This window comes from Anabrus simplex, chromosome 1, assembly GCF_040414725.1.
Source record: "Anabrus simplex isolate iqAnaSimp1 chromosome 1, ASM4041472v1, whole genome shotgun sequence".
Lineage (NCBI taxonomy): Eukaryota > Metazoa > Arthropoda > Insecta > Orthoptera > Tettigoniidae > Anabrus > Anabrus simplex.
The window spans coordinates 498,734,948-499,023,305 of record NC_090265.1 but is presented as its reverse complement, the minus strand read 5'-3'; the positions used below and the strand labels follow the sequence as shown (position 1 = coordinate 499,023,305).

Below are 288,358 nucleotides of genomic sequence, written 5' to 3'. Positions count from 1 at the left end.
CATGTATTTTATTCATCTTTGGCATAATACATATGCATTGCTAATTTCAGGTTCTCATATTTCTGTGGTTCATGGGGCATCAAACTGCAAGTTTCAGAGATGTTGCTGACAGACTTGATGTTACCATCAGCTCTTTACACGGGGAGCTCCAAAGAGTTGTTCTATTTTTTAGCAATCTATCTATCTATCTGCCTAAATAATCACCTGGCCTATAGAAGTTGATAAAAAGGGACAGTGAACTACATTGCAGAAAAAGAAAAAGAGAGTTTCTAGGTGTTATTGGGGCCATCGAAGGCTCTCACATAAAAATTGACAAACCAGGATTTTTTTTTTTTTTATTTTTTTTTTGCTAGTTGCTTTACGTTGCACCGACATAGATAGGTCTTATGGCGACGACGGGATAGGAAAGGCCTAGGAGTTGGAAGGAAGCGGCCGTGGCCTTAATTAAGGTACAGCCCAAGCATTTTCCTGGTGTAAAAACGGGAAACCACGGAAAACCATCTTCAGGGCTGCCGACAGTGGGATTCGAACCCACAATCTCCCGGATGCAAGCTCACAGCCGCGTGCCCCTGACCGCTCGACCAACTCGCCCGGTAACCAGGAAATGACCCGGATTCCTATATAAATAGGAAAGGTTTTTATTCTATACCTACAGTGTTCCATCCATGTTTAAGTGATGCTGTATTGGGAGAGAATGGCATCGACGTTAATGTAGAAAGGGCCTTGTCTCAACAGGAAATAGGCGACGTTGAGGACGATGACGATAGAGATGCTAAGATGCTAAGAGGATGACATTTGTCAATACATTAAGAATGTAGACATAATTCATTCTTTATCTCCTCATTACAGTAATCAAGTACCCGCCAAATAAATGATTCGTTTCTCCCGCTGTCACTAGATGACGCTGATTACGCACGGAATGATTCTATTTGCGTTCCAACACGCTACAATAACGAACCGGTTCTGAACGGTACTCAGTACGCGCTTGCGCATTCACAATTGTTGGTATCGGTTCTGAACGCGTTCCGAACTCGTTCCGAACTGTGTGTTGGAACAAACCTTAAGTAGCACGTTATTTTACAAGACCCTGCGTACCATTTACGAATATGAAAACAGAATGCTGATATCTTTAATGGTTAAGAAGTTATTTCCGTGTAACATGTTAGGTGAATAACGCTGTATATAATACTTCTAAAGAGCTCCCAAAATAAGGAATTAATATTCCGTGCATTGTCTACCTTCACGGTTGGCACAATTGGCACGTGTCATTGGCAGCACTGATGAGGTGGTGTGATGAGTATGTCGGCCTCGATGACCGCTGAAGACAATCATGGTTATTGGTGCATTTCCAATCGCCAAATTAGGAACCTTGCTTCTGAGACAAATAAGCAAACCCTTAGCAAATATGGTTAAAGAGAGAGCAAAGTCAAGTCCATTTTTTCGAACGTATATTTGCATGCCACCGGCTCAATGTAAGTGATTTGTCTAAAGCTGTACTTTTAGGTTATGTGCATCTAACTCAAAATGAAAATTAGTAGAATCTGTAATCATGTCCCATAGTTTTTTAAACAACCTTGAATAAAAATTTGTCTCTATTTTTAGTCGTGGCGCATCTTTGAAAATAAAAGTTTGTTTTTATTTTGGGTCAGAATACGAGCATTTGGTTCTATATTTTACAGTTTTCCTGTCCAAGACCCTTCTCTTTCTCGTTACGGCGGATATCATGTTCTTGTGGCAATTTAAATGTACATTAGATTAATGTAAACTGCTCTTTCGTATTCTAAATCTTGTTATTTTTCTTTTAGTTTACAATTGGTGTGAAGTGAAAGTTAAGATGTGGATAATGGATTTGGGCAAACCATCTGCTGTTCCAACCCTCAATGAAACAATGGCTATCGAACTTGGAGCCAATCTTCTGGGCGAAGGGATTATATTTGCCACTGCTGCTGCTGTGTTGTATTTGGAATATGCTCGTCAAGTACGGAAAGAAGCAGCGAAAGAACAGGCCCGCGTAGATGAAATAAATTCTTTAAATGGTACAATTAAAGATCTCTACTTCACAACCGAAAAACAGGACGCACAAATACGAGAACTGACACGAATGATACTGGATTTAGAAAGTCGTGTTGTCAGCAAGCCTTGGGTGCGAAAGAGCCCAATACAAAATGATAAGCCTCCTGAGAATCCACCACCTCCTGCTCCTGAGTTAAAGACATCAACATCTCCTTCGCCACCCAATCTTAAAGTTGTATCAAATCTTCATGATTCAAAATCTAGGACAAGTAATAGTGGATTTATATTGCAGGCTGTAGAGTATTTGCAAAAGGATGTGATACACTTGCGATAACATTGGTTTGGCCTATATTTGTAAAACCGTTGTTTGTCTATACACTGTAGACTTTAGAGCATAGTGCTAAGTGAGTGAGTACCAGATGATGGAATGTTGTTGCATTCCAAGATGTTATTTGATCAATACAATCATCATATGATAATTGCATGTTAACTGGCATAATGTTGTACGGTATGTAATACAAGAGAAGGTTCCTTGAATTGAACTGAACTTAAACATTGTTCTTGTGGTGGTTATAGGTATCAATTTCCATTAGCAGAAATTGTGCAGCATTGTATTGACCTCGGAAACAAGGAAGTAATACTACTAGCTGGGCACTGCACAACTACAGTGTTAGGCCTGTGTTGTTGTACTAGTTCTTACAATCTAATCAGTGTCAATGTAATCTTTGATATTTAAGACAACCTTTTACTTTTATTGATCACAGTCCATTTATATTTTTGCAGTTCACTAAAATAAGTTGAGTTTACTCGAGCATAGTGCAGTCTCTTCCATGAACAAAAGCCTTTAACCAAATATTTCAAGACAAATCTGTACATTAGGCCTACATAGCATCTGATGGGCTAGGATGAAATTCAGACTTGTTGTGTTTGATATACCTAGCCTAAGTGTTGAAAAAGAGCAGCTGATTGACTTTTGACTTTGAAATTCCTCACTTTGGGCCTTGAATTAAAAGGCTTTGCCACTTAAAACACTTAAATTTGATCCTTAGCTGATATTGTAATTTTAAAACGTAATGTTTACTTAAAGGATCACCCAGGATTTATAAAACCGTTATTCCAAGGAGCAACTTTCGCAGTGTTTACCCGTGTCTGGTGACATCATTTGATGTTACAGTGCATGTTCGGCTCCCTTTCTCAGGTGCCTACAGTGTTTTTAACTATCTGCGATGTGTATATTACAATTGTGGGTCCATGTGATGCCTAGAGTTTTCAGGCACTGAAGTGAAAATGCATGTGTGACAGCTGAAATTATAATAAACATTTTCTCTGTTCAAATAAAATGGATAGAATCTAATTCAATAACATGAATGATGCATGTAGTTAATAACTAATTGTGCTACATACTGGGCACTGTTATAACGATGGCAAGCTATATTTTGTGCAGAATGTGAATATATACAAGACCACACACTGCAAAAATTATATATCCAGTTGCAAACTATATAAAACTTAGCTATATAGTGAACATGTGACTGCTGGCTATTTTTCAAGAGAGAACCAAAGTAGTGCATGAGCAGAATGTGAATATAACCATGTGAACCATTTCATGCATCAATACTTCCAGTTTATTTTGTGATCTTAACATGGAAAATTTTAGAGACGAAGTGAAGTGTCATACATGTCTGTGGCAAATTCAACAATGATTACAAGGATCTTAAGAAGTATAATTCTTTCCTACATCCTCTTGAATGAGCTGCAAAATCTCATCAAACTGGATTGAAGTTAAGTGAAAGTATTGCTAGAATTTAATCTCATCATTTTGTAGATACTGGGATAAATGACAGAATTCTCAAAATTCTTCCTTAATGATGTTCATTTCATGAATTCATTTGTGCTTTTCTAGAACCAATAACAGTGCTGCATCTGTTCTCTTGGCCATCTATAGAAAAGTATTACCTAACAAACCAACATATTATAGTACCCATGGTGTGCGCATGTTCATACCTTATTGCTCGATACATAATTCAAGAAAAGATAGCGTTATATAGTATATTATATGGTCTGCAGTGGCCTTTATTGCAGAAGTTCTGAAAGTATGTAATAGTTGGTCCCTACAAGTTCCATGCAGTTTACAGTGATGTTGCTTTATCAAGAGTCATTTTATAACGTTAACATTGTTCAGAGATGACATATAAAGACTGTGACGTTGTTAGTGTTGTTATGAATGCTACTGAAGTTTCCAAAGTTTTATCAATATCATACATAGAAAGAATTATGTAGCATTGCTAGTTTCTGTTGCACTTTAAGCTGCTTCTATTTATAAATATCCAATTTACTGAAGTACAATTGAAGCTGAGGTTCACCTCAGTGACTTTACTTCTTGAAATGAAATTGTAATTGTTGCATTCTAGTAATCGATATACATCACATGGAAGCAGGAACAGTAAGAAATTAATTAATGTTTTCAGTTCTTCTATAGCACAACCAGTAGCTTCAGTGGTGGGTGAGTACTTTGTTACATCTCCATTATTTCCAAAGACATCAAACTTATCCCACAATATCCATCACTGCTGGGGATGTTCTTACAGTTGTACACAGGTATTCCCTCAAGTGCCCTGTAGAGCAAATGCATATATGTACTTTCTTCCAAGAGATTGAGGCTTAGCAATGAGAATTTAAAGAACAAATGGTAGATTATTTGAAATGCGCAAAGTTAGTAACTAAAATAAAAATTATGGAGAAAATTTAATTTTGAAAATTCGAAAGTATCATATTTAGTGATGATATCCACTTGATATGTCTATTTTTTTTAAACACAAAGCACAAAATAAAGTAATATCTTTTTCATTACAAACTTTGGTATCATGGCAGCTCCATGTTAAAAGAATGTCAAAAATGTTTGTGATTTTCGGAGGACTGGTGTTCTGTGAAGTAATCGTAATTTTACCGATTACTTGTTGGAAAAGTAGAGCCTCCGTGGCTTAGGCGGCAGCCTCTCACAGCTGGGTTCCGCGGTTCAAATCCTGGTTGCTCCATGTGATATTTGTGCTGGACAAAGTGGAGGCGCAACAGGTTTTTGTCCGGGTACTCCGGTTTTCCCTGTCATCTTTCATTCCAGCAACACTCTCCAGTATCATTTCATTTCAGTCAGTCATTAATCTATACCTCAGAGAAGTGCGACAGTTTTCGGCTTAGACCTAGAGTAAAATGGAACGTCAAAATTGACTAGCAGACAGCCAGATGGCATCAAATTGAAATGTCTGCACATGGTAGCTGAGGCCATACGATTATCATTATTGTTATTACAGAATAACATTCAGGTTACTATAACTGGTTCATTACTCTGAATCAATTTTGTAAAATTGTCTTATTTTGGGCCAGCCAGCAGAGCGATGTAGGGATAGCGTGCCTGCCTGTTACCCAGAGGTCCCTGGTTTGATTCCTAGCCAGGCCAGGGTTTTTTACCTGGATGTGAGAGCTGGTTCAAGGTCCACTCCTCCTCGCATGATTACAATTGAGGAGCCATCTGATGGTGAGATGGCGACCCCGGTCAAGAAGGCCAAGAATAATAGCCGAGAGGATTTGCCTTGCCAACCACACACCACCTCGTAATCTGCAGGCCTTCGGGATGAGCAGTGGTCGCTTGGTAGGCCAAGGCCCTTTGGGGCTGTTGTGCTATGGGGTTTGGTATGTATGTAAATGTAAAGAAGGAGTATACTTGTAAGGGAGAATCAGTTATCACCTGAGCAAGATGTGTTTGCACAATAAAAATTATATGTTGGGTTTGTTGTTGGAATGATTCTCTATGGGCATGTCTAGAGACATACAGTCTCAGTTGCAATGAAAATTTCAGTTGTTGCCTGTAACTGATTGAAAGTTCATGGTCTTGATGAATATTTTATAAAATCCTGTAAACTAGCTTAGTCAGCAAAGTTTATCTCCTTATTTCATAAGGTAGAGATTCAAATAATCTCCAATGTAAAAAAAACATATGACAATTGCTTTAATTCACGAGTGCAGTATAAGCAGTATTTTACCTTCGTACACAAGACACTACAACCTAGTGTGTTTCAACTCTTACCGTTCATTATTTAACATTTATAATATTCAAAAATATGGAGCCCATGTTAATAAATATCATATTTTTTTGTAATTTCACTGTTGAAAGGCAAAAGCATGTTGGCAGTCTGGTATAATTTTATGATGGTATAAGTGATTATAAATTCAAGAGGCAAAGTAATGAGATTATCAGCCTCAGGTATTAGTGTGTTGAAGTACAAAGAGTATGATATTTATATATTTATTTTTGAAATATATTAGAATGACTTGTTGTAATATTAACTTCAGTCCATGCAGTACATGGTGAAAAGCCATGAACAGAAATTTTTAGTTTAATAGAAATTTTTCTTTTCAAAAGTTCCACCACAGTTTGTATTGTGAATATTTTCACACAAACCTGTTACTTAAATATTCAACTTTCAAGATTGCTATACTATTCAGAAATATTCAAAAGTACGAGAACATTAGTACGTCAGTTTTCTAGGTACCATAACATTACATCTTGCTTATTACTGTAATGTTGTGTTCTTTTAGATTGGAAATAAAGTAACTTGAAAATTATTTGTAATAACCATTTTGGTTTATAGTAGCTTATTGGTGTTTCCAGAATATTAAAAATGAGGAATATTTATGCATGGCGCATAATGCTATTTAGATTGAATCTGGTTTTGATATTTTACATGGGTTTGCTCATAACACTTTGTAAATAATTGTACTGTAAATTATAAATGTATTGGATTTATTATATGCAATTAATAAAATAGTTACATTGTATTATATTATTCCTTAAAAAGTTATGTGCCTATTTTTCCCCTTGATCCTTATCTTTTAATCACAAGGTTACAAACCTGATCAAGCAAGAAAGCAAAAATACCTTGTATGTTAAAAAAAAAAATTTAAAAAAAAAAGAGGGGAGTACTGCTACCTCAAAAGAGGATGGCACATCTATAAACACTGTCAAATGTCAATTGTTAGAATAAGAACTACAGTAGAGAAGAGAGGGATTATCAAATACGCTGTGTTATCTTTACTTAAAGTAAATTTATTTCAGCCAGTGATTGGATAGAATAGTCAGTAAATCACATGTTATTGAAATTCAGCATTATTAGCACAGTTACACGTATACAAGATATATAAGCAATGTTTTCAAACCACTCAAGGTTACAGCAAAAACCTGTTTGGTTACAAGTAGATTATCAGAGAAGTGATTGATTGAATGCATCTAAAGAATTCTGGTGCCTTCATGTACAGTACGAGAAATAAGTAATGTCACACACGAATTGTCAGAGTCCTAGATAGTAGACACTGTGCATGCGCAAAGATGCAAACAGTTTACGCTGCACAGACAGGGATTAATTTTTGTTGTTGGAAGTCGACCATTGCCGTATCTCATTATTACATACATAAACCAAAGTGTAAAATATGAAGGTCTATTGTCACAACCAACGCTAAATAGATCACATCTCATCGAAAGTAACATCCAGTTTAAAAGGGAGATAATGACAAGTAATGCATGTATGGCTTCACGCTAAGTGTCCATTTGGCTCAGTGGCTGTATGCTTGCTCCTAATCCCCAAGGTCGACGGTTCGAACCATACTGTGATGGTATATACTGTATGTTGGTTTTTGCCCCCACACAACATTTCACTTGCACCGAGCGGAGTGGCCACGCATGTCAACATGCTGTGACTTTGGAGCTAAGCTCTGTACTTGGGAGATGCATGGGTTTGAACTCCACCATCAGCTGTCCTGAGAATGATTTTCTTTGGTTTCCCATTTCCACTTCCAGACAAATGCCAGGACAGTTCCAATTCATAGGCTACAGCCAATTCCTTCAACCTCCTTACCCAATTTTATTTACCGTCATTCATCTTCGTTGGATCCACATCTGAGGCTGATATCAGGAAGGGCATCTGGCCATAAAAACATGCCATATAAATCCATCCCACCTCATCCCCAACTCTACTTCAAGAAACAGGACTAAGGGCAGATGAACATAACATTTCACTAGCAGTCGTTCAATTTCACTACTACTGCCATGAAATCACTTTCTTGTTCCTCTTTTCACATGCAGTTGGATACAAGTTACGGGGATAATAAATCATATGGTCTCGGCTACTATGAGCACGCATTTTTATTTGATGCCATTTAGGTTACCTGTGCGTCAATTTCTAGATTCCGCTTTAATTCGCCAGATGGCAGAGTAAATTGGCTCTCTCTTTGCTAATATTACTTGAGTTTTTTTTTTTTTTTTAATAAATTTTGTAGGGTTAACACCAAATGTATCACCAGAGATCTTTTATGTGGTGATATGCGACATGGGGCATCAGTGGATTCTTGTCTGCCCTTCAAAAATCTGATTAATCTTGGCTGGGTTTGAACCTACTATCTTGATCCAGAGGCCGACGGTCTCCCACTGACCCACATAGGGATCAAATGTTTTAAAAAGTTGTACTCTTCATAGTCAGAAGGCCTTTGGGAAGGAGGCCATGGCAGAAGAGCATGGTGTGGACCGTGAAACCTCTGCATTCTGCCAGGGCCAGTCAATGTTTATCATGAGCCTGGTACCAGATATGACCCACACTATGTTTACTGGCATCAAAGATTGGGAGGCTTCGGTGTATGGTGTCAGTTGGGGTTAGATCTCTTGTGAATGCACTAATGTGTTAGGAGCACACCCACAACTGTTTAACCACCTATAAATATACTAATATTTAGGAGTGTTGCTTCCTTTTGCTCCAGAAAGTTATCCCCAAGAATTTGTTTTCCAGCAGGATAACCATCCATTGCACTTTTTTTACAATGAAGTGCCTGATAAAAAGGATTACTGTGATGGAGTAAATCATGTAATTATTTACCTTCAACCAAAGTCATTCAGGCATGATTTCAGAGAAAGTTTTAGATCGGCCTCCAAAGTGCCAGACCTGAATGTAATGGATGATATATGAGCAGAGTTAAAACGAAAGAGCCTCAACATCTATAGAGACGACCCACCAAGGAATGCAGACTAGTTGTGGGATGAAGTTCTCAGGGTCTTGGAAGATCTCGCCCAGGATGAGGGCTATTTCTGCAAATTGGTGGACCCCATGCCACAGAGAATCCAAAGAAACCGGAAAGCCCAGGGCATGTGGACAAAGATCCACACACCTGTTTGTTATACTTTGTTTCCCTTCCTCTTTATTTTGTGGAAAGAAGACAGGTTCATCTTCCAAATATTCATGTCCTTTTATATTACTTGCCTTTGTGCCATGGGCCAGGTAAGGTCTAAACTAGCCTATGGGTTGTTAGGAACAAATTCTTATCAACTTCTGTTCTATGCTATTACAAGGATGGCCATAAGACAGCAACCACATCACCTGTAATGGTATTAAACTTGTTAAAGGACTAACATCCTTCTATGTGAACTTCATTTCTTCAGGTGATCCTCTATCAAACCTTTCCAGGGAATTAATAACTTTTGAGTATGTATTAGTGTCTTCTGTCTCGCCTCCCTAAGGTAACACTTGTGACCCTTCAATCCCAGAACTATCATTCACAGGGCATTGATATTCTTTCATTTTCGCATCTTATGTCTCTGTCAGAGCTCTTCCTCTTCGATTCATGTTAAGAGGAGCTGATTGTTTTAATCTTAAAATAGCAATCACCACCATCTCTGTCAATACAACTAGAAGTGTGCATTTCAGTGCTGTTATATTAATGACAGCCACAGGTGCCCCTAATCGTAACCTAGATGCAGTCAAATAATATCGCTAATGGTTTAACTTGATACACTGTGTGTAATATTGGCTCTAAGCTATCCTCCATATATTGCGTAGTCAGTAATGACCTAAAGCAGTGATCTTGAAATGCATTTGTTTATCTCTGTAGTCAAAATCCTAGCTGACAGATGTGGATACCTTCCTCTAATTCTAAGACAAGTGCATAATTGATATGTGTTGTACAACATGCTCATTAATGTTTCTAAATAATCAACCTCCTTCAGTTTCACCAATAGAACTTCTTTTGAATTTTCTCGATATCTTTTACTCCAATAATCACTTTCTTAGTAAGCATCATTTCTTCGTTCTGAATCTCTTTATCCCAGCAGTCTGCCATTCCAATTCTGTCTAACACCTTGTTTACCCAGTAATCACCATAAAGATGTTTCATCTGATGATGGTATACTAAATTCAATATTTCCCTCATTAATCTCAGCCAATATTTTATTACCATTTTAGCTGTATTTGTTGGTTCTAATTCCACTATTCCAGTAATCACCATAAAGATGTTTCATCTGATGACGGTATAGGCTACTAAATTCAATATTTCCCTCATTAATCTCAGCCAATATTTTATTACCTTTTTAGCTGTATCTGTTTGTATACTTATATCTTCACATAGAATTCTAATTCCACTATTCCATACAAGTTAAATTATTAAACAAACAGTGTATTACACTGGGAAAGATAGCAAAATTATTCTGTATTATAAAAAAATCTGGCAAAAGAAAAGAGAAGAAAATGAGGACTAATATAAATAATAATGGGTAGAATACATGTTTGTCCTAGTATATAGCACACTGTTTAACATCTAGAAGAAAGAAGGAAAACTGTTAATGTAAACTGTTACAAATACTTATTATATTTAATCATAATGCCTAATGTAGTAATACACACTCTAAATGTAATAAGAATTATGTAAATGCAAGTATTTTAAAAAATGGATTTCGATAAACGAATACTCTCTTCAGTTTCAGGTGACTGGAAAATAGGAGATGGGAATATTCCAATTCTACTCTATTCTAGTCTATTCTTATTTCTGTTTCCCAGCTTCCAGAAGGGTGGACATCAACACTTGATAGATCATTAGTCTTGATTTGGGAAGTGATAAGAAGAAAGACAGATAAACACAGGAAAAGGGAAGATGAAGATGAATACAAGTGGTAGTAAGAGTACACTATCTCCCATAAGCCAACTGTGGACAAAGATATGGAATGTGTATGAAGAATATATGGAAGAAAATATGCTAGTATGCAAAGTAGGGTGTGCGTCCATTAACAGTAGATTTCTAATAATATAATTTGATTCTTCTAACTAGACATCAATAACGTAGTTTGTTGCTTAATGAATCAGTTCAACCTTGGTGAAGGAAATATATTTTTCTTGTTGTAATATCACAGCCCAACTTCTGTACAAGATGAGATAGTCACCATAGTACTAAACAATAGTTGTCAAATTCTGAATCACCATCTTTTAATCCACACCTCTAGGTGTTGTTAAAAATTTATATCATATTATTATATTTTAATACTGTAATTATAATTTTAATGTTAATTATTATTGCCATGTGGGTATACTGAGTCCTTTGGGGCTACCTCCATTGGAAGGCAGTTTTGAAAATAAAAAAATGAATAAAATATTTAATCAATGGAATCATCCAAAGGACTCAGTATGCCATGTGGGTATACTGAGTCCTTTGGGGCTACCTCCATTGGAAGGCAGTTTTTTTTTGAAAATAAAAAAATGAATAAAATATTTAATCAAAGGAATCATCCAGTTATGTCCGACTCGTTGGCTGAACGGTCAGCGTACTGGCCTTCGGTTCAGAGGGTCCCGGGTTCGATTCCCGGCCGGGTCGGGGATTTTAACCTTAATTGGTTAATTCCAGTGGCACGGGGGCTGGGTGTATGTGTTGTCTTCATCATCATTTCATCCTCATCACAACGCGCAGGTCGCCTACGGGTGTCAAATAGAAAGACCTGCACCTGGCGAGCTGAACCCGTCCTGGGATATCCCGGCACTAAAAGCCATACGACATTTCATTTCATCCAGTTATATAGGATTCATTAGAAACAGAAATCTAGACTAGTGACAGTACAGTATGGCCTTTAAATCCCAAGTAACGCCAATATTAACCTATCATAAAATGATGAGATCCATAGAATCTACACTAATGAATAAATTAAAATTGGTATTGATGAAAGTGGCAGGAAAATTCAATTCAATTTCCTAGTAAGTTCCTTTAATTTCTCCTTACTTCCACAACGATACCTACAGTAGCTCTATTTCTTTTTAATCTGCATTTCCTTCTTAATCTCTTTATTTCTCCATTACAATATAGTGGGTCTTTCCCATTCCTTACCACCTTTAAAGGTACATACTGTCTTCACACTCCTCAGCAATTGCTTTACACACATTCTGTAGGCTGTTTACATAGAATTTCAATTTTCTCATTCTTAACTTTTTTGGAGCTTACAAATTTCTCTTTTACCACTATACGGACTTCCCCTCCTGCCGTTCCCATCCTGTCACTCTGATAAACACGCTAGTTCTGTGAAAAAAATCCCCATCATAACACTGTTACGAATAAAACACCATCTGTTTTATTACTCTAATTTAATTCAGGACGACACACACACACAGAGTACTCTAAGGCAGTACACAGTCTTTCATTCCATATGCCATCTTCAGTCCAGTTATTCACTCGACACTGACGCAACAATGATGACAATTCCTTGTTCAGAGTCCAGTGGGACACTAGCAACAACAGGCCCAACCACCGAACCCCAACACACTGAGTCCAACTCTGACTCCAGTTTTGAATCCCACCTTGATTCTAACACTGACTGACTGTCCACGGCTAGCCTCCTTTTTTATAGCTTGGGTGATGCGCCCGGAAATATTCACTATGTGACTAGAGATAGAACATTCTCGTTGCACCTCCCAGAAACTCGTGGGGAAAGCAGTCAAAGAGAAAGGCTTGCTGGGAGCTCCCCGGTTGTGTGATTCACTACGCCCTTCCAGGAAGTACTGAAAGGGCTGGCACATAGCAATATAACTTCTCAGCTAAAATTCAACTCCTATCACAATATCTGGTGTTCTTTTACAGATATGATGTTCTAAATGTTATATTGTATGCTTTGACAGACTGGAAAAAATTATATTGTGCTTATAGATGAACATGATTTAACCCTTAACAATGGACGTACATTTTCAGTGACATCAACATGGACGTGAGGTCACAGAGACCGCATGAAAATTAATGTGACTACGGAAGGGATGGTTAATGAGAGAATTTGCTAGCTGTTTTCATTTGAACAATTACACTTTATTCAACCCAAAACCACAAGAACATTTTCCATTTGTTAATTTGTAGAACCCTCATACCTTCAGATTACAGTTGCAGCAATTTTCGTTACCGTACTCAGAATGCACTGTTCCATTTAAACACATATCCTTTATACTATCAACAAAAATGGACCCTAACTTTATTAAAGATGTTTGATAACCACTGCACTGAAAATTAACCACACATGAGACTGATCTCTTGTTAGGGTGGAAATTGCAAGCACTGAATTTGGCCCTCAATGTTACTCTCACTCAACACATTCAAAGCAGATCTTTCTTGTATACTCCAAGCATACTGGTTTTTCACATCTGTAGCACTTGTAATATGTTTTCCTCTTCTTTGCTGGTGGGCACAAACAACAAGTTATCAAATTTTTCAAGCTGCTCCTCGGCAATGTTGATACGCTCCTCAGGGATACTCATAATTGTAGAGATAGAGCCTCGATTATCTTTTAGGATCCTAGGATTTGATAATCTTCTTATCATGTGTGGCCTAGTGAGTTGAGCAGCAAGTTCTGGTCATTTGGGGGCTCTCACGATAGGACTGATGCAAAATATCCGCATTCACAGCTGCAATATCAACAATACGGAAGAAGACTGCCATTGGCCACCTTCTTGTTCTTCCACCTGTGCAGTAGTTGGCTGACATCTGATCCAAAGTATCTACTCCCGACTTCGTAGAATCATAAAACAGAATCATCTCTTCCTTCCCTGTGTCCGCATCAGTTGCTTTCCCATGGTGCATAGAGGATACTAACAAAACAGCTTTGTTTCTTTTCAGAACGTGTGAAAGAAGAGTTATGTCTTTCGTGAAGCCATACACAGAGGAACCGACCTTTCTCTGCTTGGAAGGCAAGAAGTTAGTTGGAATTTCCTTCTTGTTCTTCCTTACTGTCCTAACATAAGTGAGTCCCCTTTTCCTCAGCTCCTGAACAAGCTCTACTGAGGTGAACCAATTGTCAGCTGTTATATTCCTATTTGTGCCCTGTATTGGTTCCAATAAACAAAGAACTGCCTAAGTTGCTTCAAAAGTTTCCTATCTTCCCTTGAAAGACCTATTCCATCAGTGTCCTTCCCTGCATAAATATATGCATTGTACAAATAACCAATTTTCGCATCGGTTAGGCACATCAATTTCACTCCATATTTCTCAGGCTTGTTTGGAATATACATTCTGAACTTACACCGACCTCTGAAACCAGTTAGCATCTCGTCTACTGTTGCATTTGTGTCAATGGAGTAACATCTTTGAAAGTTCTGAATAAACATATTCAGAAGCTCAGATATGGGTGCAGTAGGATCTGCCTCTCTCCGCTGCATTCTGTCTTCAGGGTTGTCAAAACGCAGGCTGAACAGAAGAATGGAAAACTTCGTACCTGACATCACAACACAAAATATTTCACGGCTGGTACTGTAAGCTGCGAGGACTGAAGTGATGTCCTCTTTGTTAGATTTGAAAACCGCCGAATAAATAAGAAGGCCTAGAAAACCTTTCATTTCAACCACGTCAACATTTTGTAATTCTGGTTGGGTAGACTTTTGGTAATTACTTCTCATTGCACTGAGTTTCACATTTGTCCATCGCACTAGTAAATTCACCATTTCATCACTAAATATCAGTGTCCATGCCGTAACAGGATCCACACTGTTTCCAACTTGAGCTTAAGTTCGCAAACTGGGAAGGTGAATCAGAATATTGTGACAAGGGGTACGCACATTCTGTGGAGGTTCCGCAGACGACCATTTATATCTATTTCTACCATAAAAACACTTAGAATGTGAATCATCAGGCAGTAGCGCGGACCTTTCATCTCCTTCTGTCTCACTATCGGTATTGTGATCACTCTCTATTTCACTATCACCATCGTCCTCATCACTTATGTCTTCTTCAAACCACTCGGTAATTGTTCCTTCGTAATTTACATCACATGTTCAGATACTCATCAATGTACCTGCACGCTGACTCATTGCTGCACACAGCACTATCAGCTGAAGACTGCTTCAAACCATGGATGTGCGGCCACCCAGGCCATTATGAAACTCATCAGCTTCTTATCGCGGCTGCATGGTTATGTATGACATATAAGATAAGTACAGTGGAGAGGTCTTCTTAAAATAGAAAGGTACTGCAAGCAAATATACTGGAAGGACAATAAGCAAGGTGTGGCACGTGTTTATTTTTCCAACGCGGTCATGTTGACCGCACGTCCATATTTAAGGGTTAATTACCCATGTGTTGATTAATATAATCCTTCCCCAGTGAAACTGTGAGGTTAAGGAAAATATGAATATTTGACAAGCTGGACTGATGAGAAGAGAGTTAAATCTGTCAGGCTGAGTGGCTCAAACAATGGAATGCTGGCTTTCTGAGCCTGATTTGGTGGGTTTGATCCTAGCTCAGTCCAGTGGTATTTCAATTTGCTCAAATAGGCCTATACCTGTCAGCAGATTTACTGGCATTTAAAATATCCTCTGTGGGACAAACATTTTGCACCTCATCATCTCCAAAAACTGTTAAAAATAGTTAGTGGCATATAAAACTAGTAACATTATTAGAATTTAATCTATGTGAAAATAGTAGTATATGAAGATGTGGAGTTTCTCCTCATCTTTTTTGTTTTTTTCATGTTTGTCATTGTCTCTCCTTTCTGTTGATGCCAACATCATACAACATGGAATGCTAAATGGATCTTCAAAATTCCAACAACCTGTGCTGGATTTGAACCTGAAGGCTTGGGGTCTGGAGACCGATACTCTACCATTGATCTGATCCACAGAGGGAGCTTAGGTTTAGCTGCAAGGATGTTTAAACTGATCTACATTCTACATCACATATATCATTATGATTTCTAAAATATTTTATTTCCCATTATAATACATTTCTGTACTATTCAAAGTTCATGATCAAAGTAAATATACAAAGGCATAGTTCAACAACCATTCATAACATCAGTACCTATACTTGCTATATAAATGGTTTCCTAGTTACTGAGATATTATGCCTTAAGTGACAAACCTTCTTTCAGAAGCTTTTGAAGGGCTTGAATTCGTGATTCCAAATCAGACATCCCAAGTTTCAAATCTAGAAGACAAAAATATTTCATCATATTCCTGCATTTTCTACAATATTTAATAATATACATAAGAGGCAAATTTCCTCTGAACTCCTTGGCTGAAGATGGTGTAGAGTGCATACATAACGTATAATCACAAAAATTATTAACTTGTTACATACGGACATAATCAGATGGAAAATGCATACAAACAGCTGAAGTTTCAGTACTTTACATATACTAAATAATATACAGAACATATGAGTAAACAGACATTCTCAAAATTGAGCCAGTAAAGAAATTCTAGTGACGAAGGAATTCATAATATTTATCCAGCTGCAAAATCAATCACTACACAGTTCACCTGGATATTATTCATAGTTCTGTTGTTTTATCTTCTACATTTTTTATGCATTGCATTGCTCACATTTGTTTAATTTCATTATCTATGTAGATACTGATAGTAGCTGAAGAGACAAAATGGCTCATGGAGTGTATATTCAAAAAAGTTCCTATAAAAATATCTCAAAAATGAATTTCACATAGGGATATTTCAATTAAAAAAGTCCTGAGCATCTACTTTTTTATGTGGTACCATCTTGCAGTTAACTTTCAAATTTCTTCAAGCTGGCTGTATTAGGACTTCTGAGCAAAAATTATAATGATATTTTACTGAAGCCAAACATTTTCCGGTTTCCTGAGTAATTTCTTAAAAGTCTGTAAGAACATTTTGAGAGGGATTTTCATTTCTTAATTGGATCATATATTGATAATCAAGAATTCAAAGTTAGAGAGCAAGTTTTGCTCATTTCTTCATTTGAACAAACCACACTGACGTTGAATGAACTACTGTAGGAATGTTCTGCAGCAATGTATTTCATGATTACCTTGTCATAGTCGTAAGTCTAGAGGAGATTCCCAGTCTGTCAAGAAATTTAATTCATAATGCTCCCTTGCTTTAAGAAACTACTACAGTTCATATAAATATCACAACATACCATTACAAACTTTTAAAATACATACAAATGCAAATTACTATCTTGTTTCATATAATGGAAATGAAAATCCACAGCCTGTTTCCAGTTTTAACCAGGTCAAGAATGGAATGGAATGAATGAAGCCCTAAACTCAAAAAAAGAAAAGCATTGTAGGTAGTAAAGAAAAATAGAAACAGAATGTACCTGTACAGAATAAAAATTACTGGCACTGACCAGATTTTTTCAAAAAATTATTGAGTATGTCACATGATTATCATAGGGTGCTATCTAGCTGAGGCAATAAAGGTATGTCTGGTTCATCTGGAAGAACATGAATTTCATTCCCTGTCAAGAAGTCAAAATATTTAGTAACATGATTTCCACAACTAGAGAGGTATATCTGAGTTTCTTAAGTCTATACCAGAAATGTATACCAGGTTAATTTCTGGTGTGGGGGGGGAAGTGGCCAGACACATAATTAACCACTCTTATTGCACATAATGTCAACATTACAGATAGTTGAAGCCTTCTATACCTTTCATAGTTTTTACAGAGATGAATATACTTTGATGCATTCCACTGACCACATGTCACCTCATAATCTGCAGGACTTTGGGCTAGGCAGCTGTCACTTGGTAGGCCAAGGCTCCCAAGGCCTGCAGTATTATGGGGTTTGGTTTAGTTTCGTATTTTGCAGTAATGTGAAGTATTTCTGTTATTAGTGTACCAGGCAAGTAGTTTGCAGGCATTTTAGAAAACAGGGAGTGATCAGTGGTGGAGAGTAAATTGGATGAAAACCAATGTGGTTTCAGGCCAGAGAGGAGCTGTCAGGACCAGATATTTGGAATGAATCATGGAATTTAGAAAATGCTGTGTGAGGAAAAAACAGTTATGCTTGTTTTGCAGATCTAGAGAAGGCATATGACAGAATACCTAATGAAAAATTGATGGTCATAATGAGGGATTATGGAATGAGAGATAGGTTATTACAGGGAATCAAAGGCATTTGTGTTGAGTTGGACTACAGTGAGAATTGATAGCAGAATAAGTTGTCGGTTCAAAGTAGTACAGGGGTTAGATAAGGCAGTAATATTTCACCTTTACTGCTTGTGGTTTACATAGATCATTTACTGAAAGGTATAAAATGACAGGGAGGGGTATCACAAGGATGGCAATATACTGGATGTAAATGTAGTAAGCAGTTTGGCCTATCACGACTGGCAGATTGTGCTGATAGCTTACCGGTACAGTGTAATATCTTGAGACTTGGAAAAAGGTATTACAAGTATGATATGAAAATTAGTATAAATATGTCTGTTGAGAAGAAACCTAACAGGAACGGGTGATTCATTTTCAGTACTCAGGATCAATCAATCAATCAGTAATTGTTGATCTGCATTTAGGACTGTCGCCCAGGTAGCAGATTCCCTATTAGTAGTTTGCCTAGTTTTTTCTTTAATGATTTCAAAGAACTTGGAAATTTATCAAACATTTCCCTTGATAAATTATTCCATTCCCTAATTCCTCTTCTTATAAATGAATATTTGCTCCAATATGTCTTCTTGAATTCCAAATTTATCTTCATATTATGATTTATTCCTACCTTTGAAAGCTCCACTCAAGCTTATTCATCTAGTAATGTCATTCCACACAATTTCTCAACCGACAGCTCAGAACATCCCACTTCGTCAAGCAGTTCATCTCCATACTTACAAGTCTTCCCAGCCCAAAGTTGGCAATATTTTTCCAATACTAGTATAAAATGGTAGTATACTAAGTAAAATCAAATTAAGGTGTAGCAAAGCAAACACAGTGAGCTTACAAGGGCAATCAACAGTATTCCGTAAGAAAGAAGTGAGCACTAGGATAAAATTATCTTTATACTGACCTTTTTTCAGACCAACTTTGCTGTTCAAGAGTGAAAACTGGGTGGACACAGGATATCTTATGAATAAGTTGGAAGTAACAGAGATGAAGGTAGTGAGAATAATTGCTGGTGCAAACAAATGGAAAGAATGACAGGAGAGTACTCAAAATGAGGAGATTGAGGCCAAGTTATTAGAATTACTTGCTGGATGAAGCTGTGTATATAAATCAGCTTGGGTGGTGGGAGCATGTAAAGTGAATGGAGAATGGTTTATCTACAAGAATAATGGACTTAACCCATATGGTACCGAGCTTGATAGCTGCAGTCGCTTAAATGCGGCCAGTATCCAGTATTTGCTTGATGATGATGCTTGTTGTTTTAAGGGGCCTAACATCGAAGGTCATCGACCCTATCCAGTATTTGGGAGAGAGTGGGTTCGAACCCCACTGTCGGCAGCCCTGAAGATGGTTTTCCATGGTTTCCCATTTTCACACCAGGCAAATGCTGGAGCTGTACCTTAATTAAGGCCATGGTTGCTTCCTTGACACTTCTAGCCCTTTCCTGTCCCATCGTCGCCATAAGACCTATCTGTGTTGGTGCGACGTAAAGCAACTTGTAAAAAAAAAAATGTATAGTGAGGCTCGCTTCCTGTGACACGGCCAGAGTGAGCACGCTGGTGGGCACGCATCGTGTGAAGTGTGGAAAGTTTTTATTTGGAGATTTGATACTTTCTCTGTATGTTCCGAGAGGTGCTACCATCTGACAGAATTTGTTTCACCTTCATGCATCTAAGCAGTCTCATCTGGGAATCCCCTTGTTATCTGGTACATAGCTGCATAGTGTAAGAACAACTTATGTGGCGCTTGGCTATTGCTGGTGCGGAAAGCTCGGTCAGTGTGCTGCGTGGAGCATAGTGTTGCAAGTCTTGGTGTGAATATTTTCATCTCTCATAAGTAGTTTTGTTGGTATATAAATATATCTTGTGATTTATTGTTTTAATTCTACATGTAGCATTTCCTATTTCTTGTGAACATGTCCAAAAGAATTGTAGATCTTCCGAGTGATGATATATGGTATATTCTCAAACTTGGTGAGGAAGATAGTTGCAGTGATTTTAGTTTAGATAGCAATGGTGGAACTATCCTGCTTTTAGATGCTCCAAACACGAGTGCTTTCATCGGAGTAGGCCTTCTGCCTAGATGCCGCGGGCAGGTACCAAGTTCGAGCTCCACCTAGTGAATGGGATGTAAAGGGATGTAGGAGAGCCTGACTTCCAAACTTTGAAATAAAAGAGAACCGAACGAAATATTTGAGCCTTTCATTGATGATGAACTCTGCGTACTTATTGCAGAACAAACTAATCTGTATGCTTAGCAGTCAATACAAGCTAGTGTAGGAATGGATAAAATGAAAAGAAGTACAGAGAGGGATTGGGTTCCTACTAACAAGGAAGAAATAAAACTTTTATTTGGGATAATTTTTCATCAGGGTAAAATTCAAAATCCAAAGTTATCCTATTATTTTTCACAAAACAGGTTGTTTGCTACACCCGTGTTTGATGAGTACATGTCCGGAAAAAAAAATGTTTTTTTCCTTCTTCTGGAATTTTTACATTTCTCTGATAATGAGGCTTGCATTCAGCAAGTATCCCCAAAACTTTACAAAATGAAGCCAGTTTTAGACGTTCTTGTACAAAATTTAAAACTTTCTATTTGCCAGATGATCGTCTGTCAATTGGCAAAAGTTTACTCCTTTGGATAGGTTGGTTGGGATGGAAAATGTACATTCCAAAGAAGAAAGCTTGTTTCAGGACTGAATCTTTTAAATTATGTGAGGCCAAAACAGGATATGTACGGAATATCCTGTGGTACACAGGCAAGGAAACTGAGCTAGTAAATGAGGATTGTGGGGTAAATATTTCTCAGTATACCAAGACCTCTTGCTTTAGCTGAACCTCTTTCTAAATAAGGGGTACCTCATAGCTCTAGATAATTATTACAGTAGCCCGGGACTCTTCGATCAGCTCAATGAGTTTCAGACAAATGCTGTCGGTACTGTAAAATCCAACAGAAAAATCTTCCGAAGGACATGATGGGGATAAAGATGAAAAAATGGAAGATGGCTTTTGCCTATAAAAACAAGCTCCTGGCCTTGAAGTGGAATGACAAGAGAGATGTCTGCATGGTGAGTAGTATTCATGACACAGAAAAGCACGCTATACTAAACAAGAAAGGAGAAACCAATGAGAAGCTGGTCATATGTATTGAGTACAATAACTCAATGGGACGGGTGGACTTATTGGACCAATGTACCGTGCCATACAGTACAGCAAGGAAAGGAATGAAGAAGTATTACCACAAGATTTTTAGATACTTACTGGACATAACAATGTCAATGCTTTCGTGATATACTAGAAACATGGTGGCAAATTCACTCAGCTGGAGTTTTGTATTCAAATTGTGCAGACACTATTTCAGAGGTATGCGAATGCTACCCCTAATGCAGCCTTGCCAATTCGATCAGTGAGACTTGCTCCCGTTGATTTGTCAACTTGATTCTCAGGAAGACATTTCCCAGATTTCAATCCACCCTCAAAATCAAGACTGCTTGCGAATAAGAGATGCATTGTTTGCATGGCGAAAGACTAGCGGTGGGATACTCAGTAGTGTTGGCTACTGAATGCATGATTCGAAGCAGTGTATCAATTCATTGAAGTGTCCGAGTGAATCGATTCACAGGAATGGCGAGCTCACGGCACATGATTCAGCTTACTCCCAGCGGACAGTGCTGAGTGGCGCACTCACTGGACGTTGACGGGGAGCCGAGCTTCCGCTGCAGCGAGACAGTGAATCATGGCACATCGAAAGAATCGTGAACGAGTGCGGCTCAGTGAGACACAAGGTACACACGGCTCCTTATCGGCTCACTGGACACGCGGAGAGCCGAGCTTCCGCTGCAGCGAGACAGTGAATCATGGCACATCAAAAGAATCGTGAACGAGCGCGGCTCAGTGAGACACATGATACACATGGCTCCTTATCGGCTCACTGGACACACGGAGAGCCGAGCTTCCGCTGCAGCGAGACATACAGTGAGCCATGGCACACCGAAAGAATCGTGAACGAGCACGGCCCAGTGAGACACAAGATACGCACGGCTCCTTATCGGCTCACTGCAGCAAGACATACAGCGAGCCATGCTACACTGAAAGAATCGTATGCTATAATGGACTCTCGAGCTCAGCTCATTTGAAAATAATACCCATTTGCATTCACTGTCCTCTTCTTACAGGGAGTTTTAAATAATAGATGGATTTATTTGCATTAAAAAGGTAGTCACAACATAATTCTGAAGTAGCTAGTAAGTAGGTAGGCTATTAGGTTATACTATTTATTAGTTTAATGAATCTTAGTATTATAACTTAGTTGACATTTGACAATTAAACTCGACTCTAGCCTGCCCTATGACTAAGAGTCATGCTCATAACCTTTCAAAAGTACCTGTTTTATATTGGGAAGAACGGCTCAGTATTCTCTCAGTTCATATGTCACATCGTTGCACAAGACTTCAATCATATGTGGACAGACGCAATAACAGTATGTTGAATCAGAAAACCAGCGGGCTACTGTACATCTCGGGTAGCCTATACAAAATATGACGATTAAAAAATCCTCAGCTGATAGAAAAATACATATTTTCAAAAATGACTGAGCGAGTTGTCGTGCGGTTAATATCGCGTGGCTATGTGCTTGCATTCGGGGGATGGTGGGTTTGAATCCCACCGTCGGCAGCCGTTAAGATGGTTTTCCATAGTTTCCCCATTTTCACACCAGGAAATGCTGGGACTGTACCTTAATTCAGGCCATGGCTGCTACCTTCCTAATCCTAACCTTTCCCACCCTGCGTCGCCGGAAACCTTCGATGTATTAGAGTAACTAGCATTTTTTCTAAGAAAGGAGTTCATAGTATGAAGACCAGATGGAAGCCGCGAGCACTGAATGCTGTTGCTGCTGTCTTACCAGCACATACTACACAGATGCTGTAGGAGCGGTGACCAATGAGCCGTGAATCGGATCACTGTATCGATTCAGTAACGTGAACGAAATCAAATGAATCGATTCAGTAAAATGAATCGAATGTCCCATCACTAATACTCAGTATTGTTGTGTAATATGCAATGTCGCTTTGTGCCCGTCTCCTTGCTTCAGGCTTTACCATACAGCTGAAGTATAAGCATTGCATATATGCCAGTGTGTTTCAGGTTCTATGCTCATAGTGTACACTCGGTGACCGCTGTTCAATCTGGGTGCTGGCAGTTATCAGTGACCATCCTGAAAGTTTTTTCTGTATTTTTCTCTAGTCATTTAAGTGACTTCAACAGCTATCACGAACTATGGAAGTATTCAGAAAACAATGAGTGCTGAGTGAAACTTGTAGAATGGGCAGAACTGAACAATCTTAATTTGGTCTTCAATTCAAAAGAACGTAGGACCTTTTGCTCAGCAACATGGGATAAAGAATCTAATCCTGATTTGTGTTTTGTCAGTTACAATGAGAGGCGATGTCCAGTACACATTAATCACAAAGTAATAGGAAATTTTTCTGACAGTCAACACGAGCCAATAATAATGGAAATTGGTATCAAAATCCCCATTCTACAATCAATACCACTTGGTCGATGAAACTTCAGAAAAGCAAACTGGGGAGTGTTCTCTTCTAAGTTGAATAAATTATTTTAGTGGATTCCTTCAAAGCACTCAATTTAGGAGCAATCAAGATGTTGACAAAGAAGAGTATCCCCAGAGGCCACAGAAAGGAATATATTCCTGGCTGAAGTGTTAAGAGTGATGCCCTCTACAGTACCAACATAATGGTGACCCAGATATTGCTTACGAGCTCCTGTTCAGTATCAACGCCACTCGACGGAAAGGGTGGATTGAACAGTGGAAAATATTGACTTAACTCATTCCAGCAGAAAGGCCTGAGGTCTCCTCCATAAACTTCCAGAAAGCACATCATTATCCTTAAGTTACTCTTGACCAAATAACATCACACACTGTGGCAACTTCTCACGTGTCACTAAATAAGCATGCCACACATATAAGATGATAACTTCAACACTTGAAATCTAGAACATCACAAACAACGTGCTACTCTCAACCATTTACAACATAAGACATCTATATAGCTCTGAAGGATGTTAAACCCAATAAAGCCCCTAGTTGCAATGAAATTCATCCAGAATTTCTGATTCATTTTGGGGCAGAATACCAAAATATGGCTGGCAAAATTTTATACTGACCTTCTGTAAATTGGACAGATTCCACCAGAATTCAAAAGAATGAAAATAATCTCCATTTTAACACATTCACTGATAGACATTTCCTGAGCAACTTCTATGCATAATATTTTCCGGTATGGTGTGCCCTCTGTGGGGTGCACACAGTCAATCAAACACATATACCAGTGATGCCTTACCTCCTTTTCTTTTTTTACATAACAGACGGCAAAACAGCCCTACATCCAAACCCGTCAACATCCACGCATACCCAAGCCCTGTTTATTTTCCTTGGGCCCTCCCCATCCACTGTACCTTGCAATACATACCCATGGCCAGTTGGGAGTAATGATCGGTCTTTGAACGTTAATAGCTCAGCGTAGTAAGCAAAGCAAAAATTGTTAGTGTTATTTCAATTCCTACCCTTTGGAGTAGGTGGGCCGACAGCTGGATGTGCAGCTCTTTGGCTGTGGAAAAGGAAAGAATATTATATAAATTTTTAATTTGAGACTGTATGTTTGTACATATGTGATTGGAAGTTATATTGGTTTTCTACCGCAGGGACCACCGACACCCCCAAGAGGACCCCAGAATGAGCCCACACTACACCCACCATAGTTGTCCCCACTAGCCCCCCTGCTTACTCAAGTAAAATATATACATCTTATACATTATATATAAATAATGTCTTTTGCGCTCAATTAATAACTGCTGATCTGCATTTAGGACAGTCGGCCAGGTGGCAGATTCCCTATCTGTTGTTTCCTAGCCTTTTCTTAAATGACTGCAAAGAAATTGGAAATTTATTGAACATCTCCCTTGCTAAGTTATTCCAATCCCTGACTCTCCTTCCTATAAATGAATATTTGCCCCAATTTGTCCTCTTGAATTCCAACTTTATCTTCATATTGTGATCTTTCCTACTTTTAAACACACCACTCAAACTTATTTGACTACTGATGTCCTTCATATGTATTGAATCAGTGGTCTTATTAGATATTCTTGATATATGATCAACTTCAGTATGGAACAAATATGAGAATTGTAACTTAGTAGCCAACCAGGCAAAATACAAATTGATGATGCCCCTAATAGAGGGTGAAACATGTACCTCATAAGACTCTATAACAAGATTCTTGGTATGTATTGAATAGGTGGTCTTATTAAATATTCTTGTAATATTTTTGATATACATACCACTCACAAGTTGTCCATTTCATGACCGTATCGATGTTTAATCAAGAAGTAAGTATAAATAACCACCTAATCGATATTTTAGTAATGCCTCAGGCAAAATTTAATAAAATTAAAACTTACAGGACATGTTTCGACCACTTAGTGGTCCTCTTCAGCTGTATAAATAAGTTCTTTATTGGTTTCAATTCCTACCCTTTGGAGTAAGTTCTTTATTTATACAGCTGAAGAGGACCACTAAGTGGTCGAAACATGTCCTGTAAGTTTTAATTTTATTCAATTTTGCCTGAGGCATTAATAAAGTATCGATTAGGTGGTTATTTATACTTACTTCTTGATACATACCACTTAGCAAACAGCTCGTCTCCTTTCTCCCAAGTCTTCCCAGCCCAAACTTTGAAACATTTTTGTAATGCTACTCTTTGTCGGAAATCACCCAGAACAAATCGAGCTGCTTTCTTTGGATTTTTTCCCATTCTTGAATCAAGTAATCCTGGTAAGGGTCCCATACACTGGAACCATACTCTATTTCGGGTCTTACCAGAGACTTATATGCCCTCTCCTTTACATCCCTACTAAAACCCTTAAATACCCTCATAACCATGTGAAGAGATCTGTACCCTTTCTTTAAATAATATTTATGTGATTACCCCAATGAAGATCTATTCTTATATTAACACCTTGGTACTTACAATGATCCCCAAAAGGAACTTTCATCCCATCAATGCAGTAATTAAAACTAAGAGGACTTTTTCTATTTGTGAAATTCACAACCTGACTTTTAAACCCATTTATCACCATACCATTGCCTACTGTCCATCTCACAACATTATAGAGGTCATTTTGCAGTTGCTCACAATCTTGTAACTTATTTATTACTCTATACAGAATAACATCATCCACAAAAAGCCTTACCTCTGATTCCACTCCTTTACTCGTATCATTTATATATATATAAGAAAACATAAAGGTCCAATAATACTGCCTTGAGGAATTCCCCTCTTAGTGCACTGGCACTGCCAGTGGCTCCAGTTAGCTTACGCAGTAGCCTCCACGGTATGCACTGGCCATGCGTCTTGGTAGATCTGCTAAGTACCAACTGATGAGCCCAGCCTAGCACATGGGGGAAAAATGCTGGTAACCAGGAATGAGTTAGCTGGAAAATTTATAATGTCCAATAATGGACCATTTATATTGGTAGTATAAATTTACTCATTAGGAACAAATATTTCAGACTAGCAAATGTACCCGTGCTTCGCTACGGTATTCTACATTGTATACGGATATCGACGTAAATACTGTGCGTGCAGTAAATGAGATTGTTTATAAATTGCATGCCTCTTAGTGTTATCCGAGAAACAGCATGGGGAGGTCCCCATACGTTGTTTCCAATGTAAAGTGAGGGTTGCGGAGTTGTGATGATAACGGCAGGCTCACTTGCCTACTGCCATTCACAATCGAGTTGGCAAGTTTACATTATAATTGCAGGCCCCATTGCCTACTGCGCGGTCACAATCGATTTGGGGAGTTTTAGTTACAATGGCAGACCCATTTCCTACTTTCAGACAGATTACAGTTGAGGAGTTTTTATTATAATAGCAGGCAACTTCCCTACCACCAGTCAAAATTGAGTTGTGCAGTTATCATTATAATGACAGGCCCTTTATACTGCTGCCAGCCAGCTTACTGCCAGTCACACAGAATTAGTGAGTTTCCATGAAAATAGCAGGCCACTATGCCTAATGCTAGTTAAATTTTAGATTGGAACATTTGTTTATAATGGCGGGCATCCTGGCATAGAGCCAAACACAATAGGGTAGGGGACTTTCGAACAAAACTGCACGATCCCTTGCCTTCTGCAAGACAAATCGAGAAGTGAATTATTCATTAAAATGGTAGGCTCTCCTTACTAATGCCAGTTACACAGGAGTTGGAGAAGGACCCCATTCCTACTGCCAGCAGTCAAAGTCAGTGTAGGGAGTACTGATTACAATAGCAGACACACACTTTCTCGATCGCTACAAATCGACATCAACGAATATATATAGATGGACATACGAAAGTATATGCATGTTTACAATATTGCAGACCTTCATTTACAGATTAACTGCTGCTAAACGGTACGTCATATTGACAAAGGATTGTACCGTAAGGCGCAGTATTTAGCGATCTAAATGGCTGGTCCTATGATATTTTCTCACATCTCATCTATTCATGGGTCAGATTGAGTCAGAAATGTTGAATACATTGAAATTTGTGTAAGATTATCTTACATTGCATTACTTTTCGGATAATTATGTGACATAGCATTTGGCTCACATATGGGTACTGGGTGGGCCAATGTTCGTGTAGAGTTTGATCATACTATCTTTCCTGTAAGTGATTGAAAGTATGAATTATATAGGTGAAGAGTCCGAATTTACTTGAAATAGAGAAATAGAGACGAATCTAACGTATAAGCGATACAGATACGACAAAAAGTCATAAGACCAAGGTTGAAGATCACTCCTAATTCAACGAAGATTGTGCCATCCGTTATGTGATAGGACTTCCCGTTTATCCCACAAAATACCTCGAAACGAAGGTCTGCACCATCATTAAATTGCTTCCATATTTCGATATTCTTCGGGGATAAAAAATGAAAAAATTAAAGACCTGTGAAGTTTTTCGTTCGTTACAGGCTGAAACGTATAATTTTGCCAAATTTCAATTTTCTTGCTTGTCTGGCAGGTTATGCTGCAATCTGGATTTTGGGTGAGGGGGTAAAAATTATGACTTTCAGGAAATTAAACCAAAAAATATGCAGACGATCATTATTACCCTTCAAACGGGTATCTGTATTAAAATTTCACCAAAATAGTCAATGTACAGGCACACACACTCGTTACAATTTTATTTATATAGATAAATAAGGAATTTGCTCCATGTACAACATATTTTGGCTACATCCGCTGGACTTAACCTGCAAAACCAACCGTTCATGATATCTCACTTATTAATCCTCCTGTCGAAAAATTCATATGAGAACAAAAGTTTTAGAAATGGAATTCCATTAAGGATTGTAGATTTTGATTAATTTTGGATGTGCATATTTTGAGGAAGTGCAAAAATCATGGTTCCAGTTTCGGATAAACCCCCAGTAAATTTAGGTATTCAGAAATAATATTGGCCCATAAAACCTACACAAGGACAGGTGGATTCTAAATATCAAGTTTGGTAGAAATATATTCAGTAGTTTTCAAGTTATAAAAACTCATACAATCAAACCGACAAACAGACACCGAAGCTAAGAAATATGCAGATGGTCATTATTACAACTGAAACGGATAACTGTACGGAAATTCTGCCAAAACAGCCAATGTATAGACAGACTGTCATTGCGATTATATTTATATAAATGACAGAGAAGCATGGGCACATTTGAAAGTGCAAACCTTCATTTCGAGATTTACTGCTCCTAAACGGTACCAACAAACGGTTTTCACCCTTAGACGTCACTTTATTGCTCTACATGTTTGGTGTTAAAACATTTTCTCGTATCTCACATATTTATGGGTTCGATTGAGTTACGATATTTGAATGGGGTGAAATTTGGGTACATTTTCATCATTTTACATTATTTTTCACATACTTATGTGGAAGCTAGAATCATGAAATTGGGTTCGCACATAGCCATTGGTCGTGTCAATGTGCGTGCCAAATTCGATGACTCTGCCTTTCTTATAAGTGTGTCAAACTAAGTAATACACGTGTAAAAAGCACAAAATTTATGAACCATCGAAATATACAGCCAAATCTACCCTATAAGGGAGAGAGAGAGAGAGAGAGAGAGAGATACGACAAAATATCACAGGACCAAAGTTGTAGATCACTCGAAATTTAACGGAGATCATGCCATCCGTTTTGTGATAGGACTTACCGTTTAGCCGCGAAATACCTCGAAATGAAGGTCTGCACCATCATTAAATTGCCTATATTTCAATATTATTCGGCATAAAAAGTGAAATATTTGAAGATCTTGGAAGTTTTCCGTAGGTTACCGGCTAAAACGTATAAATTTGCTTAATTTCAATTTTTCAGCTCGTGTGGCAGATTGTGAGGCAATCTTGATTTTGGGTGAGGGGGGGTTAAATTTAGGATTTCCAGGGAACTATAGCTAAAAAATATGCAGGTGGTCATTATTACCCCTTAAACGGAAAGCTGTACGAAAATTTCGCCAAAATAGTTAATACACCGACACACGGTCGTTACGATATGATTTATCTGGATAGATAAGGAATCTGCTCCACGTATAACACCTTTTGGGATATGTCCGCTAGACTTAGCCTGAATACCGACCTTTCATGTTATCTCCCTTATTAATCCTCCCGCTGAAAAATGCACATGAGAAAAATAAATTAGAATTGGATTTCCAAACAGTTTGATTGATTTCCAGTCAGGTTGGTCTTGTAATTTATATATTGTGGGAGAGTAAAAATCACCATTTCGGTCCCCTATAAAACCCCAGTCCATTCCGGGAATTTGAAATGGTATAAACCTTAAAACCTACCCATGGAGGGGTGGATGCTAAATATAAAGTTTAGTTTAAATATCTCAGTGGTTTTAAATTTGTAAGAGATACACTTTACGCGCACCCGCTCTTGCATTAAGTCCGGTGGAACTTGTACCGAAAAACGGTCCGTTAATGATATCTCCGTTATTAATCCTGGTATAGAAATGATGCACATGAGAAAAAAAGGTTTAGAAATTAATTTCCATTAAGGCAGGTAGATTTCCATTAAGTTTGGTTGTGTATATTTTGAGGGAGTGCAAAATCACGGTTTCGGTTTCGTATAAACCCCCAATTAGTTCAGGGATTTAGAAAAATTATTTGCCCTAAAACCTACCCAAGGACAGGTGGATTCTAAATATGAAGTTTGGTGGAAATATATCCGGTAGTTTTCAAGTTATAGAAAGACAAACAGACCAACAGACAAACAAACAAACTAACTAACTAACTAACAGACACCAAGGAAACCTACCCTTGGACAGATGGATGCTATATATAAAGTTTGGTTCAAATATCTTCAGTAGTTTTCAAGTTGTAAGAAATACGCTTTACATGCACCCGCTCTTGCGTTAAGTCCGCTGGGATTTGTACCGAAAAACGGTCCGTTAATGATATCTCCCTTATTAAATCCTGTTATCGAAGTGATGCACACTTGAAAAAAAAGGTTTAGAAATTAATTTTCATTAAGGCACGTAGATTTCCATTATGTTCGGTTGTGTATACTTTGAGGGAGTGCAAAATCATGGTTTCGGTTTCGTAAAAATTCCCACTCATTTCAGGGATTTAGAAACGATGTTTGCACTAAAACCTACCCAAGGACAGGTGGATTCTAAATATGAAGTTTGGTGGAAATATATCCAGTAGTTTTCAAGTTATAGAAGGACAAACAGACAGACACCAAAGCTAAAAATGATGCAGATGGTCATTATTACACCTGAAACGGATAACTGTACGGAAATTTCACCAAAATAATCAATGTACAGACACACGGTCGTTACGATTTTATTTATATAGATTCCCTATGGGAATCAACATCTATATCATCTGATGGCCAAGCAGGCATCAATTTTTGATAAAGAGACAAAGTCTCTCATAGTGCATTGGATCTGCCGGTGGCTCCAATTAGACTTCGCAGTGGCCTCCACGGTTTGCACTGGCCATGTGTCTTGGTAGGTGTGCTAGGTACCAACTGATGAGCCCAGCCTAGCACACGGGGGTGAAATGCTGGCAACCAGGAATGAGTTAGCTGGAAAATTTATTATGTCCAATAACAGACCATTTATATTGGTATTATAAGTGGTATGTTCCGAGCTGTCAGCGGAGAGATGGCGTGGAATGATATTATTAGACGAATAAGTTTGAGTGGTGTCTTTAAAAGTAGGAAAGATCACAATATGAAGGTAGAGTTGGAATTCAAGAGGACAAATTGGGGCAAATATTCATTTATAGGAAGGGGAGTTTGGGATTGGAAAATCTTACCAAGGGAGATGTTCAATAAATTTTCAATCTCATTGTAATCATTTAAAAAAAGGCTAGGAAAACAACAAATGGGGAATCTGCCACCTGGGCGACTGCCCTAAATGCAGATCAGTATTGATTGATTGATTGATTGATTGATTGATTGATTGATTGATTGATTGATTGATTGATTGATCGATCGATTGATACCATTGCCTACTATCCATCTCACAACATTATCAAGGTCATTTTGAAGTTGCTCACAAACTTATTTACTATTCTCTACAGAATAACATCATCTACAAAAAGCCCTATCTCTGATTCCACTTCTTTACTCATATCATCTATATATATAAAATAAGAGTTTTGTCTGTACATTGCTCAGAATTTGAAAAGAATGGTATTTCTGTATCGGACATGTCCATAGTAACAAGGAAATGTACTTTTTACTTTTCCATAATTTCTGTCTGTCTGTCTGTCTGTCTGTCTGTCTGTCTGTCTGTCTGTCTGTCTGTCTGTCTGTCTGTCTGCCTGTCTGTCTGTCTGTCTGTCTGTCTGTCTGTCTGTCTGTCTGTCTGTCTGTCTGTCTGTCTGTCTGTCTGTCTGTACACGCATCACGAGAAAATGGCTGAAGATAATTTAATAAAAATCGGTTTGTAAAGTCGGGGGATGAACCGCTACAATCTAGGTTATAAATCATTTTATTCATGCTGAGTGAAATGGTAGTTTAGGGGAAGGCCTTAAATTTAATTATCGAATATTTATATTATTAGCAGTCCTATCGATAAATAATATATAACTAAAGTTATATAGAATTCAATTTCCAATCATTTATGTCTTATACATTTTTACCGTACCGGCTCTGATAACACAGATATTAATGAATTTGTATTTTTGTTGCTAAGTCCATATCAACGCCGAGCCACGAGAAAATTGGTTAACAGAATTTAATGAAAACCGCTATATAGAGTCGGGGAATAAGAAACTACAGTCTAAGCTGTAAAGAATTTTATTTTCCCGAGGTGAAATGATAGTTTAGGGGAAGGCGCCTGAAATTTAATTTTAAAATACCGGTACCTATGTTATTGGTGCTATCGAAAAGTACGATACTACATAACAAAAATTATAGACAATACAAATTCCGATCATTTATGTTTCATTCAGTTTTACTGTACCGACTATGATAAGAGTGGTATTTCAGAAGGCCTACAGTATCCAAAGCGCATAACACTGATCAACAATAACTTTACATTGACCATTGTTTGTTGTGATGTTCTTCGTGCCGCTCAACTCCGATAGATGGGATTACTACTGCGTACCGCGTATAACAGCCTGACTGAACATTGGCGGGAAATAGCTAGGAAGTTGGAAATCTTTCTTCTTTAACATGCCACTCCTCTGGTTCATACATTTTCTGATACTGCAGGTACGTAACACACTGGTTCATCATAGCATTCGAGCTATTCAATCCCTGCTCTGAGGCACTGATTGGAATGAGTAGTGTGCATATTTAATGGAATAATGCCAGAGGAGTGTTGATGGCAGTCTGCAACCTGGTTGTTCCAGCTCTGGAACTTTGGACTGTTAGATCGGTACTATAGTACTGTTCGTTGAAAGTGAGAAAGTGTGCGGTTTTTCATTTGATCGAGTATTTTATATGATAACATTGCTTTCAATCGCTACATTCCTACTGACGTTTTTGTAATGACCTATGTTGAATTCAGTTAGGAAAACCACCAAGTCAGTCTTTCTGAGAATCCCGTAGCGAAGCACGGGTACATCAGCTAGTTGATATATATAAAAGAAAACATAAAGGTCCAGTAATACTGCCTTAAGGAATTCCAATCCTAATTATTACATGGTCAGATAAAGATTCGCCTACTCTAATTCTCTGAGTTCTGTTTTCTAGGAATATAGCCACCCATTCAGTCACTCTTTTGTCTAGTCCAGTTGCACTCATTTTTGCCAATAGTCTCCCATGATCTACCATATCAAATACCTTAGATAGGTCAATCGCAATACAGTCCGTTTGACCTCCTGAATCTAGGATATCTGCTTATTTCTTGCTGGAATCCTACAAGCTGAGCTTCAGTGGAATAACCTTTCCTAAACCTGAACTGCCTTCTATTGAACCGGTTATTAATTTTGCAAATGTCTAATATAATCAGAAAGAATATTTTCCAAAGCTTACATGCAATGCAGGTCAAATTGACTGGCCTGTAATTTTCAGCTTTATGTCTATCACCCTTTCCTTCATACACAAAGCCTACTATAGCAACTCTCCATTCATTTAGTATATCTCCTTCATGGAAACAATAATCAAATAAGTACTTCAGATATGGTACTATATCCCAACCCATTGTCTTTAGTATATCCCCCGAAACCTTATCAAATTTGGCTGCTTTTCTAGTTTTCAACCTTTGTATGTTACTGTAAATGTCATTGTTATCATAGATAAGTTTTAGTACTTCTTTAGTGCTAGTCACCTCCTCTATCTGGACATTATCCTTATAACCAACAACCTTTACATACTGCTGACTGAACACTTCTGCCTTCTGATGATCCTCGCATACACACTCCCCTTGTTCATTAATGATTCCTGGAATGTCCTTCTTGGAACCTGTTTTTGCCTTAGAGTACCTATACATACCTTTCCATTATTCACTAAAATTTGTATGACTGCTAATTATGCTTGCCATCATGTTATCCTTAGCTGACTTCTTTGCTAGATTTAATTTCCTAGTAAATTCCTTCAATTTCTCCTTACTCCTACAGCCATTTCTAACTTTATTTCTTTCCAACCTGCACCTCCTTCTTGTCTCTTTACTGCTCTGTTATAATATAGTGGATCTTTACTATTCCTTACCACCTTTAAAGGTACAAACCTGTTTTCACATTCCTCAACAATTGCTTTAAACCCATCCCAGAGTATATTTACATTTTTATTTACCATTTTCCACCGATCATAGTTACTTTTTAAAAACTCCCTCATGCCTGTTTTATCAGCCATATAGGACTGCCTAATAGTCCTAATTTTAAGACCTTCCTTTCTATCACATTTATTTTTAACTACAACAAAAACAGCTTCGTGATCACTAATACCATATATTACTTCAGTTTCTGTATAGAGCTCATCTGGTTTCACCAGCACCACGTCCAGAATATTCTTCCCTCTAGTTGGTTCCATCACTTTCTGCATCAACTGCCCTTCCCATATTGACTTATTTGCCATTTGTTGGTCATGTTTCCTGTCGTTCGCATTACCTTCCGAATTGATATTTGGTAAATTGAGATCACCCACTCCAATCACATTCATTTCCATATAGTTTCCCCACATAGCTGATTATCTTATCAAATAATTTTGAATCAGCGTCAGCGCTACACTTTCCCGGTCTGTACACTCCAAAGACATTTTTTTTTTTGCTATTGGCTTTACGTCGCACCGACACAGATATGTCTTATGGCGAAGATGGGACAGGGAAGGGCTGGGAGTGAGAAGGAAGCAGCCGTGGCCTTAATTAAGGTACAGCCCCAGCATTTGCCTGGTGTGAAAATGGGAAACCACGGAAAACCATCTTCAGGGCTGCCAACAGTGGGGTTCGAACCCACTATCTCCTGAATACTGGATACTGGCCGCACTTAAGCGACTGCAGCTATCGAGCTTGGTCCAAAGACATTAAGTTGCCTATTATCTTTAGAGATGAGCCTTACACCTAGAATTTCATGTTTGTCAACTTTTTCTTAGCTTATAAATTGCCGGCCCCATGGTGGGGTAGCGTGCCTGCCTCTTACCCAGAGGCCCTGGGTTCGATTCCCGGCCAGGACAGAGATTTTTACCTGGACCTAAGGGCTGGTTTGAGGTCCACTCAGCCTACGTGATTAGAATTGAGGAGCTATCTGATGGTGAGATGGCGGCCCCGGTCTAGAAAGCCAAGAATAACGGCCAAGAGGATTTGTCGTGCTGACCACACGATACCTCGTAATTTGCAGGCCTTCGGGCTGAGCAGCGGTCACTTGGTAGGCCAAGGCCCTTCAAGGGCTGTAGTGCCATGGGGTTTGGTTTGGTTTGGTTTTAGCTTACAAATTCTTCTTTCACCAGAATGAATACACCATTCCTATCCTATCTCTACGATACACACTCCAGTTCCATGAGAATATTTCTGCATCCATTATATCATTTCTCAGCCATGATTCAACTCCTATTACAATACCTGGTAAGTATATATCTATTAAATTACTTAATTCTATATTGGTTCTACAGTTTAACACTAACATTTTTATGTCATCCCTACTTGACTTCAGATCCCTGTACCCTTATCACTGCCCCCTAAACCACCCCATATCCCTGAATGTACCTCCTTACAACCCTTCTAAACAAATTTCCTAACTTATATGTACCACTGCAGTTTAAGTGAAGGCCATCTGAGCGCAGATCCCTATCTCCTACCCACGCATTAGGATCTAGAAATCTCACTCCCAGTTTACCACATACCTACTCCATAGTCTCATGCTTCTTTGTAGCATGATGTAAACAAACAGACATAAACATAACCATAACATTATTTCTTTAACACTAGCAGTTTCAGTAATCTCACTTGTTTCTTTATAACATCTAATATGTACAGAAACAAATTAACTTTACAGAAAATTACATAAATTAATATGGAATCCTGATGTCAGTCATTGAAAGAAAAGTCTCTGGTGTTTCTTCTTGGCACAAATGATGTATGTACAAAATAATCAGCAAGCATACTAGTAAAAAAAAGAAACAGTTAAATAGAATCATATTCATGACTTATTTACAATAAATTATTCTGCGTACTTGCTGACATTACAAGTATTTACAAGATATTAAGTAAACAACTGTCAACAGCCATGACAAAGTCATTTAAAATGAAGTAAACTCATAAGTTTTACACTATATATAAACCTCATTGTTTGAGAAGCCTTTCTCATGGACAGTCAAGATTTTCTTCTGATGATGCAGAGCAAAGTTCTCTGCGAAACGTAAAGAATTTCTCCTTATTTTCTTGACACGGCATAAGCCCAAAAGCCTATATCATATCTATAAGTATGGGCCCTGAAAGCATCAATGGCAACAATAATGATATGGATAACAATGATAAAATAAGTATGGTATACCGAAGTTTGATCTTGTATAGTGAGAAAAACAGTGAGATAATATTAATGATATTAAAATTATTGCAATACTGAACTTGGTATAGTGGCTGACGAATCGGATTGTTGCACTAATTATATCACGGTAAAGGAGCAAGGAAGTTTACAGGTGCGGTAAATCAGGATGGCTGTAGTCAGCAAGGAGTGCGGATGTGCTGAGTGGAGCGCGGAGCAATGGGCAACACGTTGATACAAAACAGAATAGTGATTGGCAGCTGGAACTGTGTAAAGGGAAGTAGAAAGGAGACAAAAATGGAGCTGAAGGGCAAAAAAAGGAGGATGGTGGGTACTCTACTGGTGGCGGCGGTGGTGATGGTGCTGTTGATAATAGGAGGAGTGGAAGTTAATCCTGGTCAAGGTCCAGTGGGTTCCATTGGATGGCAAGAGTTCGAAGCGATAAGAGAGATGATAAGAGAGGCTTGTCAGACGGAGCAAATAAGAGAAATGTTTTGAGAGTTATCCGAGGAGTTTATGGACCTAAAGTTGAGTATTAAGGAAGATGTGAAGAAGATATTAGAAGAGGAGAGGTGTAATAAAGATGAGTTGGATCAGCTGAAACAGAAGGTAAGAAGTTTGGAGCGTGACCTGAGAGAAACGAAGAGATTAGTAGAGAGGGGTGAGCAAGAAAGTGTGAGAAAGAATATTTTCATATATGGTGTACAAGAATAGGGAAAAGAGACTAAAGTGGAACTAGTGTATAAAGTGGTGGAAGTGATGAATGAAGATCAACTTTAGTGAAGTTGATATAGATGATGTGCACCATGTGGGGAAAGTTAAGGGAAGGAGGCCCATCAGAGTGAAATTATTATCTACATTGATGGCTGACATTGTGATAAGGAATTCAAGCAATTTAAAAGGAGAGAAAGTGTGGATAAGAAGGGAGATGAGCAGGGAAGCCATTGAGAACATAATCCTGAACAGACATTTAAGGGAGGCAAAAAACAGGGCGTTAAAGCATATATTAGAGGGCAGCAATTGGTGGTTGGTGACAACAGATGGTCACTATATTGGGGGTGGGCCGGCTAAAGAAACTTGAAGAGAAACACCACCAGCAGCAGAGGGAGTAGCGATGAAGGGCACAAGGAGAAGTGGCAGTGACGAAGTGGAGAGTGATATTACGGAAGTTAGCAAAGTCCACATCATATCAGGTGCAGGAAGTAGAGAAATGCTGAACAGCAGTGTCAGCAACCAGACAGTCGGGAATGCAGAGACCTTGAAGAGCCAGCACAACACAGAGGTGGATGAAGCAAGTAATGTGTCACGAGTGGTGCTGAGTGAAATGAAAGTGGTGAATGAAGGTAATAAGAGTCAGGGTAATGATTCATCTTCACAGAGTAAAAGGAACGCAGAAAGTAAAATGAAGAGGAGACAGGTGCTAAATAAGGAAAGATCACTAAGTTTGAAAGATTTATGGGGAAAGAAAAAAAACATAGGTACGGAGAAAGGAAAAGGGGAGGAGAGAAAGGAAGAAAAAGAAGAGGAGAGAGATAGAGAAGACTTGCAAGGAAGAGTGACAAGGAGTAGGGGTGGAAGTGGAGAAGCACAGCAGCAAAGAGGGGAAGGGAATAAATAACTAGATATGACGATAGGGTTGTGGAATATTGAGGCATTGATGGGGAAGCTAGTGAACAAAGAAATTGAAAAATTAGTAAAGGAGTTTGAGATTATTGCCCTAGTGGAGACTTGGTTAGGGAAAGGGGTAGAAATTGAATGGAATGGGTATAGATTAGTCAATGTGATAAGGAAAAAATTGGGAAGATGGGAAGAAACCCTGGTGAGATAGCAGTTTTAATAAAAAATGAGATAGCAGGGAGGGTAGAGAGGATACAGAATGAGGTAGAAGAGGTGGTGTGGTTTAGAATTAAAATGGGAAGGGACGCAAAGGAGGCTATTTGTCTGGCTTTATTATATAATCATCCTAAGGATTCAGTTTATGCGAATACAAATTTTTTTAAAGAAATTGAAGAAATAAACAAAATTAAAGGCCTGTATATGGAAGATGGAATGATATTAATGGGGGATTGGAATGCAAGAGTGAGTAATAGGGTACCAGATTATGGGAGGGAAGATACCGAAGTGAGAGGGTATAGAAGAAGTTGTAAAGACAAAGGTATAAATAGCTATGGAGTAAGGTTGTTAAAGTTACGTGCCATAGAAGAATTATATAATTTAAACGGATATATGAAGGGAGACACTAGGGGGGAATTGACATTCATCACATCGAAGGGAGGAAGTGTAGTAGATATAGGAGTAAGTACGGAAACAGCGTTAAGTAAAATCATTTTTGAGGTGGCAGAATGCGGGACAACAGAACACATGCCCATTAAGATAAAACTGAGAAATGATGACAGTGAAGTGAAGAGAGGGATAGGAAAAAGGGTGAGGTATAAGGAGGGATGGAAGTATATCTGGAACGATACTACGAGTGAGAAATTGAGACTAGAGTTAAAAGAGAGGGGAGAAAATATAAGGGTAGAAATTGAAAGGGTGCTGGAAGGAGATGATATAGATAAAGTTTTAAAATTAATAGAACTCCCAGTATGGAAGGTGGGAAAGAAAATGAAGATAAGAGAAGAGAGGGACAAAAACAAGGCATGGGGTGGTTTGATGAAGACTGTAAGAGGAAACGAGAGGTTGTAATGACAGCTCTAGCAGAGTTTAAGAAGGGAGGGAAACAAGAAAGAAGGGAGGAATATTGCGAATTAAGAAGAGATTACAAGAAGTTACTGAATGAGAAAAAGAAATGCTGGAAGGAGGTGGAAGCTATAAATAAGATAAAGAGAACTAGGCCTACGGGGAAGGGAAAATGAGTGGGTAGGATATTTTAGAGGTCTTTTCGGAGGGAGAGGAGACTGGCATGGGGAAATGGGCAAGACTTATATTGTAAGAGAATTATAAGCAGGAGAACAGATACTAGATGAGGAGATAACGAGTCAGGAAGTAATTAGGGTGTTAAGCAAAGTAAAAACTAATGCAGCGGGTGGGGCGAATGGTATTACAAACAGGGTATGGAAGGAAGTAGGGGCAAATGAACCGATGTTGAAGGCGATGGTTAAATTTTTTTAATAAGATATGGGAAACAGCGAAATTTCCTAGCGAGTGGAGAAAAGGGGTATTATGTCCAATATATAATAAAGGGAGTCAAAGTGATCCTAATAATTATAGAGGAATAACACTCCTTGACTTGTTGTCGAAGGTATATACAGGAATTCTAGCCAATAGGATTAAAAATTGGGCAGAGAAGTATGGAAGGATATCAGAGTATCAAAATAGGTTTAGAAAAGAAAGAAACACGGTGGATGTGTGGATTTTGGATACCTTAATTACGAAGTATGTGAAGATAGCTGGGATGAGATTATATCTAGCAGCAATAGCTTTACAGAAAGCCTTTGATGCAGTGAATAGGGAGGCATTATTTACTAGATTAAGAGATATTGGGTTATTGAAGAAAATGAGGATGGCAATAGAAGGAATATATGAGAAAGTACTGGTGATGGTTAAATTACAGGGGAGTAGGTTGAGTGAGTGTATTGAGTCGAAGAGGGGTGTGAGACAAAGTTGTAAGCTGTCACCGATATTATTTTTACTCTTTATAAATAATATATTAGACAGACATGGAGGAGAGAGATGGCAATGTCCTTGGATAGGGAAACGGGAGATACCGGGCCTGCTATTTGGAGACGATTTATTGATCTTGGCACTAACAGCAAGTGGATTGCAAAGAGGGTTGGAAGAGGTTGTGGTATATACTAGAAGATGGCCACTTAGAGTAAATGTACGGAAGATGCAGATAATGGTATGCAGGAAAAGGAAAGCCAGGAAAGAAAATAAATTTTGGATAGTAGAGCAGGAAGAAATCAGTCCAGGAAAAAAATTGAGTATTTGGTGTAATAATTAGTAGTAATGGATCTTGGAAGGATCAGGGCAGAAGGGCCAAATATAAGGGAAGGGGGGCACTGGCAGCAGTGGGGGTATTAGAAAATAAATTCCCGGATATAAAGTATAAAATTCAGAGAATGATGTTCCAATCATTGGTTAAAGGGAAAATGTTATACAGGGTTGAAGTTTGGGGACTGGAGGAGGGTAGGAAGGAACTAAACCAAGTGGTGGAGAAATTTAGTAAGATTGTGATGGGGGTCCCAAACTGTACTGCAAATGTGGGGACTAGATTAGTATGTAAAGAATCGACAGAAATTACAATAGCTAAGAGGGTGATGAAGTATTGGATGAGATTGGAAGAAGGGAAGGGAGGGGATTTAATACAAGAGGTGTATAGGTTCCAGAAAAGTATGGAGAATGAAGGGTACTGGGTTAATAAGTGTAAAAATAAATTACAAAATTTAGAGTTAGGAGATCTAGGGTATGCGGGATGGGGAGAGAGGAAAGAATGGGTATGGAAAAGGGTAAAAGGGAGAATGGCAGATATAGAAAGACAGAGTTTAATAATGGAATGTAAGGAAAGAGACTCGCTATATCATTATTAAACAAATTGGTGGAAATAACGAACCCGAGAAACGAATTTGAGAGCAGAAGGGGTAAAAGAGGTTTATACTGGTGGATAATGGGAGTTCTGAAAAATAGGGGATGGGTAGGTCGTGAAAATTAGGATAGGTGTATTTTATGCGGGGAGGGATGGTCGGACCTGCATATATTTAACCAGTGTAGTGCGCTAGAAGAGATTAAAAAGAAAGTGTTGAATAAGAAAGAGAGAGAAAAAGTAGAAAAGGGTTATAATATGACATCATGTCTGTGTAGAGAGTGGGAAAGAGGATCTAATATATCAAAATATTCAAATGTGGTTAGAGCTAGATCTTTAAAGAAATTAAGAGAATAACAGGTAGAATGGTGTTTCAGAGAAATGGGAAGTAAGAGGTAGACAGGGGCGAATGCTGGTCATGAAAGTCAGGCTTGCTCTTACATTCGTGAAAGTTGATGGGGTGGGACATGCATAGTTCTAAATTAATAAAATTTATAAACCCAATAATCTCTAAATCACATGAACATTTTAATCATCGGTTACATGAACATACATTCAAACTGGTTACGTCACACCTTCAAGAATGGCCAAAAGAATAACAATCAGACACATTTTATAATTATTAACAAATCATGACAAGCCAGTGATTATATAATTTAAACAAGTAAGCGTCAAACTATGTACACAGAAAAATTGCAACTATTTATTAGATCTTCCTACTTGAACACAGACTCTACTCTGCGGCTTCTCTTTACAAAACCATCAATAACTTCATCATAGAAAGGGGACTGTAATCTAATTTTTGCAAGCAATCCTTTTTCAATCGACAACAAGCTAATGACGATAGTCTCTCCTGGCCTTGAGTCGATCTGCAATAATATGTATTAATGCGTCTCAGTGTTGAAAAAGATCGTTCTGCAGAGGATGTATAGATCTGAAGCTCTCAGACCAGAGCTTCCAACTACACATTACAAACGTGACAGCTTGCAACCGGCCTTGGAGAGAAGAAACCTGCGCGCGCATACATTTCTCGCTGTGTCGACAGCTTTGCTGAAGCTCCTAAGACACGAGCAAGCCTCGCTGGACTCACCAAGATATATGCAACATGCGATTTGTATAATGCAGATCTATTACAGATACGGTACATATTGTCATTTTTTAAAACTAGCCTGCTTTAGAAAAATATTGCGCTTGCACAGCAAGCGTAGCATGCTCGGAGAAATCGCCCCTGGAGGTAGACGAAATTGTTAGATTATATATAATGTAAATATAATAAGAAGAGATCTGTATTTACTGGAAAAGAATGTACTATAATAAGAAAATTGTAGATATTGGTAGAAGATTGTATTAAGAGAAGAATAGGGAATATGTAGATAGGGGTGAATAAGATGTTATCGAATGTGTTATGTACGGTGAATATAGTGACAATAAGAAGAGACTGTAGATATTTGCATTAAGAGACGAGTTGGTAATAGCTAGAGAAGGATGAGGATGATTTAGACAAAATAAGAAAATGGTAGATACTAGTACTAAGTAACGAGTTGGTAATAGTTAGATAGGGATGAGGATGAGTTGATAAATGTTTTATATTATTGATAATCTAGATACATTAAGAAGAAGCCTGTAAATATTAGTAAAAGACTCTATCAAGAGACGAGTAGATAATTGCTAGATAAGGGTGAGGTAGGAAAACCTTGTTATAAAGAAATTAGATAGGTGGAAGTAAGTTGAGAGAGGACCTGTAAAGAGATGGTATAATAACTGAGTTGGTAATGTAAAGAAATGTGCAATTTGTGAATGGTTTTTAGACTAAGAGATGCAAAATAAGATGGAAAAGCAGTGAGAAATAAAGAACTGTTGAATTGTTGGCAAGTTCGGTGTTGTTAAAAGTATGTAAATATTAACTCTAGGTCATAGTGGAAGAAAATGAGCAAACAGTGTGTAAACTGCACAGGATAAGTTACAAATAAGGTAGATAAAGGAAGCTGTAAATGAGAAAAAGAGATTGAAAGATATGGGATAGGGAGTGGGAGCTTTAAGAGGTGGAAGGGTGGGATGGGACTCACCCATCCAAGAGTGAAAAGAATAAGCATGTCAGCACGTGGTGGAATAGGAGAGTCAAAGATGGCTGCAGGCAATGTATAGAAAGGCAATTCGGATGAAGCAGGCAGGACAGTAGATAAGAGTGTGATGGGTCGCATGATGGATTGGTTTCCGCCTCTTGTGATTTGCCACGCAAAGGAAAGGAGGGAAGCACATTGCCAACTAAGTGTAGGTGGGGGCAGACATCTGACCCACGAGGTGTGGCTGGCCGTGGTATCACAGGTTGGACGGGCTGCTTCCTTACCAGGGCGATACTGCGACCAGCCAGTTTTTCTGTCAATTAGTTGTAGGTAGTAAAATAAATAGTTAGCACGTTGAAGTTAATGTAGGGGGTGCCCTAACATGTGGTTAGGATATCCGCCCATGTTAGAGGCAGTTCAGTAGATTTAGTGATGTACTTAAGTAGTTTTTATGTAGGGGGTGCCCTAACATGTGGTTAGGATATCTGCCCATGTCAGAGGCAGTTCAGTAGATTTAGTGATGTAGTTAAGTAGTTCTTATGTAGGGGGTGCCCTAACATGTGGTTAGGATATCCGTCCATGTTAGAGGCAGTTCAGTAGATTTAGTGATGTACTTAAGTAGTTTTTATGTAGGGGGTGCCCTAACATATGGTTAGGATATCCGCCCATGTTAGAGGCAGCTCAGTAGATTTAGTGATGTAGTTAAGTAGTTTTTAATAGGGGGTGCCCTAACATGTGGTTAGGATATCCGCCCGTGTTAGAGGCAGCTCAGTAGATTTAGTGAAGTAGTTAGTAGTTTTTAAAAGTGATATAGTAGATATTGTTTGTTTGCTTTTTTGTGTTTTTTGTATCGCTTTGTCCTAATTGCCCCCGATAGTGTAAACTAGGGTGGGCAATAAAGAGATGTTCTATGTTCTATGTTCTAAATAACATACCTCATCACTAAGTGGAGGTTATGCAACCTATTCCAGCAGTGGGATATAGTAGCTTCATTGGTAAAGACACTGTATATGGGCGATAGGGTATAAATTGCGGTGGTTCGAATCCACCCAGTGCTCACTACCTTTATTTTATTGCTGACTAGAATAACTAGTAAAATATCTTCACATTTTGGAATACATTAACAATATTAATGGAGAAGCTATCATAATTCCCTTATTTTGTTTCATTTTTCAGTACAGCATTATGTACAATAGCATTTGGTCCATTAATAGCTTAGGTAACAAGGTAAGCATGGAGAAAAAACATTTTTTTCTTTTAATTATTACCTACTTGCACTTAATCAGACATATTATTTTATGGTTTAATGCTCAAAATATGTTAGTTCCCTGTTACATCAAGCATAACATGAATAGTCTCATCTCTGATATCTATAATTGAAGGCAATTGACAGATAATGAGGATTGCTATATTTTAATAGAAGTATGTTGATTTATTGACAGAATAATCAGTGGAATAATAGCTCAGCCTGTAAAATGGATGGTATTCAATACTGTATTTGTAAGTTGAGATTTGAATCCAAGTATTGTAACTTTTTTGTGTGTTCAACGGTTTGGTATTACTAGCCATCACTTGAAGCTTTGTGGGAGTTGGCTAATTGACCCCTAAAGGAATAAGAAAATTCCATTGTGGTTGGTTAGTGGCTGATGATGATATTTCTACAGTAGCCAGAACTTACTGTATATTTTCACGAGGAATCCGAACCAATCCGTAAGCTCTTCTAGTAACTCATATAAAGGATTTTTGTGTCGATTACTGCTTAAGGCTACAAGGAATTGAATCCATGAAATGAACAATACATTGTTTACTCTCGGCAAACTCCTCCTAATTATAAAGGGCTCCTTGGGATTTTGGATGGAGTCAGGCCAGTTCTCCCTCATGATGCACTTTGCCTTAGCCCACTTGTTTTTAACTGTACTGATCCACAAAGAAGTCAATGTAAAAGATTGATTTTGTCCTGTTCGGTGAACCATCTCTGGACCATATTTCTCTTTCACATTCAATTAGATGAAGCTAAAAAATATGTAATGTTAGTTGCACTGTTTCACTCAAATACACAAAATTTGGCCATTACAGAAGATGGTTGTTCAAGGTGAGTACAACAGTACAAAAAAACAGTGCATGTGCAGAACATCAAGCAAGAATCTTATCCATTAACCATGTGACCCTAAGCAATTATAGGTCACTGGGGTGTAGTGTATTTTGCTACTCGAACAAACTAACCCGAATATCCACAAGCATTTATGAAAGGGTACTGATCCAATACTGAGCCTACTACAGATATCATTCTAACACACATACCTCACCAATAGTCCATTCACGAGCGAGTTATAGTGCTTTTTTAGAGGAGGGTCAAATGACAGCATCCAAGACAGGGGAACCCTATGGAGTTCCTTCCTGTCAGGACAGATAGAAGATGGATTCAGCAGTATCATGAAAAAGGAAATTCCAGTAGACACATTGGTAATGGATTGTGGCATATTTCAACACCAACCCAGAAGATAATGAGGTGGTGAACACATCATGTCAGAATCTATTCGTGAATGCAGTGTAATTAAAGCACAATACTGCTTTTCCTGGGTCTGCAGATACTGTTTGGCGATGACTCCATTCCACTGCTGGCTTGCAGTGTATAAGCATTCCCATTAAGCCGAAGCTCTTCGACGAACATCAGCTCAAGACTGGGAAAATGTTAATTTCTCAGACAAATCTTTGTTTTCCTCAGCAAATGATGGTCCAGTACAAGTATAAAGAATATTGGAGGCTCAATACGAGCCCCGGTATAACAAGAAATGTTCCTGCAGTGGTCGCATGTTTTTAAGAGCGTGGGGATGTATGTTCTCCTGTGAACTTAGAATGCTCGACAGGATACAAGGTTGGCTGGATGCAGCTCAAATACATTCACATTATGAGTGATATTATAGTGCAGCAACTGTATCCTGAGAGAGTAATTCACTTTCAACAGGACCAATCTCCCATACACACGTCAGAGATGTTCGATAAAAAGTGGGTGGGGGGAGAGGGGTGGTAGTAGCAAGCACTGAGTAGATTTGAACCACTACAATTTATACCCTATTGCCCATACACAGCACCTCTACCAACTAAACTACTCTGTCGGAGCAGGTTGCATAACCTCGATTTAGCAATGAGGTATACTCTGTATGCATTTGTTTCATGGCCAGTATTGTACAGGTTTACCCTGACTGGCGGGTCTCTAATGTGGTGGTTTCTTTGATTTTAGCTAACAGCCAAATTTTATGTGGTTGAGTGTACATAAACAGAAGCATCATCATGACTTGAGAATATCTATACCTGTAAACAATATACAGTAAGCTATTATTTTATGAGTCATGTTAGCCTGCTCATGGCCAGATGATGTGAATTATCAGAGTTGGACTGGAATATAATACCAAAGGGTCATGCACCTGTAGGTCATTCGGAAACATCATAAAAGACAGGCCATATCACAATAAGGCTGCTTGTTCTAAGCACTTTCAAATTTTCTCTTTACTTAGACTCACCATTATTCTTTAACATTCAAAACATAAACCTAACATCCATTCAAGAAATCTGTGAAGTATGGTCACACACATCACTCCAGAGAGGGCAAAGCTAGACAGCGTATTCTCCCTTTACTTTCTCCCAGTCCGTCTCAAGAAGGAAGCAGGTAAGTTAATATGGTTCTGAAGGTCCCACATACCATTTTGTGAAAAATGTAGATCAGCAGAACACATACCAAAACTCTGATGTGATGCACTTCGCTTCTATTAAACTACAGTTCTTTAAAAATATTATAATAAAAATCTTCTGGGCTATTATGGCATGGTCCACTCCTCTCATTCCTTCCACACGTTTCGACTACTGCAATCAACGCAATCGCCAGCGGGATACAGGAGAGAGTACCTACAAGACACCACAGAAGATGACTACTGCACCAGTAGTCAAAACATCGGGAAGGAATGAGAGGAGTGGACCACGGCATAATAGCCCAGAAGATTTTTATTATATTGACACTGGCCGTGAAAGTGTGAAAGCCTTCATACTTTGATTTTAAAATATTACTATTCAGCTTTTCTTTCCCGGTAAGAAACATGTTTCATTTTTACATTTTGACATGTTCTCTGCTTCAGGACCAATAGCTAAATGTCTAGCATCAGCATGTTTTTTCCCCTCTTCCACTCTATTCCTTTTGTGCTGACTACGGAGCAGCTATTTATGACGCTGCATGCACAGATAGCTTGTTTTCTCACTCTCACTTCAAAGATTGTATCTATGGAGATACATACATATTCATTATACACACACACACACACACACACACATATTCATTATACACTGTTGTGTCTTTCAGCATTCAGTCTGCAAAACTATGTGAATTTACTAAACACCTCCATAATTCTTTATTTGTAACTAGCTCTCTGGCCTTGTTTAGTTACATATTTCTCATCTTTAAATCATTAGAAACTGAGTCTACCCATCGTCATCTCGGTCTCCCTCTACTTCTCTTATCCTCCTTGACAGAGTCCTTTTTTTTCTTTCTAGGTAACCTATTCTCGTCACATGATCCCACCACCGAAGCCAGTTTATGGGTACCACTTCATCCATCAAGTTCCCTCCTGCCATTGATCCCACCTGTTTGTACCTGTGATCATTCTTGCTACTTTTATGTCTGTTCCTTCTAACTTATGAATAAGATTTTTGCAGCACCCAGATTCCATTCCTGTACAGAAAATTTTATATGCTGGATTTTAGTAGTTGGCTTCTTTCCAGACTCATAAGAAATATTATAAGGAGCAAAGAGTTAGAAGTACTTCATGTATGAAATATATCAGGCAATAGAGTGTACTATCCAAAAGCATGCATTCACAGACTCGTATACATTTATGGACTACAGTCACTGGGTTGGCTTGTCTCATCCAATCAGTACAGTAAAATTGCAAAGCATACACATAACCTTACTGCAAACTCACATTCTTATTTTATTTTACTTTTTTTGCTAGTGGCTTTACGTCACACCGACACAGATAGGTCCTATGGCGACAATTCTGAATTTCTTAGTTTTCTGGAAGTCTTCTGAAAACTTAGAGAAGTTTAATTTGAAAGTTCACAGCAAATTTGGACAACAAGGTTACAGCAAGTTTGATATCGAGATTAGTAATCATTTTATTGAATCTGAAAGCAAAGAAGAAAACTTTCCACTCAGACTGCTGTAGATATTAATGTGCTGTAGATATTATTTACAGTAAATATCCCCCCAAAAATATTTAGAATTTAATAAGTATTTTTGTTTCCTAAGATATGAAGAAACCATGAAGTCTTAAGCATTTTAATACATTTATACAGTATATTATAAATATTGGCTAATTATGTTTTGTCATAACTCATAATTACATTTTATGGTATTGTAAATCTTAAATTAGAATGAAATAAGTAGATTAAGAAAATGACATTTAACATCATACCTTTTATGGGTTGGGTAAAAGTTTTCATTTCATATGCGAACAGAATACAGCAGGCTTCCTACACGGTTATGCCATCTCTCAGGCCAAGGAGATTTGTGTTGGTGATGTGATGTATGGGGAAGGTGAGGTGGATGCAGCCATGGCCTATAAAGGAACTGTCCCAGCATTCACTTTAGAGCAGAAGAATGGAAACCCAAGGAAAAACTATTATCAGTACAGCTGACAGTTGGGACCAGCCCCTCCAACTCCTGAATGTAGAGCCACAAGGCTAGCCAAAACTAGCCACTGTGCCAAAATCTACTCTACTCAGTGTACCTTGTATTAGTTTTGAAAGATACTAGATTATCAGAATTTTGTCCTACAAATGGATTCTTTGATGTGCCAGTACATCTTCTATCAGAGATCTTTCAGTTGTCTAAACAAGTCTGCTGCATTTTAGAGCTTCTCATATGTATATTTGTATGGGTAAATATCCAGCAACTATATACTAAGATTGCAGTTCATGGTGAGTTACTGTTGTTATTTCATTTTTCATTTTCATGGCCTTTGGTCTTGTGTGCTTACTGTTTGAGTGAAATCTGTCTTATAAACTGTTTTATAGTAGTATTATTCCTAAATATATTTACAATTAATAGAAGTTAGGATTGGAAACAACACAATATTGAAAATACCTTGCCAGCATTTCCCTTGAATTGAGACTGGAAATCCTTTGAAAGAAGATTGGTAGTAGGAAAGAAATGGCTGACAGAAGGTTTGTAATAACTGTGGCACGTCAAAATTATATTTGCCCCCACTTGCCTTCTGAAGCCATGTGACCTCAATGCTCAGTAATTTAATGTAGAGGTGGGAACGGAGCGAGTAATAGCGATGAGTAATCCGGTTGTAGCGGTAGAGCGCACCACCGATCCCCTCCGCTTACAACTGCAAGTACTCGCGGAGGACCAGAGCACAGTGTGGCCACGACACGTGTTTAACAAGGGAAGACCATGACATTGAGATCACGGATCATCTTCAAATTTTGTACACTTTTAGTAGTCTACTAGGACAAGACAATGTGCAAATAGTAAGGCATACTATTAAGGTGTTTTCAAGAAAATCGCCAAGAGAATTTTCGTGTCGAATGTGTATCGGCTCGTTGCGGTCACGAGCACGAGCACGAGGTGGCGACGGTCGAGTGGTTAACGTTCAAGCTCCGTAATCGCTGGATCACTGGATCAAGTCTCACTTTTCACTTTTTGTTTTTCAACACTGGTCATATTCTTTCATATATATAGGAGGTCAGAGCATCCAGGTGCAAAGCAGTTCCGGGTACCTTACTCGATTTCACTGTTAGGTATGAGGGATTTCACAAATTACGACAGGCATACATTTTCAGGAATACTTTATGCATTGGGCCGTTTACTTGTTGATAATTATAAATGATATATTTTTTGTAGTCCACCTCTGTCATGGAGTGGTTAGTGTGATTGGCTGCCACCCCCAGATGCCCGGGTTTGATTCCTGGCTCTGCCACGAAATTTGAAAAGTGATACAAGGGCAGGAACGGGGTTTACATAGCCTCAGGAGGTCAACTGAGTAGATGGGGGTTCGATTCCCTCCTCAGCCATCCTCGAAGTGGTTTTCCGTAGATTCCCATTTCTTTCTCCTCCGGGTAAATGCCGTGATGTAGGCCCCTACCTAATGTAAGGCCACGGCCACTTCCTTCCCTCTTCCTTGCCTATCCCTTCCAATCTTCCCATCTCTCCACAAGGCTCCTGTTCAGCATAGCAGGTGAGGTCACCTGGGCGAGGTACTGGTCATCCTACCCAGTTGTATACCCGGCCCAAACTCTCGCGCTCCAGGACACCGCCCTTGAGGCAGTAGAGGTGGGATTCCTCGCTGAGTCCGAGGGGAAATCCGACCCTGGAAGGTAAACAGATTAAGAAAGAAAGAAAGAAAGAAAGATTTGTAATGATACACATTAGTAAAGAGCCAAATAACATTGAAAATACAATAAAACTCCATGCAAATATACCTTTTTTTCAGTATATTACCTTTGAATTGTAATGTATATGAAAGAATTTGACCAGTGTTGGAAAACAAAACGACAAGCGGGACTCGATCAAGCGAGCCAGCGATTACGGAGCTTGAACGCTAACCACTCGACCACCACCGTTTCGCGCTCATGATCGCAACGCACCGGTACATATTCGACGTGAAAACTTCTCTTGAGATTTTCTCGAGAACGCCTTAGTAGTACATCTTACTACTTGCACATTATCTTGTACTAATGGACTACTAAATGTGTACAAAGTTTGAAGATACTCCGTGATCCGAACGTCGTGGCCACCCCTTGTAAGAGTATTATGCCTATATTCAGTCTGTGTTTCTTAATTTGCGTCTATATTTCCTCTGCTTGTTGTGTTTTGTAGATAATGCAAAGCATAGTAGATAATAACTGTGGCATTAGTTTGATATTTAATCCCATTTTGAGATAGTATTCATGTTTTAGAAAATTTAAGGAATTGCATAAATTTTTACAGAAATTTGTACCATAAATGCCACGAAAATTGTCTGATGCATGGCAGTTCTTTGAAATTACTGGTGATAAAAATAAGCAAAATGCAAATTTTGCAGCCGCATTTCTGCGACGGGTTGTGGCATATCAAATTTGTGGGATTATATCAAGAGGCATCACAAGGATGAAATGAGCAGGTCGGCTTCTCCAGCAGAAAGCAACATTGCTGTATTCAGCAAAATGGTTATGTTGTGAGAAAAGGGCATTGAATTTACGATACCATACCAATAACACATTTAAACGTGCTGCCACATTACATTCACTCGGTAGTTTACTCGGTACTACCGGGTGATGACGTCACAACAACTGCTCCGCTCCGTCCCCACCACTAATTTAATGTGGAGGCCAAGAGCCACAAACAAACAGTATTCCCAGACATTAATTTCCTATTTCTTCACTAGATGGCAGAACTGGACTGGTGTGTCTGCTTGCTGCATCAGTCTGTTATACATTTTCAAATGTTTCAATTTTTGCAGGTTGGCAGAAATTCATGGAGTGTGATCATTTTGTTTTGGCACTCTGAGTATGCAGACAGAAATTATATTTGGAGATAGTTGTTGACAATACAAGGTAATGTAGCCATTTAATATTTAACATAATTACTTTAAATACTATTAAAAAGATACCTGTTATAATTTATAGCATAAGTATAAATAGTTTAGAGGGTATGAAGTAGTGATGGGATAATCAAATACAAAATAATCGCTTATTCAATTATTTCATTTTATTTGATCTTTTATTAAATTATTTTTCAATTATACATTTGAATGAATGAGGCAACTGAATAGTGAATGTTTTTGAAATCAAATGGAAAGTGATTATTTTAACATTAATTTTGCTCCAACCGAATGAATGATTCTGCTGAAACAATTGAGCTCGATTTGTTCTGGGTGATTTCCGACAAAAGAGTAACATTACAAAAATGTTGCAATGTTTGGGTTGGGAAGAACTGAGAGAAAGAAGAAGAGCTGCTTGACTAAGTGGTATGTTCCGAGCTGTCAGCGGAGAGATGGCGTGGAATGACATTAGTAGACGAATAAGTTTGAATGGCGTTTATAAAAGTAGGAAAGATCACAATATGAAGATAAAGTTGGAATTCAAGAGGACAAACTGGGGCAAATATTCATTTATAGGAAGGGGAGTTAGGGATTGGAATAACTTACCAAGGGAGATGTTCAATAAATTTCCAATTTCTTTGAAATCATTTAGGAAAAGGCTAGGAAAGCAACAGATAGGAGATCTGCCACCTGGGCGACTGCCCTAAATGCAGTATTGATTGATTGATTGACTGAATGAGACATTTGAATGAACAGTTTCTTAGAAATAATCAAATTATTAACGATTTGTCCCATTGTCAAGAAAATGATTGATAAATTAATTGACTGTTTGAGCTCAGTGATGTAATCGCTACCTCCTCACAAAGACGGACTGGGTTCGATGGCCGGTTATTGCATATTGGTGTTATTCGAAGTCCACGTAAAATACAACGATTCGTGGCTTGTAATCGCAAGATTGAAGGTCACGTAATACTGGAAACTAGGCTTTTTAACTCATTGAAATGGAGTCTTTAATCATTCTTCTCCCAGCTTCAGAATAGGTAAAGTTGAATTTGAACTTAAAAACAGCTCATAATACAGAATATCATTCCAAAATTATATTATCTTGTCGTTATAGCAACACACTACAAAATGTTACATAATATTAACATTTAAAAACACTTGTGTATGAAAACGATAGATGGTATTAATGAGAAAATAAAAATGACCGAAGAGCTACAACTGCTGGCCTATCCAAAAAATAAAACAAGGCACACACTTCTGTAAAAAGAATTTTAAAGCATAAAAAATACACTTTAAGAACTTGCAAATATAAACAAAAATACACTTGAATTTCATTCAACCATACTAAAGCTAGGGAACCAATTATTGCACCCAAAAAAAATAAACTGAATGTATATTTGTATATCAGAAAAAATAAACTATATATGAATACCACTGTACTAATACCTTCAGTATCAGAACATTAGCTTCACGTATTCCACAATAACATTCATGCACTGGAAACTTCAAAAAACCTCCAGCGGAATGAAACTTACAGTATGTTTATGATCGAAATATGAACATGTATAGTTATAAAAATCAATAAATGTGGCAAATATTTAGTATAAAAGTAACAAAAATATAGCACACGCACATGGAATAGAAACTTACAAAAACTACTGAAACGCACTACTTCTTAAACTTCTTAAAAACATTTGAAAATGAAATGGGGCCCTATCTAAGATGAAGTATAAGGCTGAATACAGCACAAACAGCCAGTCCCCGAGCCATAGGAATTAACTAATGAAAGTTAAAATCCCCGACCCGACCGGGAATCGAACCTGGGACCCCTTGGACCAAAGGCTAGCTAGCATGCTAACCATTTAACCATGGGCCCGGATGGCATAAAACTAAAGTAGGTACTGTATATTGCCTGATTTATAATTGGCAATGCTGGGGCCAAGTTCCTTTGTGTGGCCAGAAGATGGCATTTACCTAAAAAAAGGAACTTTAATTTACAGATATTATTAAGACAGTCAATACACTAATTTACTTCCAACATTCGGTAATATGTTTGGAAAACAAGGCGTATTTCTATTTTTCGTAAGAGTTCATCTATTCGCTTATTTAAATCGATTATCCATCCAACACACTGCAACTGAAAAGTTTTTTCATGACGCATCTGATTATTCTATGCGATACAACTGAATGATATTTGAAACTCATTTGATTATTTTATTTGATTATTTATTTGATTATTTAAATAATCTGATGGAAGTTATTCAATTATTAAAAGTATTCGATTATCCCATCACTAGTATGAAGGTATTTTTCATATGACTACAGTCTGGTAACCCTGGACACCAGTTCTGTTGGTAGCCACAGACTGTACTTTGTTATTTGTATTATAGGTTATTGTTCAACTTTGAAAATGTCATAATTTAAAAGACCAACTATCAAAAGAGGTCCCTGAAATGAAGTTTCAAGCAAGCCATACAAAAGAATTTGGGAGACACTATTTTTGTCAAGAAGCAGTTACATTTTTTCATGAACTGTAAAGTTCTCTACGTGATAAAATTGTAAAAATAAAATGCTGGAGCGGTGAATTTACAATTACATCAAAATTAGATAAGTGTATAAAACAATTTATTCGATAACGAATAAACACTTCCCTCATGAGGAGGCGCCCATGACAAGAAAGTATACAACATGCATTACATCCTTAGCTGTAGAGATGGAGTCTCATCATTGAAAAAGAGCTGTTAGTGGCTGACAAGACAATGAATGGGGGAAGCTTGAACTCTTCCTGGAATTTCTTGAACATCTTGGGAATTTCTCCCCTTGTTCTGATCAGCAGGCTTATTACAGTGATACTCTGAAGTCATAATTCTTGGCAGTAGAAGGGAAGAGTCGGTTCATATATTCTCTTCTTTTCCTCATCCACTTCACCTGGTTGGTTAAAGTATAATTCAAACCAAAGAGTAGGATCTATGATATATCCTTCAACTTTTGTCTCTGAAGGCTATGATATCCATCCTCTGCATACTTCTGTTCTCTGACAAGCAGTGGAATACTTCATGCACAATATAGCCTTTTTCTTGTAAACCATAAGCAATAATAGACTGTATTGTGTGATGTTGAGCAACATTCCAGGACATGAGAAAGGGCAGTGCTGACACCAGTTATTGTCCCGGGACCTGGCTGGCACAGAATGAACTGCTACCATAATGACTTTCATTTTTAAAGTGTCTCGTCGTTCACCACATAATTATCATTCATGGTGTGTTACCCAACTGTTCGTTGGAGGATTTTCCTAACAGTCTGCAAAACCTTTAGTGACACTTCATTTTACAGAGGTAAAGGGCAAGCTTTAGATGGTTCCAGTGATACTGACAACTGAATGGAACCTAAATCTGAATAGAATCAGTAGTATGATCGATGTGGATAGGTGAGGGCGGGTACCTGGTGCCTTAAAACTGGGTCCCTTGGCTAAGGTATGGTAACCCCAACAGAAGAGTCCCGGGTCTCCAGGTTGGGGGTTGTGCGAAGGGCTGGTAACTCTTTCACTTAAAAACTTACCTCACTCATAAATCTCAGATGAATAACCGGACTGATTCTATGATAATGACAAAGGCAAGCTCAAAGAACAAACAATTTGGAATTAGAGATACATTAAAGTTGGAAACTTGGAACGTGAAAGGCATAAAAGGCAAAGAAGAAGAACTGGATAGGGAGCTGGGTAGGAAAGAAATCAATGTTGCTCTAATTACCAAGACAAAAAAGAAATTACAAGGGACAAAAGAAATTGATAAATACACTGATTTATAGCGGAGTTACACAGAATAAAAGAGCTGCAACAGGGGTCACAATATTAATAAACAGGAAGTAGAAAAATAAAATAGAAAGCTACACCATTATAAATGAAAGGATTTTAGTGCTGAGGTTGAAGGTAGAGAGAGGGAAATTACCTTGGTAGCCATGTATGCTCCTGAAGAAAACAAAAAGGAAGAATCTGAACAGTTTTATGAAGTTCTTCAATCAGTGTGATATAACATATGTAAAAGTGACTTTGATATTCTGACTGGTGATCTCAATGCTCGAGTAGGGAACAAACCAATTGCAGAAATAGTGGGAAATAAAGGTGAACCAACTTTGAATGAAAATGGTAAATTATTGATAGAATTTGCATCCTATAATCAATTAAAAATTACTAACACCTTAAAGGTGAACCAACTTTGAATGAAAATGGTAAATTATTGATAGAATTTGTATCCTATAATCAATTAAAAATTACTAACACCTTCTTTGAGAAGAAAGATGCACAAATTTTCATGGACTGCAAGAGGACAGCAATCTATTATTGACTATATAATGGTCAATAAAAAGTTAGGCCCAGATGTAACAGATGTCAGAATATATAGAGGGAGTGATTTATTTAAAGATCATTATCTAGTAATTGCAAAAATCAGAATTCTTGCTAAATCGAGGAAAAGGCTGAATTGAAATATACAGAGAAATCAAGAAATCTATAAGGTATATTTACTACAGGATGATGGAATAAAATACTTATATCAAAATCAGCCGCAACAGTATTTAGTTCAGATTCCAACAAGTACTGATATTAACAAATAATGGGAAATCATTACCTCAGCAATTCAGAGGGCAGCAGATAAAGCCATTGGAAGGAAGAAGAATTTTTTTTTGGTAGTGGTTTTACGTCGCACCGACACAGATAGCTCTTATGGTGACGATGGGAGAGGAAAGGCCTAGGAGTTGGAAGGAATCGGCCGTGGCCGTGGCCAATAGGAAACCACGAGAAACCATCTTCAAGGCTGCCGACAGTGGGATTCGAACCCACTATCTCCCGGATGCAAGCTCACAACCGTGTGCCTCTAACCGCATGGCCAACTCACCCAGTAAGAAGAAATTTAGGAGAAAAACTGGGCTTAAAATATGGAACAAAGAAATTTCAGAAGTTGTCAAGCAAAAACAAATATTAAAATTGAAAATGATACAGCATTGCACCCCACAAAATAAGAAAGAATATAAAAACAGCAGGAACAAGGTCAAGTCACTAACAAGAAAACTCAAGCAAGAACCATGGGATAGGTTAATAAACTAAATAGAAGATGATTTCCATGGTAAGCAAGAGATGGCATATTTAATGAAGCACCTCAACAGTGATGAAAGAGAAACTGCCATTATAAATGTAATCAAAGAAGAATGATGGATACAATACTACAAAGAATTGTGGCATAACAGAGAGTATGGAGAGAGTCAGGAAGATCAAGATATAGATAATGACGTTGAAGGAATTGACCTAATATAGCAGAACTTAATACTGTTCTGAAATCCTCCAAAAATAGAAAAGCACCAGGGTCAGATAATATAAATATGGAGTTGTTCAAATATGGTGGGTTTATTAATTAATCTTTGTTGGAAAAGAAGAAATATACCCTGTACCGGGCGGTACACCTCTACGACGCAAGTTCAAATCTTGCGCCAATTGAAACTTCTCTACTGGAGAAACCCGGAACTTTAACAACTGAACTAACTCGGCTGTTTATCAGGAGATGTCACTGTGTATTTTTGATTTGCTTTTGTTTTTCAGTGATCAAGAAGGGTGGACATTCTCTAACAGATGTCTCTACCAAAAACTATGGTAATACACCCTGGTGCAATGGAATGAACTCTCTTGAAGAAATTTTGTATTCATAAGTTTTGTCTTTACTAAATTTTGTTCTGTCGTTGGTGGGTTGGCAATATTAAGTTTTCTTTCCGCCTGTTTTGAATTTAACCAATCCTAAACTTCTGTAATTAACTTCCCACCAATAAGGTGTTTCTTCATTGCCTTGTGTACAAGTTTCTGCTGTCAACCAATAAAAATTGAGTGGGTGTGTCTACTCATTCCTGAAAGGTTTTGAATTTTCCACGAGGGTATAAAAACTGCTGATTTTCTTGTCTCTGGGCCACTTCAGTAACATCTAGCTTAGTGTGTGGATATGTAGCAGGGGGCGGGAAGCGCCCCATTCTTCAGGCAGCAGCTCTTCATCAAGGTAATGGCCTCTTAACATCTTTATTTCTTGCTAGCTCAGCAGTTTAACTCCTGGGGAAGGTTCGAAACCTTTAATATGTAACCTATATCTTTAAATATGTAAGCCTTTTCAATCTTTGTAAATACTCCACTTCACTGGAACTGTAATTCGGGGATAGAGAGTGCTTGACCCTCTCGAGCTCCCCTTCATTTGAAATTGAGGTGACTACGTTTTCGTAACCGTTTCTTCTCTTTCTTAATGTATTAAAGTTTTCTCATACGAGTCACCTCCCTAGCTTGGGATTAGGCCCTGAATATCGGCCTAGAGCCACTTAGGCTTTAAAATGTAGATTCAGGAGTGCAAATTCACGCCTCCATCTTTTTTGTTTTGGGCCATTTAAATTAACCTAGTTTTTGCACACTAAGGCCCAGTAGATTGGGTACGAGATACCCCGGTTTCTTTATAATGCCTTGATGGCAGTTTGTGTAAAAGTCTGTTATTGCCTTTATAGGTTTGAAAGATCGAGAGCGGGTCAGCTCTTTATGGTGTTGTTGTAAAAGTGCCTTAGAGAGGCTTGAGATGTAAAGTTGGGAGCATGTGCTTCATGTAGTGAGGGGTTTTCTGCCCTTTGGTAATTTGTGGTTGTGAGCTGAGGGCTCAGGAATTGTAACTTGGGGCACGAAGCCCAGATCTTGTAAGAACCCGAAACTCGGGCTTTCCTTGTAAAACTACTCTGGTAGCTGATTTTGTTATTTCCCTTAGTGGAAACTGGTTAAATTTTCCTCTAATCTTGGACTTCTTGACCGTGTACCTGATTTAACTTGTTGTTATTTGTTGTACGCTCAAAAATTCTATGTCACCATTGTTAAGTTTTGAAAATATAACCTTTATTTAAATTTTACATCCATCTTTCAGACTTATACTTAGACCCATTCCAGCCCGCACCTTCTTTCACCTCTGACTTCCACGGATAACTCCGTAACATACCCGAAGAATGGAGGAAAGCTAAAATAATATCACTTTTCAAGAAAGTAAATCAAAGTTCTTGCAGTAACTATCGAGGAATAATTTTATTAAATGTTGGCTATAAAATATATGCCAAAATAATAAACAATAGACTTAAGATTATTGCTCACAATCTGTTACTGGAAGAACAATGTGGATTTAGAAAAGGCACATCCTGTACAAATAATATATTTAGCCTCAAACAGATACTGGAGAACAGAATTTAACTTGAATACTTATGTCACTTTTTTCGACTATGAAAAGGCTTTTGATAGGGCAGATAGAGAACAATAATGGAATATAATGGTAAAAAATGGATACCCTAAACATCTTATTCAAGTTATCCAAAATCTGTACAAAAGGACGAGAATTGTGTTAGATCTAGGATACAAACTAATGGAAGAAATATTAATTAATCAAGGTGTATGACAGGGATGCATCCTCTCTCCAACACTATTCAATATATATATAGATGAAGTAAGCAGAAAGTGGAAACAAACTGTGCACTCTGGAATAAAATTGAATACAGACACATACATAAATACTATGCCCTTTGCAGATGATCAATTTATCCTGCAGGATGATGAAGATAAACTCCAGAAATCAATACATCAGTTAAACACCGTTTGTAAAAGTTATAATCTTTAGCTAGCCAGAACGAAAACCAAAGTTATGGCAAGGTGAGGAAAGTATCCTATCAGAGCGAAGATAGCAATTGACAGTCAACCAGTAGAACAAGTCTCAAATTTTAAGTACCTTGGTTGTGAAAGATCTTTTAATGATGATGATGATGAGGTAAAGAACAAGCTTCATCGATTTTAACATATGTATGGGACAATTCGCCGAACACTGAAAGGAAAAGTAAAAGAAGATACTCACTTAAATTCTATAAGACTGTGGCTATACCAACTTTGTTATATGGAAGTGAAACATGGTTGGATAAAACAAGCTATAGGAATAAAATACAATCATCTGAAATGAGATTCTTAAGATCAGTGAAAGGATACTCCCTAAAAGATAAAATACGAAATTAAGAGATAAGATAACAATTAAATACATTCTCAGTGAATGAAGGAATTATTCCAAAACAGGATAAATTGGAAAAAACCACGTTCTAAGGATGGATATCAACAGAATCCCAAAACTTGCCCAGAAATACCATCCTACGGGAAGTAGAGATATTGGTCGTCCTATGAAGAGATGGAATGAAATCTGAGGTTGGAACAGGCTATTAGTCTAATCCACGAAGAGAAAGTAAGTATAACCGATATGAATTTTCCAAACCTTTATTATCTAAAAAGCCCACAACTGTGTCACACACATGCACATATAGGGACTTCTTTTTCTTTATTATCCATAATAATATCAATCATAATAAAATTGTTAGACTGACCTACCTCTTTTTACCAGGGTGTCTGGAGATTCACCAGGGTGAGAGGCAGAAAATTTTTTAATTCTCTTAATCGTGAAAACAGATTTTCCCTTATATGTGGCAACTCGTTCAATTGACTTATTGAGAGAAAAGAGCAACTACTTATTTTCGTTTTCTACATTACAATAGTCTGCTACTTTTGCTATTATTTTTATGCCCTTACTGTGTAAAGCCCATAATGTTTATTTCCAAGTAGGAGTTCTAAAATGTTCCTGTGATGTACTTGGATTTTCTTCAGCCATTGCGGTAGGTTTCAAAAGTTCAATTTTCACCATTTATTTATTTATTAATTTTTTTGCTTTTTTCTTCTTTCACTTTTATAATCGCTTAGGATTACTTTAATCAGTACATTATCTAAGTCTCTTTGAATGGGTTGATTAGACCTTGCGGTCTTTCCAGTACTTTTACATATGTTTTGATCTTTGTGCCCTTTCTGGTGTTGAAAATATTCATGTTCTAAGGTTCTTTCTTGTGAATGTGAAGCACATGTTTGTGTACTGGATTTTTTTGTTTAATTTTATCTTATCTGTGGTGCTTTCTGGTGCAAGGCCAATTTCAAGATCTTCTCTTATATTCCTTATCCACCTGCATCATGGTGTGGCTATTTTTTTTCTTTTTTTTTTCTTGAGATTATACTGTACCAGTTGTTTTAGAAGTCCCAAATCCTGCATTCTCATGATGTAGCCAAAGAATCCCAGTCTCCTCTTATGCATAATATTAGTAAAGGGTACAACTCTTTGTACACGATTTTGTTAGACACTATCCACCACTCTCTGTTTTTTCTGTGTTTTTTGTTGATCCTGGCTCTTCTGATTCTTCTTTCAATATTCTGGAGTCATTCAGGTGGAAGGGTATTTCTGTTGCAAATGTGGGTTTCATTGCTTTACTATATAAATAATAATAGTATTCGAATTTTGCAATTATGCCACCAAATATCTCATAGTGATGCATAATTGATTCATTTTTGGTGTCATAGGTTGCCAATTCACATCTCAAAGATAACTAAGGTCTAGCAATTCAGCACTAGGGAGCCAAAGTGTCACTTAAAAGTTTTGCAGATGGTAAATTCCTTTCTGAGAGAGCTGACGCTATTTATGGTATTCTCAATCTTGGAGTGTTCAGCTTACTTTCCTTGATTCAAGAAGCCATCTTTTGCATTTAATTACATTTAATAGTGCTTTTTCTTTTCTTTTCTTTTCTTTTCTTTTCTTTTCTGTGTTGTAAAAATTCTCTTACCATTTCAATATTTTTTCTTTCATCTTTTTATTTTTATTCTGTTTTGTAAATTATTCATTATATTTGCATCAAGTTCTTTCTTCCTCAATTTGTATGCACCTTAATTTGTGCCATAAACAAACAAACTATTGGCAGATGTTATACAAAGTTTTTGGAAGCAACTAAGTTATTGCTCTCTTCAGACAGGTGCCCACTTACTAAAATTTATGAGTTTTTATTCCATTGAAGGACCGTAAGGGAATTAATCTGTTGCAGGACAGCTTCCCACTGTGATCGGAAAAGTCCTAAACCTTTCAACATCTGGTGAGTATACATCATACAGTCAGGTGTATTGGTGGGAAGCTGCAGAATTTCCGTTAGAGTGCATATTATCGAGAAGTTTGAGAGGGATATTTCTTAGAACCACATTCTGAAAAGGAAACATACCAAAGAATTAAGAGCAGTGAATTTCTAGCCTGCCTGAAGAGGAGAAGATGACAATGATTCCAATTTTACGCATAATTCCTGCATTGTGCTTCCACGTTAAATTTAATATTTTCCAGAATTTCACTCCAAGGTATTTGATGAACACATCTTTCGATATTGTTTTATTTCTCCATCATAGCTAAACCTTCAGATATGTTGATGGCTACTGACTTAGACATGTTAATGCTCAGACTGATCTCTCTGAAATCCATGATTGCCCTTTTAGTCAGCTCAAATGCAGAAGCTTTATCTTTTGCAACAATAATTGTATCTTTAGCAAAGCTATTTGGCTTAATGGCTAAATAGTTAGCATGCTGGCCTTCAGTCCAAGGGGTTCCAGGTTAGATTCCAGGCTGGGTCAGGTATTTTAATTTTCATTGGTTAACTCCTCTGGCTTGGGAGTTGGATGTTTGTGCTGTCTTCATCGTTAAATTTCAACTTACATAGGGCCTCATCCTCACAGACATGCAGGTCGTCTATAGGTTGTCAACTTGAAAGACCTGCACCAGGTCTCTCCGGAGGCCACGCGCCATTTTAAAAATCAGCAAGCTCAGCAGCGTGACAGGCTTCAAACTTGATACATGACAAAATTCATACTGCCTAGCTACAACATTCTCTGAAAGTTCAGTTGTTGAATTGTGAAAGGTAGGTGATAGTAGTGACCCCTGTAAAACTCTCCTTAATTTTATATCCTTCATTCTCAAGTGATAAACATCAATTATGCTCTTCAAAAGACAGGATTAATTTTATGAGTTTTGATTCTATGGCTTTTCTAACGTGCTTGTGACCAACATTATCAAATTATTTCTGGATGTCACAGAAGATCATAACATCAGTTTTCTGTAAGCTTTGGGAAAGCATTCATTCTGATTAGACATGTTTGTGAAATTAATAACTGGTTCGATAGAAGGCAGTTGGCGTTTAGGAAAGGTTATTCCACCAAAGCTCAACTTGTAGGATTCCAGCAAGATATGGCAGATATCTTGGATTTAGGAGCTCAAATGAACTGTATCGTGATTGACCTATCTGAGGCATTTGATAGGGTGGATCATGGGAGACTACTGGCAAAAATGAGTGCAACTGGACTAGACAAAAGAGTGACTGAATGGGCTGCTATATTTGTAGAGAATAATTCTCAGAGAATTAGAGTACTGGTAGGTGAAGCTTTATCTGACCCTGTAATAATTAAGAGGGGAATTTCTCAAGGCAGTATTATTGGACCTTATGTTTTCTTATATATATATATATATATATATATATATATATATATATATATATATCCAGTGATGTAGTTGGAACAAAATATTTACAGGAACTCACCTTATTAATTCAGCAATTTCCAAATGGACTCGTATTAGGTGTCAAAATCAGCGGCCTTATGTTTCCGACAAGTTGTTTCGTCAGCTGAACGTTTCCCCTTTCGTAGCCATGACTTGACATATGGTTGTGGGTTAAATATATGCACAGGGGGTCCAACGCTGTTTATGAAAATAAGTCCGCTTGATCTTGCAACCAGCAGCCTATTTCTCTTTTCGGCGTGGATCTCATTATACACCCATGACGTTTCAGTGCTATGTATAGATTATAAGATATTCTTACTGAATGTAAAAATGTTACGTCACTCTAAAGCGGCAAAATATTTTCCGGAACGGCGTTCCGGCCCGTTCCGGTCCAACTAAACCACTGTATATATCAATGATATGTGTAAAGAAGTGGAATCAGAGATAAGTCATTTTGCAGATGATGTTATTCTGTATAGAGTAACAAATACGTTACAAGATTGTGAGCAACTGCAAAATGATCTCGATGATGTGAGATGGGCAGAAGGCAATGGTATGTGATAAAATGGGTTAAAAGTCAGGTTGTGAGTTTCACGAATAGGAAAAGTCCTCTCAGTTTTAATTACTGCATTGATAGGGTGAAGGTTCCTTAATATAAGGAAAGATCTTCATTGGGGTAATCACATAAATGGGATTGTAAATAAAGGGTACAGATCTCTGCACATGGTTATGAGGGTGTTTAGAGGTTGTAGTAATGATGTAAAGGAGAGGGCATATAAGTCTCTGGTAAGACCCTAAATAGAGTATGGTTCCAGTGTATGGGACCCTCACCAGGATTACTTGATTCAAGAACTGGAAAAAATCCAAAGAGCAGCTTGATTTACTCTGGGTGATTTCCGATGAAAAAGTAGCATTACAAAAATGTTGCAAAGCTTGGGTTGGGAAGACTTGGGAGAAAGAAGACGAGCTGCTCGACTAAGTGGTATGTTTACATTCTATTGTAGAAATAATTTATATATTTTCTCTTGAGTTATTTGTTTGTTTTAATGTTGTCAATCTTATGTTAATTTTAAGGACACTTTCTCTAAAGCATTACTTTGTCAATTTATATATTTTTCATCTAAGCAGTGTTATGTGGCTGAAGATGTTGATAATATGAAACATGTACCACTTTTGACCATTACAAACTGCCTTAAGCAATCATTGTATCGACTAGGTGGAAAATAAATAAATACTTAATTGTGAATCTAAGTGGTATATTGCAAGGATTCCAGCAAGATATGGCAGATATCTTGGATTCAGGAGCTCAAATGAACTCTATCATGACAACACTCAACCCGAACAAGTAACTTCTCAGCGGCCTATCGGACAATCTACACACACTTGGCTTCCACATCATCCACCACAGATTATGATCAACATGCTAACATCCAGCACGCACCAACACCATCATGTTGGGCCACTACAACTTCGCTTCACCGATAAGATTGATGATGACTTTTCCTGAGCCGTGACACTCCGACCAGTCGTAGTGTACTTTGGTATTTAATTCCTTTGCTATGGACTACGCCAAATGTTAAATCAACATTTGATTTCACTAGGCGAGCATCACAAGCCAAAGATTTCGACCTGTTGTTCTTCATTTTTCAAATTTACGATGTTACCTCCGAATAACGTCTAAATTAATTATTCTCACACTTGAATATTTTACATAGCATTCTAAAAAATGTAATATATAAAACTCAAATTAAGGCAAGTGATTCTAAACCCCACAACAAGTACCCTTGAAACAACTATTATTAACAAATAAAGGCTGCCATTGTTGTCATTCACAATGTGCCTATGTACTTATTCAACCTTTCTTTTTCAACTACACCTAAATTAAGCCTAAACAATTTAAGCCATTCCAATCAAGTTTCCTTTTATGCCAGTTAAATTCACCTGAATGGGGCCTCATTTGGTATCTCTCAAAGTGCTGGAATGTTTTTCCTAGCATTCCAAATAATGTAATATTTGAATTCTGAAGTCAGACCACTGCTGCTAGACACTGAGTAGTTACCTTGTCACAACTGGTGATCATCAGCCAACAGCAGAAATATAGTTATATGCGTTGGTGCCGGACATTTGTATTCTTTTTCCTTAGACAGCTCCCATGTAAATATGTTAATATAAATCTTAGCAATTACTTTTTCTAACATTTCTAATAGTGTAGTATCAAAGTTTCATGTTGGACCACTGCTGCTGGATGCTGTAATGTGCCTTACACAACTAGCACTCAACAGCCAATGGCTGATAAGTTGTAACACACATTAATACCGAGTATTGTACCTTTGACACAACTAATGATCAGCAGCCAATGGCTAATATTGTGGTTTTTTTTTTTTTTGCTAGTTGCTTTACATCACACCGACACAGATAGGTCTTATGGTGACGATGGGACAGGGAAGGGCTAGAAGTGGGAAGGAAGCGGCCGTGGCCTTAATTAAGGTACAACCCCAGCATTTGCCTGGTGTAAAAATGGGAAACTACGGAAAAACATCTTTAGGGCTGCCGACAGTGGGGTTCGAACCTACTATCCACCGAATACTGGATACTGGCCGTACTTAAGCGACTGCAGCTATCGAGCTTGGTGATATTGTGGTTTTATGCATTGGTGCCGATTATTTGTATCTTTTTCCTTAGACTGCTCCCATGTAAATATGTTAATACAAATCTTCGTAATTACATTTCCTAACATTTTAAATAGTGTAGTGTCAGGATTTCAAGTCGGACCTCTGCTGATGGTCGCTGTTATATGCCTTGCTCCTACTGTAAATATGTTAATATTAATTCTTAGTAATTATAATTTAAATATAAATCACGTACCTGATTTAACCCTGAGGAGGTACAGTGACTGAGGATGCCTTCTTTGAAAGGCAAAATATATCTCACATTCTTATGGTAATAATTGTTAAATAATTTCATGTATTGAATAGGTGATTTCTTTTTTTTTGCTAGTTGTTTTACGTCGCACCGACACAGATAGGTCTTATGGCGACGATGGGACAGGAAAGGGCTGGGAGTGGGAAGGAAGCGGCCGTGGCCTTAATTAAGGTACAGCCCCAGTATTTGCCTGGTGTGAAAATGGGAAACCATGGAAAACCATTTTCAGGGCTGCTGACAGTGGGGTTCGAACCTACTATCTCCCGAATACTGGATACTGGCCGCACTTAAGCGACTGCAGCTATCGAGCTCGGTGGTGATATTATTAATAAACTAATTAGCATCCTACAGTAGGTGATATGTTCCGAGCTGTCAGTGGAGAGATGGCATGGGAGGACATCAGTAGACGAATAAGTTTGAGTGGTGTCTTTAAAAGTAGGAAAGATCACAATATGAAGATAAAGTTGGAATTCAAAAGGACAAATTGGGGCAAATATTTGTTTATAAGAAAGGGAGTTAGGGATTGGAATAACTTACCAAGAGAGATGTTCAACAAATTTCCAATTTCTTTGAAATCATTCAAGAAAAGGCTAGGAAAACAACAGAGAGGAAATCTGCTACCTGGGCGACTTCCCTAAATGCAGATAAGTAGTGACCGATTGATTGATTCTTGTTTGCCTTGGTCAAAACTGCCTGTAACAATGATAGAATGGTAGCTTTGCCGAGAGGGACTGAGAACCTCCATCTGATGTTCATTGAATGTGATGAATGTTCTTAGTCCACAGTCTAGTACTCTCTCAATAATCCTCCATAAAACACAACAGACCACCATTAGCCCATAGAACCACAAGGGTCAGAAAAGAACAAGAGTTGACCAAAGGAGGTCCAGTACGATAGACGAAAGTGAGGATCCTGGTACAAGTAAGTGAAAGCAATGCCAGATTCAGCTAAGGACCCCGTGGTCACTAAACCACACTTCCAAGTTAAGAGCCCCTGGAGCCATGCTCACAACAGCAGTGTGAGAGCAGGCAACAAGCCATGCTGTTTCAGATATGCTGGCACCAAGACATCGTGCTATCCCAACTTATCCTCTACCGACCTCAGAGTGATTGCCTGCTTCTCACACTCTGATGCTGTGACACAACCAACAGCGGGCCTGTAGATTTTCTCTGCATGTATCATGCTGCCAGCATGTCATATGTACCTCTCTGCACTCCACGCACGATGAATGTTCCTGGGTTGAGGTGGTCAACATGTAATGGTTCATCAGTGTATAATATTGGAACAATTGAACAATTGGAGCATGAGATGATGCAACATATAAAAGACCTGGATAATAATCTCAAACCTCTTACTTGGAAGGATTTTCTTAAACTTGCATGTGATCTGGCTGAATACATTGGCGGAAAAAAATATCCAAACACCAAGAAGGGGTTGTGCTAGACTAACGAACGTTGGTAGACGTGTTTATACATCTGAAAGATGACAATGATTCAAATTTCCCGCAAATCACATTAGCATGGCACTAGTAGTGGCCCCATGATGTTGCACATCAGGTTTGCTTTAAATACAGGCTGTACTGTGCAAGAGCGTTAGTTACCTGTGAGATTCGATGGAGTGACTCTGAGTGGGTCAAGAATGCCTTTACGATGACAAAGAGGCCAGTATCAACAGCTCACTGCAGATGAACAAGGCCGTGTAATAGGGCTTTGTGAAGGTGGATTTTTCTTCCATGTTATTGCAGAATGACTTGGAAGGAATGTCTCCACTGTGCATATGTGCTGGCAGCAGTGGTCACGAGAAGGTATGCTGACAAGAAAACTGAGCTCCAGATGTCCCCATGGCACCACTGAGAGGGAGGACTGCTGTATTCGGTGTATGGCTGTGGTGCAGTGGACTGCATCTGCAGCAGCAATTCGAGTGGCAGTTGGCACTGCAGTAATGCAATGAACTGTTCAAAATTGGTTACTTGAAGGACAGCTCCAAGCCAGACACCTTGTGCATTCCACTTACCCCAAACCACCACCGTCTGCGACTTCAGTGGTATCAAGCGAGAGCTCTTTGGAGGATGGAGTAGAGGTCCGTTGTTTTTTCTGATGATAGCTGGTTCTGCCTTGGTGCCAGTGATGGCCGTGTGTTGCTTAGGAGCAGGCCAAGTGAGCGCCTGCATTCCACCTGTCAGCGGCATCATCTCACTGGACCTACACAGAGAGTTCTGGTCTGGGGAGCAATTTCCTATGACAGCAGGAGCACTCTCGTGGTTATTCCACACACTCTGACTGCAGATGGGTTCGTCCGTCTGGTGATTCGACCTGTTGTGCTGCCATTCATGAACAACATTCCCGGGGGTATTTTCCAACAGGCTAATGCATGCCCTCCATGCTGCTGTTATAACGCAACGTCCTGTACAGAATGTTGACATGATGCCTTGGCCTGCTCGATCACCTGATCTGTCCCCAATTGAGCGCGTATGGGACAACATTGGACGACAGCTCCAGCGTCATCCAAAACCAGCATTAACTGTCCCTGTATTGACCGACCAAGTGCAACAGGCATGGAACTCCATCCCACAAGCTAACATCTGGCACCTGTATGACACAATGCATGCACGTTTGTATGCCTGCATTCAACAGTCAGGCGATTACACTGGTTATTAATGGACCAGCATAGCACATTTGTGATGGCTTTTCTCACGCGGATATTAACCTGTAGTTTTGTACCTTTAAGCAGTTAAATATGTTGCCTCGACAAATATACTGCCACAATTTCCATATTCTACATTCCTTATTTCATGGTGTTTGGATATTATTTTCCACCAGTGTACATGAATATACAAAGATTTAACAATACTAAGCAATATGCTGGTAAAGCATTTTATTAGATTTTCATGAAAAGAAGCCCTCAGTTCTCTCTCAAAAATGCAGAATCTACCAGTTCAAAGAGAACTGTTTACTAAACCTTCAAGATGAAATGAAATGGCGTATCCATTTAAATATGTATATAATGATTCATGCTCAGTATGGATGAGGAAGAATCCAGGCTTCAGGATGGCTGCCAATGGCATTGCCGGATTAGTCAAAGGAGCATTTGCAAAATCTTGTAAAACTGAGATAGCAAAAAATGGATTCTCCTGCATTCTGCAGAGATTTGTTTTCTGAGTTTGACTTCTTGCCTGCTCATATGGCTGATGTTTCTGAAATTCCCAGTGATACAACAACACACACAAATGGACAAAACAGGCCTACTTTCATCCATCCAACAACAAGCTATAGCACATCTGCTGCTCCTTCAACCAGTCATGTAACTATTAATGCTGGATGTGAAGGTGATTTCGGCGCTTTTCCTTCTTCAACTAGTTATGGAACCCTAGTACTAGACATGAAGGTGTTTCTGGTTTTTCTGCTCCATCAACCAGTTATAGAACTCTTTATGTTGGATGTAGAGGTAGTTCTGATTCTTTGTCATATAGCTTCTCTTCTCCTGCTGGACCTTCTACTAGACCCAGTGGTGGAATCAGAGGCAGCACTTCATCATCAAGTCAGTGGAAGTCCAACCACTAGTGCAGTAGTTGTCTTGAAATAAATTTCACCTCTCGCACATGCAAGCCATCGATGGTTAGGATCCCAGAAAGCTTTCAACGGGACAACCAGAAATGTTTACAACTAGTCCATCCAACCAAGAAACACACGATCAACAGAAGAAACAGAAAAGGTGGAGACAAATTAAAATCAGGTACAATATATACTGGAATACTGGAATTGAAAATTTGAATGAAAGAAGAAATTCCTTGAATCATATGTGATGAAAGCTTTTCTAAAAACTGGATGCAATGCAGTAGATGTATGGGTTGAGCTAATGAGGAGTGTACTGACTCAGAAACTACCTGAAATAATGATTATGTCTGTGAAAAGTGCCATTAAATTATTTTTGTGCTCAATTTAGGTCATTTAATAACCTCAGCACTTGGCAGGGTAGAGTGTTTAGCTCTACACTGGCCCTGTCAAATGCATATTCCCTACAAAATGTTTTTAATTGATTATTATTGACTACAATAATGTTCTTCAACTATTAAAGTAGACGTTCATGTAAAATTTGCTCACCTCAATATGAAAGAGTAAAGCCAGTCAACAAAGTGTGCAAATATTTAGGACTATCAGGCATTCCCCCACATAGAGTCAATGCAAGATAAATCTAGTAAACAAACTTGCTGTAATCTTTCACTAGTCTGGATAGAGAAATGGGCAACTTAATCATTGTTACAACAGAATGTCACATGATTGTAAACAATAACAAAAAGCAATGAAACTATGTTTAGATCTAAGTTACTATTATATGCTATATGTATGTTTTATCAGCTATCACTGATTAAGACATCCCATTGGCGACTTTCTACATTAAGTCCTAAAAATTATGATAGACCACCTTTTGAAGACTGATAACATTTTGGTTCATTAGGTCTTAAAACTTCATGATCTCCAGAACCAGGACTTCCTTTCCGTTTAACTTTGCATCTGGATGAAGTAGAACCACCAGAGCTCTCACGGCTACAATTTATAGCCTTTTTGCTGTGATTTTCTCTAAGCTGTCTGACATTTACTGATTCAACAGAACTCCCAGAAGTATTTCTTGTTTTAGAGAAAATAGTTCTTTGTCTTGGCCTGCCTCTGTCTTGATTATTTTGCTTTTGAAGAGAAACAGCAAGTTGAGTTGCAACATTATCAGGATGTTTTACTTTTCTTATAATGGTACACTGTGAGGGTATATGATTTCTGCTTCCACAACTGGATTCTGAAAAGAGAAAGACAACATTTTTATAAACCTTAGAGAAACATTTTATAACGTTTATGTGTTTGCTTTCCTCATAACATGCCATTATACAAATTAGGATGAAGAGTAGTAACTACATGAATACTTCTAATAGGAAATCTTAAATTTGCTTTACGTCACACCAACACAGATAGGTCTTATGGCGACGATGGGATAGGAAAGGGCTAGGAGTGGGAAGGAAGCGACCATGGCCTTACTACTACTACTACTACTACTACTACTACTACTACTACTACTACTACTACTACTACTACTACTACTACTACTACTACTACTACTACTACTACTACTACTACTACTACTACTACTACTACTACTACTACTACTACTACTACTACTACTACTACTACTACTACTACTACTACTACTACTACTACTACTACTACTACTACTACTACTACTACTACTACTACTACTACTACTACTACTACTACTACTACTACTACTACTACTACTACTACTACTACTACTACTACTACTACTACTACTACTACTACTACTACTACTACTACTACTACTACTACTACTACTACTACTACTACTACTACTACTACTACTACTACTACTACTACTACTACTACTACTACTACTACTACTACTACTACTACTACTACTACTACTACTACTACTACTACTACTACTACTACTACTACTACTACTACTACTACTACTACTACTACTACTACTACTACTACTACTACTACTACTACTACTACTACTACTACTACTACTACTACTACTACTACATTCCTTTACAAAAATTATGATGAAGATTAGACTTTTGCAATAATTGTGTTGCAGTCTTACCTGAACTGCTCCTACAACAGCGAAGAGAACTTGGTTGTAAACAACAAACATTTTGAGTCCGAGATGGAGAAACAATCCTTTGAGCACTTGGAACAACTGGTTTCACTTGATGTATGCTGTAATTAATGAAATGTTATTTAGCTGAATTATTATTTTCCATTGTGGTTAGAAAGTATTACAATAATACAAGAAAATTAAATAAATGTTTGATGGGTACAGAAAGTAGAACTTTTCTCTTTCTGATGTCCAGGGGACTGAAATTATTGACTAATAACATGTATTTTAAGGTATTTCAGATCATCACACAGTTCAACTGCGAAAGTTATCAAAGCAGTGATTGAATTCACCCTCCATATTTTTTAAATGAAAAAAGAAAAAATATTGAAGTACTGTACCAGTAACTATAGCCCGACTTGATCAATTATTTTTAAGTTGTCGTGAAGTATCTCTCAGGGCAATTTCAGGTAATTTATAGCTAGGGCTTGGTACGGAAGGAAGGGTCCTATCTACAAGAAAACTTGAAAATTTACTGAAGAATAGAGTTTTATTTTAAAAAATGCATGTTGACGTGCACATCACCTTACTGTAGATATTTGCTGTTTTCAACATTGCCTATCAGATGACCCATGCTCCCAGGTCACCATGCTGAACTGGACTGGAGCTCATTCTGCAGGTTGCTTGCGTTACGATGAGATGAGGCTGGAACACCCAGGTTGGCTTGACATGGGATTGAACTTGAACCTTTGACGTTCTGGATGGTCTCCGCTGTTCTCCGATGATGTTGCGGGGTTACCACTCGTCATTTAACTCACACAAGTGTCCACAATTGCACAGTCCCCCGACACATTTGTTTAAAAGCACTGTTTAATTTAATATTGTTGTGATATGCAATCAAACTCTACAAATCCCTTGTAGACAGAATTTACAAGTTCATTAAAAATGAAGATGCGAACAGCATCAAGTTTAGAAAGAAATAAAGCACAGTTCATGAATAGAAATAATGAAACTGAAAACTGTTTATGCACTAGGCACAGTTTGTGGTGGCTTTCCACAGAAAGATGGGCGCACATGACATGAAATAAAATATGCGACTGATCAAGAGTTTATCAAAAGACACTGCTGTCAGTAACGCACAAATAATAAACACTTTGATGAATAAATAAGATTAGCAAGGATTGAGTACAGTTCGTGGTTACTTTCCATGGAAAGATGGGCGCACTTGACATAAAATAAAATATGCGGCTGCTCAAGAGTTTATCAAAAGACACTGCTGTCAGTAATGAACAAATAATTAAACACTTCATAGAAGAAATCATGCACAGTTCAGAAGGTAGTTCAGTTTGAATCGAATAGCATGCACTTCAACTCATAAATTGAAAATATGAAAGTTGGCAAGTACCGTTGTACATTAACACAGTTTGAATTGATTATCATTCAGAATGAACCACTTGTGTTGAAGCACATGAGTATACCTTTTACAATTTATATTTATTTGCATTTATATTAGTGGGGAAAGTTTGAACACTTTCATGGACACTGTTATTTAATAATGAAGTTATGCTGACTGAGATTTTAAAAGAATATCACAGTTAATATATTGCAGTAGTGTCACATTGAAATTAATAATACTTGTTCAGAGACTAAGTTTCACTATGGCAACATGGTAACAAACTAAGATCCACAATCATAAAAGTAGGTCACATCGAGAAGTTTCTACATGCGCACAAATTCTAAATTCAACTCGACTGTTAGCACCTAAGTCCACTATAAGACTTGTCACAATTAGAGTTTCAACACGCGCACAGATTCTAAGTTCGAACCCCACTGTTGGCACCCCTGAAGCTGTACCTTAATTAAGGCCACAGCCACTTCCTTCCCACTGCAAGGCCTTTCCTATCCCATCATCGCCATAAGACCTATCTGTGTCGGTGTGACGTAAAGCAAATTGTAAAAAACAAATTTTTAATGTGAGTGAGTTGCTGCGGAAACTGAGTGTACTTCTGACAACTGATGTGTGAGATCCAATAAGGAGATTAGCAGGTGACACAAGACAGGGTGCTGAGGTAACACAGTGATCTATTAACACAAACTGTTGAGGAGGACCGATAAAAATGTTCCGTGTTCCTTTCTAAATATTGTGATGTAATCAGTGTAATTTATACTTTGGTTCTCTTATTGCAGTGTAATAAGTAAGTTTTCCTATTGTTTTTATCTATATTTCTTGATATATTCGTTCAAGTAAATCTTTTATTATTATCATGCCTTACATTCCTTCAAACCAATCCCTCCAAAATATCATAAGCACTACAAAAGCTGTTGTAAGAGGACCACTTTGTTAAACAATGCACTCAACAATGACCAGCAAACAATCATAACTGACATTCATAACTTTAAAATAAGTTCCTTTTCACTACGATTGAGTAAATACGTAACCTAATATGACAATTAGGTGAAAAATTCATTTCTGAAGTGGAATAAAAACCAAAACTACCTAAACTGTAAGTATTCAATTCGCTAATCACTTTTATCATCTCCTGTAAACTTCACATTTTGTCGCTTATGATACTTTGCCTTTCCAGGGACGATATAATAGTGCGAAACAGAAACTAATCCGTAATTATTTTTATCCCAATGTGTGTTCCTGTCTTTCAATACGACATTTGATTTGTATGAAGGTACTGAGATTGTCCTTTTGTGCTTTTGGGTCTGTCCTTACCTTTCTTTCCAGTGCTCTCACTCTCCACACTGATCTGTCATTGTGTTTATTCTTACAGTTGGTATTTTTTTCATGTTCCTTTCCATATGTGACTTGATTTCTCAATTGTTTGTTCCCTTTCATTAGTCACTAAATTATACCTATAACTGTTTGAATTTATTATTTATGTAATTCTCATTCTTCCTCTTCTCGCATAGGATCACATTAGTCAGTCCATTAAGTCTCTTCAAACGTACTCTTCAGGCATTGTGGTCCTCCCAGTACTTATCATGTGTTCCGAACTTCGTGTCCTTTTCGGTGCTGAAAATATTCATGTTGTGAGTTTCTTTCTTGTGAGTGTGAAGCGGATGTTTGTGTCCTGGAGGTTTTTGCTTAATTTGTATAAGGCCAATTTCCTCCAGATCTTCTTTTATTTCTCTGATTCAGTTGCATTCTATCATTATATTTTTTGAGTTGAGATTATATTAAACAGTTGTTTCAGAAGTCTCAAATCCTGCATTCTCATTATGTGTCCAAATAATCCCAGTCTCCTCGTACGCATAAGGTCAGTAATGGGTTCCAACTCTTTGTACATGACTTTGTTGGGTACCATCTACCACCATCCGTCTTTCTGGTACTTTTTGTTGATGCAGGTTCTTCCAATTATTCTTTTGATCTTCTGGAACCTGTCAGTCCTTGATTGGTAGTTCCGGTGAAAGAGTGTCTCTGCTGCATATGTTCCTTCTGGCTTTATAACTGTATTGTAGTGTTTGAGTTTTGTGTTTATGGATAGGCTTTTATTTTTATTTTGAATAGATGTCCAAAGTTCATTTTTCTTTGTTATTTGGATTGAGGTTTTCTCTTTTAGGTATTTGAATTGTGTAGCAGTTTTGACTTTATTATCACTTATGTGTATTTCATTTAATGATGTTGGTTTTTGGAAAATAATCTATGTCTTTTACAATGATATTTTAACCTGCGAGGGGCCACGTCACAGTCTTTTACATGAAATAGATGTTGATTCCCATAGGGGACCTGAAGTATTTGTCCCGAATGAGTAAATTTATAGTACCAATATAGTTGGTCCGTTATTGGACGTTATAAATTTTCCTGCTAACTCATTCCTGTTATAATACCAATATAGTTGGTACGTTATTGAGTTAGCTGGAAAATTTATTATGTCCAATAACGGACTGTTGTGACAGACAGGATTAGGACCTTGTAGGAGAATTACAGGTTGGTCGGTAAGTTGGTTGGATCGTTTCCGAGTGGTTGGAACATTAGGGTTGGGAAGTTTCAACTAAGGTACAGAGAAGAAGGATGAACAATAAAGTAGAATCCCACGATGAATTTTCTACTCTCAACTGAAGTATATACAATTTATGTACAATATGTACAGGTGTTATAAGACTTTACTGTGGCAAGTCTTGAGCGAGAAGTTGTCAAGCAGCTATCTTACTCGAAGAACAATTCAAGAAATGTTATTATTATCGATTGCATAATCGCCCTGTCGACTGACGAGGGTTCTGCCTACAACTGGTTCACGAATTATTAGTAGATGCCCCGAGCAGCAGTTCTTTCAGTCTTATATAGTCTCACCGACCCCACCCAATCGTTCACAAAGCTTGTAGAACATTCTATCTACTGTATGTCACCGTAGAACTTTCCGTAGTTCTGACCAATCAGAGGCTGTATCCCCTGTATATTTCTTCCACGTCTTAACATTGTCCACGGCCTGACCTATGTACCGGGTCAACATGACTCATATCCTCGTGCTTGTGACAACTCCTCTTGCTCAAGATTTCCCCATAAGTTGAAATATTACTCTTCAACTACAATTCTCAATTATGTGAATATGAATTTATATTACAATTTCCTTTCTACCATGTTTTATCTGCACTTGCACTCAAGTACTGAATTCCAGCCTTTTATGCCGGTTAATCCTAATATGTCAGGTTACAGCAATTCCTCCTACGTTCCTTCTGGTTCGATCCTTGGAGGGAATTGCCGTCCTGAGTTCATGTCCCAGGGAACAGGAATGAGTTAGCTGGAAAATTTATTATGTTCAATAACGGACCAACTATATACAGTCTTTTAGACCGGGTGCATATATTCTTTATTCTTTCAAAATAGTTTACGGTATAAAGCTTCCTCCCTTCCTGTACTCGTCCACTACGTGTGTTTACGTTCACTGTTCCCCCTTCCATCACAAGTCACTGAATGGAAAGCGTTGTCTGTAAACCTGGTCATTTCCACCGTGCGCAACTTCAGGCATTGTCTTATTACATGGTTCTTAATATCGTGCATGACTCCTGACGTTCGGCATCCACTGTCTTTGTTGTCAGCATAGAAGGTTTTGTGAGTTTTATGGATATATTTTTCTTTAATAATACAATATGTTTTGCTACAAAAACTGGTATTTAGTTTCATGGATCTTTTCTTTAATAATATGATGTGTTTTGCTACAAAAACTCTTATTTTGTTTCACGGATGTATTTTTCTTTAAAAATACAATGTGTTTCATATTAAAACTGGTATTTTGTTTCATGAATATGTTTTTTAAATAATAAAATGTGTTTCACTAAAGTAACTAGTTTCATAGAAATATTTTTATTTAACAATACAAAGTGTTTTGCAAGAAAATTGGCAGTTTGTCTCATGGATAGAATTTTCATTAATAATACAATGTATTCAGCTATAAAAACTGGCAGTTCGTTCCATGGATATGCTTTATCTTAATAATAAAACTTGTTTTGATATAAAAACTAGTATTTTGTTTCATGGATATACTTTTCATACACAATACAATGTGTTTTGCTACAGAGACTGGTATTTTGTACTTCCTAGTCAAATCGACCATGCATGACGTATTACATAACTCTTTTGATGCGACCCCTCGTGGGTTAAGGCCAGTTTTAGTTGCAATGTTTTGAAGTTCTGATATCTGTGTTTTAGGCAGTTTGGTTTGATTTTCCTGCCTATTTTTTTGTTTGGAGGGGGGGCAGGGGGCATTTCTTAAACATCATTTCTTCATTATTATTTCTAGAGTGCAGATGAATAGTAGGGGTGCAAGTCCATCACCCTGGTGTTGTCCTATTTTGATCTTGAATGGTCCCAATAATTCACCCCTGAACTTCACTTTTGACTTGGTGCTTGTAAGGGTCAATCTTATTATATTTATTCATTTGGGGTGTAGTGCACGATGTCTTAGAATTTTTAGTAGAGATTCCCTGTGGATGTAATCATATGCTCGTTAGAATTCTATAAAATTTATGTTATACCGTATGTCTGTTTTTTCTGTAGTAATCCATCATTAGCTTGAGACTTAGGATCTGGAGAGGACAGCTGCTCCAGGGTCTGAAACCTCCCTAGTATTCTCCTGGTTCCTTCTCGAGTTGTGACTGATTTGTTAAGGATGATTCTCGAAAGGATTTTGTATGTAATGTATAGGAGTAATATACCCCTGTAGTTGTTAGGATCTGTTTTGTCAGCTTTTTTATGTAGTGGGTGGATGATAGCTGTCTTCCAGACTTCTGGTAGATATTTTTAAATCCATATGTTGACAAACTGTTAATGAAGGGCAATTTTTGCTGACCTTCCTGCTTTCCAGATCTCTACAAAGGTCTGATCTTCTCCTAGCATTTGTAGTTTTTCGTCTCATTCAGTGCTTGGTAATCTCCTTTTATTGTGAGAGGGAGGATTGATGGTTTCTGGTGGTGTTATTATTGGAGTGTCAGTGTCCAAGTTAATGAATCCTGTCGGTTCCTCACAGTTGAGGAGTTTAGTGAAATATTTAGCCAGAATTTCTGCATTGTTTTTATTGTTATGGGCCAGCTTATTATTCTCATTCCTGTACACAAACACATAATTTATTATTAAGAGAAATTAGATTCCAATTACTTACTTGTTATTTTCCCTAAAATTTCTTCTCCAATTTGGACTTCTAGACACTTCTTTGCACCGTAACTTCTGAGTTGCATATTCTGTGTTTTTCAATGGACTACCTATGCCATCTCCTGGATGTCTAGAAGCAAGGGAAGGATTTAGCCTTTCTGCACTCTGACTACTAATTGGTACATATGCAGGATGGACGGGACTCCTTCCTCGAAGTGAATTCTTCAGCTGAATACGGAGCTGCCTTTCTGAATGTCTTAATACCTGCACCTTAATAAATAAAAGGAAATTAGGCACAACATCACAGTTGAAGATGATCAAGTCATTTATATACAGTACTATATTGCCATTAATGACTGGACACTGGTAGATACTGGCTTAATTGGAGCTGCTATGGAGTCCATATGATGTTGCTCCACCCTTTACCGCTATCAGAGCCTCTACCCTTTTAGGAAGACTTTCCATAAGTTTTGGTAGCTAGCTAGCTGCTGGTAGTTTCTTCTATGCCTTCTGCAATATGGTGAACAGTTCTGTAGCTGTTTTGGAGTAGTCTTGTGTAGCTGTTAGCTGGTGCGGTAACTCATCCCAGAGATGCTCAATTGAATTTAGATCAGGTCGTTGGGACAACCACTCAAGTTCATTCACTTCCATTCTAACAGAACCCTTGGTTAGGGCCTTTGCTTTATGAACGAGTGCACTATCATGTGAAAAATGAGAAGGATCAGTTCTATAAATAAATGTTGTGTGGCCTCTGGAGAGGCCTGGTGCAGGTCTTTTGATTTGATGCCTATAGGCGACCTGCATGTCGTAATGAGGATGAAATGATGATGAAGACGGCACATACACCCAGTCCCCGTGCCAGGGGAATTAACCAATTATGATTAATATTCCCGGCCCTGCTTGGAATCGAACCCGGGACCCCTGTGACCAAAGGCCAGCACACTGACCATTTAGCCATGGAGCCAGACAGTTCTATATTGTTGTCACAGGGTGGGTAGCATAGAATTGTTCAATACTGCTTGATAGGCTTTATCATTTTTGGGTCGAGGAAATAAAATCAGTGAACCAAGACCAAACAAACTAAAACAGGCCTGCACCACACAACTGCCAAATTTCACAGAGAGGACAAAGCCCTCTAGTAGGAAACACTCACCTGGCATTCACCAGGTCCACATACATCCATCACACTGTCACAACGTATAGCATGATTTGTCACTCCACATGATGCTCTTCCCTTGTTCTGTAGTCTACAGGCAACATGTTTTGCACCATTGTAGCAGGAGGTAATCTTTTAGTTTAATGATAAATTTAAGTGCCCTAGTTCACCCATATGTGCAAACACCTTCCAAATGAATAGAAAAAGAACTGTCATTACTTCCAGATGCCAATTGAAAGTCTGTGATCATGGTTTCTTACAAAGCCTGCCAGTTTGATTTCACCACATGTTGAAGACATCGACAGTCCCGATCTGTTAATTGTTTTGGCTTCCCTATTTGAGGTGGATTTTTAATATCTACCTGACATTTCTATTTCACTACTACATCACTCACTGTTGAATGTGGTACCTAAACTTGCCAGAAATCTCACGAATGGAATGGTCTAATCGGTGGGCACTGAAAATCAGGCCCCTTTCAGTCTCACTGAGCTCTTGTCGTACATCCATGTTGACTGCTGTAGCTAGTAAAGATTTCTACTAAGCGTTCACAAATTGCTTGAGTGACTATGAATCTCATTGTTGAATCTGTACTGACGGTTGAACTTCTTACAAAATTGTACAAAAACTATTTTAATCCTCTTAGTCAATACTACATATTTTCTACGTCCAGTTAAGACTAAAGTTCACACATAAATAGACATGTTACGACCCGGCATTGGGTCATCCTAAGTAAGACATGTATGATGAATTACAAAACATAGGGACACACAAAATGAAATGTTAGTTAAAAAGTTTTTTAAAAGCATGATGAAAGTTAAAAAAACTGTGCAATGTTGATCATTAATTCCACTGTGGAGATTTATCTCCCGTATGCAGTTATCAGACTGTGCCTCTTATAATGGGCTTCTGATAAGTTGACTGGCATACACCCCAGCATCAGTGGGTAGGGTCTGACACATCCCACTCTGATGAGTCTAATGTCAGACCTAAGACAAAACGCTGGTTAATAGAGCAAACGCCTGAAAAGCCTTACATCTGATCTGTTTTTGACATGCTCTATTGGTGAAAAATATCTAATTCTCCCCATGGGAACTTAGAATTTTCCATTCAGAATTGCTAGGCAGGCAATAATTCCATTGTGGAGATTTATCTCCCATATGCAGTTATCAGATTGTGCCTCTTATAATGGGCTTCTGATAAGTTCACCTGCACGGTATACTATATATGCCGCTGGTAATTTCGGAGCATATTTTCTACAATCATCGAGGTATTTTTACAAGTGTGTAGAAGTCTCTAGAATCTTCTGGCTTCTTCGAGATTCTTCTCCAAGATTCAAGATGAGTCAGGAATGTATGCCACCCAGCTCTTTGCAAGGTTCTCCAAACATGGACTACACCCAACAGAAGTAAGCCCGTGATATTTTAGAGGTTGAATCTCCTGTCCCGGACAGGGATCGCAAGAAAATCTGTGCACCATCAATATCAGGTACTTCAGGCTCAACGTATACATCTCCGAGCTCTCTCCTCTCTGTTCGGGATCAGCAGTCAGGGTCGCTTGTGTCAGGCATTGATCCGCTTCTCGAATTTTCAGGGCGGAAAGTCACGGCAGCTTTCCATCTGCCGCCACGCTCTCCACCAGCTAATAATCCAGACCTTATATGCCTGCACATGTTCGCAGCTTTGCAGAAGTACGAAAAATCCAGCTTTGGCGCCCCACATTAGGAATCGAAGCATCACGCATCCGTCGCCTCTACCAGCAGTTCCCTTCTACGTGGTGAAGCTCATGCATATTGATCCGGCTACGGCTAACACCAGGAGTATTTACCAAATCCTCACCAGCTTCACATGAAATTATGGAGAGATTAATGTGGAAATTCAACGCACCCAGGATGGCTATTTCAATATTAAAACATACAAGGCGTTCTACAATCATCTCATTACCACCATCGGGGTCGCTCAATTTGGATCTCACACACGTGCTACCAACATGACGCAGCAACAACCTGCATGGCGCCCAACACCACCGTCTCAACCATCACCTATCCTGTCCGTGGTTGCCTATGGTGTGGACCGTGACTGGACTGACGCTGCGGTGGCTGTTCAACTCCAGCTCGAGGGCCACTAAACATTTAAAATTGTCCGCATCCGCAATGCCCAGGGCCCCACTTCGCTGATCAGGGTACTTTCCAAGGACATCAACACCCTGGATGTGCTACTTCGCGATGGTGCTGTCATCTACGAGTGTCATCACCGGGTGGAGCCTTAGCGCTCGGTGCCGCCGCAGATGATCCGCTGTGACCGGTGCCAGCGGTATGACCTCCTGCCTGGAGTTCCCTGCGTTCAAGACCAGGTATGCACCATATGTAGCCAGGACCATATTACTTCTGCTTGTCCTAATAAGGCTACCCCTTAAATGTATCAATTGTTCCCTCCCTCATCCCGCCTTTTCATATAAGTGTAAGGCCAAACCTGCTCCTGATCCCTCCCAACCCGAATTCGTCGTCCCTGTTATATCTCAGGACCTCCCCACCCTTGCTTCCTCTTCCAATCTCCTTTCTCCCAGTTATGAAAATATTGTTCGCTTTGTGGTGATGGTACTTCAGAACGTTCTCCCCTTTAACCGCCCCCATGTCCTTACCCAAATTCAACTGGCGGCGCACTTGGTATTCAATACTCACTTGGACGTAGCATACATGGGCAATAAAATGCACTTTGCATTTTTTCCCCTTAATACTGTGCCCCTGGTTAGTTAATGGTAATTAAGGTTTACTATGCTAATATTCATTCTCTTCAATCCAATCGTGCTCCCTTTGATCTCTCCCTCTCCCTGTACAACCCTGAAGTTTTTATCTTCATTGAAACCTTCTTAAAGTATTGCCAACAGCCCCGTATTTCTTAGTATTGCCTTTTTCGAGCAGATAAACACGGAGAAGCTCATGGCGGAGTGGCTATTGGCGTTAAAGATTACATCACTACCCAACAACATTACTACTCTTTTCCTGACCGTTTCTCGGAATATCTTATTCTAGAGACTTTTTTTCCTAATAACTCTTCTCTTGTTTTTGTAACACTTTATGTTCCCCCTCAAACCCCACCCCCTCTTGATTTTCTAAAGTATATTGATACTACTTTTTCTAATTATCCCTTTGTTGCTGATATCAATATTCACTCTTACACAGTTTCACAACACTTGGAATTTGATAATCTTGTTTCTCACCTTTGAGGCATACAGATTCCCTTCCACTTCCCCACCCGTCCCATTTCTAACACTACCCCTGATGCCCTAATCATGTCACAGTCCTTATCTACTTCTCCTACTATCACCTCCTCCGTTGCTTTAGGTTCGGACCATGCACCAGCTCTTATTACTATTCCTACTATTTCCTATCAGAATCGCTCTCCTAACTCCCGACCCCCGCCTACTCGACGCTACTCACAAACCAACTGGACTGCCTACAAACAGACGATCACTGATCTCCTTACTGACTGTCCTCCTCCCACTTCTATTCCTAATCTCCTTACCCTCATCTCCCAAGTGGAATTTGCTCTTACTCAGGTGGATCAGCTGCATATCCCACGTCATTCTTACCACCCCACCAAACCCCCTATCCCTCCTAAAGCCTTTGCTCTCGTTCAACATTCTCATGACCTTTATCACTCCTATGTATGAACCCAGGACCCTATTACTTTATGCCAACATCGACAAACTTTGCGACATGCCTGTTCTTATATTAAGGCCATCAAACGTAAACAGTGGATAACTGCCTGTTCTGATCTTTCTAATATGCATGATTCTAGACAATTCTGGACTAATTTTCGACGCATGACTCACACTTGACGACCCCATCCTACGTACCACATCCTACGTACCCCATCCATACCTCCCCTCATCCCCCTCTGACTGACAAAGAAAAAGCCGATGCATTTGCTCTTCATTATATTACTGTTTTTCCTCTCTCTACTAACCCATTACATGACCACCCTGATGGACCCACTATTTATCAATACTACCATCCTGATCTCCCCACCTCCAACCATCTCCATTTTCCTACCATTGATTAGCATCATCCCCTTAATGCCCCTACCATCTTTTCTCCATTTTCCTACCATTGATTATCACCATCCCCTTAATGCCCCTATTACTCCACAAGAAATTCTTACCTTCCTCCATCATGGTCGTAATACAACCCCCGGAAGTGACCGTACCACCTATCGTCATATTCGTGAAGCTCCTCTTCTTCTCATCCACATCCTCTCCAGTATTTACACTACCATGCTATACACGGGTGTTTATCCCAAGCAATGGGGTAAAGCAAACATCCTGCTCTTTCTTAAACCCACTAAACCTCCCTCTGATATTCATTCCTATCGCCCCATCTCTCTTCTTCTCGTCTTATTAAAAATCTTTGAAGGTATTCTTACTCAGAGAATGTCTAAATATCTGCATTCTTTAATACTTATCCCTTCCTCCCAAGCCGGCTTCCGCTCTTATTTTTCTACTCAAGTTCACCTCTTTCATATCACCTCCTCTCTTACTACCTTCCTTAAAACTCACCGACCCGCTGCTCTCATTAGCCTGGATGTTGATAAAGCTTTTGATAGCGTGTGGCATCCTAGTCTCTTTTATAAACTTAGTCATCTACCGCTACCTACCACCGCTCTCCGATTCCTTTATAATTACCTCAACTCCTGCTGCGCTGATATCCTGATTCACGGTACCCATTCCTTCACCTTTCGTATTACATCCAGACATGATCAGGGCTCCCCCCTTTCCCCTCTTCTCTACTCCTTGTATATGTATGATATTCCCCACCCTCGTGCTCCCGTCCATCTATATCAATACGCAGATTACCTTGCAATTTTAGCCCTCTGTCATACCCGTACCTCCCTTCAATCCAAACTTCAGAACTACCTCAACACTCTTGAACATTGGCTTAATATCTGGCACCTCTTCATCAATCCTCAGAAAACTCAGTTCATACTCTTTAGTTCCAAGTCCCGTATTTGTCGCCCCGCTCATAGAGTTCATTTAACCATGTATAACACTTCCCTCATTGAAACTAAACAGCTAACATATCTCGGTATTAAATTTCAAAATAACCTTCAATGGAACCTTCACCTTTCTTCTAACACCGTAAAGCCCTTTCCCATTTTCGCGCCCTTCATTCCCTTACTGGACATACCTGGGACCTTAAACCTCCACAACTCATTAATATTTATAAATCCTTCATCCGTCCTGTTATTACTTATGCATCCCTGACTTGGATTAATACTCACCCCTTAGACTATTAGAATCTTCATAAATTTGACTGACATGCCTCACGTATTGCGTACCGACTGAAACCTGACACTCCTCCTGCCAATTTTCAACCCTATTACACTTTCCCATATCCATTCCCTGCATTATAACTATCTCACTCGTGGTGTTCGTCATCAAAATCCCCTTACTGAATCTCCCACTTTCCCCTCTTGCTACAGCTATTCTCTGCGACACTCGTTCTTCTCAGCACTTTTACCTCTTCCCCACCCCACCACCTTCACTTCCACCCACCACCCCCCCCCCCTCCCCCACCGTGCCGATCGGTCTTGAATTTATAATTACACATGTATTAATTTTTCTATGATCCTGGCTGCGGTGGAGCATTACCTTTTCCAACGACGTGCCGTAACGGCACCACCAGTGCCATCTGTGTAGTGCTTGTGCAATCAGTGAAGTGCAGTGTTTCCTCAAGCTATTTTTCTCTGTTTCTCTTCCTTTTCGTTATACCCAGTGCATTTTGTGTATCATTTTCATTGCTCTTTTGTTTTTACTTAGTGCCTCAGAAGAGGCATGTGCACTTTGATGTTTATTTATTTTCGCTTACTCACAGTATTGTGCCCAAGTGAGGCACGGAAGACGTTCTTTTATCTTTGTGTTTACTTGTTGTTTTCATTAATTAGTACAGACATGGCAAGAAGACATTCCTTGCACTATTTAATGCACATTTTCTTCAATATTTCATGTGCCGAGTGGTTCTGCTTTTTCATTTCTTTGTGCTATTCAGTATATCTTTGCATTTATTTGGCCATAAACTAGGCGTATTATGTATTTTCCTTTCGTGCTATGCTGTATTTGTTTCCTTGTCGTTTTTCCTAATCTGCTACTGCATTTTTCCGTATACCAATGTATGATATTCTGTGTATATATTTCTCTCGTGATTCTTGCGCCAAACACCCTGTATTACCCCCTCCTTTTTCGGTATGTACAAACATACTTCTCTGAATATTTAATTCACAAGATACTCCTCCATTTCAAAGGCTGAAGAGCCGCTCGTTCAGCTGATGGGCCACCTTCACCTCTGGTGAAAGAATTGAACAATCTCCCTGGAAAAAAAAAAAAAGTTCACCTGCATACACCCAGCGCTAGTGGGTAGGGTCTGACACATCCCACTCTGATGAGTCTAGTGTTAGACCTAAGACGAAATGCTTGTTAATAGAGCAAATGCCTGAAAAGCCTTACATCTGATCTGTTTTTGACATGTTCTATTGGTGAAAAATATCTAATTCCCTCCATCTCTCGTATGCAGTTATCAGACTGTGCCTCTTATAATGGGCTTCTGATAAGTTCACCTGCATACACCCCAGCGTCAGTGGGTAGGGTCTGACACATCCTACTCTGAGTCTAGTGTTAGACCTACTCTGAGTCTAGTGTTAGACCTAAGACGAAATGCTTGTTAATAGAGCAAGTGCCTGAAATGCCTGTGCCTCTTATAATGGGCTTCTGATAAGTTCACCTGCATACACCCCAGCGTCAGTGGGTAGGGTCTGACACATCCTACTCTGATGAGTCTAGTGTCAGACCTAAGATGAAACCACAGCCGACTGGATCCCTCGCTGCACTCCTTATATCGGCCTTGACAATCGCTTGTGGAGCCCAGCATAAAGCTGTAATTGGAAAGTTTCACCGTATTGCCGCTGGAGCGCTGGCCTACTACCCACTGACAGAAAGCTGTATACCGCAAATTGCCGCATTTCTAGTTTTATTTATATGGTTTTGCTGTCGTAAATGTTGGCAATGTGTTCGCAATGAGGTGCTTGTTGGCTTTATATTGAGAACTGATAGTTATGCGCTAGTGAGTTTATTTTTTTATTGTGTAGTGTGGTGATTATATTTTTTAAATTGTGTTTACAAATCTTGGAAATTGTGACATTCTTGTGTACCTTTTCATATTTCGAGTAGAAATTTTATGGAAAAAGAACAAAGTGATTTCTCGCTGTAACTTCGTCCTGAACAAGGATTTTAATTTATGCACTAATTTGTGTTTTTTAATGGTGTGGTGATTTGCTTGTCTTTAACTGTATTAGGAAATATTCATATGTATATATATATATATATAAACATATTGCTGTGTGCATTTTTTGTAATCTGATCAGGTAAAAAAGAGCAAAGGGACACTATCATTTCACAAATTCTCTGTAGACCAGAACAAAACTACGGAGTGGCTAAAAGCAGGTAGCACTCTCATCTTAGTTTTCCGTTTCTTTTTTCGGGTATTTACCTTCTTTTTCTTTCTTTCTTACTCTGTTTACCCCTCCGGGGTTGGTTTTTCTCTCGGACTCAGTGAGGGATCCCACCTCTACCACCTCAAGGGTAGTGTCCTGGAGCATGAGACTGCGGGTCGGGAGATACAACTGGGAAGGATGACCAGTACCTCGCCCAGGCGGCTGCAACTTCTATGCTGAACAGGGGCCTTGTGTTGGGGATGGGAAGATTGGAAGGCATAGACAAGGAAGAGGGAAGGAAGCAGCCATGGCTTTAATTACCATCCTGGCATTTGCTTGGAGGAGAAGTGGGAAACTATGGAAAACCACTTCGAGGATGTCTGAAGTATGAATCAATACCCCCCTCTACACAGTTGATCTCCTAAAGCTGAGTGAACCCCGTTCCAGCCTTCGCACCACTTTTGAAATTTCGTGGCAGGGCCAGGAATCAAACCCGGGCCTCCGGGAGTGGCAGCTAATCAAGCTAATCAGGTATTTTTACCCATGAATTTTCCTTCATAGAATAATCCTTTAGGCCGTGTCATATTTGCCATATGGCAGCAACACAACACATTTTTATCCAAGATAATCTGAACTTAAACATTTAAACATTGACAAGTAAGAATCACTACCGCTATGACGGTAAGGCCAACGTATAAAGTGTTGTTACCTGAGCAATGGGGCCGATAACCTAGATGTTAGGCCCCTTTAGACAACAAGCATCATCATCCTCATTGAGCAGAGAACAGTTTACAATTTATTTACTCAAAATTCTTTTCTCTCACTGAATTTTTATTTAAATTATTATTCTTCTTCTTTTTTCGCTGTTTTTTTACATCGCGTCGACACAGATAGGTCTTATGACGCCGGTGGAATAGGAAAGGGCTAGCAGTGGGAAGGAACCGGCCGTGGTCTTAATTAAGGTACAGCCTGATGTGAAAATGGGAAATCAAGGAAAACCATCTCCAGGGCTGCCGACAGTGGGGTTCGACCCCACTATCTCCCAGATGCAAGCTCACAGCTCACAGCTGCACGCCGCACGGCCAACTTGTTCCACCCTACTGCATTTCAAGTAAAAATTATTGTCTGAATTTAGCATGGCCAACTTGTCCTTTACTTAATATTCTAGTGAAAGGTATGAATGAAATGTAATCTGAAACTATATATATTGATATTAAAAATTTAAACATGTTTGAGTCAAAATATTTATGTTATGCATACAACGAATATGGAAAAAGTAAGATTTTTATATTTTGTCCAGTCCCCTTCCTGAGAGCAGCCCTTGAAGAATTTTAAAACTCTAACTGAACAATGACTCTTAATCTCAATATTAACATCAGAAGACAAAAGTATTGTGGTAAGTTCTGCTAAGTATCTAAATGCCATGATAATAAAAACGATTACTATTATTCCTCACAATTAAGGAACGTCAGTTGGACTACTCCATCCTCCACAGTTACATTTCACGACGTTATTTTGACACATATCAATGAAAGTAGCCTTTAGGATTAATCATTTTAACAATATTAGTCAATGTAACATACTATTTTATTCCCTAAGTTAAGATACATCGGGAATCAGAGTCAATATCAGAACGTCAGCTGGACTAAGTCATCTCCCCGCAGTTTCATTTCACGACATCATTTTGGCAAATATCAACTAAAGTAACATTTGGGATTAATCATTTTAACAGTATTAACTTATGTAACATTCCCCATAACTCTAAATTACGATAAATCGGCAATCAAAGTCAATATATTTTCCATAAAGAAGTATGCATTTCTACCGCAAATAGGTCGGCCGCCAGCGCCACGTGTTGAGCTGTGTAACTACTCCGATTACAGTGCGTGGACCCGATTGTCAAGGCTGGTAAGGAGCTAGCTAGAGCGACGCATCAAGTCGGCCGTGATGAAATGCTGGTTAATAGAGCAAGCGCCTGAAAAGCCTTACATCTGATCTGTTTTTGACATGCTCTATTCCCTCCATGGGAACTTAGAATTTTCCATTCGGAATTGCTAGGCGGGTAATAATTCTATTGTGGAGATTTATCTCCTGTATGCAGTTATCAGACTGTGCTAGTGCTGGGCAAAACAGTTGCGCACAGACAACCGTTGTATAAAACGGTTGCAAAATAACGTACTCCTCCCGAACAAATGAGGGAGTACACGGTAACGCCTCATGTCTTTCCTTGCACCGGCCAGTCAGTCAGTGATGTATATCATTCTATCCGATATAAATACAAACTGATATAGAGGAATTTAATTCATTTGCTTTACCCCAGTGCTTGGGATAAACACCGGTGTATAGCATGGTAGTGTAAATACTGGAGAATTCATTTGCGAGTTTCAGTCATACAGCATAACCATTAAATATATAAAGGTCACAACACGACCAAGAACAGAGTTTCCAACCAACCTGAGCTGAGAAAAAGTAGTCTTACAAAATTGATAACAGCTCTTTTTCTTGGAAACATAAAATTCTTAAATTTATAAATAATGCATAAAACATTACACTGTATATTGTGTTAAAATTTTGATTCGATCTGATGACGTGTTTTGAGAAATAATTTCTTATACTTGACTATGAGTGAAACACGACTTGATGCGTTCCATTTGCCATTAAAAATATTAAAGTACAAATTAAAAATTCCAAACGTTTGTGACCAACGTGAAATAAAACGAGAAAAATTATGGTGTGATTGGATTTTTATAGGCCTATTGGTTACATCATAAACAATCTCCAAACTCGAATGAGCATAATAGTTTTTTCAACAGTAGTAATATAACTTTTTCTAACATTCTTCTAATCTACTATACATTTTTACCTATTCAGACTACTGGAAATGTGGGCTAGAGGAATTTAAAATTACCATGTGCTTGAATCGTACCGAATCTCCGATTGAAAATCTACTACCGCACATAACATAGAAATTACAAATATTTATATCTGAATATCAACATAATTTCAAGGTAGTAGGTAGGGACCCTCTGCGGAGGCAGCCCTACCCAGGGAGTGGCGCCCCTGCCTATGTGAGTCCCAGAGCACACTGACCCGGTGTGTACCATCTGGTAAGGGTCCCAGCTCAGGGTTACGGGTCAAGACCTCAACGGCAGTGAAGGCGGAGATGAAGATCATTGGTATGGCGGAACTGGCGGAAGAGGCATCCTTGCTTTTTGGGATAGTTGGTGTCAGGTCAGAATATATTCTGCTATCGTATGCGACAGTAGACGGTACTACCTGCGACTGTCTGGCCGAGGGTCTGGCGGCCGATACCAAACCAGGCAAACTAAGGGAAAACCAATAGCTGCGAGCAGAGGAGTTTTCCCTTAGAAGATTGGATAAGATGAGACCTTTGTGTGGGAAATAACACATAAATTCATCAGCTGCTGCCTTGCAGTGAGGCAGGGGACTGCCAAAGGCTAAGGGAGACCACCCTGAAAGAAAATCCTCTAGTACGTTAGGCCTAGCAAGTCAGTACAGGAGTACAATGCAGTTGCTTTCAAAATGAAAACGAGCCTCGGAAAGAAACATATTCTGAATGTCGACAATACTTCGAGTACTCTTGGAACTAATGACGATGTCATGTCCAATGTTCATTCAAGATGCACGAGAAGACCCGATCATAGAAACAAGCTTCGGATTGGAACCTTAAACGTTATGACTCTAACAGGAAAATGCAACAAAATAACGGATTTAATGAACCGTAGACATATTCACATCCTAGGGCTAAGTGAAACCAAATGGAAAGGTTGCAACACAAGAATGTTAGAGGATGGATATAAATTATACTGGAGTAGTAATCCTGCAGTGGCGAGGAATGGAGTTGGTTTTATACTCCATAAAGACATTGATAGTGTAACAGATGTCTCCTTCATCAATGAGAGATTAATCAAAGTTAAAATATACCTAAATGGAGAAACTCAAACTGTAATCCAAGTTTATGCTCCCCAGCAGGGTTGTAGCGATGACCAAAAAGCAAGCTTCCTAGAAAAACTAGAGGACATCATTGATGAAGAGAACATAATGATAATTGGGGATTTTAATGCCCAGGTAGGAACTGATAGGTCAGGTTATGAAGGCATTATTGGTCCATATGGATTTGGTAATAGAAATGAGGAGGGTGAACTTCTGCTTGATCTATGTACACGAAACCAACTTCTGGTGAAGAACTCATGGTTTCAGAAACGGGATAGCCACAAGATAACGAGATACAATTGGGACGGTCAGTATACATCAGTGATAGACCTTATCATCACAGATAGGTCAAGTGGAGAAAAGGTGCATGATGTAAAAGTGATACCTAGTGAGAGCCTTGATAGTGACCATAGACTCCTCATTGCAGACCTAAAAGTCACCAAACCTATTATTAAAGTAGACAAGAAGAAAAAACCACGAATTAAAGACTGGAAATTGAAAGATGTGGAAGTCAAACAGCAGTTTCAAGAGGAAATCAGAGCTAAACTACCAATAACAGACACAAAGAAAGGTAATGAAGAATGGAATGATTTTAAGGAAAGTCTGGTTGGTAGTGCAGATAAAATATGTGGAAGAACAAGCAGAAGAGTGAGAGAGAAAAGAACATCTTGGTGGAATGATAAAGTGAAAAAAGCCATAATGAAAAGGAATAAAGCCAAAAAACTTCTTGATGTGGCTAAGTCTGACAGAAGAATCAACAGTGACCAAATAGACAACAATAAATTGGAAGAGATAGCAAAGGAATATAGATGCAGAAAGTTGGAAGTCAAGAGAATTGTACGGGAAGAAAAAGAGAAAAGTTGGAAAGAATTTACAACTAAACTGGAAGAAGACAGTAAAGGGAATATGAAAATGATATATGGAATAGTTAAAAGTAAAAGATCAGATAAAGAAGCAATTACAGCCCTGGAGACAGCAGATGGGAATATAGTTCGCAATATGAAAGATATCACGGATACAATAGGGCAGTATTTTGACAAGCTCCTAAATGGCCCTAAAGAGATCTCTGTTGAGGATGTAGGACAGAAAACAATAGAGGAAGATATCCCAATTACATGGACAGAAGTAGAGCAAGCTCTCCACAGGATGAGAAGTGGTAAGTCAGCAGGAGCTGATGAAATTACAGCTGACATGATTAAAGCTGCTGGTCCACCAGGAATACAGTGGCTGTATAGAGTTCTCAGAACAATATGGAAGGATAATGAAATACCTGAAGATTGGACAAAAGGGGTGATAGTTCCTATCTTTAAGAAAGGGAGTAGAAGGAAAAGTGAAAATTACAGAGGCATTACCCTCCTATCACACGGCCTTAAAATTATGGAGAAGATCATTGAAGCCAGAGTAAGGGATATACTAGAACCTATCTTAGAAGAGGAACAACATGGTTTTAGGACTGGAAGAAGCACAACAGATCTGATATTTGCATTGAGGATGTTGGCAGAGAAACACTGGGAAAGAAGAAAAGACCTAATTATTGTGTTTAAGGACCTTGAAAAGGCGTATGATAATGTTCCTAGATCAACTATTTGGAAAAGTCTTAGAAAACTTGGTGTACCGGAGTACCTTATTAGGAAGATCCAAATGCTATATAGTAATTGCAAAAGCTGTGTCAGAATTGGAGATGGTCACTCTGAATGGTTCAATACAACCAAAGGAGTACAACAGGGAAGTGCCTTGTCACCACTTCTATTCACAGCAGTTATGGATACAATTTTAAAGGAACTAAAAGGAAAAGGTAATAAAGATCTTCAGGCTCTGGTGTTTGCAGACGATGTGGCAATATGGGATGAAACAGAGGAGGGAGTGAAAAATAATCTGAATGCATGGTGTAAGAAGTTTGATGACTATATGGAATGAAATTGAACCCATCAAAAACAGTAGCATTAAAAATCAGCAGACATTATACAGAATGCAACATAAAAATACAGGACCACCAAATTGAAGTAGTACACCAATTCAGTTATTTAGGAAGCGTAATCGCTAGTAATAACAGAGCTGAGTGAGAAATAACAAACAGAGTAACCAAAGACTCTAACTTTTACAGCATCGTTAGACACCTACTATGGGATCAGAAAGTCCCACAAAGAACAAAATGACCCTGTACAAGTCATATTTCATTCCTATCCTTACATATTCTCTGGAAACCTGCACACTAACATCAAAGGATTATAGTAGGATTCAAGCCTGTGAAATGAAATTTCTTAGAACTGCCCTCCAAAAGACCCGACTTGATCATGTGAAAAATGATGAGATCCGATCTAACCTAGGTCTAAATGAATCGATGGAGGAAAGACTTAGGTCATCTAGACTTAAATGGTTTGGGCATGTTAAACGAATGAATAGCACAAGTTTACCATGTGCTTATTTGGAAAAGAGAATAACAGGTAGAAGACCAGCTGGAAGACCAAGAAGAAGATGGATGGACCAACTGAGGGAAGACGTGGAGAGAAGAGGATGGAAATGGGAATCTGTCTTGGACAACGAAATGTTTTTGAATAGGCAACTTTGGAAGACGCTTGTTTTCAAACACCCTACCCGGCTCGCTGGAAGGGCAAACCGATGATGATGATGATCAACATAATTTACGAATTCATAACGAAATAATCTTAAATTACTGTACTTTCTGCAACCTAGAAGTGGAATATGCTCGTAGATAACTTCCTTCTTTAAACTGGGGCAGTAATAAGCCTTGATTAATACCTATGTTTTTAGTTGTTCGTAAAAGGTTGATTCTCAACTCACGATCACCTTTGTGAGTGTGTTTGTCATTACAGAGTCGGATTTGAAGTCATGTAATTTTTTTGTATTAGTTTTAAATGTTAAATGTCACGGCATCTAAATAACCAGCAGTTCTGTATTTCATGACTGAATGGAGGCTAATTAGAATAACTAACAAAATTAACTCTAAAAATACTCGACTAACTGCATCTTACAACACTCAGGCCATTGAATCTGGGGTAGCACTGTCTATTGCGGCTCTTAGTGACGTCAGGCACTTCATTCAATAGCAGGTCAGCTCTCCAGAACAGCCTATCTGACCTGTGAGTTACACTGGAAAACCCCAGTGTCAAGAAACGCAACGATTGCGGAAGGCAGTTTTGTATAGGTACCGGTTGTGAGACTTCATCGGTGCTGGCGAAGAATGCAACAGCAGAGCGCCACTGCAACTGCAACTATTATTTTCTCGCAACGGTTTCATTCGACAACGGCTGTGTTCCAGAAATGGTTGCGTTGTATCTGTCCCAGCCCTAGACTGTGTCTCTTATAATGGGCTTCTGATAAGTTCAACTGCATACACCCCAGCGCCAGTGGGTAGGGTCTGACACATCCCACTCTGATGAGTCTAGTGTCAGACCTAAGATGAAATGCTGGTTAATAGAGCAAACGCCTGAAAAGCCTTACATCTGACCTGTTTTTAAAACAATCTTTTGCTGGAAATCTTCCTGTTTCAATGCTTTGTTGTCCTTTGGTCTGGATCAACTGGTATCTGTAATCCTGTTGGCTTAGTTTTTGTGTTCCGACATGGGCTGATGTGCATAAGCATTATTGAAGTTGAACCGTCTGATTTTAGTCTGTAAAATGGATAATACAAATTGAATTAAAGTTAAAAAGTGGTGACTAACAGGAACAACATTTATATTAAGTCATGAAGAACAAAAATTAACTTACGTTACGTGGCCCTCTTGTATCACCTGCGTTCTCTGATTATGGAGTCCAGCTCTCAACTGACTTGCACCCTGCAGTCGAGATGCAAACGTGCTGCTGCAAGGAAGTGGAGTGGGGAAATGGTGCGGGGCTTGCGGGAGAATGGGAGTATGTGGAATAATGAGGGTGGTGACTGAAACCAAGTGTAACAATTGTGAGTTCTTATGTTCCTATGTTTTACTACAAATGATAGTGTAAGCCCCCTTTTACAGAAGAGGTGCACATAATATAAAGTACATAACAAACAAAGTAATGATGTAATAATCCAAAAATAACAAACCTGAAGGAACGTCAGCCAATGATACACCAGGAAAAACATTTTAAATTTCAACAACATACACATGACTACGCATGGTTACCTACATGACAACTATAGAAAGGATGTATGAGAGGCAGGCCGGGAAATCCTACAGAGGACGAGATCTTACGTGACGTTGTAGGGAAAAAATTATGTTTTACTATACACGAAAGGTTAATAAAAACGAACTGCCTCCAAAACAAAGAATATGCCTAGCTGACGAACTAAGGCATTACAAAACCAAAATGGTGAAAATCAGGGTCTAAGAGCATTAACCCTTTAGTCTGGTTTACTCAACATAAAGAATTTTAACAAGCTATAAAAACACCAATTAAAAGGATAACATTATCAATTAAGAAAAAGGTTAAATCGAACTACGAGGTTCCTATCAATGGTTCTTCAGAAAATCAAATGGCAACACAATATTACGATTACAAGAAGGTGAGCATAACTTTTACAATAAAATTTACAAGGAAAATTTAACAGCGAATATGACATAATTACAACCGTTAAAATGGAAAAGTGTCTACAAATTATTACCAAGAAAATAACGTAATTTGAAATTTAAAGCAGAGGCCTTCAAAGTTGCTGTCTTCTCCTAATACACATCAGCGAGAAACACATCGCTCCATAGGCTTACTCTAAACAGATGCTGCATTACTGGAGGCAACCCGATTGGAAAAATTATGTTTTACTATACACGAAAGGTTAATAAAAACAAACTGCCTCCAAAACAAAGAATATGCCTAGCTGACGAACTAAGGCATTACAAAACCAAAATGGTGAAAATCAGGGTCTAAGGTAAACTCGGAACAAATGAATTTACATATTAAATTTTCGCCAAAAGGATTACAGCACCATATAATTATGGTAATGTGTGAAACATATTCTAGAGGTTTCGATTGCAAAACTCAGCAATTTTGTGATCGAAGCCTCCATGTGGCAACTACAGGGTGATACAAAAGATGGGTTACAACATGTACACTACTGGAGATCTCCAATACCAAAATCAATGTCTCCTTTTCTTTTAACACTCAATGATTAAAATATAATTGTCTCTTCTGTGAGTCCTGAAAATTCTTTAAATCCACAAAATTTCACAACAAATAAAACACATACCTAACAAACAAATATTTAATTGAATTCTTCGAAAATGTCTAACAGTTCCTTAGTTTCCATCCATGTTATTAATTTCTCACCACTGGCGATATCCTCCACCACCGAATCTCGAGCTCTGCTCGATAATAAATTTTTAAAAACACTTTACATTAAATGGCTGTTTTAACTGGAGGTCTGAATTTTGTGAAAACACGCTGATACCAACACATATCACCCACATCTTGATGCGACTTTTACTAAGAGTATCTTGGAAGCAGAATTTCCTAAGCTTGACCACAGGTATTGCTGTCCATAGGATTGCTGACATCGGCCGCCTACCAACACGGTTTCCCTTTTCAGTTCCACCAGGGTCTCCAATGAAGCTTCATTCAGTTCACTCAAATAGTGAACTCACAGTGAGCATGTAGTAAGACATGGCGTAGTACTGGGCAACTGCCACCACCAGGAATTCTGCGACACTGCACTCCCAGGTTGGATGCAAACAGGTCAGGAATTCATAGTGCCCCTTCGAACAGGGACGACAGGTTCTCTGTCTGGACCAGGTTATTGTGATCACTGGAACAGAGATCAATCTGCAGCAGAAAAGGAAGTAATACAGGAAAACCATAGCCTCGGCTATGCAGAAGAGTCTTTTGAGAAACGTAGACTGAAGGGTGGTTTTCTGTTTTTTCTTAACAACTATTGTTACATAACAGGAACTGTTAACATTCCATGCGAGGAGGATAACCTCGCCCCAAACATCTTTGGGAACTCCAAGCCCCCCCAGGGCAAGCATGTTTAAAAATTTACCAAACATAAGAGAGCAAACAAAATTAGGAAAGTTCACTGGAGTTTACCTTACTACCCGAAAATTTTACAAGGGATCCCTAGTTATGACAATGAATGAAAATCTTAACCTCAAGGACATACTAAATTATACCTAACCCGGTCTCAAATGACCATACTTATTACAACTACAATCCCATATAAATAGTAAGAAAATTACTGTGTGCGTTCTTAATCGCCCAGAATAAGCAAATAAACAAAACAAATAAAAGGAAAAATTTAGGATGTTGCAAGAGAACTCAAAACTGAAAAATAATTACTTCATTACGTTAGCTTGCAACCATATTCAATGACTTGAGGTTAGTAACTCACTATTCATCTACCATTTCTTGTATTCATAAATATTTTAGCACAAGTATAAAAACACCAATTAAAAGGATAACATTATCAATTAAGAAAAAGGTTAAATCGAACTACGAGGTTCCTATCGGTGGTTCTTCAGAAAATCAAATGGCAACACAATATTACGATTACATTTAAGAAGGCGAGCATAACTTCCACAATGAAATTTACAAGGAAAATTTAACAGCGAATATGACATAATTACAACCATCAAAATGGAAAAGTGTCTACAAATTATTACCAAGAAAATAACGTAATTTGAAATTTAAAGCAGAGGCCTTCAAAGTTGCTGTCTTCTCCTCACACACATCAATGAGAGACACATCGCTCCACAGGCTTACTCTAAATTGACGCTGCATTACTGGAGGCAACCCGAATGGAAAAATTAAGTTTTACATTACACGAAAGGTTAATAAAAAGGAATTGCCTCCAAAACAAAGTATATGCCTAGCTGATGAACTATGGCATTACAAAACCAAAATGGTGAAAACCAGGGTCTAAGGTAAACTCCGAACAAATAAATTTACATATTAATTTAACATTCGAGAAAAGAAAACATTCAAAAACAGAGGTAAGGTTATCCACTACTTACAATGTGTTATCATTAAAATATCATATTTTATTATTCCATTTGGTGGGTACCAGTTTCAGCATTATATAATGCCATCATCAGCCCAAGAATTAAGCAAGCAAGGACACTTAATAAAATACATATATATGTACATAGATAGCTAGCAATGGTAGTCGCGTTACATCATAAAACATTTGACCATATAATATTTCTAAAAACATATTATTAAAATTCTGAAATTGTGGAATTCTAGATTTAAGATAAGAGCTTTTTGTATGTACAATTTAGTATGTTCTTATCATCCAATAATGTTGATTAATGATTTCTATGTATAGAGCTACAAGTTATGTAAGATCTTCATTTTTTTCTTTTTTACCATCTATATAGTTAAATGACAATTATTCTATTGCTCTTGAACACCATATAGAGTCCTTGAGAACATTCTAACGTGTAAGGTTAAATCCTATATACATAATTATCACATTTTAGAGTATTACTGTACAGTATAAAATAGAGAAGACCATTGTACATTCAATGTAAATAAAAATAATTCCTCTTGGTAAAACTCAGATAGCCATTGTAGACTGGTCAGATGTTTAGAGCAGGTGGACAGCTTGTTCTTAGTGTAATTGTTGTTGGAATCTTACTGATATGTCTTAACTTGATGAGTCATATAATAATAGTGGCTAAAATTTCAGGAATATCTTCAAATATAAGTGGGTTGAGGCTGAGGGTTGACTTTTTTATGAAACACGATGTTTTCAATGTTCAAACGTAACCTTAGAGGATCTTAATTCAACCGGACCTGAAAGAAAATAATACCTGTGTAAGGATAACATACACTGATCAAGAACGGTGTTGAGCGATTTTTTGAAAAAAAAGAACAGAAACGCACCTCAAGCACCACACTATCGATGAAAGGTTAAAACAGGACTGGCGGGCACCACTGCCGAGCGACCTTTCGTCGATAGTGTGGTGCTCGAGGTGAGTTTCTGTTCTTTCTTTTCAAAAAATCGCCTAACACCGTTCTTGATCCGTGTATGTTATCCTTACACAGGTATTATTTTCTTTTAGGTCTGGTTGAATTAAGATCCTCTAAGGTTACGTTTGAACATTGAAAACATCGTGTTTCATAAAAACGTCAACCCTCGGCCTCAACCCACCTATATTTGAAGATATTACTGAAATTTTAGCCACTATTATTATATGACTCATCAAGTTAAGACATATCAGTAAGATTCCAACAACAATTAAACTAAGAACAAGCTGTCCACCTGCTCTAAACATCTGACCAGTTTACAATGGCTATCCGAGTTTTACCAAGAGGAATTATTTTTATTTACATTGAATGTACAATGGACTTCTCTATTTTATACTGTACAGTAATATTCTAAAATGTGATAATTATGTATATAGGATTTAACCTTACACATTAGAACATTCTCAAGGACTCTATATTGTGATCAAGAGCAATAGAATAATCGTCATTTAACTGTATAGATGGTAAAAAAGAAAAAATGAAGATCATACATAACTTGCAGCTCTATACATAGAAATCATTAATCAACATTATTGGGTGATAAGAACATACTAAATTGTACATACAAAAACCTCTTATCTAAAATCTAGAATTCCACAATTTCAGAATTTTAGTATGTTTTTAGAGATATTATGTGGTCAAATGTTTTATGATGTAACATGACTACCATTGCTAGCTATCTATGTACATATATATGTATTTTATTAAGTGTCCTTGCTTGCTTAATTCTTGGGGTGATGATGGCATTATATAATGCTGAAACCGGTACCCACCAAATGGAATAATAAAATGTTATATTTTAATGATAACACATTGTAAGTAGTATTGAACAGGTGGATAACCTTACCTCTGTTTTTGAATGTAAATCTTTTTTCAATACGGACCATTATGAAGTTTTGACGTTAAAAAAAGAAAACATGCTTACCTTGGGATGACTAGAGCCGCTGAGCAGACCACCTTACAAGGTGCGTCCGATCTTGAAAACGTATGGAACCCAAAAACGCAGACTAGAGCCCTGTTCCTGCTAAGGAGCCAAAGGCCGGAAATTGAGAACCACTCAAACAACCAATCAGGGAAGCTACCTATGATTCGACCCGACATTTTACCAATAAAAATTATTGTTATTTTCACCAATAGGATTACAGCACCATATATGGTAATGTGGGAAACATATTCTAGAGGTTTCGATTGCGAAACTCAGTGATTTAGTGATCGAAGCCTCCACGTGGCAACTACAGGGTGATACAAATAATTGGTTACAACATGTACACTACTGGAGATCTCCAATACCAAAATCAATGTCTCCTTTTCTTTTAACACTCAATGATTAAATAAATATAATTGTCTCTTCTGTGAGTCCTGAAAATTCTTTAAATCCACAAAATTTCACAACAAATAAAACACATACCTAACAAACAAATATTTAATTGAATTCTTCAAAAATGTCTGACAGTTCCTTAGTTTCCATCCACGTTATTAATTTCTCACCACCGGCGACAAATTGGAATAAAAGTTTCCCATATTACATTCTTTTTTTCATTTGTCTCATTTAAGTTGAGGGCTTGGTTCTTATATTAATCCATACTGGTGTAAAAATTCTCTAAAATGTTGAGTAGTGGACCTTTTTAATCACATTGTAGAATTTTTAGATCTTGATCTATGATAGTATAATTGTAATTATAGTCTTTGTGGTGATTGCTCATGGCAGAGAAACAATTATATTTTAAAGCGTTGCGATGTTCTGTATATCTTATAAGGAAGTTCCTACCGGTTTGTCCGACATAACTTGACCCGCATCCCTGACATTCCAGTTTATATATCCCAAAATTTGTGTATTTATTGCTAGTATTTACTCTGTGAGAGTTAAATAATGTTCTTTTGTTAGTGTTCCTGGTTTTGAAAGCAATTTTTAGGTTCTGTTTTCTTAGGATGTTGGTGATTATGTGTATATTATTATTATTATTATTACTAAATGTGAATGTGACATTTTTCTTTAGTTTTTGACTCTTTCATTAAAGTAGTTGTGGGCTTGTTAGTATGTTTATTGATTAGTTTATTTATAAATTTTGCGCTGAATCCGTTGTTCAAAGCTATTTCATGGATGGTCTTGATTTCATTTTTCAAATTTTTCTTTGAGAGCAGGATTTTTAAAGCTCTTTCTCACATGCTAGTGTAGGCAGCTTTTTTGTGAGCTTCAGGATGTATTGAAATTTCTTTAATGGTGTTAGCAGTGTAAGTTGGTTTCCGGTAAATGTTAAATGTCAGATGATAATTCTTACGACGTGGTAGTGTTATGTTTAAATAGTTAAGAGAGTTATTGTTCTCCATTTCCATAGTGAATTTAATATTCTAAACTGTTGAGTAGCTCTAAAATTTCATTTATTCGTGAACGCTGCTATCTATGATGGCTAGCACATCGTCGACGTAATGTGTACACACAAACATCATAAGATGAAAGCTATAAAATACTGGTCCATCTACACACAAACATCATAGATAAGATTAAAGCTATAAAATATTGGTCATGTTACGTCGACGATGTGCTAGCCATCATAGATAGCAGCGTTAACGAAGAAAATGACATTTTAGAACCTCTCAACAGTTTAGATTAGAATATTAAATTCACTATGAAAATGGAGAACAATAACTCTCTTAATTATTTAGACATAACACTATCACATCATAAGAATAATCATCTGGCATTTAACATTTACCAGAAACCAACTTACACTGTTAACACCATTAAACAAAATTCAATACATCCTGAAGCTCACAAAAAAGCTGCCTACACTAGCATATTAGGAAGAGCTTTAAAAATCCTGCTCTCAAAGAAAAATTTGAAAAATGAAATCAAGACCATCCATGAAATAGCTTTGAACAACAGATTTAGCACAAAATTTATAAATAAACTAATCAATAAACATACTAACAAGCCCACAACTACTTTAATGAAAGAGTCAAAAACTAAAGAAAAATATGTCACATTCACATTTAGTAATAATAATAATATACACATAGTCACCGACATCCTAAGAAAACAGAACCTAAAAATTGCTTTCGAAACCAGGAACACTAACAAAAAAACATTATTTAACTTTCACAGAATAAATACACAAATTTTGGGATATATAAACTGGAATGTCAGGGATGCGGGTCAAGTTATGTTGGACAAACCGGTAGGAACTTCCTTATACGATATACAGAACATCACAATGCTTTAAAATATAATTGTTTCTCTGCCATGAGTAACCACCAAAAAGACTATAATCAGAATTATACTACAATAGATCAAGATCTAAAAATTCTACAGCATGATTAAAAAGGTCCACTACTCAACATTTTAGAGAATTTTTACATCAGTATGGATCAATATAAGTACCAAGCCCTCAACTTAAATGAGACAAATGAAAAAAAAGAACGTAATATGGGAAACTTTTATTCCGATCATTTGTAGTAAAACACAGGAACAGAAGAACTCACAGTTATTACACTTGGTTTCAGTCACCACCCCTATTATTCCGCATACTCCCATTCTCTCGCAAACCCTGCCCCATTTCCCCACTCCACTTCCACTCCACTTCCTTGCAGCAGCACGTTTTGCGTCTCGACTGCAGGGAGCAAGTCAGTCGAGAGCTGGACTCCATAATCAGAGAACACAGGTGATACAAGCGGGCCACGTAACGTAAGTTAATATTCGTTCTTCCTAATTTAATATAAATGTTATTCCTGTTAGTCACCACTTTTTAACCTTAATTCAATTTGTATTATCCATTTTACAGACTAAAATCAGACGATCCAACTTCAATAATGCTTATGCACATCAGGCCATATCGGAACACAAAAACTAAGCCAACAGGATTACAGATACCAGTTGATCCACACCAAAGGACAACAAAAAGCATTGAAACAGAAAGACTTCCAGCTCAAGATTGTTTTAATGATCAACATTCCACAGTTTTTTAACTTTTATCATGCTTTTTAAAAACTTTTAAACTAACATTTAATTTTGTGTGTCCCCTATATTTTTTAATACATCATACATATCTTACTGAGGATGACCCAATGCCAGGTCGAAATATGTCTATTTATGTGTGAACCTTTGTCTTAATTGGAAGTAAAAAATATATAGTATTCACTAGGAGGATTAAAATAGTTTTCGTACAATTTTGTAACATGCTTGACTGATGCATAGAACCTGTCTACTTTACTTTCAGTAGAGGTCTGGTCATCAATGGCAATAATAGCAATAAAATATAATGATGAATACAATTTTATATAATAATATATTTAACATGTACCTGCTGTTTCAGCACTGCTTTCTCCTCTTGTAACCTTTTGATTTGTCTGTGGGAAGTCATACGATCTCTAATCACTTGCTCTTGTAATGAGTTCACTATTCCCTTCATCATTCCAATGTGACGCATTGAATTTGAATGTTTTGACAAAGCTTTATTAAGATATCGAACATCTTCAGAAAGAGTTTTGTTTTCAGCTGATAAATCTTCTATCCTACAATTATTAATTTCATTAGTTGCTGGTTTTATGAAAACATAATGATTATAATCATATCTAGAAATAAATACATTTAGCTTGCCTTTTCTGCAATTTGGAGATGTGACTTGTGTTGTTTGTTGGATACTGTTCAGCCTGTTTCTTAAGCTGTTCTTGGAGACGTTCAACCTCACCTTCCAATCTGTGAATTATTCCTTGCAGCACTTGGGGATCTGGTGGTCCACAATATTCCATAGGCAAAGGGTAATGGATTCTAGGAATTATACGCAAAGAAACATAAGTGAAAAATATAATAATTTAGAGCCAATGACCTAAATGATTGGCCCCTTAACATAATCATCATCATCATCATCATCATCATCATCATCATCATCATCAGTTTGATCATAACACTGTATGTTCTGGCTGAATTTGAAGACTTTCTGTTCTAGATTATCTCTTTAAGAAAAGTAATTCTTTCTTTTTTTTATGGAATTCCTATATAACTAAGAAGCTAACAAGGTAACAAACAACGTATTAAATGTTGTAATTAATTATATATGAAAAAATCACGTCCAATAAATATCACACACAAATAAATCAATATATATATATAATTTGAATATGTTATCACAATATTGTAAGAAAACTGCAATACTAATGCCTATGTGTTATACAACAAAAGAAAGGTCTCCTTTTCAGGATTACTAGAAAAATATTTATTTCATTAAGTCTTTATTTGCATAAAATAGTTATTTATTAGAATAATACGATGCTTAGGTCATTGTAATTAACTGTATTCACTGGGAAATAGCTCTATGAAAGTTGTCTCTGCTGACCTTTTTATGCCAGCCTGATAGAGGGCTCTGTGACAGTTATCTATGCAGTTCTTTCTATGGTAAGACAATTCACAAAACTTTTCATTTGCCTGTTCCAGTAACAGAAAGTCCAGTATCGTGTATTAAATGGCACAACTCAGAAGCAGACGTTTTGTGAAAATCAGCCATCATTATTATTATTAGTGATGTAGCTTTGATTCCTGCATTAGCAGTAAATTGCATTGATCACCTCCTAAAGAACATTATGAGGTGTTAAAAAGAAATAGGTGGTAAGATTGTCATATTGGGGGGGGGGGGGGGAGAGATTTTTGCTAAGTTCTTCCTGTGGTATTGAAAGGTGGAAAAGTATGGATAGTTGAGGCATGTATCTAGAATACTCTAAATAAACAATTAAAATTCGGTACATTGATGTAATCTTAGGAGACTGATGTAGTGATAGGAGTGGAATCGTGGTTGAGAGAAGGGGTGGATAATAGAGAAGTATTTCCAGAAGGGTATACAGTCTATCATAGAGACCGTGGAGATAAAAAGGGAGGGGGGGGGGGTTATTCTGGTGAAGGAAACTTATTGTTCACATGAATGGTTTACTGATGAAAAGGATAAAATATTAGGGATAAAATTAGTTTGTGATAATATGAAGGAGGTGGGAATTATAGGAACATATAGGCCTGGAAGAGAGGAAAGAGACATGGAAATATTTGAGAAGATAATAGATTATACTCATAAAAACAATAATAATGATATGGTAATAATTGGGGGAGACCTAAACTTGCCTGAAGTTGAATGGAATGGGGCTGCAAGTGAAGCCCATGAACAAAAACTGGCAAATAAGTTAATTTGGGAGGGAGGATTTACACAAGTAGTACAAGAACCGACTCGTCTCAATAACTTGCTAGATGTATTCTTGATTAAGCCATAGGAAATTGTTGATAAAACTGAGGTAATTGAAGGAATAGGTGACCATAAGGCTGTAATAATGGATGTAGGACTTGTACCAAAAATGCTTAATAAGAGGGTCACACAAGACAAGAAATTATACAGAAAAACTAAAGTTGATGAACTTGGGACTTACCTTAAATCACAATTCAGTTGTTGGATAAGTGAAGGGAGTAATGTAGATACACTTTGGGCTAAATTTAAAGGAATATTTTGGAAAGGTGAGAAGAGATTTGTACCAGTTAAGAAGGGTAAAATGACCTCAGACCCTGTTTATTATACAAGGGAAATAAGAAAATTAAAAAGAAAGTGTAAAATAGTAAACAGGAAAATCAAATAGGGTAGGGAGAGTAGAAAAATTAGAAAACAGGTAATGAGGGAACTTAATAGAGTGAAAAAGCAAGCAAAAGAGAATTATATGAATGGCATACTTCAAGAGGGTAATGAGCACAAAGGGAAATGGAAAAAGCTGTATTCATATATCAGGAATCAAAAGGGATAAGGAATCCGAATTCCCACAATGGTGGGAGAAGGGGGTGAACACGTTTTAACAGATATTGAGAAAGCAAATCTATTTAGTAGGGAATTCAGAGATTCAGTAGAAGATTGTCAGGAGTTGGAAACCGAAACAGAAGAAAGAGAGGGAGAGACACATAGGGAAACAAGAAGCTTCTCATTCACAAATGAGGATATTTTCTGAGAAATCCAACTGCTTCAGCAAGGAAAAGCAGCAGAAGTGATCAAATTACTGCAGAGGTATTAAAGACAATGGGGTGGTACATAGTGCCTTATTTAAAATTTCTCTTTGACTATGTCATAATAGTGTAATAACAAAAGAATGGAAGGAATCTATAATAACACCAATTTATAAAGGAAAGGGTGATAAAAGGAAACCAGAGAACTACAGACTGATCAGCCTGACCAGAATAGTTTGTAAAATACTGAAGAGTTTAATAGCAAAGTCCATCAGAGGGATATGTGATGATGAAAATTGGTTCATGAGGAACCAGTATGGATTAGAAAGAAATTTTCTTGTGAGGCACAACTGGTGGGATTTCAGCAGGACATATCAGATCAGTTGGATTCAGGAGGCCAGTTAGATTGCATAGCCATAGATCTTTCCAAAGCCTTTGATAGAGTGGAACATGGAATATTATTAAAGAAATTGGAGGGAATAGGATTGGACGTAAGGGTTATATGTTGGATAAGAACATTTCTAAATTCAAGGGTTCAGAAAGTCAAAGTAGGAAATAATATATCACAAGAAGAGAAAGTTTGGAAGGGAATTGCACAGGGTAGTATAATCGGTCCATTACTTTTCTTAATATACACAAATGATTTAGGGAACAATATAACATCAAAAATAAGATTGTATGCAGATGACACAATTGTTTACAGGGAAATAAATAACATTGAGGATTGTTCAGAATTACAAAGGGACCTTGAGAGTATCTAACAATGGGTTGAAGAAAATAATATGAAGGTTAAAGGAGGCAAATCAACTGTTACAACATTTACAAACAGGAGCTTTAAAACTGAATTTGAATATACTTTGGATGAGGTAGTTATCCCAAAAGATGGCAAGTGCAAATACTTAGGTGTGAAATTTGAAAGTAATTTGCACTGGAAGGGTCATGTTGATGACATTGTGGGAAAGCATACAGATCATTACATGTCATAATGAGGCTACTTAAAGGATGCAACAAAGAATTAAAAGAAACAATTTACTTAAGTATGGTTCGTCCATTATTGGAATTTGCGAACAGTGTTTGGAATCCTCACCAAGAATACCAAATAAAAGAAATAGATAGGGTACAGAGGAAAGCAGCAAGATTTGTAACAAGGGATTTCAGGAGAAGCAGTAGTGTATCAGAAATGTTAGAGGAACTTGGGTGGGACACTTTAAGTAAGAGAAGGGAGAAAACTAGACTTATAGGATTATATAGAGCCTAGACAGGAGAAGAAGCATGGGTAGATATCCGTGAGAGGCTTCAGTTGGAAAATAATTATATCGTCAGAACTGACCACAAGTATAAAATTAGAAGGAATTTTAGCAGAAGCGATTGGGGTAAATTTTCATTCATTGGGAAGGTCGTGAAGGAGTGGAACAGTTTACCAGGGGTAGTGTTTAATCCTTTTCCAAAATCTGTACAGATATTCAAGAAGAGAATAAACAGCAACAGGGAAAATAAATGAAATGTTAGAAGGCATTCGACCAGTGCAGGCTATTGTAAATAAAAAAATGTGTGTGAAAATATTAATTCTATCCCCCGGTCCATGGAGTTTGGACAGCCCAAGTAGGGGACTGCCTGTAGGGGTGAAGTACAGTGGGGACTTCGAGGGCCCTGGGACCGCTACGGTAGCTGTGAAGGCCCTTCAGGAACTCTAAAAATTGGTGGCAAAAGGGGCTCTGGTTAAGACGCAGCAGGTCGTTATGCTACTTAGGTTCCAAAATGGGTTAAAAAAAAAAAAACGTAAATAAATACAATGTAAATTTTAATCTTATCATAGTATTATTTGAAGTAATTCCACATACTGTATATGAGTTGACTATGTTTGTAAGTATAAGAGATATTACAAGTAGAATTTTGTAAACAATATAAATTTATTTAGGATGATCTGTTTGTTCAATAGAAAAAATTGTTAGCGTAAATTGTATATTATTGTATTCTAGAAAAATTTTCTTCTCTTGTTAATTTAAAATTTAGTGCTTGACAATAATGTATTTTAATGTACCATCTGCCACCGAGGTAGACACCTCATTTGCAAATAAAGAGATTTTGATTTGATTTGATTTGATTTGATTTGATTTGATTTGATTTGATTTGATTTGATTTGATTTGATTTGATTTGGTTTGATTTGATTTGATTTGATTTGATTTGATTTGATTTGATTTGATTTGATTTGATTTGATTTGATATGACCAAAAACAGTCACGAGCGAGACATCGGGAAGTGCAGACGTGTGAGTAAGACGAGGTGCGCAATATGGGAATAACGCTACAACAATACAGGATGAGAATTGGAAGATGGCATGGTGGAAGAGGGAGTTGGAAGGAAGGTGGACCTGAGAGAGGGAGAGAAATTAGTGGTTATAAAGGACGGTTGGAGATTATGTTGTGTGCGGCGGTGATTGCGACAATGCTGGTGGTAGGAGGTATAGAAATGAACCCGGGGCCAAACCAGGGACCATTCGGATGGGAGGAACTTGAAGAGATCAAGAGAGTGGTGAAGGAAGCGAGTAAAGGAGATGAAATAAAGGAAATGATGCAGGAACACCAGGCAAACCAAACGCAGGAGATGAAGGACTAAAAAATTTTGATAAAAGAAGAAATTGGTGGGCTAAATGGTAAGGTAGTGGAGATAGAAGATGAGTTGAGGAGCTTGAAAAAGAAGGTGGTGGTACTGGAAGAGGAATTGACAGCAATGAAGAGAGAAGTGAGGTTAGCGAGGAACGAATCAGCAAGAAAAAATGTGTTTGTGTATGGTGTACCTGAGGAAGGAACAGAATCAAAAGTGGAATTAGTATTGAAAGTGGTGGACATAGTTTCGAACAAAATGAAGATAAACTTTTCTGAAGTTGATATAGATGACATATATAGAGTAGAAAGAAACAAGGGTCATAGGCCGGTGAAGTTAAGGCTAATTTCAACCCTGATGGCAGATATAATTCTTAGGAATGCTGGAAATCAAAAAGGATCGAACATTTATTTGAAAGCTGAGACAGAGAAAGAAGACAGGATGCGGTTGGATGTCTATAAGCGGCATATTTGGCAGCGATTGCGAACCAAGATTGTGGGGAGGTGTCTGGTAATTTCAGGCAGAAATTGGTCGCGATCATGGACTTAGGAGGAACTGCTGAGGATGGAGAAATGTGAGGAGGAAATGAGTTGCAGAAATCGAGAGCAGGGCAACATCAGTATGGAGAAGGAAGAGAGAAGACGGGACTGCGGTGTCAGCGGTCAGGTGGCGGAGACAGCAGAGTCCTTGGTGAGTCAGAACAGCCCAGGAAGGAGTGAATCAACAAGTAGGACACTAGACCGAAGTGAATTGGATACAGGTAGTGAAGAGGTGACGGGAAGGGAAAGCAGTCAGGGTAGTGACTCAACCTCCCCAAATAAGAGAAATGCAGAAAGAAACCTGGAGAGAAAACAGGCGTTGAATAAGGCGAGATCGTTAAGTTTAAAAGATCTATGGGGTGGGAAAAAAGGCTCTGGCACGGAAAAGGGGAAGATTGGGGGGGAGAAGAAAGGGAGGGAAGGGGAGAGTGACATGGTGGAGCCAAAAGGAAGAATTACAAGAAGTAAGGGGGGGAGTGGTGAAACGCAGAAGGATAGAGAGGGAGGGGGAGGAAATAAATAACTAGAGATGGCGATAGGGGTGCTGAATATTGAGGGGTTGATGGGGAAGTTAGGGAATACGGAAATTGTGGATCTAGTGAAAGATTTTGAGATAATTGCGCTAGTAGAGACGTGGTTAAGGAAAGGGGTTGAAATTACATGGGACGGTTATAGAGTAGTTAACGTGTTAAGAAAAAAAATAGGGAAGAGAGGCCGAAACCCAGGGGGCATAGTAGTTTTAATAAGAAATGAGGTAGCGGAATGGGTGGAGACGTTACAGACTGGGGTAGAAGGGGTAGTGTGGCTGAGAGTAAAAATGGGGAAGGGGGCAGCGGAAGCAATTTGTCTGGCACTGCTGTATAACCATCCGAGCGATTCAGTTTATGCTAATAAATATTTTTTTGACAAATTGATTGAAGAAATAGATACAATTAAAGGGATATATGTAGAAGATGGGATGATCTTATTGGGGGATTGGAATGCGAGAGTGAGCAATAGGGTACCGGTGTACGGGAAAGAAGTAAAAGTAGAAGGGGAACTGCAAAGGAAGAGTAAGGGTAATGTTGTAAATAGTTATGGAGAAAGGTTATTAGAGCTGTGTGCTATAGAACATTTATTTATTATTGGGTGGATGAAGGGGGATAGTGTGGGAGATTTGACATATATTACAACAAATGGAGGAAGTGTAGTGGATACAGGAATAAGCTCGGAGATAGCGTTAAGGAGAATAATGCCGTCCCAATTTCTCTTTAGTATTGTCATCCCATAGATACTTCCATCCTCCATTCCTATATCTCTCCCTGCTTTCCTCCATCTTTCCCTTCTCATCAGCAACCGAAGTGTTTGAGGTGTTAGAATGTGGGTTAACGGAACATATGCCTATCAAAATAAAATTGAGAACTTTGGTTGCTGATGAGAAGGGAAAGATGGAGGAAAGTAGGGAGAGATATAGGAATGGAGGATGGAAGTATCTATGGGATGACAATACTAAAGAGAAATTGGGACGGCATTTGAAAGAGGAGGGAGATATATTAAGGGTAGGAATTGAAAGGGCGGCAGAAGGGAACAACATGGATAGCGTGGTAAAATTAATAGAACTCCCTGTATGGAGGGTGGGAAACAAAGTAAGGAGGAGGGTAGAGGGAAAAAAGAATAAAATGAATGGATGGTTTGATGAAGAATGCAGGAGAAAACATGAGGTTGTAATGAGAGCCCTAGTGGAGTTTAGGAAGGAGGGTGAGCAAGAAAAGAGGAAGGAATATTGTAAATAGAGAAGGGAATATAAGGAGGTATTGAATGAGAAGAAAAGAGGATGGAAGGAGGCGGAAGCTAATAAAATAAATAGATATTGTAGAGAGAAGAAATTTGAGAGGATATGGGAGGTAATAAACAAGATCAGAAGAACAAAACCGGTGGGGAAGGGGGATAAAATAGGAGAAAACGAGTGGCTTAGGCATTTTAAAAGGCTTTTAGAAGGGGAGGGGAAATTGGGTAGAGAATTAGACAAGTCATATATAGGAAGTGAATTGGAGGTAGGCATTACAATTTTGGATGAGGAGATAACAAGCCAGGAGGTAATTAGAGTATTAAAAAATGCTAGACCCAAGGCTGCAGGAGGTGTGAACGATATTCCCAATAGTGTATGGAAGGAGGTTGGGGCAAATGAATCGATGTTGAGGGGGATCGTGAAGTTCTTTAATAGGTTGCTGGAAAAGGGGAAATTACCTAGAGAATGGAGGAAGGGGGTATTATGCCCTATTTATAAAAATAAAGGAGCTAGGAGCGATCCTAACAACTATAGAGGAATTACACTCCTAGACTCGTTGTCGAAGGTGTACACAGGGGTTTTGGCGAATAGGATAACAAGTTGGGCGGAACAGTACGGTAGGATATCTGAGTTCCAAAATGGATTTAGGAAAGGAAGGTACACAATCGATAATGTTTGGATTCTGGACACTTTGATTACAAAGTATGTGAGGATAGCAGGGCGTAAATTATATGTAGCAGTGATTGATTTAGAAAAAGCCTTCGATACGGTCAGTAGGGAGGCGCTATTTTTGAGACTAAGGGAGGTTGGAATGTCGAAAAAAATGAGGGTGGCAATACAGACAATTTATGAGGATGTGTTTGTGATGATTAAATTGCAGGATGGAAGGTTGAGTAAGTGTTTTGAATCGAAGAGTGGGGTGAGACAGGGGTGTAAACTATCCCCGATATTATTTATATTATTTATAAATAATATTTTAGAGGGTCATGGTGGAGAGGCATGGCAGTGCCCTTGGATAGGAAAAATGGAGGTTCCGGGGTTGTTATTTGTGGATGACCTATTGATTTTGGCGTTGACGGAAAGTGGGTTGCAAAAAGGGTTGGACAAGGTAGTTGAGTATACTAGGAAGTGGTCTCCCAAAGTAAATGCAAGGAAGACTCAGATAATGGTATGTAGGAAAAAGGGTGGGAGAAAGAATAAGGAAGTTTGGAGGCTAGACCAGGAAAAAATTAGACCAGGAGGAAAAATGGAGTACGTAGGTGTAATAATTAGTAAGAATGGTTCTTGGAAAAATCAGTGTAGGAACGCAAAATTCAAAGGTAGAGGAGCACTTGCAGTAGTGGGGGTTTTAGAGAAGAAATTCCCAGATGTTAAATACAAAATTCAGAAAACGGTGTTCAAATCACTGGTAATGGGCAAAATGCTATTTGGGGTCGAAGTATGGGGAGTGGAGGAGGGCAGGGGTGAACCAAACCAGGTGGTGGCGAAATTTAGTAAGATTATGATGGACCTACCGAACTGTACAGCCAATGCCAGTGCCAGATTAGTCTGTAAAAAATCGATAGAGGTTGAAATAGCTAAGAGGGTGTTTAAGTATTGGATTAGATTGGAGGAAGGGAAGGGCAGGGCATTAGTACAAGAAACGTTTAATTTTCAGAAAGATATGACGAATGAAGGTTACTGGGTGAATAAGTGCAAAAAATGGTTACAACAGGTTGGTTTGGAGGAATATGGAGAGGCCTGCGGGGGTGGTAGGAATAAATGGGTATGGGAAAGGATAAAGGGAAGACTACTAGATATTGAAAGACAGAGCTTAGTAGGGGAATGTAGAGAGAGAGTCTCTTTATCAGTATTAAATAAATTGGTGGAAGTAATAAACCCAAAAACGGAGTTTGAGGGTAGAAGGGATAAGAGAGGTTTGTACTGGTGAGTATTGGGGGTTCCGAGGAACAGGGGATGGGTAGGCAGTGAGAATAGTGATAGATGTGTGTTATGTGGAGGGATGTGGGAGGATCTGCATATTTTTAATCAATGCCGAGCTTTGGAGGAGATAAAGATTAAACTACTAAGTAAGAAGGAGCTGGATTTGATAGGGAAAAGTTATAAGATGACATCTTGGTTATGTAGAGAGTGGGAGAAAGGAACAAATATAGCGAAATTCTTAAATGTGGCCAGAGCTTGATTTATAAAGAAATTGAGGGAGTAACAGGGGATGTGCAGATAATGTGGTTCTTGCCGAGGGAGGAAGGGGGAGGGCATTCTGCTCAGAGGAATGGATATCCGCCCTGAGCAGATGCGGGAAGGGGATGATATCAGAAAAGGGGGCTGTAGTGTTAGGGGAAAGGGGGTGAGCACCTTGCCCTGTGGAAATGGTGATCCGCCTGGGAAAGGGTGTTGGGAAGTAGATAGGGAAGTAGTAGGATGGGAGGAGGTGATAGATTAATGACTTGAGGAATATGAGAGCAGAGGTGTTTAAGAGAAGAGTTGGTAACAAGGGAAAGACTGAGAAAATTAGGTAAGAGTTGAGAATAGGGGAGGTTGAGTTGGCTTGAGGGTAGTGTAAATTTAAGAAGCTGTTATATAGTTTAAGTTTACCGTGGACGGTTGTAATGAAGCTTAGGTAAAAAAAAAAAAAAAGTAATGAGATGGCTGAGCGAACTAATGAACTTGGGATGGAGTACTATTTGTTTGTGTGTATATGAGGTGTAAAAAAAAAAACACAAGTATTTGTGTGAGGAGGGAGGATAAAGATGCTGTGTGTAATAGTAATTTAGATAGATTAAGGGGGACTGTAGTTAAGGAGAAAATGTTGGCAGTATAAAAATTAAGTCTGACAGTTTGAGGCAAGTGTGGTGTTGTAGATTGTGAAGACTGAGTGAACTGATGGGACTTGGAATGGAAACTGTCTGTTTGTGTGTAAGTGAAAAAAAAAATGGTTGATGTTTAAGTCTTAAGTTCAAGAAGGTGAGATGTAGTGGGCGGGAATAGTGCGAGAGAGGAGAAGGTGGCATATCAAGGGAAGAGGGAGGGGTTGGGGCTTGACCCAACCCAAAGAAGCTAGGCTTTAGCATGTCTGCACAGCAAGAAAAGAAAAAGAAGAGGGAAGGTAGTGAGCTGACAATGAACAGAGAAGGTGTGACGTATATAGCGGAAGTGTGTGACAAGCCATGTGATGGGTCTGGTTTCCGCCAAGCTGGCTTGTCACATATGGTAGGTAAGGAATACATTGTCAGCAGGTGTAGGTGAGAAATAAGATCAGTTCTCACGTGGCGAGGCTGGTCCCTGCGATCAACGGGTTGGTGGGCATATATTCCATACCAGGGCTGACGCAGAGACCAGTCTACTATTTTTTTTCTAGGTGGTTGGTAGGAATAGGGGAATAGGGAAATAGGGTAATTTGTAGTGCGGTGCTTCCTGCACGTTTGCCGGCTATCTGCGTGCGTGTGGGAGGACACTGAGTAGATTTAGAGGTAAATAATTTAGCTAAGTAGATTTAGGAGAGATGTAGTGCCTAGTGTTTGTTTGTTTGTTCTTTTTGTTTTTCGGTTTCGCTCTGTCTGTCTTTATTACCTATAAAGCCGATGGTGGATTCTAGGGTGGGTAATAAAGATATGATATGATATGCCTTTGCTGGCGAGATGTAGTGTTTACAGTGCACTATGTCTTCTGGTATGGGCTATATCAAATTTGTTACTTTCATTGACCTGTCTCAGTCTCACCCTTGGCTTTGACAATATGAAAGTGATTGAGGTATGAGTGATGCTAGTAATACCATTGCTTATACAGCCAGTCCCTGTTATGAATGGTGTGAAGATATCGCTCATAGGGTCGGTTGGTGCATGCATTTCAGTGGGCTTGGCAGACTGATATGTAATAGCAGCGGCTGGCTCGGTGAGGAAAGCAACGGGAAACTACCTCACTCCTCATTTCCCTAGTACGCCTCTTCAGTGACGCCTAGGCTATTTATGACAGCTGTTGGCAGAGCTGCAGAGGATCAAACCAGCCTTCGGGCTGAATACCCAACATACATATATGATATGATATGATATGATATGATATGATATGATATGATATATGATATGATATATGATATGATATATGATATGATGTGATATGATATGATATGATATGATATGATATGATATATGATATGATATGATATGATATGATATATGATATATGATATGATATGATATGATATGATATGATATGATATGATATGATATGATATGATATGATATGATATGATATGATATGATATGATATGATATGATATGATATGATATGATATGATATGATATGATATGATATGATATGATATGATATGATATGATATGTTGCAACTGTAGAGCTCCACATATTGACAGAAGAAGAAATTCCTTATCCTCAACCAGTAGAACCTGTGCTGGCTTTGATACTGTAAGAATCAATCTCTCCATGACTACCAACTAAATGAGGAGGAACGTTCGATTCTCACAAAAGGCAGTAACTTCATCCTTACTCTCACAGAGGCGCCTATGAGGATATCATCTCTCACACTGAAGCTGATATGATATGATATGATATGATATGATATGATATGATATGATATGATATGATATGATATGATATGATATGATATGATATGATATGATATGATATGATATGATATATGATATGATATGATATGATATGATATGATATGATATGATATGATATGATATGATATGATATGATATGATATGATATGATATGATATGATATGATATGATATGACCAAAAATTAAAAATTGCATTTGAAAACAAATATGCGTACAAAGCCTTCCAAAAAAGATTTACGGCATGGCTCATGCAATTAGGAAATAATGAAATTAATTGTGAAAGAGGAAATGATATACTAAGGGTTCCAAATTACTTCATAAGTAACTATTCATTGGTAAGTCATGTTTTCGGGAATAATTCTTCAGTTTACTATAACAGAGCAATTTTAAGTCCCTTCACCTGACGACTGTAACAGGATAAATGAAGACGTTCTTCACCTAATTCCAGGAAGTTTTAAGGAATACAACAATGCTGATACTCTGATGTCAGATGATGATGCTGACAAGATTTCATAAGCAGCATATCTGTAGAATACCTACACTCCATTATGCCATATGGAATGCCTCCACATGTATTAAAACTGGAAGTTGGTGCAATTGTAATGCTTATAAAAAATATGCACATGGCCTTAGGTTTAATAAACAGAGTGCACATGATAGAGAAATGTATGACAAAATTATGAAATTAGAAGTCATTACGAGTACTTCCAAGAAGCAGGTAATTTTTCTACCTGGGGTTGATTTGGTGTCTACTTACAGGAATCTGCCCTTCAAATTTAAAAGGTGGCCATTCTTGTTACATCTTACTTTTACAATGATCATTAACAAAGCACAGGATCAAAGTTTTTGACAAAATAGGTATTTACTTATCTCAGAGAATTAATAGCCATGGTCAGTTATATGTGGTATTTAAAGCTGCGAGGGATGTCAAAACTAAAATTATAACTACACTATATCAGGGTCAGTTCGCTGAAACTGAAGGGTATTTCACAAAAATCATAGTTTACAATGAAATACTAAAATCAGTCAAATGCAATCATTTACAGTGAACTGTAGCCTACATTATTAAAGTGAGTGAAACATGACTGTTACAAGCAAGCACGAAAAGATTGTGATAGGGAAATTGCCAAAATTCAAAAATTCCGTATGTATAGTCAGAATAGAAATTTAAGTTTCAAGGCAAATAAATGGTCTTCCGGAGTTCAGTATATTTTCCGGTACTTTTCTCATGCTTCCTTTATTATCAGTTTCATTTTTATTCTTTGTTTGTATCTATTGCTACGACGGACCACTAGTATTTTTAAATGAAAGAATGACAGATGATTGTATGAGGTACATCTCAAACTCAGCACAACCCTGAGTAGTGGAGACTAGAATATAATGGACTGTACCACTTTTCTCTCACGCATGTTGCAACTGTAGAGCTCCACATATTGACAGAAGAAGAAATTCCTTATCCTCAACCAGTAGAACCTGTGCTGGATTTGATACTGTAAGAATCAATCTCTCCATGACTACCAACTAAATGAGGAGGAACGTTCGATTCTCACAAAAGGCAGTAACTTCATCCTTACTCTCACAGAGGCGCCTATGAGGATATCATCTCTCACACTGAAGCTGAAATCCAATCCTTTCCTATGGATGAGGCTGAAATGGTGCACTCTGACATCAGCAGGATATTTCTGTTCTGCCAAAAAGGAACATCTCTGTGAGAAATAAAGGTGCTCCGAGAATTGAGGAGAAATGAGAAATGAAGACATTGTCATCATTAGAGGGTGGATGTTGTTGAAATGTCATATGCTTTCCCTCTGCATTACAATGTTGCTCAGTAGTATAGAAATTCATTCTGCAATATAACAAACTATAATAACACATTTTATTGTGCATTTTTTGCCAATTTGAGATGATCAGTCATTATTTCAACTTTCTAGAAGGTTTGGGGTTAATATATAGCAGTTTGAAGAATGTTTAGATCAATTTAAATGCTTTATTTTTAATTTATGCATTTTTTACAACATAAAAGTCAACAACACACTTCAACTCGCAATCAGCTGGTGTTTCTATGAGTTTGGCAGGAGGGGGATAGGCCCCCCACTCAAGCAGGCTTCGGCCAGCCTGTTCACGGCAGTGGCCTCTGCCAAGGATAGATGTTGTCACAGGTTCAAGAGGATTCCAAGCCATAAAAATTAAAACTTGTACAATAATTAACCTAGCAACCTGAGAGATACGTCATTCTGTGCATAACAACGTACATGTCTTGATGTACAAATTTAATGAAAATCCATGCAGGGATATAGGAGTTATTCCACGGAGAAGAAATCACGCCATCGGGGTGATGTCAAAGCCAGAATCGTATAAAAGAGGGCCCCCAGATTGGATAGTCAGGATTTGTCGTTCAGCATCTGGAAGCACTGCTTGTCAGTCTTGCCATATATTGCCACAATGCTGTTCAAAGTGCCGGAAACTCAAAATAATAATAATAATTATTATTATTATTATTTTTAAAATTATTATTATTATCATAAGCAGATCTACGAACTTGTTATTTTTGTGCCTACAGCAGTGTCTAATCACGAATAAACTCTTATAAATCTAGCAGTGCTTGTGTGAAAGATAAACTCTTGCATTTCTTGCATTTGTGATAATAATAATAAGAAGAAGAAACACTGTTCATGATACGACAATTTGTAAATCACTTGTGTTATTCAAATATGTACTTGTTGAATCAGACAGTAATGTCTCTTTAATTGAATTTGAAATGAATGTCCGGTGTGTAAGAAATGTTTTAAGATGCACTGTAATTTATAACAGTTAAGTCACAGTTCTCTTTACGTGAATTGTAACATGCTAAGTTACGTTCACTGAGTCATGTGAAATATTTCTATGTTTCACTTGAAATCATTTAGCATGTTCAAACATTTGATCATGCAAGTTCTAAGTATCACAGTTCATTGAAAGTTTTAAACACTTGAAAATATTCTATGTTCATATTGGTACACAAAATTATTTTTATAAGTTCCACAGTTCATTGAAAGTTTTAAACACTTGGAAATAGTGTATTCTATGTTCACATTGGCACGCAAATTTATAAGTTCCATCGTTCATTGAAAGTTTTAAACACTTGGAAATATTCTCTTTGTTCACGTTGGCACGTGAAATTATAAGTTCCACTGTATTTACGTAAGAATGTTCACTCAAACAGAGTTTCCAGCAAACTTTAGCACTTTGAGCAGCATTGCGGCGATATATAGTAAGCCTGACAAGCAGTGCTTTCAGATGCTGAACGAAAAATGCTGATTATCCGATCCTGGGGGCTCTTGTTTTTTTACATGATTCTAACTCTAATGTCACCCCAATGGCGTGATTTCTTCTCTATGGAATAACTCCTACATCCCTGCACGGATTTTCATGAAATTTGGATACCGAGACATTTACATTGTTATGCACAGAATGAGATATCTCTCAGGTCACTAGGTTAATTACTGTAAAAGTTTTAATTTTTCTGGCTTGGAATTCTCTTAACCTGTGATGTTATCTGTCCTTAGCAGAGGCCACTGTCGTGAACAGGCTGGCCGAGGCCTGTTTGAGCGGGCGGCCTATCCACCTCCTGCCAAACTCGTAGAAACATCAGCTAATCATGAGTCGAAGCCTGTTGTTGATTTATAACACATAATTCTCAAGAAATAATTGATGTATCCGTGTTCCTGGTACAATACATACTAAATTTGCTAAATATCTTTCATGACCAAGCAAACTGACAGCAGATGTTGCTGACTAAGAAAGGGTAAGGAAGGGATTTATACCAGTGAGTCTCGTGTTTCCAATATATATGCAGGAACACAATACAGAAATCTGATTAGAAAAAAGTATTTCCTAACATGTCTGAACCACAAGTAATACACCAACCATCACACCTGCTCTACAGTAAGTCATTCATCCCTGTGTACCTCAAGACCAAGAACGAATGAAAATGAAAAAGAATTGGAAACAACAGTTATATACTATAATTTACCACTTCAGTACAGAATTAGCCTCCCAGGTAGTTCTATGCAAGAAAAATGCCAGAAGTGAAACCTTCACAAAGTTTTTTTTTTTTTTTACTTTACTTTATGTCATACCGACACAAATAGGTCTTATGGTGAAAATGGGATAGGAAAAGACTAAGAGTGGGAAGGAAGTGACCGTGGCCTTAATTAAGACACGGCCCCAGCATTTGCCTGTTGTGAAAATGGGAAATCAAGGAAAATCCACTATCTCCTGAATGCAAGCTCATAGCTACATGATGCAAACTGGGCAGCCACTTGCTCGGTATCACAAAGTGTATTTTTAATTCAGCTAGTGAATGAATTTGGAAAAGACATATGTACAAAATATGGCCGTGTTTGATTTTGTAAATTCTGCAGTGTTAAAGCGAGTGCGGAAAGGAAGTTTGTTGTACAACAGCACATTAAGCGAAAAACCATCTGAAGTGCGAAGACAAGTGTTCCCAGGTTCTTCGGAGGGCAAAGTACTACATCCAGCAAATCATTACTTATATATTTACATACTCTTCAAAGTAAATTATGAGATAATTATTTCTGTAAATCAAGAGCTGTGCAGCGATTAGAACATGGATGTATTTCTTGTAAAACCTTTATTATACAGTCACCAGAATTGTTTAGTCAAATATTTTAAAGTCATTTTTTACTTACTTTATAGCATTTTTCCATATAATGTATTTAAGGGCATTTCATTGATCATTTTCAGTGATTGTTTAGTCATCATTCCAGTGCACACAGGAAACACAACCATAATCGTGAATACATCTCCTGCAAACCAGGTGACCTTGCCGCAGGGGGTAGACTTACGCGTCCCAATAAAGCAGATAGCCAAGCTGCAGGTACAACCATATTGGATGGGTATCTGTCCAGAGACCAGACAAATGAATAGTTCATCGAAAGTGGGGTAGCAGCATTTCAGAAGTTGCAAGGGCAGCAGTCTAGATGATTGACTGATATGGCTTAGCTGTGTTGATACTACTACACGCCTGAAAGCAACGGGAAACTACAGCCGTAACTAACTCCCGAGGACATGCAGGTCTCTCAGTATGAATGATGTACTGATGATGACTTCCTCCGGGGTAAAATATTCCAGAGGTAAACTAGTCCCTCATTCGGAACTCTGGGTGGAGCCTACACAAGAGGGGGCAATCATCAGGAAGATGGATAATGACATTCTGCGAGTTGAAGCGTGGAATGTTAGAAGTTTGAATCATTGTAGTAGGTTAGAGAATCTGAAAAGAGAGAAGGTAGGCTAAAGTTAAATTTAGTTGCTATAAGTGAAGTACGTTGGCAGAAAGAGCAGGATTTTTGGTCAGGCGATTACAAAATTATCAACACAAAATCAAAGAGGGGAAATGCAGGAGTTGGTTTAATAATGAATAAGGACAGTGGGTAAGCTACTATGACCAGCATAGTGAAAGGATTATTGTTGTCAAAATAGACACCAAACCAATGCCCACCACAATAGTGCAGGTATATATGCCTACTAGTTCAGCAGATGATGAGGAAATCGAAAGAATAGATTTAATACAATATGTGAAAGGTGACGAGAATCTAATTGTGATGGGAGACTGGAATGCAGTGGTAGGCCAAGGAAGAGAAGACAATAGAGTAGGAGAATTCAGATTGGGACAAAGGAATGAAGGAGGAAGTCAGCTGGTTAAATTCTGCACCAATCATAATTTAGTCCTTACTAATACTTGGTTCAAACACCACAAACGATGACTGTATACGTGGACGAGACCTGGAGACACTGGAAGGTATCAAATAGACCATTATGATTAAGTAGAGATTCAAAAACCAGGTGCTGGATTGCAAAATTTTCCCAGGAGCAGACGTGGACTCTGATCACAACTTGTTGATCATGAAATGCCATTAGAAGTTGAAGACATTGAAGAAAGAAAGGAATGCAAGGAGATAGGATCTAGACAAGTTGAAAGAAAAGAGTATGAGGGATTGTTTCAAGGAACATGTAGCACAATGACTGAAAGAAAAGGCTCAAGGAAACACAATAGAGCAAGAATTGACAGTCTGGAAGAATGAGGTCAGTAGGGCTGCTGAAGGAATGTTAGGAAGAAAGGAAAGATCAACTAAGAATCAATGAATAACTCAGGATAATCTAGACCTGATTGATGAACAACAAAAATACAAGAATGCAAAAAATGAAGAAGGCCAAAAAAAATACAGCGATTAAAGAATGAAGTGGATAGGAAATGCAGGACAGCTAAGGAAGAATGGCTGCAGGAGAAGTGCAGGAGGTTAAAGGTTGTACGGTCCTTGGAAAGGTAGATGCTGCATACAGGAAAATCAAGGAAACCTTTCTAGAAAGGAAAACTAAGTGTATGAATATTAAGAGCTCAGATGGAAAACTAATCGCCCTCTGTGGCTCAGGCGGCAGTGCACCGGCCTCTCACCACTAGATACCGTGGTTCAAATCCCAGTCACTCTATGTAAGATTTGTGCTGGACAAAGCAGAGGCAGGACAAGTTTTTCTCCGGGTACTCTAGTTTTCCCTTCATCCTTCATTCCAGCAACACTCTCCATTAACATTTCATTTCATCTGTCAGTCATTTATCACTGCCCCAGACGAATGCGACTGGCTTCGGCAGCCAGCACATTTCCTATTCTCGCCACTAGATGAGGGCTTCATTCATTCCATTCCTAACCAGGTCAAATGACTGGAAGTAGGCTGTGGATTTTCATTTTCATGGAAAATCACTTCTAAGGAAAGAAGACAAGGCAGAAAGATGGCAAGAACATATCCAACAGCTGTATCAAGGTAAAGACACAGATGTTCTGGTTTTGGAACAAGAAGAGTCTGTTCATGCTGACGAAATGGAAGACCCAATTTTGAGGTCAGAATTCAACAGAGCTTTGAGAGACCTAAATAGGACTCCCCATGGGGTGGGGACGCAGATGAAGAAGAGGCGACTGAAAGGGGCCCCAGGGGCTCTCAACTTGAGAGCGTGGGTTGGCAACCACGGGGCCCTTAGCTGAGTCCTGGCAATGCTTCCACTTACTTGTGCCAAACTCCTCACTTTCATCCTGTCCGACCTCCCTTGGTCAACTCTTGTTCTTTTCTGACCCCCATGGTATTAGAGAATTCGAGGCCTAGGGAGTCTTTCATTTTCACGCCCTTAGTGGCCCTTACCTTTCTTCATTGGTTACTTCATTTTTCTAAGTGACGGATCCCTTATTTTTTCCTTTTCTCTCTCTCTTTCTCTACCCCCTATGGATGGGGGACGCAGATGAAGAATACAACCACAGTATCCCCTGCCTGTCGTAAGAGGTGACTAAAAGGGGCTACCAAGGGATGATTTCATTAGAACCATTAAACTACTTGTGATTAGTACCAACACGTGGGGAACACCATCAGTCGCCTTTACTTGCGACTAGTACCACTATGTTAGGTACACAATAGGTTTGTGATTAGTAGCAGCAGAGAGTGGGTTCACTGTAGGTTTACAGTACCTGTGATTAGTACCGCTATATGAGCGACACCGTGGGTCTGTGTTGCCTGTGATTAGTACCCACTATGTGAGGAACACTATGGGAATACCAGCGCCTATGATTAGTACACCTATATAAGGAACACCATTGGTTTGCGTTGCTTATCAGTGGCCATTATAACATACAATACTTGTGAGTAGTATCATAATGTGTGGAAAACCGTGAGTCTATGCTACTTTTGATTAGTACCGCAACATGACAAATACCATGGTTCTACTTTACTAGCGATAAGTAGCATTATGAGGGGCTGTTGACCTGGATTTTGGACTCCTTTAGACATCAAGCATCATCGTTTCAAGAATGTGCTTTAGAAGCAGTCCCTTGGTCAGTCAGTAATACTATTGTTTTAAGATAGTTTCTGGGAAGGTGGGGCATTGCAGGTCGGATCCACTGACTGTCTTAAATTCATATTCATCCATGCATTCTTCATCATTACCTTTTGAATTCTGGTCAGTGGATATTTTTGGACTTTTAAATTGTCATTACATTTCGTCTCATTTCATTCCATTAGGGGCCGATGACCTAGATGTTAGGCTCCTTTAAACAACAATCATCATCATCATCATCATCATCATCAGACCTAAATAGGAACAAGGCACCTGGAATTGATGACATTCCCTCTGAATTACTGACTGCCTTAGGAGGAACCAGCATGGCGAGGTTATATCATTTAGTGTGTAAGATGTATGAGAGAGAAGTGCCATCCAATTTTCGGCAGAATGTTGTTATTCCTTTTCCCAAGAAAACTGGTGTGGATAAGTGTGAAAATTACTGCACCATTAGTTTGCATTAGGTTGCATGGGGAGTGCCTTAGTCCCATTGTCGCCATTTTCTATGTGAATATATTTTAGTAGTCTGCACTGGAGGAGGTGATACGTAAGTTCACCAGATGGAAATAAACTGCTCAAGTTTCTCCAGCGTCTCAACACCATCCACACAAAAATCCATTCTACAATGGAGAGAGAAGTAGATGGAGAACGTCCATTCTTGGATGTGTTTGTGAAGAGGGAAGGCAACCATCAAGTCCACACAGTGTACAGGAAGCCTACACATAACAACCACTATCTCAATAAGGACTCCACCTATCATACTAAACAGAAACAGGCAGTGGTGAGGATGCTGTTTAAGCAAGCCAAGAAATTGTGTCAGCCAGATCTGTTCCAGAGCAAAGTGGAGCATCTCTTCTTGGCTTTACAAGTTAATGGATACAGCAAAAGTGAAATCTAGAGGGCTGTGAAGTTCCTGAGGAAAAGGCATTCCTTCTATACATCCCAGAGATTGCTATGGGATTGGTAAGGTTTTAATCCATCACAATATCAAGACTGCCTTTATAAGAACAAAGAAAATATACCAGAAGTTACACTCAGTAAAGGACACTCTGGACCCCACTCTCCAGTGTGTACCATATTCCCTCTTCCTGAGGGAAGGGTTTTAGGAAATCAACAAACATGGCATTAACAGGCAGATGGCATCAAATTAAAATATCTGCACATGGTAGCTGCCATACAATCATTATTAACACCAGGTTGAAAGAACGTAAACATCATTGTCATTTTATCCAACCAGAAATTCTGCAGTGGCAGAGCATGCTGTCTCTTTCCTCAATCACGAAGTGAAATGTAAAGAAACCATGGTTCTGTCTACCATCCATCAGTATCATCTTGTCTCTACCAAGAATCTGAGGAGATAATGAAGCAAAAGGAAAGAAGAGGGCCAAGAGATTAGCAGAGTTTGGCAACAGTTACTCGCCGTCAGATGATAGAAGATTAAACACACTGAGACTGCAGATCACCCATTTGAGAGATAAGAAAGTTGATGGTAGCACTATCACCTAGTCTTCAGATGCAATAAAAGTACAGGCAGCCACCAACCTGTCATTTTGTCTTGACAAGAGCTACTGCAGTGTTGCTGAAACATTGACACTTATCTACACTGCCTAATATCCTGGAAAACAATCAAAGTTGCAGTGGTGGTGTTGGTGTTGGTGGTGGTGGTGGTGGTGGTGGTGGTGGTGGTAGTGGTTACACAACTACATTTCTGTGTTTTTAAAACAACATTACAGCTAAATCAAGTTAATATCTGCACTCTTGCAAAAAATCAAACTTGGTATTTTTCTCTTACACTCCATATGTAGGCAATGTATTGACCAAACTGAATCTCCATTTCTTATACTGCAGAACAAGCATTCCAAAACCCAGTATATTCATAAAAACACATGAAATGATTGAGCTGTATGTGCCTTGAGCTTCTCATCACTCCCCTTACCCTTTGATACCAATGTATGATAAAAATAGATAATGACCTAAAATGTATAATTCCTTTAAGAACACTTAATGGGCTGCATCATATACACACAGTAATTGTACTAGATGTGAATAAATAAAGATTCCAAAAATATGTAAGAAATGAGTTTCTCCAGCGTTTCAACACCATCCACACAAAAATTGACAGAGTTCCCCCTCATACTTGAAAAAAAACTAGAAAAATTACTTGGCTTTTAAACTGCAAACTGTAATGCAAGAATTCTAAGAATCAGTTTTCATGAAAAAACAAATGCATGCAAAATAATTTTCTTAGCTTAAAAAATGTTTTAATTGTGAAAATCTGACATGATGTAACAAAATAGTATTGTGGCATAGTGAGTCGCTGCGTCCGCTCTGCCAATGTACAACCACGGGAAGTAGTGCAAGCTTGCCAACTCCAACTGCACGCTCATCGCCAAGGAAGATCCACCCTCTCCCTCCTCCCGCCATCAGGCAGAGGACAGCCGCTTGTGGATTGGTCAGCACCCCCGCCGCTGCTCGCACATTGGAGGCACTTATGGAAGAATCTGGATGGCGTGCGGCGAGTATTCGCTTTCTGGAAGACTCTGCGAGGTGTGTCCCTTCTGGAAGCATCCAGATGACATTGGCCCAGGTATTTAAGTCAGGTGCAACTTACAGGGTTGAGTTAGTTGGTGTAGTTCAGCTGGTGTAGTGAGTCCAATGTATGGACTCAGTGAGTGTGTTAGTGACAGCCTGGGCTGAGATGTCAGTCTGTCGAGTATCTGTCTGTTGGAGCCAAGGACTCATTTCTGTGTGCCTGTCATCATGTAAGTGAGTGTCTTGGACTAGCTACTGGAAGAGGACGTGGCCTCTCCTGTGCAGTATGGAGAACAACACTGGGTGCCAACATGGGTCTGTGAGTGAAGTTCGATGGACTGAGTGGACAGCAGATGCTATCTCGAGCTCCAAGACTAACGTGTGGACTGCGGACCGTGACAGCGCTAACGAGTGTGACTGAGCAGCTGAGTGAGTGTAGTGTAAGTGATCAAAGACTGCGTGTGTGCATGTCACTATAGATAAAACATGAGAAAATCAGAGAGAGAGAGAGAGCAAGAGCAAGAGAGCGAGAGCACAAACCATGTAAGTGTGTACTGTGTACTTGTGTAGTTGTGACCTCGGCAATCGTGTGTGTGCATAAATGTGTAGTTTTAATTCTTAGTTAATAAATCTTAGAGTAGGATGCTGCCAGGTTCTGTCTTATTCATTTAGCCCACCAGCACGTAAGAACTGACATCAGAAGTGGGATGGGCAAGTGTGATAAACTAGTGGATAATCTCTTAAGTTAAAACTGGTATCAGAATCGATGATATGGTAGAGTATTTTGTAGTCGGCAGAAATTTCTAGGAGTGAAATGAATTCCAAACAGCTCCAGATTTTTCTAAGTAAGTTCACTCATTAGTGAACTGAGATCTGAACGAAGATCTAACCCAGACCAACTGAAAACAGACTTAAGTGAACGGAAGGATGAACAGTTTAAGTCAGAAAATGAAGAGTGCTCTCTCGAAACCGAGGTCAGCAATGATGTCATGCAGAACAGCAACAAACTGGACAAGAAGCAGTCCAAAGTGATGCTCACGGTTGTGGAGTCCCGAGTTTGAGGCCTAGCGGAGGAAGTGAGTGCCCTGCGTGCAGGCTGTGGAGACACAAAATAAACCTGCTAGTAGCGATGACAGCTCCGGTGTCGTGAAAGTGGAAACCCCACGAAACGATGGGATCACTTCTTGGAGAACATGCCAGACCGGATCGACATCCAAGAAGAGAGCCGAATATCTGATCGCCGGACGTGTACAAAAGATGACAGTACGACGCAGTCTCCAGCCATGTTCAACCTACGAGGAGGTTGTGGGAGTGCTCGACAAGTGCTGCGGTATCCACCAACTGAGAGCCACCTACCGAGTCCAGCTAAAAGAGAGGACTCGGCATTCCGACAGAACACTGTTGGTATTCGACGCCAAAATCGAGCGACTAGGTGACGTGATTATGGATGAGCCACCCCGAGATGACACCAAGCGCGAGAAGACTGACACCGGCGAGGTGACACCAGAGAGGTTGGTCAGTGAGAAGCAGAACTACGAGGAGGCTCTGACGATGTCCTAGGAGATGGAGGTAGCGATGGCAATGGCACTGCTGGAGGGACCCCTATTAGAGACGGAGCACCAATGGAAGACAAATCGATGATCAACAAACGAGTATGCCACCTGACCACGACACTCGTTCTGGCACAAAGCTGTGTGCCATATGAACATCGAATTCCGCACCCCGGAAGAAGACGAAATTCAGCAGGGACGAGCAAACTGGTCCCGTGCATCACACAGGAGACGCTCAGGCCCTGGAAGTAGACGGGGGGTGGACAAAAGGAAAGCCACCAAAGTTCTGGCTGCCACGTGAGGACTTGCGGATCGTTATTACTGGGAACGAGGACATTGTCGACCGGACCCTCCACGGAAAGATGGTGGCCAACCAAACAAACCGTCTGGCGACATATTGTGAAGCAAGGAGAGGGCAGTGTGGCATGGTAAGCCGCTGCATCTGCCATGCCAATGTATAACCATGGAAAGTAGCGCAAGCTAACCAACCGCAACCATACGCTCATCCCCAACGAATGTGCTACCTCTCCCTACTTCCATCACCTGGCGGATGACAACCGCTTGCGAATTGGTCAGTATCTCCATCGCTGCTAACTGGATTGTCCTGATCGCTCACTGGAGGCCTCTTAAGGAAGAATCTCGATGGCATGGAATATTCGCCTTCGGGAAGACTCCGGGAGGCAGGTCTCTTCTGCAAGCATTCAGATGGCATTGGCCCAGGTATTTAAGTCAGGCGTGACTTACAGGGTTGGGTTAATTGGTGTAGTTCAGGTGGTGTAGTGAGTCCAATGTGTGGATTCAGTGAGTGTGTTAGTGACAGCCTGGGCTGTGAGTTCAGTCTGTCAAGTATCTGTCAGTTGGAGCCGATGACTCGTTTCTGTGTGCCTGTCGTCGTGCATGTGTCTTGGACCAGCTGCTGGAAGAGGATGTGGCCTCTCCTGTGCAGTTTGGAGGACAATACTGGGTGCCGACATGGGTCTATAAGTGGAGTTCGATGGACTGAGTGGTCAGTTATGAGATTGACGTATGGACTGCGGACCTTGACAGCGCTAACAAGTGTAACTGAGCGGCTGAGTGAGTATAGTGTAAGTGATCAAAGACTCTGGGCCGATTGCAGAAACGATGACTAGTTTTAAGCCTTAGACAACATCTATCTAAACAATGCCTAAGTTGCACATGGTCTTCCATTGCATAAACAATGTTCAGCCAGTGTTTAACTAGACATCGTTTAAGGTTTCAATATTGGTTCAAAAATGGAGATAGAAGTACCTTGCATGCAACTCTTAGCTTGTCGCAACCAATGAAATTTTTCGGTGCATGTGCCAAACGCTAGTCAGCTGTTGTCTTCTTACACATAAATCAAATATGACTAAGCTTGACACAAAAACAGATAAGAGTATCGCTATCGGTGAAAATAAAATATCATAATATAATTGACTCAAAAAGCGACACGCCACCGTACAAGGAAGTGTGGCATTGATTATAGTATTGATACAGTGAGTGTAATCTAAATAGTTTCAGCAAAGGGACGATAAAACAATATTACTGTGTAACCGAATGAGTTATATGGGCCATATACAAGTAACTTGCATTCTGGAGATCATAGGTTTGAAATGCACCATCGGCAGCCCTGAAGATTCTTCTCCGTAGTTTCCCTATTTTGACATGAGGCAAATACCAGGGCTGTTGTTATGACCACAGCTCTTCTTCCCCAGTCCTTGCCTTTTTCTATCTTGTAGTTGCCAAAAACTTATCTGAATTAGAGCAACAATTATAAATTTTAAAAATCCCACACACAACCTATCTGTTAGTTGTCACTATTATGTGTGCTTACTTGGCAGTAAATATAACATAAGTGAATCCCTCCCAGTTGATGTATGTGAGAGCCCTCTGATGATCGGGACAAGTAATTCTGATATGTATGTAGTCGAAGTGACTTATAATTCCATGGAAATTATCCCATGTATAATAAAATATATCGGTTGCCAAGAATTGTAGTCAAGTTGACAGTTACCGGACTGTCCCTTTGTCAGTCTCAAGAAACAAGTCTCTTGAAAAGCAAAATCGTAATTTAAGCTGTACCTCCCCACACATTTCAAACGAATTGCTGTGATTTTGCAGCAGATGACCCACAGACTAACCTTTCTTCCTGGAATCATCTCAACATGGTACATAGCCTCTGATTGTGATTCACTCCTCATATTTGAGGTTAAACAGTATTCTCGGCAGTGTTTAAACATGGCCGGATGAACAATGGCTTTAGACAGTGTCTAAGTGATAAACAACGGCTCTGCAATGCGGCAGCCATACTTAGACACTGTTTAACCATAGACATAATCTAAACACCATTTCTGCAATTGGCCCTGTGTGTGTTTGTGTGTGTCTGTGTCATTGTAGATAAAGAGAAACTAAGAGAGAGAGCGCGAACCATGTAAGTGTGTGTCCTGTATACTTGTGTAAGTTGTGAACTCTGCAATTGCATGTGTGTAAATGTGTAGTTTTAATGCTTGGTGCTCTTGGTTGTGGCATCATACACAACCATTAACCCGGCTCAAGTGAGACACGGTCACCTCCCCTATCCTTCACTTGAGCAATTCTTGTCTGGCGCATCCACGTTGCAGGGGTGGATATCCTCCACATCAGTAGGCCGGTGTGAAGGAGAGCTAAGTTCAGGCAGGGACCCAGTCTCGCAAGGTATAACGTGGAACCCATGCCCAAGGTTACGGGTGAAGACCTTAACAGCATCTTAGGCAGAGAAGGAGAGCTTCGGAATGGCGAAGATGGTGGATGAGGCAACCCATCCTTGCTGGGGAAAATTAGACGAAGAAACCACTGCTTTGTGGAGAAGAGGGATCTTCAAAGGCTAAAGGAGTAAACCCCAAAAGAAAATCCTCAGATGCATTAGGCTTAGCAGGTCAGCAGAAGAGTAAATTTGTACTTGCTTTCAACTATAAGACAAACCTCGGATGGAAGTTTAAAAATGAAAATAGAACTGACAAGTCTCTGACTACAGTTGCACAGTATGATGGTAATGCTGATGTTTGTGCAAGTGTTAGATCAGAGAACAAAACCCAATTTGGAACAATGAATATTTTTACAATGAAGGGGAAGGAAAATGAATTGATTGATCTAATGGAGAGGAAAAAACTCAACATCCTAGGATTCTCTCTTTCTTAGCATTAATCCCGACTTGCAGGGTCTGCTGCTTTGCTACATCTCCTCCATTTCTGTCTGTCGTTGACATCTTCTGGTGTTAAGCCAACACTGTGCATGTCTGCCCTGATGTTGTCAGTCCATCTCTTTGCCGGTCTTCCTCGTGGTCTTGTTCCCTCTGGGTTGATGTGGAGCGCTGTTTTGGCAACTGAGTCGTCCTTTTTTCTCATGACGTGGCCGTACCAGCGGAGACGGGCTTCCCTCACTTTGTCTATGATGGGCGCGACACCAAACCTTTGCCGGACGTCCGTGTTCCTTATGTGGTCACATCGGGTCAGCCCCATGGACCATCGAAGCATCTTCATCTCCATGGTTGTCAACATTTGCTCCTGTTGTTTCGTCATGGGGCGACATTCAGTCCCATAGATCGCTGCTGGCCGTACCACACTCTTATAAACTTTTGCCTTTAGATACTGAGGCATCTTTTTATCACAGAAGACTCCAGTGACCTGTCTCCACTTGAGCCAAGCTGCATTTACCCTCATCCGAGTATCAGGAGTGGTGTCACAGTTTGAGGTGACGACGGATCCTAAGTACTTAAATTGCATGGTCTTCTGCAGGTCTTCTTCACTGATACTTATGGTACCTCTGGTTTGGGGGCCACATTCCAGGTATTCTGTCTTCTGGATATTGAGGTGCAGTCCATTTTCAGCCAGTCTGTCCTTCCACGTTTGAACCTGATGCTGGAGTTCAGGACGGGTTTCTTGTGCAAGTACCACATCATCGGCATAAAGAAGGGTCCAGGGATGTGAAGTCTGTATGTCAGCTGTTGCCGTATCCATGCAGAGGATGAATAGCAATGGTGAAAGGGCAGAACCTTGATGAACACCCACAGTGATATCGAAAGGCGGAGAGATTCCAGCAGGACTCCGGACAACACTAGTGGAATTGCGATACAGAAGTTGCACCCAGCTTACATACTCTTCAGGGACGCCATGACAGCGAAGAGCTCGCCAAATAAGTTCGTGTGGGATACGGTCAAAAGCCTTTTCTAGGTCTAGAAATGCCATGTGTACGCTCTTCTGTCTCTCTCTGTGCTTTTCCATCAAGAGGCGTGTGGCATGGATTGCATCGATGGTACTGCATCCCTTAACAAATCCACACTGGTTTGGTGTTACAGAGACAATACATCTGAGTCTGCTGTCAAGTACACGTTCAAAGATCTTGAAAGTATGACAGAGGAGTCGTATAGGGCGATAGGTCGAGCAATCACTCACATCTCCTTTTCCCTTCCAGATTGGAACTGTTGTGCTAGTTGTCCATGTGTGTGGAAGCTGTTTCTCGGCGATGATTTGGTTGAAGAGTGAGACAAGGAACTCTGAAGCAGGCTTTCCGAGCATTTTCCAGATTTCCGCTGGTAAGTCATCTGGACCAGTTGCTTTTCCATTTTTCATTTTGCTAATGGCAAGCATTACTTCCTCAGATGTAATTGAGGGAACAGGGCCTACGATAGGATCAGGACTAGAAATTGGTGGATGCGTAAATTCTTTGTTGCTGATGTTATTAAAGTAATCTGCCCAACGCTGGAGAATGGATTGTTGATCTCGTAGCAGTTTGGCGTCGGCTCCCTTGATGTGCATTACGTGTCCAATGTCCTGAGTTGAACGGTGACGGGACTTAGCAAGACGATATATATTGTTTTCTCCTGATGGTGTGTCAAGCTGGTCGTAGAGTGACTGGTAATAATGGTCCTTTGCTGCAGCTACAGCTCTTTTTGCTGCAGATTTCAGGTCGCGATATTGCTGAAGATCAGTATCAAGACGTGAGTTCCACCAAGTCTTGTAGGGTATCTTTTTCTCCTTGATTGCTTGCTTGACTTCGTCTGTCCACCACCAGGTTTGTTTATCAATATATTTTCTTCCGGGTATGGTTTTTCCCAACGTTTTTGTCGCCGCCTGATGTATTTGTTCCACAGCATCTTTCCACATGTCTTGAACCGATTGATCGGACTTTACGGAGAAGTTTGCCAAGGCTGTCATCAACTCGTTTCGTTGGGCATTCATCCGCCACCACTTAATTCGGTCAGGCCCAGTCTTAGGTTTAGGTTTGGGTTGTGTAACATTGCTACGAATATCGAGGACAAGCAATCGGTGTTGAGGGGCAATGCTGTCATATGGAATTACTTTAGTGTCCGTTACCAGCTTAAAAAAATGGAAAGGGAAAGGAATTAAAAAACTAAGAAAGGGGTACACCTTGTACTGGATGGGTAACGGTAAAGAGAAAAGAAATGGAGTGGGATTTATAGGGAATCAGAATGTTGAACCAATAGCTGAAGTTGAGTATGTAAATGAAATAATTATAATAATGCACATACATGTAAACAAGGAACTATTGACGATAGTACAGGTGCATGCTCCACAGACAGGATGCAGCGTGGAAGAAAAAGATGATTTCCTCAATGAACTGGAAACACATATTGTTGGAGATGGGATCATGATAACTGGAGATCTGAATGTTCATGTGGAAACTGATAGAATGGGATATGAGAATGTTCTGGGCTCACATGGGTATGGTGATAGAAATGAAGATGGAGAGAAACTGTTGGACATTTGTATCAGAAATAACCTAATAATAAAGAAAACATGGTTTATAAAGAGGAATAGCCATAAGATCAGCTGATATAGTTGAGATGGACTGTATGGAATACTCATTGATTTTATAATAACAGACCGAGAATGGGGAAGATACGTCATGAATACCAAGATAATCCCCAGTGAAAGTATGGAAGGTGATCATAGATTATTAATTGCAGAATTAAAACAAGTAAAAATCCCTAAGATTTTATTGAAGAAGATACCAAAGATCAGGATTTGGGAATTGGAGGAGGAGGATAAAAGAATGGCATTCCATGATTGTATAAAAAGGAAGTTGCCTAACACAGAAATACAAAGAAGAGTGGAACAATTTAAGACAAACATTTGTAGAAGTAGCAAATGAGGTATGCGGGAAAACAAAAGCAAAGGTTAAGGGAAAGGAGACACGGTGGTGGACAGACAAAATAAAAAAAGAAATAAAAGAACGTAACAGGGTGAAGAAAGAAATGGATAAGGAAAAGCAAAAAATGTATCAGAGGGATGAGAATAAGATAGAAAGGTTATATGTGGAATACAAAAGATTGAAACTACAAGGAACAAAAGGAGAAATATTGGGGAGAGTTTACTAACAAAATTGAGCAAGATACCAGTAGTCAAGGAAATCAGAAACTATTATACAGAGTAATAAAATCGAAAAGAATAAATCAAGAATAAATCAAGGTATTAAAGAGAGAAGATGGATCCATAGTACGTCACGAAAAGGGTCTTCAGAAGATGATGGCAATGAGGACTGCTCGGATGAAGGATGAGATAAGAAAATGGAAATAACAGATGGAGAAAAAGAAGAGAACCCGATAACATGGTTGGAACTTGAAAGGGCAGTAAAAGCAATGACCACAGGTAAAGTAAGTGGAAAAGACAAATTCAATGCTGATATGATTAAGGCAGAAGGAAGCACTGGACTACAGTGGCTATGCTGAGCCCTCAATGTCATATGGAAGGATGAAAGGATACCTGAAGATTGGTAACAAGGAAGCATTGTACCATTGTTCAAAAAAGGAAATAGGAAGAAATGTGAAAATGATACAGGTATAACCCTATTATCACATGGGCTAAAAATAATGGAGAAAGTCCTCAAAAGACTGAGGGATATAACAGAAAAACACTTAGAGGAAGAACAATATGGCTTTAGACCAAATAGATCAACAATAGACTTGATATTTACAGTGCAAACGATAATGGAAAAACATCTGGAAAGGAACCAGGAAATCATCTTCGTATTTTTCGATTTGGAAAAAGCTTATGATTACAGTTAAGAGAAGACATGTATGGGAATGCCTACTGAAGAGGAATGTACCAAAATCATTAATTAACAAGATAGAAATGTTGTATCATGAGAGTAAAAGCAGTGTATAAGTGGGGAGTGGTGACTCTGAAATATTTTATATGAAAAAAGGTCTCCAGCAAGGAAGTGCACTGTCACAATTATTGTTTATTATATTGATGGATGAAATCATAAAACGTGTAAAACAGAGTATCAGTAGTGATGAAGTAAGTGCTTTGGTATTTGCAGATGAGGTGGTGATTTGGAGGAAGGGAGAAAAGGAAGTACTAAGGAGACTGGACATTTGGAATGAAAATCTGAAGGAGTTTGGAATGGTAATTAGTAAAAAAGAAAACTGTAGTCATGCACTGTGGAAAAGAGAAAAAGAGAATCCAAGTGAACACAGATGGAGAACGGTTAGAGAATGTAGAACAGTTTACATATCTGGGTAGTATTATTAATGGAAGAAATAAAATCAACCCTGAAATTAATAACAAACTAAGTAAAGGTACAAGGTTTTATCATCAAGTCAGAGAGCTTTTCTTGGGATGACAAAGTACCCAAGAGAATGAAATTAACATTATATAAACAAACCAACAACACGCACATTTTCAACTGAGGAAAGGGCACGAAGATCGGAGTGTCTGAAGAAGTACTGGGAGGACCGCAAAGCCCGAACAATCCCTTCAAAGAGACCTGAACGACGGACTGACTAAAGTGATCCTATGTGGTCATAAAAGAAGAAGAAGAAGAAGAAGAAACAGTATTTCATACCAATTGTAACATACGGACTAGAAACACTGGGAACTAATATGAGACAAGATAGTACGATCCAAGCAGTAGAAATGAAATTTTTAAGAACATCGGTTAAAAAGACAAGAAGAGATAGAATTCAAAATATTAAAATCAGAGAAGAGCTAAATATAGAACCGTTAGTACAGAAGATACAGAAAGCAAGACTGAGATGCTTCAGACATGTAAAAAGAATGGGAAAGGAATGAGTAGCAAGAAGGGAATTGGAAAGAGAAGTTAAGGGAAAGAGACCAGTTGGAAGACCAAGAAGAAGGTGGATGGATCAGATTTGGAAGGATATTAGAGAAGGTGGATTGGTTGTGGTGGAAGTAATGGAGCAGGAAAAGTGGAAGGACAGAAAGGAGTGGAGTAGGCTTGTTAACCACACCCGGGCGACTGGAGTGGACATTGATGATGATGATGATGATGATGATGATGATGATGATGATGATGATGATGATGACGATGACGATAAGTTAATAAATCTTAGAATAGGACGCTACCAGGTTCTGTCTTATTTATTTACCCCAACAACATGTAACAGTATTAACAATACATTTAAAAACATCTATTTTTAATAAAACAATGGAACTGACCATGGCAGTGAATCATATTAATTAATATTTATACAGATGATAACTGCAATACTTCAAGCACAGGAAGGCACATTTTACCATCATTTTATGCATCAAATATAAATAATAATTTACCAAAATGTTCTTCATCTAATATTAACAACACTAACCTATCAAATTCAACAGAGTAAGTGAGAATGAGATAGCGTCGGTTTGATGTTGAATTTACATTATTAGTGTGCACAGAATGAGACGGACAGAGATTCCGTCCATTCATACGTCGATTCCGTAGCATCTCCAAGTCGTCATAAGTAAGTAAATCCAAACTCACACACTCGCTTGTCTGTACAAACAAAAAAGGAGTAATGTATCAATCACAGATCTAGAAAACAAACAAATCAAGATGTACAAATGAGAAAGTAAGAAATGAATACATCAAATACAATTCTAATGAATCTGCTGTACAGTGCTATTCATTTATAAATATTCAAACTCTATGAAACAGTTGTGATTATCTCAGGTAATGCCTTTTTATTTTTATTTTTATTTTATGTGGTACTGAAGAAATGATTAACATTTCAGTCATACTTACAGGACAAACATAATAAGTAGTGTGTATAAATCTGGCTGGTATATACTCTTATACTACTTTTGTTCACGGTTCAACATTGACAAGCATATTGACAGGTTTTCAATAACATAAGGATGGGAAAGGATTACAATTGTGAAGGTAGCAGCCATGGCCTTAATTAAGGTACAGCCTGGCCTGAAAGTGAAAAATCATGGAAAAACAATCTCCAGCGCTGCTGACAGTAGGATTCAAACACATCATCTCTTGAATGCAGGTTTACAGGTACATGGCCCAAACTACACAGCCAGTTCGCTTGGTTAACTGCCATATACATCTACATAAGAAACTAAGAGAGAGAGCGCGCAAACCATGTAAGTGTGTATCCGGTGTACTTGTGTAGTGGTATCCTGAGGAAAGTCACATATAAAGCATTCATCTGTTCTCAAAGTTTATCAAGATTTTATAGTAAACTATTGTAAAGTTGCATGTGTTGCTTTTTATATGCCAGACATTTTCAGTGAGTAGAAAATCTGGAAAACATGAACTGTCTCCAATGCTGAGGCATGTGTATAGAGAACTGGCTGCATGTTTGAATTTGGGAGGTTGAAGGGAGAGTTCTCGTTATTGTCAATACTACTGCCACTTTTCCCACACTCTGGTGGTGAACTGTGTGCCACATGTGGACTTGGCACTTTTTTACAGCCGGATGTTCTTCCTTATACAATCCTATGAGGAGGGATTTCTGTGGTGGTTGATAGTGTGATGTGTTGCAAGTATGTGAGGAGATGTGTACTGGAACAAAACAAATGTGCTGTCCCTGAGCCAGAGGAAAAAATCCCTGTACCTGCCAGGAATCAAACCCAGAACCATATGAACTGAAGGCCACAATGCTCACCATTCAGCAAAGAAATGAGATCACTATTGTCAAAACCAGTAATGAATTTCAGGAGTTTGATGCAACAGATGTTGTCTTCAAAATACTATCCATATATTTTCCAATCCTTGTTGTCCCTTGCTGCTACATTATTTTCCCCGACAAGGGTTATGACTATCATCGATGAGCATTAAAAGTTTTCATGATAGCTATTTTCTTCCTCCTATCGTTACGACTATAACAGATGATCATTCGAATTTTTCACGATTGCTATCTTCTTCTTCATAGTGTTATTCCCTCACTGTAGTGGGGTCCACTTGCCGGCACACCCGTCTCCATTTGGCTCGATCCAAGGCATCCTCATGGGTGATGACCACATACTCCATGTCTTCCCTGATGCTATCCATCCACTGCTTCTTTGGTCTACCATGCCGTCTCCATCCATCCATCAGGGTCAAAGCGAATGGCCGTCACTGCCACCGAGTCGTCATTACTGCGTATCACGTGTCCATACCATCTAAGCCTGGCTTCCTGCAGTTTCACCCCAATTGGCGCAATTCCCATCCTTCATCAGACATCATTGTTCATGGCATGGTCAAATTCTGTCAGTCCAAGACACCACCAGAGCATTCGCATTTCCATCACGTGCAGAACCTGATCATGCTTTGCTGTTGCTGGCCAACATTCTGACCCATACAGGGCGACTGGGTGCACTACAGACGTAGAGGCATCCGCCGATCACACAGTCCCATGAAGAGAACAAACAGATCCTTGAAGTACTCCGATATTGAGGGCAAAAGGTGGAGATGTATGCACTGTGCATCTGACCCTACTGGAAATGTTGCAATATAATACTCGGATCCACAGGACATTGTGGGAAAGGAGGGCATGCCAAAGGAGTTCATGACGGACATGATCAAAGGCCTTTTCCAGATTGAGGAATGCCATGTGAACAGGTACGGCCTTCTAATGATATCTCTCCAAAAGCAACTGAGCAACATGAATGGCATCCGTCATTCCACACCCTTTGATAAAACCACACTGGTTTGGTGTAGTAGAAACTATCTTTCAGAGCCTGTTATCAATAACCCGTTCAATTACTTTCATGGCATGACATAAAAAACGGATCGTCCAGTATTGTGAGCATTCAGTGATGTCGTCCTTGCCCTTCCAAACTGGCACAGTGATACTACTTGTCCAAACTGTTAGGACTGTAACTTCATTGATGATTCAGTTGAAGAGGGCAGTGAGAATCTTAGCACCTTGACAGCCAAGGATCTTCCACACTTCTGCTGGGATGCCTTTCCATTTTTCATCTTCATCATCACTTATTCTACCTCCTCAATCATAACTGGCAGCACAGACCCAAAGATTGGATCCGCACTCTGGACTGTAGGGTGGTCAAATTCCTCATTACTGATCTCTGTGTAGTAATTGTTCAGTGAAGGATAGCGCATAGATCTCAGAAAAGCTGGTGGTCTTTGTTATTTATGTGCTTGACATGACCAATGTCTTGAGTGACTTGATGACATACATTAATTAGGTGGAAGGCATGTCCAGCTCATCATATACATGGCAGCAGTAAGGAGCCTTGGTGTCACAACTGCTCATTTGACAATTGATTTTTGTAACTTGTAATGCTAATGATCTGTCAAATGTGACTGCCCCAGAACTTGATTTTATATACTGAGCGAGTTAGCTAAGCAGTTTGGATCACATAGCTGTCAGCTTGTATTCAAGAGATAGTGGGTTTGAACCCCACTGTTGGCAGTGCTGATGATGGTTTTCCTGTGCTTTCCCATTTTCACACCAGGATGTACCTTAGTTAAGGCCAGTCACTTGCTTCCCAGTCCTCGCCCTTTCCTATCCAATTTTTGTCCTATGTCTGTGTGACAAAAACAAGTAGCAATGAATTCATATCTCAGTTGGATGTGAGAAGGTCCATATTTTATTGTTAGCAAACTTCCTTCATACTCTACATATACACACACTCACAGCGACACCACCAAACAAGAATCATGGCAAACTCAAGCGAGACATGCATAGCAAGCTGACAGCAAGGACATGCTGTATTCCTCCACTCAAGATACAAGCAAAGAGCTACCTGGCAGGAGACAACAGCTTCTTTAGGTCTCTGTCCTGTAAGTGGTTAGTAAAGCTCTGTACTTGTGCTAGTGAGACTCATGATTTACTTGACATGCTCAGTTATTGTTATTATAAAGTGCACAGTAATAATTATCCATCATGGTTAAGAATACCATTGAGCGATGAGTGTTTATTGTTAAAACATATCTTTTAGAAAGAAATCATATGATAGGTGTGTGCAGAAGTATTGCAAATGATTTTCAAAGAGTTCTACAGTACACCATCAAAACCATATGCCCATGCTTTGTTTGAAAAGTAGCACGCAACTGGTTGTATCATCAAAAACGTATGTCTGTGATATGTTTGAAAAGTGGTGTGAAACTGGCTCTGCCTTAACAGAAAAAAAAAGGCATTATCAAAAGAGCATCTTCACTGACAAAAATTTTGAAGATATGCACATAAGACTCCCTTCGAAGATGCCAGATCTGCATAAATAAAAATAATTTTTACCGGCTGCTTTAACATTAAGATAATAAAAGAAAAATAATTGTCTGCTTTTCATTTCTTTCCTGTTCTTTATGGTAATGAGACTCTTTCCTAATTCCTTCCTGTTGAAGAGAACAGCAGCTGCCTCCAGCAGGATGGATGGGTAGGTTTCTGTGGGAAAACAGCCTGTCCTTCCTATGCATGCCTCACTTGTTTTACCATAAACTCTTGCTTGGTGATCACTGCATATATATAAGGTGAGTTTCAAATCCACTGACAAACTTCACAGGGTGATTTCTGACTGAATGTAGTGCACAAAAGTTTGTATCACCTTGTGTCTGGAAATGTATAGTTTCCACGGTAGATGGCACTAATGACATTCTCTCATAACTTGATGTGTGCGTTTTGTGCATTGCAGATAGTGTGAATGTAGAAGCACAATGGTCTGGTATTCACTCCAGGAACAAGCCAAGATTGTGTTCATGTATGGCCAAGCAAGTGGAAACTGTTGGGAGGCAGCACGGATGTACCAAGCCACATACCCTGACAGAAAGCATCACCCATATCACACAACATTTGGAGCCATTTTTTGATGTTTGTATGAGCGTAGGTCTTTTGTGACAGAAGAATGTACAAAGCAGCCACAGACTGTGCGTACACCAGAATATGTTCTCCTTGATTTTGAGAAAAACCCTGGTACAAGCTCCAGGCAAGTGGCCCGTCAACATGGTGTAAGCCAAACAATGGTTATTCGTATCTTACATAACAATTGCTATTATCCCTATCACCTCCTACATGTGCAGGGATTATTACCTGGCTATTTTCCTCCACAGTAAAGATTCTGTTGATGGTTTCTGCATCAGACCATCGCCATTATGGGATTTCTGCCTTCAGTCCTCTTCAAAAATTAAAAGTAATAAACTTCATTGTTAGGTTCCGTATTGAGTTGAGACTATGCTTAAAGTAAATACAAAAATTTAATATTCCACCTTCTCAATACTAAAAAATCATTTGATGTTTTTACAAAAACATTACAATGACATTAAAAGGTACTAGTTTTGGTCCACTGTGGACCATCATCAGCCTAGCCAAATTACAACAGTAAAAGACATAGTGATAAAAATAGTATGGAGAAATGAGAGAGGATCTAGAAGGATGGGATGGTGGTGGAATGACAGATAAAAGTGAAAAAAACGTATTTGCGAATAATGATAAAAGTAACAGAAGTGTTCACAATGACAAGTAAAATCTTGTGAAGTCACGTAAAAACTCTTGATGAGATAGTCTTTGGTTGGCAGTTGCTCCTCTGTTGCACGATTGACATATATAACTACGTATATGCTTCTAGAAAGTTGTAGATGTAAGTTCCACTTTTGCGTAGAGGGAAGAATTGTCCGATGAGACTAGCACCAGATTAAAATTGACAAAGTTGAACCTGTTCTATGGTGGAATTAAAGGCTTTCTGTGTTGAACAGAAGTAGTCTCAGTTCAATCGGGACCCCCAATGAACCTGGGGAAAGAAGATAGTATTAACGCGGGTAATCGGATAGAGAACAAGCGAGGCACCGGAAAATGTAAACGATGACTCACCTTGCGCTGCGTGGAACAAACTTGCTGGATTGAATGCAACTTACGGAGTGAGCGTGGCGCGGAGTAGATCAGCAGGAAAGGGGTAGGTGAATACGGAGGGGAGGAATGACGTAAGTGGTGGAGGGTGGGAGGGATGGGAAAGTTTCAAGGCGGGGTGGACGGGAGAGGAAGTGAAGGTGTTTGTACTGTCGGGGGACCCTTAATTGACTTAAAGAAAGAATTTTGAACGACCGATTTGTTTTTTCTGTAATAAGTAATGAAAAGGTCAAATAAAATATTGGGTTTCTCAGTTATTTCATTACGGTTATAGTTCGCATTAAAGTATTGATCTAAATGAATGTAAAAGTTCTCTATTATATTGAGTAGAGGTCCTTTCTTAGCTATTTTGAGAATGTCCATGTCTGTTTCAATATTCGTGAATTTGTGGTTATAGTTGACCATATGTTGGCCGATAGCTGAAAATTTGTTGTATCTGACTGCATTGAAATGTTCTAAATATCTAATGTTGAAGCTCCAGCCGGTTTGCCCCACATAAGAAATATTAGAGCATGTATTACATTTAATCCTGTAGACGCCTGATTTTGTGTACCTATTTATTTTATTAACATGTGATGTGTTATGTAAGATTTGTGTGTTGTTGTTGTTGGTTTTAAAGGCTATTTTCATACCTTTTTTCTTTAAAACATTGGTGATCTTGTGAATTCCATTGACGTAAGTGAAGATGGAAAAAGAGTCATGTTTAGGTGGTTCTTTTTTAAGTGTGGTCTTGGGGCGAAATTTATGTTTGTTAATGATGTTTTCTATGAAATGGCTATTGAAGCCATTGAATCTGGTGATGTAGCAGATAGTATTCAATTCGGTATGAAGATCTTTTTTATTCATAGGAACGTTGAATGCTCTATGTACAAGACTGTTATATGTTGCTTTTTTGTGGGGGAGGGGGTGAGCTGAATCTTGTCGGATTGTGACAGCCGATTGGGTGGGCTTTCTGTAGATCTTGTAGGTTAAAGATTCCTGTTGTCTAGTGATCGTAATATCCAGAAAATTGATTTTTTTATCTACTTCTGACTCCAATGTGAATTTACGACGTTATTAAGTGTTTGGAGTGTGGTGTGAGCATCTTCCAAGTTCTCGTTGGTAACTACTAGGACATCGTCGACGTACCTAGCCCAAAGGGGAATATTGTCGAATTTATTGTCGATTTTAGTATTCTCGAGAAAGTCCAGATAGATTTCTGCGAGAATGCCTGATGCAGGTGAACCCATTGCCAGACCGTTTTGTTGATAGATGGTACCATTAAACGTTAAAAAGTTGTTATTTACGACTAATTTCAACAATGTAATGAAATCTTGAATTTCCAATTTACTCAAATGACTGTTTTTGTGTAAGTTACTTTTGTGATGGGAATTAATTTAGAAATTGGAATGCTTGGGTACATGTTTACGATATCAAAGGAGTGAAGTGAGTAATGAGGTTGCATGTTAAATTTATTAAGTTTGTCTATTAATTCAAAGGTATTTCTAACCGATTTATTGGATGAAAAACGGTAATTTTTGCTTAGGAACTTTTGAATAAATTGTGCGGTTTTATATAAAGTTCCTAAGCAAAAATTACCGTTTTTCATCCAATAAATCAGTTAGAAATACCTTTGAATTAATAGACAAACTTAATAAATTTAACATGCAACCTCATTACTCACTTCACTCCTTTGATATCGTAAACATGTACCCAAGCATTCCAATTTCTAAATTAATTCCCATCATCAAAAGTAACTTACACAAAAACAGTCATTTGAGTAAATTGGAAATTCAAGATTTCATTACATTGTTGAAATTAGTCGTAAATAACAACTTTTTTACGTTTAATGGTACCATCTATCAACAAAACGGTCTGGCAATGGGTTCACCTGCATCAGGCATTCTCGCAGAAATCTATCTGGACTTTCTCGAGAATACTAAAATCGACAATAAATTCGACAATATTCCCCTTTGGGCTAGGTACGTCGACGATGTCCTAGTAGTTATCAACGAGAACTTGGAAGATGCTCACACCACACTCCAAACACTTAATAACGTCAATCCGCATATTAAATTCACATTGGAGTCAGAAGTAGATCAAAAAATCAATTTTCTAGATATTACGATCACTAGACAACAGGAATCTTTAACCTACAAGATCTACAGAAAGCCCACCCAATCGGCCGTCACAATCCGACAAGATTCAGCTCACCCCCTCCCCCACAAAAAAGCAACATATAACAGTCTTGTACATAGAGCATTCAACGTTCCTATGAATAAAAAAGATCTTCATACCGAATTGAATACTATCTGCTACATCGCCAGATTCAATGGCTTCAATAGCCATTTCATAGAAAACATCATTAACAAACATAAATTTCGCCCCAAGACCACACTTAAAAAAGAACCACCTAAACATGACTCTTTTTCCATCTTCACTTACGTCAATGGAATTCACAAGATCACCAATGTTTTAAAGAAAAAAGGTATGAAAATAGCCTTTAAAACCAACAACAACAACACACAAATCTTACATAACACATCACATGTTAATAAAATAAATAGGTACACAAAATCAGGCGTCTACAGGATTAAATGTAATACATGCTCTAATATTTCTTATGTGGGGCAAACCAGCCGGAGCTTCAACATTAGATATTTAGAACATTTCAATGCAGTCAGATACAACAAATTTTCAGCTATCGGCCAACATATGGTCAACTATAACCACAAATTCACGAATATTGAAACAGACATGGATATTCTCAAAATAGCTAAGAAAGGACCTCTACTCAATATAATAGAGAACTTTTACATTCATGTAGATCAATACTTTAATGCGAACTATAACCGTAATGAAATAACTGAGAAACCCAATATTTTATTTTACCTTTTCATTACTTATTACAGAAAAAACAAATCGGTCGTTCAAAATTCTTTCTTTAAGTCAATTAAGGGTCCCCCGACAGTACAAACACCTTCACTTCCTCTCCCGTCCACCCCGCCTTGAACCTTTCCCATCCCTCCCACTCTCCACCACTTACGTCATTCCTCCCCTCCGTATTCACCTACCCCTTTCCTGCTGATCTACTCCGCGCCACGCTCACTCCGTAAGTTGCATTCAATCCAGCAAGTTTGTTCCACGCAGCGCAAGGTGAGTCATCGTTTACATTTTCCGGTGCCTCGCTTGTTCTCTATCCGATTACTCGCGTTAATACTATCTTCTTTCCCCAGGTTCATTGGGGGTGCGATTGAACTGAGGCTACTTCTGTTCAACACAGAAAGCCTTTAATTCCACCATAGAACAGGTTCAAATTTGTCAATTTTAATCTGGTGCTAGTCTCATCGGACAATTCTTCCCTCTACGCAAAAGTGGAACTTACATCTACAACTTTCTAGAAGCATATACGTAGTTATATATGTCAATCGTGCAACAGAGGAGCAACTGCCAACCAAAGACTATCTCATCAAGAGTTTTTACGTGACTTCACAAGATTTTACTTGTCATTGTGAACACTTCTGTTACTTTTATCATTATTCGCAAATACGTTTTTTTCACTTTTATCTGTCATTCCACCACCATCCCATCCTTCTAGATCCTCTCTCATTTCTCCATACTATTTTTATCACTATGTCTTTTACTGTTGTAATTTGGCTAGGCTGATGATGGTCCACAGTGGACCGAAACTAGTACCTTTTAATGTCATTGTAATGTTTTTGTAAAAATATCAAATGATTTTTTAGTATTGAGAAGGTGGAATATTAAAATTTTGTATTTACTTTAAGTTCAGTCCTCTTCACCGATGAAACGACCTTTGGTAGAGATGGCATAATTAACCTAGATAAGCACTAGTGACTCCACAAGGGAAATACGTTACAGTATTTATTGACTTCCAGAAGGCTTTTGATTCGGTAAATAGGGAGATCCTACTACAGAAGTTGGAAGCCACAACTGGACAACACAATGAGCTAATACACATCATGAGCAGTATTCTAGCCCCGAACAACATAAAAGTCGTAGACACAGTAGATGAGTCCAAACCGATCACCCGAACTAAAGGAGTCTTACAAGGGGATCCACTTAGCCCCATTTTATTTAACATATTCACTGCGGATATAATAGAAAGCAAAAGGGAAAAAGAAGTAAACACATACATGTATGGACAAATAAGTAAAAACAAAACAGTGCAAGTGGTTTTCTGTAAAGGTGGTAAATTAGTGCACAAAGATCACTTGGAAATAGAAAGCAAACCACTTGAAATTTTAAATCAGTTCAGGTACCTAGGACTCGCTTTACAAACAACAGCAAGATCATTCAGACTTCACATCACAGAAAGGACAAGCGCAGCATCGAGAGCAATCTACGATGTAAAGGAACCTACCAAACTGTCAATAAATACAGCCATCAGACTATTCCACGCAAAGATCATACCAATAGTTACCTACTGCCTAGAATTAACATGGGAAAAATTAACAGTAAGAGATCTGAACTCTATAGAAAATGTAAAAGCGAAATACCTGAAAAGGATTCTGGGAGTATCAAAAATGACACCTTCAACAATGGTTTACAAACTGGGGAGGGAACCATTTCTAATAGAAGAATTAAGGTGGAAGATGCTGCTATCTACAAAACAAGAACAGGAGCACCTAAGAATCAGAAGACGTAAGCAGAATGAGATTAACCCAGATTTCTATATTTCGGATGCAACGATATATAGGAACTGGACTGGGCCCAACAACAGTATGAGGAGCGCTATCAACAGACTAGCAATACATGGCTTTCATTACAAATTATGTACAAGACCAAGATAACATGAACCAACAGAGGAATGTGTGTGCGCGTTATGCCAAAGCAAGTGTGAGCGTTATCATTTTGACAAATGTCAGAGGAGAACGAAGTCCCTCAATGAACACAGTACTGAATATGCTGTATTATTATATAGATTAATTTCTAAATGGAATATGTCATATATATACCACTATGGCCATTCGGCCACAATAAATTCTTTATTTATAATTATCATCTGTGGGTTACAGAAAATCCTGATGGAATGGTTGAAGCGCCTCATCAACAGCAGTTCTGCATCAATGTTTGGGCAGGGATAACTGGCGACTGCCTACTTGGACTGGTTCTTCTTCCACAACGCCTGAACAGAGAAATGTATCTGGACTTCCTACAAAACACTCTGCCTCCATTGCTGGAGAACGTGCCTTTGGCAATATGACAGGCAATGTGGTTGCAACATGATGGAGCGCCAGCTCCTTTCCGCATTACTGTTCGCCGACACCTTAACATCATCTTCCCCAGATGTTGGATAGGACATGGAGGCCCTGTTGCATGGCCTACTCGATCCCCAGACTTAAATCCCCTCAATTTTTACTTGTAGGGGCATCTGAAAGGCATTGTGTATGGTGAGCCTGTTCCTGATGTTGAGACACTTGAACAGCATGTCCACATAGTCTGTGACGCTATTTGGACACAGGCCAGAACATTGGAATGAGTGAGGCAATCCGTGATGCGACGTGTGAATGCATGCATCGAAACCATGGAAGCCAGTTTGAACATCTGTTGTGACATGGATGGTATTCAGGCCATGTACTGTGTGCCAGGGCTCTTTGTTAGATGTTGTTCTTCAATGCCATCTACTATGGAAACTATGTATTTCTGGGCACAAGGTGATATGAATTTTGTGCTCCATTTTCAGTCAGAAATCACCCCATGAAGTTTGTCGGTGGACTTACAACTCACCCTGTATAGATCAAACAGTGAGGTTTCGTGTACAAAGTCCATGTATTTAGTTTCACACAGTGTTCAACATCACAACAAACTCTACCCTCATTAGTATGCATGATTATATCACCAATTATGTCTAGTAACCTATTAAATAATTTGGTTTCTTTTCTATTCAATATTCCTACCTTTCCTTGAATTAATTGTCGATAACTGGAGCAGGTAGTTTTCAATAAGAGAATGTTACTTGTAGCAAAGGTAGGTAGGGGTGGGGTGTTTTTTTTTTTTTTTTTTTTTTAGTACTGCACCAACACATTCACAACTTACATGTGCGACTAGTTACAGCTGTTGAATTTCCTGCTGTTATCATAGCAATTACTGAGTGTGATTCTGTGGGTTTTTTTAACACTTCTTTGCTAACATCTTGACGTAAGTGCGTTTACTACTGACTAATGTTCAAATTCTACAGCTACAATTAAAACCTTCCCTTGAGAACTGAAATTATAAGTTTGGTTGCTTGCCCCAACATTCCTGACAGGCAAAAATCATCAAAGCTACAGGTGAAGCTGAAAAACTGGAAAGCTGGAAGCGGCAAAACAGGAAAAACAAGTACTAAGTTTGCGAACCCGCGCTGTAGGGGGCAACGCGTCCACCTGTCACCCAGCAGCCCTGGGTTCGATTCCATGCCGGGTCAAGGGTTTTTAATTGTAATGATTTATATCCCTGGCCCGGGGATTGGGTGTATGTGACATCCTTAATCTTCCTTTCCTCACACACAACATTCCACACTACCGCCATTCCAATTACACACAGGTTCAAAAAATATGGTGCCAGCAGGGGCAAAAGATCCACATGGGTTGACACCCCGAACAAATAGCATTTTAAAAAACAAAAAGTTTGCAAACTGTCAAAAGAACATTTGCAAGGAGGACACAACAAGGTACTATAAAGTGTGCACTGATAGATGGGTACAGCAGCCACTGAAGAATTAGAAGAACTCTATGAACAGTGTATTGTATCCCTTTTATATCTCACAACTAAGGAGGAATATAATCCAACAGCCCTGATGGCCCTAGGCCTAGGCCTACCAAGCGACCACTGTTCAGTCCGAAGGCCTGCATATTAAGAGATGACGCGTGATCAGTGTGACAAATTCTCTCGGCCATTTTCTTGGCTTTCTAGACTGGAGCTGATATCTCACCATCAGATACTTCTCCACTTGTAATCACGTAAGATGAATGGACCTCGAACCAGCCCTCAGATCCAGGTAAAAATCCCTGACCCAGCAGGGAATTGAACCCAGAGCCTTTGGGTGAGAGGCACATATGTTACTGCTACTCTGTAGGGCCTGCTGAAGTAATATGATACCTATGTAAACATAGGATCCAACCATGGAAACTGGATATGTGGGCAAAGGAATATTTGTTAAGTTGACACAAAGTCAAAGTGCATTTAGACATTTCTATTGATTGTATTCATCATGTATGCTGACTAAAACTATCCTCCACCACAACAACACGCAGTTACCTACACATGGCAGATGCCACCCACCCTCATCGGAGGGTCTGCCTTACAAGGACTGCACTCGGCTAGAAATAGCCACATGAAATTATTATTATGTATGCTGACTTTTCTTAAGTTTGCTAAAGATTATTTTATATATATATATTTTTTTTTTTTTGATGAAGATAGGGTATGATATAGATGTTGATTTCCACAGGGAATATGAAATATTTGTCCTGAATGAGTAAATTTATAATACCAATATAATGGTCTGTCATTAGACATTATACATTTTCCAGCTAACTCATTCTTGGTTGCCTGCATTTTGCCCCTAAGTGCTAAGTTGGGCTCATCATTTGGTACTTAGCACACCCACCAAGACGCATGGCTAGCATAGCATAGCAGGGAGTTTGTTCAATTCCTTCCCAGAGGGGAAGGCGGGCCATCAGCCGAACAAGCGGCTCTTCAGCCTTCGAAAGGGAGGAGTTTCTTGTGTATTGATCATTCAGAGAAGTATGTTTGTACATACCAAAAAAGGAGGGGGTAATAGAGGGTGTCTGGCGCAGGAATCACCGAAACTTCCAAATGAGCCCCCAGAGTGCGCCCGCATTGCACTCGCTATTGTTTCACCCCGCTAGACCCCGTTTATTTGCCAAAAAGAAATACATTGTATACAAAAGTTACAAAAAATAACGTATACATGTGTTATGAGGTGCCTCTTCTATGGCACTGTAAAATTATAGTCCAAGTAAGTCTTTTGCCACTTCTTTGGCAGTAAGAAAATCACATAGAAAAATATACACATAACTGGTGTATGGATCGCTGCAGTAGAAAAGTAGGAAAAATGACAAGGAAACAAATACATCATATCACAAAATAAGAATGCATGATGTGCCTAGTCTGTGGCCAAATTTATGCAAAAATATACAGAATAACACAAAAGGAATGAAAAGGAGTCGTGCCACCACTCGGCACATGAAATATGGAAGAAAATAAGCTTTTTTTTTTGCTAGGGGCTTTACGTCGCACCGACACAGATAGGTCTTATGGCGACGATGGGATAGGAAAGGCCTAGGAGTTGGAAGGAAGCGGCCGTGGCCTTAATTAAGGTACAGCCCCAGCATTTGCCTGGTGTGAAAATGGGAAACCACGGAAAACCATTTTCAGGGCTGCCGATAGTGGGATTCGAACCTACTATCTACCGGATGCAAGCTCACAGCCGAGCGCCTCTACACGCACGGCCAACTCGCCCGGTAAAATAAGCATTAAATAGTGCAAGGAATGTCTTCTTGCCATGTCTGTACTAATTAATGAAAACAACAAGTAAACACAAAGATAAAAGAACGTCATCCGTGCCTCTGTTGGGCACTATACTGCGAATAAGCGAAAATAAATAAACACCAAAGTGCACATGCCTCTTCTAAGGCACTAGGTAAAAACAAAAGAGCAATGAAAATGATACACAAAATGCACTGGGTATAACGAAAAGGAAAAGAAACAGAGAAAAATAGCTTGAGGAAACACTGCACTTCACTGATTACACAAGCACAACACACATGGGACTGGTGGTGCCGTTACGGCACGTCGTTGGAAAAGGTAATGCTCCACCGCAGCCAGGATCATAGTAAAATTAATACATGTGTAATTATAAATGCAAGACCGATCGGCACGGTGGGGGAGAGGTGGTGGTGGTGGGTGGAAGTGAAGGTGGTGGGGTGGGGAAGAGGTAAAAGTGCTGAGAAGAACGAGTGTCGCGGAGAATAGCTGTAGTAAGAGGGGAAAGTGGGAGATTCAATAAGGGGATTTTGATGATGAACACCACGAGTGAGATAGTTATAACGCAGGGAATGGATATGGGAAAGAATGGTAGGGAAAGTGTAATAGGATTGAAAATTGGCAGAAGGAGTGTCGAGTTTCAGTCGGTACACAATACACAATGCACGTCGGTCAAATTTATGAAGATTCCAATAGTCTAAGGGGTGAGTATCAATCCAAGTCAGGGATGCATAAGTAATAACAGGACAGATGAAGGATTTATAAATATTGATGAGTTGTGGGGGTTTAAGGCCCCAAGTATGTCCAGTGAGGGAACAAAGGGCGCGAAAACAGGAAAGGGCTTTACGGTGGATAGAAGAAAGGTGAAGGTTCCATTTAAGATTATTTTGAAATTTAATACGGAGATATGTTAGTTGGTTAGTTTCAATGAGGGGAGTATTATACATGGTTAAAAGAAATCTATGAGTGAGGCGACAAATACGGGACTAGGAATGAAAGAGCATGAACTGAGTTTTCTGACGATTGACGCAGAGATGCCAGATATTAAACCAATGTTCAAGAGTACTGAGTTAGTTCTGAAGTTTGGATTGAAGGGAGGTACGGGTACTATAGAGGGCTAAAATAGCAAGGTCATCCACGTATTGATATAAACGGAGGGGAGCACGAGGGTGGGGAATATCATACATATACAAGAAGTAGAGAAGAGGGGAAAGGGGCGAGCCCTGAGCAAGTCCAGATGTAATACGAAAGGTGAAGGAATGGGTACCGTGAATCAGAATATCGGCGCAGCGGGAGTTAAGGTAATTATAAAGGAAACGGAGAACAGTGGTAGGAAGCAGCAGATGACTAAGTTTATAAAAGAGACCAGGATGCCACATGCTATCAAAAGCTTTATCAACATTCAGGCTAATGAGAGCAGGGGGTCGGTGAATTTTAAGAAAGGTAGTAAGAGAGGAGGTGATATGAAAGAGGTGACATTGAGTAGAAAAATGAGAGTGGAAGCCGGCTTGGGAGTAGGGGATAAGATTTAAAGAGTGCAGATATTTAGACATTCTCTGAGTAAGAATGCCTTCAAAGATTTTTGATAAGACGAGAAGAAGAGAGATGGGGCGATAGGAATGAATATCAAAGAGAGGTTTAGTGGGTTTAAGAAAGAGCAGGATATTTGCTTTACCCCAGTGCTTGGGATAAACACCAGTGTAGAGCATGGTAGTGTAAATACTGGATAGTATCTGGATTAGGAGAAGAGGAGCTTTACGAATATGACGGTAGGTGATATGGTCACTTCATCACGACGATGACGGAGGAAGGTAAGAATTTCTTGCGGAGTGATAGGGGCATTAAGGGGATGATTATAATCAATGGTAGGAAAATGGCGAAAGGATGGTTGGAGGTGGGGGAGATCAGGACTGTAGTATTGATAAATAGTGGGTCCATCAGGGTGGTCATGTAATGGGTTAGTAGAGGGAGAAAAAACAGTAGTATAATGAAGAGCAAATGTGTCAGCTTTTTCTTTGTCATTCAGAGGGGAATGAGGGGAGGTATGGATGGGGTACGTACGATGGGGTGGTCGAGTGTGAGTCATGCGTCGAAAAGTAGCCCAGAATTGTCGAGAAACATGCATATTAGAAAGATCAGAACAGGCAGTTGTCCACTGTTTACGTTTTATGGCCTTAATATAAGAATGGGCATGGCGCAAAGTTTGTTTATGTTGGCGTAGAGTCTGAGGGTCCTGGGTTCATACATAGGAGTGATATAGGTCATGAGAAAGTTGAAGGAGAGCAAGGGCTTTAGGTGGGATAGGGGGTTTGGAGGGGTAGTAAGAATGATGTGGGATATGCAACTGATCCGCCCGAGTAAGAGCAAAATTCCACTCGGGAGATGAGGGTAAGGAGATTAGGAATAGAAGTGGGAGGAGGGCAGTCGGTAAGGAGATCAGTGATCGTCTGTCGTAGGCAGTCCAGTTAATTTGTGAGTAGCATCGAGTAGGCGGTGGTCGGGAGTTAGGAGAACGATTCTGATAGGAAATAGTAGGAATAGTAATAAGGGCTGGAGCATGGTCCGAACCTAAAGCAAGGGAGGGGGTGACACTAGGAGAAGTAGATAAGGATGGTGACATGATTAGAGCATCCGGAGTAGTGTCAGAAATTGGGCGGGTGGTGAAGGAGAAGGGAACCTGTACGCCCCGAAGTAGAAAAACAAGATTATCAAATTCCAAGTGTTGTGAAACTGTGTAAGAGTGAATACTGATATCAGCAACAAAGAGATAATTAGAAGTAGTATCAATATACTTTAGAAAATCAAGAAGAGGCAGGGTTCGAGGGGGAACATAAAGTGTTACAAAGACAAGAGAAGAGTTATTAGGGAGAAAAGTTTCTAGAATAAGATATTCAGAGAAACCGTCAAGAAAAGAGTAATGATGTTGTTGGGTGGTAATGTAATTTTTAACGCCAATAGCCACTCCGCCACGAGCCTCTCCGTGTTTATCCGCTTGGAAAAGGTGATACTGAGAGAAACGGGGCTGTTAGCGATATGTTAAGAAAGTTTCATTTAAGATAAAAACTTTGGGGTCGTACAGGGAAAGGGAGAGATCAAAGGGAGCGCAATTGGATTAAATACAACGGGTATTGGCATAGTAAACCTTAATTACCATTAACTAACCAGGGGCACAGCATTAAGGGGAAAAAATGCAAAGTGCATTTTATTGCCCAAGTATGCTACGTCCAAGTGAGTATTAAATACCAAGCATGCTGCCAGTTGAATCTGGGTAAGAACATGGGGCTGGTTAAAGGGGAGGACATTCTGAAGTACCATCGCCACAAAGCGAATGATATTTTCAGAACTGGGAGAAAGGAGAGTAAAAGAGGAAGCAGGGGTGGGGAGGTCCTGAGATATAACAGGGATGACGGATTCGGGTTGGGAGGGATCAGGAGCAGGTTTGGCCTTGCACTTATATGAAAAGGCGGGATGAGGGAGGGAACAATTTATGCATTTAGGGGTAGCCTTATTAGGACAAGCAGAAGTAACATGATGCTGGCTACATATGGCGCATACCTGATCTTGAACACAGGGAGCTCCAGGCGGATGGTCATACCGCTGACACCGGTTGCAGTGGATCCTGTGCGGTGGCGTCAAGCGCGAAGGCTCCACCCGGTGGCGACGCCCATAGATGACAGCACCATCGCAAAGTAGCACATCCAGGGTGTTGACGTCTTTTGAAAGTATCCTGATCAGCGAAGTGGGGCCTTGGGCGTTGCGGTTGCGGACGATTATAAATATTGGATGGTTCTCGAACTGGAGTTGAGCGGCCACCTCATCGTCAGTCCAGTCGCGGTCCACACCATAGGCAACCACGGACAGGATAGGTGGTGGTTGAGACGGTGGTGCTGGGCGCCGTGCAGGTTGTTGCTGCATCATGTTGGTAGCACTGGTGTGAGTTCCAAATTGAGCGACCCCCGGGTGTGCTGTATTTCCACGTTATACTCTCCATAATTGGGTGTGAAGCGGGTGAGAATCTAGTAAATACTCCTGGTATTAGCTTTTGCCAGATCAATGTGCATGAGCTTCACCACGTAGAAGGAAGCTGCAGGTAGAGGTGATGGATGGATGACGCTTCGATTCCTGATGTGAGGCACCAAAGCTGGATTTTTTGCAACTTCTGTGAAGCTCCGAATGTGTGTAGGCATATACAAATCTGGATTTGAAGCTGGTGGTGAGCGTGGTGGTAGGTGGAAAGGCGCCACAACTTTCTTTCCCGAAAATTCCGGCAGCTGGTCAATGCCTGACACTTGCGACCCAGACCGCAGTTCCCGGATGGAGAGAAGAGAGTTCGGGGAGGTATATGTCGAGCCTGAGGTGCCTGAGGCTATTGCGGCACCAATTTTCTTGCGATATCTGTCCGGGGCTGGAGATTCAACCTCTTGAATATCACAGGCTTGCTTCAGTTGATCGAAGTCCATGTTGGGAAAACCTTGCAAAGATCTGGGCGGTGTCTGTTCCTGACTCATCTTGAAGCTTGGAGAAAAGTCTCGAAGAAGCCAGAAGATTCTAGAAACTTCCACACACTTGTAGAAATACCTCGATGCTTGTAGAACATATACTGCAAAATCACCAGCAACATATATAGTATACCGGGCATGGCTAGTGCATACCGTGGAGGCCACTGCATAGGCTACTTGAAGCCACCAGCAGTGCCAATGCACTATGAGAGACTTTGTTTCACTTCCAAAAATTGATGCCAGCCTGGCCATCAGATGATATAGATGTTGATTCCCACAGGGAATATGAAATATTTGTCCTGAATGAGTAAATTTATAATACCAATTTAATGGTCCGTTATTGGACATTATAAATTTTCCAGCCCAACTTAGCACATAGGGGTGAAACGCAAGCAACCAAGAATGAGTTAGCATTAAATTTCATACCCGATTATTAAGACCATGTGCGACTAAATTCAGTAAAGGACTGTGCATGACCAATTAAGGGTTAAACATTCCCATTGTATGTAATTTGTAAGTTTAGAATTGTAGTGTAGTTATTTTACTACAAATATATCTTCTTTGTTTATTATTTAATACAATTTTAAAAGAGAAAGTGGAAGTGGAACAACTCAAGTGGTCCAATGTGGCCAGTGAAATTAATAATAATAATAATAATAATAATAATAATAATAATAATAATAATAATAATAATAATAATAATCCACAGTCTGTTTCCAGTCATTTGACCGGGTCAGGAATGGAATGTATGAAGCCCCCACCTAGCAGTGAGGATAGGAATTGTGCCGGTTGCCGAAGCCTGTCACACTCCTCTGGAGCAATGATTAATGAATGACAGATGAAATGAAATGATATTGGAGAGTGTTGCAGGAATGAAACATGATAGGAAAAACCGGAGTACCCGGAGAAAAGTCTGTCCCGCCTCCGCTTTGTCCAGCACAAATCTCACATGGAGAGACCGGGATTTGAACCACAGAACCCAGCAGTGAGAGGCTGGTGGGCTGCTGTTGGAGGCTCATAATAATAATAATAATAATAATAATAATAATAATAATAATAATAATAATAATAATAATAATAATAATAATACCGAACCTAACCAACGCAACACCATGGCACTACAGCCCTTGAAGGGCCTTGGCCTACCAAGCGGCCGCTGTTCAGCCCGAAGGCCTGCAGATTACAAGGTGTCGTGTGGTCAGCACGACGAATCCTCTCGGCCGTTATTCTTGGCTTTCTAGACCGGGGCCACCATCTCACCGTCAGATAGCTCCTCAATTCTAATCACGTAGGCTGAGTGGACCTCGAACCAGCCATCAGGTCCAGGAAAAAATCCCTGACCTGGCCAGGAATCAAACCCAGGGCCTCCAGGTAAGAGGCAGGCATGCTACCCCTACACCACGGGGGCCGGCAATAATAATAACAATAATAATAATAATAATAATAATAATAATAATAATAATAATAATAATAATAATAATAATAATAATAATAGTAATAATAATAATAATAATAATTTAGTGCTTTATTATTGTGTAATCCTTGTGTCGTAGGGAAAAATTTCTCTAGCAATTTAGTTCTAATTACATTTCTTTAACCTGTTAGAGTTAGGATATGCTTAGTGCAGTGTAGAATTGTAGTGTTATTTTATTAGATAGTGTCTTGCTTTATAGTTGTATATTCCTTGTGTATTCATTTTTGATATGTCAACATTTATGGCAGTTTTCATTTCTGTCTGTAATATGTTTGAAAAGTGGTGTGCAACTGGATCCACCTTAAAAGAAAAAAAATCATTATAAATAGAGCATCTTAACTGACAAAAACAAAAATCTTGAAGATATGTGTGTAGGACTTCAGAATTACCTTCAAATTTATTTTATTTTATTTTTATTTTTATTTGGCTAGTGGCTTTACGCCGCACCGACACAGATAGGTCTTATGGCGATGATGGGATAGGAAAGGCCTAGGAGTTGGAAGGAAGGGGCTGTGGCCTTAATTTAAGATACAGCCCCCCCCCCCCATTTGCCTGGTGTGAAAATGGGAAACCACGGAAAACCATCTTCAGGGCTGCCGACAGTGGGATTCAAACCCACTATCTCCCAGATACAAGCTCACAGCCGTGCACTTCTAACCGCATGGTCAACTCACCCGGTGGTATTATTATTATTATTATTATTATTATTATTATTATTATTATTATTATTATTATTATTATTATTATTATTGTTGTATCGGGAGGTACACATTTACGCCTCACATTTAAATCTTGCACCTTAAAGAACTCCTCTGCAGTAGAAGCCGTGAACTTGAAACTGGACCAACTTATAAGTTTCCTCTGAAGATGGCACCACTAAAATTTGTTATTGTGAATGTGAATTTCTACTTGTTTTTGTTTTCCATTCATCAAGAATTTTGAACATTCTCTCATAGATGTCACTACTAACAAACTTTGATCATGCATCCTGGTGCAAAGTGGAAGAACCTTTTCGAAGAAACTTTGTATTCATAAGTTTTATCTTTACTAAATTTAGTTCATTCATCTTTAGGTTGGCAATATTTATCTTTTCTTTCCGCCAGTTTTGAATTTAGCCAATTAAGAATTTCTGCAGTTAATTTTTAACCAATCCCGTGCTTCTTCTTCGATTTTGAGTGTAACTTTTTCATTCACCAATTATTATTCATGATTATTCATGAAAGGTCTCGAACCTTCCTCGAGGGTTTATAAACTGCGGATTTTCTTGTCTCTTGGCCATTTGATCAACATCTAACTAAGTGTGTGTCACGCAGGGGGCGGGAGGCGCCTCTTTCTTCACGCAGCAGTTCTACAGCAAGGTAATGGCCGTTTAACACTTTTATTTCTTGTTAGCTCTGCAGTTTAACCCGAGGGAAAGGTTTGGAACCTTAACTATGTAACAAACCTTCTAAAATGTAAAACTCATTTCAGCTCATTTAAAATTTTATAAATCTTTAACTGTAAACGGGGATAGAGAGTGATTTACCCTCTCGAGCTCCCCTTCATCTTAGTTTGAGGTACCACATTTGTTTCTACTATGTATTAAAGTTATCTCCATCTGAGCAACCTGAGTAGTTTGGGATTAGCCCCTGTTTCGTCGACCAAGTGCCCTATAGGTCTTTATGTTTTTTGTGCAACTCAATCTCCGTCTCCACTCCAGTTGTACTCGGGCCGTTTATTGAACCTGTTCTTTTTCACTAAGGCCCCGTAGGTTGGGTACTAGATACCCCTGTGTAATAAGATGGCTTTTGTAAATAGTGCCTTGTAAGGCCAGTGATTATTGGATTTTCATAATGTGTTGCCTGGAATAGGCTTGAGAACTGAGAGAGCTTGAGCTCTTTTTCAAGTGTTGTAAAATTGCCACTGGGAGGCCTGATATTGCAATTTTGGGAGCAAGTGCTCCAGGTATTAGGGGATTTCTGCCCTTTGTGTAAAATTGTAATCTTTTATCAAGTTGAGCTAGGAGCTCAAAATTGTAAAACTAGGGGCTTATAGCCCAAGTGTGTTAAAATTCTGAAATCTTGGATCTTTCGAAGTCTTGTGTCTAATTTGCTGGGTCAGTGTTATTTCACTAAGTTGTTTAAATTTTGTTATTTCAAGAAAATATAACCTTTGTTAAAATTTTAAATTAACTTTGACTTTGTAGTTAGACCCATTCATCCCGGCACCTTCTTTCACCTCTGCTGATCCACGGGTAACCCTGTAACAATTATTATTATTATTATTATTATTATTATTATTATTATTATTATTATTATTATTATTATTATTATCATCATCATCATCATCATCACAATCATCATGAAGGCTATGGATTAGGAAATGAAATATGATGCCCGCACAGGTTTACTGAATGTGAAAAGGAACAAGTTTAATACAATGAATCCACATGAACAAGTCAAGTGACCGGCACGAACTGAACTGAACTAAGGATGGCTGCTTGTAACCAAAGAGAAAACACCAAAGACTACTAGGTGGTGGCACTAGAGGGATGGCTTGATTTGAATCATATTAAATACCCCCCTTTCAAAGTGATGATCACCTAAATAGATCACTTCTTGAGACCAAGGCTGCTCAAGCACTTCCAGTGCTTGACTCTGGGCAATCCTTTTGTGAGCACATCCACTGCCATCTCTTCCGTCGCAAGATACTTCAGGTTGATTTCCTTTCTAGACAGAGGTTCCCTCACAAAATGATGATACACATGAATATGCCTGTGCATGGGTGGAATACAGGATTCTTGGCTAATTTCTGCTGGCAGTAGAACTCCTTGAACAGTTGTCACAGGTTTATTGCCTCCTTGGAGGCATCGCTGAGAATCCATATACTCAGACTCTGTAGACGAAAGCACACCTGTGCGCTGTTTTCGTGACTCCCTGGAAACAGGGCCTCCACTCATTGTGAAGGCGTACAGAGTGTAGGATCTCCTGTCGTCAATGCAGGCAGCCCAGTCAGCGTCAATATAACCAGCTAGACTGCCCTCTCACTGTGAAGGTGATGCTTAAGTCCAATGTTCCCTTGAGGTAAAATAATACACGTTTTTCAGCCTGCCAATTGCTGACACCAAATAGTTGTTGAAATGACTTAGAACACTAGTTGCGTGCGATATGTCGGATACGTCCCAACAGACAGGTATATGAGTGCTGTACGGCGGTTTCTCTCCATCCTCGATGGTCCAAGTGTCCTTCTTCGATAGCTTTGTCCCTGGATCAAGTGATGTGGTGACTGGGTGGCATGATGACATTCCGTCTGAAGCAATCAAGTATGTCCAAGATATATCCTTATGGACTCATGGTGATTGTCGAATCAGTATGAGTGAATTCAATTCCCAAACTGTATGATATGTCACCCAAATCAATAATCTCAAAAAACTTCTTCAGGAATCTGTAGACATAGCGCAATAACATTGTTGACATAGACAATAATCAGCAGGTCATTATGTAGACACTTGTGTCCCCAAAAGTTGACTTTACTCCAAACTTCTGTAACTCTTGATTAAAATGCTAGTACCAACAACATCCAGTCTGTTTCAATCCGTATAGCGCCATCATGACAAATAGAATACCTAGTGAGATTACTCACCAAGTGGAGCCTAGGCACCAGCTGTTTTAATGGAAGGTATACTAATATGCAAATAACCAAATACAACACCCAGTTGTTTAGACTTATGAATAACACTGTCAGAGAGTTGTAAATAACATTCTCAATCCTCATGAAGAAATATCTTTAGGCTTCAACAAGAGATCACACAAGATAAAATGGAACATTAAGAAAATACTTTTAAACAGAGCACATAAAACATATACCAGACTGCAAATAACACTGGTACTTTTCTAAAATAAGGTAAATGAAGTAAATCACTCACCAAAACTAGTTTGAGACTACTTTTGATAGCTTACGAGTAGACTTGGCAGATAGTCGAGCTTGAAGATCTCTGCGGATTTCTCTCGCTCTGAAGAAGAATCAGCACTTTAAATAGTGGTAGACAAGTTTAGAAAAAATGTCCAAATTGTGTTCAATAGAACAACTGATGGCACAACTGATGGCACAACTGAAATCGCCTCAATTGAGTCAAGATACTTGTAAAAAATTTTGCCCCACATCAACCTAGACGAGCTTAGTTTTTCATTAATTTTTCTTTCAGTCTGGAAAAGAACATCAAATGTACTTTTAGATGGACATGTTAGAAACCTTGTGCCACCGCCAGATCTGTAATCTTTAATTTCCATAAAAACTGAAAAACGACTTTCACTTTCATGATGGAGAGAATGGACGCACGATATACACTAGATATATTTTGAAGATTGCCTAACAACATACCCAGCCACATGCTAAATAAACACTTTTCTATCAAAGGATTGGGAACGGGGCTCAACTTCGGCACAGCATTCCCAATCTTCAATATTTAAACAGTCTTGAATATTTTTTTTCTTTCGTGGAATTTTCCACTGACTTTTTTTTGTCTCATTGCACACACTTTCACATTCTGGGCTAACATTCGCATTTGGTTTACGAAGGACGTCAGCACTAATTACCTTTTCTGCTCACAGTTTCCTCAAGGTGATAGTGCCAGCTTTACAGGGACATAGATTGTAGCAAATAAAATGAAGGAAATCTATCATGGATGGATGGTCATCTGAACTGAGTGAATGCATGATTCCAAATTGTTAACTTGTGAAATCCTTACATCAAATGTTCAAGGCATCCTGAGTGAGTTTTCCTGTCAATACATTTATCTCTTATGTACTTTGAAGTGTTACCATTAAGGATTTCTTGGTCCTGGATGAAGCAAACATAGATTTTAGATTTTGTAGATTTTATAGCTTGATGAAAAGTGAGGACAGTTCTGTGAGATGATGAGTTTTTATAGAGAGTAGTGGAAGGTATGAATGCATTCAGTGGATGAGAAACATTGTTCAAGTCATTTGTAAATGCTTCAGTGTCCTCACTGCCTATAAATCCTGTCGGTCCGATTTCTCTAAACAATTTTAGTTCTTTGGTGATACTACCACTCAATAGTTGGAATGCTAGCCTGGCATACATTCCTTGAGAGGAGGAAGGATCTAAATGAGCTCATGTCAGCTTGGGGCAAGCTATAAGCCCTGCATACCCAGAGAGATCTTCCTTAAATGATTCCCTATAAAAGTTAAAAATCATATTTTTTTGCTATTGTAAGATAGTCCTACTTTATCAGAGAAAAAGATTAATATACATTTCAATATATGCACAAAATCTAAAAAAGCCCAGATCTTCCATTTTACATCTGCTAGGTTTGTGACATGTGCTACGAGATTTTATATATTTGGCCTTCTTCAAGTAAATTTTAGATCATTAAAAATTGTATTAAATTTTATTGTCGAAAATTGTGGGACATCCTGTACACATGTGTTGATTATCCTGGGACTTGCACAAGATACAAGCTTTGAGATGTTTCCAAAGGACAAGATAACAAGCATCCAATTAAATATTGAAATTTGATTGGTTTAAATAAATCGAAAGGTAACTCCTGTGCAGTCATTGGTCATTAATTTTGCTGTGCCATTTCCGGTTGCACCATCCAGAGCGGACCTTCAGGAAGCACATCGCAGGGTATCTCAATTCTGTCTTCGGCATCATGTACAGCGGACGTGTTGTCCGGGAGTTCTGTGCTCCATGGGAGATCTGCCTTCTGTTGGGGTAAACAAATCTTAAATTTTCTAATGTAGAAAGATGAAGGTACTGCTTTTTTTTCTTTGCAAGCTGCTTTACGTTGCACTGACACAGATAGGTCTTATGGCGATGATGGGATAGGAAGGGGCTAGGAGTGGGAAGGAAGCGGCCGTGGCCTTAATTAAGGTACAGCCCCAGCATTTGCCTGGTGTGAAACCACGGAAAACCATCTTCAGGGCTGCCGGCAGTGGGGTTCGAACCCACTATCTCCCAAATACTGGGTACTGGCCGCACTTAATCGACTGCAGCTATCGAGCTTGGTGATACTGCTATTTGCAGATGATGTTGTGATCTGGGGGAAAGGACAGCAAAGAAGTGCAACAACAACTAGATGCACTGAATGAAAAAACTGAGAAGTATGGCATGAAAATCAGTACAGAGAAAAGCAAGACTATGGTGATGTCGAGAAGGGAAAGGCAAGGGCACTGTGAAAATTGGAAGTCAGAGTCTGAAAATTGTGGACAGCTTTAAATACCTAGGAAGTAAATTAATGCAAAATGCTAGGGTGGACTGGAGATTAGCAGGAGGGTACAGCAGGGTAATGCATTCTACCAAAGTGTAAGAAAACTTGTTTGTAGCAAAGAAGTACCAAGGAAAAGTAAAGAGATAATGTACAAAATGTACTATGTACCCATACTGACTTATGCAGCTGAGACTTGGACTTTGACTAGCAGGCAAAAGAGATTAGAATTCATGCCAGAGATATGAAATTCCTAAGAAGCATGATAGTAAAGACAAGGAAAAACAGAATGAGAAATAAAGACTTAAGTTGGGGTAGGAAAACTAAATGAGAGAGTTGAAAAGAAAGAACGGCATAAGAAGATGAAATTTAGACTGAGACAAGATCGTGGAAGAGGAATGGTGGAAGGAAAGAGGAAGATGAGGAAGTACCATTAAAACCCCAACCTGGCAGGAGCTGGATAAGGGGAAATGATGATGATGATGATGATGATGATGATGATGATGATGATGATGATGATCTTTATTTTATTTTATTTCACATCTTAATTTGTCATAGGAGTTTACCTGTCCATCTTTCTATGAGAATCAATTGTAATTTATGACGGTGTAAAGGCGTCTTACATCCATCTTCACGTTGGCTTGAGGCAAGCTTTTTCTACAGTTTTGTGACTTAAAATTAATTTTTCATTAAGCTTGACCTCAGTAATTCTAATTCATTTGAAAATTTTTTCCTATGACCTGTATTTTTATTTCTTTGGTAAGGGTGGTCGCTTCAAATGTTGAATTTTAATTTTTGCAACTTCATTTCATCAGGATTTATATTTCTTTTGGTGTTTATGCTACCAGTGGTGTTCTTTATTTCCTTTTCTTTAATGTTTTTATAATAAATACGTATTAACAATAAGTAGATATTAAATAAATTATTCTTTGGTCGAAATTTCAGCCACAAAAGTCCTCCAATCCATAACCTCCTAAGGTTCCTTCTGCTGTCCACATCCTGCCTGTAGTTGTCATGTTTCTTACCTTGCTTAATTTGATTTTATGATGTGGTTTTCTTACGATTCTAAATTTTAATTAATGTTCCAAATGTTTTTTCTTTTATAATTTTTTTTATTAAGGCCCCCAAGCACCACTGCACTGATAGCAGAGCATGGTTTTTATGAAGTGAAACTTCAAAAAGGGTAATTTAGTCTAATGTTAATTTCCTTTAAAAAAATGTATTTACCGTGTGTGCATTTCTAATCCTTGTTTATTTGTGTTTTTTCATGATGGTTGCTCATGTTCAACATTCATATCCCGAGGGAGTCACCTATTATCTCTGTATAAGGCATGTGAATGTGTTTGGCATTCTGTCTGTGATATGGAATCTGTGTTTTGCTGTTTTCAACCTGTAATTACCTGAAAATTGCAGGTAATGGTAAGTCACTGTCTATGACATTTTATTTCAGTTTGTTGCCAATTTATGTTAAAACACTTTCCCTGTGGTAAACTTTTGGCTAACTGAGCGAATATTTTAAAGCTATATTATCACTTTACGTTTGTCGTACTCTACTTCTTCTGTGATAAATTTCTATTGGTGTTACTAATTTGAAGTTTTCTTGATCCGTATGTGTAACGTCTGTGTAATCTCCTATTGCTTTATGCGACATTAGTGAACCATATTAAGTTCTGTACTTCCCCGTGTTACTTCATGCTTGTTATCTCTCTACCAGCTGATGTGCATATCTGTTCAATACAGTTGAGTGCTTGACCTACTAAGAGTTTGGAAATCGCTATTCCATCTTATAATTATCTTGTGTCGTATTCTTCTTGTTCTTCCTCCAGATTACTTGATTTGAAATTTGATTGTTATACCAGTTATCATATACATGTTAATAAGTCTTCAGCATTGAGTTTCACTGGATTTTGTTAATCTATTTTGGTAAATTTTGAGTAACAAATTGTAGGTTAAACTTCGTAAATCTTTCAACGATGTTTTCGAATGTTTATTCTGTTTTGTAAATCGGGTGTTTCGGTAAATTATTTTGCAAATTTCAAATTTTGTTTGTAGTTGCCTGCTGTGTAACTACATTTCATTTGGCATTATTGTTCATACCGGTATGTGATCATTTAAAATTTTCTAATATGTCACGTTTTGGCTCAGTGCTATGTCTAAATTTCTGGTCATCAACCTTGTAACATTACATGCGTTGTATTGTATTTCAGTCTTCTGCTGTACCTTGGTTCATATCTGAGTAAGTATGGGATTACTTAGGGCATTCCTAGTCAGTTGCTAAATTGTTAAACAAGATAGGAGATTATAGGGTCTTTTAATCTGTCCGAAAACTTTCCTAGATCATCTTTTAAGCTTTTCAATTGTACAATTTTCCATTTCTTTGTCGTTTATATTTTATTTTATCCTGTGTGTTCCTATATTCATTAGGAAGCATGTTTATAAGGGTGAAACGATGCTCACCATATTATTAGACCAGGTAATACTGAGGCCGTAATGGCAATTTTGATGGGTTATGGTTGTGCACCTGTGCTCATGACAGTATTTGAAGTCTGGTGTTCATCTAATATGAGACTCTTTTACAATCTTTTTCCTTGGTATTGGATGGTTAGACATAGGATGTTGTCCTTTTATTATTGTGAATTATTATGTGCTAAGAGGGTTTACTTCAAAATTTTGGTTTCCGTATCATTACCCTGAGCTGTTCATTCCATCATGTCGCAGGTCATTAAAATTTGTTCTTCATAGCTATTCAAAATTCTAAATTTTGGAGTAAATTTTTCAGGCATTATGGTCTTCAGTAAGAATATTTTCAATTAAATAATCCTTAATAACTCTGCCTTTGTTTTAATTTTCAGGGTTCTTATTTTCATCAGTTTCTGGATTGCCATGTCTTCTGAATTAATTTACTCAATTTGCTAGATTATGGGGTGCTGTAGGCTGAGTAAGGAATTCCTAAATTTGGTACCAAGCCTTGTCGTATCCGCCCATCAATATTTTTGTAAATATGTAAATATGGTGATGTCATTTGTATTTGTCCTGGGTGCCTTGGGAAGGCAAGTGAATTGAGACTCAGGATTTATGGTGCTGTGGATTTATCACCCTCCTAGGAGTACAGTACTGGTCCTAGGGTAGTCTCATGTAGTGAGATGAAGTCAAGTAGTATTGAAGGTTATGTTTTGCCTTTTTCTTTTGTTGGTACTTCTTGATTTGGGTCAGCTCACTGGAGTGTTTGTATGAATTTATTGTGTCCTTGTATTGTCGTTCATTGGAGGATAGATAGACATGGTGATTGTGGTGTGTCATGCTGTGATCTGATATTTCCTGGTATGAAGGTGTTATTTGAGCCTTTTATTTTCTGTACCAGTGAGTCGGATTTTAGTGTGTGCACTCTTGTATTATTTTTGATTTTATTTGGATATACCTCTTGACTGTTAATATAATGTGATCTTCTATTCAGTATTCAGACTTATGTTGTATTTTCTTGTTTGCTGTGATAACACGTGCTACGTAATGTGACTTTTATCATTACAGTATTAAATTGTTTATGTAATGTACATGATGACATGATGAAGTGGATAGTGACTCACTAAACCTCCATTCTGTGACTTGTCCTTCAAAGGGTCATGCAAGCAACATTGCAAGCTAATGTAATAAGGAGAGATGGAGACAACCTGGAGAAGTCTATCATAGAAGGCAAATACAGAAGGCAGAAGACCACGTGGAAGGACAGCAAGCAGGTGGCTAGATCAGGCTAGGAAGATAACTGGCCTTCCTCTTCAGAACGTCATGAAAAAGGCTGAATGAAGATCGAGTTGGATGGCAACACTTTGTGAAGCATGTAACTCTCGAAGAAAATGTACTGTAGGTTAACTTAAATTGTAATGTGGCTCAATGGGTAAACTCTTGAATTTCATTTCTTAATTTTGGTGTGTTTTCTTCTCTAAATTCAATGTTCCTCCCCAAAATATAAAGTTTTTTTATTGAGCATGGCTCAATTTTAAGTGGGCAAGGATGTGACGTGTGCTATGAGAGTTTATATATTTGGCCTTCTTGTAAATTTTAGACCATTGCAGTACTCCTCAGAAGGAAAAGGGCATAGTAGCTCTGTGGAGCTAGACATCAGTAAAATGTCTTCTTGGACATGTATTAAACTAGTTACTTCAAATTCTATAAATTTTAAGTTTTTAAGAAGAATACTGCAGTTATATTTCAGTAGAAAGAATTATCAAGCGACTTCTCTTCAAGTCTCATTATTCATAATGTTGCTTCTTCATCCTCCAGATTCTTCTGGGTGCTAGTTTAGCCTTCTGTGAAGATGTTCTTCTGCTGGTTGTGTGTTATCTTCCAGTTTTCTGCAGTTACTACGCCATCCTGGGCGATACATCACAGCCTCAGTTTCCAGTCAGTTCACTACATGGATGAGCTGGGCTGAAGGTTACCAGATTGCCATGGTGGGACTGTAGGTGGTGTTGGCATGCAGTCGCTGTCAACAACCCTACATTGGTGCCAGCAAAACCAGATCAAGATGGAATACTTCAATGTATAATGGATGTTCCAGTTGAAAACGGCATCAAGATGTCAGTGTTGTGTTGTGCTCCATCCTCCCCAAAAATTAAAGGTTTTTTTATTGAGCATGGCTCAATTTTAAGTGGGCAAGGATGTGACGTGTGCTACAAGAGTTTATATATTTGGTCTTTTTCACGTAAATTTTAGATCATTAAAAATTGTATTAAATTTTATCGTCGAAAATTGTGGCACAACCTATCCACACATGTCGATTTTTCTGGGACTTGGACAAGATTCAGTCTTTGAGATGTTTCTAAAGGACAAGAGAACAAGTGTCCAATTAAACATTTAAATCTGATTGGTTTAAATAAATCAAAAGGTAACTCCTGTGCGGTCATTGGTCATTAATTTTGCTGTGCCATTTCTGGTTGCACCATCCAGCGTGGGCTACCTTCGGGAAGCGCGTCGCAGGGTGTCTCAATTCTGTCTTCAGCATCATGTATAGCAGATGTGTTGTCCAGGAGTTCTGTTCTCCATGGGAGATCTGCCTTCTGTTGGGGTAAGCAACTCTTAAATTTCGTAATGTAACTTCATTTTATTTTATTTCACTTTTTAATTTGTCACAGGAGTTTACCCGTCCATCTTTCTATCAGAAATCAATTGTAATTTATGATTATGTAAAGATATCTTACATCCATCATCACGTTGGCTCAAGGCAAGCTTTTTCTAACAGTTTTGTAACTTAAATTAATTTTTCATTAAGCTTGAACTCAGTAATTCTGATTCATTTTAAAATGTTTTCCTATGACCTATATTTTTATTTCTTTGGTGTAAGGTCAGGGCCTCTCAAACGCCCAAAATCTCACACGTGCAAACTGGGGTGCAGAGGTTCTGTGCACCATGCACTGGTCCCACTCGGCTCAGCACTTCGTCTTTGGGGGTCTTGGCTAAGCTCGGCTCAACTTGGCTCAGATTTGGAGAGCTACAGAGCAAGTGAAGAAGAGGGAGACATATGGAGCAAGCAAGACAGGCGTAGGGAAGGAGAGAGACAGCGCTATTGCTCCAAATCGAGGAGTGGGGGTCTGCACTCTGGTCAACCAAGCGAAGTCATCTTTTGCACCATGCGCCCCGCAATGCACTGGTGTATGCACCTTGAGAGATGGTTGCTTCAAATGTTCAACTTTTAATTTTCTTTGATGCGACTTTATTTCATCAGGGTTTATATTTCTTTTGGTGTTTATGCTACCAGTAGTGTTCACTTTTTCTCTTTTCTTTAATGCTTTTATAATAAATACGTATTAACTATAAGTAGGTATTAACTAAATTATTCTTTGGTCGAAGTTTCAGCCACAAAAGTCCTTTGATCCATAACTTCCTCAGGTTCCTTCTGCTGTCCATGTCCTGCCTGTAGTTGTCATGTTTCTTAACTTGTTTAATTTTGATTTTATGATATGGTTTTTTTATTCTAAATTTTATTTAATGTTCCAAATGTTTTTTTCTTTTATAACTGTTTTATTAAGGCCCCCCAAAACTGCTACAGGATTCAGAATATAACATTCTGCTTGAATTTTCTTCCCACGAATTCCTAAATATTTCCAGGCTTTCGTATTTGACTGACTATCATCACACATGAAACCTACCAATCTCGCCCCAGCCTTTTCTAGCTCATTATAACCTGAAGTAGAATTTTAGCAAGGATATCTCATGGAGTAGCATTTTTGATTGCATAAATGGTGATAGGTTGCACCCAGTTCTACAAAAGAGGTACAAACATAAAAACTAATGCATGATTCACCATCTGAATCTTTGACAATATGGCATTAGTTCACCTAAATCAACAATGCCATCTACTTTCTGCTTTTGACCAGCAATTGCTTATCTTTCCATGGCATAACTCTCACCCACTTCACAAACATTATTTTCTTTCAGAGCTGTAAAAAACTGTCTACCATAAAGATTCCTTCTGTAACCCGATTTACAACCAGGAACGTCACAGTACGACATTTTTTCTAAATAATAGAAAACTAGTTGATTGCACACACAGAGCACTGCACAGATACTAAACCAGACTTTTGTAAAATATTAAAACAAACAAATTCCCTCAATAGGCATTAAAATTATCACCATGAATTCACGCACGCTATTACCTTTGTCGACAACTTGGTGCACAAGTTGTTGCAGCTGGTGCATTGCGACAGCAGTGCCACACTCCGGCAAGGCCACCAACGGCAGTGTTGAAACAGCGGAGTGATCATACTAGGTATTCTATTCGTAATGGCACTATCTTCATGCGGCTTACTCTGTTTCCTTCCAATACCTCGGATAACATCTTCTTGGTCTTGTCAATTACATCTTCAGTGCCGTAGTTCCTCTCTCTCTCTTAGTTTAACCTCATTGAACATAACTACCCCATACCATTTATTCTCATCCATTTCATTCTCAAAATAATCGGAAAGAGCATATATACAATGAGGGTTACGTCATAGGGACATTTAAGTCCTGTGCAGAGTTTCCTCAAATGGATTTGTGAGGGTAGAGATAACAGATTATGCTGCAGACAGTACCTATATCCTTTTGGTGATTTTATTCTAAATAATAAACTCTCTAAAAGAAAATCACTACTGTACCTCACACCATTTGGAGATTTTACTTGGCATTTCTTTAACATAGTGTCTATAATAATTTTCTGCTTCTTACTATGAAATTTACAATCTTCAAATGAAATTATGTGTTCTAAATCTGCCCCTGTAGGAAATTAATTCTAGCTTTGACTGAGGAAAAACTACATTTAGCTTGCATTAAATTACGAGTTGCGTTCTTTAGTCACCTTTGGAGAGACAATACTGTCTTCTTGGCATTGGTAAGAGGACTAGACTGGCTCTGAATCTGACTACAACTAGGCTGACCTTGAACTTGAACTTCACTGCTTTCTGTTACTGTCAATGATTCATTCACATCATGATCCTTGTTCCTTATTTTCTTGATCCTGTCTTCATTTCCTTTCGTACTGGGTACCTTTCACAATTTTACCTCAATAGACAGGTATTTTCGTAAATTTGGGAAAATACGAAACACCGCTCCTGGTTTTAATTTCCACCTCATATGAGGAAGTTCAACATTTTCAGTATTCACAAGGAAACACTCTGCCTTTATAATTAAATCTGACAAAAGATGTAGGTCACATATTCTGCTTTTGGCCAGCAATTGCTTATCTTTCCGCAGGATAACTCTCACCCACTTCGCAAACAGATTATTTTCTTTCAGAGCTGTAAAAAAAATTGTCTACCATAACGCTTCCTTCCATAACCCAATTTACAACCAGGAACACAGTACAACATTTTCTTGAAATAATAGAAAACTAGTTGATTGCATGCACAAAGCACTGCACAGATACTAACACAGACTTTTGAAAAATATTAATTAAACAAATTCTCTCAATAGGCATTAAAATTATCACCATAGCTTCACACACGCTATTACCTTCATCGACAACTTGGTGCACAAGTTGTTGCAGCTGGCGCATTGCGACAGCAGCGCCACACTCCAGCGAGGCCACCAATGACAGTGTTAAAACAACGGACTGATCACAGTAGGTATTCTAATCATCATGGCCCTATCTTTTTTTTAAATAATAACAAAGTTTTATTATGATCCACCTATTCAATACATTATAATGTTGTCACATTAAAAATCTCTTCATTAGTTAAAAAGTTATATGTGGGACATGTTTCGCTCCCTTACAGAGCATCATCAGCCAAATCTGAATCTCAAAGAATGGTTATGTTCATAAATAATGACTTAAGAACTATTAGACCATTTTTCACAAACTTAAAACTTACTCTACTAGAATATCATAAAATACAGAATCTTTGGAGACATGCCTTAATAGGAAAGATACATTAAAATTGTGGAAGAATGAGTTGTTCTAATATATTTAAAACAAGTAGCATGTCTAAACTGGTCTTGAAAACCAAGAATAACGGCCGAGAGGATTCGTCGTGCTGACCACATGACACCTCGTAATCTGTAGGCCTTCGGGCTGAGCAGCGGTCGCTTGGTAGGCCAAGGCCCTTCAAGGGCTGTAGTGCCATGGGGTTTGGTTTGGTTTAGCATGTCTAAAATCTTAGAAAGATGTGAAAATCAATCTTAAGAGCTAAATTTGAAGATTTTCTTGGTAATGAGATCTGGTAAAAAAGTTTTCTTATCCCGTGAAGATAAGAGTCTATAATGATTCAAAGATCTCATCAATTTGATAATTGAACTTGTGACAGGATGAATGTTGGTCTTCAAGAAATTTAAATGTTTGTTGTCATTTGACCTCGGCGAATGCTGTTGAATAAATATGCTCTTGTTGACGTCAGTGACCATACATTGAAATAATGGATTTAATAAAGGCATGATTGAAAGGGACATAAATAGATGATCGTATTTAAAAGTTGTTGGGTAGTTTATCTTGTTGTATGTTTGTAACATGAATAGGAATCTTGTAAGTAATTGGAAGTTGTGTTGCTAGTTATGAGTGTGCTTCTAGAAACTTCACTTACCCCTCCAATTGCTGCTTGTCAGTTTGCTGTTATCCAAGGTTGTGTGGTGACTGCCTGTTGTTGTGTGTCTATTCCTTGTGTTGTAAGAGTGAGGTGGTGGGAGTTGAGGGGAGGGAGTAGGGATAGGAGGAGAAATGTTTGTGGGTGTAGTTTTGGAAGGGGAATGTCTAGTAGGGGCACAGGGAGGGGTTGTGTTCTTTAAATGTTCCATGATTATTAGTTGTTTTGGGAATGAAAACTTTGGCAAAGCTACTTTTTTCTAGATTAAGCGTTTTTAATAGTTCAGCTAATTGTTCGTGTAAAGGATTTCTTATTTCAATTTCGTCATTTAAATTTTTTTCTTTGTTGAAATACTGGTCTAAATGGATATAAATATTTTCTAATTCTGTCATTAATTTTCCCTTTTCTATCTTCCTTATAATATTTAGGTCTTTCTCTATAGTTGTAAATTGGTCGCCTGACTCTCTCATGTGAGCACTTATCACAGAATGTTTGTTGTGCTTTGTAACATTAACATACTCTAAGTATCTTGTGAGAAAGCTATGGCCAGTTTGGCTAACATATGAACATTTACACTCTACACACGTTAATCTATAGATGCCAGAACTTAGATAAAGGTTATTGTTAGAATTTACACTATTGTGGTTGAAAAAATGTTTCTGTTTGTATTTTGTGTCTTGAATGCTATATTAACATCTTGTTTCTTGATAGGATTAGTTAGGTATTTAAAAATGGCTGGATTGGTGAATGTAAATGTTGCGAATTTAAACTGCTTAGTTTTTTCGGGAGTAAGATTAGTTACTAACTTTTGTTTTAATTTATTGATCATATTTATTTTGTATCCATTAATTGAGGCCAGATCTTTTATAAATTTGAGCTCCTTTTTTAAGTTACTATCTGAAAGGGGGATTTTGAAAGCTCTATAAATCAAAATGAAAAAAGCCGCCTGTTTATGTGATTTTGGGTGAAGTGAATCATTTTTATCGTTAGAGGAGCGTATGATGGTTTTCTAATTATTTGAAATTCGAACCTATTTCATATCCGTGTTACATTAATATCCAGGAAGTTTATTGAGTTGTTGGTTTCGTCTTCTTTCGTAAATTTTATATTTGGGTCAATATTATTTAAGAAATTTAGGATTTTTTCACTTTTTTTTTTTTTTGGCTATCTATTATGACAAAGGTGTTGTCTACATACCTGATCCAAAGACAAAGTCCATTTATGTTTGTATTTATTTTGTTTTCCTCCAAATGATCCATATATATGTCTGCCAGTATGCCCGAGGTGGGGACTACCATTGCCAAGCATGTTTGATGGTAAATCTTCTTATTAAATGTGAAATAATTATTGTTTAATACAAATTTCAGTAGGTTAACAATTTCAGCTATTTCACATTTAATTAATTTACTGTGTGTAAGGAGATTGTGTTTGATGATATTGATAGTTTCTTTAACCGGTATATCTGGATACATGCTGGTTATGTCAAATAATGAAAGCATTTTATGTTGTGGTTGTAAATTGAATTTTCTTAGTTTATTACAAAATTCTATTGAATTTTTGATTGTCGATTTGTTATTAAACTTGTAATGTCTTTTGAGGAAAGAGTGTATAAATTTGGATGTTTTATACGTGGAACTATTTCTACTGTTAATTATAGGACGTATGGGTACGTTGGGTTTATGTAATTTGGGTAATGCCCCAGCCATTGGTTACTTTGGATTGATACTTATCACTTTTTGGTGTTCTTATTCATTAAATAAAAAAGTAGATTTCTTAAGGATAATTTTTAGATTCCATTGAATCTTGGTTTACTACAGTGTAGGTTTTGTCTGAAAAGAATTCTGTTTTTTCAATATAGTCATTTTTATTTAAAAGGACTGTGGTTTCACCTTTGTCTGCTTTGGTAACAACTACATTATTTTTGCTCAGCTTTGTTTTTAGTGTCATTATTTGTTTTATGAGAGTGGGATTAGAACTTTCATTTATTTCCCTTACAAAAGTTGGGAGCTTCTTTTTAACTTCAAACCTGATGTCATTTTGTAAATCTGGTGTTAATTTATTCAAGTTAGATTCAACTTCTGCTACTACATTGATTACGTCTTCTACTTTTTGTGAGTTAGGCCAATTAAATTTTGAACTTATATCAAATAGGTCCATTTCGTTATCAGTGAAGTTTCTGTTTGATAGACTGATAGTGGTGGGAATGTTTTTTAGGTCAGAATTAGAATTATTTGCCCTATTATTAGATTTGTTAGGATTTGGTTTGTTTTCTTTTAAGAGTATAAGTTTGTTATCTAGGGTTTTTTGTTTCTTGTCTAAAACGTCTACACGTTTCTCTGTTATATGATTTTGGATAGATTTCCATTCTAAGGGAGATAATTGTTGTTTAATTTCCAAGTGTGTTTGATACAATTGCAAGTTCAAAAATGATTTCTTCCTATAGAGTGATTTAATTTCACTTTTCAGCCAGATCTCATTTATTTTGGTTTTGAGTATTAGCTGCCTTTGAATTACATATGTTTTTTCTTTGCATAGAGTTTAAAAACCTAGGTACTAAGTTAAATTTCAAACATTCTTTCAAGAACAAAATATCTTTGGATATCTTACTGATTTTGATTTTGAGATTCAGATATCTATTCCTTTTGTTTGTATTAGCCTGGTTGCAATGGCCCTATCATCATGCGGCATACTCTGTTTTCCTCCAGTAGCTCGGATAACATCTTCTTGTTCTTGTCAATTACATCTTCAGTGCCATACTTCCTTTCAATGATGAACTTCAAAACTGTTTTAATGTATTCCAGTACTTCCATCCAAATCTCTTTGTCAACAATGTCATTAAGGAAGGCAGTGGAGGTGTCAAATTGTCACACATGCATCCCATGCTGTGCTGTGAGAGTCATACCAAGGCAAATAGATCTGGGTCATGCCACGGGAGCATAGATCTCACTGTAATACAACCCAAGATGTTGAGAGAATCCCATCACGACACCCGTAGCTTTCCATTTAGATACAGAACCATCAGCACCATACTTGTTTCTCAATACTATCCGACTCCCGACAGTTGAATAATTCTTCACACACTCCACCAAGTCCCAGATATCAATCATTCTTCAGTATTAAGGAAAACATGTCAGCTATCACCTGCATCCACTTTTCTTCAATAGGACCAGAGATTGTGGACTTAATAGGAACTTCTGCTGTGCATGCGACATATGGATGATTTCTGATTTCCTCTTCAGTAACCCGGCGCTTCCTTGGTCTATATGGTTTTCCCATGAAAGCCTTCTTAGGCCTACCCAGCCTGTGCTTCATCGACATTGTAACTTCAAATGGAATTGGATCCACTTCGAAGACCAAGAAATCCGGTTCTTCTGAATCTGTCAAATTTGGTTGTAGTGTATATCATCTAGCTGAACTTGAACATTAATCAATTCATTCCTATTCATCACTTGTAAAATGTTTCCATTGTTGACACATGCCCCTCTGCTAACTCCTCAACACTCAGATCATCCATAGTCTCGATGATATTAGTCCTCTGTTCTGGGTGGAAATCTTCATAATGACGACCATCTATTTTTGAAAGCTCTTTCAGGAACTGGATGTTGCATGAAATCTCCATTTGACATTCCTCAGGGATCCAAATTATGAAGGCCTCGGAATCCACAGCAAAACCCAGGAACATGCCCTTTCACACACGTGGCTCACACTTGCCTGAGCTCTTGGTTTCATTTAAACAGTAGACCAATGAACCTAATTCTTGAAAGTTCCCATCAGCGCTTCAAAGGGGGTATTTCCATCCAATGCAGGAGCTGGGCAGCAATTCCTGATGTGATCTGCAGTTGACACTATTTTTGCCCAGAACAAAGGTGGAAGGCCAGACTGGATCAGTAAACACCAAGCTATTTCAATAAGGAGCAGATTTTCTCCTCGGCTACTCAATTTTGCTCAGGGTTGTTCAATTGACATTTAATGCTGGAGCTCTTCATTAAGTGGTCAAACTGCCTGATGACGTACTACGCTCCATTGTCAAATTTCAGGAACTTTATCTTCTTGTCGAACTGCATCTCCATCATTATTTTGAAGGCCCGGAATTCATCAAGTACTCTGTTCTTCTTTCACAGAAAATGAACTTCACTCCAACTTGTAGAGTCGTTGATGAATGTAACTAAGTATCTGGCATGACCATTTGATTTGACCTTCATGGGCCCACACACATCCATGTGTGTGAGTTCACAAGGAGCATATTTCCTTTGAGACAATTTTAGAAATGACTGACATGTCATTTTCTCCTCAACACAAATCTCACATTCGATGACTGAGTTAATATCACTAATTTCAAGTCCTTGCACTGTGTAGTTTCTTGCGGCTTCTCGAAGATCGTTGATGTTCAGATGTCCCAACTTCTTCTGCCAGTCCATTAAAGATTTCTTGTGTTCATAGATTGTGAGAGCAGCTTTTTCTGGCTCAATCATGCATGAATCACACACAAAGTATAGTCTGCCTACCCAATCTGCATGCAAAATTACACTGTTGTCCCTTTTGTTAATAACTTCAGACTTGTGTTCATCAAATGTCACGCGATAACCCCTGTCAACAATCCTCCTGACCGACAGAAAGATTGATTCGTAAATCCGGTGTGTGCAGAACTTCAATCGAGTCAACTGTTTTATCACATTCGTTCACTTGTGTCAGCAACTGTGCAATACCTTTGGCACTGATTTTTGTGGAAGTGGAGTTCGCCAGGTTCAGCATTTCACAAATGTTCAATTCAATGCACTTACAACTGTCATTGTCCTTCGCTATAAGTGTGGAACACCCGTGGGGTGTAGTGTGCTTTGTATGCGGAATAAGAGAGTAAGTACTTAAACCTTTTTGTAAATAACAAATTTATTTATTTATTTATTTATTAATTCATTTATTTATTTATTTATTTATTTATTTACTTCATTCCTGCAGGCTTTCTCCTTATAGTAAATCACATTGCTGCACAGATAAAGCAGAGACATTGCCAGCACATTGGATATTTGGACTGAAAATCCACTTGTCCGATGGACCCATTACTTCAGACAACTCACCTTACTGAGCTGTATGTATCTGAAGCACAATGTAGATTAATACCTATTTACTTACAAATATACTGTGTGTCCACAATTTAAGTTACGGTATTCAGCACTGTAATAATCACAGGAGTCTGAAATTTTATAGATATACTAACTAAGCAATGCGCTTGCAAATTATGCCACAAAAATTATTAGTTCCAAGTTTTGCTACCAGGCGAAAATATGGCATTCTATGCTGTCAGAACGTGCAATATTCCATACCTCTGACATCAAAATTTTCTTCCGGTAGAATTGTGTTGTGTCACTGCCTTGGTTGTTGCTTGGTGACACTTGTTGATTCCTATTCTGAAGTGAATCTTCTTTGTAACGTAAGAAAGTTGAACTTTTCCGCGTGAAACGTAGTGCTTATTGGGAAGAGAGACCGTGTACTACTAGTGAAGTTGTTTTATCAGAATAGCAGCAATAGTAGCGTTGCATTGTGGGCATATCGCCAACAGAAACAGCAGAGAAGAGGTCCCATGACAAGTAATAGGCTGAAGAAAATTACTAAGGAATTCGAGGAAACAGGTGAATTAGGTGTCGCACCAGAGAGAGGACGGCGGCCCATCCCCACGGATGTTATTGATGAAGTTGCTGTAGCTGTAGCAGACCATGCAGCACAACCTCCCAATTCTGTAACCAGTGCTCGAGCTGTGTCATGTGAATTTTCACCACCCCGGTCAAAAGTTCACATGATTTTGCGGTGCATTTTACACAGATAATCCTACAAACTTAATACTGTTCACAAATTCAAACCCCAAGATGTTGCACAACGCCGTGACTTTGCCCTTCGGTTTCTGGTGCACATGGAAGTGGACAACATGTGGCCGGAAAATATTCTGTGGACTGATGAGGCACATTTTACTCTGGAGGGTGCAGTGAATGCACAAAACTGTCACATATGGGGTTCGATTCCTCCAAACGTTGTGCACGACATTTAGCTCCTTCATTCTCAGTCCATTTTTCTTTGAGGAGATGGCCCCTTGTGGGCCTTTTAGGTGTAAAGTGACATCTGCACATTATAGGTATCTCCTTGTGCATCACGTGATTCCAGCTTTGCAGGAACGCATCTGTGACCACACCGTTATTTTCATGCAAGATGGGGCAACACCACATATCGCTTGTCAGTGAAAGAATTGCTTCAAGAAACCTTCAGAAATGACCGCATTATCTCTAGGCATTTTCCAGATGCATGGCCTTCGAGGTCCCCTGACCTAAATCCATGTGACTTCTGGTTGTGGGCATATCTGAAAGATTGTCTATCAGGGACATGTCCGGTCTCTGCCTGATCTAAAGGCTAGCATACGATGACATGTCGCTCTGATTCCACCCGATATGCTGCAGGCAACTGCTGACCATGCTGTGTTATGGATGAAGCATGTTGTTGAGTTTGGAGTGTTTGTAAACATAAATGCTAATAAACCTCCTGTAACCATTATTATCATGTGTTTGATCTTTCCTGTCTTTTTTCTGTGACCCCTACCATTGCTTGGAGTGCCATATTTTTGTCTGGTGGCAAAACTTGGGGAACTAATAATTTTTGTGTACGGCTCCATGGCTAAATGGTTAGCATGCTGGCCTTTGGTCACAGGGGTCCCGGGTTCGATTCCTGGCAGGGTCGAGAATTTTAACCTTAATTGGTTAATTTTGCTGACACGGGGGCTGGGTGTATGTGTCATATTCATCATCATTTCATCCTCATCATGGCGCACATGTCGCCTACGGGCGTCAAATCAAAAGACCTGCATCTGGCGAGCCGAATTTGTCCTCGGACACTCCCGGCACTAAAAGCCATACGCCATTTCAATAATTTTTGTGGTATAATTCGCGAGCGCATTGCTTAGTTAGTATATCTATGAAATTTTAGACTCCTACGATCATTACAGCCCATACTGTACCGCACTGAATACCATAACTTAAATTGTGGACACCCGATACTATAGAACAGTTGATCACTTTTACCTAGTATGGATAGAAGGTAATCAAACTTTGTTTCCTTTTCTAATTTTATTATAACCTGTTGATATTGCCTTTTATATAATTGTTGTCATTTGTAGTATTTTTGATTCTACCTTCTCTTACAATTTATTTTTTAAATAACAGACATCTTATTTTAGTCATTAAATATTGATAAACTACTCAACTTCACCTCCAATCTAGGATCTATACATAAGTAAGTGCATACTAATGTTGTAAAAAATGATCCCTGAATTTTACAGAAGGTAAAGCAAAATAACAAACCTTCAGTAATCCAGATTTCAGCATTGTTGTAAATATATCAAACTGCTTGAAATTTCCAGTTTTGTGTGTTATATTTTCAATATCTGAAATAATACATAAGAAAATCAGAATAATTGCAAAGAAAGCTCAAGTATCTAAAAACAGGGAGAATATAATGTATAGAAGTTGTAACCATTCAGAGCTAAAACATGAACACTTATTATATAATTTTTACACATCTCATTTGACATGACTATATGTCCTCATATTCTGGGACAGTCCCAAATTTCATTATATTGACCTGTTGAGATAATTTTTTTTCCTTTTATATTTGTGCTGAGTTCCTAATACACCACCTGTATTCATCTTTACCTTTTTATCCTTTTGTCTCTCCCCTTTTCCTATCTTTATACAGCTTCTAACACTTTCCACATCAAGACTGAAGATTTGCCCATCATTCTGATGAAGTTGCAAAGCATAAATGAGCTTGTTAGGACCTAAGAAGAAATGGATGTAAATTTTTCTTAAAATGTTTTCAAAAACCAGATGAAAATTTGTCAAATATCTCCATTTTATACAGTATTACAATCTTTTCTAATTTTAGGAACTCCTTCAATCTTATTTACCTTTAATGTTATTCCATTCAGTCTCCCCTCTGACAGCATGGAACATACAGCTTAGCTGAACAGCTAGCCTCCTTGCTCCCAAATCTTTGCAGCCAAGTTTGTAAAATTTTTATAACACTACTCTTTTCTCTGAAATCACACAGAACAAATTGTGCTGCTTTCCTTTGCATCTTCTCTGGCTCTCGAATCAAATAATCATGGTGAGGGTCCCATACACTGGAATCATATGAAAATTGGGGTCTTACCAGTGGCTTACACAATCTCTCCTTTACATTCTTATTACAACCCCTAAAAACCCTCATAACATAAGAAGAGATATGTAATTTTTACAGTATTTACAATCTCATTGACAATGAAGATCTTTCCTTACTTACAGTACTTTCAGGTACTGATACTTACAGTGATCACCATGAGGTACTTTCACCCCATCAATGCAGTAATTAAAACTGAAAGGACTTTTCCACCCGTTGAAGCTTACAACCTGACTTTTTACCCTGTTTTCCATCATACTATTTTCTGCTGTCCATCTCACAACATTGGCGAGATCTTATTGTAGTTACTGACAATCCTGTGACTTATTTATTCCTCTATACAGTGTAACACATCAGCCAGATCCATGCTGTATGGATAGTATGCCTGTTTCTCACCCAGAGACCCCAGCTTCGACTCCTGGCCAGGTCAGGAAATTTTACCTGGACCTGGGGGGTGGAGGGGTTTGAGGTCCTCAGCCTATGTCATTACAACTGAGGAGTTATTTAATTGTGAGATGGTGACTCCAGTCTAGAAAACCATAAATAATGACAGAGAGGATTCATCCTATTGACCATGCGTCACCTCATAATCTGCAGGCCTTTGTGCTGAACAGCAGTCTCTTGGAAGGCAAAGCCCCAACAGGCTGTTGCACCCAATAATTCACGCTTTTGTCTAATCAATAGCCTTCATTTTTGTCAGAAGTCTCCTATGATCTACACTATCAAAATCAATCAATCAATCAATCAATCAATCAATCAATCAATCAATCAATCAATCACTACCGATCTTCATTTAGGGCAGTTGTCCAGGTGGCAGATTCCCTATCTGTTGTTCTCCTAGCCTTTTCTTAAATGACTGCAAAGAAATTGTAAATTTATTGAACATCTCCCTTGGTAAGTTATTCCAATCCCTAACTCCCCTTCCTATAAACGAATATTTGCCCCGATTTGTCCTCTTTAATTCCAACTTTATCTTCATATTGTGATCTTTCCTACTTTTAAAGACAGCACTCAAACTTATTCGTCTACTGATGTCCTCCCATGCCATCTCTCCACTGACAGCTCAGAACATACCACATACAAGTCATTAATCTCATTTTTGGTCCGTATTGACAATAGTGATTACATACAATTTACAAAATATACATTTCATGTTAACCTACTCAATACTATGTGGTTAAATATTTATAAATGATAGAAAGGTTGTGAACATGTTTCGCCCTTCTTAATGGGCATCAGCAGCACAATCATGATATCGAAAATAACTTTTAACATCACAACATCTCATTCCAATTTTATATGACCAATAATTGTAAACGTTCTTAGTTGTAATTAATTGTTTTAAGGTTATCCATTGTGCTGATAATGCCCATTAAGAAGGGCGAAACATGTTCACAACCTTTCTATCATTCATAAATATTTAACCACAAAATGTTGTATTGTAAGTATTGACTAGGTTAACATTAAATGTATATTTTGTAAATTGTATGTAAACATACCACTTAGTCGAGCAGCTCGTCTCCTTTCTCCCAAGTCTTCCCAGCCCAAACTTTGCAACATTTTTGTAACACTACTATTTTGTCGGAAATCGCCCAGAACAAATCGAGCTGCTTTTCTTTGGATTTTTTCCAGTTCCTGAATCAAGTAATCCTGGTGAGGGTCCCATACACTGGAACCATACTCTAGTTGGGGTCTCACCAGAGACAAATATGCTCTCTCCTTTACATCCTTACTACAACCCCTAAATACCCTCATAACCATGTGCAGAGATCTGTACCCTTTATTTACAATCATATTTATGTGATTACCCCAATGAAGATCTTTCCTTATATTAATACCTAGGTACTTACAATGATCCCCAAAAGGAACTTTCACTCCATCAACGCAGTAATTAAAACTGAGAGGACTCTTCCTATTTGTGAAACTCACAATCTGACTTTTATCCCCATTTATCATCATACCATTGCCTGTCCATCCCACAACATTATCGAGGTCATTTTAAGTTGCTCACAATCTTGTAACTTATTTATTACTCTGTACAGAATAACATCATCTGCGAAAAGCCTTCTCTCTCATTCCACTTCTTTACACATATCATAGATACATATAAGAAAACATAAAGGTCCAATAATACTGCCTTGAGGAATTCCCCTCTTAATTATTACACGGACAGATAAGCTCCACCTACTCTAATTCTCTGAGTTCTATTTTCTAGAAACAGAGCTACCCATTCAGTCGCTTTTTTGTCAAGTCCAATTGCACTCATTTTTGCCAGTAGTCTCCCATGATCTACCCTATCAAATGCCTCAGACAGGTCAATCGCGATACAGTCCAATTGACCTCCTGAATCCAGGATATCTGCTATATCTTGCTGGAATCCTACAAGCCTTGGATAGGTACCAATGCAGTCCATTGACCTCCTGAATCTAAAATATCTGTTATATCTTGCTAGAATCCTACAAGTTGAGCTTCATTGATATAACCTTTCCTAAAACCAAATTGTCTTCTATCAAACCAGTTAATAATTTTGCAACTGTGTCTAATATAATCAGAAAGCATGCTTTCCCAGAGCTTAAATGTAATACATGTCAAGCTGACTGGCCTGTACTTATCTGCTTTATGCTTATCACCCTGTCCTTTGTACACCGAGGCTACTTTAGACTCTATTCACTTGGTATAGCACCTCCACGTAAACAGATCCCCTTGTGTGTGGGGGTGGTACAATACATTCACGGTATCTCCTACCTGTTGTAAGAAGCATGAGTTGGTGATGACAGTTTCCCCAGCTGAGTCTGGCACTGGTTGGGTTGGGCTCCTTGTTTTCAATTCTCCAATCAAACCTCTTGTGGTCAACTCCTGTTCTTTTCCAATCCCGATGGCATTACATTTGTGAAGCCTAACAAGCCTTTCATTTCTTTTGCCGATACCTTCATTTTTTAAAGTATAGGTAAGACATCTTCCAATTCTCTCTCTGATTAGTGTTAAGAGAGGATGCTGTCCAGTGGTACTTCTTCTTAAAGCAATATTCACCACCACCTCATGTAAACAGCAATCAAATACTGCAAGTACTGTACCGGTATTTCAGATATAGTACTATATCACAGCCCATTGCTAGTACATCCGTAGAAATATTATTTACAACTGATTTTCTAGTTTTCAACTTTTATATCTGTTTGAGAATACTCTATATTATTATAAATAAATTTCAGTACCTGGCTAGTATTAATCACCTCCTCTACATGGACATTATCCTTATGCCCAACTATCTTTATGTCTTCTTCTTCTCCTCAACCCTACAGTTTGTGGGTAACATGCATGTCTTCCAAATGTTTCCTTTCTTTGGACAACAGCTTGGCAAGTGGCAATAGATGTGCTTGCCTTTCATCCTGTCTATAAATTGTACTCTTTGTCTTCCTTTGCTCCTTCTACCTCCCAGCTTTCCTTCAAACAAGGTGGTGCACCAGTTAGAATGACAATGCAAGTAGCAAACAAAGCTATTTCTTTTCCTGTTGACAGTTTCAATCAAAGTGGTTATGTCATTTTTCTCTTTTGAGAATGTTCTCATTTGTGACTCTATCAGTCCAAGGTATTCTTAGGAGTTCATACCAGCACAATGTATCAAATGCCTTAAGTTTCAATACTTCTGCTTTTTGCAGGGTTTATGTTTCTGACCCATAGCTTACAATATCTCATACAAAACCTCTGCTTCCAACAAAAACATCATGAAATATCACAACACAGAGGGAAAGATAAACTAAATTTAGTCACTTCACAACACACACAAAAGAACCTTCATCAAAGGATGTTAGGTAGATTTTCAATTTTCATGAAAATATATGCCTTTTTTCTTGAAATGAAAAAAAGCTTCTACTGGAACTTCATGTTACTGCCTGGGTTGTGAGCCTTGTTTTTCTAGTAGATCTTCTTCTTCTTCATCCATTCCCTTTTCCAGATTCTCGCTGGGTAGGGTAGTGTACCAGAGCCCTCCACCTTACTCGATCTTCCCACCATTCCTCTTCTAGTACTTTATTGCTATCGACTTCTCTATTTGCAATACAGTCCACAACAGAGCTCCTCCATCTCATTCTAGGCCATCCGCTAGGCCTCTTTTCCAGTCTCTGTATCCATGAATGTTCTCTTCGGTATTCCTGGCATGCTCAACATGTGTCCAGACCATTTTAGCTTTGCTATATCAATCTCTTCTTGAAGTTTACACATTCCCACGCTTCTCCTTATTCCCTCATTTCGTATTCTATCTTGTCTTGTCTTTCCCTGTATGCTCCTCAAGAACCTCATTTCAGCTGCTTGTACCTTACTTAGGTTCCGCTTAGTCAACGTCCAGGCTGCTGAAGCATAGGTCAGTATAGGTTTATAATAGGATGAGTATAAAACCTTCTTGCATCTCATTGGCACATCTTTGTTCCATAAAATGTCTCTCACACACTGGTAGAAACTTGCAGACTGCTGTATTCTTAAATCAATTTCTCCATCCAAACTTCCATCTTGTAACATCACACGCTACCCAAATATTTAACATTTTTCACTACTTCAAGAGGTTCATTTCCTATTTTTATCACTCCCCTGGATTTTCTGTTAGCTCTCGTCATGATCAAAGTCTTGCTTTTTGCAGTACTAATCTTCCTTCCAAAATTTCTTATCTCCTCATCCCATAAATCAACTTGTGTCTGTACTACTTACTCTCCCCAAACTACAATTTCATCAGCAAAGAGCATAAACTTTACTTGCTCGCCCATCATCTTCTCCTTAATATTATGTAGAATTCTACCCTGATGATAATGAAGAGTAAGAGAGACAATACACTTCCCTTGTCTTAAGTCTGTCTCAACTCTGAACCATTCAGTTTGACCCACTTTGGTTCTAACACAGCTTTCACAATTTTGGTACAATGCTATTACCATCTGCATTGTTTCATTCCCAATCTGTGCCACTGTCAATGTTTTACATACCAAATTCCAAGGGACACTGTCATATGCCTGTTCAATATCTAGAAATGTTACTACCACGTCCTTTCCATATTCCCAATACCTTTCCATCATTTGATGCAATGTAAATATTGGGTCAAATGTGGACCTGCCTCTTCTGAATCCATACTGGTGTTCTGCCAATTTTACTTCTACTCTGTCTCTTATTCGTTTATCCAAGATTCCTTCAAGGATCTTAGCTGTATGAGGTATCAGTGTCACTCCTCTGTAATTTTCACATTGTTTCCTGTCTCCTTTCTTGAAAATTGGTATAATGACCCCTTTAATCCATTCTTTTGGAACATTCTTTTCTCTCCATATTACTATGAAGAGTCTATACAACCACTGTAGACCAACTGCTCCTGCTGCTATTATCATTTCTATAGTGACCTTGTTAATTCCAGCTGCCTTGCCTCATTTCATTCTTTTAGTGGCCCACTCAATCTCAGTCATGGACACCACGTTTTCCTATCTTCCATCTGTATTAAAGCTGGTTCTTCAATTTCTCCTTGTACTGAGGTATTTTGCACGTTGTAAAGCTGTTCAAAGTACTTTCTCCACCTCTGCAATATATCCTGCTTCTATGTCATCACTTCCTCCTGTTCATTCTTAATGAAGTTAGCACCTTCACCTGGGTTTTTCTTATTTTTAACCCACTGGAATAAGATCTTTTTTTCTTCCAGTTGTATCATCTTGCAGAGATTCAGTGAATTTTTGCCAGCATTTCTTTTTCCCTTCTTGAACAACCTTGGAGCACAGCTTCTTGCAGTGCCTGTATTCTGTTTCACATTCTGTTGTTCTGTTCCTCAGCCATCTTTCTTCCTTTTAACTATATCTTTTACCCTGTCATTTCACCAGGGCATTTCTTGATCTTTCTTCCTGCCTGATAATCTTCCACAGGTCTTTTCTGCAGACTCCACCATGACTGTTTCAAAGTATGCCCATTCTTCTTTGACCCCTCTGATATCTTCCTTAGGTATACATGTTTTAATGTGTGTCTGGAACTCTTCATTTATTTCCTTCTCCTGCAATTTCCACACCCTTAGCTTTCTCTGCCTAATCTCAGTCATCTTTTGTATCTTCCCCATCTTTAACTTAGCTATCACAACTCTGTGATCTCCTTTGAAAGATTCACTTGGGAGGGCTGTTACATCTACCAACATTTTCCTGTTACCTTTCTCGACCAAAATGTAATCTATCAGTTTTGATTTTGTTATCCCAACTATATCTTGTTATCTTTTGACTGTTTTTCTTTCGAAACCATGTGTTATCAATGATCAGCTCATTTCTTCTACAAACATCTACCAAAATATCTCCAGCCTTGTTTCTCTTCCCATATCCAAATGGACGTATAATCTCTTCATCTCCTTTTCTTTCTTGACTTACTTGGGGATTCATGTTTCCTATAATCATAACTTGTTTGTCCTGTTTATGGCCTGCCAGATATTCAAGGTATTCCTCTAGATCCATATCTGCATTTCCTGTTTGTGGAGCATACCCATGAATTATATCTGTAACACCAGTTTCAAGGCTCAATCTGACCTGTAATCAACCTGTCATTTATGTTTTCCACCAATTCTAGGTATTACTTTACGTCTTATCTAATTATGAGACCTACAACATTTTTGGCTTCTCTTTCTCCACTATAGTACTTTATTAATTTATTTATTTCCATGAGTCTAAACAGAGTTTCCTCCATTTGATAAACCTATGATATAAGAGAGTAAATAAAACTACAAAAAACTAGGAAAACTAACCATAAACAACAGCTACAAAGAGAAGAGAAACAACAGAAACTCGGCAACACAGAACAGAACAGTACAAAACTCAAGAAGAGGAGTAGTAGTTACCCCAAGCAGTGTTAACTGCGAGATGAAGCCTGGTGTTAACCAGAAGCCCGGCGTTAGCCAGAGGATCGCGAGGTTGCTCGCAAAGAGAAAATGGCAACAGGTTAACCCAAAAGAGAGGCTAACAAACTGCCTCTCCTTTCCTGATTGATTCAGCAAGACTTAAATTACACACATTCCATATTCGCTCGTGACCTATCCCACTGTGCTGAGACTTGCTGAATCAATCTTATCATTTCTTCAGTCTGCTGAGTTTGTGCCTTCATTCCTCTCGAGTTTCAACTTAATGGCAACTTAAGATTTAAATTCATGTCCAATTGTCTCTCTCTTATTTAACAGCACCTAAGTCTACACACACATTTCTTTTCTCTGTAATATATCCCAAATGATTTTTCACGACCACATATTTCAATTTTTTTACACATAATTTTTTATCAGCACTTAAATACTGATTCAAAATCCCTCTCCTATTCCATTCATTAATCACCCACCCAATAATTTATTTTCTCATCACAGTGTTTTAATAACTCCTGCTGACTTACACTCATAAACTTCATTCTCACATTTTCTGTTTCTTTACATTGACCTACCAAGTGCAGGTCATTGTTCACTTTTCCACATTAGACAATGAATTATCTTTATTTTTGATATACCCCTTATTTTTATACAAACCCAAAAACCACCACAAAAAACCTCCTCTCACCGTTCTATCCACGTTACTAATATTTATCCCTGAAATTTGAATTACCTTGTTAAAAAAACTAAGGGATGCTCTCTCTCTCTCTCTCTGTACTCCTCCAACTGTTGTTGCCTTTGTATGTCCTTAATCCTCGTTATAAATGATCTCTGACTTTTACTGCCCCTACTACTCCAGACCTCCTGCCACATACATTTTAATCTTCGACAGCCAAATCCCAGCATAGATACTTTTCAGTTGTTGCTGGGAAGCTGCTTGCAGGACTATACCCCCCTACCCTCTCTTTAAACACATTCAATAGTTAATTACCCTCTTTACACATTTCACTTCTATATACTCCCTACACATGACTATCGCTCCAGCATTTGCTGTATACTCCGGGAGTCGCATTACTGTCTTACTAAAGTTACAAATGATTTGATTTAGCATATCTCTTTTATCCTCTAAACCCCACAATTCAGCCCCATACAGTACACTGCTCAACACTATTGTCTTTAACACCAACCTTAGAATTCTATAATTTATACCTGGGAACTTTGTCTCTTGGATTTTGACAACTGATAAAGCCGCCACCCCCTTCCGTTTTGCTCTTTTAATTTGATCCTCCCATCCACCTCTTCTATTTATAAGCACTCCTAGATATTCCAAAATTTCTACTTCTTCAATCCCCTCTCCCTGGACCACCCATTTCCTTTCCTTCTTTCTTCCCCTATTCCTACGCACTACCATCGCCTTCGATTCATTATCGTTAATTTTCAGGAACCACTTCCTAGCATATTCCGAAACCACATCCAAACTTCTCTGCAAACCCCCCATTGTTACGGCCAATAAAATCACATCATCAGCAAAAATCAATCCTGAGATCTCTAAATCGTTTACTACTGGCGCTGCCCAGTAATTTTCTCCGTGACCTTGCAGTATGTTGTTTATGAATAGTAAAAATAAAATCGGCGATAACTTGCAGCCTTGTTTTAATCCTATCCTACAATCTATCAGACTGCTTACTAAATTTTCTTCCAGTTTAATACAACAGTAGACATTCTTGTATATCGCCTCAATCGCTCAGATAATCTTTCTTGACATCCCCATCATTCCTAATTTTTCTATTAATGCTCTTCTGCTCACTGTATCAAACGCTTTTTCAAAATCTATGGCCGCTAGATATACTTTACCTCCTTTCCTATTCAGATACTTTTCCAGGATCATCTTCACTGTTGTTATATTATATCTGTCGTCCTTCTGCCCTTTCTAAAACCACCCAGAAAAACTGACAGGATCGACTGCTCTTCCGCCCAGTCTCTCAGTCTTTTCACTAGTACTCCTGTGTAAATCTTACTCAGGCAGTCTAGTAAGGTTATTTACTCGGGAGATTTTTGTCACCTTTCCTTGTATATGTTGGGCATATAATCCCTATTTTCCATTCTTTTGGAAACCTATTGCCATCAAAGATCCTGTTGAATAGTTTTACTATGCCCTCTATCATCTGTCTGTGTTTACGTATTTCTTTCCAAAACAAGTTGTTGATACCATTGTTTCCCCCTGCTGACCTACCCTTAAGTTTACCTATCACCTCTAGTACTTCCTCTTTAGAAATTTCTTTATCAAGCTCATATATATGTACCTCTATATCTCTCCACAAGACCTTTTCCCCCTATATAATTCCATTTATCCTTTAATAATTCTCAGTAGTAGTCCACCCATTGATCGTAATCAATACTCGGTTTATCAATCCTCTTACCCCTCCTTATTAATTCTATTTACTCTGTCCCATACTCTCTCAGGTTGACTGAAGTATTAATCACTACTGATCTGCATTTAGGGCAGTAGCCCAGGTGGCAGATTCCCTATCTGTTGTTTTCCTAGCCTTTTCTTAAATGATCGCAAAGAAATTGGAAAATTATTGAATATTTCCCTTGGTAAGTTATTCCAATCCCTAACTCCCCTTCCTATAAATGAATATTTGCCACAATTTGTCCTCTTGAATTCCAACTTTATCTTCATATTGTGACCTTTCCTACTTTTAAAGACACCACTCAAACTTATTCATCTACCGATGTCCTCCCACGCCATCTCTCCACTGACAGTTTGGAACATACCACTTAATCGAGCAGCTCGTCTCTTTTCTCCCAAGTCTTCCCAGCCCAAACTTTGCACCATTTTTGTAACGCTGCTCTTTTGTCGGAAATTACCCAGAACGAATCAAGCTGCTTTTCTTTGGATTTTTCCCAGTTCTTGAATCAAGTAATCCTCGTGAGGGTCCCATACACTGGAACCATACTCTAGTTGGGGTCTTATCAGAGACTTATATGCCCTCTCCTTTACATCCTTACTACAACCCCTAAATACCCTCATAACCATGTGCAGAGATCTGTACCCTTTATTAACAATCATATTTATGTGATTACCCCAATGAAGGTCTTTTCTTATATTAATACCTAGGTACTTACAATGATCCCCAAAAGGAACTTTCACCCCATCAACGCAGTAATTAAAATTGAGAGGACTTTTCCTATTTGTGAAACAACCTGACTTTTAACCCCATTTATCATCATACCATTGCCCACCATCCATCTCACAACACTATCGAGGTATCCCTGCAGCCGCTCACAATCTTGTAACTTATTTATTACTCTGTACAAAATAACATCATCTGCAAACAGCCTTATCTCTGATTCCACTTTTTTACACATATCATTGATATACATAAGAAAACATAAACGTCCAATAATACTGCCTTGAGAAATTCCCCTCTTAATCATTGCAGGGTCAGATAAAGCTTTGCCAACTCTAATTCTCTGAGTTCTATTTTCTAGAAATATAGCCACTCATTGTCACTCTTTTTTCTAGTCCAATAGCACTCATTTTTGCCAGTAGTCTTCCATAATCTACCCTATCAAATGCCTTAGATAGGTGGTCAATCGCAATACAGTCCATTTGGCCACCATTTGATTCATCCTGCATTCCCTATTGACTCTGTTTGTTCCCTCATACAAAATTTCTTCCTCTCAGAAATTTTAAGTTTGTATTCTTTTCTTAGTTTACAGATAACTCTATTTATGCACTCCTTCCATTTTTTCTATTTTCTTTTAGCGACTTCATGACTATTTTCCTTAATTCCTTATTGTACCACCCTTCTTCCCTTCTCGTCTTTCTTCTCATACCTCTGTCGATCTGTGCTACCCTTTTAATACTAGGGTGGGTAATAAAGATATGTATGTATGTATGTATGTATGTATGTATGTATGTATGTATGTATGCATGCATGCTACCCCTTCAATTGGGTATTCAATTAATTCCGACACACTATCAATATTGTCTTCCCTCAGCGCTTCCTCCCATTCACACCTAATTAATTGCAGTTCATTTTTCATTTTCTATAAGGGCATCTAATTCCTGTTTTACATTCTCTGACCATTTATATTTAATGTAACTTCTACCCTTCTCAACATCCCTCTTTTCCTCTCCATCTTTACCCTCTCCCTCACTTCTTTTTATCATCACCCAAACTGGTGCATGGTGGGATTCAACCCAGTCTCCTATTTCAATCCTAACATATCTTTCAAGCTAATTACTAAATCAATGACACTTCCCCCCTGTGCTGTGATATATGCCAACTTCCCTTCCCACCAGCCATTCAAAATACAAAATTTACCTGCAGCACATAATTCCAAGAGTTGTGAATCATAACTATTTCTCTCCTTATCTTCACTATGTCTTCCTCCCCTCATTATCATCTCATCCTCTTTGCTGAATGTTCGGCACAGCTCACCTATCCTAGCATTCCAGTCACCATATAGCAGCATTCCATCTTCATTAAATTTCCTGCCTATAATACTTGTTTCCAATACCTTCTTTTCTCTCTCTTTCTCCCTCAACATAATGAACCTGACCCAGACCACCTCTTCCATCTCATTCTCGATGTCCTCTATTAGCTCACTAATCTGTTCCTTTATTAAAACCACTATCCCCCCACGGCGTTCTACCCTTGTTGCGCACTTTTCTCTTGGATTTGTACTTGACCACAAACCCCCTCCACATTATCTCCATCCCTATTTCTAGCCACGTCTCTATGAGTGCCACATTGTCAAAGCTTTCCACTACTTTTATAACCTCCTCATTGCCTAACTTACTTAACAATCCTTCAATATTTACAAACCCTATCTTCCAATCTAGTTATAACTTACCATCCCTTGCATCTCCATTTCCTCTCTTATTTTTACTTCTCGTTATTATGGCCCTCTCTCTTTCTACTTCCATTCCCTCTTTTTTGGAAATTTTGGGGTGCTCTTTGCTCTCCTTGTCCTCAGCACCTTTAGTTTTCTTTCCCCACAGATCCCTTAAACTCAGATTTCTCCCTTTGTTCAAGACATCTCTTCCATTTATTTCATCCTGCAAACCTTCACCGTTGCTATGCACATGTCCACTGAAGGCTGGACTTGCCAATCCTTGAGTTTCTCCCTCCACCAACACCTGCTGAATCCTCATTTCTGTTTCTGAACTACACTGGACACTGACCCCTTCCATGCCCTCGTCTCTTACATCGCCGCGCCCCTCCACTCGCTCTACGACCTGCCTGTCATCTTGCCTTGTCATCAGGGTTTCTTCCTGTTTGAGTTTCTCATCCATTTGTTGCAGCTTCATCACTGGCCACGACCTCACCCATCTGCCGTTGGATACCACCAGCTGTTGGACCCTGATGTGCGCCCTCAGTCCTTGATGCCTCGCTTTCATTAAATGCCTCCTTAAAATTTTCAAGCACTTACTACCCTCACTTCCCATGCCCCTTTTAACCCATATTTTCTCACCTTGTAAACTCCTCGTGTTTCTCACAACAATATCAGCCATCAAGGTAGATAACAGCTTCACTTTAATTGGCCTGTGCCCTCTCACTTTACCTACACTTCCTGCACCACTGATGTCCACTTCACTGAACTTAATCTTCATTAAGTTCTGAATAACTTCCACCACCTTATATATTATGTCCACTTTGTTTTCTTTCACTCCTTCCTCCACACCATATATAAATATACATTTCCACATACGTTCCTGACTGCTGTTTGCTTCTTCTTTCCTTAGTTTTGCCACCTCTTCTTCCAAATTTTTTTTACGTTCTCTCTCATTATCACAATTTCTTCCTCATTGCTTCCCGACTTGGCCATTCACTCTCCCATTTTTTCTTGAATCCATCTCCTCATATTGTCAAACTCCCTAGATTTGTCCTGGATCATCTCCTTGATCTGGTCTAATGGGCACGCTTCTTTCACTACCTCCTTAATAACTTCAATGTCATCCCAACTAATATTGCCACTCGTATTCGGGCCAGGGTTCAATTCCACACCCCCAATAACTAGTAGCACAGGTATCACAGCTGCCACCAAAACTACCCAGTGTGGAAGTATATTTGAAAATGAACAACAGGACCAATAATTATGTCCCCTACAATTGCTACCCAGACATTTTTTGGATGATATGGTGGGGACTTTCTACATTTCAGAGATGAGTGTCATGAAAATTCAGTACTCCATCTCGTGTACAACAAGATTCACCAGTAGCGAAATTCTGGTAAGGAAATCTGGCTGTTGCCGTTTCTTACTCAGAAACGACTGACAGAATCGCTCCCTACAGGGAAAATCTGTGTCTCGAAGGTGCCAAATATCGTCGTTGCCGGGACAAAACCTCATATGTGATCATATTTTTGGAGATATACTGACCTGCAACACATACATTATGAAGAGCGAGAATGCCTTGACAATTTTCACACAATATTGCATCTTAGATGACATAACCTTACTGGCCAAAGTTCTAAGCTAAAATATTTCACATAGGAGGTTTTGTCCTGGCAGTGACGATATGTTATACATAGTATGAATACAAATGCTGCTGTTCCCTAAGTGTTTGATGTATAACACAGTGAAACACATCGTCATCATTGGCTATTCCTCTAATGCTCCTCCCAGGGTCATTTCGACCAAATATAAAATGTCTTCTTCCACTATAAATAAAGGTTCTTGTCGTGAACAACTCCTTCCAGTAAAATTTAGGCTGTAGTTGTCCATTTTCTCAAAGTCTCTGAAGAACAGTGAAAGCCCATTCACTTGGTTTTGGTTGGGAAAACATTACTGATACATTCACCCTGCCCTTGCTCAATTAGGCCTACATCTTGGCTCACCATAAATTAAAATAATACCTTCATGATTTGATAAAACTATCTTGCCTATACTCAAGAGCTCGTACCCGTCTACAGGTCACAGTGCACTGACCTCGAGAAACATTGGCTCTGCGCAAGTCTGTTTCTCATGATGATCTGTAATGTGATGTCCTTCCACTCACGAGTTGTACACCTGCTCAGAGAGCCCAGACCTTGTGCAGGCCTGCCCTAATGTAGCCTACTTGGTACTTCTGTTGACCATTCGTGGGTGAAAAAGCTTATGAAAATCACGTGAAATGATACCTGAATACGATACGATAATGTCGAGATAGAGGAAACTAAGGCCAAAGAAGTAATAAAATTTACATATGATAACAATGACATTTACAATAAGTTACAAAAGTTGAAAACTAGAAAAGCGGCTGGAATTGATCAGATTTCTGGGGATATACTAAAGACAATGGGTTGGGATATAGTACCATATCTGAAGTACCTATTTGATTATTGTTTGGTCGGAGGAGCTATACCAGATGAATGGAGAGTTGCTATAGTAGCCCCTGTGTATAAAGGAAAGGGTGATAGACATAAAGCTGAAAATTACAGGCCAGTAAGTTTGACATGCATTGTATGTAAGCTTTGGGAAGGCATTCTTTCTGATTATATTAGATATGTTTGTGAAATTAATAACTGGTTTGATAGAAGGCAATTCGGTTTTTGGAAAGGTTATTCCACTGAAGCTCAACTTGTAGGATTCCAGCAAGATATAGCAGATATCTTGGATTCTGGAGGTCAAATGGACTGTATCGCAATTGACCTGTCTAAAGCATTTGATAGGGTGGATCATGGGAGACTACTGGCAAAATGAGTGCAATTGGACTAGACAAAAGAGTGACTGAATGGGTTGCTATATTTCTAGAAAATAAATCTCAGAGAATTAGAGTAGGTGAAGCTTTATGTGACCCTGTAATAATTAAGAGGGGAATTCCTCAAGGCAGTATTATTGGACCTTTATGTTTTCTTATATGTATGATATGTGTAAAGAAGTGGAATGAGAGATAAGGCTTTTCGCAGATGATGATAAACGGGGATAAAAGTCAGGTTGTGAGTTTCACAAATAGGAAAAGTCCTCTCAGTTTTAATTACTGCGTTGATGGGGTGAAAGTTCCTTTTGGGGATCATTGTAAGTATCTAGGTGTTAATATAAGGAAAGAACTTCATTGGGGTAATCACATAAATATGATTGTAAATAAAGGGTACAGATCTCTGCACATGGTTATGAGGGTGTTTAGGGGTTGTAGTAAGGGTGTAAAAGAGAGGGCATATAAGTCTCTGGTAAGACCCCAACTAGAGTACGGTTCCAGTGTATGGGACCCTCACCAGGATTACCTGATTCAAGAACTGGAAAAAATCCAAAGAAAAGCAGCTCGATTTGTTCTGGGTGATTTCCGACAAAAGAGTAGCGTTAAAAAAATGTTGCAAAGTTTGGGTTGGGAAGAACTGAGAGAAAGAAGAAGAGCTGGTCGAGTATTGGAAAGGTGGTGTTAACTATTATTCTTGTTTTAATGTTCATAAGTGGTATGTTCCGAGCTGTCAGCGGAGAGATGGCGTGGAATGACATTAGTAGACGAATAAGTTTGAATGGCGTTTATAAAAGTAGGAAAGATCACAATATGAAGATAAAGTTGGAATTCAAGAGGACAAACTGGGGCAAATATTCATTTATAGGAAGGGGAGTTAGGGATTGGAATAACTTACCAAGGGAGACGTTCAATAAATTTCCAATTTCCTTGAAATCATTTAGGAAAAGGCTAGGAAAGCAACAGATAGGGAATCTGCCACATGGGCGACTGCCCTAAATGCAGATCAGTATTGATTGATTGATTGAAGCAGCGTAGAGGAGAGCCTTCCTTTATGCTAGCCAGGGAACCACCAACAACCTGCTCCTAGAAGCAGTCTTATATAGAAGAATCCAAACTGAGACTGTGCAAATCCGAGATTTACGACCATTTCCTGTTTTGCTATTGGTCGGCTTGGGTCAGCTGTGGTGACAATATGTTTTCTATTGCCTCTGGCATCTCTTGGAGTCCTGCTACAATGTGATAAAAGTCGTCCGAGCCACGCTATGTTTGACCTAACCTATCTTTTGCGAAGTGTCAACGGAAGCTTTACGCATATGCTTATTAAGACATAAACATTTGTTCATTATAGCAACAAGAGGCATATACGGTTATCCAAAACTTTAGTGCAAAATATTTAGTAAATATCTCTAGATGAACCACCTTCCCCCGCATACCGTATAATTACCGTAGTTAGTTTGCCATATATGCCTCTTTTTGCTATAAACGACAAATGTTTATGTCTTAATAAGCATATGTATGTTATTTATGAACAGGTAAAACTTTTTCTCTTCAGCACAAAGGCCAGTTAGTCTTGGACTAGCCAAAAAAATAGGTACAGCCCCTATACGATTTTCCATCATTAAATGGACGTAGCATTTATAAAAGTACAGTAAGGTCATCTTTCGTGATCAAATATACCGTATATCACTTACAGTTTGCATCGTAACAACACTGCCATTCCTCGGTTGTATATTTATCAGTCACGCTCATCTCTAGACTATTACCACTAATGATATTCATTTTGACCAAGTATTCCTTCCCTTTAAATGTGCACGTTGTAACCAAGTTAGGTTGATCTGACATCATATTACACCGAAAATTAATCGTTATTATACAAAAGCTTGATTAATGGGAATGTACGATGACTTCGACGTTCAAAGTATCTGGAAATCGTCATGCTGTAAAATACTCAGATGGGTGTAATTGTATCCCCTAAACACAATTTAATTCTCCCGCACCAGCAAGGTGCTGTTTACATATTATATTTTCCGATTCCGACCAACGAACTGAACTAAATACGTCAAAGAGAATCGCAGAGTTAAAGACAGTCCATTTGATCTGGGAGATTAGATGAAATGCTCAGTAGAAACAGCATTGGTATCCATGAGCCGTAAACTATATTATCTTCATGAGTAAAACTACTTTGGAATTCAGAGACGTAGTTGTCAGCCAATATCAGCTGTTTCCGCTGGTGTTCTTGGAAAGAGGCGGAATTTAACTTGGCGATGTGCTTAGGTTTTTGTGCATAGTATATATATACTGTCACCACTGTCACTATGTGATATATATGTATATTATACATAGTGTACTCTTTGCATAAAACAACAGGTTTATATGTGGTTTTGGGTTTATTGCTGTGGTTGTGAATTTTTACTGTATCATGCGGCCTGGACTTTTAACACGTGCACGTAATATATTACGCATTTATTCCCGTGTCAAAGATTCATTTGGAAATTCACAATTGACCAACGGCAGAATGGCGATAGAAACAGATTGTTTTTCTCCAGCGTTTATTACAAAAGTCTTCAGTTCCTCGGCTTTGTCACAGAATGATGTATTAGAAGATGGTAAAAATAAAGAGTTCATTTCTCAAAAAGGCCAGCGAAAAGGAATCAACAAATCAGAAAATAACAACTCTGTACTGTCCAAAGAAATGAGAGAATACTTGTCATCTAAGGAATCACTCTCAAGAGTTAGTGATATAATGCCTCACTCATTTCTTAAGAGACGGAAAAAATCTGGAGAATCTCTGTACGTTGTTGATGATGATGTTGCTAGTAAGTTTTGTTCCATCCTTTTGGAATATTGGGGACGATAGCATAGGCTTGGGAAAGGTTGTTAACTAAGAGACCAACCTGTGTTGATGGGGTGAAAGTTCCCTAAGGGGGATCACTGTAAGTACCTAAGTGTTAATATAAGGAAAGATCTTTATTGCGGTAATCACATAAACAGTATTGTAAATAAAGGGTACAGGTCTCTGCACATGGTTATGAGGGTATTTAGGGGTTGTAGTAAGGATGTAAAGGAGAGGGCATATAAGTCTATTGTAAGATCTCAACTAGAGTATGGTTCTAGTGTATGGGAACCTTACCAGGATTTCTTGATTGGAGAACTGGGAAAAATGCAAAAATAAACAGCTCGATTTGTTCTGGGTGATTTCTGACAAAGGAGTAGTGTTACAAAAATGTTGCAAAGTTTGGGCTGGGAAGATTTGGGAGAAAGGAGATCAGCTGCTCGACTAAGTGTTATGCCCAAGCTGTCAGTGGAGAGATGGCGTGGAATGACATTAGTAGACGAATAAGTGTGAATGGGTTTGTTTTTTTAAAGTAGGAAAGATCATAATATGAAGATAAAGTTGGAATTCAAGAGGACAGATTGGGGCAAATATTTGTTTATAGGAAGAGGATTTAGAACCTTAAAAACTTCTTGTTTTGTAACTATTTCTGGAAAACATAGCTAACCTTTCTTGAGGAAGTCAGGTCATTTAATCAGAATCATATGTTTGGCATTAAACATAACATGCTATAGCTTTCATCATCATACATCAATATTAAACATAATTCTTAGGAAAGAATTAGTTGTAAGGTTCCACCTATTCAGTACTTATTATCATCTATTCACAATTAAACAGTCATGCTTAAACTGGTACATGTTTTGGCCTCTTTATGGCCGTCTTCAGCTAGGTTCAAAAGGTTTTTAATCACATGATGGGGATACGTTTTAGGTAGAATGAATATACACATTAAAAACAATTCATATGAGTTAAAATGGGTAATCACATTGTTCTTTAAAAATTGTATAAAAAGCTTATTTATTTAAAAAAGTGTTCTTGGATTGAACTTTGTTGAAAATTATTATTCATTGGAGAGACGATATTTATAATGAAACGGTGAGAATACCAGTCGGAAGATACTGGAAAAGTCCATGACCACTTCACTCGATAACATCAACATCAGGGGCTGGTAGGCATGTAACATAATTTTTAAGAATACCGGTAGTTACTCTAGTCAACTACTGTATTAAAATATCATGTTCCATATTAACATCAAAACAAATACCTTGTAATACGTAAGATAGACAGTACTGTACAACAGCTACAGAGAACACCTCTTCTAGTACCTTTCAACATAACACCGTTTCATTATAAGTGTCGCCTCTCGTTGGCTGAATGATCAGCGTACTGCCCTTCGGTTCAGAGGGTCCCAGGTTTGGGGATTTTAATCACTTCTGATTAATTCTTCTGGCTCAGGCACTGGGTGTTTGTGTATGTCCCAACACTCTCCTCTTCATATTCAGACAACACACCACACTACTAACCACCACAGAAACACGCAATAGTGATTACATCCCTTCATATAGGGTTAACGTCAGGAAGGGCATCTGGCCGTAGAACAGGGCCAAAATCCACATGCGCGACGCAGTTTGCACCCGTGGCCCCACAGATGTGGGAAAAGCGGTAGAAAAAAGAAGAAGATTATAAGTCTCGTCTCTCCAACAAATAATAATTTTCAACAAAGTTCAGTCCAAGAACACAGGTGGAGAACATTCAACTCATTGAATCGTTCATTCATTCATTCATTCATTCATTCATTCATTTATTCATTCATTCGTTCGTATACCTCTTCAGTGATGCCTGGGCCACCTATGATGGCTGATGGCGGAGCTGTTGAGGTCCAAACCAGCCTCCGGGCTGAGCGTTCAACATACATTCATTCGTACAGTCATTCATTTCAAGTATAGAATTCATGCTAGGAACAAGATTCGCATCGAGAAATGTTTTATAATATTATATAATGTGTATGTGACATAGTTGTTGGCTTAAGATGATAACAGTTTAGAAATTTCATATCGATCGATCATATTCTCGATTCAATTCAGATTTCATTTTCATTCAGTTGGCAGCACCAGGCAGCACTATCGATACCGGGACAGCTCCCTCCTTACTCCTCACCCCCGTACACAAATGCAGCAAGATAAAGTGTGCGGATAATACATGAATCTGTGCTCGTGAAGTTGACACTCACCGGGAAATTGCTGAACAAATGCGTCACGTATCCGTCGAGCTGACATGTACTTAAAATTAATTTTACATGCGAAAATACGGTGTTGCAGTGATAACTGTCACACCATGTTAAGAGCTGAAATTCAGACTGGCGACTAATGCTTGCGGGGTCGACATGTGCCCACTCCTTGCAAGGTCAAGAACTATGCGCGCGCCTCCAGTACTGCAACTTAACATGTCGGAGAATAAAAATGCTGCTTGGACGGTCTTGATTTATATGAGAAACCCTATATACTAAGAAATTATATATATATAAATTCATTACTGTTAGGATAGAGAGCTCAATGAATAGTGGCTTACAGTGAGAATAAGGGAGAACATTGATAATAGTGCAAACAGCTTTCTTTTGCAACATTGAAATATCACCCCTATGCAAACTATTGCCAAACTATATTAAACAGTACCCAAATATCAAAAAGATTCTGAATATATATATATGCTTTAATTTCTACATGCTTTACATAATCTGACACAAAATGATTTGTGAATCAATCAAACACTACTGATCTGCATTTAGGGCAGTCACCCAGATGGCAGATTCCCTATCTGTTGTTTTCCTAGACTTTTCTTAAATGATTTCAAAGAAATTAGAAATTCATTGAACATCTCCCTTGGTAAGTTACTCCAGTCCCTAACTCTCCTTCCTATAAACAAATATTTGCCCCAATTTGTCCTCTTGAATTTCAACTTTATCTTCATATTGTGATCTTTCCTACTTGTAAAGACACCACTCAAACTTATTCGTTTACTGATGTCATTCCACGCCATCTCTCCACTGACAGCTCAGAATAGCGATGCGTCCTGGTGGGTGGGCTATTTACCAACTGATGAGCCCAACTTAGCACACTTGGGGCGAAATGCTGGCAACCAGGAATGAGTTAGCTGGAAAATTTAAAATGATATAGATGTTGATTCCCATAGGGAATCTGAAATATTTGTTCCAATTATAATAATGGATCAACTACATTGATACATACCACTTATGATATAGATGTTGATTCCCCTAGGGAACCTGAAATATTTGTCTCGAATGAGGAAATTTATAATACCAATATAAATGATCCGTTATTGGACATTATAAATTTTCCAGCTAACTCATTCCTCATTCCGTGGCCTCCACGGTATGCACTAGCCATGCGTCTTGGTGGGTTTGCTATTTACCAACTGATGAGCCCAACTTAGTGATGTCCCCTTCAAATTTGGCTATCTTTAGAATATTTATGACAAGTCAACATTAAAAGTTTTATTGTTCACCGGGAGCTGTATTCATCATTTGCAAAGCTGTGTGTGGGCACCAAACTGATTTTTTCTGTCATTCAGAAGGGCGATGTATTGATCCGTGTTCGACTGAGTGCAGGGTAGATCACGTGACAAGCCTGTGTTTCCAGCGTGCCATGCGCGGACAACCTGTGCTGCGAGCAAACTTCGAGAACAGTCACAGCCAATTATAAGAGACCCTGTGAACCAATGATCGTCTTTAAAAAGTACACGCCTCCCGAGCCAAGACTATAAAATGTCAGGTTTGCAGTAAATCACTCTCTCTGCTGCTGATCTCTACTCTGCTGATATACACTGCTGTTACTCTGCTGCTGCTACTTTTCATCGTAAGGACATGGAAAGAGAACTCTGGCGTGCGAGTAGCTAAAATTAGTGAAAGTTTATTAGCAACTCTTATGGAGTGAATCTCAACATCGGAGATCCAAGTTTATTTCTCCACGAGAACATTTAGTAATCCAGCGTGTGTGAACATATTTTAATATTTGTCGTCTTAGTTGCAGCCAACACTCTGGAAGGTGATGGAATTCATCCCAGTGAATCGCTGTGTACATCAAAATGGAGTATTCCTCTACAATGTGCATCTTAATTTCATCGTGGGATGTCTACTGCCATATCTCCATGACCTTCTAAGTATGTGAGGCGCATCTGGTCAGAGAAGGTGACTGACCGGGGAAATGCCAGAATGACTGACTGCATGCAACCTGGAGTCGAACCTCATCTAAAACTTGAGTACCATTTAAATGTTAATTTTCTTTCTCATCTTTGTAAAGCTAGAGGATCTTTCTTCTCTAAATCGTAGCTCTATTAGTTCTTGTTGTAGATAAAATTATTTCATTTTTCATTTCTTGAGGTGTCATTGTAGTCAAGTGACTGAAATTTGAAACCTATTAGATTAGCTGTGTAGTCTGTCTTTGAGTGAGTTCCCATACATAGGAGTTAGACAGATCTAAAAATCACTGACCACGCGATAAACTTCATTTGTTTGCCTGTGATATTGAAATAATCTGGATTGGAGTTACGTGTAAAATTTGTGAGATAGGATCGAACTTAGTGTCATTTTAAGATCACTTGTATTCTTTAGGATCGAGTCATCTAATTTCATGACATTTCATGAGGACCGATAGATCTAATAATCATGTAAATAATAATAATAAAATCAAGTAAAGATCGGGTTAAAAATGGAATTAAACGGTCGTGAGCTATAAATTATCTTAGATTCCTTATATGTGAGATTTAATGTGCTCAGTTCATGATGCGCCTGGAATATGGCTGTCCTCCGGGATGTTAGTTGAATAATTTGTTCCCCCCCTTCCACCCCTCCTCCCCTACCGCTCCTCCCCTCTCCCCTCCTAATCCAACAATGGCCGCTGCCCAGACCTAAACTATCCAACACGCTCTGTTCCTCTTCATCTCGCGCCATAGCTTTACCGCCTTATGTCCCGCAATAAACATCATAGAAACCTGCCCCTACCCTACACGTAACGCTGCAACAATACACACCACCAATACTGGCACAGTCAACCTCCAAACTCTCAACAATGTATTCCTTAATACCTATTTTATATTCTTGTCAAGCTGAATACCGGACCTATGAAGATTACAAGATTAATTTGTGCATCTACAGAATGGTTGTTAATGAAGCTATGTAATATAGAGAGAAACTTTCAAAGGTGGTTAAATGAAGAAGTTATATCATGTTCAAGATCATGCTTCCACATCTCTGCACAGTATTTAAAATACAATTTACCGTTGCTCTTTTATAGCTATTGTTGAGAGTTAAAGAGAATTTCCTGTTGTGTATGTTTATCAGGAACTCAAGGGAGACTTCTTTAGTTAGTTGGAACATAGAAAGAATGATGAACTCTTCTCAGAAGAACTCTTAAGATTTCACCTTACCTTTTCCTGCCTGCTGGCTCTTTAGAAAGTGTGTGCGTGTATCTTGTATTCAGGATTCATTCAAGGCAAATATTTTCGCACTGCAAGTTGTGTGGTTAAGCTTATTTTTAATATGTATAATTTTTGCTTTCTCAAAAATGCATTTGTTTCTACATTCGTCCCTGTTTTTATCTCCTCGTAAGATGTGGATTGTTTAATATAACACCTTGTGTAAAAAATTGGGTTAAATGAAAGAGTTATATTATATTCAAGATCATGCTTTCACGTCTCTACACAATATTTAAAATGAAATTTACCGTTGATCTTTATAGCTATTGTTGAGAGTGAAGAAGAATTTCCTGTTGTGTATGTTTATCAGGAACTCAAGGGAGACTTCATTAGTTAGTCGGAACATAGAAAAAATGATGAACTCTTCTCAGAAGAACTCTTAAGGTTTCACTTTACTTTTTCCTGCCTCCTGGCTCTTCAGAAATGTATGCGTGTGTGTTTTTGTATTCAGGAATCATTCAAGACGAATATTTTCGCACTACAAGATATGTGGTTAAGGTTATTTTTAATATGTATAACTTTCCCTGTTTTTTATCTCCTTGTAAGATGTGTATTGTTTAATTTTCCTGTTGTGTATGTTTATCAGGTACTCAAGGGAGACTTCATTAGTTAGTCAGATCATAGAAAGAATGATGAACTCTTCTCAGAAGAACTCTCAAGGTTTCACCTTACTTTTTCCTGCCTGCTGGCTCTTTAGAAGTGTGTGCGCGTGCGTTTTGTATTCAGGAATCATTCAAGGCAAATATTTTCGCACTGCAAGTTGTGTGGTTAAGCTTATTTTTAATATGTATAACTTTGCTTTCTCAACGATGCATGTGTTTCCACATTCGTCCCTGTTTTTATCTCCTCGTAAGACGTGTATTAATTAATGTAACACCTTGTGTAAAAACTGGGTTATCTGAAGGAGTTATATCATGTTCAAAATCATGCTTTCACGTCTCTGCGCAATATTTAAAATTTTACCGTTGTTCTTTATAGCTAGTGTGGAGAGTGAAGGAGAATTTCCTGTTGTATATGTTTATCAGGAACTCAAGGGAGACTTCATTAGTTAGTCGGAACATAGAAAAATGATGAACTCTTCTCAGAAGAACTCTTAAGGTTTCACTTTACTTTGTCCTGCCTGCTGGCTCCTCAGAAATGTGTGCGCGTGTGTTTTACATTCAGGAATCATTCAAGAAGAACACTTTCGCACTGCAAGATGTGTGGTTAAGGTTATTTTTAATTTGTATAACTTTTGTTTTCTCAACGATTCATTTGTTTCCTATATTCGTCCCTGTTTTTATCTCCTTGTAAGATGTGTATTGTTTAATGTAACGCCTTGTGTAACATAAATGCCTACATGCTTGCCTGTTTCCCATTTTGGCTGATGATGACGCAAACACAGCGTCGAAACTAGTTCCAAGTACAAATACATGTTATAAATAAAATATAACTTTTTTGTATTGAAAAGGTGGACCGTTTTAAGTTTTTCCTATCATCCTTCTCAGTTCAATACGGACAAAAAATGAAATTCTTAGGTTTAAATAATTTGTTAATTGGAGAATTTATTATTGGTGAATGACTTGTTGTTATGTCTTTGGGAGCACAATGCGACTTATTATAAGTGGAGCACATGTTATATATATTTCATGAATAGGGAGTAATAATAATGCGATTGAGGCTCACAAACGCGATATTTGCGACTTGTAACCCATGTGATGATGATGAATATGGAATCTTATTGGAATCTTCAAATAAATTTCAGAAATTTAGATGAATCTCCATCGTTGTTTGAGGAATATTTCAATCCAAGTGATATCACGAATTTCGATCACTAGCCACTATTGAAGAAAGAGTATTTCCATACACGAATTCATCCTCCGGAACTATTGATGTGACCATGCTAAAAATAATGGATAAATTTATAGGGGCAGAACTCGCTGTAGATAGTGTATATAAAAAGTACGTGTTGCCTTGTGTGAATGTGGTGTGTGTGTATGTTGTAATTATGAACATTTTCCATGTTTTTCGATTGTTTAATGTGATTTGATCTGGTCGTGCATTTATGGCAATGGCACAGATTGTGTTCAACGTTGTTTACCACCATGAAGACTTGTTTAGCGCACCTTGAGGAAAAATTTGATAAGATTAGTGTCGAGTAAGACTAGACTAGGATTTAATTTGCAATTTCTAAAGATTTAGATGAAAGATCGTCTCGTTAATTTTCGCAAAGGCAAGCGATTTGTAAATTAATCTTCAATTAACTCACACGTGGATGAGAAAATTTTCAATACATTTACTGTATATTCAAATTCCGAAATATTTTCAAACTAACTTGAAACTTTGAAAGCTATGCAAATATAAAAATTTAATGTTCACAAACGGCATAATCAACTTGAATTCAAGTGATAATGAATAATAATAATTAATTAGAAGGATAATTATTTAGGAAATGTGAATTATAATTACCATGAGAATTATTTAGTGAGATACACTAGTTGGTAAATACGATCGTGTGATGATATAAAAAATGCTACACAGACAAGGTTAGTGATTATTAATAATAATAATAATAATAATAATAATAATGATAATAATTAATTATAAAATTTTGGAATTAATTTTGATTTTTCATCAAAGCTTAAATTGGTGTTATTAATGAATGTTACTCACTTTAAATACTGAAATTCATCAGAATTCAATATTGACCACGTGTTGAGATTACTATAAATTCATGGAACCTTAGGTTGATTTTTCTGTGGAATAATAAGCGAGATAACTGCCTACTAATTTTGTGCAAATCTTTATTGAAGTCTCTGGACTCTTTCACTTAAATACTTTAATTTTTAAAGGCAGTAAAGGCCTAATTTTTTTTTGTTGCTTTTCATTCCAGAACAGTAAAGCTGGAGGACGAGGATTACTTTGGTTATAAAGCGCTACATGAAGATCAGACATTATGAAAATTCATTATAATAAATCCAGCAAGGATATTTTTGTGTTTTGAACGCTTGTGTTAATAAATGTAAGAGTGTTGTTTTTAAAATTTATTTTTTGCTTAGTTGTCACCCCTTTTCCCTTAAATGCCTCTAAAAAACGGAAAGCCAGGAACGAACGGTCCACCTCGGGATCTCTCGCTCACTGGCTGGGCTTAGCCAGGCAATAATTGGGGGCAGTACACTGGGGCGAAATGCTGGCAACCAGGAATGGGTTACACTTTACAAAGGTGACATTTTTTTGAATGAATCCTCCTAATTCAATACATCATATATTCCATCATTAGATGGAGTATTAAAATTCAAACATATTTCGCCTCGTTTGAGCCATCTTCAGTGAAAAAAAGGTGGGGGGGATGAAATAATTTACATAATACAAGCTAAGAAATGCCAAAAAAACATAATGAAGGAACAAACAAAAGAGAGCCTATACAGAAACAAAATTAGCACAATATACAATATTTATATCATCATGTGGAGCAAAAAACAACTCGCTGCGATAAAATTCAGTGAAACGGGGGTTGATACAAAACGTAATTGAAACAAAAAACTGTGCTAACCTAAGAAGAAAAGAAATGAAAACAAATGATACAGATGAAAATGAACAATAAGTGCACATAGTGAGGTTGCAGACCTCTTAGTTTACAAAATATTACAAAATAAAAAAACAGAAACCTTAATATAATTCCCTTCCTCAGAATTACTCATACCATCATTCAGTGCATTTATTTAGATTTTTCCGATAGCCATACCAGTAATGAGATATTGTCAAAAGTTTATTATAAAACTGTTAGATTCTTCGGTCTGTTGAAACTAATTTATGAATTTATAAACTATCTGAAAAAGTAAACATATGATGATAGAATTATACCTGAAAACAGAAACAAACTTTTAAAATTAATTAAGTTATTTCTCAATTATTATTGTTGCGTTCTTTTTTCCGAGGTGTAATTCTGTTCTCATATGTTTTTTTCAGCTAGTTTTATAAATGTATTTATTCATAAATTAGTTTCAACAGACTGAAGAACCTAACCGTAATAAATTAACTGCGTTGAAACTGAAAAGAAATGGCTTCAGATAAGAAAAAAAAGTTTCTTGTACATGAAATAATCATAAATTGTTTACTAACATTGCATTTTCAAACATTTCTGAGAGAATTGGCGCAACAGATACCGAATGATTACTGCATTCTGACCATGGTAGAGTGACTCATAATCCCCTTTTTGTTGGTTCAGTCCTAGCTCAGATAGGCAATTTTAGAAGGCTGGACAAAAAATCTTGGCATTCCATGTTGTTAACATGTTAAAAACCTCTAATAGAGCATTCATTGTTACCCAACAAAATTAATAGATAAGTAAGGTGTGGGTTACTGTAGTCACGTCCTAGTTCGTGAACCATGGGCAACGGCTGAGTGGCCTAGTAAGTGGTCCTGAGAGTCGGGATACCAGTTGCTATGGAATGGGAGTGGGCATCTCGGACATATTCTGAGTCATGGCCCTCCTTGTGCTCAGGCGGCTAGAACTATGCAATTCACCGGTGGTCCATAACCCATTAGAGGAGAGATCCTCACTTGGACTATGTGCAAGTAGGGTAGCATCCTGCTTCATGAATTTACCGAGCTCAGAACATTTTAAGCAAGCCTCGGACCTATGGGAGTAACGGAGTCCCACTCCCATTTGACAGGCGAGGGACTATTTGGAAACAACTTGGCGAACAAAATGGAATTCGATGGGAGCTATCAATATTAATGAGGCTTATGGAAGAAAGAAGGTAGAACTGGCTGAGTCAGCAAAGAGGATGCATCTGGATGTTTTAGGAGTAAGTGATATTCGGGTAAGGGGAGATAACGAGAAAGAGAGAGGAGATTATAAAGTGTACTTAACGGGTGTTAGAAAGGGAAGGGCAGAGTCTGGGGTAGGGCTCTATATCAGGAATACCATTGTGCGCAACATAGTTTCTGTTAGGCACGTAAATGAGCGAATGATGTGGGTAGATTTGTCAGTTGGAGGAATTAGGACTAGAATTGTCTCCATGTATTCACCATGTGAGGGTGCAGATGAGGATGAAGTTGACAAGTTTTATGAAGCATTGAGTGACATCGTGGTCAGGGTCAACAGCAAGGATAGAATAGTGCTAATGGGCGATTTCAATGCGAGAGTTGGGAATAGAACTGAAGGATACGAAAGGGTGATTGGTAAATGTGGGGAAGATATGGAAGCTAATGGGAATGGGAAGCGTTTGCTGGGCGTCTGTGCTAGTATGGGTTTAGCAGTTACGAATACATTCTTCAAGCATAAGGCTATTCACTGCTACACATGGGAGGGTAGGGGTACCAGATCTATAATAGACTATATCTTAACCTACTTCGAATTCAGGAAATCTGTTAGGAATGTATGAGTTTTCCGGGGATTTTTCGATGATACAGACCACTATTTGATCTGTAGTGAACTAAGTATCTCTAGGCCTAGGGTAGAGAAGGTGAAATCTGTCTGCAAACGAATAAGGGTAGAAAATCTCCAGGAAGAGGAAATTAGACAGAAGTACATGGATATGATTAGTGAGAAGTTTTGAACAGTTGACAGTAAACAGGTTCAGGATATAGAAAGTGAATGGGTGGCATACAGGGATGCTGTAGTAGAAACAGCAAGGAAATGCCTAGGAGCAACTGTTTGTAAAGATGAGAAAAGGTGAACATCTTGGTGGAATGATGAAGTGAGAGCAGCTTGTAGACGTAAAAATAAGGCTTATCAGAAATGGCTCCAAACAAGGGCCGAGGCAGACAGGGATTTGTACGTAGATGAAAGAAATAGAGCGAAACAAATAGTTGTTGAATCCAAAAGGAAGTCATGGGAAGATTTTGGTGATAACCTGGAAAGGCTAGGTCAAGCAGCAGGGAAACCTTTCTGGACAGTAACAAAGAATCTTAGGAAAGGAGGGAAAAAGGAAATGAACAGTGTTTTGAGTAATTCAGGTGAACTCAGAATAGATCCCAGGGAATCACTGGACAGGTGGAGGGAATATTTTGAACATCTTCTCAATGTAACAGGAAATCATCCTGGTGGTGTTGCGAACAGCCAAGCTCACGGGGAGGAGAAAAATGATGTTGATGAAATTACGCTTGAGGAAGTGGAAAGGATGGTAAATAAACTCCATTGTCATAAAGCACCAGGAATAGATGAAATTAGACCTTAAATGGTGAAGTATAGTGGGAAGGCAGGGATAAAATGGCTTCATAGAGTAGTAAGATTAGCATGGAGTGTTGGTAAGGTACCTACAGATTGGACAAAAGCAGTAATTACACCTATCTATAAGCAAGGGAACAGGAAGGATTGCAACAACTATCGAGGTATCTCATTGATTAGTATACCAGGCAAAATATTCACTGGCATCTTGGAAGGGAAGGTGCGATCAGTCGTTGAGAGGAAGTTGGACAAAAACCAGTGTGGTTTCAGACCACAGAGAGGCTGTCAGGATCGGATTTTCAGTATGCGCCAGGTAATTGAAAAATGCTACGAGAGGAATATTCAGTTGTGTTTGTTTCGTAGATCTAGAGAAAGCATATGACAGGGTATCGAGGGAAAAGATGTTCGCTATACTGGGGGACTATAGAATTAAAGGTTGATTATTAAAATCAATCAAAGGCATTTATGTTGACAATTGGGCTTCAGTGAGAATTGATGGTAGAATGAGTTCTTGGTTCAGGGTACTTACGGAAGTTAGACAAGGCTGTAATCTTTCACCTTTGCTGTTCGTAGTTTACATGGATCATCTGCTGAAAGGTATTAAATGGCAGGGAGGGATTCAGTTAGGTGGAAATGTAGTAAGCAGTTTGGCCTATGCTGACGACTTGGTCTTAATGGCAGATTGTGCCGAAAGCCTGCAGTCTAATATCTTGGAACTTGAAAATAGGTGCAATGAGTATAGTATGAAAATTAGCCTTTCGAAGACTAAATTGATGTCAGTAGGTAAGAAATTCAACAGAATTGAATGTCAGATTGGTGATACAAAGCTAGAACAGGTTGATAATTTCAAGTATTTAGGTTGTGTGTTCTCCCAGGATGGTAAGATAGGAAGTGAGATTGAATCAAGGTGTCATAAAGCTAATGCAGTGAGCTCGCAGTTGCGATTAACAGTATATTGTAAGAAGGAAGTCAGCTCCCAGACGAAACTATCCTTACATCGGTCTGTTTTCAGACCAACTTTGCTTTACGGGAGCGAAAGCTGGGTGGACTCAGGATATCTTATTCATAAGTTAGAAGTAACAGACATGAAAGTAGCGAGAATGATTGCTGGTACAAACAGGTGGAAACAATGGCAGGAGGGTACTCGGAATGCGAAGATAAAGGCTAATTCAGGAATGAACTCTATGGATGAAGCTGTACACATAAACCGGCTTCGGTTGTGGGGTCATGTGAGGCGAATGGAGGAGTATAGGTTACCTAAGAGAATAATGTACTCTGTTATGGAGGGTATGAGAAGTAGAGGTAGACCAAGACGACGATGGTTAGACTCAGTTTCTAATGATTTAAAGATAAGAGGCATAGAACTAAATGAGGCCACAACACTAGTTGCAAATCGAGGATTGTGGCGACGTTTAGTAAACTCACAGAGGCTTGCAGACTGAACGCTGAAAGGCATAACAGTCTATAATGATAATGTATGTATGTAAGTAAAATTAAAAATCCACCTTTTCAATACTAATATTAAACTAAACAAGGTATAACATTTACTTGGAACTAGCTTTGACGCTGGTATCATCTTCAGCCAATTTTTTTTTTTTTTTGCTAGGGGTTTTACGTCGCACCAACACAGATAGGTCTTATGGCGATGATGGGATAGGAAAGGCCTAGGAGTTGGAAGGAAGCGGCCATGGCCTTAATTAAGGTACAGCCCCAGCATTTGCCTGGTGTGAAAATGGGAAACCACGGAAAACCATCTTCAGGGCTGCCGACAGTGGGATTCGAACCTACCATCTCCCGGATGCAATCAGCCAAATATGAGAACAGGCAAGTGTAAATAAACATATCATCATTATATCAATGCACATATAAACACTCTTAATATGGGACTTATGATGCCCCTAAAAGTATCTGGAGAAAACTTCAAATATTCACAATTTCAAAATCTTGAAGTCACGGTTAGAACGACACTTAACACAACATAATAACAAGTATTATATATATGTTTCATTCTGTGTACTTCTCATCAATTTTGACATGACTTTTTATTTTAATTTTGAATCTTTCTACTCTATGTAGAACTCAGGACTTTCAAGATTCCATCTTGAGTTAAATAATTATGTTATGTTAAAGTGCCCTTCTAATTGGGACTGTCATATTTACAGAGAAACTCTATATGTGGTTTGATCTTTGTATAACATTTCATTTATGCAAGACTTTTTATTTATTTGAGAATCTTGCGGTTCTTAGTCAAACTCAGTACTTTCAAAGTTCTAACTTGAGTGAAAAGAATTATGTTATGTTAAGTGTTGTTCTAATCGTGACTTCAAGATTTTGAAATTGTGATTATTTGAAGTTTTCTCCAGATACTTTTAGGGGCATCGTAAGTCCCATATTAAGAGTGTTTATATGTGCATTGATATAATGATGATATTTTCATTTATGCTTGCCTGTTTTCATATTTGGCTGAAGATGACGCTCACTGGCATCAAAACTAGTTCCAAGTAAATGTTATAACTTGCTTAGTTTAATATTAGTATTGAAAAGGTGTATTTTAAATTTTACTTTCTATTATTCTCGATTCAGTACGGACTTAAAAATGAAATTCTTAAATTTAAACAACAAAATTAACTCGTATAAAGGGTACGTTCAGAAAAAATTCTACTTTTGCTGGTAGTCTATAGCATTATCAGAACATTAGAATTGGTATTTAGGTCACCTATATTGCAGAAGGTCTGCAGCTTGATAGCTGAGGTCATACAATAATAAGTTATTGTAAAATATCTCTGATAAGTAAACCATGGCAATTCTTTTTCAAAAAGAAAACCTCATTTTTTTCATCTTGCAGAACAGTTTGTTGATGCTGTGAAATCTGTATGGAACTTAGAAGAGGATCATGTTGTTTTAGAAGGAAATCCTGGTCTTGGACTTATTTCTAATGAGCTCATTAATGGTGGTGTTAAAAGACTTCTGTTGTATGAATCATGTAATACCTTCCACCCACAATTGCAGGTAAGTTGTAGAGTTCTGCTAGTAATACAGTTCATACCTTTGAAATTGAGGAACTGTTCTTGCACTTGTTATTTTCATGATTTTTCAATTTCAGAAACTTCAAGAACAATATCCTGGTATAGTTGAAATTACTCATAAGGATATATTCTCAATCTGGAAATTGGCATTTCTAGATAAAATGGACCATGGTTCTCGAGTTGCAGAAATTCTCGATCAACTACCTGAACGAAAATGGACTGAAGGTAATGGAAAGTGTGTAACTTATAGCCTGATATAAGTACCATATTTATTATTGTTACTTTCATTCCAATTTTTTTCAGGATTTTACAGAGCTCATTGTAAAGTTGGCCAGTTGCAAAGCCTTGTTCTCGAGAGTGGGAGGACTGGAAAACAGGAAATATTTCTCTTGGGGAAAGCATACAATTACTGAAAAATTCCTCATCTCAGTCATTCAAATTCTGACTTCATAAATTTATGTGCATCATTACAGCATCATTACAATTTTTTATTGCTGGGAATACAATACGCTCGCTTATTTTGCCTTCTTCCCAGTGAAAATATTAATAATAATGTTAAACTTATTTGTTTTAAGTTATATATAGAAAGATCCTCCCCTGTTAGCCATGTGACCCGTCCCGTGTAGTAGGGAAAAATGATAGTAATCCACCAGGTGTAAAAATCATATAACCACATTTCATTTGGGAATTGTAGTGTAGATACAGTATATTAGATACTATCTTGCCTGCTATATTCTTGTGTATAATTTGTGTGTATCTATTAGAGAATAGTAGGATCAAATAGTACTAGTAATAATCTGTCTATGCGTTTAGCTTTGTTGGTAATCTTTGAGTAGTTCTTGCAAATTTCAAACTTGCAATTTTCATTTCTGTTTTTTTCTTAGCAGTAACATATTGTAATCAGGATACGTCTGAACGTAGTTTAAAATTATTGTAGTGTATTGTATCTATATCCATTATTGTTGTTAAGGTACTCTTTGTCCTTGGGCAACCTGCAGCTGTTGCAGGAAGATTGTATAATAAAAATATACTTATTAGAAATTAGCGTGCTTATTCCATTATCGTAAAATATTTGTGTAGTATAGTAGAAGTATCTGTAGCAACTCTCTTACTAGAATTCTGTTGTTGTAATTAGGATAAGCTTAACTGCAGTTTAGAATTATGTAATTATGGTGAATTCCTTTCGGTATTCAGTAATTAACAGCAGTTTTTATTCTGTTAGGGTGTTGTAGGATATAGTAAGATTGATGAGTATTGTAGTGTAGTAGTATATTAATTACCTTGTTGTCGTGTGATCTTTGTGTACTGTCCTAGACAATCATTCACTTTTTTGCACACAAGTTATTTTATTTTTTATTTTATGTTCATTTTTCTGTAAAGAATGGCTAAGGAGTGCAAGTGTAGGAACTATGGGTGTGGCCAGGCATTAAGGAGTATGAGGGAGGGGTTGGATAATTTGAGGGAGATAATTAGGATTCTCTCAGAAGACAGGAAGGAAGGTAGGCCTCCCTCAAACAATGTACAAGATACAGTGGGTGTAAAAGAGGGATGGGAAGGAAAGGGGGGAATTGTAGAAGACAGGTGGTCTAATGTTCTAAGGGGAAGGAGATTGCACGCTAAGGGCTCTATTCAGGATCAGAATTCAGGACAGGTGTCTGTGAGAAATCGGTGCAAGTCACTTCAGGTAAAACAACAGAGGGAAGATGAGGAACAGGGAACTGTTGCTCAGAAGTGTGGAAGGAGGAGGAAGGGTGTTACCTCTACTACAGCGGTAACACCAAACAAGGCACAAACAGAGTTAAAAGGGGAAGGTAAGAGCAAACTACACAATATAAGAAATCACTACACACTCGGAACAGTAGCTGGCATTACGCGGATCTCCAACAAAACATGTATGTAAACATCAGTAGGGCCAACTAGTGAACAACAAACCGGGAAGATGAAAAGGGCTGGGAACCTACCAAAGGCATGGACCTGGCTTAGATAGCGGATTCCGAAATAAATGGCCGTGATCCTTAGATTTGAAGAATATTATTTACGAAATAATTTTACAAATACATTTCACATACAATTCCGAGTTGCGAGCTATAAGTTCAGTGATGTACATAGCTTATTTCGTAGCAGTGTAAATTCAAATCTCAAATCAACTATACATCTATTTACCAATGTAGTTGTACAATGCAATATACAGTGATGTGAAAAAGGTTATCCAAAACTTAGCGTACCTAAAGTGATACAGAACTACCGGAGGCAAACCTCAAGGGAAATAATATTAAACTACATTCTACATATTTTAGTGAAACAAGAAATGGGAATGCCTCGGAAACGAACAGGTAAGCCCAGCTGAAAAACTAAGGCGTCATAAGTAACTAATTTGGTGAATCTAGGCGAGGTTAGGGCAGACTCCTGTATGAAAAGCAAATCGGAACATTACGGAAATTTTAGCAGGACGGAATTCAAGAGTGCTTACCCGAGGAGAGTGCCATCCCGGAAACCGGGGGACGTCAACCAGATAGGCTGCTCGCAGACAGATAGACCAAGACCGACAGAATTCAGGATACAGAATTAACTCGAACACTGCCTCGCTCACTATATATAGGGAATTCCGGCCTTGGAGGCAGCCAATCAGCGTGCACGAGTTTCCTATCGCCACCTAGACTCACCAATCACAACCTTACTTTCGATCGTGAACTTTGACTAACATTCTAGAATACGCCTGATCGCGAATGTCGTATTTCCAGAACAGTCAGAAATATTTTCTAGAATACATTACAAACAAAGTAACACACCCTGTACAAAAGTTATGTAACTTTCTGGATCTTTCCAGGAACTATAGAACATAATTCTACTATTTACAAATGCCTATGTTACAATATTATACAGTACAGGTTAGGTCATTAAAAATAAACATTATACAGTGCTTCACCAATAAAGTCTTTAAAAACACTTTCCACTTGTACTACATATTTCGCTTGTGACAAAGGGAAAAGGTAGGAAGGGAAAATGTAGAGTACAGGATAGGAAAAGACAGGTGGAACAGGATCATGGGAGGGAGAAAAGGGAGGAGGAAGTAGCTTCTGCAGCTGTCAGGAAAGATAGGGCTGACCAGGTGTCACCATAACATCATACTTCAAACCACCGTCAAGACAGTTTGCCTTTACAGAATGTGCAATTTTCAGTAATCAGTGTGCAAAGATTGTCGTAGGTGACATCACAGTCACAGTACGAGTTGGGGATATAGTAAGTCTAATGAAAATGGGGAAGCTGTTGAGCGATGGGCAGAAGCAAATGATCTGAGTGTTGTATCAACTCCCAACAGCCCAAATCATTCACAGACAGGCACTGGTTTGGTCACACTAACCCAGACATCTTTATCAGAACAAGTATAAGAACTTGATGTATCAAAACTATGGGTAACTGCTTTCCACTCAGTCAACATTGACCCATACTATGCAGAATTACATCTGGCATTCATCGCCTGTACTCATCAAGTCAATCCCGTTTCAGTTTCAGCAAGACTGATTGGGAGGAGTTCAAACTACAACTGGACTCTTCTGTTGAAAGTATTCCCACCAACTGTGAAGGCTACAAAGACTTCACTAACTGCTGTACAAGAAATCTCGAAAAGACAGTTCCTAGGGGCACACAAAGAATGTATATTTCAGGACAAACAAAGGAGTAAGAATCACTACTAAATGAACTCCATGCTACTTAACTGCATAAATCCTTTCTCTGAAGAGGTTATCAGCATATTTAACAAGTTCTGTGAACTCGTAAGTAAAAGAAAGAGAGAAAAATGGCAGAAGACTATCTCTGAGATCTGTATGTCAAAGAGTAGCTGGAAAGTATGAACCATATTTCACTGATTCTGTGGCATTAACCAACACAATGTAGGCCACTATAATGTTACTGCATATAAAGTGGGCCATCAGCTAATCATGAATAGGAAGCCTGATACCAAGCTCGATAGCTGCTGTCGCTTAAGTGCGGCCAGTATCCAGTATTTGGGAGGTAGTGGTTTCGAACCCCACTGTCGGCAGCCCTGAAGATGGTTTTCCGTAGTTTTCCATTTTCACACCAGGCAAATGCTGGGGCTGTACCTTAATTAAGGCCATGGCTGCTTCCTTCCCACTCCGTCTTTTCCTGCCACATCGTCACCATAAGACTTATATGTCGGTGTGACGTAAAGCAACTTATAAAAGGAAGCCTGGTAAATCCATGTGAAAAAGACTCCCACATCTCACCCAGCCAGTAGTTGCTCAACCTTCTTGTTGAATATACCATTTATCCATGAGGAGTCAAAAGAACCCATCCAAAAGCTCAAAGTAGGAAGTAGGAAGAAATGAAAAGATCAAGAATTTTGGTGCAAAGACATTGAAATGGTTAACTAATTTCTTCAATTTTTCTTTCTGTTCTGAGATGATGCCCCACAATTGGCTTAAAGCAAAAGTGAAGGCACCCTTGAAACCAGGTAAGACACAAGATGACCCCAAGAACTTCAGGCCTGTCTTTCTCTCCCGAGTCACCTTTTTAAAACTGTTTGAATGCCTTATACTCAATAGAATGATTTCTCTTGTAAACAGTAAGCTGATTAATCAACAGGCAACTTCAGACCAGGACAATCTTGCATAGATAAACTGACCAGACGTCCCGGATTCGGCGGGACAGTTCCGCTTTTAGGAATTCTGTCCCGCTGTCCCCTTGAAAACTCTGGGGATGCTTAAATGTCCCGCTTTGCAGATTGACTATTTTAAACATCGCACTTAAGTACAAACTGGTAAAAAGACGTTTATCTGTATCGATTCATTATTCACAATATCGATACTCGAAACTTCCGAACTTCTGTTTCTCATTCAGGCTTCACAATAGTTTCTGTTTCCTGGCTTGATGTGGTGTGGTTTGGAACGTTTGGTTTCTTTTCTGTGATTGTACAGTGCCTAAACGCAAATGCATATTTAAAACGGATTTGTAAAATAAATTCGCATTTATTAAGAGTACAATATCCGACTGATGTTCTATGTCAGTCTTGTGGGACGGCATTTAGTGTTGCACATGGCGGTGGACATGATATAACCAAACATTTGCGATCTACCAAACATAAATCTGCTGAAAGTACTGCAAGTTCAAGCAAAGCACTGACGAGTTTTTTCAAGAGTGCAACACCTACATCCAAGGACTTGGAAATTGCAGCTGCTGAAGGAGCCTGGGCTTACCATACAGCTAAAGAAAATCAAAGCTTTCGCTCATGTGACTGCGCTTCGAAACTTCTCCAAATATGTTTCGAGCCCAAATTCAGATCTGCACAGACAAAATGTGTATATGTAATTACTAAAGTGTTTGCCGCCCTTATCTGAACAACAAGTCAAACAACAACTCGGACAGTGACATTGCTTTACACTACTAACGGGTGCCTCGAACCACGGGAATGTTAGTGTTCCCGGTTTTTGTTCGGTTTTATGACCCCTATGATGGTGTTCAAGTGAAAACTGCTGGACCTTCATTCTCAACCTGGTGAAACATCAGACATTGTTGTGAAATACTTGGAAGAAGTGCTAGTAAAAATTATATTGCAATTAAAATCTTCGGGTTTTGTGGTGATAATACAAACTGTAATTTTGGAGGGTCAGCAAGGAAAGGACTTAAAAATACTTTCAGGAAACTGAACAGTTTTTTGGGTAGGGACTTAACTAGTATAAGATGTGGTGCTCGTATTATACATAATGCAATACAGTCTTCTTGTGATTGTTTACCTATTGATGTAGAGAAGATAACTGTTAAGGTGTACTCTCACGTTTATATCTACACAGTCAGAGTTGAACAGTTGAAAGAGTTCTTTGATTTTGTGGAAATTGAGTATAAACAAGTCCTTGGGTATAGCAAAACAAGGTGGTTAGCACTCATGCCAGCAGTGAAGAGAATGCTTGACATGTACCAAGGACTGAAATCATACTTCTTAAGTCAAAGAAAATGTCCAGTTTCCTTGAGACGTTTCTTTGAAGATCCTATTTCAGAGGTGTGGTTAAATTTTGTCTTCACACAAGCCAGTTCTTTCTACAAAGTAATATTGAAAATTGAAGGTGAGCTAATTTCTGCAACAGAGGTTATGGAAGCCATCAGTGAGCTAAAAGACGATCTTTCAGATAAGTTGTCTCATAAGTTTTTACCACATAAGCTAAGAGTTCCTGTTGGTGCGCTTGAAGATGAAGGATTAGCAAGTAGGACGAATGTTGAAGAAGTGGCAGAAACTTTTTATGAGACCTCTATAGAGTATTTAGACCAATGGTCTAGTAATTTTAAAGACATGAACAATTTCCAATGGGCATCGCTAAAAACTGTTCCTGAATAGTCTGATGTGAAAAAATGTTGTGATTTTGTGGCAAGTAAAGGATTTTTTGACAGTAGGAATGACTCAGAACAATTTGATCAATTTTCCTGCTTAACCAAATATGTCACTGCAGAGAAAATATCCCATTGGAACGATGCAGAAGTTTCAGTAGACAAAAGGTGGACAGAGGTTTTTCTTCACTTCAAGGAAAACAATATAAGACACAGTCAACTCTCAATAGCGGCACAGTATATTTTTTCTCTTCCTGGAACTAATGCTTCAGTTGAAAGAGTTTTCTTTCAAATGAACAAACTGTGGATATCTGAAAAGTCTCACCTGAAACTTTCTGCTCTTAAGGCTTTGTTAATGATCAAGTTTAACTTTTTGCAGAATTGTTTAGTTTCATAAGTTTTTGAAATTATCACCACAATTGTTACAGCTAATTATATCCTCTGAGAAGTACGAGTAACACTGGAATGTATCACAAGGGAAGGCATTGTATTATAATAATTTTATCTTAAAATGTGTAGTGGAGAAATATTGCAATACCAACTTTAACGTGTAAAAAATAGCTGTGTCAAAATTTGACCTCTCGTTTATGTGTAGGCTGTCAGAATCAGTGTGTCCCGCTTTGAGCCATGGAAAAAATGGTCAGTTTATGCGTAGACCATGTGCTGATCTTTACTCAGTACATTGAGGATGGATTTAAGAAGGACCTTGTAACTGGCCTTATTTTCTTCGACCTAACTGCTGCTTACAAATGATCAGCCATCGACTTCTCATGCACAAGCTGTTTAAAAGGACGGAAGACTTCAAACTTGCAAGAATCATTCAATGCTTGTTACTGAACAAAAGATTCAGAGTGACAATTTGAGGTAAAGAAAGTCACTGGAGGAACCAGAAAAATGATCTCCCACCAGGTAGTGTCTTTGGACCAGTTCTCTTCAATATTTACATTAATGATCAACCTATTGGACTGAATGCCAGGTATTTACTATTTGCTGATGGTCTTGGTGTTGGAACTCAGTTCAGATCAGTTTGGGAAATTAGAATCCTGGCTGCAGTAGTGTCTCATTGAATTGTTGCTGTATTCCAGGCACAAGTACCTTAAGCCAAATCCTAGGAAAACACTGGTTGCACTCTTCCATCATGCTGCTAATCACAAACTGAACACCAGTTGGGAAGGAAGGCAACTTGAGTTCACCCCTGGTGTCAAATACCTTGGAGTTCAGCTTGATTGGTCCCCTATGTTTAGAGCGCATTGTCATTCTTTCAGTATGAAGGTCAGAGCCAGGAATTATCTACGCATGTTAACGGGGTCAAGCTGGGGAGCACATCCAGCAACTGTACGAACTACAGCCCTGGTACTTTCTTTCTCTACGGCAGAGTATGTTTGTCCTGTGTGGATCAACTCCGTCCCTTCCAAGAAAGTTTATATTACTTTGAATGACACGTGCCATTCAGTTTTTGGCTGCCTCAAACGTCAAAAAGCTATACCACACCTTCAGTCCGATGGCAAGTAGCAGCTGAAACTGAGAAACTCAAACGTGGACAACCATCGTCCTCCCTGTGATCACGAAGTAGTAGAACAGCATCTCAGATCACAGAGGAATTTCATTAACCCTCTCCAGCCCAATGATGCCATATGGCATTATGACATTTAAAGTTTTTTCTGTGCTTTTAAAATTATCTTGAATGCCATATTACATTATGGTAGGATACGTTGTGGTGTTAGGAGTTGATTGGTAGCACTGGAGCAGTTCAGTAGTTGAACATCGCCGAAGACTTATGCATGTTCCATGATCATGACGACTTGGAATTGGAGACTCCTTCACACCGTAATGCATTATTCATTTTTGTTTCAAATTGTGTTATTTTGGAGATAAAGGATGTAATATAATTATTCTGTATGTAATTTGTTGTTATGTTAAGCTTGACAGGTTTTCTCTGTGTGTAAATATGCATGATGCCATATGGCATCAGTGGGCAGGAGCCATGTCTTAGGTTATGTTTATCTGAGGCAATTAGATTTTTATTCAGCGGCCTTTCTCATTATTACTGGTTGTTTTGCGATATTATGTAAACGTTTAACAGTATATTTTGATCATTAAATGTAAGAAAACCTGCTAATAAACAGCACAACTGAAATAAGTAGCCTACTCTTCCAAATTATATCATAATAAATTTTTGTTAGAAGTTGCATTTCAAATTGTTGTGTACTATTTATTCACTTTATTTTTCTAGATGAATCCATTAAGTGAAAACTTTTATCTGAGAAAGAGGTCATTCTTCTTCCGGAAGGTGACGTATCTGACGTTGATATCAGTAATGATGATCACAAGGAAGAAGTAACAACACCAAATACAGTTGCAGAACCAGTGCCAAATACTATTCCGGAAGTGGGGCTGAATTTTGAAGTAAATGTTGAACCTAATCTGCATGAAGATGAAATACTGTTGGCTCATCGACTTCAGGCAAAAACATCTACTTCTGGCTCACCAGTACCCAATGAGAGGCAGAGGGACTCAAGGTTGCGGTGTAAAAACTTAGAACCTATTTATTCAGAGTGCACAGTGAATCACTCTGTTCCACCAGGTGAAATGACTCCATATGAATATTTCAAACAATTTTGTACAGCTTCTCTCATAGACAATTTTGTAGGCAACTCAAATTTATACTGTGTTCAGAAAACTGGATCCTCACTGAACACAAATAAGAATAAAACAGAGCAATTTCTGGGAATTCACATTCTGTCAGGCATAGTCAGGATGCCAAGTTACAGAACGTACTGGGCACAAGCAACCAGATTCCCCCCAATTGCTGACATTATATACCGCAATAGGTTTGACAAACTCAGAAACTTCTTCCACATCAAGGATGATAATATGAAGTACGTGATCATCCAGAGTATGATAAACGTTTCAAAGTCAGGCCTTTTATTGATGCCATCAGAGGTAGATTCGCTGATATTGAGCCCGAGGAGTACAATTCTGTGGATGAAATTATAATACTGTTCAAAGTGTGAAGTTCATTGAAACAATACATGATAAATAAGCCTCATAAATGGGGTGTAAAAGTTTTTGCTCGAGGTGGTTTTAGTGGTATTGTCTACGATTTTGAAGTGTAAGTTGGTAAAAGTACTATTTTATAACCAGGAGAACCGGTTTTAACAATGGAGCATTTATACAAATGGTATTATGATTGTATTTCAGGTTCACAATTTGAAGCACATTTCATGAGGACTTGCATCGCGTGTGCCCAATGATGCCATATGGCATCACAAAATTTTGAGCATATGAGAGTCTGACAAAAATTAAATATTGGTGGTTTCATGTTCAGGACGCACATTTTAGATGAAATTCACAGGAAAATATCTTTTTCCATCACTGCAGATAATTTGGGCTGGAAAGGGTTAATAACACTAGGCCAGCACCAGCTACAACGAATGTTCTTACAAATCAATAATGGCAGCAACAGTCCACACTATCTGACTAGAATTGGCCAACAGAATAAACTCCAGCACATACTTTGCAATCTTCGCTTGTCTGGAAGATCCCAAATAGGATAAGAACTGGAATGCTTAGAACCAAGGCTACACTCAAAAGATGGGGTTGTACACAGAACGCTGACTGCGGCTGTGGTGCAATTCAAGATCTTGAGTGTTTGTTTCACTGTCCAAACTGCCCTGTGAAAACCCAACTTGAAGACTTCATTACGGTCAGTGATTAAGCTATTGTGGCTGCTTTATATTGGAGTGCTTTCAACATTTGAGGATAATTAAATACAAGAAGAACAGGACTTTTGGTTCAGCGACTATAGAATTCTGAGGTCAGAATTTGACAGAGCATTTGGGGACCTAAATAGGAACAAGGAACTTGGAATTGATGAGAAACTGTCAGAATTACTATCTGAGGAGAAACCAACATGGCTAGGATATTTCATTTAGTGGTATGATACAGGACAAGTGCCATCTGATTTTAGATAGAACGTTGCTTTACCTATTCTTAGGAAAGCAGGTGCTGACAATGTGAAATCCACTGCACCATTAATTTCATATCTCATGCTTCCAAATTTTAACATGTATTATTTACAGAAGAATGGAAAGGCAATTTAAAGGTGAGTTGGGAGAAGATCAGAGTTGGCTTCAGAAGAAATGTGGGAACTCGTGAGGCAATCCTGACTTTGTCTGATCTTAGAAGATCAAATTAATTGAGAAAGAAGGATTATCTACAATCTGTACAATCAGTCTGTGGTGATAAGAATCGAGGTCCATGAAAAAGAAGCTGCAATCCAGAAAGGAGTGTGACAAGGCTGCAGTTTGTACCATCTTTTCAATGTTTATATAGAACAGGTAGTAAAGGAAATCATGGAGGAATTTGAAAAGGTATCACAATCCAAGGAGAGGAAATCAAAACTCTGAGATTTGCTGATGATACTGTTGTTGTTATCAGTGGAATACTGTGTAGGAGGGATACTGACTGGAGGGTGATTGGGGATTTAAATGAGACTATGGAGTGGGTATGTGGGAAACTGGGAGTGAGATTTCTAGATCCTAATGAGTGGGTAGGAGATGGGGATCTGCACTCAGATGGCCTTCACTTAAACTGCAGTGGTACGTATAGGTTAGTAAATTTGTTTGGAAGGGTGATAGGGAGGTACATTCAGGAAAACAGGGTGGTCTAGGAAGCGGTGATAAGGTTACAGGGATCTTGAAGTCAAGTAGGGATGGCATAAAAATGTTAGTGTTGAACTGTGGAAGTATTGTAAAGAAAGGAATAGAATTAACTTAATAGATTTATACTTAACCAGATATTGTAATAGGAGTTGAATCATGGCTGAGAAATGATATAATGGATGCAGAAATTTTCTCACGGAACTGGAGTATGTAAATACAAAGTATGTTACAAGTGTAATTTTTTTTAATATCCACCTATTCAATACAAAGAGATCTTTTTTAAGAATTAAATATTGTTATAAAATGTTAAGGGACATGTTTCGCCCATATTAAGGGCATCATCAGCCTCAAATTCAAACCTGTATGGTATTCATTCTAGTGAAAGAAGAATTTGTAAGCTACGAAAAAGTTAAAGATGACAAACATAAAATTCGGTGTAAGGCTCATTTCTAAAGATAATAGGCAACTTGATGTCTTTGGAGTGTACAGATCGGGAAAGGGTAGCGCTGATGGTGATTTAGAATTACTTGATAAGATAATCAGCTATGTGGGAAACGACATGGAAAGGAATGTGATTGTAGCGGGAGATCTGAATTTACCAAATGTCAATTGGGAAGGTAATGCGAACGACAGGAAGCATGAGCAACAAATGGCAAATGAGCTAATATAGGAAGGACAGCTGATTCAAAAAGTGTTGGAACCAATTAGAGGGAAAAAATATCCTGGACGTGGTGCTGATAAAACCAAATGAGCTCTATAGAGAAACCGAAGTAATAGATGGTATTAGTGATCATGAAGCTGTTTTTGTTGTGGTTAAAAATAAATGTGATAGAAAGGAAGGTCGTAAAAGTAGGACTATTAGGCAGTACCAAATGGCTGATAAAGCAGGCATGAGGGAGTGTTTAAAAAGTAACTATGATCGCTGGAAAATGGTAAATAAAAATGTAAACAGACTCTGGAATGTGTTTAACCCATTAGTGCATAAAGTTAATTTGTTGTGATTTATTTCAGTTTTTTTACACATTTCTACTCTTAATAATTGCAGAAACACGTTCCAACAATCAGAAAGTTCATACAAATGATAGTTTTATTTACACAGGCCGTCCAATATATCGGAGGCTATGCACTCAGGTCAGTACAACAATAGTTACTCAGCATTGTATTGTACAATAATGTTGCAAACTAGGTAGTGTTAGGCCGGCCCCGCGGTGTAGGGGTAGCATGGCTGCCTCTTACTCGCAGACCCCGAGTTCGATTCCTGGCCAGGTCAGGAATTTTTACCTGCATCTGAGGGCTGGTTTGAGTTCCACTCAGCCTAAGTAATTACAATTGAAAAGCTATCTGATGGTGAGATGGAGGTCCCGGTCTAGACAGCCCAGAATAATGGCCGAGAGGATTTGTCTTGCTGACCACACAACACCTCATAATCTGCAGGCCTTTGGGCTGGGCAATGGTCGCTTGGTAGGCCATGGGATTTGGTTTTTAGGTAGTTAGAGAGTTGGATTACCTTATCCAATTTACACTGTAAAGTAGATCTTCAATTTCCATTAAAGACTTATCACAATACTGTGAATTCTATTCAGGGTTATGTATTTACTGATTATGATATCCACAGAAGCATTTCAGGTGAAGTCCATACTGGTCAAGCAGATCTGCTCTTCGGATGCCACAGTAGGACATGTGGTACAGACATTTTGCATATTTTTTTAAATGCTGGACCACCTTGATGCACTGCTTATCTCCATGTGTTTGTAATTCTTACCAGCAGTGACAACACTGTTGCCATTCCAGTGCCCCAGCAATGCACCACCAAAACTCTTGCACTCGTATGTTTTCTTCTTCTTTTTTTCCTGTCTGCCTCTCTTTGAAGGGGGCACTTCTCTGTCTGGTTTTCTTGAAATGTCCCTGTTGCACTTATTGCCTTTGAAGCCAGATGTCTTACCAATTTCAGGAATATAAAGTAGCTGTCAAAAAACATTGTATGCCCCTGTTTGATTCATTTCCACCTGCATCACATTTGCAGATGATGTTGCGATCTGGAGTGACTCAGAAGAGGAATTGGGAGAGAGAATGCAAAGCTGGAATGAGGAGTTTAAGAAATATGGTTTAAACATCAGCAAGACCAAGACGGTGGTGATGAAAGTATATGGAGAAGGAGCAGAACCAGTAGTCATGTTAAATGAAGCCCAACTGGACAGCATTCTAGTTTTCAAATACTTGGGTAGCATTCTATAAAATGACAACCTAGCAAAACATGAGGTGAACAATCAAATCAATAAGGCAACACAATTTTACCACAAGGTAAAACACCTGCTGTGGGATAAGCAAATACCCCTGAAAACAAAAATGACATTGTACAAGTCCTATTATACACTACTTCTTACAACAGTCTCGAAACCACAACACTGACCAACAGAGATAATTCCAAACTTCAGGCAGCTGAAATGAAATTCGTACGCACTATGATCCAGAAAACCAGGAAAGACAAGATTAGGAATGAGAAAATTAGAGAAGAAGTAGGAATAGATGATTCTCTCCTCAATAAGATTCAGATATCAAGACTGAAGTGGTTTGGTCACATGAAGAGGATGCCAGTAAACAGAACTGCAAAGAAGGAATTTGACAGAAAAGTAGAAGGAAGTTGACCCGTGGGAAGGCCATGAAGGAAATGGATAGATTTAGTTAAGAATGATGTACTACTGAAAGGTCATGATTGGGACAAGTTGGTGGAGGAAGAATGGAGGAGGCTCATATACCACATCCGGGAAACTGGAGATAGTTTAGGATGATGATGATGATGATAAGGATGATGAATGAGAGGTAGGACTGCACTTCCTCCAAGTCCAAATTCTTTCAGCCTTTCATTTTACATTGCTGTATACACTTGGAAAGGTGGAAAGGTATGCTTCTTTTGTGTTACAATTTGACCTACTAATGCTTTTGAATTTCCTATCAGGGATAACGGAAACATGGGTACTGGCCCAATGTTACGTATGACTCTCTTTATTTTCGTATGACAGCTTTCTTTTGCATGGCTTTCTGGATTTTCAGTTCTATCTGTAAACTTGCAGTAACATTTTCACTACCACTGGACCTAGCCTTCACTTTTTCATATTTTGTTGAAGCAATTTGCCCTTCATATTTACTCAGAAGTAGGTTTCTACCAAGGTATTTTAGATTACCCTCATACTCTTCTGACATTATCATCAACCATTTCACACCCGTCATCAGGAGGTTTGATGTGCAGCTCCTCTCCAAATGATGGTTCTTCCTCCAAAACTTTCGGTATTTCACTCACCATCAAACTAGAAAGGGAATACAAATGTCTGAGACAGTAGGACCCCCTGTGCATAGCGTCCGATTTTCAGGACAGCTATATTTACAAGTCTCTGTCACGTCAATAATAAGACATAATTGACATCTTTGTGTGTCCGTAGATTCATAGAAGTGTCAAAAATATGGTCCATACCAAAGTTTACAATTATTGGAAATATTTGTTAATTCATAAATAAAAATCTTGACTGTTGCACAGAACTCTGTATTATCTTGCAGCCATGCTCGTAATAAGTGACATTCAACAATGAATGATAAGGATAAAGAATGATTTCTTCATGGTTCTTGTTAGCTACAGCCTTTCTGAAGCACAAGAAAGTATCGCGGGCTTAAAACCACGCATAAATATCACGAAATTTTATTTTTTACGAAGGCTGATTTTTCTGTCGCTATGCACTAATGGGTTAAAGAATTGTTGAGGAATGTGAAAATAGGTTTGTACCATTAAAGGTGGTAAGGAATGGTAAAGACATGCCTTACTATAATAGAGAAATAAAGAGACTAAGAAGGAGGTGCAGATTGGAAAGAAATGGAGTTCTAAAGGGCTGTGGAAGTAAGGAGAAATTGAAGGAACTTATTAGGAAATTGAATCTAGCAAAGGAGGCAGCTAAGGATAACATGATGGCAAGCATAATTGGCAGTCATACAAATTTTAGTGAAAAATGGAAAGGTATGTATAGGTACCTTAAGGCAGAAACAGGTTCCATGAAGGACATTCCAGGAATCATTAATGAACAAGGGGAGTGTGTATGTGAGGATCTTCAAAAGGCAGAAGTATTCAGTCAGCAGTATGTAAAGATTGTTGGTTACAAGGATAATGTCCAGATAGAGGAGGTGAATAATGCTAAAGAAGTATTAAAATTTACATATGATAACAATGACATTTACAATAAGATACAAAAGTTGAAAACTAGGAAATCGTCTGGAATTGACAAGATTTCTGGGGATATACTAAAGACAATGGGTTGGGATATAGTACCATATCTGAAGTACCTATTTGATTATTGTTTGCACGAAGGAGCTATACCAAATGAATGGAGAGTTGTTATAGTAGCCTCTGTGTATAAAGGAAAGGGTGATAGACATAAAGCTGAAAATTACAGGCCAGTAAGTTTGACATGCATTGCATGTAAGCTTTGGGAAGACATTCTTCCTGATTATATTAGACATGTTTGTGAAATTAATAACTGGTTTGATAGATGGCAGTTTGGGTTTAGGAAAGGTTATTCCACTGAAGCTCAACTTGTAGGATTTCAGCAAGTTATAGCAGATATCTTGGATTCAGGAGGTCAAATGGACTGCATCGCGATTGACCTGTCTAAAGCATTTGATAGGGTGGATCATGGGAGACTACTGGCAAAAATTAGTGCAGTTGGACTAGACAAAAGAGTGACTGAATGGGTTGCTGTATTTCTAGAAAATTGATCTCAGAGAATTAGAGTAGGCGAGGCTTTATCTGACCCTGTAATAATTAAGAGGGGAATTCCTCAAGGCAATATTATTGGACCTTTATGTTTTCTTATATATATATATATATATATAAATGATATGAGTAAAGATGTGGAATCAGAGATAAGGAATTTTGTGGATAATGTTATTCTGTATAGAATAATAAATAAGTTACAAGATTGTGAGCAACTGCAAAATGACCCTGATAATGTTGTGAGATGGACAGCGAGCAATGGTATGATGATAAACGGGGTTAAAAGTCAGGTTGTGACTTTCACAAATAGTAAATATCCTCTCTGTTTTAATTACTGCGTTGATGGGGTGAAAGTTCCTTTTGGGGATCGTTGTAAGTATCTAGGTGTTAATATAAGGAAAGATCTTCATTGATAACCGGTCCGACCCTGCGGCGTAGGGGGCAACGCGTCCAACTGTCACCCGGCGGCCCCGGGTTTGATTCCTGGCCGGGTCAGGGGTTTCTAATTGTAATGATTAATATCCCTGGCCTGGGGACTGGGTGTTTGTGATGTCCTTAATCTTCCTTTTCTCACACACAACATTCCACACTACTGCCTTTCCAATTACACACAGGTGCCAGTAGGGGCAAAAGATCCACATGAGTCGACGTCCCGAACAAATAGCTTTTTTTTTTTTTTTGGTAATCACATAAATGGGATTGTAAATAAAAGGTACAGATCTCTGCACATGGTTATGAGAGTGTTTAGGTTGTAGTAAGGATGTAAAGGAGAGGGCATATGAGTCTCTGGTAAGATGCCAACTAGAGTATGGTTCCAGTGTATGGGACCCTCACCAAGATTACCTGATTCAAGAACTGGAAAAAATCCAAAGAAAAGCAGCTTGATTTGTTCTGGGTGATTTCCGACAAAAGAGAAGCGTTACAAAAATGTTGCAAAGTTTGGGCTGGGAAGACTGGGGAGAAAGAAGACGAGCTGCTCGACTAAGTGGTATGTCACTTAATGTACAAAAGGTATACATTTATTATTCAACCTATTCAATACATACAGCACCATGTTATGTGGTTAATTAGACATAAAAGATGTGAATATTATGACATGTTTCGCCCTTCTTATTGGGCATCATCAGCATATTAACTAATCTTAAAACAAACGTTATTAAAAAGACGATAACATTTATGATTTATAAGAATTGAGCTAAGATTTGTTATGATATTAAAATTTATGGAACAGTGGTAAAAAAATATGATATTGGGAAGTACAAGCACATGTTAAAATTATTGTAGACTAATTTAAAATCTTGTCTAAAAAAGTATTTGTATTGATATAAAGTTCTAAAAACGGCGTGTGTCTGGAAGTGAAATGGATCCTCTTCGTTGTGAAAGTCAGCATATATTTGGAACGTATAATATAAACAAAATTCACCCTCTGACCTACGTTAGCAGCTACCGCAGCAAATATATGCTGACTTTCACAACAAAGAGGATCAATTTCAGTTCCAGGCACACGCCGTTTTTAGAACTTTATATCGATACAAATACTTTTTTACACAAGATTTTAAATCAGTCTACAATAATTTTAACATGTGCTTGTACTTCCCAATATCATATTTTTTAACCACTGTTCCATAAATTTTAATATTATAACAAATCTTAGCTCAATTCTTGTATGTTGGGTATTCAGCTCGAAGGCTGGTTTGATCCTCTGCAGCTCCGCCAACAGCTGTCATAAATAGCCTAGACGTCACTGAAGAGGCATACTAGGGAAATGAGGAGTGAGGTAGTTTCCCGTTGCTTTCCTCACTGAGCCAGCCGTTGCTATTACATATCAGTCTGCCAAGCCCACTGAAACCGACCCTATGAGTGATATTTTCACACCATAACAGGGACTGGCTGCATAAGCAATGGTATTACTAGCATCACTCATACCTCAGTCACTTTCATATTGTCAAAGTCAAGGATGTGACTGAGACAGGTCAATGAAAGTAACAAATTTTATAAACCATAAATGTTATCGTCTTTTTAAAAATGTTTGTTTTAAGATTAGTTAATATGCTGATGATGCCCAATAAGAAGGGCGAAACATGTCCATAATATTCACATCTTTTATGTCCAATTAACCACATAATGTGGTACTGTATGTATTGAATAGGTTGAATAATAAATGTATACCTTTTGTAAATTAAGTGAGATCGCTATTTTCAATACGGATCAAAAATGAAAATAATGACTTGTAAGTGGTATGTTCCGAGCTGTCGGTGGAGAGATGGCGTGGGAGGACATCAGTAGGCGAATAAGTTTGAGTGGTGTCTTTGAAAGTAGGAAAGATCATAATATGAAGAGAATGTTAGGATTCAAGAGGACAAATTGGGGCAAATATTCGTTTATAGGAAGGGGAGTTAGGGTTGGAATAACTTACGAAGAGAGATATTCAATAAATTTCCAATTTCTTTGAAATCATTTAAGAAAACGCTAGGGAACAACAGATAGGGAATCTGCCACCTGGGCGACTCCCCTAAATGCAGATCAGTATTGATTGATTGATTGATATGGAACTAAAACATGGAAAATAACTACATCAGAAAGAAAGATAATGGAAGCTTTTGAAAATGTGGTGTGTTGCAGAAGAATGCTCAAGGTGAGATGGGTCGAGCAAATCATGAATGAAGAGATACTGAATGGAATTGGTGAGAGGAGAACGATTTGGCTAAACTTGACCAGAAGAAGAGAGAGAATGATAGGACACTTATTAGCACACCCAGGACTTGTTCGGTTAGTTTTTGAGGGAAGTGTAGGTGGTAAGAACAGTAGGGGTAGGCCAAGGCATGAATATGACAAACAGATTCGAACAGATGTAGGTTGTAGTAGTTATGTAGAAATGAAAAAGGTAGCACAGCACTGGAAAGGTTGGTATGGAGAGCTGCACCAAACCAATCTATGGACTGATAACCCAAACAACATAGAAAGAAAGGAATACGGATAGAAACACATAAAGAAATAGACCCAGTGACAGGTCAGCATTAGAACAGCGATCAATAGTAAAGGAGACAAGGACAATTCAGGTTCTTCTTCTTCTTCTTCTTCTTCTTCTTCTTCTTCTTATTATTATTATTATTATTATTATTATTATTATTATTATTATTATTATTATTATTATTATTATTCAGGGGAGTGATAGGCAAGTGGCATAGTCACTTTGGAATGAAAGTCATGTCCCTGTGGTTTGGATTTCATATAAAACTATAGGCCCCATGAATAAAAAAACCAAACCCCATGGCACTACAGCCCTTGAAGGCCCTTGGCCTACCAAGCAACCGCTGCTCAGCCCAAAGGCCTGCAGATTACGAGGTGCCGTGTGGTCAGCACGACGAATCCTCTCGGCCGTTATTCTTGGCTTTGTAGACCGGGGCCCCTATCTCACTGTCAGACAGATCCTCGATTCTAATCACGTAGGCTGAGTGGACCTCGAACCAGCCCTCAGGTGCAGGTAAAATTCCCTGACCTGGCCGGGTATCGAACCCTGGGCCTCCACGTAAGAGGCAGGCACGCTACCCCTACACCACGGGGCCGGCCCCATGACTATGATCATGATATTAATATTCATGTTAAACTAGAAGCTTTCTGGTCTTTTCTTCTCAGTCCCCAATAAGCTTGTTTCTGCTTCATCAAGATGGGCTTCAGCACTCATTGAGGGGCCATTTTGACAGTTCTTCAGTTGTGATGTGGGTGATGTGGAATGAGATGAATGTTGGATAAACACATGAAAAGAGAAGGGACAAATATGTAGATAGATACATGTGGTAAAAGACTAGGAACAAAGGAAATTCAAAACTTTTGAGCAGTGTTTCAAAATAAGGTATTTTGGCTCCAATGTTATTACTTTAAGTATATATATACAGTTAGGTTTAGCATAAATGTTACGTTTTTAGAGCAAGTAAAAACACAAATTTCTGATCATGTGTTTTTATTTTAACGGTTATATAGCAATTTATTGAATTCTTTATTCACAACTACAGCTTGATGCAGTAATGATAATATTGATCTCTTTCTAGTCAAACATTTCAAAAAGTATGAAATAAATTAACATTTTACTATATTATTTCTGCTATAGACCTAGGTTATTATTGTCTAATTCAATTCATCCCTCATTGTGTCAGAACTAGTGAATGGACTTCTCAAAACTTATTCAATCAATCAATCACTACTGATCTGCAACTGCATTTAGGGCATTTGCCCAGGTGGCAGATTCCCTATCTGTTGTTTTCCTAGGCTTTTCTTAAAGGATTTCAAGGAATTGAAAATTTACACGTTATAATTCTAATATTTTGGTCTGTATTGAATTGTACATTAATGTCAAAGAAAATATTAATGTTTATTTTATTCCACATATTCAATACATAAAGAGTGATTTTAATTAAGAATTATATCTTATGATGAAAATTATAGGGACATGTTTTGCCCTTTATTTAAGGGCATCGTCAGCCTTAATCTCAAACCTGAAAGATAATAAATCAGGATCCTGATTGTTCTTAATTGTAGTTTTTTTAATAGATAAATTACAAATGATAAAAGTGGGGATGATGTAGGTATATGCGTCAAAAGATGAACAATAGGGATGACAGTAGTTAAGGTATTCTTATAATGAAGCCTTAATAAAGCCTTACAAACAGTCTTAATTTATGTACTTTTTTGAATGTCCTTGTCTAAAAAGGCGGTAACAAGTTGCATATTAGTAGTTCTATAAGAACACAAATTGCTGCGTCGAATCTTGTTCAACGGCGCCCTGTACTGGTTGAGGGCGTTAGAAATAAGTTTAGAGCCTAAACAGTTCAAACTTTAGAATAATGATGAAGAAAAATGTTACTGATTACTCCAAGTGGAGTTTAAATATATTTTAAAGCTGGTGATGAGACGTTTCTGCTGCTCTCTCAAATTACGCTGTAGGGGCGGGGGAAATGCTTGATAGTAAGTAGCCACAACTATAAAGTTCTGTGAGAACACAGTTAATTCTACTAAAAGGCCTACTTCTACTAGAAGGCCTTTTAGTAGAATGAGAACACAGTTAATTGTACTAAAAGACCTACTTCTATTTCTACTATTTCTACTATATATTTAAACTCCACTTGGAGTAATCAGTAACATATTTCTTCGTCATTATTCAAGTTTGAACTGTTTAGGCTCCAAACTTATTTCTAATGCCCTCAACCAATACAGGACGCCGTTTAACAAGATTCGATGCAGCGATTTGTGTTCTTATAAAACTACTAATATGCAACTTGTTACCACATTTTTAGACAAGGACATTCAAAAAAGTACATAAATTACAACTGTTTGTAAGGCTTTATTAAGGCTTCATTATAAGAATACCTTAACTACTGTCATCCCTCTTGCTCATCTTTTGATGCATATACCTACATCATCCTCACTTTTATCATTTGTAAGTTATCTTAAAAAAACTACAATTAAGAACAATCAGGGTCCTGATTTATTATCTTTCAGGTTTGAGATTAACGCTGAAGATGCCCTTAAATAAAGGGTGAAACATGTCTAATATAATCAGGAAGAATGTCTTCCCAAAACTTACATGCAATGCATGTCAAACTTATTGGCCTGTAATTTTCAGCTTTATGTCTATCACCCTTTCCTTTATACACAGGGACTACTATAACAACTCTCCATTCATTTGGTATAGCTCCTTCGTGCAAACAATAATCAAATAGGTACTTCAGATATGGTACTATACCCCAACCCATTGTCTTTAGTATATCCCCAGAAATCTTATCAATTCCAGATGATTTCCTAGTTTTCAACTTTTGTATCTTATTGTAAATGTCATTGTTATCATATGTAAATTTTAATACTTCTTCAGCATTATTCACCTCCTCTATCTGGACATTATCCTTGTAACCAACAATCTTTACACACTGCTGACTGAATACTTCTGCCTTTTGAAGATCCTCACATACACACTCCCCTTGTTCATTAATGATTCCTCGAATGTCCTTCTTGGAACCTGTTTCTGCCTTAAGGTACCTATACATACCTTTCCATTTTTTACTAAAATTTGTATGACTGCCAATTGAGGCGTAATAACCTATCCTGTATTTGCCTCACATAATCCCACTACCAATGCCAGTTCTTATGTACAGCTTCCTCCATCAAATTGATATTCGTATCTTAGCCTTTATTTCCTCATTGCAAGTGCCTTCATTCTTTTTACTTGTTTGTACCTGCAGTCACTTTGTCCACATTCATGCCTATTACCTCCAGCTTATGAATAAGATGTCCTTACCTAGACACCCACTCCCATACAGCAAAGCTGGCCTGAAAGCAGAGCTATATAAGAATAATTAATTCATCCCAGACATCTTTCTCACAGAATGACATTGATTGACTGACTATTAGTTTTGCTAAACCTGAATTCAGTTTCACTTATTATACCATCGTCTTGCGAGAATACACATCCTAAGAACTCAAAATGAAATTCCAGTCCTGGTTTCGATTCCATATCTTGCATTGAATTCTCTTAGATTTCTTCCCAACTGACATTACTTAAGTCTTAGAAGTGCCAGTTTTCATAATCAAAACATATAATATCTTATACTGTGTCATAATTTTCTTCAGCCTTTGTCTCTCCTGGTGCTGGAGTGTGCTACGTGGAATTGTTACCTCCATGGAGTTCTGCCCTGGGCCATGTTAGGGTGAAGATTGATGCTCTTCAGATCTTTGTAAAGAATATCGGCCCTTTGCTGTTTCGGTCGTCCTTTTTGTCTCCTGTTGATGACTTCTAACATGTAACCTGTCTCTGTGATAGTGTCAGCCCCTGGTCTTATTACATGTCCAAACCATTGTTGACAACTCTTGCGCATTTTGTCTTGAATTGGTGCAACACAAAATCTCTCCCTGATGGATTCATTGGAAATATGATCCAATTAAGAAACACCAGCTCTCCACCTCAGCATCTTCATTTCTGTGACTCCCAGTCGACATTCTGTCTCAGTCGTAGTCGGCTAATATTCACAACCACACAATGCAACAGGTCGGATGACAGTACGATAGATTTTTGATTTGAGATTATCTTTTGTCTTCCAGTTGCAAGTGACGCCGGTCATTGTTTGCCTTTTCATCCAGGCTGTGGATATCCTTGCATTGAACTCTTCGACAAGTCGGCCATCATCATAATTTTAATATAATTTTCACAAGTTATGGAACACCTTTTTCCTTTCCTTTTTTTTTTTTTAATGATTTTACAACAACATTGGAACACTTTGATCAATCCATATACATTTAAGTCTTAAGAGTATTAGCTACAAATTTGGCATATGTTTCTTCTTCTGTTCCCAGAACTCCTTCGTTCTTTCCGTCCTGGCTGCTCTTTCTTCGTCAGTTATGGTGTACTGTTTGCATGTAAAAGTTTTTAGTTTAAGTCTCAAGTCACTGTTTCTCAGGAACCTGTTCTTTTCTCGGTCATCAATTTGCTGCGTTGTCAAGCCTAACTCATCTAAATCATCTTGGACTTCTTTGAACCAATTATTCTTGGTTTTACTTTTCCAAAAGTAGTTGAAAATATGTTTCAGTACCCTGTTTTCTGGTTAGTCTTGATATGTGGCAGAAAAATGCAACCCTTCTTTTCTGCATTGTGTCTGTTATTGACTCAGTTTCTTGGTATACAACTTCATTAGGTAATAATCGTCATTGCCCATCTACTTGGTGTTTTTTGTCTATGATTGTTCTAAGGATTCTTCCTTCTGTAATTTATCTGTTGTTGATTAGGTGTTGAAATTGAATAGCGTTTCACTAGCATAGGTTGCTTCAGGTTTAATAATGGAGTTGTAGTGTTTGAATTTTGCATTTATTGAGAGAGATTTCTTCTTGTAGGTTGGCCAAGTGATACGTTGTGCTTGTTTCAGTTTACTTGTTCTATTTTCTACTGATACTTTCTCGTTTAAGTTCCAAGTAATAATCTCCCCAAGATACTTGAATTTATTTACAATCTTAATTTTTTTGTTATTATTCAGTGTGATAGTTTGTGTTTCAACCTTGAAGGATGACATCATTTCCATCTTTTCAAATGAGATTTGTAGTCCAACTTTTGCTGTGTTTTTTGTTGTTCCTCAATTTGGTGTTTAGCCTGTTCCACACTATTTGCGAGCAGCGAAGTCATCAGCAAATGCCAGGCAATTGAGTTTGATGTTTTTGCCAATCTTGATGTTTAATTGTCATTTCTTAGTCCACTCTCGCATGATTTTCTCCAGTGTGCAGTTAAATAGTAATGGTGAGAGACCGTCACCCTGTTGAAGTCCAGTCTGGATTTCAAATGATTCAGACAACTCCCTTCTGAATTTAACTTTTGATTTAGTGTCCTAATGGTAATTCCAATAAGGTTGATAAGTTTCTGGTGTAATCCAAATTCCTTGAAGTCAACAAAAGTGATGGTTAACTTTTTGTTTCTCACTCTTTAATAGTGACCTTGTAGAAAATTAGAATGACTCATTAAGAATTCTGAGAACATATACCTTAAAATAGGCTCTCTTTCTTTTTTAGAAATGACTACTTTTAAAAGTTATTTCCTAGAGAAGATGTTCAAAACAATTAGTGTGCAATATCAGTAAGCCAAAACCTTCAGAGCCATTCCTTCGGAAAAATATTTTCAGTGTTTGCCTTAATATGTATTTGTTCCTTCTGTGGTGTTTGTCATTGTTGTTACTTCAGTGACTTGATGAGTATTGTGATGTTTCAGAACTAGCCGTCAAGGTTGTTGGAGTGCTGCCTACACCGAGCTTTGTGAGACACCTCTTTCTAAGCATCTTATTTCAGACAGGAATTACACCCTTGCCTTGATATTTAATTGGTCCTTTTGTGGTGTTTGTCAGTGTTGTTACTTTACTGACATGGTGAGTATTACAATGTTTCAGAACCAGCTGTCAAGGTTGTTGGAGCGCTGCCTACACTGAGCTTTGTGAGACACCTCATTCTAAGCATCATATTTCAGACAGGAATTATGATGCATGGAAGACCAGAACTCTACTTGGCACTACCTCCTTACTTGTTTATTGTGAGTTATTACAAATAATAACAATAATAATGTTATTGCATCCCACTAACTACTTTCTGTGTTTTTTTGGAAATGCAGAGGTGCTAGAATTTTTTCTCCACAGTAGTTTTACTATGTGCCGTCAAACGGGGCGATTTCGGACACAGAGGTGATTTCGGACAGTATGGTAGATTTGCTGTATTTTGTCGTATAACAACGAGCCGCTAGTGCTTTGCACTTCCGCGCGTGTTTTAGTTTGACCTTGAGGTTATGTTTCCCGCGTGCTGTGCTTTTTATTACAAATCGACTTCATACTTTGGAAAATTTCCCGTATGCACTGGCATTGTTGAAAGTTCATGCATCATCAAGTGGATACTTTCGATTGTCGCGGCCGGAAGGAATGCATTATAACTATGGTTCTTAGTGAGATCAACTGACTGGAGTGTTTATAAACGATTGCTGTGGAATTTTGGTGTGATTTAGTGAAAAGTAGTGTTTTATGGACATTTTACTGATAGTTGAAAGCCGTCTGGGTGATTTTGGACAATGCCTAGAAATTATCAGAGGCAGAAAGAAGCTGCTTCAAGATGTAATTACAAACCAAAATTATTAGAAAAAGCCGTACGTGATATTAAATGTGGCAAGTTGTCTTATAGGAAAGCATTTATTTCTATGGCCTTAGTCCACCCTACAAAATAAAGTGCAGAAAGTACATCCAAAAATGGAAGGACAACCAATGCTAAATGAGGAAGAAGGAAATGCTCAAGGAGCTCGTCACCCTCCGGCTGTGCTCCAACACAACCTGCTACTTCCCGCTGCCGCCGCAAATAAAATGTTCTTCCTGGGAAGTCGATTTTTGGCCATGACTTCCGCCAAGATGAAAACAGTGCAGAAACAAGTGATGGCGCTGACAGCAGCAGATGAATGCGATGAAGCACACAATGAATGTAATGATGTTCTGATGTTGCAAGAAGAGGCTTTCCTTGTTGCAGATTATAAATACAAGTTGAGGAAGAAAGAGCACACAGGCAGTATTTTGGCCTAGCCGGAAATATTCGTTCAAGGGATGTGGATGTCAAATACTTGCGCCCATATAAAAACAGCAGAAAAGTGTTTGTGTTCACTAACATCCCTGCTGAGGATACAATAGGTAAAGAACAAATTTCGAAAATACTTCCAGTTCAAGTTGAGAAGAGAGGAATGTTTATTTTCAAAGAAAATGTATTTTAGATTTATAGGCCGTGGCAGCTACATGTTCATTGTATCGACCTATTTTTGCTCTTGAGATTTGTATTGTTTGTAAGAAAAATTATTAAGATTTTTCAGTAGGACCTCTGTACAGTTTATAACTATTAATATTTCAATTTAGACCGGAAAACTTTACATTTACCTTGTCAGAAAAAGAAGATTGATCAGTAACACATTACATTTATCATTACAATGATTTTAACCTGCTAGCCATATTTTGGACACCCCCAGAACACTTTAAATATCACAAAGCTAAAGCAAAAAGAACCAAGAATTGAAATAAAGGACTATTTATGTCCAAAATCACCTAATACGCTTTGAAACTTCAGACAGCAGTTTAAAATGCATGTGCGTCCGAAATCACTCCGAAGTATGGGGTGAATTCGGACACTCCCTTTTTGTTTTCTCAGGAAAACGTGTTGGCGTATATTTTTCGTTTTTGTAGGGTATTGCATTAATTGGATATATTCCTCATTATTAGGATGATAAACAATACAATTTCAGATTTCCTTTGTGAGTTAAGACAAAAATAACCTCAAAACCGTCCGAAATCACCCCGTTTGATGGTGCCAGTATATGTAATGACACAAGGCTGACATAGATGAGCACCTTCAAATACCACTGGACTGACAAGGAAGGGTCACGGCAGTTGTTTCGAAGAATAGAACAAAACCATGTTGTTAATAATTGGAAGCACAAACTCCTTCCTCAGATTTAGCTGCTGTGGTGTAACATTGTAGACAGGAGAGGGAAGAATAGGTGAGGCGGTGTGGGTTTGTCCTTTCTACCTGCAGGCAGTGCAGTAGCCACAACACGCAAAACAAGTTTGTGTTTCCCACTAAAGTAGATTATATTATCTGTATGATGTGGAAGTAGGTTTATAGAGTGATGCAAGTTTGTACTGTACTATGGTCGCCCTCAACAATAAGACAGGCGGTAATTATGAAACTGGTGGTGGATTACTGTGGTATTTTGGAAGATGCACTTACAGATGAAGAACATGTTATTTGTGAACAAATAAAGAGTCAGAAGAAGCTGTAATAACAGAAGTAAGTACACTTGTAATCGATGAGAAGGCATCAGATGAAGAAAGTGATAGTGCGGGGATGGTGAGTGATGAAGCACTTTCACCATTGGCAGGTGTCCAGGAAAGCAGCAGTTCATCTTATCAGCCACCACCTCCAAGAAAAGTTTACTACTTAGCCAGAATTTCTCCACCACACATCAGACGTAAAGTGGCAGCCAGGATTGAAATAACAAAGGCAGACAACTCAGAAAATCATCCTATATTCGGGTACAAACCATCAAATCAAAGGTTCAGCTCAAGGAAAGAGTTTTTTCATTCTACAAAAAGCCTTATGAAACTACGTGGAATAGTCAGAGTAGCATCATGGAAAAGGAGAGTTAAAGATCTTGAAGACTGGATTATTCCTTGTGAAAGTTTTGCTTTACAACATGACAATGGATGGGTTTTGTGGAAAATGCTGAACAGATTGTGATGCACAGTAGGTAGGACCAGGGTGAATTTGAAGAAATGGGTATACACTTCTGACACCACTATGTGCAAGTACAGGGAAGAACAGACTATTGTGTAATAATTTTCTACATTATAGAACAAAAATACAGCATTATGCAATGTAATTTAATATGATTAAGAGTATACAGTGTAAGAAAAACAAGTTCCTCACAGTGATAAGATACATTCTTATCTCTGCAACCTACAATCTGGCAAATCTTTCTCACTGAACTTCTATGTGAGACTAGATTAGGAACATACACCAGATGTCTTGTCAATGTGTATGCTGTGGCCATTTTTCCTCCAGCTTGAAAATGGTCTTAAGGAGATATATCGTCATCTGTGACTTCGCGGTAAATGATGCACACATTTATGGTGGCAGAGTATTCATCATTTTTAGTATAACGCATTGAAAAATACAGGCTTGGGCAACCTGCATACAAATCACCATATATCAGAGAAAATAACAATCAAAAGCATTGACAATGGTGAAACAATTAAATATTTTGGAGTAGATTTATCTAAGACAATCACCATAAATTGTAAAAAAGTTATTAATAACCTAAATTATAAACTAGAGAAATTAACCGCCACTCCACTTCTGATAGCTGATCTAAATTTAAAGATACTAAATAACCACATATGGTCAATGCTTTTGTATCCATTCCAGAATGCCTTGCTCGATCACTTGCCAAAAGGATTCCTTAAGGACATAGACCGGTTGTTAAAGAGCGTGCTCAAAGAGATTTTTTTCACTTGCTACTGATGTTCCAGATGCCATGATTTATTCATCTAAAAAAATACAAAGTTTTAGCATTAGTAATGCCACAGTAGGAAACATTTATGCAACATCTTAACGTGGTAAACATTCTGGAAAATTCTAACAACATATATGCACTCTGTGGGAGAAATACAGAGAAAGAAAAGGCCGACTATTTCCATCATTTGAACATTGCTGCGGGGAAAGCAGCAAAAATAAATAGCAAAGCTATCTGGGAAAGGCTAATAAAGATTAATTACATGAAAGGCTAATAACCGAGGAGTTCAGAAAATGGTGCTCTCTTTTCCAAGATATTCGGAGAAGTCATTTACCTAATTCAAAAAGGTGGAATTATTTGTAGAATATGCGTTTATTTGTAAATCTTTTTTTTTAGGAATATTCTCTGTTGTGGAATGTTGTGGTAGATTTTTTTTTTTTTAAATTTCATTTAGTACCTAACCTGTATGGTGTAAAATATTTTGTAGTATGTTTTATTTGTATTCCCTTTATCTACTTAAGTAACTACTAGATTATAAATGGTTGTTGTTGTTGTTGTTCTATAATAGCTGGAACAATCCAGAAAAGGTTGTGACGTGGACTTTTAGAGCAGAGTGTGTTGGCTCCTGTCGGTTGTGGATTCTAGAAATATGTCCTTACTAATTCTGGAAAATGGAAAGTTCGCGATTAGTGTCTGTATATGTATATGTTCGGGAGTTGCGATTGGTGAATCTGGATGGCAATGGGCAAACTCCTGTGTTCTGATTGGTCTCTCGGTAATCGCATCAAGGCCAGACTTTCCTTTTTAAGTGAGCGAGACAGGATTTTGTGGTCTTTCGTTCTCTCATCAGTCCAAGGTTTTGGCGCACGTCGGCGACTCCCCGTTCCTGAGATGGCCTACCTTGGGGTAAGCACGGTTGTTTTCAGTCCCGTTTTAATTTACATTTAATGTTCGTTGGTGTTATCACATAGGAGTTTGCCCTAGTCGCCACTCTATTGCTCAGATGTTTTAGAAAGCACATTTACCCTCATTCTAAATTGTATTTGTATCTTGTATGCCTTCTTACCTTCAGTTTTGTATTGTAGAAACTGGATTATGCTAGGATATATTTGGTTAACTTCTTGGCCTAATAGCTAAGCTCTTGTCAAACAACATCTAACCTTGTACTCGTAAATTATGTGACTCGATTGTTGGATAGATGAATTTTGTTCGAAACTTACCTTGTAAAGGTTTATTTTGAAAATAATATTTTGAAAACAAGAGATCACCATTGATTTTGTGGAAACCCGCAACCTTCACATCTCTATGGCCTTTGGTAGGTTCCTCAGCCCCCGTTCCACGTTCCTTGTTTATAGTCGTCAAGTTTCCCAAACTGATATTTTGTTTGTGTGCTTTCGGCGCAGTTCATGTCAATCAATCAATCAATACTGATCTGCATTTAGGGCAGTCGCCCAGGTGGCAGATTCCCTATCTGTTGCTTTCCTAGCCTTTTCCTAAATGATTTCAAAGAAATTGGAAATTTATTGAACATCTCCCTTGGTAAGTTATTCCAATCCCTAACTCCCCTTCCTATAAATGAATATTTGCCACAGTTTGTCCTCTTGAATTCCAACTTTATCTTCATATTGTGATCTTTCCTACTTTTATGAACGCCATTCAAACTTATTCGTCTACTAATGTCATTCCACGCCATCTCTCCGCTGACAGCTCGGAACATACCACTTAGTCAAGCAGCTCTTCTTCTTTCTCTCAATTCTTCCCAACCCAAACATTGCAACATTTTTGTAATGCTACTCTTTTGTCGGAAATCACCCAGAACAAATCGAGCTGCTTTTCTTTGGATTTTTTCCAGTTCTTGAATAAGGTAATCCTGGTGAGGGTCCCATACACTGGAACCATACTCTAGTTGGGGTCTTACCAGAGACTTATATGCACTCTCCTTTACATCCTTACTACAACCCCTAAACACCCTCATAACCATGTGCAGAGATCTGTACCCTTTATTTACAATCCCATTTATGTGATTACCCTTTCCTTATATTAATACCTAGATACTTACAATGATCCCCAAAAGGAACTTTCACCCCATCAACACAGTAATTAAAACTGAGAGGACTTTTCCTATTTGTGAAACTCACAACCTGACTTTTAACCCCGTTTATCAACATACCATTGCCTGCTGTCCATCTCACAACATTTTCGAGGTCACGTTGCAATTGCTCACAATCTTGTAACTTATTTATCACTCTATAGAGAATAACATCATCCGCAAAAAGCCTTACCTCCAATTCCACTCCTTTACTCATATCATTTATATATATATAAGAAAACATAAAGGTCCGATAATACTGCCTTGAGGAATTCCCCTCTTAATTATTACAGGGTCAGATAAAGCTTCACCTACTCTAATTCTCTGAGATCTATTTTCTAGAAATATAGCAACCCATTCAGTCACTCTTTTGTCTAGTCCAATTGCACACATTTTTGCCAGTAGTCTCCCATGATCTAGCCTATCAAATGCTTTAGACAGGTCAATCGCGATATAGTCCATTTGACCTCCAGAATCCAAGATATCTGCTATATCTTGCTGGAATCCTACAAGTTGAGCTTCAGTGGAATAACCTTTCCTAAAACCGAATTGCCTTCTATCGAACCAGTTATTAATTTCACAAACATGTCTAATATAATCAGAAAGAATGCCTTCCCAAAGCTTACATACAATGCATGTCAAACTTACTGGCCTGTAATTTTCAGCTTTATGTCTATCACCCGTTCCTTTATACACAGGGGCTACTATAGCAACTCTCCATTCATCTGGTATAGCTCCTCCGACCAAACAATAATCAAATAAGTACTTCAGATATGGTACTATATCCCAACCCATTGTCTTTAGTATATCCCCAGAAATCTGATCAATTCCAGCCGCTTTTCTAGTTTTCAACTTTTGTATCTTATTGTAAATGTCATTGTTATCATATGTAAATTTTATTACTTCTTTGGCCTTATTCTCCTCTTCTATCTCGACATTATCCTTGTAACCAACAATCTTTACATACTGCTGACTGAATACTTCTGCCTTTTGAAGATCCTCACATACACACTCCCCTTGTTCATTAATTATTCCTGGAATGTCCTTCTTGGAACCTGTTTCTGTCTTAAAATACCTATACGTACCCTTCCATTTTTCACTAAAATTCGTATGACTGCCAATTATGCTTGCCATCACGTTATCCTTAGCTGCCTTCTTTGCTAGATTCAATTTTCTAGTAAGTTCCTTCAATTTCTCCTTACTTTCACAGCCATCTCTAACTCTATTTCTTTCCAGTCTGCACCTCCTTCTTAGTCTCTTTATTTCTCTATTATAATAAGGTGGGTCTTTACCATTCCTTACCACCCTTAATGGTACAAACCTGTTTTCGCATTCCTCAACAATTTCTTTAAACCCATCCCAGAGTCTGTTTACATTTTTATTTACCGTTTTCCACCGATCATAGTTACTTTTTAGAAACTGCCTCATGCCTGCTTTATCAGCCATATGGTACTGCCTAACAGTCCTACTTTTAAGACCTTCCTTTCTATCAAATTTATTTTTATCTACCACAAAAACAGCTTCATGATCACTAATACCATCTGTTACTTCAGTTTCCCTATAGAGCTCATCTGGTTTTATCAGCACGACATCCAGGATATTTTTCCCTCTGGTTGGTTCCATCACTTTCTGAATCAGCTGTCCTTCCCATATTAACTTATTTTTGGTCATGCTTCCTGTCGTTCGCATTTCCTTCCCAATTGACATCTGGCAAATTCAGATCTCCCGCTACAATCACATTTCTTTCTATGTCGTTTCCCACATAGCTGACTATCCTATCAAATAATTCCAAATCCGCGTCAGTGCTTCCCTTTCCCGATCTGTACACTCCAAATATATCAAGTTGCCTATTATCTTTAGAAATGAGCCTTACACCTAGAATTTCATGTGTCTCATCTTTAACTTTTTCATAGCTTACAAATTCTTCTTTCACCAGAATGAACACTCCCCCTCCTACCCTTCCTATCCTATCTCTACGATACACACTCCAGTGCCGTGAGAAAATTTCTGCATCCATTATATCATTTCTCAGCCATGATTCAACTCCTATTACAATATCTGGTGATGTTTATTGATGTGATTGTGATGTTTATTGCGTGTCTGGGGTTTAAAGTACCGTGTAATTTGATTTATTTTTCTCCCTTTTAACTGGGTATCATGTAACCGCTAAAATCCTGTTACATATTGGTAGCCGAGCAAGTGATTGCGGACGAAAGAAAAGTGAACGGTAATCGTGCTTAACCTAAAAGGGGCAAAGTTGAAATTTGTAAATCGCCTTGAAATTTTGTTTCTACCCGTCAGGATGGCTCGTGCTGTTCTTAAACCTTTCCATTTGAGAAAGTCAGAACTAATTTACGAACTTCGTATCCACAAACTGAATTCTACAGGCAGTGTCAGAGATGACACAAGCTTATTGAAACAGTCCCTTGATTTACCTGTCACCATTCCCGAGTTAACTATGGACGAGTTGCATGAGTCTTTGGCCATGGCGAAAGATAAATTGGTATAATTTAAGGCAATTCTTGTGTCTTTCAGTGCTTCTGAGCCCTTGCACGGCCAATTAGCGTGGGTTAAGGCACAGTTATCACATTACCTGGATAGAATTAGGGATTTGTTTTCTCTCAAATTGCCTGCAAATGAGCGGCAGGTGTGTGAATCCTTGCTAGTACAGTTTTCAAGAATATCGGACAAAATCATTGTCTTGCTTGAAGGGAATGAGTTGACTAACACTAGTTCTGAGGTTCAAGTGTCTACCCTCTCTGGATCGTGTGAAAGTGTTAGCTCTGGTTCTGCATCTGTAGCTGCTCAAGTGTGTCCTATGACAACTAGTGCTAGTGTTATTCAGGAGTCTGATGTGAGTAATGCTCGCCTGGGATCTTCTGCTTCGTTGTCAATAGCTAGGACACCTGTAAGTGATTCATTTAATGGTTCATATATAAACATTGTGCAATATGGAGTAATTAACTCTCTAATGAATGATTCGTACATTCCGTGTTGATTCATGTGTGTTGTTGTAGGTGTTTCATTACATATGAAAATGCAATGGAACTAACCTCATGAGTGCTTTTATATTAAAGTATGCCGGAAGTACATGCTATGGATACCAAAGTAATCTTCTGCATTAATCTGTGAGTACCATTTGAACAGACTACTTCATATTCTTGTTACTGTGTGCACATGCAATATAATGTAGTCTCCGTTTAGCTTTTTTTGTGTGAGTAATTACACGTTTTGTGGGTGGGTCAGTAGGTCACTGGCAAGCATAAAGGTAGGATCTCTCCTCATTGCTGCTTCACGTATTGTTTCGTATCATTTGTACATGGTTTTCTGATACCTAAAAATGCACGTGTGTTTGTACATTGGGAACCATAAATCGAAGCGATCTCTGATGTTTTCTTCCTTTGTTTTTAATTTCCAGTATTTTAATGGTTCATTGTGATTTCTATGGTGAATTTATCTCATCGGTATGCATTATGTGTTGTGATGTGATCATTTTCTGCTGTAACTCATGGGATGCTTAGTTTGTGTTTGTATGTACATTTAAATGTCAGATGTTGGCTCGTGACGTCGTAGTTTCATCATGCCTGACCTTCCACAGGTTGAAGGGATGAACTTTGACATCATAAACATGGCTACCCTGGCAAGAGAGTCGTATCGCTTTGCAAATATTGACATTTAATAATTATGCACAGATTACAAAAAAATCATAATTTTCGCATCTAAGTTCCTTTTTTGGACATGGTAGAATTCGCCCTTTAGGTTAAACAATTTCTGAGACCCGAACTGGAGATAGCGGGCTTGTGTACCGGACTCATATTGTCTCCCTTACTCTTCATTATCATCATGGATAGAATTCTACATAATATCAAGGAGAAGATGATGAGCGAGCAAGTAAAGTCTATGCTCTTTGCTGATGACATTGTACTGTAGTTTGGGGAGATAATGAAGAGTAAGTACAGACACAAGTTGATTTATAGAATGAGGAGATAAGAAATTTTGGAATGAAGATTAGCACTGCGAAAAGCAAGACTTTGATCATGACGAAAGGTAACGGAAAATCCAGGCGAGTGATAAAAATAGGAAATGAACCTCTTGAAGTAGTGAAAAATGTTAAATATTTGGGCAGCATTATGTCACAAGATGGAAATTTGGACGGAGAAATTGATTTAAGAATACAGCAGTCTGCAAGTTTCTAAGAGTGTGTGAGAGACGTGTATGGAACAAAGATGTGCCAATGAAATGCAAGAAGGTTTTATACTCGTCCTATTATAAACCTATACTGACCTATGCTTCAGCAGCCTGGACGTTGACTAAGCGTAACCAAAGTGAGATAAAAGCAGCTGAAATGAGCTTCTTGAGAAGCATTTATGGAAAGGAAAGACGAGATAGAATACGAAGTGAGGAAATAAGGAGAAGCGTGGGAGTGTGTAAACTTCAAGAAGAGATTGATGTAGCAAAGCCAAAATGGTTTGGACACATGATGAGAATACCAGGAGAGAGAATACCAAAGAGAATATTCATTTTCACAGAGACTGGAAAGAAGCGTAGGGGACGGCATAGAATGAGATGGAGGAGCTCTGTTGTGGACTGTATTGCAAATAGAGGAGTCGATAGCAATAAAGTACTAGAAGAGGTAAGGTGGAGGGTTTTGGTACACTACTCTACCCAGAGAGAATCTGGAAAAGGGAATGGATAAAGGAGAGACCTGCGACTGCAGGCCTTGGAACTTTTAAGGGAGATTTCAGTGGGAGAAAGTAATTTCAGCACATCTACTGATTGGTTGAGTCATTTCAAGAAAAAGTACAAAATCAAAAGTAGAACAATCGCAAAATTTGCACCTCTTAAGTATCTGCAAGGAGAGAAAAATGATAAGATCGCGAAGAAAGTGTGGGAGCAGCTACAGATCTATTTTTAGACTATGTCCCTTCTTCAGTATACAATACAGATCAGTTTTGAGCATGAAATGAAAGCGGAAAGGATTCTATCGTTTGCAGATGAGAAACATATAGAAACAGTTGTTCAGTCAGTTAATCCGCTCACCCATTCGTACATAATTATGCCTACAGTTCACATAGTCTATACTTGTTTCCCGAAATTATTTATTGTACTCCAGGAGGCAACTGAAACTTTTGGTCCGAGAGTTTCCAAAGAAGTGTTTCATGCCAAAAATATAACAGCCATAAAGTCAGGGAAAATGAGAAAAAAGGAATTAAAGTTATTAGTTTAAAGAAGCTTTCTCCCCATTTGCCGAAGACAAATGTTTGCTGCTGTTAGATTCCTCGACTACTTATAGTGATAAAACCTATCTTAAAGACATTGCTCCAAGCAACAGTATAGAAATTTTCCAGATTCCTCCTGGCACTACAAGGAAAATATAGCCCTAGAATAAGTTTTTTTCCAGCAATTAAAGGCATTGTTTCGCCATTTAACGCCAGCTTGTGAAGACTTTCAGTTTGATGTTTATCAGAGAAACAGCATATTGAAAATGCAATCCTTTATTCATTTTCAATTTTCTTTCCCACTGTTCAAGGACAGATTGAATATTCATGGTTCACAACCAATTACACAATGGACAGACCTCCCGAGTTCCAAGTGCCTGCTAAATATTGCCTTCAAACAAGTAAGGAAAACCATGAAAAATTCGTTATGAGTGTTGCCAAAAATATTTGTTTTTTTATCATTAGATTAATACACCTCATTTACATTTCATATTCGTTCACCACCAGAGTGACCTTGGCGCACAGTCACTTTCCAGTCCGTTCTCTCTCTCTCCCCCCCCCCCGCATTGTGGGCCGTTCCAGCCAGTAAGATGCAAGGGTTGTCCAGTAGCTGCAGTAATCACATGGATTTTGAATCAAGGTTTTGACACCTTCCATTCCAAAATGGCAGCTGAATTTTTGTACATGGCTATTTTGTGGTCTCATCCTCTCAGTGAAATTGCATTGTTGCTTTCGATATGCCCATATCGATAATTCCTTTGTTAGTGGTGTTGTAAAACTTTTTTGGAAGCTGCTTTTTTTTCTTTGTTCTGCTTTATCACTGATGTATACAAAGCGCTGAGCAAGAGAACTACATTGCGTTACAAAGACCCAACATATATTTGTGTGTGTTGTCGATGTTGCACTGCAAACTGGCAATCAGGGTACAAGATCCGAAAGGTATGGAATGTCAAATCCCATTCAGACAGGTGAACATAGCCAGAAAAGATACATGTGTTTACCATACCCAAAAAGTTACACTAAAAACTCCTTATGGCAGAGAGCCAAGGTTACACAATGCAGTTGCACAGGGAAGTTGGAGAGGTGGGCTCACTAGAACGCAGTAGTCACAGGGATCAAGTAAAGTTACCAAATATGGTATCATCAATCAGAATAAGGAAGAAAATTCCTTTAGGTAAATGAGTAACCAATATTTACATCATAATGTACTGTTTTATATCAAAAACAAGTGACTTACAAATTTTAGACGCATGTTCAAGCAACATCAATTTTAATAGATTCGTATGTAATCACAACATTATATCAATAAGTCAAGACATACCAGTTGTACTAAATTAGGATGCTGGTGATTATAATTTGTATGTAATGTCTTTTATATTTATGAATTAAGGCTGAAGATGAGCCAGTACAAGGGTCGAAACTACCGTCGCGTAAAAAAGTATAGACACCTGAGTTAATATGTTAATAAAAAGTTTATCCTTTGTCCCACATAGAAACAAGCTATACCAAACTTTAGCTTATTTTATTCTACGTTTAATTATATGGAGTAGAAATTTGTTCAACCAGCAGTTTTAATTTTAGCCTGACATTCTCATGAGCTTCATAACAAGCCAAATTTTTTACGGCTATGATCTCCCAGTAATGAGAAAATGTTGCTTCACAAAATTTACAACCACCTTACTCATACATATCAAATGAAATAAAAACCTTGTATACAGATCAACAATAGGTTACTTTAGGACATATTAAAGTTTGATAACAATCAGATCAATACTTTTAAAGTTATGAATTTTTTAAGTGAGTGTTCCGTTGGAAATGAAAAAAATACCGGCACTTTTTTGTTTAACCTGCGTTAAAATTTGAATTGGGTATGATAAAAATTTCTACACCACACAATTAAATGTAGAATAAAATAAGCTAAATTTTGGTGTAGCTTGTTTCCATGTGCGACAAAGGATACACTTTTTATTAAGGAATTAACTTTTTTTTCACAAGAGTAGTCTCGATACATAATAAATAATAATATCAAAATATACGGTATTGAATAGGTGGACCTTCCCATTTTTGTTGATAGTGATCAATCATCAATACGGACCAAAATTGAATTCATTTCAAACAAGGGAACTAATCTTTCTAATTTATATTCAATAGGCTCAAAAATAGAAGGTACAAGCTGAAGATATACAGCATAACTAGTATAACTTACAAGATTATAACACATGATTTACATAAGCATTAATAGATATAACAAATGAATCAACCCTGATCCACATTTCCACAAAGTATGACAACCCACTATAATACATATTTTAAATGATCAATACCTACTAAAATAAAAATCTGAGATAAAAAAGGTGGTAAGTTAGCAATTGACTGGAGAATTAACTCCATACATTGAACTATTATGATAATAATAATAATAATAATAATAATAATAATAATAATAATAATAATAATAATAATAATAATAATAATAATAATAATAATAATAATAATTTTTTTTTTTTTTTTGCGAGGGAGTGTGGAAAATCTTTCATAAGACGCTTGTGAGGGCCCACACTCAACAAGTGTGTGGAGATTCTTACCCACTAAAAATCACACTCCCTTTTCCCACGACATTTATCTCCGCCCCGGAAACCGCTCTCGCATTACTTCAGGACGGATGTCGTGCTTAATGCATATTGTGCTTCATCTTCCTTCTTCTGCTTTACTGTCTGTCGTAATCGTCCAGGTCCTTCTTCTTCTGACACAGAATATTTTCTACGTAGACTGCCACCTGGTCCCAAGATTCTTGACTTCGTAGCATTACTGACACGATCCCTCCTGGCATCAGTTCTCCCTGCATAACTTCTAAGCATCTTCTTTGTGGCAGCCAATGAACACACACAATACGTCATCGATATCACCGCAGTATATGCACACCGGACTGGTTGCTAGCTCTAGCCTATGAAGAAATTTTCGGAAGTATCCACGACCTGTCAAGAACTGTGTGAGATAGTAGTTCACTTCACCATGATTTCAGCCAACCCATACGCCCAGAGAAGGTATCAGTCTTTTCATCCATTTCCCTCTAGAGTCATCTTCCCATCTTGTTTGCCATCGTTGCATTCTGCGACTAAGAGCCAAAGCCTTTGCCCGTTTCCTTCCTAGCTCTTCTTGTGTGAGCCAAATTTCTTGTCTTTCGAAGGCCAACAAGTCAATAGGAGCTACTGCCGCTACTACTAGAATCGCAGGTTCTGATACTGTGCGATATGCGCAAGCAATTCGTAAAGCTCCTCTCCGTTGTACAGCCGCAATTCTTGTCCAATATTTTCTAATTTTTAACGATTCAGCCCAAATTTTCGAACCGTATAGCAGTATCGATTGAACAGTCAACATGAGAAGCCGCCTTTTACTAGATTTCGGCCCCTTGATATTTCCCATGAGTCTACTCAGTGCAGTCATGGTTTTCGCTGCCTTATCTGTTACCTGTTGGATGTGGTCCCAATATGTAAGCTTAGTATCAAGCGTTACACCAAGATATTTTGTGCTCCTAGTTGTTTCGATGGCTATCTGCCCGATCTGCATCGGTACAACAGTATTAATCCTTTTCCTCGTCAGGAGGACAATTTCCGTTTTATGATCTGCGAGTTCTAACTTGTGATTTATCATCCATTCTTTGACACGTCTTATCACCTGATTCAATTTAAATTGAGCCAGCTCTAGGTTACGGGTTACTATCACAGCAGCCACATCATCAGCATAACCCACAAGTTTTACATCTTCTGGCATCTCCAGCCGCAACAAACCATCATACATGATATTCCAAAGGTGTGGTCCGAGAATTGAGCCTTGCGCTGCACCAGCTGTGAGCCGTTTTCTTCTCTGACCATCTTCCGTGTCGTATAACAATGTACGGTCTTTCAAATAGTCTCGCAGTATATACATGAGATATTCTGGTAGCTTGAAAGTTTCTTATAGAGCTTCCAAAATATCAGTCCATCTTACCGAGTTGAAAGCATTTTTAACATCTAGAGTCACAAGAAGCGTCAGCTTTCTAGAGTAATGATTACCCATTTGAGCTCGTTCTGCTGTCTTCACCACTTCCTTCACAGCATCTAACGTTGAGTGACCTCTGCGAAATCCATGTTGTTGGTCAGATAGGTAGCCAGCTAATTGGACTGCTGCTAGTATTCTCGGTTGTAGTAGCTTCTCTAAACCTTTCCCGGCGGTGTCCAGCATACATAGAGGTCTGTAACCCCCAGTTTTCCCTTTACTAATCAGAACCAATAGCTATCTTCCAACGAAAGCTAAAAATTCCCACTTCCAAACAATGATTATACATTCTCAACAGCAGTTGAGGACATAATTCGACTGCCACCTTCAGTACTTCTGCTGGAATACCATCTGGTCCAGGGGCTTTCTTATTTCTAAGGGAATTAATTGCTGTTATCAATTCTTCAGTTGTAAAAGGTGGTACATTATCTAGTTCTTTCTCGGCCTCAACATCAATCCTCGCTGCATGATCAGGGAATAGTGCATGTACTATTTCTTCCATGGTGCGTGGATCAATGATAGGGCTTGGTAACATCCCGAATTTCTTCATAAGAATTTTATACCCTAATCCCCATGGATATTCATCCACTTCCTTAGACATTTCCCACCACTTGTCGGCTTTACTCTTTTTAATTGTATTTTGCAGTCTTTTCTTCATAGTCTTATACTCTACCGAGAGAGCTTCATCGTTATGTAGTGCTATTTGTGTCCTTCGTCTGAGTCGCAGACATTGTTTCCTCAGCTCAGCAATTTCTTCATTCCACCAATATGCTGGACGCTTGCCTCTCCGTTGTTTGATTCTTGTCATTGATGTGTCACATGCTTGCTGAAGGAGTCTCATGGTGTGTTCCATGCATATATTAGCAATTATGCTTCTTTTGCCTCCGTGACATATATCCGAAATACAGTCCATTCCATTCTGTATTACTTCATGAAATTTTTCTCTATCCATAGTGGCTATGTTCCATCTTTCTGGCTTGCGTGTGGTAATCCTTAGATCTCTTGAAGTACACGAAAAGTGATATACTGATGATCGCTTCCAGTATATTCTTCAATTACTCGCCATTCAGTTATCCTAGACGCAATGTCTTCAGAAGCAAAGGTTACATCTGGTATAGTTCCCTGACACCCAGGTCACCGAAAGGTTGTCACATTACCAACGTTGATAACCATTAATCCCAATCTGGCGACCATCTCCAATGTACGCCGCCCTCTAGAATCTGTTTGAGGCATGTTCCATTCAACTGCTTGAGCATTAAAATCACCAGCAACAACTAGGTTAATGTTCATCCCTTGCAGAGTATCTTCAAGCCCATCTAGTTTTGTCTGGAAGTCAGAAATAGCTTCATTCGGGGTAAAATAACAGCTGACAAAAATTAGCTTCTCAACTTGGACCCAGACGAACCCATCTCCACATGCTTGATTTATAACTGAATATTTTCTAAGGTCTGGTACCCATATCACAGCTGTCCCTAGATTGTTTGAAAACCAGCCTGGTTGATCTCTATCTTGATATTGTTCGCTAAGAATCAAGATGTCTGCTCCTATCTCATAGGCCATCTGCGTCAATAGATCACTGGCAGTTAGACTCCTGTGTATATTGGCTTGAAGGATCTGTACCATTCACCACTGCTTTTTGGCCTTTTCTAGTGCTTCACGAAACACAATACACTTGCCTGAGCCAAGAGCATGATGTCGTTTTCACTCTTCAACACCCATGTCTGTGCAAATTATGCATCGTGGATTCGTTTTGCATCCTACTGCCTTGTGACCAGCTTCCCCGCACTTAAAGCAGAGTTTACTTCTGTCCAATCCTTTACAGTTTCGTGCTTGATGCTCATATGACAGACATCTAAAGCACCGAGGAACTACGGCCCACCGTCTTACTCTGCAGTACAGCCAGCCTACTTTAATTTTGCGTATGTCTAACAGCTTTCGTGCCTCGCTATCTTCTATCTCCACAATGGCGAGTTTTTGTCCCCTGCTGTTTGGATTTGTGATTAAGATTATCTAATTCTTGTCTTACACCCTCCTCTACGTCGGAAATAGTGGTGGCACTGTCCATATCCCGAATTTCCAATAATAATAATAATTTTCCAGCTGATGCCAGGTGGGAGCAGGTATGGTTCCTCTCCACTTCATCCTGTCTCTCCACCATTCCTCATCCAGCAGTGTTTCCGACGAGGTTCTGTTGTATTAATGTGTTCTTCACAGAGTCCACCCATCAGAACCTTGGTCTTCCTTGTCCTTTCTTCCCTGTCATCTGTCTTTCTAGTGCTTGTCTTGGCAGTCTTTCTTCTTTCATCTGTGACATGTCCAAACCATCTCAATCTGTTCTGTTCCAGTTTTTCATTTAGTTTTTGCACATTTAGCTCTTTTTTTGTATCTTCTTTCCTCACTCTATCCCTCCTTGTCTTCTGTTCCATACTCCTCAGAAATTTAATTTCAGCTGCCTGTACTCTCATCTCTCTTGAGTTATTGTCCAGGTTTCTGCTGCCTATGTCACTATACAGGGAGTGTATTTTAAGACTGCATAGCGGACTACCAAGGCATAGGAACACAGAGAAGCGGTGCAAGTGAGCGCTGTGCCCGCAATGGCGAGCGGATATAGTCGTCTTAAAGATGTGTCATGATTACACCTACAGAAACTGAACAAAACAGAACTCACCAGCTATATACATGCTCAGGACAAATAAATAAATAAACTAGTAAGCAAAACTGAACTCACCAGTATTTACAGAAAATGTTAAAAGTGATCCTGAGGTCTGATGCAAGCTTCACATATTGTAATGAGATTTCGAAACACACTTTGCAGTTCATGGACACTGATGGAACGCACAGTGTTTCCAATTTCGATTTTTAATTCTTCTGCAGTTCGAGAATATTTCCTGTAAACTTTTCCTGTGAGATTTTCCCATCGATAAAAGTTACATGTGCTTAAATCAGGCAAACGAAGGGGACACAGGCCTTTGTTGATGATCTGATCATCATCGAACACTTCCTGCAACTGTCGCATAGAGTTACACGCCGTATGGGCCGTCGCACCATCCTGCTGGAAATAGCCGTACTTTAAATACTTTTTCTTCTTCAGTCAGTTCAGCAAAAAATGGTTCAAAAATGTTGTGGATATAATGGTTGGAAGTAATCCTGCCGTGAAAAAATATCAGACTGATAATTCGTCGGGCACTAATAGCACACCATTCACCCACTTTCAGCAGAGGTGTCAGCTGAAAATGTGTGGGTTTTCTGTATCCCAGATCATATTGTTCTGTGAATTGACATATCCACTCAAATGAAACCATGCTTCATCACTCAAAAAAAGAAAGTTTGAATCCATGATGCCATTGTGGACTGTATTCATTAAACAAAAACCCTATGATACTACAGCCTGGTAGTGAGACAGAGTCTCTCAAAATGCATTGGCACTGCCAGTGGCTCCAAGTAGCCTACACAGTGACCTCCACAATATGCACTAGCCAGCGTCGTGGTGGGTGTGCTAGGTACCAACTGATGAGCCCAACCTAACACATGGGGGCGAAACACTGGCAACCAGGAATGAGTTAGGTGGAAAATTTATAATGTCCAATAACGGACCATTTATATTGGTATTATAAATTTACTCATTCGGGACAAATATTTCAGGTTGGGAATAAACATCTATATCATCTGATAGCCAAGCAGGCATCAATTTTTTTGGTAGTGAGACGAAGTCTCTCATAGTGCATTGGCACTGCTGGTGGCTCCAAGTAGCCTACGCAGTGGCCTCCACGGTACGCACTAGCCAGCGTCTTGGTGGGTGTGCTAGGTACCAACTGATGAGCCCAACCTAGCACATGGGGCGAAACGCTGGCAACTAGGAATGAGTTAGCTGGAAAATTTATAATGTCTAATAACGGACCATTTATATTGGGATTATAAGATTGTAAATGTAATAATTTTGTTGCATTAGGTGCTGGTGAATGTGAAATATAAGTTTCCTGAGCTATTGTCCAAAGCGGCTGGATTGACAGTCTTACTTGTATATCTGCTGTTCCCCTTCGCTGTTTTTTCTTATTAGTTACGGAAACAGTACAAGCCACTTGTGAATGAGTTGATGCATGTACCGTTTTGGTGGTACTGTAGAACATCGAAACTGTCTGTCGTATTTTAGAAAGCACCTTTTAACTGGTTTCGTCTTCTTATGCAAATAACACTTGATCTAAAATATTCTCTTCGCTATAAAATGCTTAGCCATCATGACAATATCCTTATAACTCACCTTAACCTGTCAGCATGGCGTGCCGAGCACTGCTCGCATGGTACACGCGTGTACTCTACTGCGATCTAGCGGTTACAATCGGAGCTTTTTGTATTTTAACTCATTTTCCCCTGAAGTGGAAGGTTTGAACTTTCGAACAATATACCTTGATCCCTATTTCAGTAGTGTTTCATCACTGAAATTCGAGTGATATTTCAAGGAATGTTTATCTCTGCCACCAGGGGCAAGCACTAATTTTGTCTGCTATCTGGCGACTTCTATGCACACTTCTTGAATTATACCTTCATTTCCTCTCAGGGAAGAACCTGGCTGTCAACATAATCATAAATTTTGTCCATTTAGGGCTCTCTTGAGACTGTTTTTTTTTCCCATCCTTTTTCCTTATCACACGCTGTCTTGCATTCTGTCGGTCGTGAGTGAAGGTGACTTCTATAAGCAAGTACGGGTTATTGAGTGTGAAAATAGAGGATGTTTTTAGAACAGTTGAGTGGTTCTGATGAAAGTTTTTTAGATTCAGATGGTGATTTGAGTGATGTGGATGACATCGCTGTACGCCAAGTCCTCGCTTCAGAATTAGATATGAGTGATAGTGTGCAGAACGGCAGTGTGCACGTCACGGCTAGTACATTCGAACGGGAAACAATGTCTAATTACATGGGTCAGATAGAACATTTTATAGGGAACCCAGGACCTCAGAATGAAGCAGCTGGGGAATGTGATGGTGTGAAGATTTTTAAGAGTTACTGGCATTAATAGTTCGTGAAACAAATTTATATGCTGAGCAAACAGTCCGATCTAGAGGCTTACTACCACTTTGTTCCAGAATGCAGGATTGGAAACCAGTCATGAAGGATGAGCTATACGTTGTGATTTCTCTTTATATGCTATTGGGTATAATACAAAAGCCTACGCTACAAAGCTACTTTTCTAAAAACTCTCTTTTATCTATGCCAATTTTTGGGTCTGTTATTTCAGTGGGTAGATTAGAATCAGTTAGTAATTTTATGCATTTCAATAACAATGAGGCAGTTGATATATAATCAGGAATCCTCCCAACTTTTCAAAATTTATCCGATTATGTCCTACCTAAAAAATAATTTCCAGACTTTGTACTTACCAGAATAGAACATTGCAGTTGACAAGTCACTAATCCTGTGGTGGGGAACGTTGTCTTTCTGGCACTATATACCTCTAAAATTCACAAAATTTGGCATAAAATCGTATGATTATGTGAGTCAAGTTCAGGCTATCTATGGTCATTTATAATATTCACAAGCAAAGATACCATATTTGAAACAACACATACATCAACAGACATACAAAAACTTATGCTATTGTTTTATTGCTTGTGGAGCCACTTACAATGCTAAAAAGAGAGAAAAATGTTCCACCTTTTCAATACAATAACACTGTTGCACGAATCAATGTAGCATCATATTTAATTTATTAAGGGACTGGTTTCGACATCTGTCCATGTCATCATCAGCCTACACAAAAATGGCAAGAAGTCAACACAATTGTAATACTTATGACACTTTTCTTGAATTAAAAATAGAAGTTCATGTAGAGGTTCTTGAGCACTTAACTCTGCCGCCTTACCAACTATCGGCAGCAGAAGTTAAACATAGGCAAGAAAATTAAAGGCAACACCCAAAAGAATTCATTAACGACAAACACTTACCGTTACATAGGTTAAATCCAACAGTTACCCAGAGACCATGAACCCAAAATAACCTTTGGCATGGCAATAAGTTGTTTTAACACTACCAAAGAAAACAAGATGTTCATTGAGAACAAGGTATATAATATTTTATTCAATAAATAAGAGTAAAAGGGAGACATAATAGGTATTAAATTAAGGAGATGAACGCCCTCGAAATGAAACAATAATCTACATAAAATGCAAAAAAGGTGATGTATAAATTTAAGTGTTTGGCCGAACAAAAAGAAATAATAGATTTTCTATATTTTTAAAAACCTCCAAGAAATTGAGCACTAGGTAACCCGTTTTACAATCCACCAGAAACCATTTCTTTGCTTAAGTTTTTCTCTTCCATAGTTTCAAGCAATTTAATTTTCTTTCATTATTATTATTATACTAGAACAGAACCAACATCCATCACAGAGATTCCACCAGAATTCAGTTCGTATCTTATTGCCAGAAAACATAGTTAAACATACAACCCAACCAGAGGGTAGAATAAAAACAACCCCAGAAAAAATAATGAAGGGAAATTAAGAAGGAAAAGGCAAGGAAAACAAGTTAAAACACCACCAAGAAGTAGAGACCACCCAACACATATAATTAGAATACAACGTAAAGACCGAAAGCCACCCCATAAAAAAAATAATAATAGTAGTAGTAGAGATCAACCCATCCGGTTGCTATGGTAACGTAAACCCGCCATGCATCCATAGCAACCACCCATATCAAAACAATTACAACAATGGTACATATACAGGAGAAAAAGAAACCCCAAAGACATTATGAAAAATGAATACTATAAGATAAAATTAATTAACTGGAATAGAATGTGGCAGAAAAACATTTCATCGAAATTCAGGCAAAACCTCTTGTGCCCTATAGAGTAGTCACCTTTTCACGAAAACGTTAGATATGTATAAATCAATCTGCCTTTTCAGACAAGAAGAAATACGAATCATAATTCTCAAGATCAGCAAGAGTGCTCAAGAACCTCTACATGAACTTCTATTTTTAATTCAAGAAAAGTGTCATAAGTGTTACAATTGTGTTGACTTCTTGCCATTTTTGTGTAGGCTGATGATGACATGGACAGATGTCAAAACTGGTCCCTTAATAAATTAAATATGTTGCTACATTGATTCGTGCAACAGTGTTATTGTATTGAAAAGGTGGAACATTTTTCTCTCTTTTTAGCATTGTAACTATTAGTTCAATATGGATCAGTGATGAAGTTTTTAACTTTAAATGTGGAGTCACTTCTCAACAAAGGATATACGTTGTGGATGGATAATTTTTATAATTCACCTGCTTTAGCTCATAAGATAAAATCATTGAAAACAGACTGTGTAGGTTCTTTGCACCTCAACAGAAAGGACATGTGATCAACACGAAAGTAAAGAAGGGAGAACTTATAGCTCGGCATTCCGACCAGGTTTCCGTCCTAAAGTGCCGTGATAAGAAAGATGTCACAATGATTTCTACATTCCATGGGGCAGAAACCGTTACAAAGAAAACAATTCTAAACACGATGATCATTTGCTGGAGAAATTCACCTGAAACTAGAATAGATCATTTAAAATTTAGAGTGCATGTCCTCCAGGCACTGCTTGTGGAACATTCAAGTTCATTTGAAAGAAAAAGTGCCTGGACATCATTCTTTGGACAAAAATGTGCCCCATCTCACTTGAAGGCATTTCTCTGAGAGAATCCCACCAAATGAGGAAAAGAGTAGGCCAACCAAATGATGTGTCATGTGCTACAAACAAAATTCGGAGAGAGACAGTGTTTTGGTGTCCAGACTGCGAAGCGGGTCTCTGTGTTGAGGGATGCTTCAAGATATTCCACACCAAACTCAACTATTAAGGTAAGATAGCATCAGATTTTCCAAAAGAATGGAGTTTTCTAAACATGCACGTGAAAGTATTATTGAAATCAGTAAAATAGTACCAAAGTTGTGTTGCTTAGAATAAAGCCTTGCATGTATCTGAGAAAGTTTAAACACCGTGGTCAGAACTCCTCCCGCAGCACAAAGACGACCAGACATTTAAATCCACCATGGTGAGGGTTTAAAAGTTCAGTTGTTACTAGCGACAGAGCTAAGCATCTGCTGCCTCAGCTGTCAACACTTCTTATCACGCCAGGCTTGACAAAAGGCACGTGGCACTCATTTGGGATTCCTGTGAACTGTAAGCAGAAGTGTGAAGTCTTAAACTATATTCCACGTAAGTTAGTAATATCCCTTGTACATTACTTCTTTAGCCTTCGTTGGCACATCTTTATTCCGTATCATTCTCTGCTCCTGGTGGTAAAATGCACTCCCCAGTTATATCCTGCTAATTTCCATGTCCAGTCTTCCATTTTCTGTCAGTTCATTTCCCAAGTACTCCCTGTGGGTGGGGGACGCTGATGAAGAATACACCCTTGGTATCCCCTGCCTGTCGCAAGAGGCAACTAAAAGAGGCCCCAGGGGCTCTCAACTTGGGAGCGTGGGTTGGCGACCACGGGGCCCTTAGCTTAGTCCTGACATTACTTGCACTTACTTGTGCCAGGCTCCTCACTTTCATCTATCCTGTCCGACCTCCCTTGGTCAACTCTTGTGCCTTTCCAACCCCGACAGTATTAGAGCATTCGAGGCCTAGGGAGTCTTTCATTTTCACGCCCTTCGTGGCCCTTGCCTTTCTTCGTCCTTCAGTTTTCAAAGTGACAGATCCCTACTTTTTTCTTCTTTTTTCTCTTTGTCTACCCTTGGTGGGTGGGGGACGCAGACGAAGAATACACCCACGGTATCCCCTGCCTGTCGTAAGAGGAGACTAAAAGGGGCGACCAAAGGATGATTGCATCAGAACCATGAAACTACTTGTGATTCGTACCATCATGCAGGGAACACCATGGGTCGCCTTTATTTGCGAGTAATAGCACTCTGATGAGCACACGAGGGCGAAACGCTGGCAACCAAGAATGAGTTAGCTGGAAAATTTATAATGTCCAATAACGGACCATTTATATTGGTATTATAAATTTACTCATTCAGGACAAATAGTTCAGATTCCCTATGGGAATCAACATCTATATCATAATAGCACTCTGTTAAGGACTCAATAGTTTTGTGATTCGTAGCAGCAGAGCGGGGTTCACTGTGGGTTTCCAGTACCTGTGATTAGTACCACTAAATGCGGAACACCACGGTCTTACGTTGCCCGTTATTAGTACCATTAAGTGAGAAACACCACAGGTTTGGACGTTGCTTGTGGCTAGTAACACAATATGAGCGACACCGTGGGTCTTCGTTGCCTATGATTAGTACCCAGTGTACGCGGAACACCATGGGAATACCGGCGCCCGTGATTAGTACACCTAGGTGAGGAACACTATGGGTTTGCGTTGCCTATGAGATTCGCCATTATGTGAGAAACATCAGAGATCTGTTTGATGTACAATACTTTTGAGTAGTACTATAATGTTTGGAACACCGTGAGTTTACGCTACCTTTGATTAATACCGCAACCTGTGAAATACCATGGTTCTCCTTTACTAGCCATTATGAGGGACCGTTGACATGGATATTGAACTCCTGTAGACAGCAAGAATCATCGATTCAGGATTGTGCTTTGGAAACAGTCCTTTGGTTCGTAATATTGTTTCTGGTCAGGTGAGGTATTGCGGGTCGGATCCACTGATTGTTTTAAATTCACATTCATTCATTCATTCTTCATCACCAAGTTTTGAATTCTGGTCAGTGGATGAATCTTGTACTTTTAAATTGTCATTGCATTTCGTCTCATTTCATACCATTAGGGGCCGATGACCTAGATGTTCGGCCCCTCTAAACAAGCATCATCATCATTTCCCAAGCATTTCAAGTGTTCTGCTATTTCCAGTTCTTTGTCTCCAATTTGGATAGCTCCTTTTCCTGTTTTGCTTCCTAATAATACCAGGGGTACACCTTCCCCGGCTAAGTCTGTGCGCCTTCTCTGCGGCCATCTATGCCAGCGGACATGAACTTTTAAAAACCTTCAAAAACTTTCTTCTTCAATGGTGAAATGGCTTCTTCCATCTATTTGCTAATGATATCTGGTGGACTAAAAACAAACTAATTGCCAGAGAAATTTTTGTTTTGTGAGTTGATAAAACTTTGTTTGAGGATAGTTTTTTAATGTACCAAAGTTGTCAACACTTCATCTGGATACTCCTCTATTGTAATCTACCTGTCTTATGCTTGTAACTATGTTCTCTATCGAATTAAACACAGAGGTGTGTAAGGAAATTCAGCCTATCAGCATATTGTATTTTAATTTAGCCTGGAACTTTCCCCTACAGAACTATATATGGTGGGCACTTTAGGGCCATCTGGTCGGAATTGCTCCAGTTCTTGAAGGTACGACTTGATGGAGGCTAGTGAGAGCTAGGGAGGCAGGGGCTCGGCCTGCTTGAAGAAGATCCAGCAATACAAGGTAATGGCAGAATTTATCTAAACATGAGATTGTGCCTGCGGGTAGTTCAAGGGGAAGGTTTCAGCCATTTCTTAATGTAATTTTGTCTTTTGGTGGTTAAAATGTAGGACCTTCTGCACAGTCTTCGGACTCGAGTACTGTTCCCTACTGGGAAATATTTAATGCAAGGGAACACGAGTGGTGACCCTCAGTTGTCTCCTCTTCAACTTTTGAGTTTGGTGACTAAAGTTTACAACCCTTAAATTTTGAAAATCTTGTCTCGGCTTTAAATTTTTCACCTTTAGTCGTCCTTTTTAGTATGGGATTAGCCTCTGTGTCATACAGCCCTATGCCTACTTAGGTTCTTGTCCTTCTAGAAATTTCTATAAGGAGTGCTGGTGTTTTGCCTGCTTGCCTTTTGTTGATGGCCTGTTATGTATAACCTTTTCATTTTTCTTAAGGCCTTGTAGTATGTGTAATCATGCCCCTGTTTATTCTGTATTATTCTTAGGGTTACTGTGTCTTAATTTTGGTTCCCTTTGGGAACAGTAATTAAACTTGTTGTGGAACCTTGCAATTGATAAGCCCACCGTGGGGCAACTGTGTATGAACACTTTGAAGTGAAATGAAATGAAATGGTGTATGGCTTTTAGTGCCGGGAGTGTCCGAGGACAAGTTTGGCTCGCCAGGTGCAGGTCTTTTGATTTGACTCCCGTAGACGACCTACGCGTCATGATGAGGATGAAATTATGATGAAACCAACACACACACCCAGCCCCCGTGTCAGCAAAATTAACCAATGATTGTTAAAATTCCCTACCCTGCCGGGAATCGAACCCGGGACCCCTGTGACCAAAGGCCAGCACGCTAACCATTTACCCATGGAGCCGGACCACTTTAAAGTGAGGTCACCCTATGGGTTGCCTAGTGTAATTAAGTGTGTTAAAAGCAACTGATTGCCTGTGACAGGATAGACTCTTGTAATTTGGAGATGAGACTCCTATAAAGTGTACCGTTCAGAGCTGACTATGCTCTGCCACAATATTGTAACTGTCAGGAGCAATTATGGTCTTTCATTTGTAGTTTAGTGACTAGGACTTCCTCCCAAGTTATTTTGTACCTGATTTAGGACTTCTAAGTCCAAGGCATTGTTAGACCTGACAAGCTCATTGTTATCATTTTCTATTCTTTGTTATACTAGTAAATTTTTCTGTCTCTCAATTTTTAAGAAAGGAAAGAAATAAAATTTCCAAAATTGTTAAACTAAAATTGCTCTAAGTAATCCCCTGTCCAGCCATTCAACCCAGGTGCTTCTTATTCCTCTGTGAGCCATGGAAACTCCGGAACAATAATAATGCAATGGCCCAACAGGTAAATGGGAGGGACAAGAAAGACTTACCAAATCAGAATAAGTAAGTCAAAATGTAGAAGTGAAAGCCAATAACAACATTTAAAGAAAAACAACCAATAACTGGCAAAGGGCAGTAATAAGGTCAGTAAGGTCTCTCTAAATTTACCTTTACTTTCACATAAATTAATGTTCAAATTGAGACATAAATGAATTTCAAAGACCAGCTTCATAGAACATTTCACCTAGCCATTTGAATGAACATGCAGATATAAAAACCAAGATTTTCTAAAAATCCATGTAAAGTTCCATCTGAAAGAAAGAATTGTCATCTTCATGTCCATGCAGGGACTGCCTGTTTCTGAGATTATCTTACTAGAGTTTTCAAACAAACATACAGTCAAGTGCTGCGATATCCCTTTCAGACCTGAAAGAAAACTGGAGGTGTGAATTTTTGTTTGAATGTCGAAAACTGACTAAAATGCTCCTCAATGCACATATTGATAGTTTATTTTACAAAATAAAAACTAACATCCGAAATAAAGGACCCACACAATTGTGCGTGCCAGGACATAATTTACTCATTACACACACACACACACACACACACACACACACACACACACACACACACACACACACACACACACACACACACAAATTCAGCTCAGTACATGTTCAGATGTTTTATTTCATAGTGTGAAACAACTTTAAACAGTTAAAATCCTTGTTCAAACACAAGTATACATTACACTTTGTACATCGTGTACGAGTTCGGCTCTTGCAGTTCTTTTGGTGGCAGCGCTTGCCGATTTTAATTCATCAATTACGGGCCAGTGGTCATAGCCATCGAGTCTCTTGTCAGAAGCAGGGATTTTCGCAACTCTAGTTCTCGATGCGTCAGCGCTGGAGGAGTCATCTTCTGTTGAATATGTACGTTTTTTGTTGGTGCAGCAATTAGGGCTTCTGAGACAGCTGTTCGAAACCCAAGCAAGTCCAAATTATCCTTGGCAGGAATATGAGCCTTTCTGCAATCCTCCCAATATTCCATCCATGCATTTACCTAGGCGAGGTCCAAGAAATGCAGGGATACCTTGAGGGTGCATTTCTTGGTTTTTATCCATGTACGGTAGCACTCCATTTGCTGGTCACAAATATCAACACCACCCATACATGGATTGTAGCACCGTACAACAAAGGAACATGATACGTCATTATATTTTCCCTCTCTCTTAGACCATCTTTTCACATTTGCCACTGGTTCTGCTCCACTACATGTTGACAAAAGCGTAACAAACTTGCTATCTCGCCATTTCACTGCTACCATCTTCTTATCGTTTCTACAAAATTCTTCATAGTCACCCTGTCTAAGCTTTGAATCATGACTGAAATTTACCCCTTTCAACCTATTAACCATGATGGTGCCTGTACCCTCCAGATTAAGTTCTATCAACTTATCCATCAGTCCCACAGTTGTGAAGAAGCGATCAAAATATACATAACTACCAGGTGGAAGAGTCTGTACTAGTTGCAGAACTACTGAACGCCCTAGTCCCAATTGTCTCTCTGGTAATGGTGTGGTTGTGCCCTGGTAAATTCCGAAGTCTACTACTAATCCAAAAGAGGTAGTAATAACAAAATTATTTAGTCCTACTGGCCTTGGTTTATTCCTCACATACTGTCTGAGCTTACACCGCCAGTAAACGGGATCATTTGGTCATCGACCGAGTAGGATATGGATTCACGTGGGATGGCAAGACATTTCTTATGAACAGTGTCAATAATTGGTTGCACCTTCCACAGTCTGTTAGTTGAAACTTCTTCAGAATTCACTGCAACAGTTTCCACAAAATATAAACACTGTCTAAGATCGAAAAACCCGTCTCTAGCTATTGTGGATGCCACAATATCCAATCGTACATCATCATGCCAATACATTCTCATTTGTGGATACGGAATATTCCCCATAACTATATTTACTCCAAAGAATTTTTAAATTTTGGATGCACTAGTTTTCAATTCTTTTCCATTCTTAGACAATGAGTAATTGTTGATGTAGTAGGCAGTAGTTTCAAAAAAATCATCTGCGAAGTATTCTGAAAAATATTCCAATGGCCTCTTGACTGTGTGGTCCTGAAAAAATGAAAATATAAAACCACGTCTAAGGCCATTGAATAATTTCTGTTAATCTACAAAATACAATTAAAAATAAAACTAGTGCTTACCACTGTTTCCACGTAATTAATGGATGACGGTGGAGGTTTCGATAAAAAAGGCTTCCGTCTCCAGAGGAAAGTTCTAGAATTTGGGGTGGATGCTGGTAATTTTGGCAGTGGTACTGCATCAGGTTCATCTCCTTCACTGTCACTTTCAGAATTCCATAAAACTTCTGGTCTTTCAAAAAGACCAGCAGAATTATCATCATCATCATCCGAAAGACCTTCGATTTCAGAGTCGCTTCCTTCTAGCAATTCCAAAATTTTTCCTTCGTCATTTTCCAGTGATTACAAGTTGTCCATTTCATGACCGTATCGATGTTTAATCAAGAATGTTTTTCTTTTCAGTTCTTTATTTATACAGCTGAAGAGGACCACTAAGTGGTCGAAACATGTCCTGTAAGTTTTAATTTTATTCAATTTTGCCTGAGGCATTAATAAAGTATCGATTAGGTGGTTATTTATACTTACTTCTTGATTTTCCAGTGATTCGAACTCTGAAATGTAAAATAAATGAGGCACGTAAATGAGTACTTCCGGCCTTACTACCTAGTTCTGTTTGCTCGTGTAAGCAATATCACGACATACAGGATTTATTATGAAATATTACGTTATATTAAAGCAATATCACAAGAACTCAAGTGTGACAACACAGCACTCCATTATGCATCGTCTGTAAGAAGACCTAGCCCGCACAATTGTGCGTATCAATATTCAAAACCTCGTGGTATTACATACGATGATGTATCTTCAAAATTTACGTTCACTAACTAATGTACACACTTCATTGAATATATTCTGATATTCAGTAATGCTTCTAGATTAATATAAACGCAATAAATAAATACTTTTGGCACTACTGCTTCCCTCCATCTCGCCGATCAACTGAGTTTTTAAACTCTTCCTCCTTCGCCCTGGCGGTGAAACGCTAACTAAAAACAATTGAAATACACGCCACGTGTCCCGCACAATCACTGCAGTCCGGTCTAGCGCCAAGAAAAACGTCAAATATGGTCAGGCATAAATAAAATATGAATCTGCACAATTGTGCGTACACGGTCTGAAAGGATATAGCAATCCAACTATGACAACACCTCACATTAATTGACCCAAAATACTATCGAAATTATGGTTATGATCTTCTTGTCATAATATGATGTCTTTATGTTGACTTAGGACCTCAGGCAAAGAAGTAAATCTGGAAATGATAGCCAGAATTAGGAATGAATAAACATACAGAAAATAAATTGTTATTATATGTATTTTAATGTTATAATTATTCCTGCAACATTGTCTTTGTCTGGTATACATAAGTTTAGTTATCACATAATCTGTTTAATTTTATTTATATATTTATTTATATCGAGAGTTCAAAATGATAGTTTAATTTAATGGATTAGGCCTCTAAATTACCAAATTGTCCACAATAAGATATCATTACTTAGTAGGTCAGAATATATAAACCAAAGAAAACAGTCACATGGCAAAGGAACCATTTAACTAGAGTGCATCAGTGTGAATAGGTAGTGCGGTAGTGCTTAAGTCCATGTCGGCTGTGAAGTAAGGAAAGAGAAAGCTATCACACTTGCGACGAGAGCCTACGTTGGCACTGGAAATTATGAGGTCTCCGCACCTCCTCATTGGAATAGCACTAAGCAAGTGAACAAATTTGAATCGTCAAGCATGAGGTTATATGCAGTCGGGTGGAGGAGAAGTCTGATAGGTCATTACCAACCAACACACCACAGTCAACACAAAGTTCCAGATCACCAAGCACAAGGTAGAAGGTGATGTCTGAGGTAATCAGGTGGTAGTTCTTCAACATGGTAGACTGGCAGTATGGGAATAGATGGATTAGTTCATGTGTAACTGCATGTGTAACTGCAATATTGCTAGTATGATATGAAGCAGATCCATAAACAAGAAGAGATTTTTTTGACGAAACATTTGAATGGTGGTGCTGATGTAGTTTTGCTGTGCTGAGAACAAGGCATTGCTGAATTCAAGTGTGATTATCATTACAGTTAATGTAGTGTCACCAAATTTAAAAATAATGGTGCTATGAAGAGTCCCTATAGTAGTCTTGGCAGATGGTGGCACCTCCCAGTGCGTTCTCTTTATACTGCCAACCAAACTAGTGTTCTTTTTAGTTAAACAATCGTTGAGAATTTTTTAGGTAAAGCATCGCTGAGAATTTTTGAGGTAAAGAAATTATCACATGTCACATTCTGGCCTTTTCAAACAAATCGTTGCATGAGGCGAGGAACAACATTATCTCCAAGAGTTGTATTTGTAGGCCATGACTCATCCTTCCCCAAATATGGATTGCCATTCACCATGTATTTGGTTTTTGTATCAGCAACAAACCAAAATTTAATTCAAGTTTATCTCGTTTCATGCTCATGTACCGAGTGAAAGGACAATGAGCTTTGCAGGGAAACAATTGTTCATCTACTGTAATGTTCTCTGTCGGTTTATAGCAAAGAGTGCAGTTCTCTACAAAAGGTTTCTACATTGGTGATGCTGCTGTGAAGTGGTCTATTTGAAAATGTTTCAGAGAAAGCTAGGTAAATGACTGATAGGGAATCTGCCACCTGGGCGACAACCCTAAATGCAGATAGACGGACGGACTGACTGACTGCAAACATGTGACTTTCTCATCAAAATTAATGAAGCACATGATTTCTATAAATTTGTTCCTTGCCATTATCCTGGTGGAAAATGGTGTTCCCCAAGATGGTCTTAATAGGAAAGTTTTTGTTCCCATACACTCTACGAACATACATTATGGCAATAGCTGCTTTTAGTTCCTCTAATGATAGAACCCAACTGTCATCCTGAAGTTCTTCCTTAGCTCTAGCTTCTGAGCATGATTTTATATTTCTTAGCATTTCATTATCAATGAAAATCCACCATGCATTTAAGTGACTACCACTAATGATATTCCTCTTAACATGTCCTGTTGGTCCTGCAGTCTCCCTCGGTATGTTCTGTTGCCTACGTCTGCAAGGTAAATTCCCAGGTGCAATGAGTGGCCTTTCTGTTCTGTCAGCAGTGTGTTCTATTGCAGGCATCAGCGACGATCCTTCTCCTTGACCTCAACTTCTTCTTCGACAACGTAGAGGCTAGATGTAGTAGCCATTGTTGATGTTGTTAACGAGTCTGTGATAAGAACAAAATATTTATGTTACATTCATATTTTATCCTTGGTTGAAACAATTCCAAATGAAAAGATCAATGTTGTCTATTTAGTTAGTCATAATAAAACGTTAGGTGGAAACTGTCTACTTCAGAATAAAATCACATGGATTTACTTGCCACGGCTACTGTGTGGACTTGCTGTCCTATTCCATTTCCTTCTTCAGAAAGGCTCTCACTGCCAGATGAACCCCAACATTGATTATAGGTGTATACTCGTCATCTTCTCCATCATCTGAGAACTCATTTCTCTTGCACAGATTTTCAGCATGTTCTCCTTCAGTTTCACCTTCAGACATATCTCATAGGCATTCCTTTAACTCTTCATCTCTTAGAAAGCGTTGTTGTGCCATGTTATATAAAATATGTAATCTGAGAAGAGCTGGGATTGATGAGGAGAGAGCTTATCTATTCGGATGAGCAAAGTGTTCTTGTCCTTTCGTGTTTCCATGTTTGTCCTCGTCTGCTATTTCTGTTGCTCACTCTTTCTACACTGACCTCCCATTGTGTTTGTCCTATTATGTGTTTCTCTCTTTTTTCCTCTCTCTCTCTCTATCTCTCTCTGGCTTGAAATATGTAATCTGTGTTTCCACTCGCTAAACTCAATAATGCAGTCACTAGGAAAAATCATATTATACTATTTATTATGCAGAGCACAGCTAAACATTTTCTATGCAACAGTCACCAGTAATGAAAAAAAAAAAAAAAGAAAGAAAATCCACAGCCTGTTTCCAGTCCTTTGTCCGGGTCAGGAATGGAATGAATGAAGCCACCGTCTAGCGGCGAGGATGGAAATTGTGCCAGCTGCCGAAGCCTTTCCCACTCCTTGGGGCAATTATTAATGAATGATTAATGAAATAAAATGATGTTGGAGAGTGTTGCTGGAATGAAAGATTGAAAGATGACAGGGAAAACCGGAGTACCTGGAGAAAAACCTGTCCCACCTCCGCTTTGTCCAGCACAAATCTCACATGGAGTGACCGGGATTTGAACCATGGAACCCAGCGGTGAGAGGCCGGTGCACTGCCGCCTGAGCCACGGAGTCTCAGTCACTAGTATTAGATATTATTATTCATTGTAGTGACAGTTATTATAATAAAATTTGATAGTTGATCCTACAAAGACATATCCCTTTTATTTAAGAATGGGGATTAACAGATTAATTCTATGCCAGTCATTTTGATGGGTGATGATCTTTCTATGTATGTATGTCTACCCCTCAGTCCTGTTCCTTGATATGGGGTCAGGGATGAGGCAAGATATATTTATATTGCATGTTTTTATGGCCAGATATTCTTCCTAACATCATCATCCACTGAGGAGCTAATGAAGTTGAAATGAATATTGGATAAGGAAGTGGAAGGAATCGACTGCGGCCTATGAATAGGAACTGTCCCAGCATTTGTTTGGAGGTGTAAATAGAAAACTACAGAAAACCATTCTCAGGACAGCTGATGGTGGGGTTTGAATCCACGCAGCTCCCGAATGCAGAAGTCGGTTCCATAACCGTAGTATGTTAACGCGCGCGACCACTCTGCTGGGTATGGTCCTTCTGGGTAAAGAGTTAATGTACTGCCTCCACAAAAGAAATTACAAGTTTAAAGATTTATGGTAATTAATATAAGTAAGAAATTAAGTCATACAATTTGGCTGGATATGACACAAGATGTAGGATTTATTGCAGCAAGAAAAGAAATGTTAGCATTGATGCTTTCACGGCCCGTGCTTATAGACATGATATAGGCTTTTTGGGCTTATGCTATGTTAAGAAAATAAGGTGAAATTCTTTACGTTTCAGAGTGAATAGGACAGCCGATGGTGGGGTTTGAGTCCACACAGCTCCTGAATGCAGAAGTCCATTCCATAGCGAAACGTAAAGAATTTCACCTTATTTTCTTGACACAGCATAAGCCCAAAGAGTCTATATTAAGAACAGAAATATTTTTCCTGAATGACTACATTCATAATTCCTATGCAGTAGCCTCCATTACATGCACTTGTCAAGCATTTTTTTTTGCTAGTTGTTTTACGTCGCACCGATACAGATAGGTCTTACGGCGACGATGGGACAGGAAAGGGCTAGGAGTGGGAAGGAAGCGGCCGTGGCCTTAATTAAGGTACAGCCCCAGCATTTGCCTGGTGTGAAAATGGGAAACCACGGAAAACCATTTTCAGGGCTGCCGACAGTGGGATTCGAACCTACTATCTCCCGAATACTGGATACTGGCCGCACTTAAGCGACTGCAGCTATCGAGCTCGGTAGTCAAGCATCTTGGTAGGTGTGCTAGTTAATAACTGATGAGCCAAAATTGGCACACTGGGGCAAAGCACTCGCAACCAAGAATGAGTGAGCTGGAAAAATGTATAATTTCCAATAATGAACCAATTATATTTGATTTACTGTATTAATATTCACAATTAATTAAAATTATAGTTCCCTTCTAGGGGAAATTACTATAATTTTTTTATCTTATTTCTAAAGGAGAATGGTTGATAATTTGCTGGATTTCTTACTCTCAACATCCAATCATGTATTTATTTGGTGATTTGTTGGAGTTTCAGAACCATGACTGTGATATGTACTCAGTTTTGAGAACAGTTATGCTTCAGATTTATTTTCACTTCAAGCGGAAAGAGGAAAAGTAGTGCAGCGGATGCTAAGGCTTGCACTTAGTATAGGAATAGAACAAATTTATTTATTTATAGTGGAGTAGTACTGTGAAGGGAGTGGTAATTTTCTATAACTCTTATTAGAGTAAATGTCAGGTCAAGGTCAAGGGAAATCTATCAAATGATATGAAATGTTCTTATTAAGCATCAAAAAATAGATTTCTGAAACTCGAATGAAAATGTGAATATCTACAAAGTCCATTCACCTCAGTAAATATGGTTCAACCATGAACATACCGTTTGCTAACACTTCAGCTTTATTTAACTGATGGGTGTTGTTTTACCACCATATGTTCAGAAATTGATTAGAGAAGTCATCAAAAAGAAAAAATTATAGAGACACCTTTGTATTGTATCTTAATAAATAACACCTCCAGAACCTTGAAGTTGTGGGATTTAGTCAGAGGTACAGTTAGAACTTTCTTTGTTGACTTCTGCTACAGACTCAGAATCAGCAATGGTATCACCCATGTCGTTGCCCTCACAGCATTGAAGTGATCATTCAAGATATAAAGACATCATATACATCGATCCTCATGTTAACACACTCAGTGCACTGCAAATCACAAATGCTTTCTTTTTGATATTTACTGCATATTCCATTTCCTTTGTTCATAAGTGCCATATGTTATTAATTTATAAATTTCATGTAGTTTTCTAGATTCTTGTTGTCACCTGGAATTCCAGGCAGGTTAATACGAGGGTGGCCCTGAAAATAATGCACCACAATTTTTTCTCAGCCTCCAACAATGGCACAAATGCGAAACTTTAGATATAAATTCTTTGAAGTTTTCAAAGTGTGCACGCAAAGTTTCTGCTTCTTCCGACAGATAGCATACTTGCAGCAATGGTTCAACATGACGTCTGTAAGTGATGTATGTTACAAGCAGCGTATCGTCATTGAATTTCTCACTGCGGAGCAAGAAACGGTTGGAGACATTCACAACCGTTGATGTGCAGTTTATGGAGCATCAGCAGTCGACAGAAGTACAGTTAGTCGCTGGGCACAGAGGTTGAGACCATCTGAAAGCAGTTCGGCAGAGCTCCAAGATTTGCAGCGGTCAGGGAGACCACCCACGGCTGTCACACCTGACAAGATGCAGCGTGCTGATGTGGTCATTCTCAACGACCGATGCAGAATGATTCGGCATTTGGTGCGGGAGCTGTCAATCAGCAAAGGAAGTGTAGATGTAATCATCAGTGCTCTTGATTATACAAAAAATATTCACGATAGGTTCTGTGCCGTCTTACATAAAAACACAAAACTTTCAGAAAAAAACATTTCTTCTGAGTTGCTGCAACATTTTGAAGCTGAGGGGGAAGCCTTCTTGTCCCAGATTGTGATGGGTGATGAAACTTGGGCTGACCATTTTGAGTCTGAAACAAAACTGCATTCGATGGAATGGTACCATCCTGACTCTCCACAGAAGGAAAATTGAAAGCAACTGCTTCTGCTGGTAAGGTCATGATGACGAAGAGGTGATTTGCACAGTGAAGAAATGGCTTCATTGGCTTTATGAACAGAACAAGGAGTGGTACCGACAGGGTATACACGCCCTTGTGTCTCGATGGAGAAAGGCCATATAACGGGAAGGAGATTACGTGGAAAAATAGTGATTGTAGAAGAAACATAATTTTTTCTTAGGTAAAAGTTCCATTGTGTTCAATAAATAATTGTTGAAGAAATAAATGTCGTGCATTAGGTTGTGGGCTACCCTCATAAATAAAAGAAATGTAAAGAATTTCACCTTATTTTCTGACATGGCAAAAGCCCAAAAGCTTATTTTCATGTCTATAATATAACAATATTTAACTGTATTTTTGACATTAATAATAATAGTTTGGTATTGTTGGGCTTTACCTCACCAGATAAAGTTAGCCTTTGATTACCTCTCTGTGTGACATTTTTGGAGAATTTTGGTTCTCAGAAATCTTTGCTTTTGTTCACAGATGTATTTTCCTTCTTTACAGCATTTGACTTGTGAACGAGATGCTGGGTACTTATTATACAGGTCAACTACAGTGCTTTTCCAGCTCTTCTTTAAAACAGAACTTCTCGCCAAATTGCCTCGAAAAGCCTATCTTCCTTGGGATGCAGAAACTTTTCCCAATAAAAATAACAGATTTAAGAAGGTAAGTTACTAAAACAAGGTTCTAACATATTGGAGAAATTAAGAGATTGCTAACCTTCAAGGACATGTTCAGTCATCAAAATATTACAGTTTTACACAAAATTATTAATAAATAATAATGTTATTTGCTTTACATCCCGCTAACTACTTTTACGGTCTTCGGAGACGCTGAGGTGCCGGAATTTAGTCCCGCAGGAGTTCTTTTACATGCCAGTAAATCTACCGACACGAGGCTGTTGTATTTGAGCACCTTCAAATACCACCGGACTGAGCCAGGATCGAACCTGCCAAGTTGGGGTTAGAAGACCAGCGCCTTAACCGTCTGAGCCACTCAGCCCAGCCACAAAATTATTACCTCACATTCTACTTATCTGCACGTGTAAGGGTTATTCAAGTGAAACATGGAATAGTGTCTAGAAATGAACACTCCATGTATTGGACATTATACACTACAGTAGAACCCCAATAATTCGAAATCGGTTAATTCAAAATCTTGCCTAATTTGAAGCAGCTCTCATTCCCGGAAACATGAGGTACGGTTTTGCATGTTATTTAAATCGTTTAATTCTAAATACGGGTAATTCGTAATTCGAAGAACAATGTTGGTCCCATCACCGAAATTCAGACTTTAATTCAAAACTGCCTTTACATTATAAAAAAAAAAAAAAAAAAAGGGAATTTTACAGAGTAATTTAAATTCAAATTTTCTTCGCGTCATGAAAGAACGCATCTTCTGGAACATGAAGGGGTAACTTTGCGCACTTTCACCTACTTTGGCGTGTCTACAGTTTGCTTCGTATCTGCTCGTATCTTCTATGTTTGAGCGGAATTGTAATTATTTTGTATTTGGCGTTTTAAGGAACGCCACAATATCACATAGCAGGCAGTGTGCGGAGAGGTAGAATCCGTGAACACTGGCAATGCTGACAGTTAGCGAAAAAGTGTGGCTTATAGCCTATAATCAATTAGTATGCACCAAATAATATTGTCAGTGCCGATGAAACTGCATTATTTGTTTGTTTTAGTTTTTTTAAATGCTGAGGCTAAACGGACTTATGGTTTTAAAGGAGAGAATTGCCAGCCGGGAAATGTTCTGTGTAGCTATGCAGTGCACACAGAAGCTAGAGACTTCCTTCCCCTGTCATAGGAAAGTTCGAAAATGTTTTAAGGGCGTCGGGCACTTTCCATACCAGTACAAGGCATCTAGAAATGCAGACAGTACAGTAATCCAAAAGATAAAGCATTTGCACAGGGGAGCCAGTATAATTTTTCCTCGTGTTTTTCTTCCTTTCATTGCGTGGAATTGTAATTATTTTGTATTTGGCGTTTTAAGGAACGCCACAATATCACGTAGCAGGCAGTGTGCGGAGAGGTAGAATTGATGACAATTGTTATTGTTTTATACAAGTGCATTATTTGAATAATGTATATGCACCTTGTTGGATAAATTTCTGAAATGGTGTTTTCCATGGCATTTGAAAAATTTAAACTGAGAATCAAGGCGATTGCATGCATTAATGGGTCTTAGAAGTGTCATGGCAGGAAATCGTACAAGTATAGTCACTGTACTGTTGTAATGTGGACGGAAGCGATAGATTTTCTTCCCTCGTCATAGGAAAGTTTGATAAGCCGCGAAGTCTTAAGGGCATCGGGTACTTTCCGTGCAAGCACAAGGCATCTAAAATGCATACAGTACAGTAATCCTATGAATAAAGCACTTGCACAGGGGAGCCTGTATAGATTTCTCCTCGTCTTTGAATCATGTTTTCTTTCTTTTGATTTCATTGCATGAGGTTATGTTTGCCGGTGAGTTATCCAAGTGTGTTATTTGAATACTATAAATGCACCTTGTTGGATACATTTTGGAAATAGTTTCTTTCCATGGCATTTGAGAGCTTAATTTGAGAGGTTAATTGCATGCAGTAATGGGTCTTAGAATATATTGTGACGCCGCAAGGGTTGGCGTTTCCGAAGTACATGTTGGCGGTTAATTCAAAGTTACGTAATTCAAAGTTTGATCTTTGCGTCCCAACGACTTCGAATTAATGAGGTTTTACTGTATGTTATAACAACTGCATATTGATGACAGTTTGATGATTTTACAAATAATCACCCTCACCATTCAGGTGCCTATCCTAATGAACAAGTTTCTCTGTACCCTCATCAAAGAAAGACATTGGTTGTTGGTAGAACCTCTCTTCCACAGCATGAACTGCTATCATTGGTGAAACGCATACCCTTCAACAGACCAAAGACATGATAAATGCATGGGAAGAGATCTGGGCCTGTTTTAATTCTGAAAACCCGATTCTAACCACCATTGGTCACTTACAGTAAACTTGTCTCTGGGGTATTTTGCTGTCCCAAATTCGATTTCTAACTTGATTGTAAAAGTTAGATTTCTTTGGGTCCTGATACGTATTTTCTGCTTAACTTGAAACTCTACTTGTAGGATTCCAGCAAAATATAGCAGATATTTTGGATTCAGGGGGTCAGATAGTCTGCATTGCTATTGACCTATCCAAGGCTTTTGACAGGGTAGATCATGGGAGAATACTGATGAAAATTAAAACTACTGAAATAGACAAAAGTGATCCAATGGGTGGCTAAATTTCTACAAAATAGATCTAAGAGAATAAGAGTAGATGAAGCTTTTTTTATTTTTATTTATGCGATCCTTTAATGATAAAGAGGGGGATGTTCCACAAGGTAGTATTACTGGACTTGTACGTTTCTTATATACCGGGTTACCCACTTGCCCCTTGCAGTCTAGTTTTATGTAACCAGCCACACTTCCTACAATTCTGAGAAATATTCGTCCCTTTGCCTAATCTGGGGTAATATAACGAGATGTGGTTATGGGCTAGAAGACAGCAGGAATCATGAGCACCTATTAATTCATTCTGGGTAGCCCACATTAGTGTCGTGCATTGTTCGAACTTGAGACGGGTAACCAAGACAGAACATCATGTGCCTGGCTGCATATATAACCAGTATCACGCATGAGTGGAACGTGTAAGCTAAAATGCCCAAGTTTGCTCCAATTCGTTCGATAGGTCATGTTCAGAGCGAAGCTTGCTGACTAGGCAGGATGTCCTTGCTTGCCTTACTGACTTTGCAAGCAATGTAGTTTTTTCCAGATATAGGGAATCCCTTGTTTACATACAACAAAGCCCGGGAATTCGGAGCTATAAAAGGGCGAAGGAATGGTTGAGTTACCCTTTTGTTTTGAGCTGAAGTTCACCATGGCACGTGAATCGACAGACTGCGTTATGGCTAAAATTTAAGGCAGTGAATATGAACTAATCAAGAGAGATGGGCTCAGTTCTGATGTTTGGAAGAGGTTCCTGCTTGTGGTCACCGCAGATAGTCAGCAGACAGGGTACGTTTCCTGTGAAATGTGCAATGCACTGTTAACGTATAAACCCGGTACAACTCATTTAAAAAGAAACACATTTGCAAATTTCACGTGGTAGCACGTGAAATTCATTAACCCTTTCTCGCCAAGTATTTCCCGACATTACAAAGCAAACCATAACTAGCGCGTCTGATTTCATGTGTGCCAAAGATTTCCGAAAGTATAACACTGTTGCCGGAGAAGGCATTAAAGAATTAGGGCAAGAACTGATTAATATCGGTGCTAATTTTGGAAAAGTTGATATTGTTGATGTGTTACCGCATCCTTCCACCGTCAGTATAAACGTCCAAGCAAAGGCAGATGAAATACGAAGCGAAATAATGCTGCTGATTATTTCTGCTATACACGACAAATGTTGCTCGGCTACTGCTGATATGTGGACTGACTAATACATCCAAACCCATTATCTGACGCTGACTACGCAATATATAGACAGAGAGTGGAAGCTGATCAGTAATGTGGTTTTTACTACAAAAGTTCCAAATACAAAGAAAACAAGCGCAAGTATAATTGAGGAAGTTCACGAAAGAATGTCCGAGTTAAACATTCCTCAGTGATTTTGAAGACATGTTTTTTGTAACAGATCAGGTTTCAAACATAAAGACAGCTTTCGAAGAACATAGACGTATGCCTTGTGATGCTGCACTGCTCACTTGAGCACGTATTCGATGACATGAGATTTCTTATGAAAGATGTTCCAGTATCTGCAAACACAATAAACGCCACAAAGACAGTAGTGAGGTACCTGCAAAAAGCGGTCTTGCTGCCCAGCTTCAAACAACGGTACAGCAAGAAGTAATGACGACGTGGAATAGTCTCTATATGATGTTACAGTCTGTTTTTAAGCAGGAGGAATACACGTGGTAGAACGTGAAATTTATTAACCATTTCTCCGACAGGAGTGATATTTACTACATTGTTTTTCAGTAATGCTTACCTATATGTACGAGGCCGCCCGAGTTCAGTATGTTATAGAATCACAGTCTAAAAATACGAGTTTAATTATTGACAGTTACATGCTCAGTCATAAGTCCACCATTGAGGCAAAAGCGAATGTTTCCATATATAAAGGTGCGCGAAACAAACAACAGAGTACGGCTAAACAAGAACGAGAGGAAGCGAGCACTTCTACCTGTGCCTGAAACAGCCCGTGAAGGAGCGAGTATGAAGGGGCAAGTTCGAACGAACATAGCTCGCTTCGCCTGTGAGAAGCGAGGCTCGGTCATAGCCATACTCGCCAAATATGAACCGAGCATAGAGCGTGTTTTGCACGACACTAACCCACATGAACCCGTGAAACAAGCACGGATAGAAAGAACCATTATGTTATAACAGATGCACAGACAGACCAGGAACAAGTATTATATTTAACATAACCTTAAGAAAAGGACTAGTTCATTTTTCTTCCATGGTCATACAGAATGCATGTCCGTAGTTGAGAATTAATTTATGCTATTGTTTGATGTTCTATAATTTTAAATGGCCATTAAATGAGATCTATATGGTTTATTCACATGAGAACACTGCAAACTTTCCCCAAACATTATATTTAACAATATTGTTACATAATGAAATGTTGCAGTCATTATAATGCTGTATGACGGTATCATTTTGCTAATGAACAAACAAATTATTTAACCATTTGTGTAGCTGATATAGATGTTAACTCCCACAGGGAACCTGAAATATGTGTCCCGAATGAGTAAATAATACCAATATAGTTGATGGACATTGTAAATTTTCCAGCTAACTCATTCTTGGTTGCCAGCGTTTCACCCCAGTGTGCTAAGTTGGGCTCATCAGTTGGTAAATAGCACACCCACCAAGACGCATGGCTAGTACATACTGTGGAGGCCACTGCGTAGGCTAGTTGGAGCCACCAGCAGTGCCAGTGCATTATGAGAAACTTAGTCTCATTACCAAACAATTGGTGCCTGCCTGGCCAACAGATAATATAGATGTTGATTCCCATAGATAGCCTGAAATATTTGTTCCGAATGAGTAAATTTATAATACCAATATAAATGGTCCGTTATTGGACATTATACATTTTCCAGCTAACTCATTCCTGGTTGCCAGCGTTTCGCCCCAGCGTGCTAAGTTGGGCTCATCAGTTAGTAAATAGCACACCCACCAAGATGCATGGCTAGTGCTACTGTGGAAGCCACTGCGTAGGCTAGTTGGAGCACACACATTTTTTGCAGACAACAACTTCATAACCTCTAAAAAAGATCCAGCTAATAAAATACAAAGAGACCTAAAAACCATCATTAAGAATGTTTCGTTTCTGATAATGACGTTGAAAAACCCAAAATGATTATTATGAATACAAAGCTTCCCACAGCAAAAGCGCTACCCAAGATCCATAAAGCAGACATCCCCATAAGACCTATTATCAATTTCAGAAACAGTCCGACCTATGACGCATCTCGGTTCATTCACAAATTCCTCAAGTCAAGCCAATACATCAGTAAAGAACTCTATAGAATTTTGCAACAAGATTAAACACGTTAATTTATCCAAACACCACATTCTTCATTCTTATGATATTACTAACATGTATGCCAATGTTCCCGATAATAACACCGTACAATTGATCAAGAACAATCTTTCCAAATTCAGCAATTTAAGTATAGGTGAAATAGATGAATTTATTCGGATTCTGAAGTTAACATTAAACAATTTCTTCCCTTTCAACAATGGCATCTACCAACAGATATGTCTTCCCGTGGGGTCACCAGTTTCAGGAATCCTTGCGGATATCTACATCAATCATTTAGAGCATTCTCACGTCATTGGTAAGATTAACGGCATTCAACACTGAACATGCTTTGTAGATGACAAGTTTGTCATTTTAGACTCCCGCGTTACTAACAGCAACACAGTACTTGAACTTCTCAACTCCATTGACCCACATATAAAATTCACCATAGCGTCAGAAAACAATAATGCCCTTAATTACCTGAACTTAACCATCATGCGCAACAGCAACAACACTTTATTCTTCAATATATACAAGAAACCCACCCACACCATCAATACTGTCCATCAAACCTCTGTGCACCCAGACATACATAAAAAGCAGCTTACAATAGCATGGTACTCAGAGCATTAACTGTTCCTTTATCTCACAAGAATTACAGAAAATAAATTAATACTATTTACAGTATTGCAGAACACAATGGTTTCAGTAGAAACTTCGTCAGCAGAATCATCAATAGATATAAGAGCAGGCCCAAGACTACCCTAGAAAAAGATTCCACTTCTGAAGACAAGTTTTCCACATTCACTTTCAATAGTAGTAGCATTTACCAAATTTCTAATATTTTTGAAAAACACAACATCAAAATAGCATATAGAACCTCCCACACCAACTCCAAACTCATTTTCAATCTACACACTGTCAACAATAACAATAACAACATTAATAATAAATATTTGAACTCCGGAGTTTACAAATTAGAATGCCAATCCTGTAATTCCAGCTATATTAGTTAAACAGACCGCAATTTGGTCATAAGATACGCCGAACATTGCAACGCTCTCAAATATAATAGTTTTTCAGCTATGAGTGAACATCATAAAGCATCCAGCCATGAATACACTTCAATAGATAAAGATCTTAGATAAAGATCTTAAGATCTTGCATTATGAGCAAAAAGGCACCTTGCTCAATGTTCTCGAGAGCATCCACATCGATTTAGATCAGTTTATGAACCCCTCTCACAATTTAAATGAAGTCAACAAAAAAAAAAGCACATTCTACTTGAAACATTCATTCCATATATTTGTCAGAACTTCCATAATATAAAAAAAAAACACCTCCATCTCTCCAACTAATCACCACTCCCCCCTCCCCACTCTCTCCCCATAGGCCCTGCACCACCCCTTCCCCCTCTGTTCCTTCCATCCTCACAAACACAGTTGAGCCAACAATAGACTCGATCGTGCGAATAAGACCGTTACTTTGAGAAGGCCAGGCCATTTGAGAGGACAACCACCTTCTAAACACTGTAAGTTTAAAGCTTTCTTTACACCCATTTCACACTTTTTATTAGCCGAAGTTTCTCACACAACCTCATTTTTTTCCCATTACAGATTGGAACTTCATTGACAGTTCTCACTAGGCCACTTACAGTTTACCATGCATCTGTCATCTCTTCTAACACAGTCTCTCAGTTTTATTTCGTGGCCCTTCCGACCTTTTATAATAAGGCAAACCAACCAGCCAATATTATAAAACAATAATGAAGAATGGGACCGCTAGATTGAGAAGACATTGAGAATGCTGCTGTTGTAAAGTTTTAAATTTCATCAGCGTATTTCCATCACTCGTCATAGGCATTTCGCCCGCACATTATCTCAGGCTTGGTTTCTCAAACTTTTTCGCTCCCGTTCCCCTCCTAGCCATTCGATGTGAAAGTGTTTCCACAAAGACAGACTTTTGACCTGAATTTTCGACATAGTGATTTCATCCTGTTTTGAATTGTTATAAAACCAATATTTTGCAAACTAGGAGGTCCGCAACCTCACTATGTGCACTTATTGTTCATTTCCATCTGTATAATTTGTTTTCATTTCTTTTCTTCTTAGGTTAACACAGTTTTAAGTTTCAATTATGTTTTGTATTAACCCCTGTTTCTACTGTATTTTATCGCAGCGAGTTTTTTCTTTTACTCCACATGTTGATGTAAATATTGTATATTGTTGCCAATTTTGTTTCCGTCATGTCTCTCTTTTGCTTTTTCATTTGTTTCTTCATTTATGTATTTTGGCTTTTTTTAGCTTGTATTATGTAAACTATTTCAACCCCTCCCCCTTTTTCTCACTGAAGATGGCTCAAACAAGCCGAAACATGTTTGAATTTAATTACTCCATCTAATGTTGGAATATATGATGTATTGAATAGGGGGATACACTCAATTATTTACCTTTGTAAAGTGAAAACCGTCAATACGGAATGATTCTAATATCTTGTAACAGAATGTTGGTGTCTCATGTATTTTACACGAGAAATTATCTAGAAGTTGTAAAATTAAATTGCCTGGAATTGGTGAAAGGTATAAACCAGTAAGCATTGAAGTTCTTCACAGATCCACTTAGTATTAGATCTACTGTATGTATATCCTAGCAGATAGCAGAATGCTATATATATTTAACTGTCACCAATCTTATTCTGTTACAGGTTAAAGATATAGATCCAGAGTACTTATATGTAGTGAAAATTGTTCCTAGACGGGATTTGTATGATACAGTTGTGCCAGTGGAAAAACTCCAGCCCCTCTGGTATTTTGTCCGCCATCACTTTCTGAAGAGAAGAAATAGAGTTATTCCAGACTTGGAGTAAGTATAATGTGTCCATTACAGCATGCAGTTCTTGTTACCTGACATCTGTTTATGATTAACCAGTGATATAGTGCTGAAGTTCCCTCTCCACCGTGTTCCTTGGTTGGTCTTTTTTTTACTTTTAGTAACATAAGGCAGTTATTTCTGTAGTTAGTTTTGGTTATTTTAAAAACACACTTCTTGTCAGCAGAGCAGAAATAGTACATAGTAGAACATCGAGAAAGGTAAGACAGAAAGAGATGACAAAGTGAATGAATTATAGGAAGATCCTGTAAAGAGAATGGAATTCAGCAAAGACTGAAAATAGAAGAACAAGACCGAAGTACAGGAAAAGAAAAACAATTTAAGAAAGTGGGTACTTATAAAGAGAAGATAAAACGAAAACTATTTACTCAGGAGTTAAGAAAAGGTCTGAAGCTGTTATATAATATTATGAAGAATAGGAAGTGTCTGATTTTTACTACCTTGTATCATATTTGACTTCTGACTGTAGTACCTTAACAGATAAGCAACAGAGGGCCAGTGCCACTCGAATGTAATAGGGACAAGTTACAGGTTTTTTCTTGTGACAGGCAAATTGCTTGTTTACCTCAAGTTAAATTTGCAAGACCATAGACCTGTGCTGCTATATGGGACAGAATATTGGCAAATTACCAGAATACAGAAACAGAAAGCCCATGCAGCTGAAATGAGGATGCTACTTTTGTCACTCAGTCGTAGTAATAATAATAATAATAATAATAATAATAATAATAATAATAATAATAAAAACAACAATAAATGTTCCGAGTTGTCAGCAGAGAAATGGCGTGGAATGACATTAGTAGACGAATGAGTTTGAGTGGCGTCTTTTAAAGTAGGAAAGATCACAATATGAAGATAAAGTTGGAATACAAGAGGACAAATTGGGGCAAATATTCATTGATAGGAAGGGGAGTTAGGGATTGGAATAACTTACCAAGGGAGATGTTCAGTAAATTTCCAATGTCATTGAAATCATTTAAGAAAAGGCTAGGAAAACAACAGATAGGGAATCTGCCACCTGGGCGACTGCCCTAAATGCAGATCAGGATTGATTGATTGATTGATTGATTGATTGATTGATTGATTGATTTGACATTATCAGTATTTTATTCTGAACTATCGTATTATTTGTGTTTTATTTTTGTATTTATGTTCAGAGTCTGTTCTCACTATCATAAACTATACAGATTAGCAAGTTCCCCCCCTTGATCTTGATGGTGAAGTATTTCTCTTGTCTTGTTATAACAGGGAAAGGACCCTTATAAATGGGTTCTAAGGGTTTTGTGACCCTGTCAGAGTGAGCGAGAGAGAGTGAGTGAGAGAGAGAGTGAGTGAGTGTGTGTATGTCTCTCTCTCGTTATCTTCTTAAATTACATCCAGACCGTAAAACAAACAAGAGTATTACAGATTCAGTATCACAACTGTAAGGAATGCATTTTCAACTGAACCTTTCCACAATGTAGTCTATCATTGTCATTAAGAAGCAGAACACCTGTAGGTCAAAGGTGTCTTTCAGCCTTGTCAGCTTCACTCTACCTGGTGGGATTCACCATTCTAACATGAAGGAAGACCAACAACCCTTCTTCATCCTAAAGCACCATTAGGAGGATTTTGCTGGCAGACAGGATAGCTTTGAACTAATTCTTGGCAAAGGAATTGCTTTACTTTTCTTTTTGACCAGTGAACTGTGGTTTTTCTACTACATAGAAGGGTGTATTTTCTCTGGGGTGTGATGGTAGACCCAGTTCTCATTTTCTTATCACAGTGCAAGGCACACATTGTTTGCCTTCCTGCTTGTGATACTGGAGATGTTGTAAACTGTATTTGTGATCAGAAGTCAGTTGCTGCGATACCTACCATAATGCCAGTTTGTGGTAATCCAAGATGTTGCAGTTTGTGATAAACTCAAGCACATTAGATCTTCATTGCTAATGCAATGTATATTCCCAATCACCAATTTGTTGGGATGAATTGTGGAATGTGCATGTTCACCTCTGCTTGTCTGTTTGCCTGGATGGCACTGTTAACACCATCGCCAAACCATATACTCGTAAGATTACACCGTACACCTGTTCTAGCTGCATATGGATTTCTATACCACCCTTTCTCCATGATATTTCCTGGTGGACAGCCACCTGGACGTTAACTTTAATCATAATCTGTGGTGCACCTCTGCTCTGCTTGTCATCTAGACTTACATAGTATGAGGATGCTCTGTACAAACATCGCCTACGTCTGCTTCTCCAGTAGCAAGGACTCTTTGAGATCATGTGACGTTGTGTGAAATAGACAAATGTCTTGGAACTATACACAGTATAATTTGACCATACATATACACCCCGTCATTGAGGGCTATCAACCTCACCCTCAATATTTCCTTTCATCTTAATGCTTCCAAGTGACCATTCCTGCAAATTTTTCTTCATATCCATAATCGTCTTCATTATTTTCCTGATGATGAGGGACTAGAGACTACATTGTTTTGCAGCAATTATGACAGCAACCATCACCAGTTAGTTCTGTACTATGATGACTGAACATTATTTCCACGTCAGTGATGCTCGCCTTTTATGGACTTAATAATAAAAATCTAAATTCATGAATATCTCCAGTATTATATATAGCTCATACAGTAAACATATCAGATAAAAATTTTCTGTTATTATTATTATTATTATTATTATTATTATTATTATTATTATTATTATTATTATTATTATTATTATTATTATTATTTACTGTATTTGGAAGTTTGTGAAAAATATAATAATAGCAAATACTGTATTGCCATTATTCCTTGCACAGTATAAATACATGAAACATAAAATGTGCAAATTGAAATTATATTTTGCACAACTTTTATTATGTGCACAGTGTTTCATTACAGCTAATATTGATGCAGAAATTTGAAATTTTTCCTTCCTATTTTGTCCCCTTTAATAATGCTGTGCCACTGTATACTAATCAGACAGTGTATATATCTCTGAACTTAAAACTTAAACACCATGTTTCGAGAAATTCTGTTCAGACGCTTTCCCATGATGTCGAGACAGACAGAAATTGAACTGAACCTGTTTTTAATTTTATACCTAATCCAAGATAAATACAAAGTATGGAGAAGAAATGTTAAGTGTACAAACAAAATTATGATTTTATTTAAAAATATATTTTCACTTACAAATAACTTTTAAACTAGCAGTAAAAATGTGGTTATTGAGCTATTTTAAAGGAGAGAAAGGGATATACCATATTCAGAACTTTAAATTAATTCCATAATTTTCATTTTAATAACACTGACATTTTAAAGTATAATCCTGTAGTTCATCACTGGAAGCTTACAATTACATATAAAGATCTTGTTAGATTGTCTTGTGATTTTATTTCAGGCGCTGGATACCTGGATGTGGTTCTCGACTGGTGTTGCAAGGTATGAATATATTTACACAGTTTGGGGATTTAACACCTGAAGAAGTACTTTCATTGTTCCACGAATTCTCCAGTTGGCCAGAATATCCACATAGTCCTTTCCTTGCATCAATGGAGACAATGTTTCTCAAAATGGAGCAGTCAGCTGAAGATGTTGAGAAAGATATTGCTGAAAGTGATATAGACAATTTGCAGTCGAGTAATGCAGAAGAGGATGCAGAATCTGCAACATCCAATTGCATATTACCAGAAAGAATGTAGCTTTTCTTGTATGTGTAGTTAATTTATAACTGTTTTAAATAAATGAATTTGTCAGTATTTTCATTTAATCAGTTGATCATCGGTTCATTAAACTAATATTGTCATCTGCATTTATAGGAATTAATTTGAATTACCCTTCTGCTTACACAGTTCTTCAGACTCTGACGTCACAATCAAATATAAATAAGTTGAAAGCATGAAACTAAGTTTGTAGTTCTGAGGGTCAGTTGTTTAGAGTTACCAACTAAAAATTTTCAAATGCTGGACATTCATTCATTTATTTGGCTTCCATAGACTGTACAACGACATATTTTGAAATATGCCAACAGTATAGGAGTTGTCGAGTGATTTCCTAAAACTAACAATAATATATGCTCTTTTTAAATAAAAAAAGAAAGCCTGATGGTTTCAATCTCTACTAAAATCAAAGATTAAACAGAACAGAAAACTTGCTTACAGTTCAATTAGGTACCTTAAATCATGCAACTCAAGGAAAAGCAGGCAGAGGATGGGGTCAGTACATTGTATGCTAGCAATTGAGCATCAAGACACAGTTGTTTATTAGAGTGTCACGTAGCGGACTCATGTAACAATAGTGTAGTGTCTGCTTGTGCATTATAATATGAAAGAACACAATAATTATAAAATATATTACTTCACTATGTTCTATTTTTTTTCCCCTTAATGTTTTGAACAAAAGATAGGTAACTAGTATACTTTTCTTTCTTTCTTTCTTTCTTTCTTTCTTTCTTTCTTTCTTTCTTTCTTTCTTTCTTTCTTTTCCAGCTGGAGATTGCCCCTGCAGACAAAGTATACAAAAAGATTGTATGTTGCTGTATTAAAAAGTTTGGGAGATATGGTTCTTCAGGATATGGATGGAATATTTCAAGGCAGTCACTGCAATTTCTTCTATTAATGCCTGATTGATATTAAATGATATTAAATGATTTGCAGAACTGGATGAAAAAGAGAGGAATGGTTCCTCTAATCATCATCATCATCATCTGTTTACCCTCCAGGTTCGGTTTTTCCCTCGGACTTAGCGAGGGATCCCACCTCTACCGCCTCAAGGGCAGTGTCCTGGAGCTTCAGACTCTTGGTCGGGGGATCCAACTGGGGAGTATGACCAGTACCTCGCCCAGGCGGCCTCACCTGCTATGCTGAACAGGGACCTTGTGGAGGGATGGGAAGATTGGAAGGGATAGGCAAGGAAGAGGGAAGGAAGCGGCCGTGGCCTTAAGTTAGGTACCATCCCGGCATTCGCCTGGAGGAGAAGTGGGAAACCACGGAAAACCACTTCCAGGATGGCTGAGGTGGGAATCGAACCCACCTCTACTCATTTGACCTCCCGAGGCTGAGTGGACCCCGTTCCAGCCCTCATACCACTTTTCAAAATTTCGTGGCAGAGCCGGGAATCGAACCCGGGCCTCCGGGGGTGGCAGCTAATCACGCTAACCACTACACCACAGAGGCGGACATGGTTCCTCTAATGCCAACCATTAATGCTATGACTTTGATGTCATCCAGCTGGTATTCATGTTGCATACCTGCCAACTTTCCCAATTTAGGCGGGTGACTCCCGATTTTCGACAGTTTTTCCCGCCTCCCGATTGTTCTAATATTTCTCCCGATTTTAACTTATTTTAGTGAACTTTAATCATTTGTTTTCAAATCCCACCATTTCAGCTTTGTACGCAAGTGGCCGAAGTTCTTTGCTCATTGGCCTCTTTGAAATGAAAAATATTGACGTTTATTAATACGAGAAATGCGCACGAATGTGCGATGTTTATTGAAACCTGTGTATCGCGACGCGTATATCGACTGCCAATCTCTCGTTCTCGCGTGTTATGTTCCTGTTCGTTCGCATCAGTCTAGTCGATTCTAGAGACTAGTCGCTAGATTTGGAGTCTGTTTTAGTAATTTAGTGATAGAATTTCCTAATGATTTAGGAGCCATTTGGAGACAATTCTGGCGAGTTTTAATTTATTACTTGATAAAAATAATATTGCGCTTCTCATAATCGTGCCGGCGCGAGATGCAGTATATTAATCTATGCATTTTCTAAGTAATGGCATCTAAGCGCATGACTGATTCACACGTCTGGAGCATGAGTTCATACTATTTTCGGTAGGCTTATCAGAGACCGATTATCTCACTCACATACTTCCTGTGAGCCTCATATAACAACAGTCGTGTTTTGAGATAATAAGTGTTATAATATACGGTACCATAGTACTCCTGTATTGCGCAAGATATGTAGAATAAGCAGTTTTGAGCAATTGTATCTCCTGATTCCTCCCGATTTTTCCTGATTTTCATCTCTAAATCTCCTGATTTTTGGCTTTGTAATGTTGGCAGGTATGATGTTGATAGAATGGGAATTAAAAGTGTAATGAGAGACAAGGATGTCGAATTGTTAATGATGAAAACATTTAATTTTTCCATTTATAAAAATGTTGCATGTGTTTTAATATAATTAGTATAATAGTAGTTATAAAATAACTAATTTGGTTCATATTCAAAATGAATTGTGTTCATTCAAAAACTTCCCACCTTGAAGAAATTTAATGGTTTTTATTTTGGGTTTTTATCAAGGAAAAACATGCCAGTTTAGTTTCTAAGGGGGAAGTTCAAACCCACTGCTGATTTAATTTTATATACCACCACTAAATTGACATGTTGTTTCCTCAGTATGAACCAATTAATTATACGCAGATCAAAAAAATTAGGGGAACATGTTCTGTAACGTCTGGTATGTGAACGTTAATTGGGTGGAAGGGGTTCTAATGGTTGTATAGCACACCTTGAGACCTTAGCTACTCAGGGTATGTCAAATCGAAGTTATACTCCA

At 38.5% G+C, this 288,358-nt stretch overlaps 3 protein-coding genes across 3 annotated transcripts; 2 read left to right on the top strand and 1 right to left on the bottom strand.

Annotated features, from left to right (window-relative positions):
- The first annotated feature begins 1,283 nt into the window (after positions 1-1,283).
- Positions 1,284-6,849, top strand: LOC136857019 (optic atrophy 3 protein homolog). Its single transcript, XM_067135361.2, has 2 exons — positions 1,284-1,472; positions 1,806-6,849. The coding sequence occupies exons 1-2, from the start codon at positions 1,331-1,333 to the stop codon at positions 2,345-2,347; spliced, it is 684 nt and encodes a 227-aa protein (XP_066991462.2). The 5' UTR covers positions 1,284-1,330; the 3' UTR covers positions 2,348-6,849.
- A 63,696-nt stretch (positions 6,850-70,545) lies between these two features.
- On the bottom strand, positions 70,546-195,929 carry LOC136867916 (centrosomal protein CCDC61). Its single transcript, XM_067144739.2, has 7 exons — positions 195,612-195,929; positions 178,531-178,613; positions 136,001-136,173; positions 103,573-103,743; positions 103,277-103,487; positions 71,840-71,955; positions 70,546-70,993 (listed from the first exon to the last, which is right to left on the bottom strand). Exons 1-6 carry the CDS (start codon positions 195,763-195,765, stop codon positions 71,851-71,853), a joined length of 897 nt encoding a protein of 298 aa, XP_067000840.2. The 5' UTR covers positions 195,766-195,929; the 3' UTR covers positions 70,546-70,993; positions 71,840-71,850.
- A 214-nt stretch (positions 195,930-196,143) lies between these two features.
- On the top strand, positions 196,144-285,564 carry mtTFB2 (mitochondrial transcription factor B2). Its single transcript, XM_067135359.2, has 7 exons — positions 196,144-196,736; positions 211,243-211,406; positions 211,501-211,648; positions 236,092-236,231; positions 272,872-273,033; positions 281,636-281,793; positions 285,207-285,564. The coding sequence occupies exons 1-7, from the start codon at positions 196,340-196,342 to the stop codon at positions 285,505-285,507; spliced, it is 1,470 nt and encodes a 489-aa protein (XP_066991460.2). The 5' UTR covers positions 196,144-196,339; the 3' UTR covers positions 285,508-285,564.
- The last annotated feature ends 2,794 nt before the right edge of the window (positions 285,565-288,358 follow it).

Excerpts from the sequence above, each read along its gene's own strand:
- LOC136857019 (XM_067135361.2), top strand. The coding sequence starts at position 1,331 with ATGGTTATTGGTGCATTTCCAATCGCCAAATTAGGAACCTTGCTTCTG. Across the intron at positions 1,473-1,805 it reads TTGCATGCCACCGGCTCAAT|TTTACAATTGGTGTGAAGTG; the intron begins GTAAGTGATTTG and ends TTTTTCTTTTAG.
- LOC136867916 (XM_067144739.2), bottom strand. The coding sequence starts at position 195,765 with ATGATGTCAGATCAACCTAACTTGGTTACAACGTGCACATTTAAAGGG. Across the intron at positions 136,174-178,530 it reads TGAAATCTGGATTACTGAAG|ACAAGCGAGTGTGTGAGTTT; the intron begins GTTTGTTATTTT and ends TTGTTTGTACAG. Across the intron at positions 103,488-103,572 it reads ATCTCCAAATTGCAGAAAAG|GATAGAAGATTTATCAGCTG; the intron begins GCAAGCTAAATG and ends TAATAATTGTAG.
- mtTFB2 (XM_067135359.2), top strand. The coding sequence starts at position 196,340 with ATGCGGCCTGGACTTTTAACACGTGCACGTAATATATTACGCATTTAT. Across the intron at positions 211,649-236,091 it reads TGAACGAAAATGGACTGAAG|AACCAGCTGTCAAGGTTGTT; the intron begins GTAATGGAAAGT and ends ACAATGTTTCAG. Across the intron at positions 281,794-285,206 it reads AGAGTTATTCCAGACTTGGA|GCGCTGGATACCTGGATGTG; the intron begins GTAAGTATAATG and ends ATTTTATTTCAG.